The sequence below is a fragment of the Lemur catta genome, chromosome 3 (genome assembly GCF_020740605.2).
Source record: "Lemur catta isolate mLemCat1 chromosome 3, mLemCat1.pri, whole genome shotgun sequence".
In the NCBI taxonomy this organism is placed as follows: domain Eukaryota; kingdom Metazoa; phylum Chordata; class Mammalia; order Primates; family Lemuridae; genus Lemur; species Lemur catta.
Window position 1 is genome coordinate 96,840,275 of NC_059130.1, and position 244,329 is coordinate 97,084,603.

Genomic DNA, 244,329 nt, shown 5'->3' on the forward strand with positions numbered 1-244,329 from the left:
CAATTGCTTTATTTATTCTACATATACTCAGGGCTGGGCCAGTTGGTTCAGGGAGGCTGAGTAAAAGGAGACAGCTCACATTTAGTAAAGCCTTGTTTTTTCATACACACATACACTTCACCTTTAGCCAAAGAGCAACTGTGTATGCAGAGTGGGAAGTGGGAGTGTCAGTCCAGTGTTTTGGTTTCAGCTCCACCCCCAACTCATGAAGTGACCTTGGGCAAGTCACTGCACTTCACTAGACCTCCCATGACTCCAACTGTAACACAGGGATCATGATCCCTCTTCCTGTCTCCCCTGCAGGGTCATTCTGAAGATCATCAGAGGACGGATGCTGCAAGTGCTAGGAAAAATGTTCAAAGAGTGCTCCGGATGTAAGGGGATCATGCTGGGTATTAGATAGGGGCTCTCTAGGGCTGCACCAAAGGGTTTGTTTACACTAGGATGGGCCCTGCTGGCAGAAAAATTTAAAGAGAAAGTGTTCAGCAGGGAAGCTGCCTACCCATCACAACTGATCGAAACATCTCCAAAACAAGAATGCAAGTCTATGGGAAAACGGGGACCCACTGATTGGCCTGAAATTCCAATCGAACAAGTCAAAGAGCAGCAAGGTAGGACAGAGCACGTCAGGAACTGAAATAGTGGGGCTCCTGCCTTTTCTGAGATCGGGGCCCTCTACACACTTGCTTTCTCTCTCTTGCATTCTCTGCACTTGGGGCTGGGCACATGGCTATTGGTGAAAACTTGCTTATTTTATGATGTCTCACTAAGACACGTTTTGGTACAGGATAGCTGGAAAGGCCAGAAGACCTCCTTTAGAGAAAAGTCCAGAGATGCTGAAGATGAAGGTAGCTGCATATAGGAGGAGGGGACTGAACTTGGGAGTCAGACGCATATGGGGGCTGACCTACTGACTTCTCATGGTGACAGTACCACTTGCTTTACCTACCCTGATGACACTGGAAGGCTACCACGTATCACAAACCTCAAAACTAAGAAGACTGCTTTTGCAAAACAATGTTTTCTTTCTTTCATAGTGTGAATCCCTCACCTGGTCCCATCTCTTTTTGCTTTGGTGGCCAGGAAGCTCAGGGTCAAATAATTCTAACAACTAGGTAGGGCTTTATGGCCATCACATTTGTGTTCTGGTTTTCTATGATCCTGATTTCCTACTCAATTATATTTGTCCTAATTTTAATTTGTCTTATTTTATTATTTCATGTGTTATGTTTTCATTGCAAGCCATCTCAATTTTTCTTGTGGAATGAGGTAAGGTATACTTAAGTAAATTAATTAAAATGAAGTAGATAACATAGATGGCCAAGTACTTTATAAACTACCAGCATCAAGGAGACACAGTCAACAGGACTCCCCAATCCGAGAGTAAAGGGCAGAGCTGACCAGACCTGAATCTGGGCAAGATATTTAAATAGATCCAAGAGATCTGGGTCATCTCTTGGGAAGAAGAAAGAACAGAGGACAGGAGTGTCACCTGAATCTTTGCTCATTCTTGAAAACCAATCCATGTCCTATCCCCATGATCTAGAGTAGGGGATATTTGGTGAGGGGATCATAACAGTATCAGGCTCGGACTTGAAATCATCAAATATAAGCCTCTTTCCCCCATTCCCACCTCACCCTTTGAGACAGTCTCAAAGACAAGGAGTTGCCCATGGTTTTATGGCAAGTCTATACCTACCTACTTTTCCTGGCACCCAGTTCACTGCTCTTCCCTTGACAGCAGTCCTCATTCTAGTTGTAAGGATGATATGGAAGAGGTGAGAAAGATGGCTCATCACCGGCCTCTGTGGCCAATAAAGAAGTGGGATGCTCTTTCTATTCTCCACGCTTAACAGGAAGCAGGCCCTGGCTGGAGAACCCCTCTGGTCTGCTGGCTGACAAGGGGCCTGGGCTGCTCTCCACGGCCAGTGCCATGCCTTTAGTAATGGGCATGGCCACAGCAGGCAACTCAGAGTGCCAGCCTGTGCCAGGCAGGACTGGAGGGGTTTATCTCGTTTCTTGTCTGCAGCACAGAGCCAGCTTTCTCCATGAGCTATGTCCCCTTGACCCTCAGCTAAGCAGGGCACAGCTCAATCTGACACATGTGTGGTAGTCCAGGAAGCCACGTGGGTGGGCATCTCTGAGCAGCAAACATATTCTGATGAAGTTCACTTTTAAAACTGGCTGAGGACCTCACCTTGAATCAGATATACGACGTAAGTTACCTTAGCTTTTGACATCCCCTTCTCACAAGGGGATTGTATGGTATCCTTCCCAGATACCATACGATATGAGGACAAATGAACCTTTCCACGCCTTTCCCAAGCAAAGTGGCCCCAGGAATGCCCCCAGACAGAGAAACCCAGACTCTAATTATCTAAAATGAGATTTATTGCATTTCATGCAGTTTAAAGTCCATGCAGCAAAGGAGACTAGCACAATTTTTAATGAATTTAAAAAATAAAGGCTGGGGGGAGGGGCAGAAAATGCACAAAGTTCTAGTCTCCTCGGGTCCCTGGGAGAGCAGGGTGTAGGAACGAAACCACCCACTCTCCATGGGGAATGAGTTCGCCTCTGGATGCAAGGAATGTTTCCATGGCCTCTGGGTGCAAATACACAGAGGTCTGGGGTGAGTGCAGGGGCTGGAGAGAGGACCACTAGTGAAAAAGAAGGTACACACATTCACCTAATTCACTCTAAGGGCAGAACAAGGTGGCAAATCTTGGGGAAAGCAGCTGTTCCAAGAGTTAGGAAATACCGTATGGTACACCCCAGGGAGATTTTCTCCTAAAAAGAAGTGGCAGTGAGAACCAAAAAAGAAAAACAAAAGGAGAAATATTCCTTCAACCACACTCTTTAAGAAAATGCCATAAATATGTTATTTAATATTTTCATTTCATAGCATTGGACACACAGCTCAACATACTGAAATATTGATTCCTTGGAGAAAAAAATGGAAAAAGGGAAACAAAAAATATTGCATCTTTCTGCTGGAGAATCTTGGCCCCCAGGCATGGGGCGTAGTGCACCAGTGTCCTAGCCTGCAGGAGGCGCTGAGGTCGGCCGGGTCCTCTGGGGAGGGAGGCTGTGCCCATCGCCTGGGGCTGTATGGCAAAAATTGTGTTGGGTGTCCTTGGCCTTGCCAGCTCAGGCCCTCAGTCGCCGGTCACCTGGGGGGCCTGCCCGTCGGAGGGCTGGTTGGCTGACTGGATGAACATGGGCTGGGCGAGGTCCTGGCCCGCAGGCATGGTGACTTGCTGGATCTGGTAGAGCTGCTGCGAGGGGTGGAGAGGAGAGAGTGAGGTCATCCCCGGGAGAGGGGCATGCAGCTCCCTATGGGCCTCCAGCTGGTTGGGGGTCCCAGATACCTCAACCACCACCCAGTGCAAGGCGTCAGGAGGAGGGGATGTGGAGCTCTGCTGGGGATGGGAGCAGCAGACACAGGAGGCACCAGCCCGATGTGAGGGGGGGTGTGTGGTGGGCAGGGAAGAGGTGCAGGGAGTTGAATTTCCTGCGGATTTCACTTCTCTGGGCTCTGCCTCTCCCGTTAGCTCAGAGACTCGAGCTTGCTGCACGCTGTTCCTCTGTGACAAACACAAGCAATTCGAACCACTGTACCAGCAGCTTGGAAGTCAGCATTTCCCCAACTCTTGGTAACCCTCACTGGCAGGAGCAGTAGGATTACCCTCTCTCCTCCTTTCCTTAGAGTATCTGACTCAGGTTGAAGCTATACTGAACCTGCATTTTCTCCATGGGACCTGCTAATGAGGGGGCCTGGTATTAAACACTTACTACAGCCAAGACCCATGAAGGGTGGAGAACAGCCACTTAAGAAGGTTAGGGCCAACTGGCCACTTGGTTTCTCAGGTGCCCCCCAAAGAAACCAAAAGCCAAGACCCAGCTAGGTGCAGTGGCTCATGCTGTAATTCTAGCACTCTGGGAGGCTGAAGTGGGAGGATCACTCAAGCTCAGGAGTTTGAGACCAGCCTGAGAATAGTGAGACCCCGTCTCTACTAAAAATATAAAAAATTAGTTGGGTGTGGTGGCATGCACCTGTACTCCCAGCTACTTGGAAGGCCAAGGCAGGAAGATCACTTGAGCCCAGGAGTTTGAGGTTGCAGTAAGCTATAATGACGCCACTGCACTTGAGCCAGGGCGACAGAGCGAGACTCTGTCTAGGGAAAAAACAAAAGCCAAGACCCCCATAGAAACCCTGGCATGTAGGCCTAGCATGTGGTGCTAGCAGAAGCCAGAGGTGAGTCCTGATGCTAGCTCTTCTCTCTTTTGGGCAGCAGACAGCACAAGTGTGGGTGTGTCATCCTATCATGTGCTCAGTAGTCTCTGGGACTGTACCGTGAGGGGAAAGCAGGAGGGAAAAGGGAAGATGCCTTCCTTGCATGGGTCTAATATTACTGAATGTCAGGAACCGAGAGAGCTTGGGAGGTCACACGTTCTCTGCATTTCAACTAGCCCATGCTATTAAAAAAGCATCAAGGCTTATGGGAAAAAAACAGTACTAGAGAGGGAAGTAAGAGACTCGCGTCGCATTCCAGTCCTGGCTCTGCAATGAACAGCTGCGTGAACATGGACAAAGCACTTCCCATCTCTGGGGCTCAGTTTATCCATCTGTAAACTGGCAATTTGGGTTATATGTCTAAGACTATTTTTAGTCCCACAGGTCTATAAATCTAAAGGACATGTGCCTTGATTTAAAGACTGTTCTTGTTTGAACAATTCCTGTCCACTCGTTGTTAGTGGAGGATAGCACAGTTGCCCTAACCATCCAAACCCAGATACCACCTGCTACCCTGCCCCCCAACTCCTCACCCTCTGCCCCTGCCCGGGGTGGGTACCCTACCTGTCCATCTGTGAACTGGCTGAACTGCTGCTGTCCTTGCTGGACCTCTGTCTGCGTAATCTGTAGGAATCAAGATGGCAGAGTAGGCATGTCAGCTCCAAGGGTCTGGCCCCACCGGCCCACCAGCCCACCACCGAGGAGAGGATTGTGAAGATCAGGTGAGACAACGCATATAAAGTACCCAGAAGGTGCTGGATGAGTAGTAGGAAAGGAAGGGTCATTCCCAATCTCCCAGCACTGACAGCTACCCAAAGAGTTGGCACCACAAAGGCACACTGAGAACCCTGGAGCATGTAATACAACTCTCACACCCATCTCTCTCAGGTCCACCTACTCCCCCAACCACCCACTCACCTCAAGATCTGAGGCTCAAACAGAACACCTAGCTTCTATGTGCTATGGTTTCGGGTAGACATCCTAAGAGTCTTTCAGCTAGTGAAGGCAGATTGCAAAATGTTGGGCGAAGTGGTTAAGTGATCCCTTTCATTCTTGGAAGGTGGGCTCCAAACCAAACCCTTATCACCCAGATTATCTGAATGGAATATGAAACACCCTGGCGAGCAAGTGGCCTTGGCCCTGGCAGTCCTCGTGGCAAACCTATGAAGTACTTTTTCCGAAACAGGCAACGTGCAGCCCTCTGGGCCAAGGGAGGCGAGGAGGAAGGGGGAGGGACGGGGAAGGAGCAAGGAAAATATTTATCACATGTACTTAGAATGTTATGTGGGGATTTTAAATGGATTTTAGAATAAATTTACTGACATGCAGAACTGCATCATATAATGACAACTGCTGGGAGCAGCTTGGTATAAACTAGAAAGAGGCCTGGAACGTGCATGTGTGTGTATCTATGGAACACTGAACTGGCAATGTCCTGTGTACATCATTTCCTTGAATCATCACAGCCAGCCTGCAAGGTAAGGGCTGTCCTCTCGAGTGTCCTCATGGTGGCCAAAAGCCACCCTGCAGGCCTACCCATGGGGCTATCAGGAGTAGGAAGGGGGACAGGTGTGAGAGGCCTTCATGACAGTTTCTTACTATTGTTCCTTATTTCGGATCTTTTTCCTTCCAACAGTCTATAAGCTGCTTGAGGGCAGGAGCTAGGTTTTGTCTTTACATCCCCTATGCAAAGTAAGTATTCAAAAAATGTCTGTAGAATAAATAAATGAGCCTAACATACATAGAAAATACTCCTCATAGATAAGAAGGTTAACTGTGTCCTGTGACCAGCAGGATGGCTGTTCACATCAGCTGAAAAGAAAGTTTCATTTACCTTTAAATTCCATTTACATGTTATTTATTCAGCATTCATTCAACAAACATTTATTGAGCACCTACTAAGTACCTCACCTACTAAGTGCCAGGTTGTCACAATTATAACCTGTTTTTACGGAGATTTTAAGTGCCCTCAGGCACCTGCTTCTTCCTTTTCCCCCTCCTCTCTCTACTTTCTGCCTTTGGTTCTGTTCCCAAAACTGACCTCTGAGAAACCAAGAACCCTTCCTTCTCGTTTCCTCCCACTCCCATGCCATAAAAAGTTTTCTGGCTCCCAGGGAAGAATCTTTCAAGATTAAAAAAAGACGAGGATCAGGGGGACCCAAGGGTATGACCAGTCTTAAGATGTGAATCAGTGTCAGCGAGCCCTAAGGAAATTACAGAAAAGTCCAAGTCCTTATGGCAGACCAGGGAGTGGGTATGGAAAGGGCCTTTTAACGATCCCAGAGACTATATGGAACTCAGAAGCCTTGCTTTTGGCTCATTCCTCTCATTTTCCCAAATGAGATCTTTGGAGATCTGCTCTACAAACTCAGCTCTGTCACCACTGTCAATAGATACATCACCAGAAATGCAACTGGGCCAGACGGGTCCAGCTCTTAAACGATCGCTGCTTTTTTTGGGTTTGAGGCAAAAGAATCCATTAACAATGCCTCCCCTTGACCAGCTCCCCCCGTCCTCTGCCAGTGACGCCCATGTCCCCCAACACCCCCGGGGCCCAGAGAGGCATCCCCCTCAGCCTTTGTGACTCACAGCCTTCATCCTGTAGGGCACAGAGGAGAGGAGATGGGCAAACTTTCTGGTTAAGGATGCATGAGGAAGTCAGGGTAAAATCTAAGCAAGCTTTCCAAAGACCACAGGAGGTGCCAGAACGCGACAGTTATCCCGGTTTAAAGATGGAAACTCAGCCTGAAGATTAAGCAGTCTGCAAATGCTTGCTGCAGTCTGACGAGCATGCATACGTACTAGGCTTCTCTCAGGCACCCTTGAGACTTCCCTTGACTTGTATTTCTTTGTCCCTCGAGAACTAGACGGTAAGAGACACACTTTGAATCCAATCTTCCAACTACCCCCATTTGTCCCTTGGGTTACAGAACAGATATAAAGGGTATGGGGGTGGGTGCCTTTAGCTGAAGCATGAGGTGGCAAGAGAGTCGTGTGGTGCACATTCCTTTTGAGCCAGAAGCCAGCTGCGCTGGTCTCCAACTCAAGCCTCATGTCTCTGGGGCACATACCTGTTGGGCATTGGTGGCAAGTGTCTGGATCTGTCCCTGCACGACTTGGGTGCCTGATACAGGCTGGGCTAAGCGGATATACTGCAGCTGACCAGCATTGAGCTGCACCTAGGGCAGGGGCAGAGACAAAGAGGCCATAAGAGACTGAGCACAATCTCAACCAGGCACACTTTCCATGACCAGAGATGGTGATTGCCCTCTACCCCTTAAACTCTCCAAAGAAGCCTACACTGAAAAAAGTCCCTTTTAAAGAGGTCAAAACAAGCAAAAATACAAAATCCCCACCCCACAAGACACACAACACAGAAGAGGATATGTTCCCTGAGTGGACTTTGTGAAAAACTCCCAGAAGATCCTGTCACTTACATGAGAACAGCATGGCTACATGCTCATCATTCGCTGGCTCTTGGCTGTTTGATTACAGTTTATTTTAGGAACGTACCTCAAAGCCTGTATGACATTATCGGAATGCCTAAACCTTAAGTGTGGGCCTCTTCCCCCTCCATCTCCATACTTCTCAATACTGTGAGGAGTTCCAGCGTCCACTGGGAGCCCAAGGCAGATGTCCATCATTCCATGCCAGAGCCCCCGTGCTGCCCAGCCCCATGCTGCACATCTTGGAGCTGGCCTGCTTTATTATCTCTGTCCCCAAGGGCCAGGACCAATGGAGGTCTGTTGGACTTTTAGGATCCTTGGTGTTCAGCACTAGCTTTTGGCCAAACACCTCCCAAGGGGAAGCAGAATCAATAAACCTTTCACAGAAAACCCCATCATGGGAAACCAAAGCTACAAAAGTGCCCTTGGAGTCCCTCATGCTTCCGATTAAATCTCAGATAATACAATAATACCACATGCTGCATTTAATTGTGTGCTAAAAGCCTTAACTCAGGCTCTCAATGCTCCAGTGTACCATGAAAGTATTAGTGCTTTGAGCTAGGGATGAAGAGAGGACCAAAGCAGTTACAACGTGAGAGGAACTGTGGCTTGGCAGGCATATTAGGTTAGCAGAGGACTGCAGACATTCACACCCTCGATTTAGGGGAATCAAATCAAAGAATTTCAGGGAACATGGGCAGATCTGGTCTGTCTCCATCTGGGGGCCCCAGAAACCACCCTCCCTGGCTACCCAGCCTGCCTATGTTGCAAGGGGGAGCTTCTTGAGGCCTACAGGCTAGTCTTGCCTCTTTGCCCTGAAGCAAATTTCCCTCTAGCCTTCAAGAGCTGACTTCATCACAGGAATCTTACTTCTGTGAGGAAAATGCTGATGGGATGAAGCTGTACTCCTGCATGCGGTGTTAAATCAAATTGCTTCTCTGAAAATTCCAACCTCAAAGGATTTAAACTACAAATAAAAAACTAACTCTGAAGTTCTTGGTAGAATATTCCAGAATGGTCCACGTGAGGCAAGATGGAGAAACACAAAATCTAAACCCATTAAGAATCTGGTTCAAAGGAGATAGGGCAAGAATATTGTGACCTGTAGTCATTTCTTTCCTGAGAATATGCCCAGAGGAGCTGCTGGGAAGTTGTGGTGCCAAGCCTGAATTCCCCACCAAATCCTATCAGGCAGCTGCTAGGCAATCATGTCAAGTAGCTTGTGGGGATAAGGGCAGTGGGGTGGATGCTTGGGAAACCTCATCAGCTGAGAGTGATGATGGCTAGTCCCGTGAGTCACCAGAACTCCAGGCAAGGATCACAGGATCAAAGATTAAAGCCTTGACCCAGGAGTGGGAGAAGGTGTACTGACAGCCACAGGGATTTAACATTTTCTAGCTGGGAAGAGCTCCTTGCAGAAACCCAAATGTGAGTGAAAAGCTGTGAGCCAAATGGTTCCAAGCTGTTCTTCAACAGAAGCAAGAAGCTTTCCTTTTAGGCTTCGGTTAAGACATCTGGGGAGGCTCCGCCCCTCAGCCTAGGGAATTCTCACAGCTTTTTACATTAAATACAGAGCAAATAAGCCTACCCCTTGGGTTTTCTAAAGGAAAGCAAAGTTTCCTTCCTGAAGGTCATCACTATTACAAGCACTCTACTGAGATGCCTGAAGAGTCTAGAAATGCAGACTCCTGTAGAAGGTGTCTGAGACCGGTGAATGAGGTTCGCTGGTCTCAGTAAGGTTGATGATGAGGTTGTTGTGAATTCTGCAACAAATCTTCTGGGCTAAAGCTCTGTGCCCCAGAGGGTTAAAGTTTCTGCAAAGTGGGAACTGTTCTCTGGCTTAAATGAACTTGCTTTTGTGCCTTCACATGCAAAAATGAGAACGATTCAAGGTCTTAGGGTTGGTGGCTGAAACAATGAGGCAAGACGGAGCTCTGCCACCTGGAATTGATGGGTATCATGTGTACGTATGTGAGAGAGAGAGACACAGACCACTGTTCTAAGCTTTCTTTTAGCCTATTACTCTATTAATAAGAACAGTTCCTAAATTGAGCTGAGGATACTTTTCAAGCTTTTTTCAAAGACGAAGTGATTAGCCAAGTCCAAATGAGTCCATACCTGCCTCCAACAAGAAGGGTAAGGGGGAGGAAATAGAAGGATTGCTCCACTTCACTCACTTTCCAGTTTTTGGTGGCAAAATGACCAATATACAGACAAGTGTTAAGACAAGGATATATTTTACAAAAGAACAAGTACAAGTACAAAAGCCAACAAATCTAAGAAATGAAATCTCTCAAGGCACACAGGAAGCAGCAGTCCACAGTGAAGGAATGGATAAGTTAAATGAAAGCCAAAAATACACTTTGCTGCAGGCTCCACTGGGAACTGACTCATGAATATGCAACAAGTGTATTTATGGCCTTCCCTATACACCTCCCTCTTACTCTCTGCTAATCAAAAGACAGGACTGCTCACAGGGCCTTTGAGCCTTGGCATGGGATGGTGGTTACAATGATTTCTCTGCATAGCTGGAAAGAGGAGAAATAGAGAGGAGCTACCTCACAGTGGTGAACCTGAACCTGGTTAGAGGAAAGCAGGGAGTAAACGTAGTGAAGCAAGTTGTGGTAGTGGAGGTAATAAGAATATGGGTTAAAAACCACACACACACACACAAACACACACACACAAAATACTGTGTGTACGTATATATAAAATCTTTAAGTATTTCCTTTTATAAAGCTGTGAAGAGAGCCATGCAGACCTCCAGGGCAGGGCTTACCGGGATCTGCTGGATCTCTCCTGTGTTAGTGATGATCTGCTGCATCACCTGCATGGTCTGTCCAGTGCCACTCTGGGCTTGCTGGGCTTGACCCTGTGGCTGGGCCTGGACAATCTGCACCTGCTGACCTTCTCCAACCTGCATTGTCACGGGTGTGGTCTAGAAGGAAGAGTCACGAGAAAGGCACATGAGCTCTGGCTCGGAGCCCATAGGACTGGCAAAGGGTTAATAACGAGCAGTTAACCAGGAGCAAACCCCCTTCATTAATGCTTAAACTCATCTCTCCCTTAATTCCAATACTCAACCTACAGAGTCCTCTGGGTTTAGAGCATTACAAAAATTACTCTCTGAAATGAATGATGGGAAAGCCAAACAGATTTCTAGGCTCATAGTACAGAGTATCTGCCTGGGCCCCAAACATAAATCTCTACACCTCAAACGCTGCCACTTTTCACGGCCCATTCAGTGATGGTAAGGCATCTACAGTACAGAAAAAATCAAAAGCAACCATGACAGTTCACTTGAGAAATGGCCAAAGTCAAGTCTGGAGCAGATGAATTTGGAGGGCAAAACCAAATGGAAAGTGGAGTCAGTAGGAATTTAGTAATTAAGTTCAGGGTCCTGCACTCCTTACACACGTAAGACATTAAAAGCAAAATAAAGCACACGGGCACATCTCTGAAGCTGGCCCTTGTGCAAGGCTTTCACGCCCATCCAGGCAGCAGAGCGGCTCCTGCCCACACTGGCCAGATGGCTGCTCTGGACCACAGCATGGCTTCCCACAGGAGAGTAAACTCCATTAAAACCCAGACTCTTAACTAAGCCTACCTCAGATCAACAGAATTTAATAAAGCAAGAACCTTAACTTTCTAGAAATGGCAGTCTCAGATTTAAGACATTTCTGTCTAATGTATATGGCTTGACAGATCCTGTGTCTCTCACACACACTTAGTGGATTGTAGACTTATGAAATATACTCTTTTGACAGATGGTAAAGACATGAACTTGTCAAAAGGGTTAATCAGTCCCTCAAATCTCTAAACTTCAGCCCTAGATATGACTTTTACAGATTACCTAGAGCAGTGAACCCAGCATATCTGGCTGATCTGATGGTGGTAGTGATGGAAGGCGGGTGGAGCCAAGTTTAAAAACTACACTTGTACTACCGACCCCTGACCCTGATTCGGACATGATCTCTCCCCACTCTAAATTAAGAATCACCCCAATAAGATGACTCTGGGAGTCTCAATGAATCATGGACTTCAACTGATGCTGCTACTCTGATGTTCTTATTTCAGACTGCATAGGTCTACTGAACATTACAACTATGCATCTACAGTTACAAGGGAAGGGAATACATTCTGAGAACTATAGATGAGATTCAAGGGATTGCTAGGTAAGGAGAAATTACTATTAGGCCATTAAATATGAAATGTCTGATTTCAAATCAAAAGTGTAGCTTATTATCTCTCAAACAAGAAGCAGTACAATCTAAGTATGTGTTAACTATTGACACAGTTTTGCTATGTTAATAGCAGCTTGTTTATGCCAACAGCGAAGAAGCCTAGAGAGCGAGTGGCAATGAAATCGTGAAAGGCATTTCAACTGCTTCTTGAGAACTGAATACTTTTCCTTGCAAGAAGTGGTCCAAAGCCTGTAAGAACTGGTAGGTAGTTGGTGCAAGGTCTGGTGAATACAGTGGATGACAGAGAATTTCCAAGTCCAGCCTCTGTAGTTTGAGCAGCATTGTTTGTGCAACATGTGGTCGAGTGTTGTCTTCCAAGAGGATTGGCTGGTCTCTACCAACCAATCTCAGCTGCTTAATTGCAAGCGTCCTCATCATTTCATCCAACTGGTTGTAGCAGACATTGCTATAACTGATTGACCAGGTTGCATGAAGATGTAGTGGAATAGCAGTGCTGGACCACCAAATACAAACCGTTAGCTTTTCTGATGAATATTCAATTTTGGACTGTGTTTTGGCACTTCATCTTTATTCAACCATTGTGCCGAATGTTTTCGACTGTCATCAAGAATCCATTTTTCATCACATGTCACAATATAGAAAGGGTTTGTTCACCTTTATGTGGTGACAGCAAAGAAAGGCAAGCTTCCAGACGATTTCTCTTCTGACACTAGTTTAATTCATGGGGAACCCATCTATCCAGCTTCTTTACCTTGACGATTTGTTTCAAATGGTCCAATATTGCTGGAATAGTAACGTCAAACCTTGATGCTAATTCACATGTAAGTTGAGATGGATTCGCTTCCACTAACAGCTTTCAGCTCATCATTATCCACCCTGATCTCAGGTCACCCACGTGGCTCATTTTCAAGATTAAAATCACCAGAATGGAACTTCTCAAATCATCCACAGATTGTGCATTTATTAGCCACATCCTTCCCAAACACTGTGTTGATATTTCGAGCTGTCTGCATTGCATTGGTTCCACGACGAAATTCATATTTGAAAATAACACGAATTTTTGACTTATCTGTGGTTTCACAGAAATTGCTCTAAAAATGTTTTTGAAAGATAATCACAAGCTACAACCTATGTTTGAAAGACTGAGGATGTATCTTCACAATAAAAACAATAAGCATCAAAGTGAAATGTCAGGGATATCAACTGTCAAACTTAGTACTTAAGGAAATCGGACATTTCATACTTAATAACCTCGTATCATACTTAATAACCTATAAACTGGACGAGGATAGTGAGAAAGATGAGAAGAGTGTTCCGAGTAAAAGCTACATGCAGTAGGCTAGGACAACAGGAAACATCTCTTCCATTCTTATGCCGCAATTTTCAACTCAGACTGTCCCCAAACCTCCAGAAATAAGTTTCTAATTTATGACAAAAAACACAGGATTCACTTTACCAAAATATGCCTTCCTTACAACTTTGGTTTAATATATATTCTATCCTGCAAAGGGTATTTGGACTCAACTTGAAATAGCTATCACTGCATGTCCAGGGAGGTGTGACAGCACGAGGCCACCCTGCAGCAGCAGGACAGCGTAACAACACCAAAGAGATGCTGGGTGGGTCCAACTTCACTGTCCTCACAAGCCTTATCAGCTCCAAGCTGAGCAAGTCTGGGTTGGCAGAGAAGAGGACAGATAAAATTCTCGCTGACTAAAAAAAAAATGCATGCTGCCAACTCATCACTGTACTATATCAACCCAATTTTCCCAAGAGGATTTCCAAGGTATTTCTAAATCACTTTAGGAAAATGAGGGCTTGTGTTAGCATGGCAGCTGTCAAATCACGTATGGTGTGCCCTGCTGTCAGGGCACAACAGCCATGAGCTTCTTAGGATGATTAGCCAATCAGAGCCAGGCTTGGCAGACTCCCTTTAAGTTCACTCTGTAAAGGGATAAAGCCTTTGGCAGGTAAAGCTCTCACCACTGTAGAGGCACAGGCATTACCCAAAGGTGCCTCAGGCATCATGGTGCAGCGAACACCTTGAGGCAGGGACTGAGCTACAATCATCTTTGAACCCTCCCTGCCTAGTAGAGTCTGGCATAGAGCAAGCACTCAGTGTTGTTGTATGGATAAATAAATGAGCAGGGGATAAATCCTAAGATCATAATATCTAAATCCACCTCTACCCCAATTTTGTTTTTCTAGGCAAACTCAGCTCCATACTAGAAGACACAGGCTATCCAGGAGGTGTTCCTTGCCTATCTGTTCCCCTATGCCCGCTCTACTTTCCTACCACTCCCTAGAACTGTTTCCCACTGCTAAGTCTTTGCTTGTGCCATGCCCTCTACTGGCAATACCATCCTTTCACGCTTTATTTGATTATCTTCCATTGTTCCAAGACTCATTCCTCTCAGGAACATTCTCTGACCACCTCCTCTTCTACCACCTCCCTCACATCTTTGTTAGGTTCTCCTTTTGATGTGCTCCCCTAACTCCCTGTACATCCCTAACTCCCTGTACATAATCCTAAGAATGCCTTACACTTCCCACTTGGTGGTATAACCTTTAAGTATTTGTACCCCCAACTAGATTCTGAATTCCTTGAAAATAAGGACTGTTTTATTCATGCTTGTATCCCCAATACATAGCACAGGACTTCACAGGACTTTACCCGTAGAGGATGCTCAATGTTTGATGAAAAAACAAATTAACAGTTGACAGAGAATTTAGATTCAGAGCTCACAGTACATAGTTCTCTGCAGCCTCATGACCCCCCAAAAACATCAATGTTATCACTCTCACAAAACTAACACTGGGGAAAGAAAGAATCCTCTCTACTATGGTACAAAGAGAAGGTTACTTGACACAGATATGATGGGACAGAGAAATGACATAGAGGAGAGAGGTATGCAAGCTGGCAATGACACCCAATTTCCCCTTAATTGAACAAATTACAATTTTGGCCTAGATATAGACAGCAGGTAAGAGTCCACTTAAAACACCTCCTACAGAGATCCCACTACTCTTCATGGGGGCATTATAGAGATTTTGTTTTCCTTCTATAATTTCTGAGCTCAAAGGGACCGTAGAGAACATCTTGTTCACTACACTGTCCTTACTTGACCTATTAGAAAAACAGGGTCCAGAGAAATTAAGGTGACACTTCACCTCAACAGCTGAATCTGGGGAAAAGGTCAGCTTTCCAGACTTCAATTTCCATACTCTGCAATGACTTGGCTGCCTCTCTGACCTAGTCAAGCTTTCCCCACCCCAAACCTAGGAGGTGCTCTCTTGCTGGGTGGGCATCCTTGGCAGCCCACAGACCTGGCCCTGCTGAGGCTGCGCGATGATGATCTGCCCAGGCTGGATGGTGGTCGTGGAGCTGGTGGTCTGCTGGCCTTGCTGCTGCCCCTGGACCTGGACGGCAGTGGGCTGCTGAGCCAGCGTGAAGTAGTACTGGACGGGCTCGGCAGGGGTTACAGACTGGCGCACCTCCTCCTGTGGGGTGGAAGGAGAGACAGGTAAGAGAAAAAGAACCGACTCAGCAGCCACCACAGTGAATTTCCACTCTTCCCCCAAGCAAGCCATGTGCAGTTGCCTGCTGAATGCTGAGCTCTCCACATCTGAAGCCAAAGGAGAGTGGAATTCGAAGAGACCAGTTGTGCTAAATCAAACTAAAAATAACAGATTCTTCTATAGGCTTCACAAAACATACAGCCAATTTTCTCAAGTACTGAGTAATCACCCTTTGCGTGATGAGTTGCAAACGGGCAAATAATTATCGTAACTAAAAACCACGCACCAGCAGTGCCTGTCAGTAAATGCTGTCAAGGTCTGTGATCCGAGAACAGTGCTAATTGCAAGCATTGGGAAGATGCTACCCAAACATCATGCCTCTCAGGCCAGCTCCCAATCTCTCAAACAGGCAGCACTCTTCTTCTTTTATACCCACCACCTCAGGAGGGGGCAGAACAGGTTAAAGGGAAACAGGACTTTTCCTGGGCTGGAATTTCACAATCAAATGTCAGGATTGAGGGCACTGGTAGGCAAGTACCCAGCTTTTCACAGCACATCAAAAGCTCTGTGGTCACTGATGAAATGTCTATCCAGTGTCACATCTGGTTCTGGTTGTACTTAGCCACAGAAGCGCAACCCAGGGGGCCTGATGGACAGCTCTCCACTGGGGTACTGCCTTCGCTGACTAGGGAGGTCGCGTTCTGTCCGATCTGCCGAGTGAAGAGACTGCTCCTTCTTCAGCTGATGTTTTCCATGGCAGAAGGAGTAAACAACCCTCTCCCAGCCACCTTGAGCTCACAGCTGAGAGTGTAGGATGTTTACACACACTACAGCATGGTTACAGCCCACAGGGTCTGGGGTTGGTCGGCCCCTGACCACTGACACAGAGATCGACGTCTGATCCGGAGTGACCTGTGACACATGGTGGCCCTGCCTGGGACAACAAAAACAACAAAAACATACAACCACTTTGGGCTAGCTAAGTAAAAATATTAGATACATTTGCTCACTTCTTTGTTTTGGGCAGTTAGCAGGTTCCAGAAAAGAAGAAAAGACACTTATTCAAGGTACAGAGAGACCCTGTGGCCTGCTTCAAAGCTCCCCAAAGTGACATTTACAAAGTTGGTATTGAGTCCAGGCCCTCACTAGGTTAGGTGCCCCGAACTGTGCTTCCATAGTACTGTCCTCATTACACTTTTTTGTATTGGCATGTCAAATTAACTGCCTGGCCTGCTAAAATATAAACCCCATCTCTCTCTTGCCCCCAACCATCCCCACTGCTCCCATGTTGGCACTCAGAAAGTGCCTCTTGACTGATGTATATATTGAGATAGACAGGCAGACAGAGGCTGGGAAGTACTTATCTGAATCCAAGTTGGTGGTATGACAAAGTCTCTTGAAGCCAACAGTTGTTATCAATATGAAAGAGTCCTAAATTCTCTTTTGCTACACTTCTAGGATTCTGTGGCCATAATGTGGGGAGAAGCTGGTGTCTGGGTATTCTTTTGTTTGCCTGGTGACTGGGGGCCAAGATACTAAAACTAGTACTGTCAATACCTAGTCTCTGAGAAATGTGGGTCTCTGCATGACAAGGTTTCCTGATGGCCATTCACCCAGCCTAGAGAGATACTTCTAACATTCTAGGTTTCTAAGCAAGTCCTTAAACATAAATCAACCTTCTAGGTTAATATATTCTGTGCTTCATACCCAAACAGTTTTAACCTTCAACATGATTATGCTGAGGCAAAAGAAAAAGGAAATCCCCTTTTATTTTCATCTAGGTCTCAATTTCCAGAACAATTTAAAAGTGACAATATCAACTCCATTTCAACTCCAACTTCTTAGTATTTATATGCATAAAGGTCAGCCTAGAAACTAGGTCTTGGCTGTGGCAGGGATAAAATACTGATACCCTTTTCAGCCAAGAAGCAGAGGCCACCTGCACTTTTCAAAGCTGTTGAAACAGATTCAGTGTATTTATTTCCCACTGAGTTCTCCCTTCTTATTTTATAAAAAACACAAATCACTAAAGTCCAGACCTAACTTGGAAAAGCTCTCGGGTAATGAGAGGGTATAGAGGACCGACAGCCCCAGAACCACCTGTAGGAAATCAGGGAGCAGGGAGTCACTGGCATTTCCTAGCCCTGACCAGTGACTGTTCTGTCTCCAGTTATCCCTGACTAAAACTGATCTAGCACTGAATGTGGTCTTTTTGCCAGACAAAAACCAAATCCTTTAAATATCCCTCCCAGAAGTCAAAATACCCCTTGCCAAAAGCTGTGAGAGCAGGTAAAGAGCTCCTTCCACACTGCTTACTATATCCTCTGAGATTGTGTGTTACCTAGGCAGTGTCTAGGACACTGCAAATATCAAGTAGTGGCACCTACATTAGCGGTTTTAGGACAAGATATGGCTGCTGTCAAACCACTGGAATAGAAGGAGGCATATCTAAGGCTCTTCTGCAATACGAAGACTCATTATTCTGCCAATGGAAGTCAAGCCAGTAACGGAATGATGCTTGGTTTAGAAATGGGTAAAAAGATAATGACATTTCAATGGGCAGGAACTTTCAACTCATAGCTTTAGTGGGGCAGAAGTCAGGCCTCAATTACCTTCTATTTTCAAATAATCTTTACTTACTTCCCTGAAGAATAAGAGAAATTCCCAAGCATCTCTGAGAAGTCAAGGGCCTTAGACCCACAACTCAATATTTCTGGCTAGTTCCTTTTCCCATCAGTGGGAGATCACCCCAAGTGCTAGAACACTCCCTTAAGGACCAGATCAATCCAGAATGGGGCACTTGCTTGACTTTAGCAGTGGCCTCCCCAACCAGACGGCTTGATTTTGCAATCTTTTCAGAAGCTGAGACTGACAAACAGTGCCAGAGAATGAGCAGCATCACATCCCAGAGCCATCACCACAGTGTTGTGCAGCCAGCCACAAGGAAAAAAAGTGCATTTGCTTCAGTAGCAAGAGTGAACTGCTGCCTCCTTCAGAAAGGGTGAGTTTTGGAGAGTAGGCGCTTTCAAAGGACTTTAGGAGGTGCCAGCCAATTTGTAGCTTGGGAAAACTTCATGTCTACAGAGGATTGAAAATGCTATCTTAGAATTTCAGGCTGGCTTGCAGCAATCTCAACCTTTCAAAGGCCAAGCAGCAGCTGTCCCAAATAGGATGCCAATCAATGGCTTGAACACCTACAAGGAACTAAATCCAGGCAGCAAGAAGCTGTTTCAGCTAGACACACTTTAAAGGAGATGGATCACAGCATTTCGAGTCCAGCTAGGATGGAACAAGGAGCTGTCTGACACGCTGAGAGAGCCAGAGGCACCAAGGAATTTGGAGGAAGTGATAGGATGTGACCCTTCTCTCCAGCCAGTCCATTCAGCCCACAAAGAACAAGGAGGTAGCACAATGAGAGTGAGCAAAGCCTGATTTCATTAGAGAACTCACCATCTTGTTTTTAAAGGAGAATTCTGATAGACACAAGGAGAAAAAAAATTCCACCAAGGAAAGCAGGTATATGATACTGTTTCTTCTGAAGGAAGAGAAGCGGTCTGAGTTCTTGTGGTTGTGACTTCTCAGAGAGGAGGGAAGTACCCGAAGAGGAGAAACTGAGCCTATGGGCACGAACCTGTAATGTTTCAAAGCCAATGCGCAGCTGGGGACGACCGTGGCAGCCTGCCGCTGTAAACATCCGACTGAAAGCTCCTCTGAACACCTTACAGCTTCCAGTCAAGGATGTTTACAGTAGCAAAGACTGCCCAGAAAGAACGGAGACGCAGTGAGGCACACCCTGCTCTAGTAAACAGGTGACAAAGGGCTTGCTAATCCAAAGGCCCCCATACAGGGTCAGAATTATAAATGTTGATTAGAAAGCCCAGTTCTCCTACACTTTCTCTGACTCTTATTAATATGGACCAGCATGGAAAGAATGGGAATCACTGAATGACTCTGTTTCTAAGGATAATATACTAAGAAATAATTCATTAAAAACACTTAAAAATTTATTAACAAAGTAAAGCAAGCAGAACAAGGCACAGCTTTGCTCCTGTCAGATTCTGTCACTATTTCCCAAGTGTCTCTACTACACCTAGTGAATCGTGCAATCTGTGTGCTTAAAACAATGAGCTATTATACAGGATTGGGGTTTATTTACAATCACAACCGAGGGCTATATGCACTCAAGGTGCTGAAAAAACAATTGGTTTGGAGAGGGGAAGGCAGAAGAGAGGAGAAGGGCGACATTCATTCTTTCTTGTGATTGCTTAAGTAGTGGTTCTCAAATCTGGTTGCACATTAAAAGCATCTGGGGAGTTTTTATTGAAAAGTACTGATTCCTGGGCCCCATTATCACAGATTCTGATTCAGCTGAAGTGGGTAGAGCCTGGGCACTGATATTTTTTTAAACCTCAACAGGTTATTCTAGTGTGCAGCCAGGGCACTATGTACAGAAACACAACACAGAATAAGACAAAACTAAGTTTATTCACTCCAAATACCACTCTACACCCAGAGAAGCTGTTTCTTAAAAATCTAACATCTATAACTTGCTGGGAATATTCTCCCATCCTAGATGAAGAATTCTGATAGACTTCCTGAGAGACCTTGGAATGAACTTCACTTTACCATTTGTAACTTAAGTTTTTAATTTTCATTTTGTCTATTTTCACTGAAATATCATATCAGAAGCACTGAGTTAAAAGTATCCAAAATGAGTAACAGAAGGCGATGTTAAGGATGAATCTGGTCTAGAGAAGAGGAGCAAAAGGAAACAGCATATGACTTGTGCTGAGAGAGGAGAAGGAGCATATCTGACACCACGTGCAAAGAGCTCTTCAGCCAGCAGCAACAGCAGTGCCCTCCCGGCTCACCTGACGCTTTGGAGGTTTCAGTTCATCTCTTGGAACAATATCGATGAGAAAGTCAAACTGATCAAATTTTGTAATTGCCATGGCGATATCATTCCTCTGTAACAAAGAAAAGCAGAGTGAAAAATTAGCCTGGGGAGAAACTAGTTCACCTGGCTTTACAACCTCCAAGTAAGATAAGATGACAACTTTTAAGCCAAACTAATACTCATGGCCAAGTCTATAGCTGAAATAAGTACAACCAAACTCTCATAAACTTCAAATGATCAGACTTAGTGGACAAATACCAACGAAGAAGAGATACAGTAACTCATGCTTTAAAACAGGATGTTTGAGCCTCCAACCACTATTATTCTCACTTGATCCTGTCCCACCCAAGGCCCTACCCACTAATGTCAAATTATCATCCTTCAGCTAAATTAATACAAATCTAGCAATCTCAACACAGACAGGTTTCTGGTCATTATGTGGTTAACAAAGCTAGGCATCATTCAATCTTACCACCTTTTTTAGGCCATAAATAATAGTTTGTCTCTGGTTCACAAGTAGTTATAATGTATTTTGAATTTCTTAGATGAAATCTCAATTCAATAATTTTTTGCAACATTTTCTAGTCACTGGATCTATTATATATGTTAAATAGTTCCCACAAAGCTATGATTTTTATTTTGGATTTTTACTGCAATTCAAAATGGCAATGATAAATCCATGGCTTAAATGTGGTTTCATGTGATATGAATATTAGAATTCTGAAGTTCCTAGAACAGGGGCTGGGGTGGGCAGAGAACACATGAGTTACATGACTAATGATACCGAAACCAAGGCTCTAATGGGGTTTTCTCTCCAAGTGTGCCACTCCTTTTCTTTCGGTGAGAAAATTAAAAGATTTTTAATAAAAACCAACACCTTATGTATAGTTAAGATTTTTGTACTTTACTGAAAATTTCAAAGAAAAAGAAAAACAGGAGAAAGGATTGAATTCTAGCGAATGATCTGCATGTTGAAGAATTTAGGGCAAAGTAAACTTTGAAATGCACTTAAAAATAAATGACTTAGCCAGTTGTGGTGGCACTACTCTGGAAGCTGAGCTGGGGAGATAGCTTGAGCCCAGGAGTTCGAGGCTGCAGTGAACTATGATCATGCCATTGCATTCTAGCCTGGGTGACAGAATGAAACACTCTATCTAAAAAAAAAAAAAATTTTTTTTAAAGAGAGAAAAAATAGAAAAAAATAGATGACTTGAAGGATGGATAGAGGGATAAATATGACAATAAAACAAAATGAAAATTAAACAAATAAAGCATAGTAAAATGTTAATGGTAAAATCTAGGGGGTAAGTATACAGGTATTCACTGTAAACTTTATTTATGCTTGAAATTTTTCATAATAAAATGCTGGGGGAAAAGTCAACACACTAACAGAAATCCTTGGCAACCTTTATATACCACACCTTAAGAGAAGGTGACTCATCAAGCAAAACAAGAGAGGATGGAAATTTTCTGTTTTCTCCTTCCCTTGTATCTGCAATGGCCCCAAGCCACCGAAATGCAAAACTCTAGTCTACCCTTCTTGCCAACCACCAGCTTGACAATAAACCCTCCCAAGTGAAGCAGGGCACATCTTAAGACTGCCAGGACTCACTTAAGAGAGCCATATTTTTTTTATAATGTCACCTACTCAAATCTATCTAAATGGCTTATCTATGGGTAGAATGTGGGGGAAAATATTATAATCACTTCCAAACAATGAAATGTTCTAGAGCATTTTGGAAACATACATACACTTAAATTGGTCTTTCTAAAATCTTAAATTTGCCTTTAATGCTAATAATACTTTACTGAGTTATTATTCATCTTCAGTAAATACAGAAATCTTTTTTTTTTTTTGGAGACAGAGTCTTGCTCTTTTGCCCTGGCTAGAGTACCGTGGCGTCAGCCTAGCTCACAACAACCTCAAACTCCTGGACTTAAGCAATCCTACTGCCTCAGCCTCTCGAGTAGCTGGGACTACAGGCATGTGCCACCATGCCTGGCTAATTGTTTCTATATATTTTTAGTTGTCCAGATAACTTATTTCTAGTTTTCAGTACAGACGGGGTCTCGCTCTTGCTCAGGCTGGTCTCGAACTCCTAACCTTGAGCGATCCTCCCGTCTCAGCCTCCTAGAGTGCTAGGATTACAGGCATGAGCCACCGCGCCCAGCCTAATACAGAAATCTTAGTAACAGTTTGATGGATTTTCACAAACTCGGGTAGATAACACCTAGATAAGAAAATAGAAAGTTCCCTATAACCTATTCCAGTTAATACTCTCCCCTGCCCCAAACCCCGCTAAATTTGAGGCAAGCACAACTCTGATTTTTATCACTATAGATGGTGACAGTATAAGGTATCATACACTGTGTAATTTTTTCCTCTGGTTTCTTTTATTTAACATACTATCTTTGATATTCATCCATGTTGTATGAAGCAATAGTTTCTTTTTATTGCTGAATAGTAATCCATTTTATGAATATATCAGAATTTGTTTATATTTAGGTTATTAAGTATGAAATTTCTGATTTCCTTGAGTACTAAGTTAAACAGTTGGTATCGCTGACATTTCACTTTGACTTTTTTTTTTTTTTTTGAGACAGAGTCTCACTCTCTTGTCTGGGCTAGAGTGCCATGGCATCAGCCTAGCTCACAGCAACCTCAGACTCCTGAACTCAAGCAATCCTCCTGCCTCGGCCTCCCAGAGTGCTAGGATTACAGGCGTGAGCCACCGCGCCCAGCTGATACTTGTTTTATTTTTATGGTGAAGGTACATCCTCAATCTTTCAAATGCATGTTGTGGCTTGTGATTATCTTTCTAATTTTTTTAAAGCAATATTTGTGAAACCATGGATAAGTCAAAAATTCATGTTATTTTTTAATGTGAGTTCTGTCATGGAACCAATGTAACGCAGACAGCTTGAAATATCCACAAAGTGTGTGGGAAGGATGTGGCTAATGAACATACAGTATGTGATGGTTTGAGAAGTTCCGTTCTGGCGATTTTAATCTTGAAAATGAGCCACGTGGGTGACCTGAGACCAAGGTGGATAATGACGAGCTGAAAGCTGTAGTGGAAACAAATCCATCTCAACCTACGAGTGAATTAGCAGCAAGGTTTAACATTACTATTCCAACAATATTGGACGATCTGAAACAAATCGGCAAGGTAAAGCAGCTGGATAGAGGGTACTGTATGAATTAAACAAACATCAGAAGAGAAATTGTCTCGAAGCTTGTCTTTCTTTGCTGTCATGACATAAAGGTGAACCATTTCTACACTGTATTATGACATGTGATGAAAAATGGATTCTTTTTGACAATTTCAAGCGTTTGGCACAATGGATGGATAAAGATGAAGTGCTGAAACACAGTCTAAAATCGAATATTCATCAAAAAAAGCTAATGGTGTCTGTTTGGTGGTCCAGCACTGCCATTATCCACTACAGCCTCATGAAACCTGGTCAATCGATTACAGCAGATGTCTACTACAATCAGTTGGATGAAATGATGAGGATGCTTGCAATTAAGCAGCTGAGATTGGTCAACAGAGACAGGCCAATCCTCTTGGAAGACAACGCTCAACCACATGTTGCGCAAACAATGCTGCTCAAACTACAGAGGCTGGACTTGGAAATTCTCTGTCATCCACCATATTCACCAGACCTTGCACCAACTGACTACCACTTCTTCAAGGCTTTGGACCACTTCTTGCAAGGAAAAATATTCAATTCTCAACAAGCAGTTGAAAACGCCTTTTGCGATTTCACTGCCACTTGCTCTCTAGGCTTCTTCACTGTTGGCATAAACAAGCTACTATTAACATAGCAAAACTGTGTCAATAGTTAACACATACTTAGATTGTACTGCTTCTTGTTTGAGATATAATAAGCTACACTTTTGATTTGAAATCAGACATTTCATATTTAATGTCCCAATATATTCCTGTATTGACGGCTACTTGTTTTCAATTTTTAGCTAGTATAAATAAGGTTATTATGAATATTTTTATATAAGAATGTCCACATTTCTTTTGGGCGCATACCTAGGAGTCATAAAGTAGGAATCAACTTTATCAGAAAGTCCCAAATAATTTTTCAAAGTAATTGTACCACTATACATTCTAACCAGCAATAAATGAGTTTCAGACAATCCACTTCCTCATCAACACCTGGTATTGTTAGTCTTTTTATTTTAGCCATTTTAGTGGGTGTAAACCAATATCTCATTATGGTTTTAATCTGTACTTCTTAGATGACTAATGATGCTGCATACCTTCTCATAGGCTTATTGGTCATTTGTGTTATCTTCTTTCTTGAAAGGCTGTTCGAGTGTTTTGCCCATTTTATTTTTTAATCTGAATTGATCTTGAAGGTTACTTTAATTAGATCTCTCTAGATCCACAGACTTACTGCACGGCAGCATAAATTAAATTTTGTGACTTCAAAATGCATCATCATTCCATAGAGTTCAATATTTTTCCTTTTTTTTTCTTGCTTTAAAATTTTCATATAGTAAAGTCCATGAATCTTTATGATGCAATAACTAGCTACACTGGAATGCAGGCTCTTCAAGGATAGGGATTTTTGTCTGCTTTGTGTGTTGTCAACCCAGAGAGCCTAGAACAGTGCCTGGCACATTGAGAGTGTTCAATAAACATTTGTAAAATAAATGAATAAGCATGTTCATTTTTTAATTCTGTAGATAAAGGGAAACAAGTGGAGTAAACATAATTTATCTTCTTAGCTTTGTTGTTAAAATACTATCCCTGTTTTGTATCTGTCACACCCTTCCTCTTACACCTGGGAGACCTTTTCTCCAAGAGTAGGGCCTGGCTGTTTGAGCAAGAGTTTCTAGAGCCAATGACCAAGGGTTCTACATATAATATGAATGTTGATTTGCTGGATTAAAAAAACAAAAAAACAAAAAGGAAGAAGAAAAGGATTCCCAAGAAGGCAGACAAGGAACAAAAAGGCTAATGAAATTAGTGAGATTGCTGATTCTTACTGGGATTGTCCTTTCCTAGAATCTCTCAAGGCTCCAATCAGAAGTTGTTAACATCTAGAAACAGGTAAACACTCTATTACTTGAGACTCTGTTTATAGTAAAGGTTAATCAAGTGAAGAGAGTTTAGTCACTGAGCTGTGAAAACCATGAGAGAATTGGAAATTAAGATTCTTGGCGGGGAAATACTATCACCATGACTATAAGGTATGTCTGCCTCCCAACAGTGGAGATGCCAATTACATGTCAGCTTGATAGAGGCATAAGGAACAACAATCTTTGGTCCAAAGCCACACAAGAGAAGCAGCTAAAGGCACTGTTTGCCCCAGTTTTCCCAACATAAATCTGCAATATTACCTGTAGAGTCCGGCGCTTGTTATCCTCTGTGTGAATCCAGGCTCGAAGAGTCAACTCTGTGATAAAAATCTGGGCTGCCTTGGCAAAGAGCACAGGGGCTTCTGCACTGATCATCTGCAACAGATGTAGGCCCTCCCTGTCAATCACCAGCATGTCATTCAAACCAGTCAATTTGTTTCTTGCCTCATGCCTGCCACAAGACTATGGGGCAAGGGTCAGAAAATGAGATGGTGGTGGTCTCAAGAGATTCCAAGGCAAAAGAAATCCATAAGTAAGGAATAAATCAGGTAACAGAGAGAAAGAATACTTACTTATCTGGCACCTACCACATGCAAGGCACTTTCTTATACTCATCATAGCCTTTCAAAGAAACTGGGGTTTACAAGAGGTGAAGTGACTTGCCCATGGCTATACAGTCAGTAGGTGGCAGGGTTTCGGTTCTAATCCAAGGAGGGACAATATGAGGAAAGATAATGGGCTTGGGAGCCAATGGATTTAGGTAAAACCTCAGGCTTCCCTTCCTTTTGGGATTTATTTTTCACATACTGAAAAAGAAAACAATCTTTCAGTTTTATTGTGGGAATCATATGAGATAATCCATGTAACCAGCACAGGGTCTGACACATAGTAAGTGCTCAAGCAATGTAAGCTGCCTCGATGTATCTAACTTCGAAGTTCAAGCTCTTGGTCAAACAAGGCTCTAAACCTTTGGTGAGGTGGTCTGTGCAGGCTAGAGCTACAGGAAGAGCTCTGGAATTAAAGAAGCAGTAGATGAGAATTGGCATCTTGGTTCTATCAGCTTGGGTGCATCATTAACCTCTTTGTGTTTATTTCTGTATCTGTAAAATGGAACTAACAATTCTTATCCTATCAAGTCTCACTGTGATGAGGAAAGGAGCTAATAAAAGAGAAAACTGCTACAAACCGATAGCTTTCTGTGCAAATACAACAGACTATTAATTTTGCATGGTGAAGAGACAGAGTTGCTCTTTCCCTGAGATTTATAAAGGGAAAGGAGGAATACAGAAATGGCCAAACCCAAGTAAACCCTCTTATAAGTATAATTCATATAAAAGAAACTCATAGATCAAAAGGTTAGAAAAGGTACAATATCATCAAAAATTTCTTAGAGCTCAGATCAACAAACTATTGATTGTAATAAGATGCTAAGATGATGGCATTGTCCTGTTGATTTGATGACACATGATTACATTACACTGTTAAAAGAATTGGGTGATATCACCTGATTTTAAAAAACAAACACTATCTTTTTAACATATGGAAAAAACCAGGATACCCCCTCATTTTCAGAGATAAAAATTAAAATAACTAAAATTGTTCGATTTTAGTTCACTGAACAAGTTTAGATAGGAAATAAAAAAGCAACAGACAGTAACAATATTTTTGTTTTTGTTTAATTAAACTGTGAACCCTAGAGAAATGAGCAAAAACCTACCCATGATTTTAGCTTCAATATGAATAAGAAAAATGAATGTGAATTCACCTTTACATCTTCATCCAGTTTCATAATCTTCTTAATACGAGCCAGTGGGAGTTCCTGTACTCGGAAATCTTTCTGAAATGGCAACAAGAGGTGGGTAAACAGTGGGGACAATCAACAGGGTGGCAGAGCACGACAGGCAGCAGGAAACACTCTGCATGGTTTAGTCCCTTCCTTCAGGAAATATGGCAGGAGAGGAGGTAGGCGAAATGAAGAAAATACAAGCTCCAGAGCAAAATTCTTTACTTAACCCATGCAGAGCTTCAAACAATTAAAGGGTTTTAGGAAAAACTTATGATGGCCCCTAACAGTGCCCTCATGAAAGGCAGCCCCAAACAACATTAGGTTCTTTGCCTCCTCACAATATAGAGGTATATTACAAGTAGCTTCTTTTTTTCCAAGACAGTTTACCAGTCTGCAATATGTAAATTAAAATGAGATTTCTGCCTCAGGGCATAGTTTTCTTCCATTCAGAAACTACAAGGGCAAGTGCCAGCAATACCTGACCACAGTGACCCACAGTTTTTTACAGCTGAAACTGGCCATTTATGACCTATGCACTAACCTGACAACAGAAATGGGGGAAGGGCTGTTTTCTCATCACAGCAGCAATGGTTTTGTCTCCAAAATTTGCTTCAGGGTGGAGGTAGAGAGGTATGGGAAAAGGGTGAGGGTGAATTTATTAGAGCTGCCTTTTAGGAATAATTCTGCTACTTTTTCCTTAACAAACAGGACTACAGTGGGGAGAACCACATAACTTCACTGTGGATGGGATTTAGGAAAGAGCTTTTTGACCAGCACTCTTCAATTATTTGCCATTTAGGCCCTTTTTTGTCTTATTTTGAAACTACTGATTTTTAAAAACCCATGCCCAATGATGGATGCAATTCTAGAAATAAAAATCAATTTTGAGTTTCAGAGCTGCAATGAAGAGAAAGGTGCAAAGGCAGAGATTAGCTAAAATCAGCAAAATCTCTACTGGGACCAGGTGTCAAATGATTGATTCTATAAGTGGTCTGAAATGTGACTCACCAAACCCAATATGCTCACCTGGGAATTTGCATCATCACATTTTGGAAGCAGTAGCTATTATTTGAGACTTGATGTAATTAACAAGCATAAGTGAACTATTTTCCCCAGACCAACAGAAAACTGCAAATACATGTCAAAGAAGGCATTTTGGAAAAACATCACCAGTCTTCTCAGAATCCATTTTATGATTACAGAAAGAAGCAACTATAAGGATAAAATATACACCCACACATCTAATGTCTCACAACAAACCCAACAAGCTGCTTGGCTACCACTCAGCTCTACAAACTGCAAATACCAATTTTTCATCTTTTCCTTTTCCAAATTAGGTATCAGTATTTTCCAAGAAGCTTCTACTTAACTAACCCTGGAGTGACAGAGACTTAGAAGTCCAACTTATTAAAATTTCACCAAAAGCAGACAGCAGGGTATATTGATTCTGTTCTTATTTTTTCCTCCTCCTCTTTGATTTACTCCTTCAAGAAACTCAAGTTAACAGTGAATGTATGATACCTACTACTATCAAAGATACAAATCTATTCCTACCTTTGAAAAACTTGTAGTTTGTCAAAGATAGTCACATAAAAACATTATAATCCTCTATCCGATATGGGATGGGGAGGAGTATAAAACCCCACAGGGACACAAAGAAGGGAATAACCAGCTAGCAATGAGGGGCTGCAGGGAGAGAGAGGAGTTGTGAAATGTTCCATAGAGGGGATGACATCTGAATTGTGTGTAACAGATGCTGAGAATTTGCCTGTTGAAAAAGTATGACAATGTTATTCAGACAGTGGGAACAGCAAGCACAGAAGCACAGACGCACAAAAAACCCAGCCCATTTAAGTTTTAGATGTATGACCTGAGTGCAGAGGTGAGCAGCAGGAAAAAGGATATTAGACTAGGGTCGATCCTGAAGAAATTTTTTAAAAGGTTTAATCACAGAAATCAATCACTGGTCTTCCTTCTTGTGTGGCATATCACAGAAGATGATGACGATGCTACACAGAAATGCCAAAGAGAAGACTAGGGATGATAGTTCTCCTGGAAGGCCTCCCATGATGACATATACAGCACAAGATTATGATGAAAAAATTATGACCACTCTCTTGCATGTATGCTCTCATTTGGCTTGGTTGTTTAATAGTGTAATTTCCACAAGATTGTTCCATGATTATTTAACCAAAGCCAAAGCTCGCGCTCTGGCGGGGCGCGGTGGCTCACGCCTGTAATCCTAGCACTCTGGGAGGCCGAGGAGGGTGGATTGCTCGAGGTCAGGAGTTCGAGACCAGCAAGACGAGACCCCGTCTCTACTAAAAATAGAAAGAAATTATCTGGCCAACTAAAATATATATAGAAAAAATTAGCCGGGCATAGTGGCGCGTGCCTGTAGTCCCAGCTACTTGGGAGGCTGAGGCAGTAGGATTGCTTAAGCCGAGGAGTCTGAGGTTGCTGTGAGCTAGGCTGACGCCACGGCACTCATTCTAGCCTGGGCAACAAAGTGAGACTCTGTCTCAAAAAACAAAACAAAACAAAACAAAACAAAGACCTCCTTCTCCAACTTGAACAAGTAAAATGTTTATTACTTTAGAAGTTCTATGAGACTTTTTTTAAAAGAGATGGGGTCTCACTGTTGCCCAGGCTGGAGCACAGTGGTGTGATCACAGCTCAGTGTAGCCTTGAACTCTTAGGCTCAAGAGATCCTCCTGAGTAGGGAGGGCTACAAGTATGTGCCACCACACCCAGCTAATTTTTAAATTTTTTGTGGAGACAGGGTCTTGCTATGGTGGCCTAGGCTGGTCCCAAACTATTGGCCTCAAGCAATCCTCCCATCTTAGCCTTTCAAAGTACTGGGATTACAAGTGTGAGCCACTGTGTTCAGCCTCTAGGAGACTATTATTCTTTAATTAAAAGCAACAAGAAAGAATCAAGAATAAGGAGATTATATCATTTCCACCTTGCAGAGGTATAAAATGAGGCAGAAATTTATAACAAAGCTCTGCTTTAAGCCCCCCACCCCAAACCTTTTCTTTTGTGAGAAACTACCTTTCCATGTTCCTCAAACCTTGAGATCTCAAGAGGCAGCATGTGAAAAGTGGATCTTGAGATGTGTATGTGTGGTTCATCACCAACAATCCCCAGTTTTCTATGATCCTATCCTACTTTCCAGTCACAAGAAAGGGTTTATAATAAGCTTGATGGAGAGGGGAGTCCCTCCACTATCAGTAGATTGAGGCCCACCAAATGGGCTTTCAATTCATGCTCCCCACATCACTGGCAACCATGCAACTGATCCAAGTAGTACTGAACTTCTTCTCCAGATGCTGATCCAAGTACAACAACAATTGACACATACAGTTTTATCTACTTTTGGGAGTGATATCGGTACGCAGAAGAGCAGATTCTCTCTCAGAGCATTCTCACGTTCCTGACCACAACCAAAGAACTATATTAAAAATGCTGCCATCTGAAACTGCTGAGTTTCAAGATGAATTCAAGTCAGAACTCATTCAATGAGAGTTTGGAGCCAAAGAAAAGTCAATGGGGTCTCAGGCTGCACGAAGGAACATCCAGAGTTTCAAATTATGATGAGAAATCTTTTCCAGGCCTACCTAGTCAAGCACTCCAGCAAAGTCAAGATTCTAAATCTCTTGAAAGCAATAATTCTCAATCTTGGCTGCATGTCAGAATCATCTGGAAAGCTTTTGAAAAACAAGATGCCTGAGCTCTCCCCTAGACCAACCAAATCAGGAACTCTAAGTGGTAAAGTCTTGGCATCATTTTTTTGAAAACTCCCCTGGTGACTACGACACAAGTGAGGGTTAAGGACCACTGCTTTAAAGCCTTGCTACTCAAAGTGTGGTCCTTAGACCAGCTATGGCATCACCTGGGAACTCAAAAGAAATGCAGAGGCCGGGAGCTGCAATCCCAGCACTCTGGGAGGCCAATGCGGGTGAAATCACTCGAGGTCAGGAGTTCGAGACCAGCCTGAGCAAATAGAAAGAAATTATCTGGCCAACTAAAAATATACATAGAAAAAATTAGCCGGGCATGGTGGCACATGCCTGTAGTCCCAGCTACTCGGGAGGCTGAGGCAGGAGGATTGCTTAAGCCCAGGAGTTTGAGGTTACTGTGAGCTAGGCTGACTCCACGGCACTCACTCTAGCCCAGGCAACAGAGCAAGACTCTGTCTCAAAAAAAAAAAGAAAAGAAATGCAGAATCTCAGGCTCCCTCCAAACCTACTAAATCAGAATCAATATTTTAACAAGATCTTCCCTCATGTGGTCCATATAGACAAAAGTGTGAGAAGCACTTCTCTACAGGAAGAGCTCATACAGCACAGGACCTATTTTGTAACAGTCCACCAACCTTTACCACCAAGTTCTTGTTTAAATGGTTATCTGATTTGACTGTAATGTTAGAAATTCATCATCCAATCTGGAGGCACTGAGGAATGAAAAGATGAAACTGTTAGTTAAAAGAACCTAGGCATTAAATTACAGCTGACTGAAGGCTGAATGGGATGCAGAGAATAAGTTAGTGAAGGGTTAGACTTTTCTTTTCAAGATTCAGCATCATTGTCCCCCTCACAAGCTCCCAAGAAGGCAAAGTTAGCTTTGTCTTCCCCACTTTTAAAGAGGCCCAGTAGGGTAAAACTCAACACCAAGAAATCTGCTACTTAACGTTCTCAGAGCTTTGCTCAGCAGGAATATAGTATTTTACATAATCACTCTGGTACACAATCATTTTGGTATGGTTTTTAACCAACTTCAACCCTAGCTGAATACCACCTGGATTTATAGACAGTTACAGAGCTTTTAAGAGTTATGAGAGCACGCTGAGATTAAAGAGAAATTGTTTTTGCAGGACTCAGACCAAAATGACTGAGGCCAGTATTTCTAACACATAATGAAGTATCACCCAGCAAACTTCCATTACTTGTTTTTGGAACAATCTGTGTTCCAGTCTTACAGAGACCACAACATTTTATGAATATACTCATAAGTTTTATTTATGTTTGGGTAGTTTAAACATGATGGATTTTTAAAAATATGTTTGAAATTTTTAGGTGTCAACCTAGGAGACTCTGACATATCTCATGAAGTTTGGTTTTAAGTAATGTTGAGCTCTGGAAAGGCACAGACTAAATACTAAAACATGTGGCCATACACAGGCATCATGTATTGTAGTCCTGAGCAGGGGGGAAAACAAGAATTATACAAAGGGAAATTACCCTGACTTAACTGGGCTTCATTTTCACTCAAACTTGGAACTGATACTGCTTTCCACTAAATCTGAAGTAGAAGAGTCTCATTCATTCAGATATTTATTGTGCATCTACTATACGCCAGACATTGTTCTAAGCATCTGATGTAAAAGACACAGCACAGCAGAGGTCTAGGAGTCTTTTTCAAGGGTCACTGGAGAAAAATTTTAGTCATCAATAGAAGAATGAGTAAAGACAACTTCCTCTTTACTCATCTTTCTCTTCACCCACAAAACCTGAACCAAAACTGAACCCCTCAAAGTAATTGTCTTTTGACTTCTGATAAACCAGATGTCTAGGTACTAAAATTTGGTCAACACCAGAATCTGCTTTGTTGGCAATCAAACTTGAAAAGTAAACCAAGTAGGCTGCAAATCAAAGCCCAGGGTCTGGAAGAGATATTTACACACTCATGTACATAGCAGCACTATTCACAATAGCCAAGCGGTAGAAGCAACCCAAATGGCCATCAACAGATGAAGAGATAAACAAAATGTGGTATGAATGATGAACCTTAAAGACATCACACTAAGTGAAATAAGCCAAAGTCACAAAAAGACCAAAACAGATATTCCTCTACTTACAATGGGGTTATGTCCCAATAAACCCATCATAAGTTGAAAATATTCTAAGCTAAAAATGCACTAATACATCTAACCTACCAAACATCATAGCCTAGCCTACCTTAAAACATGCTCAGAACACTTACATTAGCTTACAGTTGGGCAAAATCATCTAACACAAAACCTATTTTATAATAAAGTGCTGGCTATCTTATTGAATTTTTATTGAATTTATTGAACTTTATTGAATTCTGTACTGAAAGTGAAAAAAACAAAATGGCTACATGGGTACCTAAACAGTTTCTCCTGAATGTGTATTGCTTTTGGATGACTGTAAAGTGGGAAAATTCTTATGTCAAACCATTATAAGTAGGAGACCATCTGTGCTATACGATTCTAAATTATGTGAGGTATCTAAAGTAGTCAAATTCAAAGAAACAGAAAGTAGAATGGCGGTTACCAGGGGCTGGAGTTGTTTAATAAGTACAGCGTTTCAGTTCTGCAATATGAAAAAATTCTAGAGATTGTTTCGTGAATATACTTAATACTTACTGAAGTGCACATTTAAAAATGGTTAAGGTGGTAAATTTTATGTGCTTCTTTTTTTTTTATCACAACTAAAAAAAATAAAATAAAATTCAAAGCCCCAAAAAATACAGAAAAGTTAAGTGTTGAACTTAAACCTCCAGAGTTTATCTGGCCACTTGCCTGATTCTCAATTTGTGCCTCTGGGCTTAAGCTGGTATGCGAACTTGGTGCCTTGGCCTAGTCCCACCACACCCCAGGAGGGCATCAGTTTTACACCAAGCTGACTGCAGAACTAAAACCCGATAAGCTTAACTATGAGATTTATCCCCCTAAAATATGAACAAAACACTACATTTTTGACTTTATAATTTCATTTTTTCCTCCCTTTTCTTTTATATCTGAGTCAGTATAAGTAACTACCACCTTTAGACTAGGGGAAGGAAACAATGACTTTCCAGTGGAAATTCACTCTGAACACTCTAAGAAAGGCCAAGCCAAGTTCAACTGCTGAAAACCTCCCGTATAAATAAACACAACTCCCAGGTACATATGAATTCCCTGAAGTCAGTGGGCATGTATCACAATAAGTTATAATATTTTATTTCATTCATTACTTGCTTATAGCCTGTCTCACCAGAATGTATGTTCCATGAGTACAATGATCTTGTCTGTCTGGTTCACTACTAGATCCACAGTATCTAGCATAGCCACAGTAGGTGCAAAGCATGTATTTGTTGAGTGAACAAATAAATTGACCTTGTATATCAGAGGTTAAACACCATTAACCCTAAAGAATTGCAATATTAGTTCTATATCAGGAAGGAATCTCGTGTCTGTTCTGCCAGGATGCTAATACCTCCAGGGCAGGAATGACACATCCAACACAGGGAGCTCTTCAGTATTTGCTAAAATGACACCAAATAGAACATTCATCATTCAGAATATAATACTGTATTCTGAAAAGATTCCAATTCTAACTCGTCTCACCTTCTGCTACCACTCTCATACCACATACTTTACTCCTACCCTCAACCTCTACTAACCACGCAGTAACATCTAGCCACTCTGAATTTCTTGATGTTCCTCTAAATATAAAGCCCTCCATTGTGGGCCTCCATGCCTTTATGCATGCCCTATTCTCTGCCCAAGATATACTATCCCATCCTTTGCATCTTTCCATCTAGTGAATGCTTACTCATTATTTCACGACTCAACAAAAATGTTCCCTTTCCTTAAAGCCTTCTCCAACTCACCAAAGAGAAATATCCTCTGTGCTTCCATAGCACTTTGACTTTTACTGCCTCAAGATTCATCACTGTGCCTGACACACCAAGTATTTAATAAATATCTGCTTTCTAAATGACTCTGGTTGTAATTACCAGACTGTAAGCTCCTCAAGGGCCAGGATTCTACTGGATTCTTCTATGTCAGTGGTTCTCAACAGGGGATGACTTTAGCCCAAAACGACATTTGCCAATGTCTGGAGGTGTTTCTACTGGCATCTAGTGAGCAGAGGCCAGGGATGCTGCTAAATATCTCATAATGCACAAGACAGCCCCTTACAAGAAAGAATTATCTGGCTCCAAATGTCAACAATGCTGCTGTTGAGAAACCTTGATCTAAATGTATCTTTTAACACCCAGAAAGAATACCTGGCTCCCAATAAATATGCTGTCGAACACACTGCCCAGTGGTTTTCACCAAGTTCTAGAAATTTGACAGGGCCACTAAATAAGACCTAAGAAATGAGCTATAGCTACTGAAGGAAAGTGAGATCTCTGCTTTTCTACATTTCCTAAAAGATATGTCTCACATTAAACTACCCCAAAGTCAAAGCATCTGCTACACACCCACATGCCTAAGGAAAGCCACTAAGATATAAAAGACAGCCTTGCAGTTACCTCACCTAAGGTAAATTATATTTTCATTTTCCTAATCAGGGTAAGAATGAACTATGCCTTTGTAAATGTGCTTGAAATTAAAGATGTTCTTAGTCTAAGTTTTGGTTAATCATCCCATAGCTCTTTACATTCTTTAAAAAAGTTTCTCAATCTTCCTTACCACTGTTAAATTCCGGATTTCTTCCATGACACGAGGCCAGAAGGACTGTAGGTTTTGCTGGGCATCACTGCTGCTAGTACTGCCAAATCCTCCTTCTGTGGACATTTCGATAACTGAAAATAAGCACATAAACAAAACACATTAGAAATAATAACATCAGACTTTCTGTCCAAGTAAGTCATTTGTATCTTTCTCTGTGGATGTTTTCACTAATTCATTCAATTTTTCAGTCTAATAAGGTATACAATTGTGCTGAAGAGATTTTTAGCACAGATTTAAATCTTAACACAAACATTTGGAGGAAAGTTTTCCTTCTACTAGCTTATATCACAGAGACTATCAAAGAACTCTAACTAGAAAATTCACAGTTGCTAGAAATCCAAACTGAAATCCTAATGTGAATCAGGGTTTTTAACTTCCTACGCAGGTGGGGGTGAAGTATTTTGTGCCCTAGTTCAGTCCATAATTTTCTTTGGTTTTTCTTTTGAGACAGAGTCTCACTTTGTTGCCTGGGCTAGAGTGCTGTGGCATCAGCCTAGCTCACAGCAACCTCAAACTCCTGGGCTCAAGCAATCTTTCTGCCTCAGCCTCCTGAGTAGCTGGGACTACAGGCATGCACCACCATGCCTGGCTAATTTTTTCTACATATTTTTAGTTGTCCAGATAATTTCTTTCTATTTTTAGTAGAGATGGGGTCTCACTCTTGCTCAGGCTGGTCTCAAACTCCTGAGCTCAAACGATCCACCCACCTCGGCCTCCCAGAGTGCTAGGATTACAGGCTTTAGCCACCATGCCCGACCTAGTCCATAACTTTCAATGCCATTCCCTGCAAAGCTTTTTTAAGTTCTCTATGGCTTTTCATACTCTATGGCATAGCCTTCAGCAAATATTTTAAGGGTCTCCAGTGATTAACACTGTACAGAAATGTAAACCTGAAGTCTTTGAAAAAAGAGCCAAGCTGGCATGATGCATGCACCTGTAATCTGAGGGAGAGGATCACTGGAGCCCAGGTGTTTGAAGCCAGCCTGGGGGCAACATAGCAAGACCTTGTCTCTTTAAAAAAAAAAAAAAAAAAGAAAGAGACAAGTTTTAGATACTGAGGTCCCATATCTCTGGGGCTGCTGATGATTATTATTCTTTCTAATCTCAAGTAAATCTGCCTCCAAGGACATAAAAGTGCTAAAGACTAGGCCAATAACTGAGTAGGTAACATGAAGTCTCTGAACCGAAACTACTTGCCAGTTCTTTCCTAATCTGAACCTTCCTATTAGGCATAAAGCCAAGCACAGCATACCAGCTACAGGAAGTTTTAAAGATAGTTGAAAAACAATGGAGAATTAAAATTAGGATAGAGAAGAGGGTCAGAATTTGCACTTAGTCAACTGCTTTGTGATAGAGGAAGATGAGTAAGGATCCCCACATCAGGTATAACTATAGATAATACAAGTTGAGTATCCCTTATCTGAAATGCTTTCAAACAGAAGTGTTTTAGATTTCGGATTTTCTGGATTTGGGGGTAAGTTTGTATTATACTTACCAGCTGAACATCCTAAATCTGAAAATCCAAAATTCAAAATGCTCCAATGAACACTTCCTTTGAACGTCATGTTGGCACTCAAAAAGTTTCAGATGTCAAAGCATTCCAGATTTTAGATTTTCAGATTAAGGGTATTCAACCTGTATTGTAATGTCTTAAAAGATTTACGGGATGGAAGTAAAAAGAAAAAAAAAAAAAAACTCCAGATGGCTTAAATGCTTATCTGGCAAATACTTAAATGCAAGAAACAGTTTAATTAAATGCAAAGAACGAGAAACTTAGTGATCTCCTAAGAATTTCTATTCTGGGGAATTATTTGAAAAGGTTTAACATGCCAGTGACAGGATGCTGGCGAAGAGCTAGTGAGTCATTAAGAACTAATTCTGAGGGGCTGAAAGAAAAGCACCAAAGCCAGGTATCACATGACCAAGTGTGTTACTTTCCAGGCTCCGTGTGGATGCATGCTGAGCTGATCACTCTCCATCAGCAAAGTGGAATGAGGGCTGGTAACTTTAGGTTTCGCCTGTGTGGATGTTCAATTTACTCTTAAATGTTTACCTGGGATTGTCCCAGGGGTCTAATTTTTTCTTTTCTTTTCCTTCTAAAGGAAATGATGAAAGGAAAGAAGTGGAAGGAAAACAAGAGTACAATCTTCAAAGCAGATTTCACTCTGGTGTAATGACATCAGTGGGTGATGATGTAATGGGAAAAGGTCTGGAGCCAATTTCTGGTGCCGGAGGCCTATAAACAGCTCTCTATACATCAACAGAAACTCTTAAGTACCTGGGATGCAATATGATCTTGGTGTTTCTGAAGGCAGTTAAAGGAAGTGTTGAATCATAGTTGGAATTGACTAGATAAAATCTTGAATCCTAAATAACCAAGTAAGATCCCCTCAACTCCTATGACATTTTCATTTATTACCACATGCACATGACCTATACACTACTCTCTCAGATGTACTGAGAACACAGAAATCAAGGTAATCCAGAGAAGTTTACTTATTTATTATTATTAACAGTTTCCTACCTCATGACAATGAAGACTGTGAGACTCAATCTAACTTTTTAAAAATGGGGCAAATAAAAAAATCTTTCTGGAAATAAAAATAATTATCAAAAAACTTTGATCAGTCTCCAAACAACTGTGTAGTCAACAGATCATGAATGAATCTTTGGCTGACTCAGAGCCACACACTGTTATAAGTGGGAGTCGGGTACAAAACAGAAGTTATCAAATTTTTCTGGAACTGAAAATGTATTAAAGGGTAAGTTTTAAAATTGGGACGCTCATCTCCATTAGAAAATTCCAAATGGATAATGGCAAATAATGCAAGTCAATAATAATGTCCTTTATATTTACTGCATCATAGAAGTTTAGGACTGAAAGAAAGACATCAAGAGACACTCAGGCCCATCCCTCTATACAATGCTCACAACTCCTCTTCACCCTCTGCTTCCCGCCCCACCACTCCGTTCTACCTTAAGTGGACATTCAGCTTAAATTTGAGCACCTCCCTCTCCAGTTCTAGGAAACTGGCTTACTGGTAACACATTCTTTCCCATCTTTGGATAGTTCTGACTGTTCTTCTTTACATTAAGTTTAATTTACAAGCGAAGTTCCATTTGAGCTTTCAATTTAGAGTTATAGCCTTTATGATTTTTCCATCCAGAGACCTCTTTTTATAAATTCCTGGCTTCAAAAGACAAAGGTCCCCTATCAGGGATACAAGGTCCTCTCACAAGGGAAAAGAAAAAAAGGTTTAGAGCATGTTTTCTAGCATCTTTGCAGAGATTATTAGTAATATCTTATGGAAGAACATAAATTGTTACTGTAAATTCCTCGAAAAGGTGAGTACTTTTATTCAAAAGCCTTTCCCTAAAGCAGATCCATCCTTTGCATGGAATTTTAATAATTAGACTAAATGTCAAGCAATACGTCTTATTAAAAACAAATTAGTGGTCTGATATTTTCTCATGGAGGCATGATTTAACTAAAATTATAAAACCTAACCATTCATCTTCCAATTCAGAACCGTGAGCCAAATAAATCTCTTTTACTAAAAACAAAACCCAAAAACTAATCATAAACAAAAACAAATTTTCCTGGCCAAACACTCCAACAAATTAAAAAATATAAAGCAACCTTAATCATCACCTCTTATTTTACTTTATTTACTTAGATACAGGGTCTCACTCTGCAGCCCAGACTGGAGTGCAGTGACATTACAGCTCACTCCAACCTCAATCTCCTTAGGCTCAAGCAATCCTCCCACCTCAGCCTCCTGGGACTACCTGAGACTACAGGCACACACCACCACGCTTGGTAGTTTTTTTAAATTTTTTATAGAGATGGGGTATTACTATGTTGTCCGGGCTGGTCTTAAACTCCTGGCCTCAAACGACCTTCCCACCTTGTCCTCCCAAAGTGCTGGGATTACAGGTGTGAGCCACTGCACCATGCCCACCTCTTATTTTAATAATGCATTAATTGCAAATGAATTGATATTGCTACAGAAGTAGCCCATTTACAACATCTACAGCCCATGGAAAATGTGCTGGGTTCATCTTCTAAGGTATGAGACAAGGCATGTATTTAAAAGTAAGAAGAGATTTATTTCAGGATCCTTTTCATTCCATGTTAAATCTCTAACACTGTATAAAGTTACACATTTATATAAAGTTGACAAGGACAAAACTGTCTTAAGACCAAGCCACGTTAGCTTAGATCACTCTTATGAGAAACGCAACATAGAACTTCCCAAATATAATTCATTATTAATACTAGATTTATTATTCATCTTCATTAATTACTTTATAAATAGTTGAATAAGGCTATCTAACTGTTTAATAAAGACTTCAGGATGAGTTGATGTACTGAATAGTTGTTGTTACTGGAAGTAATCTCAGTTTCCAGTATCTATTAACTTACATGGTTTTAATTTATCTGTTTTTTAAAAGACTGCTTTCCAAAGCTAGAAAGGGAAGAATCAAAGTCCATCATGAAAAGATTTTTTCTACAATGTTGAACTCAATTGGTATCTATCTACAAAGTCTTCTCTAAATGTCACTACCTGGAAGTGGTCCTTCCTTCTTGTGAACCTTAAGAGCCTTTGATCTACACTTCTCTTTCTGCCCTCACCATTACCTTGTACAATCATTATTAATGTGTATATCTTATTTCCCCTCCTGGTGTACAAGCTCCTTGAGAGTAGTATCTGCATATAATTCATCCCTGGATGCCTCACAGCACCTAGCACAGTCTAACAACTAATTACTCCTAAGTGAGGGGGCAAGAGAGTAGTTGGGTATGGCCTTTCTGAGAAAAAGGGCATCTTAGAAAGCGTGGCCCTGGAATGGGCTTATTGGGATTACCTGAACAACCAAAGGAAATGGTTATACAAACTATTCTAGGAAGCTCAGAATAAATGAAGCTCTCTCCGGGCACTTAAAGCAAAAGGGACTGCAATCAGAAATCTACCAGAAGCTGACTTCCTGAAGCGGATTTAAGATAAAAGGGAATGACAGAAAGGACACATACACACATCCAAGAAGGTCTTGGAAACTGCAAGACAGATTAGAAAGCTGGAAACATGGGTGCATACCATTCCCAAGTATAAATCTTTTGAAAGTCAGAACCTCTTCAGAAAGGTGACCAGGACAGATTAGCAAAGTTTGAAAAATTAATGACAATAGCTACACAGGAGGAGGATAAATACCTCTGGCCATCTATTAGCAAAAAGATAAGAAAATCATGAAGTAAAATGATTCAATCAGACCACTCAGAGAGTGGGGAATCTAGTTTAGCTGTTACTTTAATATCCAGTGACTCTTAATTATTCTTGAAGAAAGGAAGAAAAAGACCTCAGGAGTTTTCAAAACATCCCTAAAGCAAAGTGCTCCTCCTTTTAAGATTCTCTTGGAAATCTCTCAAGCTCTTGCTCTTCACCAGGTACCACGCTTGCCAAATCTTCCCTTAGTGATATGCCTGGGTGTGGAACAGGATGCATGAAAATTACCAGCCTCATAAATACAAAGAAATTTAAGGTTTTATTGTACTATTACCTCGTTTCTAAAACACTGTACCTTTAGGCTTTAGTTCTCTATTCTTTGGCATGTACTTCATTCTTTACACTAAAGTCTTTTATAATATATCTAAACAAATAATATAGCTCTTTGAAGTAAATAAAACCAAACAGATGTTGGAAGATAATACCTAAAAATCTAACATCACGACAACTGTTCAAGGAAAACAGACCACAAGAAGCTTCCCTAAAATGAAGCCTAATTCTTGACTAATGCTGCTTCCCACTGAAGTACAGTAAGTCCTCCATTAGTGTCCTCAATAGGTTCTTGGAAACTGCAACATAAGCAAAACAACATATAATGAAACCAATTTTACCACAGGCTAATTGACATAAGTAAAAATTAAATAAAAACCAAAACACTTCTAATATTGAACACTGAAACAAAGGTGAGCTATACATACAGTTAAGGAAGATTAATAAAAACAAGTAACATAATTATTTATCCAATTATTCCAGTTCAGGGTCGCAGGTGGCTGGAGGTTATCCCAACAGCTCAGAGTACAAGGTGGGAAACTTCCCTGGACAGAACACCATTCCATCACAGAGAGCACTGGGATGATTCAGACGTGCCAATTAACTGACCTTGTACATCTTTGCGATGTGGGAGAAAACTGGAGTACCAAGGAAAACCCACACAGACTTGGGGAGACGGGGAAAACTTCACACAGACCCAGATTCCTGGCCCCAGTCAGGAATCGATTTTTTTTTTTTCTCATCAACATTATAATGAAATGATGTTATCTGAGGACCTGCTGTGCTAGCGTTGACCCAACCTGGGCAGTCAAGTTTTTCCTAAAAATAATGTCCTCACTGTCAAATGAGAGTATTATGTAAACAAATATACCTTAGCCCAGCATTGACTGAAAAACACACTTTAATGTTACTATCATCATTCTCCCTTAACATTCCCAAATACAACTTGCAGGCTTTAGGTCTTTTGGGCTGAGTATCCCCAACCATTCCTGTGTGTCTCCAACTTAATAAATGTCAACAAGTTTCTCCCTATGTTCAATGCACATACCTTCTTCGCCCCCCTTGTGACATTATTTTGATCATGTCTTCCTCTACTCATGAGGTGACATGCTTTTTACACGTATACCTCGTTTTATTGCATTTCACTGTATTGCACTTCACAGATACTGTACTTTTTACAAATTGAAGGGTTGTGGCAACTCAAGCAAGTCTATTGGCACTATTTTTCCAACAGCATGTGCTCACTTTGTGTCTCTGTGTCCCATTTTGGTAGTTCTCCCAATATTTCTAACTTTTTCATTATGTCTATTATGGTGACCTGTGATCAGTGATCTCTGACACACTACTGTAATTGTTTTGGGGTGCCATGATCTGCACCCATATAAGACAGAACACTTAATCCATAAATGGTGTGGGTGTTTTGACTGCTCTACGACTGGCCGTTCCCCCCTCTCTCCCTCTCTGCCTCTCTCCCCATCTTTCTCCCTCCTTGGCCCTCCCTATTCCCTCAGACACAATATTGAAATTAGGCCAATTAATAACCCTACAACGGGCTGGGCGCAGTGGCTCATGCCTGTAATCCTAGCACTCTGGGAGGCCGAAGCAGGTGGATTGTTTGAGCTCAGGAGTTCTAGACCAGCCTGAGCAAGAGTGAGACCCCATCTCTACTAAAAATAGAAAGAAATTATCTGGCCAACTAAAAATATATATAGAAAAAATTAGCCGCGCATGGTGGCACATGCCTGTACTCTCAGCTACTTGGGAGCCTGACGCAGAAGGATCACTTAAGCCCAGGAGTTTGAGGTTGCTGTGAGCTAGGCTGACTCCACGGCACTCACTCTAGCCTGGGGAACAGAGTGAGACTCTGTCTCAAGAAGAAAAAAAAAAAAACAACGGCCTATGAGTGTTCAAGTGAAAGAAGAGTCACACTTGTCTCACTTTAAATCAAAGGCTAGAAATGATTAAGTTTACTGAGGAGGGCATGTCAAAAGCCAAGACAGGCTGAGAGCTAGGCCTCTTCCAGTAAACACACAAATGATAAGAAAGCAAAACAGCCTTATTGCTGATAGGAAGAAAGTTTTAGTGGTCTGGATACAAGATCAAACCAGCCACAACATTGCCTTAAGCCAAAACTTAATCCAGAGCAAAGGCCCTAATTCTCTTCAATTCTATGACGGCTGAGAGAGGTGAGGAAGCTGCAGAAGAAAAGCTTGAAGACAGCAGAGGATGGTTCATAAGGTTTAAGGAAAGAAGTCATCTCCATAACGTAAAAGTACAAGGTGAAGCAGCAAGTGCTGATATAGAAACTGCAGCAAGCTATCCAGATCTAGCTAAGATAATTGAAGAAGGTGGCTACACTAAACAATAGATTTTAAATGTAAATGAAACAGCCTTCTATTGGAAGAAGAGGCCACCTAAGATTTTCATAGCTAGAGAGTAGAAGTCAATGTTTGGCTTCAAAGCTTCAAAGGACAGGCTGACTCTATTGTTAGGGGCTAAGTTGGTGACTTTAAGTTGAAGCTGGTGCTCATTTACCATTCTGAAAATCCTAGGACCCTACTCTGCCTGTGCTCTATAAATGAGACAAGAAAGCTTAGATGACAGCATGTTTACAGCATGCTTTACTGAATATTTTAAGCCCACCACTGAGACCTACTGCTCAGGAAAAAAGATTCCTTTCAAAATATTACTGCTCATTGACAATACACCTAGTCACCCAAAAGCTCTAATGGAGATATACAAGAAAATGAATGTTGTTTTCATGCCTACTAATACAACACCCATTCTGCAGCCTATGGATCAAACACTAATTTCAACTTTCAAGTCTTATTATTTAATAAATACATTTCATAGGGCTACAGCTACTAGACAGTAATTCCTCTGATGATCTGGGCAAAGTAAATTGAAAAGCTTCTGGAAAGGATTCACTGTTTTAGATGTCATTAAGAATATCTGTGATTCATGGAAGGAGGTCAAAATGATAACATTAACCGGAGTGCTGAAGAAGTTGACTGCAACCCTTATGGATGACTTTGAGGGGTTCAAAACTTCAGTAGAAGAAGTAACTGCAGATGTAGTGGAAACAGCAAGAGAACTGGAATTAGAAGTGGAGCCTGCAATCTCATAATGAAACTTTACTGGATGAGAAGTTCCTTCTTATGGATGAGCAAAGAAAGTGGTTTCCTGAGATGGAATCTACTCCTGGTGAAGATGTGACCACTGCTGAAATGATAAGAAAACATTTAAAATATTATGTAAACTTAGTTGATAAGGCAGTAGCAGGGTTTGAGAGGATCAAATCCAATTCTGAAAGAAGTTCTCCTATAGGTAAAACACCATACAACAGCAAAGCAAGCTACTGAAGAGAAATCTTTCATAAAAGGAACCATCAATCAATGCAGCAAACTGCATCATTTTTAAAAATTTCCACGGCTGGGTGGATGCAGTGGCTCGTGCCTATAATCCCAGTGCTTTGGGAAGCAAAGGCAGAAGGACTGCTTGAGGCCAGGGGTTTGAGACCAGCCTTGGCAATGTAGTAAGAACCCACCTCAACAAAAAAAATTTTTTTTAATTACCTATGTGTGGCGGCAAGAACCTGTAGTCCCAGCTAACTCAGGAGGCTAAGGCAGGAGCATTGCTTAAGTCTAGGAGTTTGAGGGTCCAATAAGCTATGATCACACCACTACACCCACGCCCCCAGCCTAGCCTGCCAACAGAGTGAGACCCCATCCCCCCAAAAAAAGAAAAGAAATTGCCACAGCCAACCTATAACATTCAGCAACGACCACCCTCATCAGTCAGCAACCATCATCCTCCACCAGCAAAAAAATTATGACCTCCTGAAGGCTCAGATGATCGTTAATAATTTTTAGCAATAAAGCATTTTAAAATTAAGGTACACACATTGTCCTTTTAGATATAATGCTATTGCACACTTAATAGACTACACTATAGTGTAAATGTAACTTTTATATGTACTGGAAAACCAAAAAAATTGTGTGACTCACTTTATTGGGATATTTGCTTTATTGTGGTGGTTTGGAACCAAACTGTCAATAGCCTGACGTATGCCTGTATTTTGCCCTATAGGCAGCACCATCACAAGCATTTTATGTTCCAACACTGCTCAGGTATTTACTGAAGTTAGTTCTAGTTTTCTTCATTTGAATGAGATAAAATTGGTGGGATGTTCTATTTTAAATGGTGAGCGAGAGATATAGAGAAATAAAGAATATCAATATGAATACACGGATGAGGAAGAAAGGGGTAGGATTTAAGCTATACCTGCTATTTGACATATTCTTCCAAACTACAAAGAAAAGGAAAAACTAAATGAGAATTGAAACTTTCAAAACATGACAATTCCACCAACAGACAATTTGGTTCTCATGCTTATACAGATGGACCTTAGGATATATGTCATTATCAATCACAATGGCTAAAAAGCATTTCAAGCCTCAAGTAGGGTTACATTCTCCATTTGAAAATCAGTGGGAGATCGACAATTTCAGAAGGAGAAAAGTAGCATTGCTGTGGAAGTTAAAAGGCCTATGTTTGTGCCCTGGCCTGCTTGCTGCCTACTAGCGGGCGGCCTCGGGCCAGTCCACTAAGCCACTCCAGGAGCAATGTATACTGAACACATATACCAAAAGGGTCTCCAGCGGCCTGGGAGGGAAGTCCTACACTTCACTACTTGATGATGCAATAAATGAATGAATATAAGGGAGGGCAGGGTGACTAGAGAGAATAGAGGGTTCAGTAGTCTTTATTTAAGCTCATTTAACGTTTCTACTTAAGCAAGAAAGCACTGAGTTTAGCTCCAGAAACCTTATTACTTAAGTTCTAAACCCCTACATAGCTGGATACCAGATGGTCACACTTACTGGTAGGCTATTACATAGTCCCCACTATTATAGTACAAGAATGAATAGTGTAGCCTTAGTTTCCCCAACCCTGATTAATAACAAGTTCAATGTCTGAGGTTGCGTGTGTTTCTAGTTCTAAGAGGCTAAGTACAAAGCTGCTTTTCAAAGCACCTACTAGAAAACCATGCTTCCCAAAAGACTAAGGCTTGGAATTGGCTGCACACTGCTCTCCTTAAAGATCTGCTCAAAAGGACACATTTTCAAACTCACAGGAGAGCCATTTTTCCTTCAAAAGCAAAAACATGTTTCTGTTTGCTATCTACTACAATAGAATCTTTGAAACGGGCTAGATCATAATAAAGTTGTAGTATAACTAGAAAAAATGAAGACACAGCAACTAGTATAAATAATGACAGTGAGGAAAAGGCATGAAAAGAACATTCTCTAAAACTTGTTTCCATGGAACAGAAAATGGTATGCAACATCTTCACACACTTTCTTTCTCATTCTTCCATTAATGCTCAAACTTAAACCATCCCTGCATATATGACAGCAATAAAATACTATCAGTACTTTTGCATGATGGAGAAAAAGAACCAAAATAGTAAAATACTGTCTATAGCAAGGGTCTGAAAACTATAGCTCACAGGCCAAATCCGTGCCACAGCCTGTTTCTGCAAAGTTTCACTGGAAGACAGCAAACCTCATTAGTTTATGCTGTCTATGGCTGCTTTCATGCTACAACAGTAAAGTCAACAGAAACCCTAAAACTTACATAGTCTAAATTATTACCTGGCCCTTTAAAGAGAAAGGGTCAAAGGCCCAGCATGGTGGCTCACACCTGTAATCTCAGCACTTTGGGAGGCTGAGGTGGAAAGATCAATCGAGGCCAGCAGTTCAAGACCAGCCTGGGCAACACAGCAAGACCCTTTCTCTACAAAAAAATATAAAAAATTAGCCAGGTGTGGTGGAAGGCCGAGGCAGGCCCAGGAGTTTGAGTTTACAGTGAGCCACTACACTCCAGCCTGGGCAAGAGAGTGAGACTTTGTCTTTAAAAGACAAATGGTCAGATAATATTTAGGCCTTGTTGTAAAGCATTGTTAGGTATTTTATTTATCCCTATTTACTGATGGGGAAACTGAGCACCAGAGGTTGAGAAGCTTGTCCTAGATCACACAGCTGTTATGTGGCTCCCCTGCCTCCCTCACCTGTTTAGCCTCCATTAGAAGTAAACTGGGCCAGCCCCCTCTGCCCCACAAAAATATCTATTAATCTCTTTGACCCTCCAGTGTAATGACAGTAAAAAAATTCTTGCAGGAAGAATGGTGAGTAACTGGTTTTTCAAGCCCTATGTCTGAAAGGGAATCTAACATGAGCTAGAGATAGAAAGAGTAGCTGTAGCCTAAGTTGTATCCTAAAACAAAAAGCCATTTTGCTTACTGGGTCCCTTTGGAGATTCACAAATAACCTCCTCCCTGGTATCTGCCAGTGTTCTGTGTTTGTGTGTCCAGGAGAGGTGAGAAGTGTGATTGTGAAGAATGTTTCAAAGATGCCAACTTTGAGCTGTAGAGTTAACAAACTACATACCACACACATTATCCTCAATTGATCTTCACTTAGCTCAGTGATAAACTGATCAGTATTATTACAATTCTACAGAAAAGGCTGAGGATGGGTATCTTAAGTCACTTGCTCAAGATCAAAATATAATAAATGGTGGAGTCAGAAATGCAAAAGATCTAAAATTCTGTTCTTGATTTATTACAACTTATTCATTCCCACTTTTTGCACTGTTTTAAGGTGTAGGTATATTGAAACTGCTCAGGAGATGAGCAGTCTCAGCTTGATCACGGACTCAAATCCTTAGCCCGAGCATATATGCATCTTTCTTTTATTTCTCTGTTGTCTCTCTTTTAGTGCTATGGCTCTTTTCTATTTTACCCTTCCCCTTTACTAACTCTGTAGGCGGGTCAGCATTACCTATGAATACTCAGCTGAGAACAGTGGGGGGCGGTAAAGTACAAGGGTAAATACATTAAGAAAATGTATTGGACCTGGGGTTTCTTGCTCCCTGGCAAACTAACTTACTATATGTCTATGATCTAGGGCAAATCCCTTAAATTTCTTTCTTTCTTTTTTTTTTTTTTGAGACAGAGTCTCACTTTGTTGCCCAGGCTAGAGTGAGTGCCGTGGCGTCAGCCTAGCTCACAGCAACCTCAAACTCCTGGGCTTAAGCGATCCTACTGCCTCAGCCTCCCCAGTAGCTGGGACTACGGGCATGCGCCACCATGCCCGGCTAATTTTTTTCTATAAATATTTTTAGTTGTCCAGATAATTTATTTCTATTTTTAGTAGAGACGGGGTCTCGCTCAGGCTGGTCTCGAACTCCTGACCTCGAGCGATCCACCCGCCTCGGCCTCCCAGAGGGCTAGGATTACAGGCGTGAGCCACCACGCCCGGCCTAAATCCCTTAAATTTCTTAGGAACTTCTCTGTTCACCGATAGCAGCATCCTGCAAGACAGTCCCAACACAAAAGTGGGAAAATAAATGTTAAAAGGCCTCAAAAAATACCAACCTTCATACAAATGCCAGATGGCATCATATCATCATTACTGTTTGGAGCTGGACAAGACACCTACTACTGGCCTGGGTAGGCCCAGATGCAGTATCAAGCCTAGACCAATCCCCTTTATGTATTATAGTAAGTGACCCAACCAGCTTCTTTCACTCTATAATTTAGATTACTTTGTCTTTAACATGTTTCCTTTAAAAGCCCAGTTTTAGATGCATAGAAATACATATTAGAGAAAGATCTCTTATCTCTTTTATAAACAAGAAATATTGATAATTTTTAAAGCTCTTTAAACTATTAATATTAAATTTAGAACGAATGTACTAGGTTCTAAATAAGCAAAGAACTCAAACTGGAAATGACTAGGAATGCTCCAAATTCAAATCCCTGAGAATGTAAGTGATCAACAGCTATGCAAATTTTCCCTGCAGACTCATCCAAAAACATTTAAATTCTTAGACCGTGTCTCCGTGGACACCTCAGACTTCTATAAGCTAGGACTATGTGGCTGTTTTGTCTTGTGGAAGGAATCTTATTTATAATTTATTACAGGGCAGAGGAAACCTGGAGTCTAGGCAGCTCCCCACCCAACCTGGCCCCACTGGCTAAGCAAAAGTTTCTGTTTTGAGCTCTGAAGAGAGTTCTGCCTGTTTCCATCTCTATCCAAGACGCTGGAGTGAAGGGAACATGTTCCGGAAAGCAGGAATTTTGAGACTGTCTCATAGATTGAGACCAATGTTTAAGGTTTTTTTGGAATAGTATTGGTAAAAAGCTTGCCTTTACAGCTGCAGTCCCCAACCCTCCAGGCCGAGGCTGGGTACCAGTCCATGCGTGGCCTGTTAGGAAATGAGCCCCATCATGGCCTGAGCTTCACACCACCCTCCCCCCACCCACGACACCCTACCCCAGTCCGTGGAAAAATTGTCTTCCATGAAACCGGTCCCTGGTGCCAAAAAGGTTGAAGACTGCTGCTTTACAGTACAAGTATAAAGAAATTAAACTAAATACTGTATACACATTCACTAATCAGTGATGACTAAATTTTTTTTCTCCCAAAGAAACCACTCCTGGCACACAATCAAATCTATTTCCACAATTAGTGTATTTATTCACTTTCTTTAGACTTGTTTGTGTGGCATATTATTTTTTGGCATATTACTTTTTAAGCCTAAAATTTTCATGGTCCTATCTTATCCCCAGTTCTTACATAACTGTCTTTGTTTCTGGCACATCCTCAACGCAAACATTACTTATATATAGTGGGGATTCAATACACATCTCCTGAATGAACAAACACAAGCATCTCAAGAACTATTTTAAGACCTCAAGTATCCTAGGCCTCACTCTGGGTTCTTTTCTTTGAAACTGGCAAATGGGGAAATTCCTTCTTAAGTACCTGTGCTCAATAGTGCAATAACCTTTGTGCAGTAATTCCATGAAAAGTCAAAAGAGTGGGGATGGAGAGAAACCTGTTCTACTTTAGAAGCTGTAGCACAAATAGAGACAATTATCTAATCATAGGTGCCACTGAAAAATGGAAGATTGTGCTGGTGAGTTAATGTGTCTAAAAACTGGGGCGGGGGAGAGAATGTTCAATTAAAAACCTAGAGGACATGATAAGAATGTCAATATGAGCTTGGCTGTATTGATTTTGCTCACTTACAGACATACCGTGAACTCTGCCCTCTGCTTAGTGTCTTTTATCATTGATTTAAATGTTTAAAGAGAAGGAAGAGGCCGGGCGCGGTGGCTCACGCCTGTAATCCTAGCTCTGGGAGGCCGAGGCGGGTGGATCGCTCGAGGTCAGGAGTTCGAGACCAGCCTGAGCAAGAGTGAGACCCCGTCTCTACTAAAAATAGAAAGAAATTATCTGGCCAACTAAAAAATATATATACAAAAAAATTAGCCGGGCATGGTGGCTCATGCCTGTAGTCCCAGCTACTAGGGAGGCTGAGGCAGTAGGATCGCTTAAGCCCAGGAGTCTGAGGTTGCTGTGAGCTAGGCTGATGCCACGGCACTCACTCTAGCCCGGGCAACAAAGTGACACTCTGTCTCAAAAAAAAAAAAAAAAAAAGAGAAGGAAGAAAGGAAGGAAGGAAGAAAAGGAGGGAAGGAGGGAGGGGAAAGGGAAGAGAAAAGGAAAGAGGAAAGGAAAGGGGAAAGGGAAGAAAAGAAAGAGAGAAAGAAGCAAGCATGAAAAAGAAACAAATCCTCCAATGTAACCAAACCCTAAATCTTCTACCTCCATATATACAGCTGTCAGGAACTGAGAATGTAAAGACCATTTCAAAGAGTGCAAAGCAACTTAGACGGTTATGCTAATCCCACACATTTCTACATACTTTATATTTTTTAAAGTAGCTTCATATTATCGCATTTGTTTAATATTCCCATCTGACAGATAAAGAAACTTTATCCAGGTTGATTGAGGAATTTGGCCAAGGTCACAGTGCAAGTATATGCCAGAGCTTGAATTAAAACCCATGTGCCCCGATTCTCAGTTCTGTGCTCTTTGACCAAATGTTCTTCTCCTACTTGAGAATTGATAACTCAACAAAGGACCAAAACCTTAAGACCCTATCTATAGTTTTTCTCAGGCTGGAACATAAATCCACAAAGCTTTTTTATTAATACTTTTAGTTTTCCTGATCATTCTCCTGGAAAAAGAACTCTAAAATGCCAAGATGCCAGTTTCTTACACATTTCAAAGTGGAAAGCTCAAGGTTTCAAAGGTGTTAAACTGCAGTTGCCTCCAAGGAGTGAGAACTGACCATCTGGTCACCAATCAATAGTGGAGACAGAAATGTTTGATAGATCAAGTTCACTCTCTGGGGGCCTGGTGATGGGAAGTCACTCTATCTTTTCACTATATTTCAGAAGAACAGCCTTAGCTCAGCCCCTTGTTGGAGATGTTTCCACAGCTGTACACTTACAGGAGGAATCATATGGTTAAATTCTACGGAGTGCTTCAAAATTGTAGCCATTGCTACATTGAGAACATGGTGATGATGTTATTTTAACTATCAAGCCACCATTCCAAGAAATCAGAATTCTTTTGTTCTATCTCACTACGGATAAAGCAAGGATTATTATATAAATCACAGCTAGAAAATCTAAAGCAACTGATTATTTAAGAATACCGTGACTCATCTAAAAACACCAATCTCTGTGGTTCAAGACAAGAACCCAAATTTGGGAGCTGCCCAATACATACTACCAGAGTGTGCATTTGCATAGCTAAGGAACACCACAGAATACCTACTAAAAGTCTATATTTGGAAAAAGTCCTTCAATTACTCATCTGACCTTAGTGAATTTACGATTCACAAAAGACAATTTCCCAAAACACTGGTATTGTTAAACAGGACCTATCTATTTGTACTAAGCTTTGTTCTCAAAAGAAAAGTGGCTGTGATCACCTCTTTTGACAAAAATTTAAAGATAATTCAATTTGCTCCTTTCATAAACAGCTTCTTAAGTAGTCATGCAATGTAAGAGTCTATGAGAACTCTGGGAAAGTCCCATTTTTTAAAAGATGTGTGCCTTTTAGGGGAAGAGCAACTACAGGAAAAGGGAAGATGGGAGGAGGAATTAATCCAATAAGATGGACAGAGCTATAGATTGTTTTTCATACACAGTAACAAGGCGCAGTTACAAGGATCAAATGGCTTGTGTCACTAGGCTCTGCCTCCTGTTTTCTCACCCTCAAAATGGGGATAATAATCTTCTGTCCTACCTACATTAGATAAATACCAAATAAGAGAATGAGCATGAAATCACTTCATTAACTGTAAAGTACTATGCTTCACATAAACATTGCATACTATTACATTGCTTAACCACCTTCAAGGGTAGCTCCAGGGGCATTTGGCCAGTTAATTACCAGGAGAAAAATAATCATGGCATTCAGGATACAAATAACTAGGTAAGATGGCTGGAAATTTACCACTATTTCTCTAGTGAAAAGTTTCCTATTGCCTTTATTTTAGAGTGAAGATAATTACAACATACTTAGCCTAGAAACTAAATATAGGTGCCTTATATTAAAAACTCTGTTAAATCCTACAGATGAGGCTGGTACCATTCCTGGTAGTTAATTGTATGTGCTGCTCATTGGTGCTATCATGATCATGTGACTATAAATTACTTGCTAAGCAAATGCTGCCAAATTCCCACATATGTATCTTTGGTTGGCTTTGTGCAGGATGCTGCCATTTGAGACTTTACAAAGCTAACATGAGTAAGATTAAGCCCAGTGAAACTCAAAAAACAAAATCTAGTCTTTGTATCAAATGGAGATGTGTTTTGTGTGTGTGTGTGTGTACATACGAATTAATCTCAAGGAAATACCTGTGTATTTTCAGAGCAAGTGAAGGCTACTAGATTCTAGGGCAGTATTTCTAATCTTTTACATATCAAGGCACACATAGAAAATGTTAATATTAGCTTTCTGAATATTTAACCTATGATCTGATACTGATGCCTTCACTTAGTTTAACTTGTCACAAGATCATGTATCACGCATGGTACTTAAAGTATGCTGAGGAAGATGTAGGCTAACAATGACACCTTTACCCTATATGTATGCCTGGTTAAAGGGAGTTATAGACATTCTCTAGTTTAACTAAACTAACACTCAAAAAATGAACAAGTAACTTTATAGAGCAAAGAAAACTAATTCATACATGTGAGCTGCACACTCAAGTAAGAGTATGCAATCAAAAAGGCTCAGAGAACACTGCTACAGGACACCACCATGCTTATTTCTGAATTTCTCAACTTTAGAGTCAGACCTTTTTGTGTTCCCATCTTTGACATGTAGCTTTATTCTTCTATCCATTCTCTCCCTTGATTCTCTTCCATTCAATCCCCCAGTTCAGCTATAATCTCCAGGAGCTTAAATTCCAAATATATAGTACCAATTTTGATATTTCTCCAAAGCACCAATTCTGCATGTACAAGCTGCCTACTAGACATCTCCAACTGGAAAGCTACCTGGAACTGAAATTCCACAAGCCCCAAATCAAATCTATCTTCTTTCCCCAAACCTGCTCCTCCTAACTTTCTGTTTCTACCCTCCAGTCAACCCAGGCTTGAAATCTCAGTCTCTTTCTCCTCTGCTCCTCAATTCTAATCAACTGCTAAATTCTGTAATAAGTGTCCAACAGTATCTATCTTCTGACTTTTCTTCACACTGCTACTATCTCCGTTCAGGCCCTCATCATCTCCATGTAATAATAAAAATGATGACGATATTGATTATAGCTAATACTCATTAGTGATTACTGTGTGCCAGGTGCAGTTCTAAGCCCTTTATATTACTACCTATTTTAACCCTCTTAACAATCCTGTAAGAGTTGTGAACCTAGTATGTAAACTGACTGCATTGTTCACAGTTTGTAGTGTCTCAAATTTATTCTACATAAGGATGCATAATAAATCTTATAAAAGCCCAGCTCTGATAATGCCACTCTACTACCCCAAATCTCCAATGGTCACCAATGTCAAACAGAGACTGTTCAAATTTCTTAGCCTGGCAATCAAGGACTTCCAACATCTGACCCAATTTACTTGTCCATATTTCTTTACCAGTCTTTCCTGTCCTTAACTCATCTCCTTATGCTCTAAGCAGGCAGACCATTTACTGCTCTCTTCAGCCCAAGCTGTACTTTTTGAATCATGACCTTGCTCCTGCTGCTTCCCATGCCTGAAATGCCCTTGTCCCTAACCTGAATCCAACACCCTGATAAACTGCCTCCTTTCAATCCTAAGCCAAGGTCTCTCCTCCTCTGAATTGTGTGCATTTTGCATGTACTTTCCATATCAGTTTCCAATAATTGATATACATCATCAGTCTCCCCTACCAGATTGTTAGATCCTGGAGTAAAATTTTATTTGTGTACATTTTTTAAGTCTCTACATAAAAGACATGGATGGATGCATAGTGAACTACTGAAAGGAAGTGTAAAAATCATCCAACTGTAGGATTTCCTTGAAGATAAGAACTATACAGCTTAGGTAGATAAAGGAAAAATTGATTCTGTCTGGATATTTCCAATCAAGCAGGTCTTCCCTTTAGTTTTCTATGTAATTTGAAACTATGTAAACAGAACAAAATGATAGTACTTCCAAGAAAAAAGGACAACCAAGTGAATTAGCACTGCTGTTTGCTGTGGTTATTTTAGTCTTCTTTCTTCCTTTGAACCAAGGAACACAAGGTCACAAACTATGTTATGCCACTTCAAAGTTAAACATTTACTAGGTGTTTTTTTCTTCAGTTCTTCCTTTATACTGGAATTTATTTTCATTTCTTATCCTTCAACTGTCCTTTTCCACTGCAGGTGCTGGACTGTAATTTAATTTAGAATACTCTCAGTAGAGAAAAACTTTTGGTCAATTATCAAACAATGGGGCCTGGCTTTGGGATCCTGAAAGGAGAGGCAGGAAGATAAGGGTGATAATGCAAATAGAATCTGACAAAGTTCTAAAGAGCTAGGCACAATACTGAGGTAGCAAAAAGAACAGATTAAAAAGAAAATTAAACTTTTGGGAAATGCAGATATGAGGTATATACTATCCAGCTGTGTCTATTACAATTATCAGTTACAGTACACTTCGGGACTTAAATATTATATAACTTACATCATTCAAGCCCTCATTCTTTCAATAAACTGTAGCTTTTGTTAAATATATGAAGGTGGTGAGAAAAATTAAAATTTTCAAGTATATCAAGGTCTATCGGCCGGGCGCGGTGGCTCACGCCTGTAATCCTAGCCCTCTGGGAGGCCGAGGCGGGTGGATCGCTGGAGGTCAGGAGTTCGAGACCAGCCTGAGCGAGACGGTCTCTACTAAAAAAAAAAAAAAAAAGAAAGAAATTATCTGGACAACTAAAAATATATATAGAAAAATGCATGGTGGCACATGCCTGTAGTTCCCAGCTACTCGGGAGGCTGAGGCAGTAGGATCGCTTAAGCCCAGAGTTTGAGGTTGCTTGTGAGCTAGGCTGACGCCACTGGGCAACAAAGTGAGACTCTGTCTCAAAAAAAAAAAAAAAAAAAAAAAAAAGGTCTACCAAAGAATACACAAAATAACAAAACCTCCAAAATACACACAAGCTCATATAGAAATGCCACTTTGCTGGTGGGAAAGAGTAAAGTTGATATAGTTAAAATATTATTTGGGGCATATATAGAAAAATGATTCCTATTTTAGTCTTGTCAAATGCTTAAAATGACCCTGGAGTCTTTATTAAATGCAGGTTGCCTTAAGGACTCACTTGAAGAACCAAGCCCAAAGCTGTTCTTGTTCTTGAATGTATGAACAAAAAATAAAACCACTAACTGGCATACAGATGTTGTGTTTATATATTAGTTTACTTCCTTATAACGCATAAAAGTAACCTAGCTCTCTGGGACACCTCAGACAGGTGGGCACCATTAGCTTCCTAGCTAATCTCAGCTTTCTGAATAAGCAACTGGCTGAGGCAAGAGATCTCAGATCCCAAAGGGGACACTAAGTCTGCTGCCACAGCAGACTTTCAAACCAACAGACTCCATATAAAGACTTCTGAACCTCTTCTATGACCCATTTTCTCTCTGTTCCTTCTGTGTTCAAATTGCAACCTATACAGATGCACCAAAAGGAAGAGAAATATGAAAAATAAAAAGTAAAAACAACCTAGAGGAATAAAAGAAACATGTAACAAATTGAGTGGGAGTCATATCTCTGAACTTGCAGTGGCCAGTCACTAAAAAGCTGTAAGACTTGGATTAGAACACCTCACCTCATTGGGCCTCCATTTCCCCCATTTTACGAGAAGGGAACTAGACTAGATCCCTAAATGATTCCCATCTGCTTAATCTGGTAGTATTTGAACTCTGTTTGGACATATTTTGGGGGATAGGGATGGGCAAGAATCATTTCATTCATAATCAGCTTTAAGAACACTTTTTGGGTTATTGAGCCCTCATAAAAATATATCACTTCTTTAAAAGGAGACCTCATCTTGTTTTAGGAACAAAAGCCCACAGTGACCATGATTGCTGTTTTCAAATATACCCATTCCTGGAAATGGAATTTTATTTGATAAGGCCAATGCCAATTTTGCCAAACCTCATTCTGTCTGAATGATTCTTTCAGTGCACACAAAGAAGGTAGATACCAATGATGACTGACCATGCCTGAGAGGAAGTGACTTAATAGAACAGGAAATCAAACAGATCACAAAATATCAACCCCACCTCAGGGGGAAAAAAAGGAAGTTCTAAAAATAGACAACACCATGCATGTAAAATGGGTGAAAGAAATCCCCATGAGTTTCCACCACTTATGTTAGAAAGGTATCTTACAGTAAGTATCAACTGTGTAAAATTTATGCCAGAGTTTAGATTTTTGATGACAGACCAATTTTTTTTTTTAAAGTACTCATCCCAACATTTACTTACTTGCTACTCCTCTGCAAGCTGTAACTACCTCTCAAGCTTAGGAACCGACAGAAAGGATGACCACAAAGCAAACCAAAAAACTGACTCCAGTTTACTTTATAAACATTTGGTGCACAAACTAAAAAAACATAACCTCTGCTTGGCAAACATCTGCAACCATTATAACTTACCTGTATTATAATGCAAATCTCAGAATACAATCAGACCAGGCTCACAGTTTTTATTCTGAGAGGTTCCTAAATCTAATAAGTTTTTTTAAAAAATCAGCATTCCCATTTTATCTTATTCTGTGAGGCCCTCCATTTTTGACAAAGAGTTCAAAATTCCTTCATAGGAATCTTGATGGGTAAAGGTTTGATGGTCTCAATGTATGCATTAAATAGATAGTCATGTCAGCATAAGTAGGAATATGCAGGTGAAGGCATGTGGAACAAGTTTAAAAAGAGATGTGTCAGGTTTAAGCAAACTCCTTTGTAAATATATTAAAATACTGGCATTTTTTTCTTTGATGCCACACCTATCTTCATAAACATTTCATCCCCCAATAGTCTGGATTAACAACAACTAATATTTATGTAACACTTCACAATTTGCAAAGCACTTTGACATACAAGATCTCATTCAAGACTCACCACTAAATAAGAAGGTGCTATTTTTAGGTCCCATTTTTACATGTGAGGAAGCTAACACTAAATGGCTGACTTGCCCAAGCCTACAAAGCTGGTGATAGTGCCAAGTGGGATTTGAACACAGGTCTCCTGACTTTAAATGGCCTGTACCATGCTGTCTCAAAGACTGTAATCAGAGCAAATAAATGTCCCAATCTCAGACACCAGCAAAGCCTCCCCACCCATATACACAGCCACCTATAGCCCAAGTGATAGCCCTAGAAGATCTTTGCTCTTCCTGGAAGTAAAGTTTTCTTCATTACTCTGGAAAACATTTATCTGGCTAAAGTGTTATATGAGATCATATGAACACTATTCGAAATACACTAGACAACATCTTAGTCACCTGAAGTGTTGCATAGCCATGCCCATGTACATCCAGGTAGCGGGTCAGACTCTCAGAGTCCATGACCCTAAAAAGGTTATGAAGAACCTAAGCTAGAGGCAGTGGTTGGGCATCTTTCCAAGAAGCTAAACTCATAAAGTTATTAAGTTTACAGAGTTTTATCTAGGCCTCATACTGTGCCCCTTCACTTTTGCCTCCTCTGCTCCAGGCGTTCTCCCAGGGCCAATAGGGTCATTCAGTATCTACAAATGTTTCTTTAATCATATATAAAACCTGGAATCATCTGTAACATATAAATCAATGACTTGTAAAAAATAAACTTAAAATAATTATTTCTTAAAATGTAATCCTTAACACACACTCCTTTCTGTTAGGACTTAAATTCCCAGAATGAACATTTTCTTATATAAGTATTCTAATCTCCCAAAAGAAGTTTTCACAAATACAATTTGAACTCCTAAACTACTATCCTTCAATAAGAACCCACTAGATTACAAAGAAGACAAGGTAGCACGCAAGGAATTCTGAATCTGTTGGGCAGTTCACTCAACTATCATACCAAAAAGATTTAGAATATTTTTGCTAGGGGGAGGGAACTGAGCAGAGTGGGAGAGAGAATGAATGCAGCCCTATTGTCTTATTGCTTGAAAACTCCTAATTTGAATCTATAACATACTCCTACTAACCACTCAACTTCAATATCAGAGGTATAGTCTCTTTTCATCTTAAATAGAGCTTTTCAGTCTAAATCTGTATAAACAAACTTTGTCCTTCAATCTTTCAACTCCTCGGCAGTTTTTCAAGGTCACTTTTGCGAGCAACGACAGAGGCCTGCATCCAGGAACTTTGACTGCTATCCACTGTAACTCAAAAAGCCCCAAATCTAAATCCCTATCAGTCCTTTCAGGTAAATCCTTTACTAGAGGGGAAGCTAGGGAAGGCAAATCAACACCCTTGAAACTTCCCGAACAAGGCCTGCTCCTTTTCCCTATCCAGAGACTGAGTGCTGCTGGTTCACTGCTCCACACTGAGTCTGCTGCAGAAATGTTCCAATGACCTTCATTTCGTACTTGCAAATAAAAAGAAAACAAAGAAATGCTTTTTAAAATCAGGTGTATTATAGATCTTAGTACATGGGATTGAAGATTTTACTATTCACAAGAACTGGATGATTACTGATTAGCAACCTACATTAGCTTCATATCCCTAAAGAGGGGGAAAAAATACATCAAGGGCAAAAGATAGGATGCCTGTACTCTTAACTTTCCTATTCACAAACTGCAGGTAATTAGGATTTTAAATATTTCATACAGAAAATGAAAAGCATTTTGCTCACATCATTCTAAAGAACCAAATCAACACCTGACAAAATGTGTGAAATTGGTGTATAAAGATTTGCTCTTGTCACTGTCAATGTAAATGCAGAAGTATGTTTCTAACCACCATTCTAAGCTAAAATGTACATTTTAAAACAAAGATTATTCCTAAATTAATTAGTACTTCTTAGAATCTAGAGGCAGACAGGTAAATCAAGGAAGTTATGGGAGAATTTCACACTGGCATGTGGGCCTTCACCATTAGAACCTGCATCAGTGCAAATCATATTTTCACACAAATTTCTAACAGCAATGGTGTTGCTTCCATCTCTGAAAACACAGATGTCAACAAAGTGCATGGAAATAGAAAAACTCTTACAATAACTCAGCTTATTCTGTAGGAAAGCTTCAGTGCACTTGAACAAAGGAAAATTATTTGGAAAACAGTTAAGTTTATCCAACGCAAAGAGAAAGTGCTTTGCTTCTGTGTGCCCTGAAAAATGATTATCCTTTCTTCATGTACCTGATCTGGTCGATACTGAACTAGGAAAAGAAATTCTAGTTGAAGGACATGCAAAATCTAAACAGAGCAAGGTATTCTAGGTGCACCAAAAGGTATGCATGGAATGTAAAGTGGCCATTTTCTGAAACAGTGCAACTTGTCTACACTCTCTGAAGCTAAACAGTTTCTATCATTTCAACACAAAACAAAGAATTAAACTTACCGGGAACTGCATTAATTTTAAATGTAGTTATTTATATCTCCTCGGACAGGGAGAATTAAAGTCACTCCTATCCCTCCCCCCCAAAAGGACGGAGGAAACAAAAGGCAGCAGGAGATGCAGAAACCTGAGTCTGGAATGTCCACTCCAGTGAAAACCCGAACAGCTGTCCCCCCACCCCCCAACAAACTATTCGCCATTTTTCTTTGTCTTTCAGCTGACCCCTGCCTCAGTGAAAAACTCCGAGGCTCCAATGAAGCCCTGCAACCTCCTTCCACTTTAACAGTCAAAGGCATTCAATCTAGCATGCTATTTGACACCAAACCTTGCCTCCACAGTGGTCCCATTGGCTGAGCTGCTTTATCAGCTAAGAACACAAAGCCACGATTGGCTGTTCACGTCATCAGTTACCTCTTTTGTACACTTCCTGTTTTAAAGTTACCTTGAGAAGCAGAACAGGGGTCAGATTCAGCCTTCAAACTACAGGGAACTTAAGGCTTGGAAATGCCCAGCAAATGCACATAGCAGATGCACTAGGACATCATGTGCTTCCAAAACAGGATACTGCAAATTTAGAATTGTTCATAAAACCAAGTGAAAGGGTTGTTACAATTCCCACCCACAGGATCCCTTATTGGCTGTCTGAGTTCCATTTAAAAAATTTAAGGTAATTTAACTGCTTCTGATTGGCCATCAAAGATGTCTGTAAGATACTGCTACAGTATCCTATGGCAGTAAACCAGAAAAGCAATGTGCACAAGGTCGGAAAGTTGTGACTATCTTCAGTTTTCTCTCGAGGCATTAACAGAAGAAAAAGAAAACTGGGTAGGGCTAACCCAAAGAAAATGCAGCTTCTTTAACACTAACAAAGAGTGATGCCGAAGGCCAAACAATAGTTTGCAGAATTTCTAAAAGGCATCTGTCATTATGTTACTGGTAATTTTGAATGCACAGATTAGTACCATGGCAAAACACTTCATTTTAAAACACTAATCCAATTAGGAAAATTTTTCAGGTAATGCATGAAGTTAGTGGCAGGGACAGTGGCATTTCTAAAAAGCCTACGAGAAACCCAAGAGGGAAATATAATGATAAAGGAGGAGAGATGGCAAAGGGAGAACAGTGAATACAATCATCCCGCAGTATTCACAGGAAATTGGTTCCAGGATCTCTAGTGGACACCAAAATCCTTGGATGCTCAAGTCCCTGATATAAAATGGTGCAGTATTTACATATAACCTACGTACATCCTACTTTTTTTTTTAAATAGGGTCTCACTATGTTGCCCAGGCTAGAGTGCAATGGCTATTCACAGGTGGCATCAACACACTACAGCCTCTAACTCCTAGGCTCAATGGATCCTCTCAGCCTCCTGAGTTGTTGGGACTACAGGTGCTTGCTGGTTTCCTGTAACAACTAATATAATGTAAATGCTAAGTAACTGTTACACTGTATTGTTCAGGGAATAATGACAAGAAAAAAGTCTACATATGTTTAGTAGAGATGTGATTTTTAAAAAAAAATATTTTCAATTCATAGTTGGTTGAATCTATGGGTAGAGAACCCACAGGTAGAGGGCCAACTGTGCACGGTTAAAAGCACTTTAAGGCCGGGCGCAGTGGCTCACGCTTGTAATCCTAGCACTCTGGGAGGCGGGTGGATTGTTTGAGCTCAGGAGTTCGAGACCAGCCTGAGCAAGAGCAAGACCCTGTCTCTACTGGGAAAAAAAAAAGCACTTTAGATTTGACAGATTAATTTGGACTGTCACAAAATGTTGCTGATTAGCTTTTAATGTTTGATATCATAGAGAATAAACTTTTTCTACCACAATTTCAAGAATAAGCAGCAGGGGTCATCTTAGGAGAGATTTAAGTATTCTTACTTGACTTATTGTGGTTACTGAAGACATTCCAGGGATGCTGAAGTTCACCAGTGGTGGTCAAAGATTTTCTTATGGATTTTGGACCTAATTGCTTAGATTTTTTCTAATATGGTAGAAATCAATTAACATGCCTTTTTTTTTTTTTTTTAAACAGAACGTTCAACAAGCATCTCACCATTACCTGAGGCCTTTAACAATCTCCTTAGATCTGTTTCGTCCAATCAAAGCTAAGTATCCTAGGTCCAAACAACACAGTTGTTTTGCCAGGTAGATGAGATCTTTTCTAGAAATTCCTCAATGGACCTTACATGAGAACTCATCCTTGGCATATGCAGAGATTCAGCATGGCCCTGAAATAGATGATCTGTCCTATCACCTTGCCATATTACATTTTCTTTCTTTCTTTTTTTTTTTTTTTTTTTTGAAATGGAGTCTCACTGTCACCTGGGCTAGAGTGCCATGGCATCAGCCTAGCTCACAGCAACCTCAAACTCCTAGGCTCTAGTGATTCTCCTGCCTCAGCCTCCCAACTAGCTGGGATTACAGGCACACACCACAATGCCCGGCTAATTTTTCTATTTTTAGTAGAGACCAGGTCTCACTCTTGCTCAGGCTGCTCTCAAATTTCTGACCTCAAGCAATCCTCCCGCCTGCCTCAGCTTCCCAGAGTGCCAGGATTACAGGCATGAGCCACCATGCCCAGCCCGAGCCACCACGCCCAGCCGACCTTGCCATATTAATTTCTCTACATACATTCTACTCATTGCGCACAATGAAATAATTCCTGAACACCAACTACTGCCAGGTTCTGTGCTAGGTATATTTTAGACTTTACTCCTCTAATTCTCACTGTAACTCCCTTTTACAAGTGAGAAAAAGTGAGATTCAAAGAAGTTAAATAATTGGTCCTTCATCATATGTCCAGATTCAAACTCACATGCCACGTAGACTGGTACTCCCTTTACTGCACCGCACTGCTTACCAACACATGGAGCACCTAAGGGCACATCGAAGGAAATTCTCAAGGGCCACATATGTACAGATAACATAAACGATTATCCAACTTCACTAATTTAAAAATTAGAAATCTGACTAATGTTACATTTTATCTACCAGTTAGAGACCTAGCTAAGGACATGACAAAACAGCAGCCTACAAGTTGATACAAATTTTTTTTTTTTAGACAGGGTCTTGTTCTGTCACACCAGCTACAGTGCAGTGGCTATTACCATAGCACACTGCAACGTCAGACTCCCAGGCCAAGCAATTCTCCTGCCTCAGCCTCCTGAGTAGCTGGGACCACAGGTGCGTGCCACCATGCCTCGCTAATTTTTCTATTTTTTGTAGAGATGGGGTCTTGCTCTTGCTAGGGCTGGCCTGGAACTCCTGGCCTCAAGCAGTCTTCCCGCCTCAGCCTCCCAAAGTGCTAGGATTACAGGCGTGAGTGAGCCACCATGCCCGGCCAAATTGATACAAATTTTATTACTAAATTATTAGGAACATTTAACCAGCAACACATCACATTTATAATTTATAAGGACTTGAAACAACTAAATTAATGACAGTAGATATTAACATTAAGAGATTGTGAGGCAATTTCACTATGGCATCCATGTAAGAGTTGGATATGCTAACAAGATGCCTTACAAGATGGTTCCTGAAGCTACACAGTTACAGGTATAATATTATAATTCTTTTCTCAAAAATTTAGATCAGGGCTGGGCACAGTGGCTCACGCCTATGATCCCAGTACTTTGGGAGGCTGACGCAGGAGGATCACTTGAGGCCAGGAGTTTGAAACCTGCCTGGGCAACATAACAAGACTCCATCACTATAAAAAATAAGAAAAATTAGCTGGGTGTGGTGCCACATGCCTGTAGTCCTAGCTGCTTGGGAGGCTGAGGCAGAAAGATCGCTTGAGCCCGGGAGTTCGAGGTTGCAGTGAGCTGTGATCACACCACTCTGCACCCCAGCCTGAGCGACAGAGCAAGACAGATTTGGATATCACAGATTCTGAATAGCTATTCCCAGCCTGGGAAGAGAAGGGAGAAGGCCAGCGGGCCAGTTGTGTGCCTTACCCACACTATTGCCTCTCTTAACCCCACAACACTGAGGGCCAGTCAGCTGCCAGGAGGCAAAGAAGTTCAAGTAAGGGGTAGGGCTGGGGGGCAGAAGAATAGGGAGAACATGTTCGCAAGCTCACTGACTAGTACTTAGTGTCAGTACGGCAAAACTAAGCACTTGGGAGTCAGGTAGCACTAGTATCAAATTCTGACTCTACGTATTAATTGTATGACACCGGACTAACCCTGAGCCTGTTTCATCACCTATAATGTAAAACTGTCACTATCTGTATGAGAGTGCCATTGTAAGGATAAAATGAGTTAATACATGTATATTGTACTGTGCCTGAATAAGCATTGAAAAGCAGAAAGTACTAAATGTCACCCAATCCAATTTCCTTATTTTACAGAGCGTTAAGGTTCAGAGAGGGACAACACCTGTTTAAGGCCCTAAAGCTATTTTGAGGGAATGTCTCTCTTCTATCTCTAGCATACCCTGAGGCCCTGCAGAAAGCAACTCCTTAGCCATAAAGAGCAGAACCAGAGGACTACCAGGTACTTCTAAAAATCTTCTCCAGTTTTTATGCTGGAAATCCATGCCTTTCACCACCAGTTCCAGCCAAGGACTGGTTATTATTCCAAAAGTCTCCCCTTTGACTCTTTTTTTTTTTTAAGACAGAGTCTCACTGTGTTGCCCAGGCTAGAGTGCCGTGGCGTGAGCCTAGCTCACAGCAACCTCAAACTCCTGGGTTCAAGCAATCCTTCTGCCTCAGCCTTCCAAGTAGCTGGGACTACAGGCATGCACCACCATGCCCGGCTCATTTTTTCTATATATTATTAGTTGTCCAGATAATTTATTTCTATTTTTTTAGTAGAGACAGGGGTCTCACTCTTGCTCAGGCTGGTCTCGAACTTCTGAACTCAAACGATCCACCAGCCTCAGCCTCCCAGAGTGCTAGGATTATAGGCATGAGCAACCACGCTTGGCCTTCTACTTCTTTATGTACCAGATTAAACCAATCACGTCCCTTGATACTTTGTGAAGGTTTTCAGTATAGTTTTTATTAGTTCTTGGCAGTTTGTAAGGAAAACACTTGGGAGTTGTGTCCCTCTCTGAACCTTAACGCTCTGTAACAATGGGAGTTGTCCCATTGCTCATCAACAGTCACCTTAGTAGAATTCAAGCCACAGTGGGAAGAGAACTCAAATTATCCTTGAATTTCCATTTGGCAGCTGAAACCATTCACTTACTATAGCTTTCTCTCTCTAGCCTGTCATTACTGTGGACTGGAATCTCTGAGATTCCAACTCACAATCTTCCCTGGTCCTGGATCTCAGCAGTCCTCTACACCAGACAATCGCATCTTCTCACCCTTTAACATTCAGATCACTATGAGACAAAACCAGTAACTCTGGTTACCTGGTTCAAGCTTCAGCGCTCTCAAATGCAGGGTGAGAGCTTATGCTTTTCGTCAGAAGATTGATTTTTGAGTTATACCTACCTACTTACTAGCTGTATGATCTTGGCCAAGTTACTTAACCATTTATGAGCTCATTTCTTCATGTATAAAATGGAAAAAATACCATCCACTCACAGGAGTGCTGAGGCTTAAATGAAATAAGTGAAAGCACTCAGCATAATAACCTGGAATGTGGTAGGTGCTCAATTAATATCTAAATACACACTCGACTATAGCACTTACACATAACTACTTTTTCAACATGTCGCTCTATCAGAGAAGGGCTTCTTGAAGGCAGCAACAGTGTCTTATTTATATCCACATATATTTCCAGTGCTCAGTACAAAAACAGAAATCAAACTCAACCTTACCCACAGTGTCAGTGAAATAAAAGGGAATAGCAGGGATTGAGAACTGGTGAGTGTATGTCCCATCTAAAGGGGCAACCACTACTCAGCTCCAACCGAAAAGGGCTATGTAGGAATGCCAGTCCACTGCAGTGAGAACTTCAGATTCTCTAAAAGAAGCAAAAGCCAGATTGTTTTAATGTCAAGTCAAAATTCCATTTTAGATGTTGGTTCAAATTAAAGGAAAAAAAAAACCCAAAAAACTCTAATAATCAAATTGAAGAAAATCAAGGGCTGCCAGAATACAACTTCTGCCCCATATCCTTCACCTGATTTGGTCCTAAACAACTATGAGCTATTTCCCAAATCAAACTCATCTTCAAGATTAAAAAACCAAAAGAAAGTGTTGACATATTTCAAAAGAATCTGACAGAAGTTATGAAGATAATCCCCCAAAAAAGCCCAGAAACACTTTGGGCGATGCTGTCATTAAAGGAACATAGCACTGTTGCTCAGTAAATGGTTAATAAATGAAAAAAACAAACTATTAATAAATGAGACCTTGAGTAGATTATAAATTCTGTATTATTTGTTTTTTAAAAATAAATTATGTTCTCCAAAGCATAAATTAAGACCAAGGGATGGAAAACTATTCTGGAGGGACCTATTTCAGCTCTCAGAGCTGTCCAAAAATGCTACAACCTGTCTCAGAAGCTATGGATAGGGTTGTTAAGCACAGGCTATTTGAATACTTGACAGGGATATGTAAAGGCAAGATGAGAAACAGCAGCCATGTGCAGTGGCAGGAAAACAAGCTCAATCTTTGCAACTAGACAGACTTAGAGTCTAATCCCTCCTCACCACATTTTAGCTGAGTGATCTATGTTAGTTACTTAACCCCACTGAGGCCAGTTTCCTATCCTATAAAGTATCTTGCAAGGTTGTAAGGATTAGGGTAATTTCATTTGTTCAATCAATACTTATAAGCATAGCCATTGTGCTAAATTAGTTCTGGGGATCCTAAACAAGACAGAGTCCTTGTCCTCAAGGAGATTAAAGTCTATTGTAAGAAAGAGAAAAGTTAAAATAGGCAATCATAATGCTGTATGTTAAGAGTTAACATGTGCAAATGCAATCATGCTATTGGAGGACATAAGCAGAGTACCTAACCCAGGTCCTACCTAAGTTTCAGCTGGTCAGAGGAGGATTCTTGGGAGATTTAAAATCCTAAGAATAGAAGTCTGTCTACTAAGACAAAGCAAACTGCACGTGTAAAGGAGCTGACAGAAAGCACTACATTCCCAGAAGGGCTGTAGTTTGGTATAGAAGCAGCCCAGAGGCAAGAGGCTAGAAGTAAAGTTTAAAAGCTAAACAGCTGAACAAAGCTAAGATACTAGAATTGTTTTCTTGTTTTCAATTAATTTTTAATTTTAATTTTAATGTTTTTTAAAGAGTCTCATTCTCTTGCCCAGGCTTCAGTGTAATGGTGTGATCATAGTTCACTCCAGCCTTAAACTCCTGGATGCAAGCAATCCTCCTGCCTCAGCTTCCCGAGTAGCTAGGACTATTATGTATGTGTCACCATGGCAGGCTAATTTTTAAAAATTTTTTGTAGAGACAGGGTCTCACTAGGTTGCTCAGGCTGATCTTGAACTCCTGGCCTCAAGCAATCCTCCCACCTCAGCCTCCCAAATCCCACCTCGGCTGGGATTACAGGATAGGACCTTATTCTAAAACAATGGTAAGGAACTAAAGAGTTTTTAAGCATGCGACTGACAAAATCAGAATTATCCCTTTAGAAGATCATTCTGGGTACACAGAGAATAAGCTAGAGAAGGGGGAAGGGCAGGAGGATGGCAGCACTCTAGCCAATGACAGGGGAAACAGCATATTGCAGTAATCTGGTTACTGGAAAATGTAGTAGAGAAGATGTAGAAAACTAGATAAATGGGAAATATTAAGAGAAAAATCAGTAAGACTCGGTGGTTAATAATGCATGTAGAATGACAACACTGTGCCTGATAAGCAGCAAGTGCTCAAAAAAATGATACCTGCAACTATTATTATTGTTATTGGCAATTGGATTAGATGACCTTTGAAGTCACATTCATCCCTAAGAGTCTGTTACTTTGAAGATCTATGTTGTTCCCAAAAAAGTCCTTTTCCACTATTGGCCAAGCTATCCTATACAAAATGATTCATTTTCATATTCATAAACTATACCAGAACTGATCAAATGGGTTCCACCACACACCAGTCATAACATTAAAATGTTTATTAGGTGTTCTCACAAACAGAGTTCCATGACCAAATAAATTCAAGTAACACTGCATAACGTATCTTCCATCTTGAAGGGTCATAAGGCACATTAGCACAAAGGCTCTGAATAATAATTCTGCAGTAAAGAAAATGTACTTCACTTTGGCCATTATTTTGTCAAAGATCCTTTCCTCACCCCCAAAAGATACTTATTAGCATCATATAGAACTAATGTTGAACGAAACAGCTTGAGAAATGCTGCTCTAAGCCAACTTACAAATTTTTGTGGAATGAAAAGACTCAAGGCAACTCTACTCTGACAACCTTCTAAAATGGTTAGTTTTACACATATTATGGCATTTCCCTTTTTAATTTAGTACTACTGAAAATGACATTAAATACCACCATAAATAGCAATCCTTTGCCTCACAAATTATTGCCAACCAAACATGCTTTGCTTCTTAAAAGGCCCCAACTTTGCCATTTGATAATGAGCAAATTCTATCCTACTTACCTTCAGGGTAAAGTAATAATTTTTAAAACAGTTAAAAATGACAAGCATGTTCAACTGTGCAGATAGTATGTACTTTATTAGCCTTTTCTCTTTTCTCTTTTAAAATAAACAGATAATGCCAGTGTTCAACGGATATGTTTTTTTAACACTGGGCAAAGAATCTCACTTCATATAGATTCCCGGACAATTTACAGCTCCTGAGGACAAGGATAACAGTAATTAGGGATTTAAGCCAATGACATGATACAAAATATATCATTATATATATTATAATATCATTTACACAATATCATTTCCTATGAGTCATCCTATTCCTCTTATTGAAACACTGTTCAAAATCATTATTTATAATTCATACTCATGAATGTATTTCAGAACAGAACAGTTCTTGAACCTTATTAATACAGATATACCATTGACTTTAAATGAAGGGTATTCATTTAAATAGGACACTTCATATACCGTGGACATGGATATTTGAACCTTTAGTTTAAACCTATTCTATTAGAAACATTCAAATGCAAAGGTTACACTCTAGTCCAGCTTTCTTAACTCCATCTAAAGTTTACCCATTAGAAAGCTCTCAGTGTATAAAAGAAAGTACACTGGATTTAGAATTAATCAGTCTGCAGACAGCAAAATACCAAAATGGAAAATACAACCCCCATATTGAAAATAAGTGCAGGTGTTGTCTCATTGCTATCAGGTATATCACTGCAAAAATATGGAGAAGTGTGGAAAGAGTGTAGACAATCTTGCAACCTGGCAAAAATTTCTGCAGGCAGAGAGATTTTTCCCTGAACCATTCTACAACGTTGTCTTTCTGCTTACTTCAAAGAAAATGTTACCCAGGTGACTACAAATCACACGAAGCAAACCAACATTACTACTTCAACTGATAATTCCTACAATTAGAAAAATTAAAAATTACTAACAATGCAAATCTCTCCTTCTGGTCAGAATGATAACACTGTTGTGATTTTATTTATTTATATATATTTTTTGAGACAGAGTCTCGCTCTTTTGCCTGGGCTACAGTCCTGTGGTGTTAGCCTAGCTCTCAGCAGCCTCAAACTCCTGGGCTCAAGTGATCCTCCTGCCTCAGCCTCCTGAGTAGCTGGGACTACAGGCACTTGCCATCAAACCCAGATAATTTTTTCTATTTTTAGTAGAGATGGAGTCTCACTCTTGCTCAGGGTGGTCTCCAACTCCTGAGTTCAAGCGATCCTCCCACCTTGGCCTCCCAGAGTACTAGGATTACAGGCATAAGCCACCACACTCAGCCACCGTTGTTGTGATTTTAATAATCATTGCTATTTGGCAAATATGAAAAAGTATTCATCTCATGAGAATCATTACCACTGAACACTTGGGGATTAACAGAGAAGATCAGGAGACAACTTTCTCTGAAACAAATGATCCTACTACTTTGTGCATTCAAAAGTAAGACTAACCCCACACTAGCCTACTGAAAATCAGCTCCTAAACCACAACAGTACAACTAAATTTAGGTTATTTCTTTCACATCAAGTGGTTGTTCTCTCGTATGGAAATCTTACTGTACATAACAGAGAAATTACAAAAGGCCTCCTTCCTTATCAAGGAAGCACTACCTGGCTGTCAGGACAGATGTGCTGTTCTAAAAAGAAAATGTGTTCTCTTACTTATTAAAGTTCTCCCAGTAACAGGCATCTACCATATGCTATTGTATTCATTTCTAATAATTACCCTATAAGGTAGGTATTCTTACTGCTACTTTACAGGGTAAGAAACTAAGGCTCAGAAAAGTTAAGAATCTGCCCCAGTGCACAGAGAGGGTAAATGCATTGCAGAGACTGAATTCTTTTCTAAGTCTCACTCCAATCAGCAACTATGCTACCCCCTCCCAAGGGCACATTTTGGCCAAAGTTTTTTAAAATCCACTTCCTCTTCTAATTAATCTACTTAAATTATGTTTGGTGCTTTGAGTCTCTGCAGGAAAATACTAAAATGACCTTGTAGCCTTCCTAACTTGTCACGGTGCATGCATGAAAAACTGAATAAACAAAATGAAAAGAGAGACTGTAAGACATCAGATAACTCACAACCAGTTTCCTCTGAGAACAAGAAATAGAATGGAAAAGAACAACTTGCTGGCTAAGGAATGTTCTTCCTAAGTTGTATGCCTGTGGCTAAAATGAACCTCAAGAACGTCATCTGTGACCCTAATAACGTCCTCTGCCATTCTCCCTCCTATGAATGAAGTAAACTTGTCACTTAAAGTCATCTCTCCCATCAAGTCAATGCTTCCACACGAGAGGCAGTGCTATCTATCAGCATGGCACTTGTCTGGAAATCCAATGATCTGGGCAAGACTTGGCTCTGCCCTTGCACAGCTAAGTGACCTTGTCAAGGTCATCTCACTCTAGGACCTCAGTACAAAAGACATGCCTAAAAGAACTAAAGGCCACTTCTTGAGCTAAGACAAAAGGATTTGTTTCTTTTCCCATAATATTTTGTGGTGTCAGTATAACACAGTGTTTAAGTAAGAAAATTAAGAGTTACACAAATTACATTAAGAATTTAGAGTTACCCACCCATGTCTGCATCTGGGCTCTGCCACTTACTGGCTGTGAGACCTTAAATTATTATACTTAACTCCTCAGTTTTCTCATATGTAAAAATGAGGGTGGTAACAGTACCTACTTCACAGTGTGTGAGGATAATATATAATATTTATACCCTTACTGGTACCATGTAAGCACTCAATAAAAGTACTAACTATGATATTATTCCTGAGTTTGATACGTAGACTTCTAGGGGCTCAGTACCGTTGAACTAAAAGATAAAATGTGTTATTACAGAAATTGGCTCAAAAAAAAGAAAAGATGAAATGTGAATTTCAAAACTGCTTCAAAAACACATCTAGCATGGCCTCTCATTTCCCTTTGCCTCCATTGTTTCGTAAATAAAATGGAGTTAAAAATACCTTGTATCTTCTCTAGTACAACGAATTAGTTTTAACCAAATGAATAATGTATAAGCATAAATGAGATAACAGAATATCTAAGAATTGACACATTGACTGCCATAGTAGAAAAAAAATTTTTTCCCCTTAGGGCCACAGTGTTTTATTACGAAAACAGAATAAAAACTTCGCAAACAAAACGATCCTTTCTAATTCAATGAAAAATTTGTTATTTTTTATTGTTTTCTGTGTGTTAGTTATATGCAATTTGAAAAATAGTTCACACGGCTCCCAACGTGAAGAGACATGAGTTACATATGTTTCATAAGGCCTGGGGCTCAAAACTAACCTGAGTTAAACACAACTCACAGGGCAGTTAATGTGTTAAATTAGATGACATGGACATCATCTGTGAAGTAAAGCATCAGTATGATTTCTGCTTAGAAGACAAAGCTGAGTTTCACAAATTTTAAACATAAATTCAGGCCTACTCAGACCTCCTGAGAGTTCACCATTTCCAGGGTAGTCAGTTCCAGAGAATAACAAGGTGGCCACAGATGTAAGGGGCTAATGTGGAATGAAGGTGGTCAATGGTGTTGAAGAACAGGTTGTTCAAGAAATGATTGCTGGCTGGGCACAGAGGCTCACGCCTGTAAACCTAACACTTTGGGAGGCTAAAGTGGGAGGATCGCTTGAGGCCAGGAGTTCAAGACCAGCCTGGGAAACACAGCAAAACCCTGACTCTGCAAAAAATAAAAAGAATTAGCCAGGTGTGGTGCGGCACACCTGTAGTCCTAGCTACTTTGGAGGCTGAGGCAAGAAGATCACTTGAGCCCAGGAATTCGAGGCTGCAGTGTGCTATGATCATGCCACTGGGCTCCAGGGCGACAGAGCAAGACCCCATTTCTAAAGAAAAGACAAGACAAGAAAAGAGAAGAGAAGAGAAGAGAAAGAACGAACGAGAGAGAGAAAGAGACAGAGAGAAAGAGAGAGAGAAAGAAAGAAGAAGAAAGAAAGAAAAGCTTGCTGAATAAAAAAGATTTATGTATATGCTTGATTTTGTAACCTTGCCTAGACTCAGTAAAAAGGAAACTAAGTTACAGATGCCATCACATTCTGCATATTTGGTTAACTTCATGACTTGAACCAAACAAGGCTGAGATGACCAATGTACAAAATGCACAGCAAGCCCTATTTCCACTTGTAGCTTTAACACTATCTTTCACACTGCAATATTATTGCAAATAAAGCAACAGGGCCTGCACCTAATGACATCAAGACATAAAGCTATCATGACTTCCAATTCACTGGTTCCCCCTCAGAACCTGAGTTAAAGGTTTCCATACAAAATTAGGAATGGCAAATATTTTGTCATACCGTTTTAATTCTACACATCATTTAGGATAAGCATATCCTAGAAATCAGTATCCTACAATTTGAAGTAGGCACTAGGCCTTCTTTGGATAGGTCCTGGTACTTGGAGACATAAGGAACTGGAGATGCTTGAAAAACCGTCTCAGTAAGCTCTTTACACTATGCACTTGCTAGTTCCTCGCTGCTTGACATAAATTATTAATACTCCCATATACAGAAAGACTATGTCAGCAATATTTTGAAGCCTGTTTTCAAAAATGCAGATTCTTAAAGTTTCTGTACATATTTTTTTTTCTCATTATCTACCTAGGTTCAGAAAAAATCCAGCTATTTACGTTGTGACTCTTCCCTTTCACTACAGAAACCAAGGAATATGAGCCAGGTGCAGTGGCACACACCTGTAATCGTAGCACTCTGGGAGGCCAAGGTGGGAGGATCCCTTGAGGTCAGGAGTTTAAGACTAGCCTGAGCAAGAGCGAGACCCTGTCTCTAAAAAAAAAAAAAAAAGTAAAAAAATAAAATAAAAAAGAAACCAAGGGATAAGATTTAATGATCTAGCTGAAGAACCCATATTCTATATGGTTACAATTCTGTGGTCTGAATCCCAGAAAAGTACAGCCAATTGTTATTAAGTACACTTTCCCATTAAATATACTCTTAACACCCAGAAATCAAACAAACCAGAATCAACGAACCAGAAAGTGTTGACAAATCCTGTTACGGGAAGATGCAATAAGCTATGCAGTAGTTTATTTCCATTTGGAGCTACTTATTTTTTATTTATTTATTTATTTATTTGATGGAAGTCAAATCTTTATTAGAGGCAACAAAGAACAGATTTGACAGTGTGGAAAAACATAAAGTGGAGGATGTATTAGTCAGAACTTTTTAGCTTTAGTGACAGACATCTACCTCAAGTTCAAGTAAAAAAAGAGAATTCACTGGTTTACATAATTGGAAAATTCAAGCTATCTTCAGGCATAACTGGACCCAGAGGCTTCACAGTGTTACCAGGACTCTCCCTCTCTCCTTGGAGCTGCTTGTTTTTTAAAAAAATTAAAAGTGCATATGAGAACGGGTATATTTTTAGGGACATATACAGGGATATAAATGAGCCAAGATTCAGAAAATCTGGGTAGCTACCTTCCTCTTAGAGGGGAACCTAACAATATTCATTCAACAAATAACTGCTAAGTACCTAACATTTGCTAGAAACGCAGCTTTGGAAATTCAGCCATGACTTGTATTCCTCCTAGAACCGAGAATTTCATATATAACATGTCAAAACTGACTGCACGGTCCTGAAACTCAATCTATAACTGCTCTCCTAATAGATTTCCCACGCCAGAAAATGTTCCCAAGACTGCTTCCTATGTAGCACTTTCTCACATTAGATCTGACACTACTTAATGCTGTGCCTCCTAGGCTTGGCATTCAGTTAATTAAGACCGGGCACACCTATCCAGTAGGATCCCTCTCTGTTTACCTGCTCCTCACATCACATGCCAGGTCAGGTAACTTTGGACTCCAGGGCTTCACCAAAGCCTCACTGTTTAAATGTTCGCACTCTTCAGCAAAATCTCTGATCTGATTCTATCGTTCAAACCTGTCCCTAGCCCTGATGCCTTTCTTCCTATACCATGCACTCAGACCATGGACTTCAGGGTCATTCTCAAAATGGGTCACACTCCAAGTCCAGCACCCCTGGATCTCGAAGACCCTTTCAGCCTGTAACTCGGGTTTTGGTGTTTCCATGCCTGGGACCCCAGGGGCTTGCACACCCTCATTTGGGCTGTGCATGTACCCGAGAGGTCACCTCTGAAACTAGGAGTGTCCCCCATTCCATGCCATATCCCAGGCTACCCTCAAAGCACCAGCCAGGCCATCACCCTCTCCTCCTCCCTTAAGGCTCGCCCCCAGCCTCCACCCTATGCCTGCGCGGAAAGGGGTCACTGCCCCAGCTGCCCAAGCCCAACACACGCTTAACCCCGCAGCCTCCGACTCCTTCATCACCCCCAAGGCCTGAGCCGGCGCGACCAATAAGGTGCCAGGTCCGCGGCCTCCCCGCCACCGACCAATCACGAGCGAGCCCCCCCGCCGTCGCCTTCCGCCAATGGGAGAAAGCCCGCGGGCCGGCCCGACTAGGCGCACGGACCCCACGAGAGCGGCAGCGGCGGCGACAGCGGCGGGCCCGGCGAGGACATAACATGGCGGCGGGCAGGCCGGACCGAACTACAGCAGCGGCCGCGCGAGGGAAGTGAGGTCTCCGCCGAAGGCGGGAAGCGCTGCCCCTCCCCCCGCCGCCGCTCCCCTCTCACCCTCCTGCCCACAGAAGCTCCCGCACACTCACACGCCTCTGCTCAGAAGTCCAGGGAAGAACAGGAGCCGCCCCCGGGCTCCTGCGGAGTCTGGCAATGCAGAGGCCCGGGCACAGCAGAAGGGAGGGGGAAGCGTGCGTCACGGAGAACGGAGCGCGCGCAAAGCGGGGGCACAAACAAGATGGCGGCCACGCCGTTTGCACCGTCTCCCCGCTTCCCCTCCCCCTCTCCTGGCGCCTCGATTCTCAGTATCGTGTAATGCGTAGAAGCGGAGTTGCTTGAAGTCTCGCGAGAATTTGTTAGTGGCGACAACCGCGTTAGAGAGAATGAGACCTGAGAGTTTGGGGCCCGCCTCTTTTCAGGGGTTCCGGAGGCGTTGCCTGGTGACCTCCGTAGGGTATTACATTCTATCCTTGTGGGTCTTTGCTGTGGTGTGTACAGTTGAATTTTCGCGAATAAGTGGTTTTTGTAGGTTTTTTTTTTTAATGAGCTGGGGGACGGACGACATAGGCGTGCTTATTAAGCACGCTGTTAAAGAAGATAGCTGCTAGCACCATAAATTCACAAAAGAGGGCATTTAACACCAAACTGTAAAATGATATACTCCAGAATAAAGAACAGTATTTCCCAGTAATGGTTAGCTTGTAACCTTATGTCGACGTAGAAGTTGTCTTTTTCTCATTTTGAATGAAGAGTTTAAAACTTTATCAAAGATAGTTGGAAATCACAGCCACAGTGGGCATCTGCTTTTTCATACTTACCTCTTTCGTCTCCACAACCACTTAGTCTAAAGGCATTAGTATTATTTACATTTTACAGATGATAAAACTGGAGCTCGAAAGGGTTAAGTAACTTGATCCAGGCCCCACAGCTAGTAAATGTCAAAACCCAATTTGAATAACTTCAAAACCTGTAGATATATTCATCAAATAAGTATTGAATGGAATTACCAACAATGAGACACTTAGTGCATTAGGTAGCAAGAACAGAGAGAAATGGTACTGCCTCTGCTGATGGTATCCTTGAATTTTACAAATCACAATAAAATCAACACAGTATTAAAATTTGTTTCCTTTGGGTTTATGACCCTGGTAATAAAGTAATTGAGAATAATGGAACAATAAACACTTGACTTGAACTCAAGAAAATTGTTTTCAAATCCAATTTCAATAAATCTCACTTCAGGCACTCAGTAAGTATTTGATGAATGAATGAACAAAATCTAACTAACTATAAGACACCTGACTCCACCAAGTCTCAGTTTCTTCATCTGTAAAATGATCTAATTCCCAGTTCCTGGGAATGTTGGGGAGATGGCGTGAAATAATGTGAGAATGCTTTGTAAATTCCAAAAGTGTTATAAATAAGTTGGAGATGATGATGACATTTTCAGACATGAGAAATGGCATGAAAGATTAAGAACAGGGAAACTCAGGCTAGGCACAGTGGCCCACGCCTGTCCTCCAAGCCGAGGTGGGAGGATTGCTTAGAGTCCAGGAGTTCAAGATCAGCCTGGGCAACACAGCAAGACCCCATCTCTACAACAAAATTTTTTTTTAATTAGCCAGGCTTGGTGGTGCATGTGTGCCTGTAGTCCCAGCTGCTTGGGAGGCTGAGGCAGGATAGCTTCAGCCCAGGAATTCAAGGCTGCAGTGAGCTATGCTTGCACCACTGTACTCCAGCCTGGGCAACAGTGAGACTCTGTCTCTAAAAAAATAAAAATAAGAGAGAATCAAAATGAGAAATAGTATGTTGCAACTGTAGAAAGATAAACTTAGATGAGAAGAAAAGCTAGGGAAGTTTTTCTACAAATACCTATAGAGCAAAAATACTGCGTATACTGTACTTGCCAAAGATCTGTAAAAATGTGTAGGAAGCAGTACAAATTAGTGAACATTGTTATAATTATTGACCGCACATAGGGGCTACAGTCAGTTTCCATTCAAGAGCCTAGAAATCAGGTTGCCCTCAGAATTAAGCTAGTAAAAATCTACATATTAGTAGAAATTAGCCAAAAGTGATATTAAATGTTTTTAACAAATAGTGCTCAAGCATTGATCAAGCAGATTAGAAATCCACATAGGCTCCTACAAGTATCCCCCTGTGCTAGGTGTTAACCCTTCAGTTGCTGGTTGTGAATAGTGGGTCCCAGAAGACCTCAAGGGAGGGAGTTGTCAGGAGGCTTAGAATAACAGCTATTTACTAGATAGTACTGAAGTATTTCAATATTTTAATAGTCAATATTATAACTAATAACAATCATACTGGTACATACAAGCTGAATATTAGCCCTTGCTGTAGACTTCTCTGTATTATTATCAATATTTTCTGCCCCTCCATATCTGGCCTGTCCCTAGAACATTAGGGTGAGAGACTTCTCACCCTAATGTCCTCAAGTTTGGCTTTGTTTTGATCAATGAAATGTGAGTAGAAATGGCATAAGCCACCACTTCTGAGCAGAAATTTATGAGCCATCTCATGATTGTGCCGTATTATTTTTCCTCTGCCACGAGAGAAGTAGATCTCAAATAGAGCTGCTTCTTCAGCCTTGGTCCCGGAAGGAAGATCTGCAGAGCCACAGCTGACCCACGTGAAATATAATGTCATGTGCACAAGAAACAAGCCCTTGTTACTGTAAGCCACTGAGATTGTTTTGGTTGGTTGTCACTGCAGTATAACCTAGCTAGCCTAAACTAATACAACCATGAAGTTAGCTATCCATGGAAGTAAGCTAAGAGCTTGTCTACAAACATGAACAAAAAACAAACCAAATTCTGATCCAGGTCATATGGGAAGAATCTCAAGAAGGCAGATACGATTGTAATTTAATACACAGAAGCCTAATCAATCTTGTCAACAAATCATTCTGTGTCCTATCTGGAGAGAGATTCTGTGAACCAAAGACCTTGATCAGCCATGACATCCCAAAACAAAACAGTTACAGAGGCTAGCATTACCATTGCCCCTCTAAGCCCTGTCTCAGTCAAGCCAACCTGAGCATTAGGATTTCTTTGTCCATGTAATCCCTGTTGTGGATGAGAGTGTCTCACACTGCCTCAGCTAAGGAAGGCTTCTTTTTTTTTTTTTGAGACAGAGTCTCGCTCTGTTGCCCGGGCTAGAGTGAGTGCCGTGGTGTCAGCCTAGCTCACAGCAACCTCAAACTCTGGGCTTAAGCAATCCTCTTGCCTCAGCCTCTCGAGTAGCTGGGACTACAGGCATGCGCCACCATGCCCGGCTAATTTTTTCTATATATAGTTTTAGTTGTCCATATAATTTCTTTCTATTTTTAGTAGAGATGGGGTCTCGCTCTTGCTCAGGCTGGTCTCGAACTCCTGACCTCGAGCGATCCACCCGCCTTGGCCTCCCAGAGTGCTAGGATTACAGGCGTGAGCCACCGCACCCGGCCAAGAAAGGCTTCTTAAAATCAACATGCTTTCCTGGTGTGATACCCAGCAAATGTCTTGCCTACCCAGCAAATGTCTTGCTAGTTGGGACAGAATTCAGTGATCTGCCATCTAGAGGATTCCAGTTCTTTTGATAATTGTATTTCTTATTGTAAATTAATCAATTGGATTCCACTTTATATAACTATCAGTTTCTGTGAGCTTAGTAAATACAAGAGCCCCTCTGGGAAATGGTTCTACTCTCTGCTTACTATTAAAATCAGGCTTCTCAGCCAGGCAGAGTGGCTCATGCCTGTAATCCCAGCATTTTGGAAGGCCAAAGTGGGACTACCGTTTGAGGCCAGGAGTTTGAGACCAGCCTGGGCAATGTAGCGAGACCACATCTCTAGAAAAAAAATTAGCCAGGCATGGTGGCACGTGCCTATAGTCCCAGTGACTTGGAAGGCTGAGGCAGGACAATTGCTTGAGTCTGGGAGTTCGAGGTTACAGTGAACTATGATTGGGCCATTGCACTCCAGTCTGGGTGATAGAGTGAGACTGTGTCTCTCAAATAAAAAAGAAAATTTTTTTAATTAGGCTCTTGAGTTTGCAGAGTTGAAGATCAGTTCTGGGATGATGGTAAATTCCTTAAGGTTATAGCAGTGTAGAAGGACCTGTCTAGACAGCCAGCTGGACTTCCTTAAGCCACACCCCATTATCTCATTGACCCAAAAGAAAAGCAGTTAGTGCTAAAGAGAGAGAAAGTTCATGAGCTTTTGGAGTTCAAAAAAGGGATAGAAGCACCACATGTACTGACCATCAAATTGGTTTCACTGATCATCACCTAAGAACACATTTAGCAATAACGTTGATTGGGTGTCGGGCAGATGTGGGTGGGGAGGGGATGGGTACATACATACATAATGAGTGCGATGCTCACTGTCTAGGGGATGGACACGTTTGAAGCTCTGACTCAGGGTGGGGGTGGGGGGTGGCAAGGGCAATATACGTAACCTAAACTTTTGTACCCCTGCAATATGCTGAAATAAGAATAAAAGAAAAAGGGATAGATTACTTCTACTTAGTACAAAATAGTGGGGATAGTTCAGGAAAGATTTGCAAGAATGTGACATTTAAAGGCTGGTCTTGAAAAGTGAGTAGAATTGGAGAAGAGCATACCATGTGTAGGCAGCCACTAGGGCAAACAGAAGCAAGGGATCAGTTGACGAAATAGTATAGAGTATGAGGGAAAGGAAGAAGAATCATACGGAAAGATATATTATGATCAGATTAAGGCTCTGGGATTTTATTTTCTGCTATGGGAAGTTAATGGTGGACATGTTTTGTTTTTAAGCAATTTTAACCATTTTTAACAGTACAGTTCATTGGCACTAAGTGTATTCACATTGTTGTGCAACCATTACCAGAATTTACCATCATCCCATTCTGAAACTCTGTATACATTAAACACTAACTCCCCATTTCTACCCACCCACCCCCACCTCTGGTAACTACCATTCTATTTTCTGTCTCTGTGAATTTTCCTATTCTAGGTGACATGTACAAGTGGAGTCATACAATATGTGTTCTTTTTGCGTGGCTTATTTCACTTAGCATAATGTCCTCAGGGTTCATCCATGTTGTAGCATACACTAAAATTTCATTTATTTTTATGGCTGAATAGCATTCTTTTTTTTTTTTTTTTTTTTTTTTGAGTCAGAGTCTCACTTTGTTGCCCGGGCTAGAGTGCCATGGCGTCAGCCTAGCTCACAGCAACCTCAAACTCCTGGGCTCAAGCAATCCTACTGCCTCAGCCTCCTGAGTAGCTGGGACCACAGGCATGCGCCGGCATGTGCCGGCATGCGCCACCACGCCTGGCTAATTTTTTATATATATATATATATTTTTAGTTCTCCAGACAATTTCTTTCTATTTTTTTTAGTAGAGACAGGGTCTCGCTCTTGCTCAGGCTGGTCTCGAATGCCTGAGCTCAAACTATCTGCCTGCCTTGGCCTCCCAGAGTGCTAGGATTACAGGTGTGAGCCACTGCGACCGACCCTGAATAGCATTCTATGGTTTGTATATATACATTTTGTTTATCCATTCATACATTGATGGACATTTGAGTTGTTTTCACCTTTTGGCTACATGAGTAATGCTGCCGTGGACATTGCTATACAAATGTCTGTTGGAGTTCCTGCTTTCAACTCTTTGGGGCATATATATAACCAGAGGTGAAATTGCTGGATCATATGGTAATTCTATGTTTATTTTTTTTTTCTTCGAGAAACCACCATACTGTTGTCCATAGCTGCTGTACCATCTTACATTCCCAATGGTAGAAGTTTTTACAAAGAGGAGTGACATGGTCAATACTATGTTTAAAGGCAATTTGGAAGAGAGAGTAAGATGAAATAGAGTTGCAGAATGACCAGCTGGAAACTTCTGCAATAGTTTAGGCAAGGGCCTGAACATATTAGCAGCAATGAGAATAAAAGGAAGAGGATACAAATGCAAAGGGGATGTTGCCAAGGTAAGATTGAAAGGATTTGACCATTGATTGGCTATGAGGAGGAGGTGGGGAACAAGAAGAACAAGGGTGTTTCATACCTGAGAAGATGGTAGTCTCCGGATGAACAGTCAGAGTGTGGAGAAGTCATGATTACAGGTTTTGATATGTGAAATTTGAATTACCAGAGAGACATTGTAAGTTATGGGGTAGACATTTGTTCTCTTACCTGATCAATACCCCTTGCCTTTTCAACTGGTAATTGGCACCCTACCATTTTTTTTTTATTGTAGAATGTATCCTTCTTCATCTCTATGTAGACTGGGCTTTGAGGGTGTGTGGCCATGAGAATGCACTTCTCAGATCTCTGATTAGGGGAATTTTCATTCACCAACAGTCCAGCTCCTGAGCTCTGAAATCCATCCTGAGCTATGAAATCTATTGCCCTTCACTCTGAGGTCTTACTTCCCATAGGCTACTCCTAGCCAATGACTGAGTGCAACAGGTGTTTTAAGACAAGCCTGTTCCTAGAATAAGTGATATTCTTCTAATGGATGACTTTGACTCAAGGACTCCTCAATAGCCTTGCCAAACTTTCCTTAGAACCTCACTGCAGTCTAAGACACTTCCACCTGGAACTCCTTTCCCTCTCTCCTTTACTTAGAGTCAGATTTGCATCATTGTGTGATGGCTCTCTCAGTCTTCCCCTGAAAACTCCCATTTTCTTTCACAGGTGTTTTTCATAAGCAATTTCTAGCATTTTATCCTGTCTTGGTGTCTGATTTCCTGAGGATCTGAACTGACATGAGGGGAGGGAGGACAGGATGCTTCCTACCATAGTATATCTCCTATAATCCATCAGCCACAGGGTTAGGCACATGACCCAACCTGACCAATCATCATGATCCCCACATCTTGGCCCAGTGCCTCCTCAGAGTCTCTCAGGGTCATTTGGCTCCCAGACTATTAGCCATTTGGTTTACCTCAACCAGAGACATTGCTGACCAAGTCTGAGTGAGGCCTCACAGTTCTGCTGCCTGAGGCCAGCTAGTTGCATAAGTGGGGTCTATGGCTTCTTCTTCAAATTTCAGATCCTGGTGACATACCACTTCACAGATCGTGGGATCTGGCTTCCTCAGCAGCTGATGAAGGGGCCAGTGAAGCAGCCTAGTATAGGAATTTAGCTACCCCTGGGCAAACTCATCAATGGGAAACAAGAAGGAGCAGGATAGAACAATTCACTCTCCCTTCCTTCCTCTGATGGATTGTTTCAAGACGTGATTTCTCCATACAACCTGTCTAGAGACATTATGCTTGGCCGGTAGGTGTACCTGTCAAGAGACTAGCTATGTCTCTTCACAGCTCATTGTAAAGTAGCCAGCACACATTTCCTTGCATTGCTTTCCATCTTTTCCTGCTTTCCTTTATTCCTCATTCTTACTGCCTCAGGGCTGTGCCTCCCACATAAAGGTTTAGCACATAATCCCTTTCTTCAGGCTTTGCCTTCTAGGAAACCTTGCTAAGACAGGTCACAGTTTCTGAAGAGATGGGCACATGACCTAAACTAGGTTATGCAAAGCCTTCTTAAAGGTTTGAAATGTAGATGTAGGAGAGATAGGATTTTTCTTCTAGAGATCCTGAGCCATGAGGAGCTGAGCGTGGCCATTATTCCCGCTTCATGAAGAGTGCCTGTCTGAGCATGAAGAAATCACAGAGGAAGGCAGAGCTCAAAGAAAGTGAGGGAGACAGAGCCCTAACACCCTTTGAATGCTTAGATCCAACTATCTCCAATATGCATAACTCTTTTATCATTTTTCTCTCTCTTTGAAAACCAGTTTTTCTAATCCGTATCATAGAAAACATGGTTACTTATGGATCCCAGGTTGCCTCCATTCAAAAGATCATCTAGGTGACTAGATTTTTAGGCTGAATTCCAAATTCTGGGGAGGAAGAGCTCATGATTGGGCTAGCTTTGGCCAAATGTCAACCACTGACCCTAACAACATTGTTGTGGAGGGGGTGACAGGGTTATGTATAAACATAGTTGTATCCACTGTAACCCTGTGAATAAAGGTGTGCTGGAGGGCAGAGGATAAAGCAACACTTCCCTGAAAAGTGAAAGTAGAGGATTGGGCAGACCAAACAATGGCTGTCTACTCCCTGAGAATAAATAAAGGGAAATAGTGTAAAGAGAACAGGTCAGAGGACAGAACCTATGCTAGCCAATAGAGCTTTCTGCAGTTATGGAAATGCTTTATATCTGTGCTATTCAATGTAGTAGCCACTAGCCACATGTGGCTATTGAGCACATAAAAGATGGTGGGTGCAACCAAGAAATTGAATTTTAAATTTCATTTTATTTAAATTTAAATTTAAATTGCTACATGTGGTATCTTAGTCCATTTTCTGCTGCTATAACACAATACCAAAGACTGGGTAATTTATAAAGAAATTTATTTGTCTCATGGTTCTGGAGACTGGAAAGTCCAAGAGCATAGCGCAGGCATCTGCCCGGCATCTGATGAGGGCCTTCTTGCCACGTCATAACATGGTGGAATGTATCAAGTGGCAAGGAAGTAGACATGTGTGAGACAGAGAGGGAGGGGACCAAACTTGTCCTTTTATCAGGAGCCCACTCCCTCAATAACCCATTACCATGCATTAATCTATTCATGAGGGCTCTGCCCTCATGACCTAATCACCTCTTAAGGATTCTACCTGTCAACACTGTTGCAATGGCAATTAAATTTCAATGTGAATTTTGAAGGGACATTGAAACCATAGCATGTAGCTCTATTAGACAGCACAGATCTAGACTGTTGGTCCACCTTGGGAGGCAGGATGGAGTATTGGCTATAGCATGTGCTTTGGAGTCAGCCTGATCTGGGTTTGAGTCCCTGCTCCATTTGCTTAACCTCTCTGAGCTAGAGAGGTGAAAGATGTAAAGAAAATTCAGTGGTATGTGATACCACAAAGAGAGAAAGGGACAAAAGATTTGCACAGGGTCAAAGAATCCATTGGATTGGCAATTAGGAAACTATTAGTGAATTAAGATACAGCAGTGTCAAAAGTGTGATGGGGTAAAACCCAGAGTAGCTATCCACCTACGTTTTGGACATCTGTTAAGTTCCTTTCCTCTGGAGGGGAATCCCAGCAGGCAGAGATTGGGAATGCAAAAATTTTCTCTTCTCTTAACCTGGTAGCCACATGGGGAATGAGAACTCAAAGGTGTGTCCTGAAGGTAGGGTTCCAAGGTCAAGCCAGAACAACAGAATGAGAATCATTGTCAGTCGTAGTGTCTGGAGCCAAAGGTGGGGTTGCCCAAACCGAGAAACCCACAAAGAAAGAACACCTCATGTACCTATACTCATTACACAGTACTTACAGAGTGGTAGATTGTAAGTCCTTCAAGGTTCGAGCTACGTGCATCTTGGTATCTCCAGTACCTAGTAAGTGCCTGGGACCATAGTAGGTACTTAATCAGTATCTGTTGAATGAATGAATGCAAGTAAGCCAGTCTACTCTCTGGTACGTAGTAGACACTCTGTAATATAATATGAATTAAGTTATTAGAGGAAGAAAATTCTGCAGTGAGAAGCTTCCAGTGACTCCTTCTTGGCTTGAAAACCCTGTTGTATCCTTTAGCATATTGCCTGGCACAGAGGAATTGTTCAACAAGTGACCACTATGGTAATTATTATTAGATGGGGAATAAAGTTTTGTAAAAGGTTGGGGGAAGGCCTTGGCAATAGGTAAGAGCTAACATATGTTGATCTCATTTAATCTTTAAACCACTCAATGAGATAGGTTTTATTAGACTGATTTTACAGATGAGAAAACTTAAAGAAGAGATTTAATTTATTCAAAGTCACCCAGCTCAGAAATGGCAGGACTGGTGTTGAACCTAAGCTAGCCCAGCGTCCAGGCTCCATCAACAAAGATTTGGGAGCCAGAAAGCAGAAGGAGGCTCAAAAGTGGAACTTAAGCAAGGCAGTTCTGGGGTCAAAATTCTGATTTCTTCCATTCATACCAATCTTGATGCCTTCTTCTCCCTTCTGTGCCCATTCCTTGCCTTCTTGCCAACCTCCTCATCCCTTCTACTGAGTTCACTTCTAGACCTCCCTTCTGCTTCCTGTCCCATCCAACCACATCTACTCTGGTTTGATTCAAGGAAGCAGGAGTTGAAAGGGGGTCACATGTGCCTCCACCTTGCCTCCATACCTGCCTCTGCTGGAAACTCTGGCAGCAGCTGGCAGTTATGGGCTTGGAGACCTTCAGCAATTTCAGCAGTGGTAGTGGACTGCTTTACATGCTCCAGTAGTGGCGGTGGTATGGAAGGGCAGCAGTGGGTAGCTGCAGGCTTTGGTTCTGCTAGCAGCATCATTGCAAAAACAGCGCTCCAGTAGTGTCAGCAACAAGTGCACTTCTGGGTGTAGTAACACCCTCCCGTTTGATCCTCCAGGCTTTGGGGTGGTAGAAGTTGCAGCTACCAATCTCTATTCTACCCCACCTTCCCCTCTTTGCTCCTTCATGCCTTCTATTACATTCCTAACCAGTCCTTTGAAATAAATTCCCTCTGTTTGAAATTCCAAGCACATCTGTTTTCTTGTCTTCACCCCAGCTGACAGTGTTGCCCTGGCCATGGGATAGACTGACCGCAGTTACTAACTTCCCAGCTATGCTGTTTGCAGTTGTTGGGCTGGGCAATGCCATAAGAGCAGCACACTAAGCTCTCTGCTGGGGGCATTGGGAAAGGAGCGAGGGCTGACCCTGGAGCAAGCACAGGTGAAGCTGCCTACTCCTGTCTGCCTCCACAGCTGCCTCTAACTATTAGACCTGAGTTGTGGAGAGCTTGCTGCTTGCCTCCCAGGATAACTTGACTCCGTGTTGTGGCTGGGAGGGATGGGCTCTGGAATGACCAGGTGGGAGTGCAGCAATGGGTACAGCTGGCAAGGGGGCACAAAACAGAGTGCCCAGGAAAAGATGTCCTTGCTGAGAGTAGAGTTTAGGGAGGGACGGGGGGCAGAGACCATTACCTTTTCATCTTTTTTAGAGGTGCTGATGGAGGGATAGACTGATGGCTTTCAACCTTTTCTGTCTTACCTTCCACCAAGTGCTCTGTAATCAAAACACAAAAACCAAGACTTCTAACAGCATTTATCCTTGCCAATACCTAAGGAGCTGTTAGAAAACCCTTACATCCAACTTAGCTTACTTCTATAGCCTCCTGGTGCTACCCAAGCCACTGTGGGGTAGCTAAGTCTCTGTAAGAAGTGGAGGGTTAAGATTATGAATAATCCCTGCAGGCCCCAAAAGAGCACAAGTACCAAGAACACTACTTTTCTTTGAGGTCTCTTGTCATAGCCAGTAACATTTTGCAAGGTGGGATTAGGCAAGTCCTGAGAAGAGGACTGTAAACTTAAGTATGATCCTTGATTGGAAACCTTCTAGATCCTACTCAGCCATTAACCTGCTCTGTGATCTTGGGCAAGTCACTTAATCAAGCTCAATCTCAGTATTTCCATCTGTTTTAAGAAGAGCAGAGGAATAATTTTTAAAGATCTTTTCAAATAAATTGTGTTAAGGGCCTGGATGGGATGGGAGAAGTGATAGGTATCCTCTGCCTCTCCTTCTTGCCCTCCTCCCTAGGTTTCTGTGAATATCAAATAAGATAATAAGCATTAAAATGCTCTGAAAAGTACAAAGCACCGTACAAAAGCAAGGAAGTATTATTATCAACATAGTTGTTAGCTTGGGAGGATCAAGGCAGGGCCAGGTTCAGAACCAAACAACTGGAAGGCAGGAATCTTAATACCAAAGAAGGAAATTTTCTTTGTTCAAATTCTTCTTAGAGTGGCACTTTCTTTGGAGCAGATCTGGCAATGAAATCCTCTGAGCTGCTGAAGTGGGTCCAGGAAAGTATTAAGGGGGCAGATAGGACATTCAGCAGCCAAAATATACTGGAGAAACACCAGCCCTGGTTCCTCAGTTCCTTCGTGATCCAACAAAAGATACAATCAAAGAGGGAGGCAGATTGTATCAGCAGGTCTCAGGTTCAAAGCCAGGTGTGTGTTGGATCCTCTATCAGGCTCTTTAACCAGCCACCAATCTATTTTGGGAGCCAGGATGTCACTTTGTAACTAATACTAAACTCTGCTGCCAACAACCTAAAAACCATTCCGTCTATACAATGTTCAAAAAGAACATTGATCTGGAGAGGACCTTAGAGATAATCTCGTCAAACTGAGGCCCAGAGAGGAGCAGGAACTTGCCAAAATGACACAGTAAGGTCAAGCTGATTGGGCTACAAGGAACAGAAGCCTTCTTAATCTAGCTGAAATACAAAGGAGTTTCTTGTAAGAACTGGAATTGAAAGGCCAACAAGAAAGATACAGGCCTAGGACTCACTGGTCCCACTCTCTTTATCTCCTCACTCCTCCCCATCTCTGGATAAGATTGCTCCTTTCTCCTCTGCCAACACTCAGGCTTCTGCTTCCTCTTGGTCTCTGCTCTCTGTTATCTGGCCTTGCACATGGCTTTACTGACCTCTCTACTTCAACTCCCTCTGCCACCTGACAATTTCTTTCTGTTCCTTGGTTCAAGAGAAGCTCTAACTGGCCCATCTCAGGTTGTTGTACTAGGCTGTCTTAGTCTGTTTTCTGCTGCTATAACAGAATACCTGAAACTGGGTAATTTACAAAAAACAGAGATTTATTTCTTAAGTTCTGGAAGCTGGGAAGTCTAAGGTCAAGGGGCCTGCATCTGGCAAGGGACTTCTTGCTGCATCATCCCATGGCAGAAGGCAGAAGGGCAAGTGAGTGAGAAAGCAAAAGAGATGGAGAGAGGAAAGAAGTAGGTTGAACTTATCCTTTTATCGGGAACCTACATTCGCCATAATTTAACCCACTCCTGCAGAGCCTTCATGACCTTATCACCTCTGAAAGGTCTCGCCTCTCAACACTGCATCACTGGGGATTCAGTTTCCAACACATGAACTGTGTGGTGCACATCCAAACCATAGCATAGGCCATTTGTCAGAGGTCACCAGGTAATATATGGAATGGTGACCCTTGACTCCGGTATTGGCCCCATGTGTTCAAGTCTAGAGGCTAGAGGGGCCATGTGGTCTAAGGCATGACCCCAACAGTTTGTGGTTTGGACAGATTTTCCTTAAAGTGGATGTGAATGAGGCAGAAACTGCACCATCACTGATTGGAGCCCAAGGTTCCAGATTTCCGGCCCAGAACTTTTCCCCATGAAATTGTCATTTCTTTCCTTTATTTATTCAGCAGACATGTCTTAATGCCTGCTAAATGTCACTCATAAATATCTTCTTCCCCTTCTTCCTCCTCCCTACCCCGAGGAACTTATGATATAGTAAAAATAATGGCACAGAAACTAATTACAACACATGAGCCCTTTAGAAGAAGTATACACAAAGTAATAACAATAGCTACCACTTACTGAGCACCATGTACCAATCACTGCTGATGACTTTGCATACACTTCGTCATTTAATCTTTACAATTCCCCTATGAAGTCAGCACCATATTTCACACATGTGGAAGGAAACGGGCTCAGAGAGTGGTTCACAGATAATCAACAGCACAGCAGGGCTCTGCTGCCGAAGCCTGCTCTGTTAACCAGTGTGCCCTGCAGTCTTTACCATGCTGTTAGAGCACAGAGGACCATCTTGGCCTAGGAGGAGGGCAGGGATGATTGAGGAAAGCAGTAGACTTCCAGGAGGTGGTGACATCTGAGCTCAGCAAGTGAGCAAGCTTTTCTCAGGCAAATGGAGGGAAGGTCATTGTAAACAGAGGAAGCCACATGTGTGAATAGCAAGATGCAAAGAGAAGAGCGCCTGGCAGCTGGGAAAGGCTGGAGTGGGGGTGTGAGCAGGAGCAGGGCAGGGAGCACGCTGACGACCTGAAAGTGACTACCTCCTACATTTGTACCCTAGGCGCCTCACTTGCTGGACCCAATTCCCACCCCTGGCAGGCAGTGTGAAGATGATGCCAGGGAAGCACTGACAAGAAGGATCTAGGAGGAGAAAGAAAATTCAGCGGAACCTAAAAAAGGCAACCACTACTGCCTGGGCCTCTGTTCCTTGAATGGACTATCAGGGTACATGGGTACAGTCCAAAGTAAAAAATGCAAGAGGAGGATGCTCTTTAAAATATCAGCACTGAAACAACACGAACACCCTCCCTGCTCTGGACTCCCCACACAGCTTGCTTCTGCCTGGCCTTCAGGTCTTGTCTTAGATGTTACTTCCCCTAGGAAGCATTCCTTGCTTGGTCTACCAAGCCTGCCTTAAGGCACCTGGGATACTATTTTGACCTTTGCCTTTTCTGTGAATTCCTTGAGGGCAGGGGCTGAGTCTTGTTTACCCTTCATCCCCAGGACAGCAAGCGGCTCATAGTAGCTGCTCAGTAAAAGATAGATGGAAGAATAACAAATAGTCCCCAAGGAGCTTCTGCCAAGTCTTTCAGGTCATGCCAATTTTTCTCTGTGTCTCTGGGGTCCTACTGACCTCAACACTTGGAATCCTACACATGTTTGAACCAGAAGAAACCTTAAAAATCATCTAACTGGCCGGGTGTGGTGGCTCATGCCTGTAATCCTAGCGCTTTGGGAGGCTGAGGCAGGAGGATCGCTTGAAGTTAGGAGTTTGACAACAGCCTGGGCAAGAGCAAGCCCCTGTCTCTACAAAAAAATAGAAAAATTAGCTGGGTGTGGTGGTGCACAACTGTAGTCCCAGCCACTCTGGAGGCTGAGGCAGGAGGATCTCTGAGCCTGGGAGTTTGAGGTTACAGTGAGCTATGATGACACCACTGCATTCTAGCCTGGGTGACAGAGCAAGACCCCGTCTTAAAAAAAAAAAAATCGTCTATCTCCTTCCTCCTGCCATTTCACGGATGGGGTGAGGGTGGTCCATTTATCACTTATTTGTGAACAATCTCAGTTTTTTTCTCCAGCCACAATTTCTCCTTTGAACTCCAAAACTAATCAGCTGCCTATGCAGCCCCTCATCTGGGATGTCCCACAGTGCCTGCATCTAAATACATACAGAACTGGACTCAGCATCTCTCTCACGCCTGGTCATCCTCCAGGCTTTCCTCTCTTGGTGAAAAACATCACCACCCACCCTGCTGCTGGAACCAAAAAGTTGAGAGTCCTCCTTACCACCTCCTACGGCTTCCCACCACCAATAAAACATCAAGCCCAGTAGTGTCTACCACCCAAACCACAAAATTCAATTCCTTCTGCCTCCCTAGACCAAATGCCCCACGGCTCTAATGGACCTCTGCAAAGGTCTCCTCATTAGTTCCCCCCAATCTGCTCTTTCCTTATACCAATCCATTTGCCTCACTGCAGTTGGAGTGACATTTTGAAAAATGCTACTTTCTCATTTAACTCCTTTGCTGAAAGACTTCCAATAGCTCTGTACTTTTAAAAATAATAATAATAATTATTATTATAGCTAACACTTATGGAAAACTTATTATGTCCTAGGCCCTGTTATAAGGACATTACACATTTTAACTCATTTAATCTTCACAACCCTAAATATTCCCATTATACAGAGAAGGAGACTGAGACTCAGAGAAGCAACTTCAGGGACTTTGCATAAGTTCTTACCCCATCCTTGGCTCATTGGCCCAGCTGACTGCTTTTCAAACTTCCGATGTGATGCCTTGGGGAGCATTTGAGGATCTCCCTTGTTAGGTCAGGCCCCCCCATGGCACGAATCCCAGTTTTCATTTTATAATTATTTAGGGGTATCATTTGGTTGATGTCTGTCACCCCAATAGGTTTTAAATGCTATGTCTGTTTTGCTCATAATTGAATTCTCAGTGCTCAACCTATAACAAATACTTGATATTCACTGAATGAATCAATGAAAAGTGTTTTCAATAGGAGAGGGGATGTGGTCAGATTTGTTTCAAAAGGAGTTCTTTCATGTGGAGGTTGGAGGTGGTGAGACCAAGTCACCTGCAGGAGCTGAATTCAGGAGTGAGAGGACTGGACTAGGGGAGTGGCAGTAGGGACGGAGAGAAGCAGGTGAACCTGGGAAGCATCGAGGAGGGAGGCCCTGATGATGAATTGGACAGAAGTTAGGACATAGGAGTCAAGAGTGACTCTCAGATTTCCAGGCATACCTTGAACTGGGGTAGGAAGCAACTAGAAGGAAACAGCCAGGTTGGGTTGGCAGAGCAGGGTACCCCTAGACCAAGTCAAATGAAACATGGAAAAGTTCTCAAACTCCTTAGCTTGGTCCTGGTGTATTTTATTCAGCTGCATGCCCAACCTACCCCCAAACTCGGGGCGTGTAGACCTCTGCTCCTCCCCCAAGCCCCACCTGTCCTCCTTTCTGCCTTCCTAAGTACAGTCCTGACCCCACCTCTCCCTCACTCCACAAGACTCAGCTCCAGGGACATCATCTCTGGGATGCCTCCCTGCTCCTCGGCCCCATCCTCTGCCATGTCTGAGATTCACTGTATGAGGAGTGTTTCTCTGCCTGTCAGCCCTGATGACTGTTTTCGTCAATTCTGAATCCCTAAGCACCTGGTACAAGGCCTGGATCAAGGTAAACCTCAAATAAGTTTGTATTATTGAATTTTTTCAAGGGCTTGGCTTTATCACATTAACAGTTGAGGCCAGAAAGGGATATTCAATCCTGGTGCCATCACTTAGAGTTTGGACAAGTAAGTCACTTTTCTTAAGCCTCTGTTTCCCTGCCTGTCAAATGCAGATGATAATACAGTGGATCTACCTCGAAGAATTGTTTTGAGGGTCAAATGATATACTCTATTTTAAGTGTTTACCACAGTGCCTGGAATATGATTAGTTCCCTCAAAAATTAGCTGTTATTTATTTTAAGAAAAAAAAATTCTCTCTTTAACGTCAGGAAGGGGCTTGAGCTGGAACAGAGGATTGCAGTTCTCAGGATGCCCACGTGGGGGATGTGGTGAGCAGCCTCCGTGCGGACTTTGGCTCGGCTGTGCTAAGGCACCTGCTGAGGACCCAGATGGCCCGGCTGGGGTTTCCGGGGCTTCCCGGCCCTGAACAGGTGGGCGCTGGCCAGGACTTCTCGGGAGAAGCCTCTGCCATGTGCTTGGTCTCAACTCTCACAGCCTCGGCAGTCCCTCCTGCTAGTCCTGGTCTCGGCTTGGGGGAGGGGCTGGCGGGCCAGAGCAGGCAGGGTGGACAGCAACTAGGATTTATCCCATCAAATTTGTCATTTGTCTTTCAAACTCGATTATGGTCATTTCTTCTGTATAGAAATTTCATAATCAAATTTATCGATGTTTTATTTTATGCCCTCTAGGTTTCATCATACTTAGAAAGTCTAACATCTTCAAGGTTATTGAAACATTGACTCATGTTTTCTTCTGATGCATTATGGTGTTGTTATTTAAATATGTGTTCCACCTGGAATTTATTTCACTGTAGGATAAGGACACAGCTTTCTTCTCCTTTTTTTTTTTTTTCTGTCTCTCAAGCTGGAGTGCAGTGGTGCAACCATAGCTCACTGCAGCCCCCAGCTCCTGGGCTCAAGCAATCTTCCCACCTCAACCTCTTGAGTAGCTGGGACTACAGGTGTGCACCACCAACCCTAGCCAAATTTTCTATTTTTCATAGAGATGGGGTCTCACTATGTTGCTCAGGCTTATCTCAAACTCCTGGCCTCTAGTGATCCTCCTGCCTTGGCTTCCCAAAATACTAGGATTATAGGCATTAGCCATTGCACCGGGCCAGGTCAGAGCTTTCCTCTGTTTCCCCAAATGACTTGCAAGTTATTCCACTCCCTTTTTTTTTTTTTTTTTTTTTTGAGACAGAGTCTTGCTCTGTTGCCCATGCTCGAGTGCTGTGGTGTCAGCCTACTCACAGCAACCTCAAACTCCTGGGCTCAAGCAATCCTACTGCCTCAGCCTCCTGAGTACCTGGGACTATAGGCATGCGCCACCATGCCTGGCTAATTTTTTCTATATATTTTTAGTATCCGTCTAATTTCTTTCTATTTTTAGTAGAGATGGGGTCTCGCTCTTGCTCAGGCTGGTCTTGAACTCCTGACCTTGGGTGATCCTCCCACCTAGGCCTCCCAGAGTGCTAGAATTACAGACATGAGCCACCACACCCAGCCTCCACCCATTTGTTGAAAGGCCTATCTTTCCTGTCACTCATCTGAAATGCTATCTTTTCATACACTGAATTCCCTTGTGTGGCTGGAACCATTTCTATACTCCATTTTGTTCCAACCAGCTATCTAGTCCTGGTTCAATACCATACTGATTTAAATGTATTGACTTTATAATATGTTTTAATATCAGGTAAGTGAATCCCTTTTCATTATTTTTTGTTTATAGTTTTATTCCTGCATGTTTATTCTTTTATATGCACTTAAGAATTAATAGCCCCCCCATCTCCCACCCAATCCTTCTGGAAGTCAATATTGAACTTTGGAGACCCTGAAATTATATGCAAAATGTACACTTGTACATTTCTCTGGAGAGAAAGTCCGAAATTTTCATCAGATGTGCAAAGGGACCATGGTTCCAAAGGGAGCCCCCGCCTTACATGTGTTTGTGAAAGGGGCACAGGAGGAGCACAGAGGGAGCCTGATTCCTCTCCCCTCTCCCACATCCTCATAGGCTCCGCTCTCCCTACCTCCACCGTTGTTCCAGGCGCTTCCCTGGCTTCCATCTTGCCTCCCCCAAGCTAATCCCCTTTGCTGCCCCAGAATGACCATTCTACCACACAGGCCCTAGTTCTTGGTCTAGGCCTGATATAGATTAGATGATAGCAAAACTTTGATAAGTAAATGAAGTCACGAGTCCCAGATCCCCCTCCAACCGCTGTGGGACCCAGCCTAAAGCTGCTTCCACATTTTTGGTCCTCAGTTTACCCTTCTCATAGGCCAGATGAGAAGGATGAAATAGGATGAAAGGTATGTGGAAGATAGAGCTAGCTGTCCCCAGGAGGGTCCTTTAATCCCAATAACTTTCTTTTTCCCCCTCACCTGCCCACTCCTCATTCACATTTAATTTATGACCTCAGCAGGGGGACTACTCATTTTACCTGCCTCTAGCAAATAATAATACTGTCTGTCCTCTCTGTAAATGAATGGAATTAAAACTCTAGAGCCCAAGAGTGGAATTGACCAGTCCTAAGGAAGGTTAAACATACAAGTTGGGGACAGGCATGACCCTAGGGGAGACTTTATACAGTAACCCCCTAAAGTCCCAAGCTGCTGAGGAACCCAGGACTCAGGAAGTCCACTTGGAAGTTCATTTAGGCAGATGCCAGGCCCTAGAGCAAGGTTTCTCGACCTCAGCACTGTTGACATTTTGGGCCTGACAGTTTTTGGTGTGGGGGCTGTCCTGTGCATTGCAGGGTATTTAGCAGCATCCCTAGTCTCTTCTCATGAGATGCCAGTAGCAACCCCTAGCTGTGAGCACCAAAAATGTCCTCAGACATCATCAAATGTTCCCTGGGGGACAAAAATCGCCCCAAGTTGAAAACCACTGCCCTACGAGAAGTAGAGGGGACAGGGAAAGGAGGTTAACTTGGGTCTCAGGGTAGGGCATTCTCTACTGCCTTATCCTCTGTCTGACAGGGATATTATAAAGTCTTTTTCTTCATAGCAGGCACTTAGGCGTCTTTTCTCTCTGAGCCTCGGTTTTTTCATCTGTAAAGTGGACTTGATGTTTGTAAGTCATTTTCCCTTCTCTCACCATCTGACGTTCCTGGATCCAGTCCGAGGTAGGGCAGGGGGCGCCGCAGTGGAAGTGAGATCCCGGGAGGTGCCCCAAAGGGAAGGACGGATGAGAAAGAACAGATAGGGGTGGTGGTAGAGAGGGGTGGCCAGGCAGGAGGCAGGAGCGTCCTAGGGACATCGAAAGATTTGAGGCTTCCACAGACCACCTTTCTTCGAGGCTCACCGCACTCGAGGGCGCGTTAACATAGGTCTCCCCCAACCAGGCAAACCCAGACTCTGTCCGTTTCATTGGGCCCCGCCCACTACCAGGGGTCGGTCCCATTGGCCCCGCCCAGTCCTTGTGGCTCCGCCCCCTCAGCAGAGGCCCCGCCTCCATCAGGCCCCGCCTCCCTCTTCGCCTCCCGCCAGCCGGAGCTCCGGCTTTGCACCCGGCGGCGACTGAGAACGGTGTCTGCTGCGGAGCCGGCAGCGCAGGCGGGCGGAGCGGAGCTGCCCGGCCCCGTGGCGGGCGATGCCCCCGTGAGCTTGTCTCGCCGCCCCTCCCCGCCCCGCGTGCCTACCCCACTCGGAGTCCGCGCCCGCCTGGGGCCGGGCCGCGCCTACCGCCGGGTCCGCGGGGCGGGGTCCCGGGGCAGCACCTGCCCCGCCTTGCGGAGACGCCTCGGCCTGCGGAGTCTCCCCTTCCTGTCTGGACCCCGGCCCCACCTCCGGGTAAGTCAGTAGGCCTTGCTCGCCTGGGAGTGGACGTGGGGAGGGGGCTGCGGAGGTCTGGGGGACCAGGGGAGGCGGTTTGGCCGTGAAGCGCAACGTAGAGATGTGAGTGTGCAGGATCTGGGGCGGTGGGGGCCCGGGGATGAGCACAGTGTGTGTGAGGGCTCTGGGGCGAGGGCTAAGGTATGAGAGGGGGACCTGGGGTGTAGGGGGAAAACTGGAAAATGGGGTAGGAGCCTCAGAGTCTTGAGTTCTTTGCTGATGCTCAGAGCACCTGGGGCCCTGGTCTTCAACAGCATTGCCTCGCATGGCATTTTTGCAAAGTGCTTAGAATCCCTCCTGGAAAGGGAGCTGGAAGGCAGCCTGCCTTCTCCCTCCTGCCTGTGCCCGGGTTGAGAAGCGGCCACTTTTTCCTCCCAATGTGACACCATTGTGGCGCCCAGAGGACCCCCCCCACCCCATGAAAGAAAAGAGGTGGCGCTCACTCCAGCCTTGGGGGAGAAGGGGGAGCTTCTGGGAAGCTAGGAAAAGCAGTGGTCAATAGCATGGTGGGGAGCCCAGGGTTCAGGGAGGCTTGGCAAGCCCTTTGGTGGGTAACTTGGGCACCCTCTCATTCATGGGGAGGATATATTCCCTAGCTGGCCTCCTGGCTGCCTGGACCTCATACTCCCATCACCTCTGGACAACCCAGTCGTGAGGAGTGACTTTCTTCACAGTGCCCTAGTCCTGAAAGCTCAGGAAGAACCCACTGCTCCTGTGGTCCTGGATTGGGAAGGCAATGCCAAACCCAAGGCCAGAGAACAAGGGGCACTGGCTGATGCTGCCACCTGGGGGCTGTTTGAATGTGGTCCTTCTGGGGGGCTTGGGAACCTGGGTGATTGTCAGTGTCTAACTCTAGACCTAAAGGTGTCTGAGTGCAGGGAAGAAGGCTGCTGCCCCTTTAGTCCTGTCCTCTACCCATGATGACTTCTTAAGTCTAGGTTCCTTGGGTTTGGGGCCTGAAGTGGTGGGAGGAGGGTCTTTCTGGGTTGGACCTGGTCACTAAGAGGTTAATGAGCCATCCACATAGTTGCTGCCAGCCACCAATTAGACTGTAATCAGGCAGCTGCCAACAGTCCCTGGGGGCATGTGGGCAGCCTAATGGGGCATCTCTGGCTGGGGAGGGAGGGTGTTGGGCAGGGGCCTGCTGGAGAGGGAGCAAGTGCAACCTATGCTTAAACCAAGCACCATGCCCTTTTAGAGTTTGTTTAGGGCCCACAGACCCCTTCTCTGCCTTCTCTGTCTGACTGCCTGGCTTAGGGACTTCCAGCCCTGGGGTTCTACACTTACCTGGCCCTTTGCAGGGTATGAAGCCCAGAGTTAGCTAAACTCGGCTTCAAACCCAGGCTCTGCCACGTCCTGGCTGTGGGATATTGAGGAAATCACTTCCCTTCTCTGAACCTCTTTCAGTAGAACGAACCTCCTATGTCTCTGGAAGGAGTAAATGAAATGGTGGATTTGAGCTGCTTAGCACAGTATTTGGCACTCAGGAGAGCTCAGAAGGTAACTGCTGAACTCACAAACCACCCCTGTGCCAAGTACTTGCTAGGGCAGGCGTGCAGGACCCAGCAGGGACCGTGGTCCCTTTCCCTCGGGGCATGTGGTCTGTGTCACTGCTTAACTATTCTCTGTCCTTCCCTCCTTGCTCAGCTACACTTCTGGTCTCTGGACTTTAATTGGATTTTACTCTGTGGAGCCCAGGCCTGAAGCTGCTACTCTCTGGGCTCCCCCTCTTCCTGCCCACGTGCTGAGCTTTGCCGGGTCTGTCAGGGGTCTGAGTGATGTCTGCAGCTGCAATAGCAGCTGGCTCTTTAAGGAGGGAAGAAAACAATTATCTGGCCTGGGCATTGCATCAGCTGGAGCCTGGAGGGTCCCTGGGGAGGTGGGGGGGCAGTGGGCAGGCTAGTGGTTGATTTCATTAGTGCCATGTGAGAACTCTCACCTGAGTCTGCCCCACTCCCCAGCCGCAGCCTCTGCCTCTCCCACCCTGGGAGCATCACCTTGGAGGACTTTCTCTGTGTGCACCCCCATCCCATGTCATGGGCCTTTTGCAGTGTGAGAGACACTTGGCACTGTGGCATTGTCCCTCCCGCTAGCATTCTGCTGACTTGGGGTGCAGGATGCGTCTCCTCTACTGGCATTTTGTTCTCAGTGGGGGTGTCTCCCCCATAGTGTTTTACTGACCTGGGGGGTGTTTCTTTCACGCTGGCATTTTGTTGACCCAGGTGAGGGTGACTTCTGCACTGGCCTCTCACTGACAGAGGGCTGTCTCCTACGCTGGTATATTGCTGACAAGACAGGAGAGCTTTGCTGGCTGGGGTGTGTGAACCCGGGGGTGGGTGAGACACTAGTCTCTGGCTGGGAATGGTGAGTCACAGGGGTTGTGTGGTCTTGGGCAGAGAAGAGACCAGCTACTTTGGGCATCAGACAGACCAGGGTTCAAATCCTGTGTCCTCCACTTCCAACCTATTACCACTTCAGGTGGGTGGCCTCAACTCTGGAGCCTCGGTCTTCTCTGGAAAATAGGAATAATTTATACCTGTGCTACCCCCCACATCAGGAAGGCGGTGAGGGGATTGCGTGTAGTAACTGGATGTACAGCACCCAGTCCAGGGCTGGCAGGGGGAGGGTGCATACTCTATGGTGGTTCTCTTCCCTTTGCAAGTTTGGGCTCTTCACACCTTGAGCTCAAGAAGGCTGGACAAGAAAAGGAGGGTCCGGGCGTCACGGAGAGAAGGGGAGAAAGAATGCATGACTCTCCTGCCTCTGTTGCAGGATGATGCTTTCAGTCCACCGGGTACCTCTGATGTGCCAAGCTCTGTGAGCCAGCGGCCCTTGCCCTAGTTGGGACGTGACCCAGAGCAGGTAATTACACATGTGACAAATGCTGAAAGGAGGGATTCCTGGAGGCTCTGGAGTCTATCACTGGAGGTGTTTTCCTCTCCTCTGGGGTCTGGGAAGGGCTCCTGGAGAAGGTGACATCTTAGCTGAGGTGTGAAGGGTGCCAGGAAGTTGAGGAGGCAAAGAAGGGGTGAAGGAGGGGAACAGTGTGTCTAAGGCCATGGTGATGGTGGGGGGAGGGCAGAGCATGGGCAGAGCCCCGGACAGCCAGGCCAGACCTGGAGGTTTAGCAGGGTACTAAGGACTTGGGAATTTCTCCTGAGGCCCATGGCAGCCCCTAGAGCATTTTAAGCTGAGGAAGCAGGGTCAAATTTCCAGAGTGCGGGCTGGAGTCTGTGGCAGAGCCTTCTTGAGAGTGACCCTTTGCCCTCTCCTGCACCCTTTCCTTGTGCTGCAGCCTTGGCCCCAGGGAGCCAGTTGTTTACGCAGCTTGCCCCGGGAGGAGAGGGCCAGTCCCAGTCCCTCCAGCTCCCTCTCTCTGGGCCCAGCCGCATCACAGCCTTGTTGACGAAGCTCAGCCCCTGGGGCCAGGTTGCCAGAGGGCAAGAGGCAGGGCTTTGGCACCAGGCTGGCCTGTATTCATATCCCAGCTCTGCAGTTCATGTGTCTTCAACTGGGGTTGATGCTATCTCTCTATGGGAAGGAGGAAGTGAAATTCTAGATGGAAATCATAAAGCCCCATCTCAATGTCAGCTGGCATTTTTGCTGTGTTGCATTGCAGCTGACACCTACTCTGGGCCAGGCCCACGGTTGGCTGGGGTGGGCTGGTTTTAAGAGTCGGTGGTCACACAGGGCCCTGCGGCTAGGACTCCACACTTGGTTTAATGTTCTGCTGTCACCGTCTTAAAATTCTTAGTAATTTTGAACAAGGGCCCTGCATATCACATAGCCCCACAAATCAGGCAGGGGTAGGAAGAGGCAGGGAGAGACACAGACCTGCAAATAGTTCCCAAGTGGAGGATGCTTAGGTGGAGGGCATGACTAACTGTCCCAAGGTAGGTGGGATGTTAATAATAGTAACATTTATTTAGTGCTTACTGTGTGCTAGTTCTCTGCTAATCACTTTATAGGCTCATCTTCAAACAGCCCTAGGAGGTAGGTACTATTATTATCTCCATTGTATAGATGAAGAAACTGAGGTTAAGTTATTTCCAAAGTCACACAGCTATCAAGTGGCAGAGCGGGGAATTCAAAGCTGGGTTGTCCAACAGCAGAGCACAGGCCTGTACCAGAGATGTCACCATCTAGGAGGAGCAGCCACCTGAACTGGGTCTGAAGGATAAGCTGGAGTTTGCCGAGGGAAAGGAAGGGGCAGTGGGAAGGGTGTGGAGCTTGACCAGGAGAAGGAGAGCCAAAGCCATGTGCCTCCAGAGCCAAGAGAAGGTAACCTTTGGATTTCATGGTCTGATTTTCCAAGCTCAGAGCCCCTGGTCACTCTGCCCCCAGGTCCCTGTTGCTATGGCTCCTCAGAGCTGCCCGACACCGCTTCTCCCTGCATATCCTCCCTTCTCCCCCTCCCCCCAGGTAATCTCCTTTACTCTCTTGACTTTATCTCTGCTGAGCTCAAGACCTTCAGAGCTGACGCTTTCTGGACCACTTTTAGATGTGTCACAGACAATCAGCCTCAGGTCCAAACCCAGGTCCCCTGCTCCCCACCCGCACCTGCTCTGCCTCCAGGGCCCCCAGCTTATCTCTGGTGCCATCATCCACCCACTTGCTCAAGCTGGAAAGCTGGAAGTTCTCCTGGACACCTCCCTCTTCCTCACCCCCACATCCCACAGCCAATCCTCAGCAAGTCCCGTTAGCTCTCCTGAATCCCTGACTCCAGTCCCTGGGCTCTTTTGCTGCCCCACTGCCCTGCTCCAGGCCACCGGCGGCTCTGACCTGGGCTGCTGTGACAGCCTCCTAGCTGGTCTCCTGACATTTCTGTTTTATTTTTCACACTGTAGCCAGAGTGATCTTCTTTAGATAAATGTTTGATTGTGTCATTTCCCTGCTTAAGACCCTTCCAAGACTTCTTGGAATAAAAGCCAGACTCGCTGACGAAGCGTCCAGGGCCCCGTGTGATCTGGTTCTTGCCTACCTTTTCCTATCGTCTTCTACCATTCTCCCTCTCCCTCAGCTGCAGGACTTCACATGTGTTGTCCCCAATCCTGGAATGCACGCCCCCTCTTGGGGCCCTGCTACCTCCTACTTATCCTCCACATAGATACCAGCTTGAACGTCATTTCCGCAGGGAAGCCTAAAACCCAGAAAACAAACTCCTCCCCCCTCCTCAGGACCTCATATTTCTTCATGACACTCAGCACACTTGAATTGCATTTCCGTCATCGCTCTTTCTCGCTAGACCATGAACTCTGTCGGGTCAGGAATCCTATTCTGCCTAGGCCTGGCACATAGTAGGTGCACAGGGAGTTGTTCCGTGAGTGAAAGGAACAGATGAATCATTGCTGCAGCACCCTAACCAGCCTCTCTGCCTCCAGGCCTGCATACAGCCCCGGAACAATCTTTCTAAAATGTAGAACTGACCCTGTCCTCTCCTGCTACTTAAAATACTTCAATAGCTCCCCATTGCTGACAGGAAAAGGCCTCCGCTTCTTATCATGATATTCAAAGCCCTTTATGACCTGCGTCCAACTGCCTGTCCAACCTCATCTCCTCTGCCTCCCCATCGCTCTTTGAACTCCCGGCAGTCCCTCCAACATGCCAGGCTGTTTTGTGTCCCTGGGCATCTGCACTTGCTGTTCCCTTGCCTGTACTGCCTCTCCACCCCTCCTTTGTCTCCATGGAGAACGTCCTTAATTCTTCAAAGTCGGCTCAGCTGCTACCTTCGCTGTGAAGCCTGTAACCCTCCCGCCCCTCCCTGGACAGAGTGAGCCCACCCTCCCTTGGCCACATCTGTACGGAGTCTACGTCGTTTACGTGCTGTCTCCCACTAAACTGGGCTCCTCCAACGCAGGCTCAGTGATTATTTTTTTCAGGATTGTTCATCTTTGTACCTCCGGCTCCCGGCTTCTCTCTTATCTTAATTAGGTCTTTGCTTATATACAGAAACCCACTCAAACCGGCTTCAGTAATAAAGAAGGGTTTATTACGAGGACACAAGGGATTTCTGGGAACTGAGGGGAAGGAAAAGCATTAGCGCCGGGAAGGCTAACTTGAAGCAGCCGTTTTCTGTGCTCCACTGGCCATCTTTGCCTTTCTGTCTCCGCAGGCTGGGTTTCTCTGCTTTTTCAGGCACCAAGCTACCTATACTTCCTATATCGTGTCCCTCAGTGTCAGCCACATTCAGAGATAGAACTCAGGGCATAGCAGATCCAATCCCAAACTCCCAGGAGAGAATCTGATTGGCTCTGAGTGGGTTAGGTGCTTGCCCTGGTCCAATCAGCCACAGCCTACTGGGAAGGATCACAAAGTCAGACATGTGAACATGGCTATCAGTGCCCACCTCAGAGAAAGGGGGTCTTTTTTAGCTGGGCAAGTACTTCAGATGACAGCCGCTGGAATTCTTAGAGTGCCAAGGTCGGTGCAGCCAGTTGGGCCTGAGCCCCAACCTTCCATCTGGACAGCACCTAGACAATAGGGACCTGGAATTGTGACTTAAAGGGGAGTGTTTTCCTAGGGCAGCAGTCCCCACAGCAGGCTCTGAAGAACCTGTCAAATGTCATTGGGAGGCCTGAGAAGAGAGAGAGGGAGATGAGGCCCTGACTTTTCTCACCTTTCTTTGGAGAAGGGAGAGAGAAGAAGAAGACATGAGCGCAACAGTTTTTCCTACCAAAATCATATTCATCCTGTAAGATGTAACTCATTCCCTTTCCTCAGTGAAGAACCATACCATGCCTACCCACCCTGCCAAGTCAGTTATTCTTTATATTGATTCTGTCCTTTGTACTTCCCTGGTAATACGCATATTTTTTAGCATTTACTGTGTGCCATACACTCACTATGCTCATATGTTATCCTCACACCCTATAAGATGGGTACTGTCCCTATTTTAGAGATAGGGAATCCAAGGTTCAGAGAGGTGGCATTTATAAGCTAGGGACACACAGCAGCGTCACTCCAGAGTTAAAGCTTTTAACCTCTCTTAATCTCAACTACGTATTTGCCTGTTTGCCCTTTGGGATTTTGGGGGCCTTACAGGCAGATAATAGTTTATCATCTTCCCTCTTTTCCTTCTGCCCAGCACAGGGCCAGCCTAGAGCAAGGGCTCCCAACTGTGGGACAGATGGCTGCAGGTACAGTAGAAAAGGCATCTGGGTGGGAGTCAAGTCTGCTACTTGTGGATCTACCCTGTGTAGCTGTGTGACTATAGACAAGTCTCTTAAGCTTTCTGAAGCTCACTTTTCTCATTCAAAAATGGACATGATAATTCCTGCTGTTAGGTTCATGTTTGATGGTGGCTGTGGTGACAATTTGTAAATAGGAAAGGACTGAGCAATTTCTAAAGGATTGTTATTACCAGATTGGATTGTGGCAATAAGGTGTTAGCTGGAAACTGTGCCCAAGCTTCTGCAAGAGGTGGACAAGCCTAGAGCTTCGCAGCACATGGATTGGGACCCAAGATGATTTTCAGTGACTCATAGACCTGCATTGCATAGCACTAGTGCATGTAGTGAGAAAGTGGGTTCCCTTTCAACTCTATGAAATCCAAGATTGTCCCAGGGAGAAAGTATCAGTGAGGTTGCTAGTGTGTCTTTAACAGTTTTCCAACACTTGGCTGCCCCCTTTTTCTAATGGGAAGATCTCAGACTTGGCACGGAATATTGGTTGGTAACTCCATGTAGCTAAAATTTAATAATATAGCTTTGTTTTTACTGTATCTATTGTCATTTTCTATTTATTAAAAGTGATACTGGCTTTCCGTTTACAGTGGCAACACAAAGTTTTTACTTAAAATAGTTGCATTTAACTTAAAAGTGTCAATTTAAAGAAAATGATGAGTAGCAATACAGGAGTATATAGATTTGGCAGAAATTGTTGAGGCGGCACACGGTATTATTTGGATAATGCAAAATTGGAAAGTCATACTGGGATGTCAGAGATATGCACGGTTGGCCTAGATAGTTTTGAAGGTCCTTCCACCTACCTGACAAATTTGGGCATTTCTCCCGGCTGTGCCAGCCTGCTCCCCTTTGCTCACCTTGGGCCTTGGCTTGGGTTTCTTTTGAAGAATCCTGCCATGATTGTCTTGCAGGCAGAATTTGCACCACTGTCCTCTCAACCTGCTTGAGAAGGGCTGATTTAAGAGGGGGTGTCTAGATAGGGGTAAGATGCCCCCCAATCTCTGAAGCCAGGACCTGAGACCTCCTGGGAGAAGCAGGAACTGCAGCCTCCACAGTTCTCCTGGTTCCCATGTACAACACAGGTCTCACGGCTTCCTAGAGGCCTGGAGTCCCAGGGAGCAGCAAGGCCTTGGGAGCCGCAGGTGAGGGTGAGGCTGTCCCTGGAGCTTCATGTCTCAGAGCTTAGGGCCCAGGGACAGCGAAGCAGGAGGCTTTGGACTCTCAAAGGTTCCGTTTCCCCTGCTCCACACTTTACCCAGCCCTTTTTGCTCACTGCCTGTCCCTGGGGACTCGCAGCAGATCCCCAAGACACGTCTGAGGACACAGTGGATTTATCCACAGGGCCCAAGACCAGGGCCAAAGCAGAGAAGGCAGATGGGAGGGAGGTAAGTCCTGTCTGCTCCCTCCCCGGTCCCAAGTTCACAGTGGAGGCAGCCTGGGCACCAGGAGGGTGGGAGGCCTGGTAGAGTATGGGGCATGTGCTTGTGTATCCATCATGAATGTTTGAGGGTCTCTGTGAAGGGGTGTGTGTGTATAAGAGAGAGAATTTAAGTTTGTGTGTATGTTGTGATGTATGTATGCATCCCTGGTGAATGAAGCTCTGTAGTTCCCAGATATGTCTGAGGATCTACGAGAACATACTGTTTGTGTGTGCACAGTGTGTGATGTGTATGTTTGTCCGTGGTGAATATATCTTCATGTGATATGTCTGAGGTTCTCTGTGAGGGAGTTTTTGTGCAGCATGTGAGTTTGTGTGTGGCAGGGCGTCTCGTGTCTGTGTGTGATGTGCACGTGAGTCCGTGGTGCCGGCATCTCCGTGCTATGTGTGTCTGTGGTGTATATGGTGTATGTTTTTATGTGCGTGTGCGTGTGTGCTGTGTTTGAGTGCCTGTCTAGGTGGCTTGCATACCGGGTGTGGTGTGTGCCTGTTGTTTTGTGTACGTCATCGTCTTTGTACAGCTGTGTCTGGCTCGGTGGCGTGTCCGAGTGGCCGAGTGAAGGCGTGTGGCGTGCATGCAGGTCTTTGTGCCCCGATAGGGTCGCGAGTGGAGGGGGGTGCAGGGAACGCAGTGCGCGTCCGAGGGGCGGTGTCTGTCTGGGCTGGGGCCGAGGCTGTGCTGGGTTCCTGAGGAGGGTCCCCAGGGCGGCGCCTTCCGGCTTGGCGCGGGGCTGGTAACCGGAGCCCCTTCCCCACATGAAATATTGATCCGGCCTCGCCGGCGGCGCGGGCGAGGGGAGGGGAGGGGAGGGGCGGGGAGGGGAGCGGCGGGCAGGGAGCGAGCCGCGGCCGCTGTCCGTGGTGCTGCTTAGGGCGTGGTGCTCGGGAGAGGGTGGGCCTGGGAGGGGGAGAGATTGCCGGGACCACCAACACCCTTAGCTGGGCCCCTGCTCTCAGGACAAGCTTGCCTGTCCCTACCGCCGTCTATCAGTCCCCCACCCCATCTAGGATGTGGAAGCAGAGGAACCAAATGGGTATCTTATTGGGATCTGGTATCCCCCAGAGCTGGGGTGACCATATGGCTGGGTTTGCCGGGTACAGTCCTAATTTTCACCTGTGGTGTGATCGTTAGTAGTGTCCTGCTCACTCTCCAAAGGGCCCCTGTTGGATGATAAATTATATGCTCATTCGCAATAAGGCTTTGACCCAAAGACCTCTTCCCTGACCACCTCTGCTCTGCCCTGGGGGTTCTGTAGCCATGTGGATATGCAAGTGTGCGTGTGTTTGCGTGTGTGGCAATTGCCCTTCCTGTGCTAGGGCTGAGCTGGAATAAGCACTTGGGAGCCCTGGGGCCCTTGGGATCCTGCTGCAGCCCAGACCCTCCCAGGGGATGCAGCCCCCTTCTCTTCCATTCTAAATTCTGCTTTCCATTCAAGCTGGTTCTTTCTCTGGCCTGAGCTTCCTCTGCCTGCTAGGGAGGAGTCAGGGTGCTCTCCTCGCCTCCTTTCTGCATCCTGGGCTGGGCGGGCCTCTCCTTGGTCTCCATACCAGGGTGTTGTAGGGCCTCCAGGTTGGTCATCTATGTACTCATGGCATCTTCTCTGAGTTCCCCTCCTACTTTTAACCACTGAGCCTCCCTCCCTCAGTGGATTTCATTTTCCTCCTACTTCTAACTGTTGGGGATATTACCTCTCAACCATTCCTCACTCTGTGCTCTCCTCTGGGCACTCTCCTTCCTTTCCGCACCCTACTTTTCTCTCTGGAGAGCACACCCAAGTCCTTCCCACTCGTGTTGCTCCCCTGAGCTCTAGTGGATCTGCTTACCTGCCCAACACCTCCATGTGGGAGATGCCATATTATCTCAGATTCATCCTAACCAAAATGGTATTCATCTTTTCCTTAAGCCAGCATTTCCCTCTCAGACCTCAAGCTCTGTTGATGGCACCTCTCAGCCCCCATTCTTCCTTAGATGACCTTGGATTTCATTTTTTCCTCTCCCCTACTTTGTCCCTTCACTAACTCAAGGCAATCCCCTAGCCCCACGCATGACTCCTGGCTACCCCTTTCCTCTTCACACCGCACTGTCTGAAGCAACACAGCCCTTCTTACCTGCATGGATGTAGCAGCCTCCTGGCTGCTCTGCCTACTGTCAGACTTTCGTTTGATTCTGTACTCTGTGTCAGATTGATCTCAGTAAAACATTACATCTAAATCATGTCGGTTTCACTCCTGCAGGATGAATGCCAAGCTTCTCATCCCCACCTTCAGAGCCCTTCATTGGCTGCTCCCAGCCTACCTTTCCAGCCTTCTCCCCACAGTTACACGTACGTCCTGCTCCAGCCGCACTGCTCTAGTCACCAGCCTCTGAACAGACATACTCTCCCCGGGCCTTCCCAGCAGTTTCCACCTCTTTCCTTCAGGGCCACCTCTGTCACTCCAAACCCCACCTGTCTTTTGAGGTGCTCTGTAATGCATTTCCTTGTGATGCCTTCTCTGGTCTCCCCCATCCTGAAGGGTTCACTCCTTCTGCTGAACAGCCAGAGTATTAATTTTACCTTTATCTCTCAGTACCTTGGGTGGTCCATGGACCACCAGCCTGGGCATCACCTGGGACCTTGTTAGACATGCAGAATGTCAGGTTCCACCTGTGACCTGTGGAGTCAGAGTGTGCATTTCAACAAGATCCCCAGGTGGTTTGTGTGCACACTTAAGTTTGGGAAGCACTGGACAGTGTGGTCACTGAAGGCAGGACCTTGCTTCTGTTTTGGGGGGGGCTTTGGCCAGGAATGGTGGTGTTCTCAAGTGCCAACTTTAGCAGCCCGTGTCAGGTGACAGACAGATGCCATATCTGGCCAGCTCCCACAAGCTATGGTGAATGGTGGAGATGGCTGAGAAGGCCGTGTACCCTAGCTGGACCCTTCCAACCCAGACTCTATACCCCACAAGGCCCCAGAGCTTAAGCTCTGTAAATCTGACTCTGGAAAGTGTTCTAGTGGCATGAGGAGCAATGAATTAATCAATTAAAAAAAGCAGTTATCAAGCATATAGCAGAACTTTTTCCCTCTTCAGAAAACGAACATTGGTGGAAAGGCCTATTACTTTAATGTATATTTTGAAAATAAAAATATGTAGTTCTGGTTTTTTTCTTTGTAATAACATTAATACAGTTTCTAAAGTAGTAATTTTAGGAAACACAATATCTCACATGAAGAAAATAAAAATGGCTCACAAGTCTAGTATCCAGCATAAATACTGCTGTTTAATGTATTAGATTGCCATCCATTCATTCTGTAAATATTTACAGAGCCCTACTATATGGCCGACCTGCGCCAGGCACTAAAGATTCAGGGTGAAAATAACAAGGTTCCTATTTTTAAGCAGCTCACAGCCAGGGGGCGGGATGTGGGAGACAGGCTCTGAGCAAGTTAAGAACAGCAGCGTATTCATTTCATAGGGCTGCTTGAACGAAGTATTATACCACAAACCGAGTGGCTTAAAACAACAGAAATTTATACTCTTGCAGTTCTGGAGGCTACAAGTCTGAGATCAGGTGTTGGCAGGGTTGGCTCCCTCTGAGTGTTGTGAGGGAGAATCTGTTTGATGCCTCTCCCCTAGCTTTCAGTGACAGGTGGCAATCCTTGGCATTCCTCGGCTTGTTGATGCATCACTCCAATCTCTGCTTCCATTGTCACATGGCATTCTCCCTGTGTCTCTGTTTTCACATGGCCAACTTCCTCTAAAGACACCAGTCATATTGGATTAGGGACGCACCTACTGCGACATGACCTCAGCTTCACTAATCACATCTGCAACAATCCTATTTCCAAACAGGGCCACATTCTGAGGTACTGGAGGTTAGGACCTCGACTTGGGGGAGGAGGGGACACAATTCAACCCATAACAGGCGGGGACAGTGTGGAGTGCAGGGGAGTAACTAACCTCATCTGGAAAGACTCTCCTAGGAAATGATCTTCAAACTGGGATTGAGCCAAGAGTAGGGATTGGCCAGGTTCAAAGGCAGAAGGACAGGAAAATATGGGGTCCTCCAGTCGTGGAGATGGGAATGGGCTGGAGGAGAGCATTCGAGGCAGACAGGAGACAAAGTGGCACTTTTGAGGAATGAAAAAAAGCAAGTGTGGCTAGAATACAGAGCAGGGGCAAGAGGCATGGCACACGCTGGGAGATGGGAGAAGATGACTGGGCCAGGTCACATGGGCTCATGGGCCTTGGTGAGGGGCTTCTCCTTTGTCCTGAAGGAAATGGGAAGCTATGGCAGGGTGCCAAGTGTGCGTGAGTTATTCTGCTTTCTTGTGGGCTGTCTTCTCCCAAGATGGAGCTTTCTAAAGGCTGTGTTGGGCCAGGGGCAGTGGCTCACGCCTGTAATCCTACCCCTCTGGGAGGCCGAGGCGGGTGGATCGCTCGAAGTCAGGAGTTTGAGACCAGCCTGAGCGAGACCCCGTCTCTACTAAAAAAAAAAAAAAAATAGAAAGAAATTATCTGACCAACTTAAAATATATATAGAAAAAATTAGCCGGGCATAGTGGCGCATGCCTGTAGTCCCAGCTACTTGGGAGGCTGAGGCAGGAGGATCGCTTAAGCCCAGGAGTTTGAGGTTGCTGTGAGCTAGGCTGACTCCACGGCACTCACTCTAGCCTGGGCAACAAAGTGAGACTCTGTCTCAAAAAAATAAATAAATAAAATAAAAGCTGTGTTGTTCCTCTAAATCCCAGGTCCTAAGGGAGAATACGCAGCCATGTCCTCAGGAGCCCGGTGGCTGAGCGAAGGCACTGGCAGCCCTATCCAGGGAAGGAGGCAGGGCCATGCCCCCGGCAGCCCCTAGTTGGAGGGTGGGGGATGAGCCCTGCCTTCAGGAAGCTTGTTCTGAGCAGGGGACAGGGCTCACCAGGCCCTGGGTCTGCCTCACGCTTGGGTGTCCTGAGTCCTCAGAGTCCGGGGGACACAGGTTGGGGCCTGGCCACCCCACCCCCTGCACTGCCACGAAGACTATGACTTGAAATGTAGCCAGGTGGCTCCCTGAGGCCAGAGGCCCCAGTGCTGAGGGAAGCCAGGGTCTCCTGCAGGGGCCATGCCTTTAGCACCCTGTTCTCCTCAAGGGATGTCGGGAGTCTATGGACACCCTGCACGGGACCCGGCCTTTCTGGTGCTCAGCTCATCCCTTATCACACCCTCAGAGGGCTGCCCCTTTGCTGTGTGTGATGGGAGAGGGCCCACGCTGCCCAAAGCTGCCTGTCACTGCCTCGCCTGGGCTGGGTGGCCCAGGCTGGGTGGAGGAGAAGTGGGTCAGCTTGGTAGCCATGGTGACAGCAGCTGCTCCCTGCCAGCCTCTCATCTCCTCACCACAAACCTCACCGATGAGCTCCTTTGTCTGGTTTGGCAGGGATGGGGGCCAGGAGGGCGAGACTGGGGGCTGGGGTGTGAGTGTGTGTGTGTGAGCTCGCACAAGGGCCTGCTCGGAGCTGGTGTGTGCGCCTCAGCCAAGGGAGCCCACCGCTCCGGGTAACACGCTGCTTCCCTGCCCACGGAAGCCGTGGGGCTCTTCCCGCCCTCTGGGCTGGGGTTAAGGGGAGGGTGTGTGTGAGTGTGTGCAGATGTGTGCACACCTGAGAGTCTGTGAACGCCTGTGGCTGTCCCTGTGGCTGCTTCTGTGTGCCTTTGTGTGGATGAGTGTCTTTGTGGGGGGTGCGCACATATCTGTGTACACGTGATTGTGTCTTCAAGTGCATGTCATCTGTGCGGGTCTGTGTGGTATGGGATCACACTCTTGAAGTTCTGTGCCCTGTGTCTCCCCTTGTGTGTGTGTACAGGTGTGTGCTTCCTTGGTGCAGCCCACCTTTCCCACCACATACCAACCCCTGTCACCCCCCCAGCTCTCACTGACCATCTGGCACTGGTCTCTGATGAGGGCACAGATTGGCACGTGTGATGTGGTGGGCAGTCCTGGTGCTGGCTTGGGACTGGGGAAGGAGTCTCAAATGCCAGAGCCAGCTTCCAGCAAGGGGTCAGGAGCCTGAGATGCTGGCACAGTTCATGGGCCACCTCCCACCTCAGCTGAGAGGTAGGGGTACCCTGATCCTGCACTTACCCTGGAGCGCCCAGGGCTGCAGTGGGAGATGACCTTGTTAGTGTCTGGGCCGTCCCCTGAAGTGGTTGCACCTGGTGTGGACTCCAGACCACTAAGAGCGAACACATGGCCAATCCTTCACCATTTACAAAGGCAGTGCTATTAGTAATAATAATAATTGCCCAACTGAGCATTTAGCAGGTGCCGATCCTTGTTTGGTAACATTTTATCTAATAATCCTAAAGCAGACATTATCCTCCCCACGTTAGGGATGAGGAGTGGTAGGCTCAGTGGGTTTGCTAAGGAGCGGCAGATCTAGGTTCCAGGTCTGCCTGCCTCCAGGCACGTGTTTTTGTTCACTCTGCTGTCCTCCTCCTCACTGTCTCGTCTGATCCCCGGTCCAGCCTGAAGAGTCAGGCGCGGCCAGGTGGGGATTAGAATCGTTTTATAGAAGAGGAACTGGAGGTTCAGAGAGGCTGGATGACTTGCTCAGGGTCATATGGCTGGTGAAAGTGATCCCTCAAGGGATGTCACAGAGTTTCTGGGGAGGGACACAGACCCCATTAGTCAGGGAGAGGATGGAGGAGGAATGGGGTCTAGAGCTCCTGAGGGATTGGTCCTGGATGAGTCTGTCATATGTTAAAGATCTTAAAGTTGTGGGACTTTAGCAGTTTGGCATTAAAGTGCCTAAAGGCAGATTAGGGGACCGAGGACTTTGGACAGTATTGCAAAGGAGGAAATAGAATCAGAAAGTTTAAATTGATTTGCCCAAGGTCACTCTCCAAAGTCTCTCTTTTTATTCCACAAGCTACTGGAAGCTCTTGAGGGCAGATATCTTTCCTAGCCCCTCCTCTAAACTCCCCATTCCCTTCCAGACCCTCTTATCATATCACCTCCTCCTGAAAGCCTGCCCTGATTGTCTTCACCTCATTTCTTGAAAATTGGTGTCTTGGCAGAAGTTGACTGAAGCCTTGTACAGATGCCCTAGGGGTGAGCTGTTGGGAGGAGCACAGCCCACTGTGATGGGGAACACCAAGCTCTGATTCATCAGTTTGGTGAGTTTGTGTTTTCTTCTTCCAGGTGAGAGGTGGGGAGGAAGCACATGAAAGGTGATATGGAACCACCTGGGAGCTAGGGGACTTGATTTGGTGCTTAAGGTTTTTATTTTGTTTCTTTTTTTGTTTTTTTTTTTTAAGACAGAGTCTTGTTCTGTCACCTTGCTGGAGTACAGTGGTGAAATCACAGCTCACTGAAACCTCAAACTCCTGGGCTCAAGCCATCCTCCTGCCTCAGCCTCCAGAGTAGCTAAGACTGCAGGTGCACACCACCATGTCAGGCTAATTTTTTCTATTTTTGGTGGAGACGGGGGTCTCACTCTTGTTCAGGCTGGTCTCAAACTCCTGACCTCAAGCTGTCCTCCCACGTCGGCCTCCCAGAGTGCTAGGATTACAGGCATGAGCCATTGTGCCTGGCTAGAGCTCTGGTTTTGCTCCCAGTTTTCTGTGTGACCCTGGTGTGTCTCTTCCCCATTCTAGGCCTTGATTTCCTACTCTGCAAAATGAAAGGCTCAGCCTGGAATAGAGATGACAAGTCAGTTTTAGCTCATGAGCTGGTTCTCATCAGCTGGTGCTAGAACACTGTGTTGAGAGGGCTTCTGAGGTTCAGTCTGACCTTAATGGGAAAGAGAGATGGATTAGTGATGTCTGCTGTGGGTGGAGAATAGGGAGGGGTGGTAAGAGCCTCAATTATTTGCAATCCCTTCTAGCCTAACAGTCCATCACCCTGTGATAGATTCCTTGGTCTTTCCTGTTGTAAGGGTGGGTGGATAGGTTCATCCTGGGCTTTTGGGCAGCCTCTGACTCTCAAAAAAGGGCTCATTATCTGGTTAGACACATGGTCAAGGAAACCAAGGGGCCCAGGGTGGTCTGGAAGGACCCTGAAACCTGCTGTAGTCAGGATTCAGGAGAGGGTTTGGAGAGCCCATAGGGTACTGAAACATCAGGGTAGAGGCCAAACATCGAGGATTAAAAAGAAAACACAAGGCTTATTCCTGGGGAGCTTGGACGGTATCTTCTGGCATGGAGTTTTGACAGGAGTTGGGGCAGCAGCCCTTCTCCCTGGAGGATAAATCAGAGCAGAGTTTCTCTGCTGCTGTAGTAGTAGCTGGGAGTCAGCAGAGAGCACTTCAGAGTGAAGTCTCTGTGAGCCATTGAGATCATAGGAGGGTTCCTTCCTTGAGGTGCCATGACCTGGGCTGAGAAAGAGACAGTCTGGCTCAGAGGCAGGGGAATTGTTGAAGTGACTTTCACGGAAAGGATGTAGTTCATTTAGCAATTGCTTAGAACCACCACCATTTAATGTGCCATGCTGTGTTCTGTGTCCTGCCGGCCCCTCTCAAGTCTGCCCCCTCTCTACCTCCTCCCTGTCCCATCCCTGTGGTCTGATGGCTCAGGGGTTGCTATGCAGTAGACATCCCTTATTACAGCGGCCCTGTCTGTATCTCTGGCAGGTCCTTCCTGCGCTAGACTGGCTGCCAGAGAAGGAACTGGAGCCCCACTTCCAGGCCCTCCACCGCAAGGTGCACTCACAGACTCAATCATCCAGCCAGAAGGCCTGTCAGAGATTGCCTAATCTGACTCCTTTGTTTTACATGCAGATGGGGAAGCTGAGGCCCAGAGAAGTTCACACAGGGAATCTGTTCACATTCTAATCCCACGTCCTGATTCCTAATCCTCCCAGGCTATGCTACCTAGGACTCCTGGACCAGAGGCTCAGGCCTTAGGACCTTGGGTCCAGTACTTTGGGTCTGGCTCTTCCTGTCCTCTTGGGGAGTGGCCTGTAGGCTGGGCCCTCCCAAGCATTTATCAGTTCTCCAGGCCCCCTGGGTGATCCCTGGGTGGTTAGAGATGAGAAAACCGCTCTGGATGGTGCAGAGTCCTGGATGCCAAACCATCTGCTTGTCAGTTCCATTTATTATTCACAAGGAAACACAAGCCCCTGGGTTGGCAGTGGCAGGAATTTTGTCCCTTACCCCCTTCCCTTCTCACCCCCCCAGGGTGGTGCTCTCAAGCTTCCTGGAGTCTGCGGGTGGGAAGCACTTGCGTCTCCAGCTGTGGTCTGGTTGGGGTTTCTGGGGCCACTTAGATGCTCAGGCCAGCTGTGGGAGCCTGGGCAGGGGGTGTTCTCATAATGGACACTTTCCTTGCAGCTTTCTCAAAGAGCCCAGGACCCAGGGCAGAGCCCAACCGAGCCTGGGGGATGGACCCACATTCTTGGTTGAGCTCTAGGTCGCAGGGGCAGGGGCTGCTAAGCGTGTGTTTCTGTGTGGAAACAGGAGACTTGGGTTCGAGTCCAGGCCTTGCCACTTCTTAGCTGAGTAGGATGGGCAAATCCTTTACTTCTCTGAGACTCAGCTTTCTCATCTGCAATATGGAGATAACTACACGGCTCACAGAAATACGATAAAGACTTACCCTGTGGCAGAGCCACAGTCTCAGATAAGCAGTCTTCTACCTTCTACCAAACAGACAGAAGCAGATACCCCCCCCCCCAAAGACAAACAAACAACAACAGAAAAAACACCACAAACTGGCAGCAGAATTGGAAACTACAGAGAAGCGATCATTGCAGGCCAAAGTCTAGGGGGACTTTCCATTAGCTACAAGGTTGATGGGGGATGGAGAAATATAATCTGGGGCTCCGCACACATCACGGGGCGAGTGAGAATGCTCCAGACAGTCACAAAGAAGGCAAAACAAGGCTTTGACTCATCCCCTCTGCAGCTGTACTTCACCAGGCGGGCAGGAGCCATGCCGACCGGGAGACTGAGTGGCCATTCTCAGTGGTCTGGGGACTGGCTTCCTCATCCGCCAGAGCGGTGCCAATCCTCTCCCACCTCCATTTTCCCTCCCCTTTCTTTCCATGTCCTTTTGAAAAGTCGAACTGCCTCAGGGCACCAGGTCTGAACCCTGGGATGAGCAGCTGCCCCAGGAAAAGCACTGGGGGGCCGGGACACAGCCAGGAAGTTGCGGGGTGCAGACCAGGCTGGGGCGGCTGGCTCTCCTGGCTTCTGCTGGAGCAGAGGAGGCCGCCTGCAGCAGTGGCCTTCGCAGCCCAGTTGTCGAGGCAAAACAGAGCCATCGATGCCTGCTGTCCCCCCTCCCCCAGAGTGATTCTCAGAGCCCTCTGTCCTCCTTTCCCCTCGCACTTACCATAACCCTCATTAAATATTTAGTTGTATAATTAGTTATTTACTGTCCCTCTCCCTCCTGGACTGCAGGCTTTGGGAGGGCAGGACCAAGTCAGCCTGGCTCACTGCTGTATTCTTGGCACTCAGCATTGGCCTGGGAATTTTCGGGGCTTAAATATTTGTCAAATGCAGCTCATGGGGAGTGTACATCTCTGTATTTTCAAAAGGAATTTGGTAATATATTCCAAGAATCCAAAACACATTTATGCCCTTAGTATCAAATAGGCTACGTTTGGGTATAATAGAGAACTCTGATTCAAACTGGCTGAAGCAATGGAAAATATATTATATCACATAACTGGTAGACCAAGAATGGCCTGAGAGCTTTTCTGTCTGTGTGCTGGGCTGCCTTCAGCTACACTGGCTTCCTCTTAGGGTTGGGGTCTTCGTGGGGGTAGAGGAGAGGAAGGAGGGAGAGAGAGGGGGAGAGATAGGAAGGAAGCCCCCACCTCTCTGTAAGCATAGAATCCAAATCTTCCCATCCTTGCACAAGTAAGAGTTGCGAAGGTGAATTCCATTCTCAGATTGCCTTAAACTAATAATGATCTGCCTCTAAAACAAGGCAGGGGTGGTACCTGGACAAAACCAGCCCTCTGTCAGGAAGCAGGAAGGGGGAACAGATGTTGGGGAAGCTTCCAGCAGTATCCACACCCTCTGACCCAGTCACTCCATTTCTAGGAATCAACCCTAAGGAAATAAGCAGATAAAATCAGTGTAGAAAGGTATTTATTGCAGTGATTATTTAAAAGAGAGGAAAGAAAGAGAGGGGAGAAACTTGGGCCTGATCTCAGAGGTAACTGTTTTGAAGTATTTAAGTCCATTGTGCTACCTCCATGCAATGGAATATTACGGTGGCACTGAAGCATTTATACAAAGTGTTAATGACATTGGGAAATGCTTATGATATAATGTTAAATGAAAAATATCAGGATATAAAATTGTATTTGCGGTATCAGTTTAATTATTTTTAAAAACACATAGGAAGGAGAGTGGAAAGAAACAGGTTGAAATGCTGACCGTGGCTGCCTCTCAGAAGCGCAGTAAAGGGTGATTTTGGACTTTTCTGTACTGTCCCTTCGTGCAGGAGGACCCCACCGGAGTCTGCACCCTCCACAGCCGGTCTTGTTCCCCCTGTTCTTATTATTTGCTATGAAAATAACAATCACTAATAATTATTGAATATTTACTCTATGCCTGCCACTGTTCTAGGTACTTTACATGCACTTTCTAATCTAATTCTTGCGACAGTCCTATGATGTAAGTGCTTTTATTTCTTGTTTTGCTGAGATGTTCACTGAAACCCTAAGATGTTCAGTCACAAGGTCACACAGCTAGTGTGTAGAGGCCTTTGGAATTCAAGCCCAGGCCATCTGACTCCACAGCCTTGGTTCTCATGGCCAAACCAGGTCACCTGCCAGGTTATTCGAAGCCATGTGCTCAGAACGACAGTCCCATTTATTGAGCCAGACTCCACGAATGCCCTTGGCATGTATTTGTTCATTTAAACCCTACAACATCAGAGAGGTCGAATGACTTGCCCAAGGTCGCACAGCTAGGAAGTGTTGGAGCTGTGATAGAGTCACCCAGGTCTGACGTGAGATCCCTTTGTCTCCCACCCATCTCCAGAGTTGCCTGAGGTCCTGCTGCCCCGGGGACCATGTTTAACGGCGAGCCAGGTCCAGCCTCATCCGGGGCCTCCAGGAACGTGGTGCGGAGCTCCAGCATCAGCGGTGAAATCTGTGGGTCCCAGCAAGCTGGGGGCGGGACTGGGACCACCACTGCCAAGAAGAGGCGCAGCAGCCTGGGCGCCAAGATGGTGGCCATCGTGGGCCTGACTCAGTGGAGCAAGAGCACACTCCAGCTGCCCCAGCCTGGTGAGGGGGCATGGGACATCGAGGGGCGAGGGTGGGGGTCACTTTGCAATGACAGAGTACCCAGGGACTGTCCTGGTGGGTCTGCACTCCCACACCACAAACACTTAGACTGTGGCATTTCCTGTAGACCAGCTGCTGTGCCAGGTCCAGCGTGTGCACTGACTCATTTAATCCTCATGCAGCTCCATGAGGCAGGGACCAAAGCACAGAGAAGGGAAGTCAGATGCCCCGGACTGCAGAGCTAGCGGTGGAGCCTGGATTCGAACTCTAGCAGCTGGGCTTTCCAGTCCGTGCTCTTAACCTTTATACTCTGCTACCTCCACGCGTGGACTTACTCATTATCAGGAATCATTTATGAAACAGTCGTTTGTTCCTGGCACTGTGCTAAGTGACAGCACAGTTTTACAGACATACACATCCACAAGACTCAGTCTCACCTGTAATCTCTGAGTCTCCTAAATAACAAGTAGCCACACAAATGTAGTTACATAGTCACACGTATATGTCACAAAGTCACAAGTGAGACACACACAAAGATATGAAGATAGGTGGCTTGTACAGCTACCTAAATAGAGTGCTCAGTTGCTCAGGTAAGCCGCCCATATTCCCAGGAAAGCACAGTACAGTCATTTGCTCTGTCCCTGGTCACAGATAAAACCAGTCATGCAGATCACGTAAACACGGTCGTGTGATTACAGGCGCAGGGACCCAGATCACAGAAGCACGTCACACGGGCACAGGCGTATCTCACACACACCTTAACAGCTACAACCTGATCAATATGGTATACTTTCTCAGACACAGAAGTCCCAGTTATGCTCAGAGGGTGGGTGACCACCTTGTGACACAGCCACACATGGACCCCGCATCACGGAGGAGCCAGCCTTCCCCACCAAGACCTCCTCACTTTGTGGCATCAGCCCAGACACCAGCTGGTTTTGTTTTAAAATCTCTTCCTGCTTATTTTGTTCAGAGTAACAACTTCCCCAGAAACCTTCAAATAGGCAGCTGGGTGGGGTGGTGAGGGGGTGGGGCGCCGGGGGACCGGGGAGAATGCTCATCGACACTTCCAGTTGGGGCTGGGGGAGGGGGACTTCTCTAAGCCTTAAAAGAGATTTTTACAAAGGCCTCAACAGGAGCATGGGGGCTGGTCTTTTCCAGCAGTCAGGCTGAGATATGGTTTCTGGCACAGGGCAAGGCTGGATGGGGAAGGGGCTTGAGGTCATCAGTGTCCTAGGGTGGGTGTGGCCTCTGGGAACGTGCAGTGTATGCCTGGTGCTTGGGAGTCAGGGACGCAGGGATTTGGGGATTCTGAAGTTGGGCTGGGACAAGGAGGGCTGGGATAGGGCCATGGGTGGGATTAGGGATAGGGGATTAAGATTAGGAAGTCACAGAGGTGTTGGATCCAGGAGTCTGGCTCCAGGGGACTAAGCCCAGCATTCCAGCTGGTTCAGCTTCAGACCCAAAGCCGTCTTCGTGCCGGGTGATTTGGAGGGGCAGTCTCCCAAGGCCAACGCAGGGGCCTGAGTCATCGGGAGACATTCTGGTGATCTGCTGAGACTTCACAGCCAGCGGGCAGGGCTTGGGGCAGACATGAGGAAGACCTTTCACCTTGAGAAGAGATGAGTGATGACGGGGATTCTGGGTCCTTGTCTCCTCGGTCTGTAAGGGCATGGCTGAAGCCTGGTGCCTGGAGCTGGGGGAACTGCCGAGACGCTCTTCTAACTGAAGGTCTCTGTGAATCATCTAATTGCTGAATGTCGGAGCAGGAAGGGTCCCTTGAGATCATCTAGTCCGGTGTACTCATTTTATCGATGAGGCATCCAAAGCCTGGAGAGAAAGCATGTTCCTGGAGAACGACCTCAAGTTCTCTCCCAAGAGCCACACCCTGCCACTTACTAGCTGGGTGACTGGGGCAAGCTATTTCACCTCTGAGTCTGCTTCTTTGTAGAATGAGGAAAATGATACACACCTTGCAGGGTCGTCCAGGGGCTTAAGTGAGACTGGGTATACAAAGGCACTAGCCTCGTGCCTGGCACGTCGCAGACTCAGTGAAGTGTTGATGCTGTTACTGTCCCCCATGGTCACACAGCAGAGCCCCACGTGAAGTGAGTTCTCTGCCTCCACACTTCAGCCCCTTCCCTGCAGCACACTCCTCTCCATCTATAATTCCTCTTCCCTGTTTTTTTTTCTCTCAGGCCTTGAGGATGCCAGTGTCCCAGCTTGGAGCCCCCTCCTGGCTGGGAGAGTGTGGTGCCAGAGGCATCTATGGGGTGGACTCATCTTGGGCACTGGCCCTGAAAGCTGTTCTGGGAAAGAGCCTAGAAGGGCGCCCCCTCTAGGCTCAGTTCCCTGCAGGGCTGGGCTGTGGGAAGTGGGGAGGAATTCCACTCCTGGGCCCAGCCTTCTGGCCTCTGGTCTGCCCTTCCTAGGGGCCTCCTTTCTCCTTGTTTATCTGTACCCTGAATTGGCTAGAGCCCTGCCCTTCCCTCTTTGTTTCAGAGCCTCTGCCCTATCTCAGGGCCCATGATATCCAGTCTGGACTATTGCACCAGCCTTCTCTCTGGCTCCCCTGCCTCCTGCCTGCCTCCTTCCAGATTGTTCCTCATGTTGCCCTACACTGGACTTACAAAAACTCACCCTGACACTTCAGATGGCTAGTCCTGGCTCCGTAACTTCCTTTGGGACCTTGGGAAAATCACTTTCCCACTGGGCCTCAGTTTTCTCTTCTGTAAAATGGAGCTAAAAATGCTCTCTCTCAGCTTCCTTTTAGATCTAACATTCTGTAAGTTGTGGAACCAGTGAGGAGGGTGATGTACGAGCTTTGGGGTCCAGGACACAGGCTGGGTCCACACAGGGCCGTCTCAGTCCCTGCCCAAATGGAGCTTGTCTTTTCAGTACCGGGGACAGCGTCTCTTTTCTCCTGCGCTCCAGGCTGTCTGTCAGGTCAGGGTGAGGAGAGGGCTCAGGGCCATTCCAGAAGGTGCCATGGGGAGTTCACTGCCCCTCCCTTGTATGCGATGGGACAGATGGGATGGTTCCTGGAGGCTTTCAGTCTCTGGGCCCACAGAATTCTTGCAAGCAACTGGGCCTGGTTCTCTAGAGACACAGGCTACATAAAGTTATTCCCCAGATGAACAGGGTTTGAGCCTGGACAGTGTGAAACCAGCAGAGGGATTTTCTCTGAGATTGCAAGACCTTTCTCCTCCCCCTGAAGACACGTAACTTAATCTCTATTGAATCACGTCTCAGATACATGGGGGATGGGGAGGGGAATGAGAAGTAGCATGTCAGTAGACTGGGAGTCTGTGGGCCTGGGGTCTAGTCCCAGCTCTCTTGGCGTCTAGACTTCAAGCTCCCCATCTGTGAAATTGCAGAGGTGGGGAGTGGGAAGCCTAAGTCTCTCTGGCATTCCAGGATTCTGTGACTCCCACACTCAGCGGCCCACATTAGGTTGGACAAGTCTTATCTAAGAAGGCAGAGTTGCTCCCAAATGGCTCAAAGCTTCTGGAAGCTCTAAAAGAGGATGGTTGGGGTCGTGAGGTGGTGAGGCTCTGGCTTAGGGTGTGTGTTGGGGGAGGGGATCTGAGGGGGGTGACTTGCAGCCCCCACAGCCCATCTGTTCTTCTGTGTTAGACAAGATGTGGCAGTTAGGAACCAGGGACAGAGTCGCCCTACACCCACCATTATTACCCAGGCCTCTGTGTGCGTGGTGGGTCACACACCATTTGTGGGTTTGCACGATCTAGTGTTTGAGTGGACGGGTTCAACTCCATTGTGGTGTGAAGATCACACATGCCTGACCTGAGTGTACGCAACAGAGTATGTCATGTGTCCATGTGACTAAGACCTGCTAGGGCCATTTGTGACTGGGTGACTGTTGTATAAACTTACACATGATCTTATAAATTAGATTACTGTATTCATAGATGTGATTTTTGATGCTTATGTATGTCTGCTTACGCCTGTCTGTGTGAAAGAAATATGTATGAGCAAACGTGGCTCTGTGTGTATATGTGTGTGTGACAGACAGACATCCTGGTGGTCTCATTGGTTCCTGGATGTGGTAGCTATTCCAGTATCCCAGAAGCTGGGACAATTTCAGAGAAGACATTCCTCCTCACCCCCAACCATCCCACCGGCTAGTGATCCTGGCCCTCTCGGCCTTCCCTTCCCCACGGGGGACTTCCCGGAAGATAAGTAGGTGAAGTAGGAGGAATAGAGCCCTCCTTTTCCCAGGCTGGGGTCGTGAACATCCCCTCCCTGACCCACCGTTGGGTGTGGTGGGAGAGAGAACCGCTAGGGTAACCAGCTCCCCACTCCACACGGCTTTCAGGGGCTGTGCTGCATGGCCCGCCCCTGGCCTCTCCCCATCCCTGTAGGCAACTCCACTCTTAATCTGCTTGGCCTCTAACCAGTGACAGCAAATGGCTCCTCTGGTACAGCTCCTATCTGAGCACCACTTCCCTCCCCACCAAGCTCCTCCAGCAGCCAAGCTTCAGTGGGGAAGTCCCTGCAAACCCTCAACCCGTTTCCCCCCAAACCCCCGCCCCCAGGAGGAGAGGGTGTCTGGAGGGACCACACTGCAATGCTGAGGAGGTTGCCATGGAAACCCAGGCAGGATGATGTGCAGCTAGAAGAGAGAAAGTGCCCCGTGTTCCCTGCAAGGCTGGGAGGGGCCGGGATGTGAGGGGAGATGGCCTCCGCTCTCATGGCACAGTGGCTGGGCTTCTTCTGCAGACCTTTCTCTCAAAGCCAAAGTCGGCTGGGGTCAGCCGAGCAGTCCCTCGCTCAGTCTTGCTTCCCTGACGGCCTCTCCAGCTCTGCACCCTTCCCTCTCCGTGTTCACCCCACATTGAGAAGGCCAGTCTCTTTGAGAGTGCCCAGGCTTCACATGGGGGGTTTTATGGGGCCTGCGAAGGTATCAGAGAGGTGAGTCGTGGGGCTTGGGTGTGATAGGGTCCGTGAGGATACTGGGAAGAGGGAATCCCAGAGAAGAAAAACTTGCCAGAAGACAGAGGGAGGAGGAGCACTTAGGCTTGGGGGCAAGAGCTGAACTCAGGTGGGAAGGTGGGTGTCATGGAGCCTGGCCAGGATGAGGGTGAGGCCCCCAGCGCCACCATCCCCACTCTGCCTCCAGCCGTCCTTTGTTCTGTTCTGTGTCACTGCCTTGAGCAGGGCCACGTGTCAGGCTGCAGACCAGCTCTGAGGACAGCTCAGCCACGTCCTCATCTCTGAGCCCTGCTCGTCCTGCCCCACCCAAGAGTGTGACGTTGGTAGGGGTCTTGGAGAAGCCTCGCCTGTGATCTGACCTTGTTCCTTCTTTGTGCTTGTGGCGAGGGGTCACAGAAGGGGCCAGCAAGAAGCTGCGCAGCAACATCCGCCGGAGCACAGAGACAGGCATCGCCGTGGAGATGCGGAATCGGGTCACCCGCCAGGGCAGCCGGGAGTCCACCGACGGGAGCACCAACAGCAACAGCTCTGACGGCACGTGCGTGCAGCCCACGCCACAGCCCCCGCCCTCCCTGCTCCCCTATCACGGCCAGGGCGCAGGGCAGGAATGTCTCCCTGTTTGGTTTCCAGCTGAGATGTCTGGGTTCCTCTGGTCTCTGCTTCCCTCTGTGCCCCTCCCATAGACAGTCAGTGTCTGGGCCCCAGCCGCTCCTATCACCCCCATCAGCATACCCCAGAGACCCAGAGCAGTTCATTCCTTCTGTATGTTTCAGAAGGGACCCTGCCTCCTACCTCCCACCACCTACGTACTGCCCTGCTCCAGAGGAGAGTGTGGAAAGCAAACTGTGATCCTAAATTCCTTTTAAATCTGAAACCATTGTTGTGGCTTAGCTGAGTGGAGTTCTCACAAGTAGCCCTGCTTGGAGCTTAGGGAAGGAGATTGGACTAAATCAGTGTTTTTCAAACCGTGGATGGTGACTCATAGACAGGAAGTAAAATCGGTTTAGTGGGTCAAAACCAGCATTAGGAAAAAGAAATAGAAAACTCAGGTGTATCCCAGGAGGTAAGGATAAATTACCTTGTGAACCCCGTTTCAGTTTTTTATGTACAGATGCCCATAGATTTATATTGGGTCATGATGTTAAATCCTTTTCTTACCCGTGGGTTGCAGTCAAAAATTTGCAAGTCAGTGAGTTAGATATTCCCCCGATCTCTTCTAAATCTACAAAGCTATAGCTGTGTGACTTAAGGTCTTTCGCTTGCGCTTCACCAAGGCCCAGTGATTCCCCGGCTCAGGATTCTGGGGCTCCATCGCTTAGGTTCAGTGACTGTGTTTCTCTCTGCTGTACCTGCTCTCTTGAACGCGAGTGCTCGCTAGCATTCATATATAATTGGGTGTCACCTCAGATCAGCGATCCTCATGCTGGGATCTACTGGCTGTGATCAGATCAGGGGCAATGACCACTGGGATTCACGTCCTACGATTATCTCCATTTAGCAAGTGGAGAAACTGAGGGAGCGGAGAGGGGCAAAGTACCTACCCAAGGTCACAGCCATTCAGTGATGATGGAGTCAGGATTGGACTGAAGGCCGTTGACTCTGTAACCTTTGCTTACAATCCCTACACTCCCTACACCAACTCCTACAATTCTGCGACCTCCAGAGTCTAAGTTTCTTTATCTAACCTTCTCAGATCCCATTGTCCTAAGAATGTGACACCAGGCTATTATTGACTGTGGCCAGTAAAAGTAGGTGGGCCTTAAAGCCCGTTCCTGGGGAGTGAGGAGACGCAGGCTCTCTCGGGCAAGTATACACAGCCTGCCCTTCCCTCCCTGCCTGTCACTGGCCAAGGGGGACGCAAGGCCAACTGTGCAGTGGGGGATCCTTTCTTGGACAGCCTTTTATTCCGCCAGCCAGGAGCTTGGGCTATTCCAGGAGATCTTAGAACTTTGTTCCCTCATAGCCCCTGAGCAGACCTGGGCCAACCCTCCCTCATCTGTCTTTTCTCTGCCGGCCACATGCAGTACAGCTAGGCTTGGGGACATAAAAAAGTAGCACTTCTCCCTTGATGCTAAAACAGCAGCAGCAATAACTACCAATTAGTGGTTTCTGTTTGTCTGGAATTTTTCATGCACCATCTGCCCTAATCTTCACCGTAACCCTATGACTTGGGCATCATCTCTGTTCTGTCGGCGAGGCCAGTCTCTGACATCCGGGAGCCTTTGTTTTCTCATCTGTGAAATGGGATAACCGCTCCTACCACACAGGATTGCATGATATAATGCACATGGAACACTTAGAGCACTGCAGGCACCCAGCCAGCTTTCGGTCACCGTCAGTTTTTATTACTATTTCCTGGCCCCCCCCATCACCTGCCATTCATCCCAACCCTGCGATTGTGGTGTTTGGGTCTCAGGTGCTGTCTGGAGAACCACCTCATGTTTGACTTGGATTTCAAACTTACGGTCCACTCAAACTTCAGTTCTTAGAACTCGTTCCAGGCATTGTACTATCTGGCCCAGGTCACTGGTTCTTGGCATTGATATCCCCTGGTGAGGACACAGGTGTCTAACAATCCCTGCCTTGTAAGAGTCACCTCAGATATCCCCAGGGCTAGAGGATTAAATACCATCATTAGGCTACAGTTGTTAGTCTCTTTTCTCAAGTGACATCAAATTATTTTTCTTTAGTGTGTAGAAATGAACAGTTCTGTTTGAGTGGCACACTCAGTGCTGTGTAGAGGAGAAACTGAGGCACAGAGGGGCATGCCCAGGGCCCCAGGGCAGAGCCCTGGAGCCCACCAGCCACACCCCCACCCCAGGCTGCCCTGACACCCTCATGCGCCCCTCTGCCTCCTCCCGCAGGTTCATCTTCCCCACCACCCGGCTGGGGGCCGAGAGCCAGTTCAGCGATTTCCTGGATGGGCTGGGCCCAGCCCAGATTGTGGGGCGACAGACGCTGGCAACGCCACCCATGGGTGAGTCTTGCTGAGGGCAGGGTGAGTGGGGTAATGGGATCCCTGTGTGGCATGGTGCGAGCAGCAAAAAGGAGTCCTCACTCAGGCGTCTGTGCCAGCAAGCAGGAATTAGTGGCACAATCATCGGTCCCTCCCCATCAGAGAGGAGCCGGTCCCAGCCTTTCTCAGCTGGCCGCCCTGCAGCAGCTTTCACGGCACATCCCCTCTGTCCCCTCCGTCACTTCACCACACACTCACCCCCTCTCCCACCGCCCACCGTGTGCGTGGCAGTGCCAAGGGCCGGGCATAAAGAGCAGAACAAAAATGTCACAGCATTGGCTGTCACAGTTTATTCTATTACCAATTCTCTGTGTGACCTTAAGCAAGTTGCCTCCCTTCTTTGAGCCTCAGTTTCCTCGTCTGTAAAATGGGAATAATACTGCCCACGTTAGTTCTGCAATTATTGAGCTCCTCTTAGATGCTTTGCTTGAAGTATTTCAATTTACTCCTTCGGAACTGTGGCTAATTTGACTGGTTGCTCCTAATAGAACAAGGCTTTTAGTCGTTTTTCTCACCCCTCCCCCCTGCAGCTGGAAAGTACAGTCAGCCCTCCGTATGCATGGGTTCCACAGTCATGGACCCAACCAACCTCGGATTGGAAACATTCAGGGGGAACAGAATTCCACAAAGTTCTAAAAAGCAAAACTTCTAATTTGTTGCATGCCGAGTGCTATGTCAAATCCAGACAAATGAAATAATTTGTAGGCCTTGTGTTAGATATAAGGACAGTCACACTTAACGATGGGGATACGTTCTGAGAATCGAGTCATTAGGTGATTTTGTCGTGCGAACATCATAGAGTGTACTTACACAAACCTAGATGGTATATAGATTTTTATTTATCTATATATTTTCATCTGGAAAGCCAAATGTCCCACCACCACTACTGAATATCAGTCATTTCCCCTGCTTGATCTGCAATACCAATATCAAATGCCATATATCAGGTTTCTAAATATGCTCTATTATAATCTTATGGGACCACCGTCATATATGTGATCCATCATTTACTGAAATGTCGTTATGTGACACGACTGCAACCTAGAGATGATTTAAAGTGTACTGGAGGAGTCAGGTGCAGTGGTTCACACCTGTAGTCACAGCTACTCAGGAGGCTGATGCAGAATTGTTTGAGCCCAGGAGTTCAAGACCAGCCTGAGCAACATAGGGAGACCCAGTCTCAAAAAAAAAAAAAAGGGTATGGGAGGATGCACGTGAGTTATATGCAAATACTATGCCATTATATATAAGGGACTTGAGCATCCATGGCTTTTGGTATCTGTGGGTTTGGTGAGGAGGTGAGTCCTGGAACCAACTCCCCACGGATATTGAGGGATGACTGCACTTAAACCGAATTTTACACTTCTTGGCTCCTCTTGGCTGCTCAATTCTTGAGATCTCGGAAGGACCCTCCCTCACTCCCTCTGTTAGGTATGGGCTGTGTTGGCTTCCAGCAGCCCCTCCCCAGGCTAGCTTCCCCAGAGCTGCCTCCTCGCCTCCCACCCCTTCCCCTTCAGTCTGACCTGAGCAGTGTCTGACCCAGGCACCCCTGCTTAGCCTTCATCTGGACGTGTTCGACCTTTGACCCTCACAGCAAATGAGGAAGCCAGTGCAGACAATGCCCTGCTGTGAGTCATGCGGTGCAACTGGGGTTCCATTCCAGGCAGGACTCTCTCCCCTGCACTGCCCCCAAAAGTGCCCACTGTCTGCTGGAAGAGGGGTCCACGGGGACCTTCACAGGGTGAGGGTTCGCTCTCATTTGGTCCTTGGATTGGATTTGGCTAATTCCCAGCCCTTGCTTCCAGTCTCTTAAGGGCCTGAGGAGCTGCTTTTCCCAGCCCTAGAGGCAGTGAGCAGAGCCAGCCACTTCCACAAAGCTAATGTGCTACGGCGGCCTGGACCGTTTGTGTGTGGTGCCCCCTGGTGTCCAAACGTGGGAAGTACAGGTTTGTAGTTGCTTGTTATCGTGAAATGAGGAGATTAATTCCAGGACCTTCTCTTTCCCCCTCCCCCACAAGGAGGTCAGGAGTAGCTGGATGGAGGGGGATGAATTGCAGAAGTCTCCTGAAAGTAGTAAATCCCCATCTTCCCCAATACAAACAATGCCACGATGGCTCAGAGAATCTAAAATGGGTGGCCGAACCCAAAGTGTGGCCCATTTAATTTTTCTGGACCAGGCTTATGATCCTACGCCCCTTTGAAGGACTTCACTGTATTCTGAGCGGCTACTGCGTAATTCCAAATTCTGCCAACCCACGTTGAACAGAGCTAAGAGTTCCTAGAAAACAGGTAACTGACGTGACCACACACAGATCTTGCCCCAGCAGGGTAATCCGTTTTGTGGGAGCACCTAACTCCCCGCTGGGTGCAGGGAGGCATTCTCAGCTCTCTGCACCCAGGAAGCCCGCCGGCCTTCCCGCCCTCCGCTGGCACCATGTAAGCAGGTCCTCACTGTCAGGTGGCGCCTCATGTCCCGCAGTCTTGTAGCTCGGCATCTCTTCATACTGACGTCCTTTTGATATTTGTTCAACGTATGTGTAGAGGAAGGTGAAGAAGAGCCACTGAGCCTAGTCTTCCTTCTGTCCTCCTGACACAGACAGCTCTGTCCCCAAACTTGCTATTCTGCTCAGTGTAACAGAAGCCTCCCGGTTAGCCAGACTTAGCTGGGAGTTTGGCGGCCACTTGTTACCCAAGCCTGCCCCTTAAGGGTCATGCCCCTACTCCACCCCAAGGGACCTATCAAAGTATCTCTCAGCCGATTTAAAGTGGTCTCCCGAGAGCTGGTCTGGCACATGCAGTTGGCTCCATCTTGTTCCTTTTCCAGGGATGATGCAGCATCCTCTGCAGACTGGCGTCCTGCATGGCGCTGGCTGGCCCACCCTGGCCTGGCTCTGCATGGACTCACCTTCTTCTCCCTCGCAGGGGACGTGCACATTGCCATCATGGATCGCAGCGGACAGCTGGAGGTGGAAGTGATTGAAGCTCGGGGCCTGACTCCCAAACCAGGCTCCAAATCCCTCCCAGGTGAGGGATTTTGGAAATGGGGTCCTGGCAGGGAGGCTGTGGGTCTAGCAAGTTCTCAGTTGGCCTAAATCAGTATTCTTGACAGTGGAGTCACAGCTTGCCTGGAAGGCCAGTGACTAGGGCAGGGGTAGGGGAGGGTGGAGAAGTCCGTGCTCTGGTTGCCTGTCCCATGTGCCGTCCGCTGGTTGGCTCATCCTATGCACCCTGCTCACCTCCAGGACAGGGGACAGGGAGGGCCATAGTAGTCCCTGCTGGACCCCTCCCCATCGTGCTTGTTCTCATCCCTCAGCCACTTATATCAAGGTTTACCTGCTTGAGAATGGAGCCTGCTTAGCCAAGAAGAAGACAAAGGTGGCCAAGAAGACCTGTGATCCCCTGTACCAGCAGGCCCTGCTCTTTGACGAGGGGCCCCCGGGCAAGGTGCTACAGGTGAGTGTCACAGGCAAGTGGGGCACGGCAGGCTCTCAAAGACTGGAAGTCGTAATTTAAAGTTATTTATTTACAATTTCTGCTGTGCCAAGCACTGTGCAGACATGTTGATTTGTATTACCTATTTGTTTTCACGGCCCAGTGAGGTGTTCTTGCCCCCAGCCGATTCATAAGGGAACCAAGGTTCGGGGGGTAACGAAATTGCTCCCCAGGTTGCACAGCTGGTGGGTAGAACGGATCTGTCTGACGGCTGCCTTGTGCTTCCCTTGGTGCTGATGTTTATTGCGCACCCGCTCTGCGCCAGGCTCTGCGTTAGGTGCTTTGCAAACATGACCTTGTTTCAACCTCGAGATGATCCTGCAAAATAGCTGTGATTCTCCCCACTTTCCGAACGAGAAAACAGAGTCTCAGAAAGGTGACGTGACTCGCTTGAGGTTTCAAGCTAGTAACTAGCAGAGCTGAGTTGAACCCAGGCCAGTGACTCTCATCTTGACCACTTGAGAGTGACAAAGCCCTTCTGCACACTTTGTGTCGTTAGCCCTTCACCACAGTCCTGGGAGAGTGGTGGCCCATTTCATAGGTGAAGAACCTGAGGTCATGTGAGGACATAGCACAGTGGTGGCTCTGTCTCTGGGCTCAGTCCTGAGTTGAAACTCCAGCCCAACACCCACTAGCTGCAGGTGGTCTGTTGTGAAGATTAAATGAAAGATTGCATGTAGAGAGGCTGGCATAGGGCCTGGCACCTAGACACCACTCGGCAAGTATTAACGGGCATGGCAGTGGTGGCTGTTGGGTCTTGCATGAGGCCACATGGGTGGCAGAGAAGAGGCTAGAGCTGGGGCCGTCTGGGCCGTCTGACTTCTTGTGTAGGGCTGTTCCTCTGGGCTGAGCTGGTTCTGTGACAGGGGCCCTTGGAGTCTGCCCCTTCCTAGGGAACGCTGTCTTCTGGAATGCTGGAAGCTTGTGGAGTCAGACACACCCAAGTTCATTCCCAGCTCTGCCACAAATTACTGTGTCTCTTTGGGTTAGTTAATGAACCTTTCTGAGCTGCAGTTTCCTCTCGGTGGCTGTAACAATGCACAGCAGCTGACCTACACAGCTTGTTATAACAATTGAAATACTGTGTGCAAAGTCCATAGGCTCACACCTGGCACATCTTAAGTGCTCGGTAAGTTGTTGCCCTGAATCAGTCTGAGTCCAGGCTCTCTCTGCCCCGACTGTGCCCAGGTGAAACTTACAGGTTCTTGGGGCCACTGTGCAGTCCTGGAGTCAGGGAAGGAGCTCAGTCCCTCGCTCTCTTCCTCCCCTCCTGGCAGGTGATCGTCTGGGGAGACTATGGCCGCATGGACCATAAGTGCTTCATGGGCATGGCCCAGATCATGCTGGACGAGCTGGACCTGAGCACTGCGGTCACCGGCTGGTACAGACTCTTCCCCACCTCCTCAGTGGCAGACTCCACGCTCGGCTCCCTCACCAGGCGCCTGTCCCAGTCCTCCCTGGAGAGTGCCACCAGTCCCTCGTGCTCCTAAGGATGTCGGGAAGAGAGGCTGGGATGGTGGTGCGGGAAGGGGTGCCTGCTGACCCCCACCTCCTCCCCTGTACATAGTCTCCATGTCTTTCTGGACCCCTGTCCTACTGCATGCCTCTTGGCTACTGGGCTTGTCCCAGCTGGCAGTGGAGACTGTGGTGTGTGTGTGTGTGTGTGTGTGTGTATGCGCGTTTGTGTGTGTCCACATTCTATCTGTTCACCTGTCTGGGTACAGTCAGACCTGGTGACTACATGGGCTGAAACGTCTCCATGTCTCTTTGTATCTTGTTGAAAAGAAACCCAGAGGAGGGTGGTGGGGACATGACTCACCCTGAGGGGTCTCCGGGGGTGGAGGTGGGAGATGCGACCACTGGTCGGTCCTGCCGTGTCCAGGAACCAGAGCAGAGCCTGCGTGTCCCCACCCGTGTCTGCTCCTGGTGGTCTCTGCTTTGTTTTCTGTCTTGTCTTTTGTTCCGCCCTTGCCTCTCCCAGCACCGCTGCTGTTTTCTGAGGAATGTAGCATCCACTGCGCTGGCCACGCCGAGGCCCTCTGGGAACCCCATCCCCCCCACTGACACCCTCCTCCCCACCTGAGCTGCTCGGGCAGCTCTTCCTTCGTCCGCCGAATGTGTCCTGCAGCATGTAGCATGCCCATCTAGCACGCTGGCCAGGGCCCTGCGGGAGGCAGAGGATGCCGGGGTGCGGGGGCTTGGAGACCTCCTTCTTTGTGGGGCTGGAACCACCTCCTTCCTATAGCGACGGACAAGGTCTTAGTCCCCAGGGCTGCCAGCCAGGTGCCCCCTGAGCATTTGTCCTTCGTCTCCTTTATCTCTGCAAGCCTCCTCCTCTCCAACATGCCAAAGGAGCTCTCCCGGCAGGACCAGGAGGTCAGCCTCAGAGGGGATGTTACCTGCCAAAGCAGACAGTCCCCCCTAGGCCCTGAGGGTGGCCGTGTCCCCACCCCCGGGCTCATCTCTGGCGGGCTGTGGCTCAGTAAGGAGGTGCTGAGAGCAGGGCTTTCTGCTGGAATAAGCCAGGCTACAGCTGACTTGTTCCGAGCCACCGTTGAGAATCCTGCCTGACCTTTGTGATTAGCTGCATGAAGTTGTTCATTTGCGGTTCTATGTTTTGCTCATTTCCAAACCAGGGTCCCTGCCTGGGAGCTCAGACTCACGTGGGCTCCAGCCTTCTGGCTCCATGAGCAGCCTGGCTCCGGACTCTAGTCTGCCACCGTCACCAGCTCTGTATAAGCAATACTTCCCCTTCGGCCTCCCTGCCCTCTTGCGCTCCACCACTGCCCCCGGAAAGTGGCCCGCCCTAGGCGCCTCACCTGCCTCTGCTTTCTCCCGCACCCTGTCTGGTTGGAGCTTCTGGCAGCCACTCACTCCCTGACTTGATTTGACAGCTGGGCCCTGTTGGTGGGGACCAGTGCCTGGGCTGGACCCGCTATGAGGTATGTCTGCCGGGAATCCTGAAGTCTGGCTCAGGGATGCCCAAATCTGTCCCTCTCCCTCCTCGGCTCCAGGGTGGAAGGAGAAAGGTTGCCCAGGAGATGGGCAGAGCAGCCCTTGGGTTCAAAGTGGGGGAAAGCTCTCTTTCTCCCTCTTCCCCAGACGTCATCCCCAAGTGCTAAAATGACTGTGACCCGAGTACCTGAGGCAGGGACGCGCCCCCCAGGTAGCAGGGGAGAGGCCTCAGCCCAGCGCTGGGCCTCCATTTAGAACCAAAGTTGGGGGGTGGTGCGTGGGCCATCTCAGCCCAAAGGGCCTCCTTGCCTGGCAGGGTTGCTTGTTAGGCTGAAGCCAGAGTCCTGTCACCTCCCTGCCCGGAAAATTAGGAGAAGAAGCCAGGACCTCACCCGTCCTGCTCACAGGACAAGATGGGGTAAGGGCGGGAAGGAAGGAAGCAGAGTTAGCTTCTGGGCTTGTCTCCCACCTGAGTCTCCATTCTTGTATCGTCAGAGAAGAGAACCACTGTGTGCACGGAGGAGGGGGGAAGGCAGCTGGGAAGGCAGAAATGCTCTCCCAGCCCCAGTGCTCGGACTGGGTAGTGCAGGCCTTTCTCATGTTCCTACCAGTGGGGCAAAGGGCTCTGTACTCCTTGACCCTAGTGGGGGAGGAAACTCGCTTGCAAGAGGGTATTTTTATCTCCTATTTGTGAGGTATTCACCTCTAGAGCAGTTGCTCTCAGGATGGCATGAAAACACTCCACATCTCTGGAGTGATGGGATTGTTAGTGATCTGCAGGGTAGCGTAGACGTTTGCTGATGTATCACCAAGGGGTGATACCGAGACTGTGCAGTCACCCCCAGGAATGGGGGGCTACCAATACAATACTCTCCTCTCTCTAGGGGTCCAGGAAGGTGGGGAGCTGCCCGCAGCATGGCTAGCCCTGGGCAGCTCTGGGCCACAGTGCCCCTTGCCCCCGGGGCGGTGGTTAGCACAGGGGCAGTTCAGGCCAGAGGAGGGGCCTGATGTGCTGGTAACTTGGGCTGACCCGCCTATGATCCCCAGCTGTCAGAACAGCCAGGAGTTGGGCCACCCCACTGTCCCACCTCTCTAATGGAAGGTAACTCCTCTCCAAATTGACCTTGGGGATTATTATTTTTCACCCTTTGCACCAAATCAATTACTAATCCCCACCTGTATTTCCCCCCATGAGGGTGAGGACGTGTGAGGCTGATGTGCACGTGTTATGGGAGTGGCTGAATTTAAGAGTTTCTCAGCATCCTGGATGCAGAGGCTTGTCCGAGAGGCCACTCTGGAGCTAGGCTGTCCCAGACGAGGAACGTGCACAGGTGTGACTCCTGGCCTTCCCTGGGCTGGGGGACATGTGCCCTTTGAGGAGGGGCTTGTGGGGAAGGAAGGAGCCTGATCCCTCCAGCTCACTGCCAGGTTCGGTGTCCTGGCTCCACGTGCCCCCTCGCCCGAGAGGAAACCCTGCAGTGGTTACAGGATGGGGCTCTTTGTCATTCCATCTCCCCTGGTCAGGAGGGTCGTCACAGATGTGGCAGAGACAGGAGTGGCCCTGCAGTGATGCTGGGCTGTGGGCAGGGACGGTGATGGGTGACTCAGAGCATCTGTCTTCGTAGTCTGTTCAGTCTGCCCCACTTTCTTCAGACTCCTTTTTCCTGCAGTGGGCTTTGGTGTGAGGCAGGCTCCGTAAAGGGAGCCAAGTTTGGGTTTGACAAGGGGAGTTCGATCCTTCAGGGAAGAACCATCTCCAAAACTCCTCCCTCCCCCGTCTCTTCTGCCACCCAATTCTACAAGGAAAGGAGCACTTAGGAGGCTCTTGGGACCAGCAAGTCCCAGGCAATGCCAGCATTTCGTGGGGCTGAGGCAGAACCTAGGAGCTCCAGGGAACGGGCACCCATGGAGCTCATCTCTCGTGGAATCACTGCCGGTTAGAGCACTGAGGTCGAGCCAGTCCTCCTGGGGGCATGACACCCCCAGGGAAGCACGCCCGACCTCTTCTTTACTGCCAGCCTTGAGGAGAGCGGAAGCCTCCATTTTTAAAGACAATAAAGACCTCCAAGGGTACTTCTTTGGAAATGAAATGTAGCACAATCTCAGCCTGCGTTCCCAGGAGCCCTGATGTGCAGCCAGGGTCCTTCCTGCAGGCCCTGCTGCCCAGGAGATGCCGAGCTCCTCTTCCCCTGGGGCTCCCGAGCTCCTAATACCTCATATTCCCCACCTTCCTCAGCCCAGAGCGCAGCAGGGCTTTAGCAAGGCTGCTCTTCTGTGTTCCTGACTGCTTCTAGCACTGTGCAAACTCTGCAAGAAATTGCTGCCTTCGCTCGATGTTGTAGATGAGTTGCTCTCCACCTGGGGGAGAGATGGCCTGTCACTCGGGGCCAGGAGGTTGTCCAGCAGTGTTTCCGCAGTGGCCGCAGGGAGATGGAAAAGAAGATGCCTGCTTCCCTGCTGCCTCCTACCCTCCTCTTCCTCTCCCCAGAGTTTTCTTCTCCAATATCCTGACACATAAAGAGATTCTTTAAAATGCTGCTTCCTCTACTGGACTGTCTTTCACTGAGTGATCAGGGAGGAGATGAAAAGGTGGACACGTCCCCTGCCTTCTCCCTCTCAAGTCTGCTTTTCGCTCAGGTCAGAAGAGGCTGGGGAAAAACAAGCAGGATTGAAGAGCAGGGGAGGCCCCCACAATCAGGCGAGGCCTGGTGGGGGCTGCACTGGCCTGGACTGGCTGGGAAAGGGTTATTTTGAAAGTGTGCCTGAGCATCTCAGAGCAATGTCGGTGATGCCAAAGAGAGCAACTTGGCCTCCTCGGGCACCAACTCTGCTGGCTGAGCTGCACAAAATGTGGCTCAGATGTTGGCGTGCCCAATGGTGGGACCTTGTTCTCTGACAAAGGGCTTAATCTTTCCATGTAGCAAAGCAACTTCCCCTCCCCCGAACCCTGAGCTTGGGCTTTTGTGGGCCCAGCATGGCTGTGCCTGTGAGGGAAGCCACATCAGTGAGAGAAACCTGCATTCTCTCAGGGGCCTGGACTGGCTTGGGGCAGGTGCTCGTTAAAAAATGTGTTTCTGCTTTGGGAAAACCTTCCAGGGCTCTGGAAACTGGGACAGTAAGGACAGGGCCTTGGGCCTCTCCAAGGAGTTCACACTGATGCCAGGAAGGGTCTATGGGACTGGGTTCCAGAGAGCCTGGCTATCAGCAAAGGGGCCTGGGAATTTCAGGGGCAACTGAGCAACTGCCCCATAGCCAGTGACCTGGGAGTGGACAGCTGGCTATAGGAAATCAAAGGCTGCTCTGTATAGTTTTGCCAGAAACTGTGACCTTGTGCAAGACTTCTCACTTTTCTGGGCCTCAGCTTCCTTATCTGCAATATCAGAGCATTTGCCGATTGCTCCATGGTTCCCTCCAGGTTTTAAAAGTCTCTGATCTGGAGCTGATGAGTGTTGCCAGCCTGGTGCACCTCGTGCCCAGTTCCACAGGCTGGTTTCTTCCAGCCCCTGGTGCCCCAGCTGGGCACAGGTCTTCATCTGGTCCGTGCCCAGATGCTGCTTCTGACAAGAACTCTGGGAATCCTTACAGACTCTGCTTTCCCCTCTTCGTGGTTTGTCCTCCCTCTTTTACTCTTGTGTGATGATGAGAAATAATTAAGGGTTATCTACAATGGACAATTTTCAAGGTGCTGATGTGATGTCACAACCTCAGCTGCACCCTGAGTTAGGTCAGTGTCCCCACCAGCAGATGAGGCTGGGTCATTCCTCATTTCTGCTTCTAGGATGGCATCAGTGGGAGAGTTGAAGATCTGAGAATTTTAAAGGAAATGCTCTGTGATGGGAGGAGAGAGAGAACTTATTTCCCTTCAAAGTATTATGCTCCTTAAAACCACTCCTCCCTCCAGAATGCCTTTTACCAGACATCACCCCAGAAGGCAGAGTGGCTGCTTCCTTCGGGAAAGCAGGCCTGATGGCTCTACCAACTCCTTCGGCATATAAACTCACAGCAGGTGGGAACCCCTTTTTTAGAATTTCCAAATGCATCCTGCGAAGAGAGAAGATAGCTGATAGGGACTGACAAGCACACTGTTTAGATAAGAAGCAATTAGCCTTTTATATCTGTGCTCTATACATTTTCTATGTGCAGCATCTTTCCAAACTTATTGTGGTTCCTGGGTGGCAGGTGGACAGCTGGGAGGGACTGCCGGCTGTTTTGTACAACGTTCTTGCCAATTCCCTTGGGAGAAAATTCTTCACATGGCTTCTGCATGTACAGTATTTGGGCAGCAAAACATGATTAAAGTCATTTTGAAAATGGTTTCATGTGTTGCTTTCTGTAGACAGTTCTTAATTCTAGGAGAGAGAAAACAGGGTTCCAGGTGACTAAAAGGAGGAGGAAGAGGATGCCTTGGTTGAGAGGCAGAAGAGAGCAGTATATCTTGGGAAAAGGCATGAAAGCGATGACATGGGCCTCTGACTCCTGTATGGGGAACTCTACTGCCACAGCAATGTCCTTGGGCTGTGGAATCTCCCTGGTCCAGGCAGCTTCTGGCTGTGTCTCCCAGGATCCCTGCCTCCAGGCCATCAAAGCCTCTGTTCCCATGGACTCCACAAGGGTAAACGGAGCTAAGGCCACTGCTTTTGACCCACTGTTCATTTCTTTCTGAGCTCTTGGGTCCAGCAGCTCTGCTCGGGCATATGGCTGCGTCAGTCTCCCTTATTTCAGCCACACTCAATACAAGCAGTAAACAGCAATGATCTCTAGTGCTGTGACCTACATCAATCACTGACTCCTGGAGCACCCCTTACCCTCCTTTCCTCATGGAGGGACAGAAAATATGTCAACATTGAGTCATTTCTAGGCAGAACCATTGTCCTCCTAGGGCTGGGTTTGGGGGTACAGAAGACGGATAAAGGAAGTGTAGCATTGTCTTGGCATGTGCTTGTTGGCACAAGGCTGGCATCCTTCAACCCAAGAGCCCTCTAGGGGGACCTCCTCTGCCTTGGCTCTGGCTCTTGGCCTTGCAGTCCCCGTGGGCACCATTCCTTGAGAGAAGGCTTGAGTCTAGTATATGAACTCTGGTGCTCGCCAGGATTCTGGCGTATACTCTCATGAATTTAAGAATTTCCATGCTTCTATTCAGCAAAATTCTTTCCAAAAACAACAACCAAAAAAACAAGACAAAACAAAAAGGGCAGACAACAAAAATTGAGATACAAAGAAAGAAATTCTAGAGGATGTTCTTCAGAGAGTAAGAACATAGTATGTACTTCACAGGGTTATTGGGAGATTAAGATGAGGTAATATTTTTTGTTTTGTTTTGAGACAGGGTCTTGTTCTGTCACCTGGGCTAGAATGCAGTGGCATCATCATAGCTCACAGCAACCTCAAACTCCTGGGCTCAAGTGATCCTCCTTCCTCAGCCTCCTGAGTAGCTGGGACCACAACGCCCAGCTAATTTTCCTATTTTTTGTAGAGACAGGGTCTTACTCTTGCTCAGGCTGGCCTCAAGCAATCCTCTCGTCTTGGCCTCCCAAAGTGTTAGGATTAAAGGCGTGAGCCACTGCACCCAGCATGATAATATGTTTTACAGTGCTCAGAACAGCACCTGAAACACAGCCAGTCCTATGTGTTCTCTGTCACTAAGGGAAATGATCCTGGACAGAAGGGCTGAGATGCAAGAAGGAAAAGTGAACAAAGAAATAGGTTTAAAAGTAAATAATAACATAAAATAATAAATAATAACAATAAAAACTATAATAATGTTTTAATCTGTAAAAGTAAAGATAAGCATGACTAAAAGGGGAGGAGGCGGAGGAGGATGTCTGCTCCCAAAATATTGACAAACAGCAGCAAGTGAATTAGTCCTTGGAATGTTCTTGAGAAGGATAAAGATACTGAGTAACTTCAATCTTCCTAAGTATCCATTCTAAAACCTCTAGAGTAAATATTAAGAAAAGAGAAACAGAATTTAGTAGATGTGAAAATCCTCAATATAAACTATAAAATACAACAGTGTATTAGAAAGTAATATATCATAATCAAGTAGCGTTTATCCAAGGATTGCAAGGATGGTCCATTGTTATCAAAAAAATTCATCACTGTAATTCACCACATTAATAGACTAAAGGAGAAAAAAAATCTATAATTATCCTAATACCTTTGCTTGTTATGTTATAAGGTTTAATCCTATTCATAAGACTCTTAGCCAACAGAAGGTAACTTTCCTAATTTGATACAAGTCATATACCAAAAACCCTAGGATCAATACAAGGAGGCCCACTCTCATTGCTACCATTTTACATAGTTCTGGAAATCCTGTACAATGCCATAAAGAGAACAAAGGTGTAAGGATTGAAAGAGAAGAGATAAAACTATCATTTATAGATAATTTGACAACCACCTAATTTTTAAAATAGTATTAATTATTAGAACTAATAAGAACATTCAGCAAGGTTGCTGCATACAAGATCACCCTACAAAAATCAATTGCATTTTCTATAACAGCTAAAACCAATAAATAATAAATATTATCCACAATAGCAATAAAAGTTATTAAGTATCTAGGAATTATTTAAGAATATATAAGACCTCCATGGAGAGAACTTTAAACTCTAATAAAAGAGTTGATCTGAATAAATGAAGAGACATTTCCTGTTCTGGGAAGAGACAGTTTAATATAAAGATAGTAACTCCCCCCAAATTGATCTATAAATTCAATGTACTCTTTTTTGGGGGGGGAACAGAGTCTCACTCTGTTGCCCTGGCTAGAGTGCTGTGGCGTCAGCCTAGCTCACAGCAACCTCAAACTCCTGGGCTCAAGCAATCCTCCTGCCTCAGCCTCCTGAGTAGCTGGGACTGCAGGCACGTACCACCATGCCCAGCTAATTTTTTCATATATATTTTTAGTTGTCCATATAATTTCTTCGTATTTTTAGTAGAGACGGGGTCTCGCTCTTGCTCAGGCTGGTCTCAAACTGCTGAGCTTCAAACAATCCACCCACCTCGGCCTCCCAGAGTGCTAGGATTACAGGCATGAGCCACCACACCTGGCCTCAATGTACCCTTAATTGAAATTTCAGTTGGATTTTAAGCATTAAATTTACTCTACAATTATATGCAGTAATACAAGTCCATGAATGGCTAGATCAGCTTGTGTTTAAGAAAAGAAGAGAGTGTCCAAGGATTGGCACATGTGTATCTGGAAAATTAATACATGATAAAGGGAGTAACTTAAAACAACGGGGGAAATGGATTGTTTAAATATATGTTAGGAAAACCGCTTCACTACCTGGACAAAGAAAGCATCCCTATCTAAACCAAGATATAAAGAGAAGCCCTAGATGGCTTAATAGATCTAAAATTGAAAAGTAAAATACAAAGCTAATAAAAGAAAATGTAAGATAAATATTTTTGTGAACTAAAGGCAAGGAAAAACTTCTAATCTTATTAACATGCAAAATAAAGCAATAATGAGACATCACTTTATACCTATAAGAGACTGGCAAAAATGAAGAAGCTGGATGATGCCAAATCATGGCAAGGACATGGAGATACAGGAACTTCAGATTCTGTGTAAAACATAGACTGGTGCAGCCATTTTGGAGAGCAATCTCTGACACTACCTGGTCCAATTATATGCAGACCCTATGACCAGTAAATCTGTAGACAGATATCCATTAAAGTGACACGTACAAGGATATTCACTGAAGCATTATTGGTGGCGGTGGTGTGGTAGGCAGAATAATGGCCCCCTACAGATGCCCACATTCTGATCTCAATGTGACAATGTTAATTTACATGGCAAAAGGGACTTGGCAGATGTGATTATCTTAAGGACTTTGAGATAGATTACCCTAGATTATCTGGGATAATTATCTGGGCCCAGTCTAATCACATGGGTCCTTATAAGTGGGAAATCCTTCCCACCTGTGGTCAGGGGGAGAAGTGACTGCAGAATGGTCAAAGAGGTGCAGTGTTACTGGGCTTTGAAGGTGGACGAAGAGGAGCATGAGCCAGAGAATGTGAGCAGCCTCTAGAAGCTGGAAGAGTAAGGAAGTAGGTTCTCCCTTATTGCCTCTATGAAGAACCCTTAAAAATCAATCATAAACAGACAACTCAATTTAAAAATGGGCAAAGGATCTGAATTGACATTTAACCAAAGAAGATACATGCATGACCAATAAGCACATGAAAAGATGTTCAACATCAGCCATCAGGGAAATGCAAATCAAATCCACAATGACATACTACTTCATACCCACTAAGGGGGCCATAATAAAAAAGGATAATAACAAGTGGGGGGGAGGATGTGGAGAAATTGGAATCTTCTGGAAATGTAAAATGATGCAGCTACTATGGAAACAAGTTAGGCAATTCCTTAAAAGGTTAAACATTGTTAGCATAAGACCCAGAAATTCTACTCCTAAGTATATGCAGAAGATAATTGAAAACATATGTCCACACAAAAACTTGTACAGGAATGTTCCTAGCAGCATTATTCATTATAGCCAAAAAATTGGAAATAACCCAAATGTGCATCAACTGATGAATGGATAAATGTATGTTACATCTCCACACAATGTAAGAATATTTAGCAATAAAAAGGAAAGAAGTACATGCTACAACATGGATGGCCTTAACAATACTATGCTAAGCGAAAGAAGTCAGTCACAAAAAAATTAGATATTGTATGATTTTATTTATATTAAATGTCCATAAAATGCAAATCTATAGAGATAAAATGTAGATTAGTGATTGCCTAGGGCTCAGGTTGAGTTGAAATAATTTGCCATCAATTTTGCACTTCAAAAATTATTAAAGCAAATTATTCAGGTTGAAGGAAAATGATATCAAATAGAAATTCAGATAGATACAAAAGAGTGAAGAGCACCAAAAATACATATGTAAATATAAAATACTTCTTGTTTAACTTCTTAAAAGATAACTGTTTAAAGAAAAAAAATAACCATTTATTAGGGGGTGAGTAACTTATGTAGAACAAAAACTGTATGGTAACAATAGCATAAAGAATGGGAGAGGATAAATAGAAGCATATGATGTAAGTTTTTTACATTATACTTGAAAAGTTATAATATTATTGGAAGGTAGACTATGATTAAAGATGCGTAGAGTATTCTGAGGCAAGGACCAGAAGAAAAAAAAAGAAAAAGAAAAGATGCATAAACACTAAAAATAGGCCGAGCGTGGTGGCTCGCGCCTGTAATCCTAGCCCTCTGGGAGGCCGAGGCGGGTGGATCGCTCGAGGTCAGGAGTTCGAGACCAGCCTGAGCGAGACCCCGTCTCTACTAAAAATAGAAATAAAAATTATCTGGCCAACTAAAAATATATATAGAAAAAATTAGCCGGGCATGGTGGCGCATGCCTGTAGTCCCAGCTACTCGGGAGGCTGAGGCAGTAGGATCGCTTAAGCCCAGGAGTTTGAGGTTGCTGTGAGCTAGGCTGACACCAGGGCACTCACTCTAGCCCAGGCAACAAAGTAAGACTCTGTCTCAAAAAAACAAAAACAAACAAAAAAAAGATGCATAAACACTAAAAATAAAAAGAAATAAAACAATAAAAAAATAAGCAGTTAGCTAATAAGTTTATAGTGGAGATGAATTAGATGCAATACTAAAAATACACTATCCAAAGGAAGGTAGGAAAAATGAAAAAAAGGAACAAAGAATGATAGGATAAATAGAAAACAAGGAGAAAACCATAGAATCATCTCAAAAGATCCATAAAAAAATTGGCCAAATTAAATACTTGCTTATAATTTAAAAAAAAAAACCTCTTAGCAAATTAGGAATAGAAGAGAACTTGCTTAACCTCAAAAATTCCGTTTATGGAAAACTTAGAATTAACGTGACACTGAATGATGAAAACTGGACACTTTCCCCTAAGATCAAGAATAAGAAAAGGATGTCTAGATTCAATACACTGTCTTCTCTTTTTCTTTTCTTTTTCTCTCCTGTCTTTTCCTCTCTTCTTTTCTCTTCTCTTCTCTTTTTTTGAGACGGGGTTTCATCTGTTGCCCAGGCTAGAGTGCAGTGGCATTATCATATCTCAATGCAACCTCAAACTCCTGGGCTCAAGCGATTCTCCTGCCTCAGTCTCCCGAGTAGCTGGGACTATAGGTGCATGCCTGGCTAATGTTTTTGTTTTCTTTTGTGGAGACAGGGTCTCTCGATATTGCCCTAGCTAGTCTTGAATTCCTGGCCTCAAGCAATCCTCCTGCCTTGGCCTCCCAAAGTGCTGCAATTACAGGTGTGAGCCACTGTGCCTGGCCTACACTTTCTTCTCCTTTTTTTAATGGCCAAATCTGACCAAAATTTTCATGTGTAATTTTAGCATGTATCTCATACAGTTCAGGGAGCATCAAACTAGATCTATTATTGCCAGACATTTTGTTACAGTTTAATGCACATTAACTAAAAAGTGCACATTTTTAGTGTTCATGATAAATGCAGTTATGACCTTATTACACTTTTGGCATTCTTTAAGAAAGTACCTGAAGCTTTAATATACAAATATTTAGGTTACACTTAACTTGTGCTCAAGCAATAATAAAACATTTGTTCTTTTTTTATCTCATACATTTTTCTCCTCAGGTATGACCCATACCATGGAGTGACCTTTTGGCCTACACTTTCAATAAAAATCCCTGCAGGCTTATCTTAGAAATTGTCATGCTGATACTAAAATTTATTTGGAAATGCAAAGGACCTTGAATAGCTAAAGCAATTTTGAAAAAGAACCAAGTTGGACAACTTATGTTACCTGATGGCAAGATTTACTATAAAGTAACAGTGGCATTGGCCTAAGAATAGACATATAGATCAATGGAACAGAACAGAGAGTACTGAAATAGACTTACACATGATAGATTGATTTTTTTTTTTTCTTTTGAGACAGAGTCTCTCTCTGTTGTCCTGGGAAGAGAGCAGTGGTGTCGTCATATGTCACTGCAACCTCAAACTCCTGGGCTTAAGTGATCCTCTGCCTCAGCCTCCCAAGTAGCTGAGACTACATGCGCGTGCCACCACGCCTGGCTAATTTTTTCTATTTTTAGTAGAGACAGAGTCTCACGGGTCTCACTCTTGTTCAGGCTGGTCTCAAACTCCTGAGTTCAAGCAATCTTCCTGCCTGAGCCTCCCAGAGTGCTAGGATTACAGCTGTGAGTCACCATACCCCACCCATGGATTGATTTTTGACAAAGGTGTCAAAGTCATTCAATAATATTTTCAACAAATTCTGCTGCAACTGGATATTTAAATAGAAAGATCACACTATGCACAAAAATGAGCCCCCAAATGGATCATAGATGTAAGCATAAAAGCAAAATCAGAAAACTCCTAGGAGAAAATATAGGAAAAAAATCTTCATAACTTTATGACAGACAATAATTTCTTAGAATATAAAAAGCATGAACCATAAAATAAAAATAAAAAGACAAATTGGATTTTACAAAAATAAAAATTTCTTCTCTTTTTAAAGATACCATTTAAGACTCATAACAAGATGACAACTTAATAATAAGACAACATAAGTAAAAATGGGCAAAAGATTTGAACAGACATGTCACAAAGACGATAAATTATCAATAAGCACATGAAAAGATCACCATTAGTCATCTGGGAACTACATACCCACTAGAATGCCTAAAGTTGATGACTGACAACATCAAGTGTCAGTGGAGATGTGGAGCAGCATTTTTAGTGCAACCACTTTGGAAAACAGCTTGGTAATTTCTTACAAAGGTAAACATACACTTATCACATGATCCAGCAATTCCAGTCCTAGGTGTTTATCAGAAAAAATGAAAAAATATGTCCACCTAAAAACGAGAATATTCAAGGAAGTTTCATTCATAGTAGCCCCACATTGGAAACGATACAAAAGTCTGATGTATTTGTTAGGATTCAATCAGAATATAAAAGCCATACAGTAATTTGAATGAAGAAATTTTAATATAAAAATTATTAACTGGATTTCCACACACAATAGAATGAAATTGTACCTTTATCTTACACCACACACAATAATCAATTCAAAATGAATAAAAGACCTAAATGTAAGAACTGAAACCACATAACTCCTAGAAGAAGATATATGGGAAAATCCTCTTGACGTTGGCTTTGGCAGTGATTTCTTGGATAACACACCAAAAGCTTAGGTTACAAAAGCAAAAATAAACAAACAGGACTACATCAAACTAAAATGCTTCTGAACAGCAAATAAAACAACCAACAAAATGAAAAGGCCACCTACAGATTGGGAAAAATATTTACAAACCATGTATCAGATAAGGGGTTAATAGCCAAGATTTGTAAAGAACTCATACAGCTCAATATGAAAAAACATATAAGCCAATTAAAAAATGGGCAAAGGACTTGAATAAACATTTCTCCAAAGATGACATAAAAATGACCGATATGTATGTGACAAGGTGGTCAACATCACTAATCATCAAGGAAATGCAAATCAAAACCACAATGAGATACCACTGCACACATGTTAGGAAAGCTATTATCAAAAAGACAAGAGTTAACAAGTGTTGGCAAGGGTGTGAAGAAAATGGAACCCTTCTACCTGTTGGTGGGAATGTAGACTGGTGCACCCATTATGGAAAACATTATGGAGGTTCCTAAAGAGAGTAAAAATAGATTACCATATGACCCAGCAATTCCTCTTCTTGGTATACACCCAAAGGAAATGCAATCACCAGCTTGTAAAGGTATTTGCATTCCCATGTTCACTGCAGCTTTACTCACAATAGCTAAGATGTGGAAACAATGGATGGATAAAGAAACTGCGATACACGCACAAACACAAGCACACACACAATGGAGTATTATTCAGCCTTAAAAAAGGAGATCTTGTCATTTGCCACAACATGAATGGACCTGGAGGACATTATATTAAGCGAAATAAGCCAAATACAGAAAGAAAAGTATTGCATGATCTCACTTATATGTGGAATATGAAAAAAAAGGTCAAACACACAGAAACAGAGAATAAAACAGCGGTTACCAGGGTTGGGGTTGTTGGAGAGGAAATGGGGAGATGTAAGTCAAAGGATACAAAGTGGCAAAATATATAGGATGAGCAAGTTGAAAGATCTGATATGCAACATGAGGACTATAGTTAATAGTAGTGCATTGTATTTAGGATTTTTGCTGAGTAGATTATAGCTGCTCTTGCCCTGGGGGAGGGGTTGGAGGAGAGGGGATGTGAGATGATGGATGTATTAATTTGTTCCGCTGTAGCAACCATTTTACTATGCACACGTATCTTATTTGACACCATGTTGTACGCCTTAAATATGCAAAATAAAATTTATTTTTTTCAAAAAGATTAACTCAAGCAGGGGAGCAACTATGAAGGTATAATAAGAACTCTTTGGAGTCTTTAGACGACCCTAAGGGTCAGGGAGCATGCTGAGGAAGCTACAAATTGGAAGGGGCCCTCTCCTTAAAGCTGGGATTCGAATATTGTTGGAAAACGTGGAGTGGGATGTGTAGAAGTGTGCTGGGTTGCTAAGCCCAGACGTGGTCTGGAGTCTCCAGGTAAGCTGGCAACACGCACAGGAGAGGCTGGCCGGTGTGTGCACAGAGTCAGAGAGTCAAGAATGAACTTACTTGCAGGCAGAACGGTGCAAGGCATGAGAGTCATGGTGTCCGTGTCTGGAGGGTCCCTAGAAACAGCCCTCTGGGGAGCGGCGGGTGGGCCCAGGCTGGCGGCAGGCGCAGGGAGGGAGTCAGGGCGTCCCAGAGCAGCGCGAGCGCGCACAGCTCACATCGGGAGGGGTGTAGGAGGTGGGCGCAGGGCCGGGGCTGGGGCCGTGAGCTCACAGGCATTGGCGCGCTGGGACGCGCCTCTGGAGCAGAGCGCTAATAGACGTCCCCCGTGCATGTGCCGCTGGCAGCAGCGCGCAGCAGCAAAACGCGAGCACACTGACGCCAGGAAGTTTCTTCCTCCTGCAATGTCCCTCCAGCGCCATCTACTGACAAAGTTCAGCCTTGTTCTCACTGCAAAGGAGAAAGGGTTTTAAAGGGGCTATGCCATCCTGACTGCGGTCGGGAAGGGTAGAGCTGGAGTGCGGAGGCAACACATCGATAACTGTCACATCTAGCAATCTAGCAAAAACGATCTGTGAAATATTAGCATAATGGGATACTACTCAGCATTAAAGAAAACAAATTACTGATAATACAGTTGGCCCTCCTTATCCACGGGCTGTGCATCAGGGGATTCAACCAACCCAGGATCGAAAATATTGGAGAAAAAACAAAAACAAAAAAACAACCCCACAATAAAAAATAACAATACAACAATAAAAAATAATACAAGTAAAAACTATATAATATAACCACCAATTAAATAGCATTTACATTGCATTAGGTATTATAAGTAATCTAGAGATGATTTAAAGTATAAGGGAGGATATGGGTAGTTTATATGCAATTTCTATGCCCTTTTATGTCAAGGACATGAGCCTCTGGGGATTTTGCTATCCGAGAGGGTCTTGGAATCAATCCCCTGCTAATGCCAAGGGAAGACTGTAGTCAACAACACAGATATATTGCAAAAACAGCATACTGAATGAAACAAATCGCCTGTTCAGTTTAGGCTTAGTTTAAAAAGAAAGAAATCAGTCACAAAGGGTAAATACTGTTAAATGAAATTCTAGAACACACAAAACTAATCTATAGGTACAAAATGTCAATTAGTGTTGCCTGAGGATTTGAGGTGGGTGGAGGTATTGACTGCAAAAGATTATAAAAGAATTTGAGGGGATGATGGAAATATATTATATCTGGATTGTGGTGTTGGTTACATAAGTGTATACATTTATCAAAATGCATCAAACTGTACCCTTCTAATGAGTGCATTTTATGTAAATTATCATCGCAGTAATGTCTATTTTAAAAATATAATCTAAAAGTCAGATGTCCATAGTTATGTAAGATGTAGACCACCATCACCTTCCAAACCCTGCCACCATGTAAATTTCAGGGCAGGGGTCATTGGAGAGGGTCACAGCTTTCATGGGAACATTGGAAACTTTCCCTCTTCCTACAGGTGGTAGATTTTCAAAGTGAAAAGTCTTGGTGGTCAGAGTAGAAGATTATTGTGGATTATTGCTGGGATAAAGTCAGTCATGGTCTCTCTGAAGGTGGTCCCCTGCATTCTCCTCTAGCTCAGCCTGTTAATCCAGTGCTCCCAGTGCTGGGTACATACCCCAGAGAACTGTCGCATGGTATCAGAAGTGGGCACGTATACGGATGGTCGGTTCAGAACTGTCTGTCATGGTGGAGAGTTAGAGGCAGCCTCAGTGTGTGCTGTCACTGGGGAAGTGGATGAGGATAACATGGAGGAGGCACTCTAAGGATATAGGACAGAAGGCAGAAACACAGATGACATAGACACATGCGGACAGATCTTAAAAACAGAATCCTAGGCCAGGCACAGTGGCTCACGCCTGTAGTCCTAACACTCTGGGAGGCCGAGGCAGGTGGATCATTTGAGCACAGGAGTTCGAGACCTGCCTGAGCAAGAGCCAGACCCCGTCTCTACTAAAAATAGAAAGAAGTTAGCTGGAAAACTAAAAATATATAGAAAAAATTATCTGGGCATTGTGGCGCATGCTTGTAGTCCCAGCTACTCGGGAGGCTAAGGCAGGAGGATTGCTTGAGCCCAGGAGTTTGAGGTTGCTGTGAGCTAGGCTGACACCATGCCACTCTAGCCCAGGCAACAGAGAGAGACTCTGTCTCCAAAAAAAAAAAAAAAAAAAAGAACCCCAGGTGAATAGGCAGAAAACAAAAGCAAGTCTAGAGAATAATATGCACAAAAATTTAAAATACAGCCCACAAAATAAAGGAAAATATGTCCCTGTGACAGAGAAGTCATATTTGACAAGAATATGTACATATACATATCAAAATATTTTGAGAGTTTTTTAATGAGGGGAGTAGAAGTGGTAAATGAGCATAAAAGTGAAGACATAAGTAAGAGAGAGGCCTTGCACAGGCCAATCATAAAAGGAGGTTGTGAACTGGGGAGAATGGGTTAGCTCAGTCCTCTGCTCCTGGCATTAAAAAGTTTCCTCATCCCAAGATTAAGTGTATTCCAAATGGACTTTGACTAATAAATATGATATAGAAGTAAACTGAGCCTGGGCACAGTGGCTCACACCTGTAATCTTAGCACTCTGGGAGGCCAAGGTGGGAGGATCGAGGTGGGAGGATCGCTTGAGGTCAGGAGTTTGAGACCAGCCTAAGAGTGAGACCCCCACCTCTACCAAAAATAGACAAAGGACCTTGTCTAGCCAGGCGTGGTGGTGTGTGCCTGTAGTCCCAGCTACTTGGGAGGCTGAGGCAGGAGGTTGGCTTGAGCCCAGGAGTTTAAGATTGCAGTGAGCTACGATGATGCCACCTCACTCTAGCCTGGGCAACAAAGAGAGACTCTGTCTCAAAAAAAAAAAAAAAAGAAAGAAAAAAGAAGTAAATCGAAAGATCCAAACCAAGTTGTTTGGATTGTATAAAAGGGCAGGGAGAACAGAACTTCTCATCAGGCTAAAGCTGCCTTGCACTTCCGTGCTGATCTCTCTGCACAGGGTTATGGGAACCGTAAACTGTGCAGGATCGTGTGTGTATCAGCATGTCCATACCTTAAGTATTGAGATTAATAGAGAGAATCAGAATTCACTTGCAATTTTCCCTAGGCTTTACTCCCTATGGAGGCTCTTAGGTAAAAATAATAAGATCTCTATTTAAATTTGAAGTAAGGAATGGGAATTGAGGCGTATGCTAAACTCAGGCAGCAGGATAACCAAGACATGGTGGTGGCTGAGAACCCAGTCTTGGGAAAGAGGCCCTTACCTGAGAGAGGTGTCCTCCAGGTGGTATGTCTGCTGGTCATCATCCAGTGTCCCCACATGACAGAGTGTAGGAGTCATCAGGCCTGCAGAGGGCTGTGTGGGGCCGCGTCCTAGCAGGAGCAGGGGAGGCCTGTCTGGGCCCCAGGCCCATGCAGCTGGGGGAAGAAGTAGGGGAAGGGGGCAGGACTGGGGTCAAGGGAGAGGTGTCAGAGAAGAGGGGAGCAAGTCGAAAGGGGCGGCGAACAGAAGGGAGAGGGAGGGGAGGAAGACAGGTGGTGGGGGGAGCAGGGGGACTGGCAAGGGTGGAGGTGAACCAGGCAGGGAGATGGGGAGGAGAGAAACTGGCCAGAGGAGGGAGATGGTGTGGGTATAAGGTTGGAAGAGGGCCAGGTTGGTCTGAGTCTCTAGAGACTGAGGCTGGCACAGGGCAAAGAGACAGAGAAGTCATGGGAACAAGAGGCAGGACAGAGGGAAGGGAGGGAACTGAAGGCCAAGCCTGGGCGCCAGGAGAAGTCGGGTGAAGAGGAGGTTGAGCAGGAACGAGGCCGGGCAGTTTCTTCTGCATGGCTCTCAGTTGAGAAGTGAGGGTCTGTCGGTGGATTCAGTTTTCTGCATTCTTTCTTTGCTTGATTCCATTATGACTCGGATTCCATTAAACAAGAGTCGAGATTCTAGGACATTTTGAGTTGGAAGAGATCTTAGAGATTCCTGAGTGCAGCTTTCCCATCTTACACATTAAGGTACAAAGGGCCAGTGGGCTGTCCAAAGTCACCAAACAATTACTTAGGGGCACAGTTTGGACAGAACCCGATCCAGAGCACATAGAAACAATCCCAGGATGACCAAGTAGTGGGTCAAAAGCACAGGGCTCTCCAGAGGGGAACCCTCTTACCAAAAGGGCCCACCCTAGATAGAGGCAATGGAGGTGGTTGCTCTTCTATCACCCTGTAAGGAATCTTAAAAGGCACCTTCCAGCTCTGTCTGCTCATTGCCAGAACCTGCAATGAACCCTTTGTCTCCTCACCGTGGAACAGCCCACTGCATATGCCCAAGAAAAGGACTGAACGTGAAGGAAACACTAACACTGACCCCCTCGCCAAGCAATGATTGAGCTCAAATCCAGGCCTGGTGTTATGGGACCTGGGGAAGAAGGTTCTGGAGCAGGGGAAGGGGTCACTTAGAGTCCCCCTCTATTCATTGCATTAGATGCTCCCACACCTTTCTCACCATTTGTCTCATAGAAAGTTCATCGGGCAGATGATGCTGCATACATTTTAAGGAAGAAAAATTAGGCCCAGAAAGGGGTAGACACTTGCTCAGGGCCACACAGCCTTGGAGTAACAACACCAGGACCAGAATTGGCACCTCTTTCTGTGCTCTTTCCATCAAATGACTAAACTGAGAAATGGGATATGGATATAAGCACAGCAGCTACAGTCACCCCTTCAACATAGAGTGGTCTTTGAGTCTATAAGCACCTTATCCCCAAAGCTCCACCTTTCTGGTCCCATTGTCTCTTTGCCACTCACCTCCAGCACCTGCCCTTATGCCCTCCAACGGCAGGACATGCAGGCAGAGAGGTGTATTGGCCAGAATGGTCAGGTTATACTGCTGTAGCAAACCCTGAAGCCCTGAAATCTTAGTCCAATAAAAGATTATTTATCATTTATGCCATATTCTGATGAGGGTTGGCCCACTCCCCTGGGCATCTGTCCTCCAAGAAGTGATGTAGGGACATCTTGTACCCATATCCTAAGTGACTTGTGGTTTCCAAGGTCACTGAGAAAGGGAAGGAGAGAAAGCTAGAGGATATCATCTAGGATTTTAGTTTTATATTATTCTTCTAAACTTTCTTCTAAAATGTTTTTTTAATCAACAGGCATTTGAATTTATCAATACATTTTACATGTTTGTTTATTATTGCTTTTGCTATCCAACTGTTTCCACATAAATTAATTTTCTTCTACATCCCCTAGTAATTCATTCAGGGCAAGTCTATGGGTGAAAATGTATATTTTTGTCTCCATACTAGAATGAGAGTTTGGTTGAGTTTAGAGTTTTAGGTTCAACATCATATTTTCTCAGAAGTTTGAAGCTATTGCTTTACTGTATTTTTACAACCAGTGTTACAGATGAAGTCTGAAGTCAACCTGATGCATACTTCATTGATAGGGAATCTGTTTTCTTTGTGAATGCTTTTAGGACTTTTCTCATTAACCTTGGTTTCTGAAATTTCACTACACTATTCCTTTTTTCATTCATCCTGCTAAGTCCTTTGTGAGATCTTTCCATCTGAGGGTTTCATTAATTCTGGGAAATCCCTTTGAGAATCGCTTTGAGAAGTCTGTGTGCAGTCTCTTCTCTCCTTCTGGAACTCCTGTTTGAACGATGTTGGAACTTCTGGACCTGTCTCTTAACTTTCCTTTGAAACTTTTTATATCTTTTTGTTTTAAGGATACATTTTGAAAGAATCCCTTGGATTAATCTTCCAGTTCACTGATCTCATCTTCACCTGAATCCCTGCTGCTGTGTGGCTCTTGAATATTTTATTGCAAAGTTTTTCATTTCCAAGCTCTTTAGCTGACTAATGTCCATGGTGCTATATCCTCTTTCATCTCTGGAGATACTAATTTTTCTGAAGTCCTATTCTGCTTGCTGTTTACTCTGTTTTGTTGGGGCTTCTTCTGTCTTTAATGATTTTAGAATTTCTCAAATGTTTGGGATTCCTGTGCATTCATCTTTGTCACTGACACATCCTGGTAGCCAATCTAGTTCTGGCTTTCAGGGAGCCCTGATAGTTTCTGGTCTATTGAGGAAAGCCCTTCTTTGTTTCCCAGCAATGGTGAGAGAGACTGCCTGGGTTTGAATCCTGGCTCCCGTACTCATGAGGTAAGTGACTTTTGGTAAATTATGCAAATTCTTGTGTCTCAGCTCATCCCAAAACTGGCCACAGTACTTATGTAATAGCATTGTTATAAAAATTAAAAGAGTCAATGCATATAAAGCTCTTAGCACGGTGCCTAGCATATTATAAGCTCTATGTCAATATTATTATTATTTTATTATTCTAAAAAATTGATTGGCAAAACAATATATTAATATAATGTCATACCATTTCAATAGTCCTTAAAAGCAAAATTTAAAGTTTCTGATAACAGTCCTGTCAAAGAATATTTATTATCTTATTCATTTCTATATTGTTGGACATTTAGAATTTTTCCAAATTTTTTTGATTATGAGTAAGCTGAAATAAAAATCATTTTATATGAATTTTGCCTATTTACTCATTTATTTAACAAATATTTAAGCGCCTACTTGGTGCCAGGCCCTGTTCTACACATAGCGGATATAGCAACAAACAAACAGACAAAAACGCTACCATTTTGGTACTGTTTGTTACCATTATGGAACTTACATTCTAGAGGGTAATAATAGTTTACATTTACTGAGCCCTTCCTACATGTCAGGCACTTTACTAACTCATTTTAATCCTTACCCTACAAGGTTGGTACTATTATTATCCCCATTTTGCTGATGAGGATGAAGAGGCATAGAAAGGTAAAATGACCCCCCAAGGCCACGCAACCAGTAAGTGGCAGAGCCAGGGTTTGAGCTCAGGAGGTCTAACTCCAGAGCATGAGCCTTGAGTCCTCACTACGCTACTGTCTCTACTGGCCGCCCAGAGATAACACCTGTGAGGGACAGGCTCTTGTTTCATACAGCCAGATAGTTTTCTAAAGAGGTAATGCCAGTTGAAGATTTTATCAATCCTTCACTAGTGCCACAAATTTTTATTGAGCCCTTCCTGTGTGCTGGAGATTCAGTGGAAAACAAGACAGACATGGCCCAGTGTCACAAGGTGATCACTGTCCCATGGTGACACAAATACACACTGTCATTAGAGGCAGTGTGGATAGGGAAGCACAGGGTGCCATGGACGCACATGGGAGGTGCTCATGTCAGAGGTGGTGGTTCAGGAGAGAGAAAGAGATTTCTTAGGTGACATCTATAAGAAAAGTGGGAATTAGCTGAGCTAAAGGGGTGGGGTTGTTGTGGTGGCAATATCCAGGGACAAGAAATAACACTGAAGGAGACCTGGTGGCAGGAGACAGCTGTGGTGGTTAACTGAGTTTACAGTGGTGCTTTAGGGAATTTCTGACAAGACGTGGGCAGTGGTCTCTTCTAGAAGCTCTTTGTAAGCCACCTTTAAGAGAATGGACTTTATTTTATGACAGCTTTTAAGAAGGAGAAAGACATGTTTATAACCATGTTTTAGAAATATCACTATAACTCCAGTGTGTGGAATATATTGAAGGAGGAAGCAAGGAGTTCCATTAAAAAGCTATCGCACTGAACCAGGTGACAGAGGTTGTAGCATGGCCTCAACCAGGCCAGGGCATGGGGACGGAGGGGATGACTTGACATAAAGTGGGAGGTAGAATGGGCAGGGCTTGCTGACTCACTGGGTGTGGGAGTGAGGTATAGGGAGAAGTCAAACTTAACACCCAAGTTTCTGGCTCAGGAAACAGAGTGGAGGGGGAATACTGAAAGGGCAGGTTTGTTTGTGGGGAGAAGGAATACGAATTGATAGGTTCTGGTTTTGACCTATTAAGAATCAGATGCATGGTAGGACATCCACTGGCATTCGGGTTGTCAGCCAGAAGCTCAGGAGACAGACCTGAACTATGGATGCTGATTTGAGAAGCATGTACAGAAATATAATCTTCAAAAATATGTAGAGTGAGAAGGGACAGTATCTAAGACCAAGAAATAGCATTTATGGCCCAAAATAGATTAAGAGGAGCCCACAAAGGAGACTGGAAATGAGCAGCCTGAAAGGCAGGAGGAAACCCGGAAGCATGTAAAGAAGAGAGTGTTTTAAGATGAAGCAAAATAGCCCAGAAACAAACCCTCACACGTATAGTCAAATAATTTTTGACAAGAGTGCCAAGACCATTCACTGGTGAATGGACAGTCTTTTCAACAAATGGTGCTGGAGAAAACTGGATATCCATATGCAAAAGAATGAAGTTGGACCCTTTTCTAACACCATATATAAAAATTAACTCAAGATGGATCAAACACCTAAATATAAGACCTAAAACTATAAAACTCCAAGAAGAAAACATGGATATTTCTTCTTTTAGAAGAAATTATGACATTGGATTTGGCAATGATTTCTTAGATACGACACCAAAAGCACAGGCAAAAAAAGAAAAATTGGATTTTGTGAAAATTTAAAAATTTTGAGCATCAAAAGACAATATAAACAGAGTAAAAAGTCAACCCATGGGACCAAAGAAAGTATTTGCAAATCGTATATTGATAAGGAACTAATATCCAAAATATACACAACAACAAAAAGCAAAGAACCTACTTAAAAAATGGGCAAAAGACTTGACTAGACATTTCTCCAAAGAAGATATACAAGTGGCCAATAAGCACATGAAAAGATGCTTAACATCATTGATCATTAGGGAAATGCAAATCAAAACTACAATGAGATACCACCTCATATCTATTGGGATGGCTACTACCAAAAAAAAAAAAAAAGCCACAGAGAATAATAAGTATTAGCAAGGATGTAGAGAAATTGGAACTCTGTGCACTCTTGGTGAGAATGTCAAATGGTACAGCTGCTATGCAAAACAGTATGACAGTTCCTCAAAACATTAAAAATAAAATTTTCATGTGATCCAGCAATTCCACTTCTGCATATATACCCCAAAGAATTCAAACCAGGGTGTGGAAGAGATATTTGTACAACCATGTTCATAGCAGCATTATCCACAATAACTCAACTTGGAAGGAATCCGACAGAACAACCAGATATGGCTAGTGAAGGTTCCTAAATACCTGTCACAACAGTGGCCTGAAGCTTCTGAAGCAGGAAGTAGGGAAGCTGCAGCTTGCCAAGAATCCAAGAAAATCTGAGCATCACTTACTTTGAATGAGGAGCCTACAAACACTCACAATATTGACGGACAATCTGTCCCAGTCAGCACGCCCAGGAAGCATCAGTTCCTCTTGCAGTGGGTCAGAGAGCAGATTCTCACAGTGTTGACAGAGAGTGTACAAGATAAGCTCTCACAAAAAGAGATGGTGGTACAGCAAGTGGAATGCAGACCGGCTGCAAGTGAAAACTGCATGAGATGGAAGAGAATGCAAATACAGGAATCTTCCAAACCTGCCAGAACCTTACAGAAACTGGATAAGGTTGTCACAACCAGTTATAAACCGTTTGCTAACCATCAGTATGGTATTGAATATGAGAAGAAAAAGAAGATGGAAAGAAAGTAGACTACAGGCTGATAAAGACTTGCTGTTTGATGCATTTGAGAAACACCAGTATTACGACATCGAGTACTTGGTTGGCATCACCATGCGACCTGTGTTACATCTCAAGGAAATCATGAATGAAATAGGTGTTTGAAATGTGACCGGGTCAGCAATGGGAAACCTCAGAAGAACTGTCAGAGCACCTACAAGAGCATTGGCTTTATTCATCTACCAGGCCCAACCAGAGTGCTAGTTCACACTAGAGGGCTTGAAACCCAACTTCAAGAGTACCAGCCCCCCTACTGCTTTCCTCATTCTCCTCTGTCCTTAGACTCTGGCAGGTCCCAGGCAGTGGTTAACGAATAGGGAAGGAGATGAGCAGAAAGAGAGGAAACAGCAGAGCGATGAAGGCCCTTGTCCACTGCAGGCTTCCAGTCTGAAGCAGTTTCCACTTGGAGAAGACAGGAGGATGCAAGAGTTAAAGTGAAGCCAGTCTGTGTCGTGTGGCCTTTCTCCAGCAACAATCCACTGCTTGAGTACGGGCCCCAAAAGTCAGATTTGGGTTTATCAAGCGTTGGGGGTTTTCTAGGTTAGTATGATGATGATGATGATGAAGGGAGAGGTCTGAAGCTGTTTGCAAAGATCTATAATGATGGACCATGGAATCTATGCTGGGAAAGGTGGAAAGTGGAGACAGGAGGGGAGGGACAGATAGTGGAAAAGTAGTGGGTGTTAGAGTCTGGGAGGTCCCAATGAGGTTGAAGAATTATTGGAGTGTGGGCACCAGAGAACCAGAATTGGAAAGACAGGAGGTAGTGGTCAGTGATGTTAAGTAACTTTTATAAAGTCAGATAATCACCAAGAGGATGGTAGTGCAATTGATCATCTAAAGCTCACGTTCATTGTTTCTGTGCTATTCTGAACCCTTGGAGTGAAGCTGGGCTTTCCATCTTCATAACGTTCTCTCCTAGAAACTATGATGTCAGCTGGAATGAATACTATATTTTCTAGCACCAGTTTCCCTCTTGTTTTCTATAGTTTATCTTGGGAAATAGTTCTTAGATCTTCCCATATTCTTCCTTCTTGTTGTACCCTGCTGAGTCAGGTGTCCATTATCCATGACCAAAATATCCTCTCTACATAATCTTAATGGCTTTGTAAATTTTTTTACCTGAAACATCCAATTTTGTTTATTCCACACCTGCTATAAAACCTTAAGCATTTCTTTATTCACTGCTTTAAGTCATAAACCTCTACCTAATTTGCTAGGCTATCCATATTTTATCTTGCTATTATTGAGTGTCTTCTATGAAATGTGAGGTCCAGCCAGGTGCGGTGGCACGTGCCTGTAGTCCCAGCTACTTGGGAGGCTGAGGCAGGAGGATCACTTGAGCCCAGGAGTTTGAGGCTGCAGTGTCACACCTGTAAATAGCCACTGCACTCTGGCCTGGGCAACACAGCCAGACCACATCTCTAAAAATTAAAAAAAAAAAATCTAAGGTCCAATTACTCATTGAAGATGAATAAAGGGAATCTTGCTCTAAGTGATCTCATTGATATCCTCAAAAATCACAATTCTTGTTAAAATTCCAAAATGCTCTGAGTGACATATATAGTCCTGGCCAACACTGGCTAAATCACACAGAGGACAGGCATTTCCAGTCCACACAGAGAAGCCCATGGAGGAGGAATGAGCAGGCCAGTCTTTATATAACAGATTGCCTGACACACGATGGGCACTCAATGAGTTTCTTTTTTTTTTTTTTCTTTTGAGACAGAGTGTCACTTTGTTGCCCTGGCTACAGTGAGTGCCGCGGCGTCAGCCTAGCTCACAGCAACCTCAAACTCCTGGGCTTAAGCAATCCTACTGCCTCAGCCTCCCGAGTAGCTGGGACTACAGGCATGCGCCACCATGCCCAGCTAATTTTTTCTATATATATTTTAGTTGGCCAGATAATTTGTTTCTATTTTTTAGTAGAGACGGGGTCTTGCTCTTGCTCAGGCTGGTCTCGAATTCCTGAGCTGAAACGATCCACCTGCCTCGGCCTCCCAGAGTGCTAGGATTACAGGTGTGAGCCACCGCGCCCGGCCTCAATGAGTTTCTTAAATGAGTGAACAGCTCTCAATGAAGGAACACTTACTAAATATACTCATCCAATTAGCCTGTTAAGGACAGTTCATGATTGAATTTAAGTCAATTTGAATGGGAAAGTGAAGCTCTGGACATCTTTTGTAAATTGACAGATAAAATTGTATGTATTTATTGTGTAGCTCTGGAAATTTTAAGAGCAAGTGAATAAAGTGACTCCAAGGACTTTATGGCTGAAAGGTTAACAATATTTGGAGTAAACTGTCAGGATTACAAAAATTCATTTTGAGGATTACAGCTTATTTAACTAGAACAATATGACTAAATTGATCAAAGCTTGGTTCTGTATCCCTAATGTATAGAGGTGCTAAAAATTATATTCATAGATAGTAGAAAGGGTGAATGAAAGGCTGGGAGAAAGATCCAGATACCTAGTACCACCAAAGCTACTTCCTATGTATCATTTTCCTCTACTTATACCATAAAAACCATATTCAATGCTTATTTATTATTATGTCCACTGAAAGTCTTTGAAATAAGCCATGGTCCTCCTTGATAGATCAGAATTCTATGTTCCTTCAGCCTGCTCTTGACAATTGCTCAATCTTTTGGTTTCTTTGCCCTTCCCCAGCCTGTTTTCAGAAGCAGACACCTGCTCCTTATTGAACTCTACTGAATGCCTTTGAAAAAGTATCAGAGCGCCACCTTCAGGTTTTCATACAGAAGCTGGAAGTGGGTGCTTGGATTTTATTGGTTCACTCATGCCCATGGTACCATGTGAAAAAAATTAGGGGCTTATTTATCACAGGACCAACAGCTTGTTACTTAATAGAGCAAAATGTTCCAGTACCAGAAACATTTGTCCTCGAGGAATTGCTGACAAGTGCAAAATTATTTTTATATTCTTTAAACAGCACTTGTGGAACATATTCATCACGCCCAAGGCAGGGTGATGAGAGATGTCTTAACAACTCAACTTGTCATTGGCTGGCCAGTCTCACAAGTGGAAAGCCCTCTTCTTGTCCTTTACTTCCCTTAATGACTATCCAGGACACCCTAAGCATCAGCAGTTGGACAGGATGTTTGAGGCCCCATCTTAGTCTCCAGAACCAAAATTCTGAATAACAGTCAGCTTCTTGGAAGCGCAGGTTCCATTTAGTAGAGTATAAAGCAGTTCTCAAGCCTGGACCTCGGATGCTTAGTCAGGCTCCCCAGAGAAATGCTGAATCACAGCCTCCTGGGGTGAAACCCATGATAAGCACAGTTTTAACAAGCTGTAGAGTTGATTCTTTTGCCCAGCCGCATTTGGGAACCACTGATATATCTTCAGATTAGGGTACAAATTATATCCTTATGCCAGTCCATATGATGCTTTGCAGTAAATAGGCTGATGCCAGAGTCAGTGTGGATTATTTCAGTGACAGATTGCATTTATGCTGATGTTTCTAGCATACTCATTGTTGCACTTAGGATAATTTAACCGTTATCCTACTCTAATATAGGAACTTCTCAATCTGCTTCTTATTTTTCATATATAATAAACTTTTCATATATAATTTTTATTTTTTTTCTTTCTTTTTTTTTAGAGATCGGGTCTCACTCTGTCACCCAAGGTAGAGTAAAGTGGCAAGATCATAGCTCACTGTAACCTTGAATTCCTGGGCTCAAGTGATCCTCTCCAGCCTTAGTTAGGACTTCAGGCACATGCCACTGCACCTAGATAAATTTTAAAAAAATTATTATTTGTAGAGATGGGGTCTCACTATGTTGCCCAGGCTGGTCTCAAATTCCTGCCCTCAAGCATTCCTCCTGCCTCAGCCTTCCAAAATGCTGGTATTACAGCATGAGCCACCCCACCCAGCAGCTGAATCCCTTTTCTCTATTCTTACTGCATTTGCTAAAACTTCCAGAGCAATATTCAATAGGAGTTGTCACAGTAGACATTCTTGTCTTAGTTTCTAATCTTAGGAGAAAAGTATTTCACTTTTCACCATTAACTATGATGTTAGATGTTCTTTGTAGATGCCCTTTACCAGACTGAAGTTCTGCAACTTCTATGCCTAGTTTGCTAAATTTTTATTACAAATGGATGTTAAATTTTGTCAAACGTTTTTCTGCATCTATTTTGATATGATGATGTGGTTATTCTTGTTAAGTCTGTCAAATGTGGTGAACTACATTGATTATCAAGTGTTGAACAAGCCCTGTATTTCTGGGGTAAACCCCATTTGGTTGTGATGTTATATTCTTATATATTAGTGATTTTGATTTGCTAATATTTTGTTGAAGAGTTTTTGCAGCTATGTTCATGAAAAATATTGGTCTGTAGTTTTCTTGTGCTGTCTTTCTCTAGTTTTGATTAAAGGATAATGCTGGTCTCATAAAATGAGATACCAAGTGTTGCCCCTATCTTCTGGAAGAGATTGTGAAGAATTGATTTTTCTTCCTTAAATGTTTGGTAGAATTCACCAGTGAAATCATTTGGGCCTCAACTTTTCTTTTTTGGAGTTATGAATTGGATCTCTTTAATAGAAGGACTACTCACTTTATTTCTCCTTGAATGAGGTTTGATAATTTGTATCTTTCAAGGAATAGCTCCATCTTATTTAAATTGTGGCATATACCTGCACAAAGTTTTTCCTAGTATTCCCTGTTATCTTTTTAATGTCAGGAGGGAGAATAGTGATGTCCTCTCTTTCATTCTTTATGTCAATAATAATTTGTGTCTTCTCTTTTTTAAAATCAGTGTTTGGTTTCACTTATTTTCTCTATTTTCCTGATTTCAATTTCATTGATTTCTGTTCTTATCTTTATTATTTCCTTCCTTTTGCTTGATTTAAAGTTTATTTTTCTTTTCTTTTTCTAGTTTATTTAGGTATACTACTCTGTTTTGGAGTCTGCAAAACCATAATACCAAATCCCGATTAAAATGGGATTACATAGGCCGGGCACGGTGGCTCCTGCCTGTAATCCTAGCACTCTGGGAGGCCCAGGCGGGTGGATCCTTTGAGCCCAGGAGTTTGAGACTAGCCTGAGCAAGAGCGAGACCTCGTCTCTACTAAAAAAAATAGAAATTAACTGGACAACTAAAAATATATACAAAAAATTAGTCGGCCATGGTGGTGCATGCCTATAGTCCCAGCTACTCAGGAGGCTGAGGATTGCTTGAGCTCAGGAGTTTGAGGTTGCTGTGAGCTAGGCTGACACCACGCCACTGGAGCATGGGCAACAGAGTGAGACTCTGTCTCAAAAAAAAAAAAAAATGGCATTACATAGACAAAAAAAGAAAACCAGACAAACCTATAGATGCAAAAATTACATATAAAATATTTCACTTAAAAAATCACATAAAGTAGTTAATAGGGAAAACCAATATTATTATATCAACAAATACTAAAAAGCCACTGGCTCTCATTGAGCATTATTTTAAAAACAGGGTCTCCTCTCCTATGTGAAGCTACAAGAAGATGGCTATCTGCAACCAAAACCTTACCATGCTGCCACACCCTGATCTTGGACTTCAAGCATCCAGAACCGTGAGAAATAAACTTCTGTTGTTTATACTTAAAAAAGGATATGTTCAAATCATCCAACAAACAAAACTGTAATCAAAAATAAAAAAGAAAAAAAGGTCAGAAAAGCCTCACCCTTACCCCTGCTTCCCCAGACAACTTTTAAATATAGTTGTTAAATGATTTTATTAATTCTTTATATCTTTCCAGTGTGACATTATGCAAATATAAGCAAATATAGACATAATTCTCATTTCCCCTTACACAAAACATTCTATATATTATATATATTTTATATATGTTTATACATATGCACATATACACATTGTTCTTCACCTTGCATTTTTCATTTAATAATATATTTTGGAGAGATTTCCATTTCAGTAAGGAAATTTTCCTTATTCTTTATCACAGCTGCATACTATTCCACTATGTGGTTTTACCATTTATTAAACTAGTCCTCTATTGATAAACATTTGTATTGTTTTCCATTTTTACTAATGGAGACAATGCCAAATTTTTTCAAAGCACATGTACAAGTGTATCTGTGGGACAGACTCTCAGAAATGAGATGTCTGGCTCAAAAGGCAAATGTATCTATAGTTTTAGTAGATGATGTCAAATTCCTCTCCATAAAGTTTCTCTATTTTTGCACCTCCCACAGCAGTATATGAGAATGCCTGTTTCTCCACAGCCTCACTAACAATGGTGTTTTTTTTTGTGTTTTTTTTTTTTTGAGACAGAGTCTCACTCTGTTGCCTGGGCTAGAGTGCCATCATGGCATCAGCCTAGCTCACAGCAACCTCAAACTCCTGGGCTTAAGCAATCCTTCTGCCTCAGCCTTCTGAGTAGCTGGGACTACAGGCATGTGCCACCATGCCTGGCTAGTTCTTTCTATATATGTTTTTAGTTGGCCAGACAATTTCTTTCTATTTTTAGTAGAGATGGGGTCTCGCTCTTGTTCAGGCTGGTCTCAAACTCCTGAGCTCAAACAATCCACCCGCCTCAGCCTCCCAGAACGCTAGGATTATAGGCGCGAGCCACCATGCTTGGCCAACAATGGGTTTTTAAACTTTTCAGTTTTTTGCTAACCTGATAGGTAGGAAATGGTGTCTCAGTATGGTTCTGATTTGCATTTCTCATATTATGAGAAAGGTTGAACACCTTTCCATATATTTAAGGGACATTTGTATTTATCTCTGAACACTTTAAATTTTCTGTGCTTTTTGTTCTCAGTTTCTAAGAGCTCTTGATAAATAGGGAGATGAGTTCCTTTGTGATATGAATTGCAAACATTTTCACCAGTTTGCAGTCTTTTACCCAGTTTGTATTCTTCCTCAAGGAGCTGGTGCAGGGGAAAGGCTCTCTCTTTCCTAAAGCCTTCCCTCAAGATCTTTCTCTCCCACTCAATATTTATTCACATATTCATCAGTTCATTCATTCAGGGGGATTCAACAGAATATGGGTAAAGGCAATGATTGAAAAAAATAAAACCATTTCATAATCTTATATGCCCCACTGAGTTGACACTCCACAATAAATCAGTTATACTAACTTTTGTTTCATAATATTTTGATATTTTACAATGGACACATACCATTTTGTAATTATAAAAACTATTTTATATTTACCATTGTCAATAGAAATTGGGAAGCATTAGGGACTGCTTGCAAAATCCTGAAAGGCATAAAATAAAAAATAAAAACCACCCATTGACACTATTAATACATTAGTAGATTTCTTTCCAGTTTTTTCCTCTATGTATATATCTTTACAATCTTCTATCTTCTATATATTTACTTGAGTCATTAAAAATAATCTCAAGACATAATTTTTCTTGCTGGAGAATAATGTATCATATAGATATAGTTAGATTTAGAAAAATATTCCTCTGTTATTGTAACATAATCTTTTCCTTTTTTAAAAAAATAGTACAAGCAACATGGTAATATATACCTTTTATACATAATTCATCTGATTATTTCCTTACCATAGATTCTTAGCTGTGACATTTCTGAGGCAAATGGCGCAAGCATTTTAAAGGCTTTTGATATATATTGCCAAACTGTGTTATGGTAAGGATGCTGGCAAAATACTCAGGGCAAATTTAATTCACTAAAATGTATTTATTAGAAAACAAGGGCTGGGCACGGTGGCTCACGCCTGTAATCCTAGCACTCTGGGGGGCCGAAGCGGGAGGATCACTTGAGGTCAGGAGTTCGAGACCAGCCTGAACAAGAGCGAGACCCCGTCTCTACTAAAAATAGAAAGAAATTATTTGCACAACTAAAAGTATATATATACAAAAAAATTAGCCGGGCATGGTGGCACATGCCTATAGTCCCAGCTATTTGGGAGGCTGAGGCAGAAGGATTGCTTGAGTCCCGGAGTTTGAGGTTGCTGTGAGCTAGGCTGATGCCACGGCACTCTAGCCCGGGCAGCAGAGTAAGACTTTGTCTCAAAAAAGAAAAGAAAGAAAAGAAAACAAGGAAGGTTAAAAATAAATAAGCTCTAAAATGGTAGGACACTTTTCTACTTTTGAGGATTTTACAAAACCTTTAAAGATAAAGAGGTAATCTTAAAAGCAACGAGAGAGCCAGAGGTCCTGGACAGCTCAGCTGGTACAGTCCTCCTAAAGAGCCCAGCAGCTTCTCTAATGACGGATACCCTTTCCCCAGAAATGGCTGTATAGGAAGGACCTAGTAGAACATATTCCTCTTAGGTGAAGGATTTAGCGGAAATGTTGACAAACTTTCTCTCTTCCCTACCCAGATTTAGTGATGAAACTGGGTCACTGACCTCCTCCTAACCTCCACTGCCCCAGGCCTTCCCTCTTCAGTGCCAGGCCCCTAGACTCTGTTCTCTGATTAATTTATGCCTACTGAGGGGGGTTAGCCTTATTACTGCCTTCATATATGGCCCTTCCTTCCACTTCCACTGGAGGGATAAAGGTCCCCCCTATAGGGCCACTTGGGAAATGCTGGAGCATGGAGTCACCTTCCAAGGCCCCTCACAGCAGGTCCCCTACTTCTGGTCCCAGCTGGCCCTGATGTCAGTGGAGTCCATCAAAACAAAATAGCCATTGCTATCAGATTCTGGTTGAGTCAACATTATGTAAAGGCGATTAGTGCAGAGCCTGACCCATAATTTCATGTAAGGTATTCACAGGATTTTTCCTTAATGATAATTAGATATATGTTTTAATGTATGAGTTTTGACTAAAATATTTTTACAATTGACACAGTTTGGGAGTTGGGGATTGCTTCGTGTGGAAGATATTAATGTTTTTAGATTTACCACACTGATTTAATACTTTGAATATTTCATCAGGTTAATAGGACCTCTCTCCTGCAGGGACTACTCATGATGAAACCTGTGATCAGACTGAAATCTTTACCACACAACATATTTTTTAAAAAGATTTCAAAATGTAGACTCTGAAGCCCTTACCACGAATATAACATGAACAGGGATTCTCTCACATGTGGATTCTCATTCAACAAATATTTACTGAGAGGCTACTCTGTGTCAGACACTGTCAGGTGCTGGGGACACAGTAGTGAGCAAGGCACACAGAGCTGCACTCTCATGGAGCGCACTCTTGTGGGAGACACAGACTCTTCGGTAAAGGGGGAGCTATATGCTCTAGCAGTTCTTACCATCTCTCCATGCCTGTAAGGTTTCTCTCCCACGTGGAAAAGGACAGACCTGAAGACAGGCTCTCTTCTCAGGCTTTCTACCTTGTGTGGACTCTCCGATGAACACGAAGGTTCTTGTTGTAACTAAAGTTCTTGCCATAGGTATGGCACTTGATGGTTTTTCTGTGTAAATTTGATAAACTCTGAAGATCTGTGCTCTGACTGAACCCTTATCACACACATCACATTGCAGAGTTTCTCTCCAGTTGCACTCTCTGGTGAATGTGAGATTAGAGCTCTGAGGGAAGTCCTTACCACACTCGTCATACTTAATGGTTTCTCTCCGGTGTGAACTTTCTGATGAGCACCAGATTTGTGTTTTAATAGTTTCACATTTAAATACTTTTTCTCATGTGGACTTACTACATTTATAGGGTTTTTCTCCAGAGTAGACTCTCTGATGAATGCGAAGACTGGAACTCTGATGGAAGTCCTTGCCACGCTCCTCACGTTTAAATGGTTTCTCTCCTGGGTGGACTCTCTGATGCACGCGAAGGTTGCTGTTATAACTGAAGCCTTTGCTACATGTATCACATACAAAAGGCTTCTCTCCTGTATGCATTCGCTGATGATAGCAAAGATCTATGCTCCGACTGAAGCTCTTACCACACTCACTGCAGTTGTAGAGTTTCTTTCTTGTGTAGAAAGGGGAGAGCTTTGAGAATAGGAAAATATTTCCAAAGATGAAAAATACGATTGTCAAATTTAGAAACTCAATGGAGGCTGCAAGCCACAGAATATCGATTTGTAGAATATGGAAAACTATTTAGTCGATTAAAAGATCAACTTGAATTCTATCAGGACTCAGAGGAAAGGGATTTAAACAGTGAAATTATGAGAAAAATACTGAGTCATGATGAACAGACGTAAATCTTATATAGAGGTAAAAGATCTAGAAGGAAAGAACAAGCAGAGAAGAAATAATGAAAATGTAATCTGAAAGAGAATTTGATTCTTTAGGTTGAAAGTATTTCCCCAATACCATGTTAGGAGTGCTAAAAGAAAGATAAACTAATGTATACACATATCTGGATGAAGTTTCTGATTTCAAGGATCAAGACGACATCTTATAAGCATACAAAACATTAAAAACAAAACAATTTGTTTCCTTGAAAAGAAAGTAAGATTGGTACAGTTTCTCTGCCACATCAAAAGAGAGAAGACAATGCTACAATGTCTCCGGAGTCCTGACGGAAAAAGACTATGAGTCAAGAACCTTAAACCTAAACTGTTGATTCCCCTATAAGGGCAAAAAGAAGACAAAAAAAGCAAAGTAGCATTCAGCCAAATCTAAAATTAGTCAAAATAAAAATGCATGAAAAGGGAAGACAGGGAATATAAGAAGTGGAAATGAATAATGAATATACTGACGTAAATAAAGCTTTTCCTCCTCTCCCCCCAACAAGATCTCATGAAATGGCAAGGGAAAACTTCCTTGAGCTAAAGCGTTCAGAAGTGAACAGGTTCAATTACTGGCAAACATGATTACTGAAAAAAATCACACATTTAAGATCATCTTGGTAAAATTTCCAAACTCCAAGGAGAAACAGAAAAAAGGAGACACAGAAAATTCTAAATGTTTCCAGAAGGGAAGGAAAATAGGTTTAAAAAAAAGTCAAATAAAATATAATAAATAAATGAATTGGATTAGAATCAACAATATCAGAAGGTTTGAAACAAAGACACAATGGCTATAACATTCTCAGGGAAAATGATTTGAACTCTAGAGCTTTCTACTCAGCAAAACTAGTATTCAAGAATGGAGTGAATAGAAAGACCTTTTCAAACATGCAGAGACTCAGAAAACTCATTTATAAATGAAAAACAAATCTAAGTGAAAGGCAGATGTGGGATATAAGAAATTATGGAAAGCAAGGGCTCTCCTAAAAATTAAGGCTAATTTAGTCTCTGAGAAAACAGAAGTACAATGAACAAAGTTAATAACAATTATAAATGGTTTCAAAGTAACACAGTGTGTGAGGAGATGAAGGGTATGTGTATGTATCAAGGCTAAGTAAAAGCACGCTAATGCCTTTTCTTGTTCTGGAGAGCGGGAAGTCATAGATACTGATGAAAACTCGCTACTGACAGAAAAATATAACTTAAAACTTATTGGCCACGCATAGTGGCTCATGCCTGTAATCCTAGCACCATGGGAGGCTGAGGCAGGAGGATTGCTTAGCTCAGGAGTTTGAGACCAGCCTGAGCAAAACTGAGACACTGTCTCTTTTAAAAATATAATAGAAAAATTAGCCACGTGTTGTGGTTGGTGCACACCTGGAGTAGCAGCTCCTTGGGAGGCTGAGGCAGGAGAATCAGTTAAGCCAAAGAGTGTGAGGTTGCAGTGAGCTATGATCACGTCACTGCACTGTACCCAGGGCAACGGAGAGAGACTCTGTCTCAAAAAAGAAAAGAAAAGAAAAAAAAATGGGCATGATGGGGATGATGTTAACATCTATTTAGCTCACAGGGTTACTGGGAAGATTAAATCAATTAATTCTACTGAAGTACTTTGAACAATGGCTGGAATGTAGATGGAGGTTGTTAAAAGCCTTAAGATGTACATACCCTTTGACATAATAATTCTACTTCTAGAAAGTTGTCTTAAGAAAATAATCAGACAGATGTACAATAATGTAGATTGAAGCACTGTTTAACAACAAACTAAGTGGAAAGAAGGCATGCATCCTACAATAGTGGGTTGTTTATGGAATATTCTTCCCCCAGATATCCAAAATGCTTGCTCCCTCACTTCCTTCAGATTGCTGAACAAATGTCACCTTACCAAAGAGGCCTTCCCTGACCACTCTATAAAACAGCACTCCACCCTCCTTTACCCTCACCTTTCTGGACCCTGCTTCAGAGCATTCATCATACATATTCGTTTCTTTATTGCCTATCTCTCCCCTAAATGTAAATGCCACGTTGCATGCGGCTTTGTTTTGTTCATTGTTGTATCTCCAGTGCTAGAACAGTGCTGACTATAAATATTTAAATGAATTAATAAATATTTGGATAAATCAAGGTTTTTCCTCCCATGCAATGGAATACTATGCACCTATGAAAATGGATAGGAGTTTACGGATGGGTTTCAGGGAATTGGTGAACCTCCTGAAATGTATATAGAATTTTGTGCTTCTATTAATTTTCAGGAACAGAGCCTTCTGAAAGAGATTGGTGAATCAGAAAAGATAAAAAGATGGGCACAATACATTAAGTGAAAAGTGCAGATTATAAAAGTACGCATTAATCCCATTTTGTATAAATATGTATTCATATATGTATGTATATATTATGTATCAGAGACAGTAATGGAAGTATACATATCAAATATTACATGTTTTCTCTGGTTTGTGGCTTTCAGTGATTTAAAAGAAATTTATCTTTACACCACGCCTTTACTTTGGTTTTTTTGTCTTTGTTGCAGTATGTATGTTTTTAAATAGACTTTATTTTTTAGAGAAATTTTAGTTCACAGCAAAATTGAGCAGAAAGTACAGAGAGTTCTCATATACTTCCTCCCCCCCACACACATGCACAACCTCCCCCACTGTCCCCATCTTGCACCGCAGCGGTACAGGTATTAAAATCAATGAAGCAACAATGACCCATTACCACTCAGATTTCACAGTTTACATTAGGGTTCATTCCTCATGTTGTACAGTCTATGTATGGGCTTTGACAAATGTATAATAACACATATCCACCATTTTAGTATCATAAAGAATATTTCGCCACCCTAAAAATCCTCTGTGCTCTGCCTATTCATCCTCCCTCCTCCCTAAACCCTGGCAACCACTGATCTTTTTATTCTTTCTAGTTTTGCCTTTTCCAGAATGTTATAAAGTTGGAATCATACAATATGCATCCTTTTAGACTGGTTTCTTTCACTTAGCAATATGCATTTACAGTCCTTCATGTCTTTTCATGGCTTGATAGCTCATTTCTTTTTAGGATTGTATAACACTCCATTTTTTTTTTTTTTTTTTGAGACAGAATCTCGCTCTGTTGCCCAGGCTAGAGTGAGTGCCGTGGCGTCAGCCTAGCTCACAGCAACCTCAAACTCCTGGGCTTAAGCAATCTTTCTGCCTCAGCCTCCTGAGTAGCTGGGACTACAGGCATGTGCCACCATGCCCAGCTAACTTTTTTCTATATATATTTTTAGTTGTCCAGATCATTTCTTTCTATTTTTAGTAGAGACGGGGTCTTGCTCTTGCTCAGGCAGGTCTCAAACTCCTGAGCTCAAACAATCCACCCACCTTGGCCTCCCAGAATGCTAGGATTACAGGCGTGAGCCACCATGCCCGGCCTGTTCTGCATCTTTATATTAATAATTTTGTCATTTCAAGAATGTTATATAAATGAAATCACATGTATGCATATAATTTTTTGAGACTGCTTTTTTTCACTTAGCATAATTCCCTTCAAATCTATCCAAAGTTGTGTGAATCAATAGTTTGTTCTTTTTTATGCTGCACAGAATTCCAATGCATGGATTTTCTACAGTTTGTTTAACCATTCACCACTTGAAGGACATTGATATGAGAAGGTTTTGATTTGACTCAGTGTTTTAAACAATCACAGTGATTGCCACATGGAAAACAGCCTGAGATGAGGGAAGGAAGGAAGGAAGACCAAGTAGAAGGCTATTCAATAATGAAAGAAAGGGAGAAGGTGAGGGAGCGGGAGGCAGATGGAGAGGGATAGTGGGTTAGATTAGGGTAACAACAGAGGAGGTGATGAGGAATGGTTGGATTCTGGATATATTTTGAAACCGACAGATTTGCTGATGGATTGATTTGGAGGTGAAAAAGGAGTCTGGGATGACTCCAAGTGTTTTGGCCTAGGCAACTTGAAGAGTGGAGTTTCCATTTTATTGTGAGGAAGAGCACATACGGAGTGGAAATGGGGAAATCAAAAGATGGTATTTCCCCACTCTTTAGACAGCAAAGAATAAAAAGATTAGGAGCCAGTGAGAATGTGGAGAATGGGAATATAAATTGATTCGAACTTCTCAGGGGGAAAATTGACAGTAAATACATAAATCTATGATCCATCAATTCCTCTTCTAGAAATTTATCCTATGGAAAGATTAGGAAAAATACTCAAAAGTACAAGGATACTTATTAATATTTCAGGATTACTAATAATAGAGAAAAACTGGTAACAAATATCAATAAAGTACTAGTTAAAAAAATTTCAGTACATTAACACAATGGAATATGATCAAATATATACATTTTTTGAAACAAGGCCTTGCTGTGTTGCCCAGGCTAGACTTGAACTCCTGGGCTCAAGTGATCCTCCTGCATAGCTGGTACCACAGGCCTGTGCACTGTGGCCAGCTTAAGATAAGTCTAAATATTTTGACATGAAAGGATATCCAACATCTACTGTTAAGTCAAAGTTACAGAACTCATTTTTGTATAATAAACAGGTAAATGTATAAATAGATAAAAATATATAATCTTATATTATTTTCTTTCTGCTGATAAATAGAAAATAGTCTGGCATAAATGGAAAATAGTCTGAAAGATATATTTCACTTTATGTGAAATATATTTTGTTTTAATATTTTTCTAATAAAAAATAATTACAGGGAAGGAGGATGGGGAGTAACTGCTTAATGGGTATGGAATTTTCTTTTGAGGTGGTGAAAATGTTTTGGAACTTACTAGCAGTTGCGCAACATTGTAAATGTACTAAATGTCACTGAATTGTAAACTTAAAATTGTTCATTTTATGTTATGTGAATTTCACCTCAAAAACAGAAAAATAGGCCAGGCACGGTAGCTCACGTCTGTAATCCTAACACTCTGGGAGACCAAACTAGGAGGACTGCTTAAGCTCAGGAGTTTGAGACCAGCCTGAGCAAGAGCGAGACCCCGTCTCTACCAAAAATAGAAAAATTAGCCAGGCGTCACGGCACAAACGCGTAGTCCTCGCTATTCAGGAGCAGAGGCAGGGGGATCGCTTGAGCCCAGAAGTTTGAGGATGCAGTGAACTATGATGATGCCACTGCACTCTCCCCGGAGTGATACAGTGAGATTCTTCCCATTACCCCAAAAAGAAACGAAAGAAATACAAATGGGGGAATAGAAACTTAGGTTTTTACTTATTAATAGGTAGCAACATTTTTCTATCTCTGATAGTGATTTGGAAACTCTGATATTTGAATTTCAAGCCCTAGCTTAAACATTTTAAAAGCCCATAGCTTTTAACAACGAAGGAAATCAAAATTCTCCAAAGAGTAGTTGTCCTCACCCACTGAGACCAGGTTGCCATAGATCTCCAGCATCACCTTTCCATACAGAGTCCTTTGTGTAGAGTCTAGTTGCCCCTACTCCTCCTCGGTGAAGTCCAGGGCCACATCCTTGAATGTAACAGGTTCTTAAAACACCAATGAACAGGAATTCCTCTTCAGTGAGCAGCACCGCATGATGTGGTACAAAGGACAAACCTGGCAACACTGAGAAAGGTAGATAATAACAGTAATAACAGCGTCCTCAGAGCTCTGCCTCAAACCATAAGAATAATTACAAGAACAATAAACAATTTAAAAAGACACATATATCTTATGCAGAAGCTCACTAATAATCTGGAAGAGCTCTTAAAAATCAGAAAGAAATCAGAAAGAAAAAAGATAAAATGCTCCAGTTAAAAATGGACAAATGAAAAATGACCTAAATAATTCCTAGAAAAAAACAAACGGCCAATAGACATGGCAAGATATGCTGCCTCACAAATTATCAAAGAAATAAACGTTCAGATAACGACATTCCAAAAGCTTAAAGAAAAAAAGATAACAATGAGACATTATTTCCCCCAATCCACTGGGCAAAGGTTAAGACTTATAATACCCATTATTAGTGAGGGTATAAGGACAGATACCCTCATATATTGTTGGTACTTTTTTGGAGAGCAAGTTGACAGTATCTACTCAGCAATTCTAATTTTAGAAATTCATCCTCATTAAGATAACTAATGGTTTCCTTGCTGATAAATCCAATGGAAGTTTTCAATCCTTCCTACACGTGATTTCTTGGCATCATTTGGCCCTGTTGACTACACAGTCTTCCTCAAAACACTTTTCTCCCAGGGTCTGGATACCATGGTAATCTGTTTCTTCTCCTACCTCTCTGATCACTCTTTCTCAATCTCCTTTACTTACCAATGTTAGGGTTCCCCAGGCTGAATCCTAGGTCCTCTTCTCACACTACTCATTTACCCTATTTGATCTCATCTATTCTGATAGCTTCAAACGCCATCTGAATGCTGACAACTCTCAAAAGTACATTGGCAGCTGAGACCTCAAGCTAGACATAGAGTTCTAGACCTAAGTACCTACTAGATGAATATCTGGTGTGAAGCACAGTGCCTGATTTATAACAGGTAATCAATATCTACCCAATGAAATAAACATCCCACTTGGATGTCTCAAAGGCATCTAAATCCTACATGCTCAATTTTAACTTTATCTCCTGCATCTCTCTCAATGTTTAGGAAATATTCAGAAAATTGAGTTTAGGAAATCATACCTCTAACTACCCAGATGTTTAAGTTGGAAAAACAGGAGTCACCTTTGACTTTTTTGTCTCCCTCATCCCTCATATCAGATGACTAAATCTTTCTAAATATCTCTTTTATGTCTGCTGCCACCACTTTATTCTGAGCCACAATGGTCTCTCACCTGTGCCTCCTAATCATCTTTCCTTCCTGCAATATAAACTCTATTCTGGCTCTTCTTTTTATGCCCGTTTATTAAATATTTGTGTTCCTCGAGTTTCTTTTCTGTTTATCTTCTTTTTCTTCTCTTTTCACATATCAAATGGATGATCTCAACCAAGCCTATGGCCTTAATGCCCATATTGATGTTGACAACTCATAAATTTGTATCTTTACCCTAGATCTCTCTCAGACCATCTACTTGCCTGCTAGACTTCTTTAACTGGATGTCCCACAGTCATTTCAAATCAACTTCCAATTCCCTCCTCCACACACACACAGTATCTCCATCTCCTCTGTTCCTTATCTCTGCAAAGTATTACCATTTACCTCATGCCCAAAACTTGTGTGTTAGCCTTAACTACTCCCCTTTCTCTCACTCTCCACAACTATACACAGATGCGTAGTGTTTTATATGTTTTAGATATTAATATATATTTGGAAGCCAGGTGAGTTCATGCAATGATGCTCACACCCCTCACGCATTATTCATTTTGCCTCCAGAAAAACCCCTTGACCATGTTGATCAGAGAGGCAGATTTGAGTCATTTCATAACCTCCCCTTCCCAGTTGATGCATGCACTAACATAAATCCTCTCCTCCTTAACAATCCTCGCCGTCTCAGAATTGGCTTTCTGTGTGCCGGGCAACATTGAACCCCTCTTGTGGGTTCATTAACACTTGCACAAAGCTTGCTTTCTGCTACATACCTCCTTCTCTCCCCCTCCCTTTATAAGTTGCTCAGTAAGCAGAGAAAGATGAGATGGTCTTTGAGACAACAGTCCGACATCTCCTCTGGCTGCTGTCACTTGAATAAACCACCTTTCCTTCATCAACACTGGCCTCTGGTGTTTGGTTCTCAGTGGCAGGCTGCCAAACGTGCATTCAGCAACATTCCCAGCATGTTAGTAGAACTGCAATTTCCCATCCCTTAGAAGTTGGCAGAGACCATGTGATTTGTTTGACCCTAAAATATAAGAAGCAATGTGTGCCACTTCCAAAAGGAATCTTCTAAGAGCCAATGCACACTTTGTCATGTTTCTTTTCCCTCTGGCCCAGAGATTGTAATGTTCAATGTGGCAGGAAAATGCTAAAATGGCCTCCAATGGCCCCTCCTCTGGTATTTAAGCCCTTGTGTAATCCCCTTCCCTTAAGTGTAGGCTGAACATAGTGACTCACTGCTAATGAATAGAAGAATATGGGAAAAGTGATGGGATGTCACTTTCACAATTGGGTTACAAAACAACTCTGGCTTCTGTCTTGTTAGCCATCTCTCATTTTTTTGATCACTTCCTCTCTTACTCTAAGAGAAGCCAACTGCTTTGTTGTGAGCTGTCTATGTGGTAACATGGAGAGGTCTATTTGGCAAAGAACTGATGTCTCCAGCCAGGTAGGACCTGAGGCCTGCCAACAGCCTTAGTAAGTTTGGAAGTGGACCTTCTGAGGCCTGCCAATCACCACGTTAGTGAGCCTGGAAACATATCCTTTCCCTAGTTGAGCTTTAAGATGACTGTAGTCCCCACTGACACCTTGATTGCAGTCTTATTAAGAGACCCTGCCTCTGGACTGATCTGGACCCTCAGTCCAGATTCCTGACCCACAGAAACTATAAGATAATAAATGTTTTGTTGTTTTAGGCCACTAAGTTTTAAAGTAAATTGTAATGCAGCAGTAGATAACAAATATAGGCAGGATGGTTCTGGAGTGAAGGCAACATGCAGCTCAGTCCCTAGCCTGTCCAGCATGGGCAGGTAGTATGGGCAAGAAATAATCTTTGTTGTTATAAGCCACTAAGTAGATTTTGGGTTTGGTTGATGTCTTAGTCAGTTCAGCCTGCCACAGCAAAGCACCATAGACTGGGTGGCTTATAAACAGAAATGTATTTCTCATAGTTCTGGAGGCTGGAAGCCTGAGATCAGGGTTGGGTTCTGGTAAGGACCCTCTTCTGGGTTGCAGATTGCTGACTTCTTGTTGCATCCTCACACAGTGGAAAGAGAGCTCTCTGGGGTCTCTTTCATAAGGACACTGATCCCATTGGTAAGCGCTCCATCCTCATAACCTAATTACCTCCCAAAGGTCCTACCTCCTGATACCATCAAATTGGGAGTTAGGATTTCAACATATGAATGGAGGGGATACATTTAGTCAATAAGAGTTGACTATTCCTCTAACCTTTGCAGGTGTGAAATAACAGTGATAAACATCTTTATACATAAATTGTTTACCAAATTTCTCATTTCCTTAGGACAGATTCTTAGAAATGGAATTGTTTTGTCAAATGGTTTGAAGTTTTAAGACTTAATGCATGTTGCCAAATTATAGTTCAAAAAAGTTATGCCAATTTACACTTCTACCACTGAGGGGGAATTTAATTCACAAACCCTGACCAGTTTTTATTTGCCTTTCAATAATAGCACATATGTTGATATAAACACCTATTTATCCCTCCCTCCTAAATATCTTTTGAACATAATGCTTTCTTTCCATTCCCCAGTACCACAGTCTTGGTTTAGTCCTTTGCCATTCCTTATGTGGCCTACTGCAATGTCCTACTAACTGGTCTTGCTTTCTGCAATCAATCTGCCACACAGCTTGCCTAAATGATCCTTCAAAATATTAACCTGATCATTAGTCTCCTGCTAAAACTACTTTAATGCCAACCCCTGTATTAGTTAAGGCAGACTAAACTGGTATAACAAATAGACTTTACAATGTATTGGCTCAGACAAAATAGAAGTTTATCTTTCTCTTACTAAGCAGTCCAGGGTAGATATTCCATGTTGGTGGGCAGGCCAGAAAGAGGACATGTTTGTATGATCTTTTTACAAAATAAAAAAAGGAAAATCTCTTAGAAGTGAGAAAAGTCAAGAGATTTCTTACTAAAGATTGTGCATGGCTCTTTCAGTGAAAGAGCACTCATAAACTAGGGAGTTCTGGGAATCCAAGGTGTTTGGATGGAACTGAGCCGTTTTGGTTTTCTTGCCAAAATCTTATATACTCGGAGAGTGAGGTTAGTGACAGAGTCTCTAGGTGGCAGTTTATATTTGTCCAGTACTACAAATATATATATACACACACACAAATATATATATATTTTGTTATATATATGTGTGTGTATATATATATTTTATGACACGTATACCACCCCAGTCAAACTCCCCACCTGGCACTGTCCCCTACAAATATATTTTAATTTATTCTACTATGTTTCTTTTTCCACCTAAGAAAGGGAGCAAGCAAATTTATGGAACCCAGATTACATGCATGCTGATACATAACAATTAAAATTTCCTGGCTCCATCTTATTTCCAGTCAGCTGGAGCAGACTATTGCGTATTTCTTGCCACCGTGACTACACACAGCTGCTCTTTCAAGGGCATCTCACACTGTGCAGGCAACAGTGGAGCCCCCATCACTCTTGCTGTTGTCTGTGTAGTTTGGAGTTTCTCAGAAGAGGGTCACAGGCAGGGGACGGAGATAGGATGGGAATGGTAAGCACTAAGTAGGATGAAATGAGGACTTCATATAAGAAATCACAGAAAACTGCTGAGCTGCAAAAAGGCAAATCCTGTGACTATAAATACCTAGATTTTCCTTGTGGCTGGCAAACTGATTCTGAAGACAATTCCAAGAAAGGAAGGTTCCAGACACTTTTGGAATGACTGCATAAGTGATATTAGGACATAGCCTTCTAAAATAACATAGAAAGACCAAGATTTAAGTCTTTAAGTTCTAGTATGTGTGTTCAAAAAAGCACTGTTATTCATTTATAGTTATTACTCAACACAACTCTTCATAAAATGGCTAATGAAAGAAAAACAACGCAAATAGTAACTAAGCTTAAACTTAAAAGGAAAAGACTTGATTTCTGAATTTAGGTTCAAGCTGAGTTTTGTCACCACTCAAGAAAAGGCATAGAAGTTTTTTGACATTACCAAGGAATACTGTGGCAAGCACTAGAAATGTTAGCTTACATAACGGCTGATTAGTCCTTCAAAGGGAATATGCAGAACTTACAACTTGATTAATAATGCCTACGCTGCTCATATGGAAAACTCCAGGCACCTCCAGGAGCTAAACCTGTATTGGTTTCTTAAAAAAACAAAATTCCCAAAACTTTAGAAAGTATCATGACACCCTACTTTATTAAAATATAGATGATACCCCAGTTAAATACCACTTAAGCTATGCTTACATCTTACATAGCTATACCAATGAAAAAGAACAGGAATATTTGAAGTGCAAATGTTTTATTTACATATTCAAATAGTTCCTTTCCTCAACTGAATCTTATTGTAATACAGGACACAATTGCTTTATTCTTTTCAATTAGTATCTTGTTAAATTTTTGGTTTGTTGTTTACATACAAAGGAAAGCATCTTTGTAAGAATTTTTATAGAAGTCTTCACTTTAATTAAAGAGGAGACTCAGATTCAGTAACACTGCCATGCCCATTAAAAGTGCCAGCAAATGGATGAAAATATTACTGAAATTCACAGAACATATTAAACCACATTTTCTCATTTGATTAATTATCCATGTAATTGTTAGGATTGGAAGAAAAAATGGTGATGCTTCCTGCAGAAACTCATAATAGGTATAATTTAATAAAATGTATAAGCATGTACTTTATACTCACACTTGTATAATTGTATTATAAAAATTTAAAATCAGGAATGATAAACGTTTTTACTGGTTCCTTATTTAATTTATGCTTTCTTTTACAACTTCTATGCTCTATTATTTGTAATTTAGTGTTTTCTGTGATTTTTTTCTGTAAAAAGTTTATTATCACTTCTATAACATGATTGGCATTGAATCTACCCTTCCAAATTCATTCAAATTGTGGATTTCTCCTCACCATGAATTCTCTATTAAGATTTACTTAATTTTTAAGACCTTCTCATGTTCATAAAGTGAATATTATATATGAATTTTCTGATGTACAATAAGATTTGACTTCTGGGAAAATGCTTTCCCACATTTGTTACATTCATAGGGCTTCTCTCCTGTGTGTGTTATCTGATGTCTAAGGAGATGGGACTTCTTGATGAAGGCTTTGCCACATTCAATACATCCATAAGGTTTCTCTCCTGTGTGAATTTTTTGATGTGTAACAAGCACAGATGTGTTGCCAAAGGCTTTGCCACATATGATACATCGGTAGGGTTTCTCTCCTGTATGAAATCTAGAATGTTTATAAAGGGATGAACTATACCTGAAGGTCTTCCCACATTCCTTACATTCAAATGAGTTCTCAAGTGTATGCGATTTCACATGTTGATTAAAGGAGGAGCTCCAAGTGAATGTTTTCCCACACTGACTGCATTCATAAGGTTTCTCTCCAGTGTGAAGTCTCTGGTGGACCACAAGTTGAGCTTTATGCATAAAAGCTTTCCCACAGTCATTGCACACAAAGGGTCTCTCTCCATTATGAATTTTCTGATGAGTAGCAAGGTGTCCCTTCCTGCTATAGGCTTTCCCACAGTCATTGCATTCAAAAGGCCTTTTTCTTGTATGATTTGTTTCATGTCTAATGAAATGAAGCTTCTTTTTGAAGTCCTTCCCATATTCACGGCATTCACAGGAGTTTTCTCCACAATAACTTCTACTATAATTAAGAAAGTCTAAATTAGGTTGCAAACTCTTCCCGTATGATTTATGTGATTTTTTTCTCGTAGGATTAAGACTTGTGCTCATGTTATAACGATGGATTCTCTCCATAGTCAGAATTTTACTGAATGTGAACAAAACTGACGTCAAAAAATTGTCTTTGCTTTCCTGATGCTTCTCTGGTTCATCAACAAGTGGGCAGTCAGCTTCTGAAAAGCAGTACAATAAAATATTCCTAGTTATTTATTCCCACCAACACGTTACGGTATGAGAAACATCTGTGGCTTCAAATCTAGTCTCTTATTCTGAAACAAATCCTGTATTTGCCTTGTTCCTCTTGAGTTTTAAGAATAAAACTGCTAAAAAGGAAATGGGAGCAGATGAATAATGAGAACAGATGGCTTAACATGACCTGTGGAAAGACAGTAAAACAGGCACAAGGTACAGTGAGTAGGGTACAAAGGAAGTCAAAAGGTTGATCCACCGGGGTGCAGGCTTAGCTCATAGACTGAAGACAGCCCATCATGGAGATCTGCTTAATGGATAGGGTAACCAGAGGAACAGGAGACAGGAGAGTTAAGGGAAAATACCAGAGAATAGACTAGGTTTGGAGGTGGCGATAAGAGGCAGAATCCTCCTATGTAATTCCTAGATCACCCCCGTAGATAGTTCCCTATTTCTCTCCTTTGCATCTCTTTTTCCTCTTAATCACCCTGCACAATGTCACTTTCCTTTAGGAACATTCTTATATCTCCAGTCCTCTAACCCCATCCAAACCATAGCTGAGGCATATCTGTAGACAGAGCTCCAGTTCTACTGACAGCTGGGATTCACTCTTACATATACTTATAAGCCCAGGAACACAAATGTCCAGCAAGTCATCCAAGGACAAGACATCCTAGGCCTAGGCATAGATTCTATTTGCTATCATTTTTTACTCTGGCTGGGTTTCTCTATATGACAACTGTCTGTCCAATTTTATGTGACAAGTACTGTTTTTATTAACACATCCTCTTTCAATCTGCCTAACTAGTCTCCAGAAAGCTGCTTTGCTCCTTAAGTCACATTTTTTGCTCCTACCTCAAAATATTATAAATCCCAAATCTGTTGCTCCATTTAAAAAAACAATTGGGGGGAAGGGGTTGTAATTCCCAATTCTTGAGTGTCCATCCATGTGTAGTATTAGTGCAACACCCCTAGCCTCTTGCTCTATGCCTTATCTGTCTCTGTGGAGCTAGACTGAGCAGTGAGTGGGCTATGGCCATTAATACACATTTCTTCCCCCGCCCCCCACATTTCTTTATAGAGTGGTTCTGAATATGGGGATTTAGTTCCTTTCTTCTTTCCTCTCTACTTCAACCAATGAGAAGCAGCATCCTTCTACCAACAATAACCAACTGAAAAATTGAGGGTAATTAGCCTGGTACACAAAACTCTGCCAGGTATGAATTCACTCATGGGGTTAAGCACACATTCCACTGGTCCTCAACAAATACCTTCTTTTCCATGGATTCTAGACTCCTAAATTCCATCTTTTTTTTTTTTTTTAAAAACAAAGTCTTGCTCTGTCATCCAGGCTAGAGTGCCATGGCATCAGCCTAGCTCATAGCAACCTCAAACTCCTAGGCTCAAGCGATCCTCCTGCCTCAGCCTCCTGAGTAGCTGGGACTACAGGCACAAGCCATCATGCCAGGCTACTTTTTTCTAATTTCAGTAGAGACGGGGTCTCACTCTTGCTCAGGCTGGTCTTGAACTCTTGAGCTCAAGCAATCCTCCTGCCTTCGCCTCCTCTCAGAGTGCTAGGATTACAAGCACGAGCCACCACACCTGGCCCTTGATCTTTTGCTCACGTTCCTGCTCCACCTTAACTTGGCCTCCCTCACCTCCTCTCATTCTATCTAGTACTTAGATATTCTTTAGGGAGGAGCCATTGTTTCATGATCTCAAAAAAAGACTTCTCCAATCTTTGCATACTTCAAAACTTTAAGGTCCGTGTTCTTTTAATTTCTAAGACAGTCATTGCAACTATCAGTACCATTCATTTTGACAATTAACTGGAACAAAACTGAAATGTTAATGTGCATCAAACAAATGTTTCATACTCACTTGTCAAATTTTGAAATATATATATATTTTTTGAGACAGAGTGTCACTTTGTTGCCCTGGCTAGAGTGAGTGCCGTGGCGTCTGCCTAGCTCACAGCAACCTCAAACTCCTGGGCTTAAGCAATCCTACTGCCTCAGCCTCCCGAGTAGCTGGGACTACAGGCATGAGCCACCATGCCCGGCTAATTTTTTTCTATATATATTTTAGTTGGCCAGATAATTTCTTTCTATTTTTAGTAGAGACAGGATCTCGCTCTTGCTCAGGCTGGTCTCAAACTCCCGACCTTGAGCGATCCACCCGCCTCGGCCTCCCAGAGTGCTAGGATTACAGGCGTGAGCCACCGTGCCCAGCCTGAAATATTTTAATATGACTATATTTTGCTGTTTCTAATTACCATTTATAAACTTAGAAAGTGGTAATGGGTTTTTGCTTTCTTTGAACCTTCTCAGGAAATGTTTCTTAAAAAAAGCCTTGGATACCTTTCTAGGGAGCATGTAAAAAATAAATAAATAAAAAATTTAAAAAGCCATGTTGGCCAGGAGCAGAGGCTCACGCCTGTAATCCTAGCACTCTGGGAGGCCAAGGCGGGCGGACTGTTTGAGCTCAGGAGTTCGAGACCAGCCTGAGCAAGAACGAGACCCCGTCTCTACTAAAAATAGAAAGAAATTATATGGGCAGCTAAAAATATATATAGAAAAAAATAGCCAGGCATGGTGGCACATGCCTGTAGTCCCAGCTACTCGGGAGGCTGAGGCAGGAGGATTGCTTGAGCCCAGGACTTTGAGGTTGCTGTGAGCTAGGCTGACGCCACGGCACTCTAGCCCAGGCAGCAGAGTGAGACTCTGTCTCAAAAAAAAAAAAAAAAAAAAAAGCCTTGTTAAATGGAAAAATAAGAAACGTCCCCCACAATGTCTGGCTCTACAATAATGAATTAATGAAATGTTCATTGAATGCCATTATGGGCTCAGCATTAATATAAAGGAAAAAATAATATAGATCGTTCCTTTCAGGGCACTATCATGAGAAAACATGACTTAAAAGCCACAAAGGTTAAAAAAAAAAAAGCCTAGACAGTATATGTCAAGTTTTCATGATAGAGTCATAGTAGAGTTGGCTTGGGAGTTCAAAAAGAGTAATTAATTTAGACTGGAGTTACTATGAAAGAGGAAAAACTGAACTCAGTCTTAATAGCATGCTGGGTTTAGTGAGGTGGACACACCAGAATCAAAAGGATTGATGTAGCCAGGCACAGGGGCTCCTGCCTGTAATCCTAGTACTTTGGGAGGCCAAGTGGGGAGGATCCCAGGCACGGTGGCTCACATCTGTAATCCTAGCATTCTGAGAGGCCAACGCAGGAGGATCGCTTGAGCTCAGAAGTTCGAGACCAGCCTGAGCAAGAGTGAGACCCCTGTCTTTACTAAAAATAGAAAAAATTAGCTTGGCATGGTGGCACACGCCTGTAGTCCCAGCTACAAGGGAGGCTGAGGCAGGAGGATTGCTTTAGCCCAGGAGTTTGAGGCTACTCTGAGCTATGATGACACCACTGCACTCTAGCTGGAGTGACAGAGTGAGACTCTGTCTCAAAAAAAAAGATTGGCGAAGAGAGGAAAACTGTGTATAGAGGACATTAGAGAGCCCAATTCCCATGTAATAGGATAAAGATGAATAATTCTGGGTAAGCAAAATGGGACTACATGATAGAGGACATTAAAAGCCATGTAAATATCACAATATAGGTTATAAAGGAATTATATATTTATCAGAAGAGTGACAAGAAAAATAGAATAATTTGGATAAATCTTGGAGAAACATCTGAGATAAATTAGAAAACAGAATGGAATTGGTAAAATAGTGACATAAACAGCCCAGACATGATATCAGTAATTAACATTCATTTGTTTTATGTCAGCAGGAATTGGGGTCTCAGGGAATCTAAAATACACTTGAAGTGGTATTTTAACAATTTGAAACATACTTTTTTATGGTCTCTGTGGAAAGGGAAAATTTTCTTTTGAATAAGTTTTGAATAAACTAATAGCTAAAGTGATAGACCATAAGTCACTGTAGTATTTAAGAGAATCTATTGAGAGAAAAAAACCAAATCACCTATCACAGTGATTCTGAGACTGCAAAGCAGTCTTATTGTTCTTTATTGTAATGTAAAGATAATAGAGACAGTTGAAGAATTTAAAACATCAGTTACTATGGAAAAAATATTAATAGAAAATAAGGCCTGGTGGGGTAAAATTATGGGAATGGAAAGTGGGTGAGGCAAAGATGCTATGGATGGCATAAAACAACTTTAGTCTTCAGAGTGATGAGACTTCTGAGGATTACTGTGGAGAGAATTTAAGAAAATGGAAGAGAAGGCATGAAGCAAGAGGCAAATAAGCAGTAAGACAGGGTGGAAGACAGTTAGCAAGGAAACAACTAAAGTTAGAGGAGAATTTTTAAAAGATAGTAATATTACCAAGTGAAACAGAAAGATGCCCTACAAGGTAGATATCCCAAGTTATCAGTGAGACTAACGACGCAAGGTAGGGTGTATGAGGAAGAAGAGGAATAAGTTTTTTTTAAAAAAGGAAAATCGAGTATGATGTTAACAACAGGTTTTTTTTAAAAAACTACATATACTTAATACTATCTGCCAACTATTTGAAGTGTTTTGCATGTATTAGCTCATATAATCTTTACAGGAAACTTGAGGTAAGGATTAATATTATTCTATGTGCTCACTTCAGCAGCAAATATACTAAAATAGGATTAATATTATTCCTATTTTATAAAGACAATTGTGGTACAAAAGAATTTGCCCAAGTTTAGACAGTGATTGGTGGAGTAATGCTTCCAATCTACACAATCTGATAACATTTTAAGGACTAACTGTATAGAAAAAGCTCTGTAATCATGTTGAGAAGTCAAAAAAAATGAGGGTTTTAGGAATTAAGAGAACAGAAACAAAGTAAGGATGTAGATGAGCTAGGCAGTGTGAGAAGCCAGAGTGGAGAGGAGAGGGACATCCCTCCATGCAACAGCTGAGCAAAGAGAAAAAAGCACCTGTGTGGGGAGAGTGAGTGAGGGCATCATTTGGGGAGCTGATGATGTTATTTCAGGTGTACCCAGTCACTTCCAAAGGTGTGTGGCTTTTAAGAGGTACTTCCTAAAAGTATTTCAAAGGTGCCTGTCCCTCACTGACCAACTGGGATCTCAATTCCAAACACTCCCATCTGATTTTCTGTCACTCACCCGGATGGCTCCAGCATGAGTTCCCTCCCTCTACCATCCATGGCTCTTGTCCTTGCTCCACCCTGAAGATCACTTTTGTTTTGGTAACTGGATATCCTATTGGTGGGAAAAACACAGAAGTAGAGACAAAGTGCTAAGCAAACAACTACCTCACAACTCAGGTCAACCTCCTTGAGTCCCAGGGGCTTTAAAGGCTGATAAATGGGTTTTAGAACAGAAAAGACCTTTCTCCATTTGGCAGGTACAAGCATAAACAGACTATCTGATCCCTAAAGGGGATTAAGAATTTTTGAGCACTAAAATTCAGGGCCAAGCTTCTTATGCTTCAGAAAGCTCAAAGCTTTCACAACTCTGAAAAGAAGGGCACTACCATTAAATCCTGAGTTATACCAAAAAGTTACCATACATTGTCCTTACCCACTGAGATGAGGTTTCTATAGTTCTCCAACATTACATCCCAATACAGGGATCTCTCAGCACAATCAAGCAGCTGCCACTCCTCCGGGGTGAAGTCCACAGCCACATCCTGGAATGTCACTGATTCCTGTAACAGCACATTCATCTTCAAACTAAAGTATACACCATTAAGGGACTTGCAAGAGAATCAAAGCAGCTCCTTATTATCTTATCATATGTTCATTGCTGAGTTTGTAGAAAGTTATATACAATAACCATTACATACTTGATTCAGAAATATATTTTGTGATAGAAACAAAAATCATATTTGAAATATCAAACTAGTGCCAGAACAATTCATTTGGGGAAAGAAAGGTCTTTTCAACAAATGGTGCTGAGACAACTGGATATCTACACACACAAAAATGAAATTGGACTCCTTACTCCCCTCACATCATATACAAAAATGAACTAAAATGGGTCAGAGACCTAAAGGTAAGAAATAAGGCTATCAAACTCTTAAAAGAAAACAGGAGAAAATCTGTGACCTTGGATTAGGCAGTAGTTTCCCAAGTACGACAGAAAAAGTGGAAGTGACAAAAAAAAAATTGGAATTTATCACAATTAAAAACTTTTGTGCTTCATAGGACACCATCAAGAAAGTGAAAAGAAAATCCACAAAATGGGAGAAAATATTTGCAAATCATGTATGTGAGAAGAGGCTTGTACCTAGAATTAGGTAATATTAATATAAAGAATTCCTAAAATTGCACAATAAAAAGACAATGCAATTTAAAAATGGACAAAGGATTTAAACAGACATTTCTCCAAAGATATATGTGTTTGTGTGTGCCTGTGTGTGTAAATAGGCACGTGAAAAGATGCTTAACACCATTAGTCAGTCATTAGTGAAATGCAAATCAAAACCATAATGAGGTACCACTTCACACCCACAAGGACAGTTAATATCAAAGGTAGACAATAACAAGTGTTTGGCAAAGATGTGGAGAAGCTGAATCTCTTGTACACCGCTGGTGGGATTGCAAAACAGTGCAGCAAATATGGAAAACAGTTTGGCACTTCCTCAGAATGTTAAACATAAAGTAACAATATGACCCAGGAATTCTACTCCTTAGGTATACACCCAAGAGAATTCAAAACATGTCCACACAGAAACCAATAAACAAATGTTCATAGCAGAATTATTCACAGTAGCCAAAAAAGTAGAAAAAATCTGTAATGAACTGACAAATGGATAAAAAAAAGGTTGTATAACCATATGACAGAATATTATTTGGCAATAAAAAAGGAACAAAGTACTTATACATCTATAATATGAATACATCTTGAAAATATTATACTGGCTGAAAAAAACAGTCACAAAAGATTACATATTGTATGGTCCCATTTGTATGAAATGTTCAGAACAGAAAAGCCATAGAAACAGAACTAGATTAGGGTTGGAGGAAGGGAAGAATGGGGAGTGATTACTCATGGGTATGGAATTTCTTTTTGGGGAGATGAAAATATTCTGAAACTAAGTAGTGGTGAAGGCTGTACAACTCTGTGACTATCCTAAAAACCATTGACTTGTATACACTTTAATTTCTGTGATATGTGAATTATATTTCAATGAAGCTATTTAGAAATATTACATATATTCTTAGGCTGGGTGCAGTGGCTCACGCCTGTAATCCTAGCACTCTGGGAGGCTGAGGTGGGTGGATTGCTCGAGGTCAGGAGTTCGAGACCAGCCTCAGCAAGAGCAAGACCCCGTCTCTACTAAAAATAGAAAGAAATTATCTGGCCAACTAAAAAATATATATAGAAAAAATTAGCCGGGCATGGTGGCGCATGCCTGTAGTCCCAGCTACTCGGGAGGCTGAGGCAGTAGGATCGCTTAAGCCCAGGAGTTTGAGGTTGCTGTGAGCTAGGCTGACACCACGGCACTCACTCTAGCCCGGGCAACACAGCGAGATTCTGTCTCAAAAAAAAAAAAATTACATATATTCTTCATTTATTCACTCACAAAATATTTAACAAGGACCTACTGACCGTGTATTAGTGATATCAAAAGGGATAAAATTATGATTCTTCTCAGAGATCTTATAATCTATTAGACTCTACGAAGTAAACATAAGTATAATAAAAGGTTACTGAGACTAAAAGGTTTACATGCCAAATGCACATAAGGATTATAAAATAAGAACCCAGGGACTTTTTTACACAATAAAATATATCCTCCCAACTGTAGAGCCAAAATCATGCTTAATGGATAAATATTAAAGGCACTGAATTTAAAGGCATGTTGTTAGCTATCTAGCACAAAAGAGATAGTTAAGACCATATAGAGCAGGGATCAAGAAACTACAGCCCATGGGCTGGCCTCCTATTTCTATAAATAAAATGTTACTGGAACATGGTCATAATCATTCATTTACTTCAGCTTCAAGGACAGAGTTGAGTAGTTGCCACAGAGCCTGTATGCCCTTCAAATCTAAGATATTTACTATCTGGCCCTTTAAGAAAAAGGTGACTAGGTAGGGTTTATCCCAGGAATACATAGGTAAAACAAAAACAAAAAAACCCAGCTATCTACTAGAATACAAGAGGAAATGGTGAAACATTGGAAGCATCTCCATTAAAATTGCGACAAAAGACTTTTGCCTAGAAATTACAGTTGACTCTAGACAACATGGGTTAGAACTACACAGGTCCACTTACACTTAGATTTTTTTCAGTAAATACAGTTGGCCTTCCATTGGCAGGTTCCACATCTGCAATCAAATGCAGATCAAAAATATAGCACGTTCAGGATGCAAAACCCATGTATATGGAGGGCCAACTTTTCATATTCTTGGGTTCTACAAAGCCAACTATAGGACTTGAGTTTGCATAGATTTGGGTATCTGCAGGGGTCCTGAAACCAGTCCCCCTTGGATACCAAGGGATGTTTGTCAAAACTGTAATTATGAGAACTCCTGGCCATTGCAATAAGATAAGAAAAACATGGAGGAAGATATATATTGGGCAGGAAGGGACAAAATGCCATTTGAACAGTATATGACTATCTATCTAGAAAATCTAAGAATCAACTAAAAAACTCTTGGGCCTAAAAAGAGTTCTCTAAGTTGGCTGGATATAAAGTCAACATAGAGAAATCCATGGCTGAGTGTGGTGGCTCATGCCTGTAATCCTAGCACTTTGGGAGGCTAAGGTAGGAGGATTGCTTTAAGCAACAAATTCGAGACCAGCCTGAGCAACTTAACAAGACCCTGTCTCTACAAAAAATTAAAAAATTAGCGAGACGTGATGGCACATGCCTGAAATCCCAGCAACTCTGGAGGATGAGGCAGGAAGATCACTTGAGCCCAGGAGTTTGAGGCTGCAGTGAGCTATAATGAAGCCACTGCATTCCAGCCTGGGCGACAGAGTAAAACACTGTCTCAAACAACAAAAACAAACAAACAAACAAAGACATAGAGAAGCAGTGGGTGTACCCAACACACTGCTTTATGCACCTTGGTAATAGTCCTTAAATTCAATGACCTGAAAATGCACTGGAAGAGAAAATGCTCAAGATAGCTGGAGACTCTGGAAAAGATATAAGGTTTATTTATGGATCCATGTGTCCATTTTAAAGGCTATGTATGTGAATTTACAAATTGAGTTCATTTAGTGCTGGTTAACACTATGTTCTCTGCTTACTCTAGGCAGGGAACACTCTAAGAAAGTCATAGGAAACCTGGTATATTTATCATAGGCTGTTGCTGTGTATGTTATTATTTTTTTTAAGAGACAGGGTCTAGCTCTGTCACCCAGGCTGTAGTAGAGTGGCATGATCATAGCTGACTGTAATCTCAAACTCCTGGGCTCAAGTGATCCTTTTGCCTCAGCCTCCTGCCTCCTCCCCAATTGCTGAGACTACAGGTTTACCCCACCACATCTGGCTAATTTATTTTTTGTAGACACGGGGTCTCACTATGTTGCCACTGGCCTCATGTGCTCCTCCCGCTTCAGGCTCCCAAAGTGCTGGGATTACAGGTATGAGCCACCACACCTGGCTGGGAATGTTATTTCTAACATTATCCATACAGGAAAATAACCTTACTTATCTGGGGAATTATTTTGCTTTATCCATACAGACAATGTCAATACTTAAACTGGTTGGCTATTCATTTCCTATGATTTCCAGGAAGACTGAGTACACCTTTGCAGCTCAAATTTATTCCAACTTTGTACAAACTCTACAAATTGTATATCAATTTAACAACTTTCTAAATTTTCTTTTGGACTTGATATTCTATTCAATCTATAGTTTCCCTGACTATACCATTGCTTTCTATCATATGGATTTTGGGGAGATTTAAATGACTGAATGAATAGATGGATGCCTTACCTGGAAATTGATCATTTTCTGCAGCTCTTGGACAGAGATCTATGAAAGTAGAAATGGAGAGAATAGAAAGACCTGAGAAACCAGGACTGCAATATAGAACCCTGCTCTATTGGACCAGAAGTACCCACATCGCTGCCTCAGAAAATGCCACCTAGTGGGAGAATGACATTTCTAGCAAGTCAGAAAAGTCCATGTTCCACAAGCACAAATCTCTATTTGATTCTGTTGCAAATATACAGAGCTTAGATAAGGATGTTGTTCATTTCTGTCCTACTGATCTAACACCAAGTTGTTAGCTTTTGAATCAGTGATTTTTTTTTCCTCCCGGAAATTTATCCTAAGGAAATATTATAATGAATGAGTTAAAAAAAAAACAACTAAAAGCCTGATCTCTGAGACTCAGTGCTAGAGAAAGTATTCTTTCTTGTGACTGCCTGGTTTCTGCTCTGAAGCTGGCATAAAAGATCTCAAATTAGATTGGGCATTCTTGGAAAGGCTGGATTCAGGGACCCAGGAACACTTTTTTTTTTTTTTTTTGAGACAGAGTCTCACTCTGTTGCCTGGGCTAGAGTGCCGTGGCGTAAGCCTAGCTCACAGCAACCTCAAACTCCTGGGCTCAAGCAATCCTCCTGCCTTAGCCTCCCGAGTAGCTGGGACTATAGGCATGCGCACCATGCCCAGCTAATTATATATATATATATATATATATATATATATACATATATATATATATATAAAGTTATCCAGCTAATTTCTTTCTATTTTTTTAGTAGAGACAGGATCTCACTCTTGCTCAGGCTGGTCTCAAACTCCTGATTTCAAACGATCCACCCGCCTCGGCCTCCCAGAGTGCTAGGATTACAGGTGTGAGCCACCACGCTGGGACCCAAGAACACTTTTAAAAAAAAAAAAATTTTATTTTTTAAAGCTGGAGCCATCAGTTTAGACTCCAAATCTGTTTCTCTCTCTCTGGGAACTCACCATCTCCTATGAGCTTAGTTCGGGCTTTCTGAAATTCTAACCAGCACTGCTGGAGCACTAGAAAGGCTAAAATGGGCAAGAGAGACTCACAACTTCTTCTACACAGTCTTTACCGACAGATCTGCAGATACCCCAGGAGACCTAACTAATGACCACAAATAGAAATTTATTTACCATTAATTGCTCAAATAACAGCAATAAATGTTGTTATTTATGTTTTATGAACCGTTTTGTAAAGGAGTGTGAGGTAAAAAAGAATGAAATGTGGAGAAAACGTATCTGGGTTTGAGCTTCAGCTCTCCCACGTACTAAGATGTGTGAGTCTAAGCAAGTAATTTCACCTCTTTCAGCCTCAGTTCATTTATATGCCAAATGGTGACAGCATTTATTGCAGATGATTGCTGTGAGAACACCCTAAAAATGCATAGCAGTTTCTCTATAAATGCTTTCTTCTGGGATCCCTTGAAGTGGCTTAAAATTTCCTGTCGCAGGCTCCAATCGGGCCAAGGGTGCTCTTAGAATCAGGAAAGGTGGAGTTAGACGCACAGACTCCTACACAGTGACCTTTACCTACAAAGACAGGAATGCAAATTGAGCCTCTCCCAGCCCCACCAGGGCTCTGGGAACCTACCCAGTGCCAGCTGGGAGCCCTACTCTTGCCTGCTCCGAACTACTCAAGAGTTGGAAAAGGCTCCACATCCCCAAACCCAAAGTCACCGCACTTGGAGGCTGTAAAGTTTTATCTTCGGCGGGGTAAACCCACAAGCCAGTCCCCGCCTTTCTCCCCGCCTTTCCCTTACATCCCCCGAGTCAAAGCCATACCTGCCACCCTTTCACTCCCTCACTGTCAGCTCTGGCTCTAAGCCTAGGATCAGGTTACACGTTGTCCAGAGGCTGAAAGCGCAGCCCCTGCCCTGACTTCACGCGGCACAGGTCTGAAAGCACAACACTGGCCACCGCCCTCCTGCGCGTGTGCGGAAGTAACTGCCCACCTAGCGTTCCCGGTCTCCTCCGGGGTGTAGGCCATCCCTCAAAGACCACGTTTCCCACAAGGCTCGTTTTCGGAAGGCGTCAGACGCTTCTTCCTGTTTTGGAGGAGAGTCCTGGGTCGGTATCTCTGGGGCTGTCCTGAGAGCTGCGCTCATTTTTAAGAAGGAAGTGTAATATCATTTTCATTTGAAAGGATTGACATTAGAATTTTTAAGTACTGGAAAGTGAAAATCAGCAGTATGCCAAAGAATAACCTGCTCAGTAGGGTTTCTTCTAGCGATGCACCAGCTTAGGTCAGGGAGATGAAGAGGACTCTACTAAGACTGAGTAGGGATCGGTGAGATAGATGGAAAAGTAGGAGAGTTTAGATCTGCAAAACCAAGGGAAGAAAATGTTTCAAGAAGGAGGGAGTGATGCAGTGTGTCAAATGATAGGTCAAGCAAGATGAGAACTAAGAATTGGCCATTTCATTTACCACTAGTTCACTAGTGGTGTTGAAACATGCCATTTTAGCGGAGTGGGTGACAGTCTGATAAAGTCTGATGAGAGTTTGATAAGAGTGGGGGGAGAGGAAGTGGAAAAGTAAATATAGACAATACTTTTAAGTTTTGCTTTTAAGAAGAGCAGAAAAATAAGGACATCATTGGATAGGGATTTTGGATCCAATATCTTTAAAGATGAAGAAATTATAGTAACTTTGTATACTAATTTAAATGATCCAGTAGAGAGGGGGAAAATTGACAATCCAGGAGAAACAGGCTAGTTATGTGAGGAAAGTCCTAGAGGGAAAAAAGGCTGGAATCCAGTACAAAATCAGAGGGATCAGTTCTAAGCAAGAGTATGGACAATTCGTCCATTGAAATAAAAGAGAAGGCAGAGTACATAAGTGCAGATGCAGATAGGCAGACAGATATGGTGGTAGAAAAATGATGATGCCCTCTTCTTGTTACCGAACCCACAAAGGGGTCAGCCTAGGTCCTGTCATTCAGTGCACAAAGAGCCAATTATTTAGACAAGGAGGATTGCCAAGGAAGAAAGGAATTTTAATGCAAAAGCTGTCTGTCCAAAGAATAGGAAAAATAGTTTCACATCTGTCTCCCTGACTAAGAGGGCAAGGGCTTTTATAGTGGATTGTGGAATGCAGGTCAGGTTGTGTGGGGTTTGAAGTCATAGGGTTTTCTGGTGGTCTGATTCAAGAACCAGCTCTTGGTGATGGATGGTGAGTCCTGTGGAGAGGCTAGTTAAGTCTAGTTGTTAGGCTTTACTGGTAAAGTCTGAAGGAACAAGAAAGAATTTAGGGAGGGGGTCATTTTGCAAGGCCAATTATATTCTGAGTGCTTAATTTTCTCAGTGAAATAGGAAGCTGAAAGTGAAGATAGAAAGTACTGGAGGTCTGAGGAGAGAAAAGATAAGAAATACTGTATTATGTTGACTCTTACACACACTTGTTTTTCATATTTCAACATCTGTGAAATTGCTATCTTACAAATGATGTCATGACAATTTAATCAGGATCATTGTTTCTATTAGAACATAAAATAGTGGTAAATCTTATAATCAATGGCATCTGAGATTCTATAAAGTGTTAATTATTTAGGAATGTGAGAGAGTGAATGGATTAAGGAAATATTATTACTGTTGCCTGGCACCATGAAGAGTTGACTTGATATTAGTAACCACTGACTATACTGGAATTTTCAATGGCAAAGACATATTTTCATATCTCAACTTTTTTACAAAAAGGATACATTAAAGTCATGAGTGGTAGAATAAGGCTCATTACATCTTAATATCTAAAGTAATTTGGACCAGATTATTCATGTATTCTTTGATCAGAAACTATGTACTTTGTGCAACCTAAAAATTAGGCATTTAATTTTTAAAAAATTTTATTATGGCAATTTTAAACCATATACAATAGTAGAAAGAATAGTAATAAACCTCCATGTCCTATCACTCAACATCAATTATTATCAACTCAGGGTTAATTCTGTTTAATCTCTACCCTTAACCCCATTGTATATCATTTTGAAGCACATTCCAGAACATATAACTTCATCAGTTAAAGAGTAGACATTAATAAAAAAACCATAATATCATTTTCACATCTCCCAAATTAACAGTTCCTTAACATCATCAAATATCAAGTGATTGTTCAAATTATCGATTTTCTCATAAGTGCAATTTACAGTTTAAAAAAAATAAGATCCAAATAAGGTTCACACATTGCAATTGATAGATCCATATGCCTTTTAAATCCCCTTTAACCTACAGGTCCCCTCTTCCATTTTTTCCAAATTATTTATTGAAGAAATTAGGTCATTTGTTCTGTAGAGTTTCTCGCAGTCTGTTTCTTGCTGTTTGCATACCCCCAGTATAGTGTAACATGTTCCTCTGTCCTCTATATTTTCTGAAAGTGGTGGTTGCAATGAGCAGCTTTTTTTTTTAGACAAGTCTTACTCTGTTGCTCTGTTGCCTGGGCTAGAGGTCTGTGGTGTCAGCCTAGCTTACAGCAACCTCAAACTCCTGGGCTGAAGCAATCCTCCCACTTTGGTCTCCCAAAGTGCTAGGATTACAGGCATGAGCCACTGAGCCTGGCCTTCACCTTGTATTTTTATTTTATGGAGATCGCCTTAAACCTTAAACCTCATGAACCAACCTCTGCTAGCTTTAATGTCTTTGCCTGCAGCTTCCTCATCTCTCTCAGCCTTCATAGAACTAAGAAGAATTAGGATTGTTCTGGGTTAAGCTTTGGCTTAAGGAAATGTTGTGACTGGTTTGACCTTCTATCCAGACCACTGAAACTTTCTCCATATCAGCAGTAAGGCTGTTTTGCTTTCTTATTTGTGTGTTCACTGAAGTAGCACTTTTAATTTCCTTCAAGAACTTTTCCTTTTCCAGGCATGGTGGCACACACCTGTAGTCCCAGCTACTTAGGAGGCTGAGGTGGGAAGATCATTTGTCACTTGAGCTGAGGAGTTTGAGACCAGCCTAGGCAACATAGCAAGACCCCTGTTTCTAAAAAACAAAGAAGAAAGAAACTTTCCCTTTGCACTAACAACTTTGCTAATTGTTGGTACAAGAGGCCTAGCTCTCAGCCTACCTTAGCTTTTGACATGCTTTCCTCACTAAACTTAATCTTTTCTAGCTTTTGATTTAAAGTGAAAGACATATGACTCTTCTTTCACTTGGACATTTACAGGCCATTGTAGGGTCATTAACTGGCCTAATTTCAGTATTGTGTATTACAGGGAATAGAGAGGCCCAAGGAGAGGGAGAGATGGGGAATGACCAGTTAGTGGAGCAGTCAGGATGCACACAACTGATTAAGTTTGCTGTCACTTAGGGGCACAGTTTGTGGTGCCTGAAATTAATTACAATAGTAACACTAAAGTTCACTGATCACAGATCACCATAATAGATATAATAATAATTTTAAAAGTTTTAAATATTGTGAGAATTACCAAAATGTGACAGAAACATGAAGTGAGCACACAGTGTTGGAAAAATTATGCTGATAGACTTACTGTACACAGGGTTGCCACAAACCTTCAATTTGTAAAAACTGCAATATCTGGGAAACACAATAAAGCAAAACACAGTAAAACAAGGTATGCCTGTGTTTTCTCTTAATATGGGGATTACATTTAACATCTTAACATTGTAACACTCTAATTTGAACCTGTATCAGCTTAACTTCAAAAACATACAAAAACTACTCCTTTAGGGCTCTGTCCCCACACTTTTCCTTTTATTCTTACTGTCTCTATAATTGCAGAACCCACATCTTTCAGTTGTGGATCTCACAAAATTAATTCCTTATATACTGTGTGCCTCAGAACATAAACTAATAATTCTTTTAAATGTATTAGTCTCTTAAATTATGTAGAAAACAAAATGTGGAGTTACAAACCAAAGTTATGATAACACTAGCTTTTAGACTATTAATTTAAATAAAAACATTAGTATCTTAAATCACATAGAAAACAAAGAGTGGAGTTACAAAGCATTGTTAGAATAATACCAGCTTTTATACTTGCCCATATATTAATATTTATCTTTATTGAGATATTTGTTTCTTTATATAAGAGTTCCAGTGTCCTTTCATTTCCATACGCTCCCTTGAGCGTATCTTGCAGGGCAGGTTTAGTGGTAATAACCCCCCTCAGCTTTTGTTTACCTGGGAATGTCTTATTTCTCCCTCACTTTTGAAGTACTGTTTTGCTGAATAGAGAATTCTTTCATTAACAGGTTTTTTCCCCAGCACTTTGAATATATTGGTCCACTGCTTTCTGGTCTCCAAAGTTTCTGATGAGTAATCAGGTACTCTTGAGGATCCCTTGTATGTGATGACCATTTTATTCATACATTATCTTCTTGACTTTCTCCATATCTTTCTTTAGTTCTGTAGCATCCTTAAGAGAGTTGTTGTAAAGTCTCTGTAAAGTAGGTCCACCATCAAGTCTTTTTCAGGGACAGTTTCTGTTGACTTATTTTTTCCTTTAAGTGGACAGTACTTTCCTGTTTCTTTGTATGCTTTGTGATTTTTTGTTGTTGTTGTTGAAAACTAGGCATTTGAATGCAATGTGGTAACTCTGGGAATCAGATTCTTTCTGTTCCCCAGGGTTTCCTGTTTTTAGTTTCTTTGATTGTTTTAGGCTGTGTCTGTCCCAAGAATCAGCCTCACATGTAGGTCCAGTCAGGTGTTTTCTGAGCCTGTATCTCCCCTCAGTATGGATGGTGACCTTCTAATCTCCTCCATATATGCAGTTACTTTTGAATGTCCTACTCTTTGATAGCTGGCTCACAAGTGGAGAAAAAGAGAAAAATAAAGAGGAAAAATGGTGCCAGCTCTATAGATCTCCTGGAAGTCACTTCAGCCAGAAAGAGGAGGATCTCATAATAAACACGGGACATTCAGCATCAACGGCTGCCTCTTTGCACCTCTGTGATCAGAAGTAACGATCACATAAGCAAATGGATCCATGCTATTTGGAGAACAGGGTCTTTTTGCCCACTTTTGCTCCCACAAGCTGGTGCTGATTGCTCCTGCCATAGGACTGACAGGTAGAAGATGGGTAGCTACTACTGTACTAAGAGTTGAAACTGACCAAAATTAACAATTTGTCATTCAGGCTTCCTCCTGGAAGTTGCAAGGCTTCAGCAGACTCCATAGTTTCAAATTAGTGACATCAGACAGGTTCTACCACTGCGATTGCTGTCTAGGTGGGGAGACAGGATTTCTGGTGCTTCCTACTCTGCCATTTCCCCCAAATCCTCTCTCCATTCTCCCTTTTTGCAGTCATAGAATTTCCAGTTTTTGTCTGGGCAAAGGCTTGCCCAGAATAAAAACTACATATCCCAAACTTTCTTGCAGCTAGCTATGTCCATGTGACCAAATTTTGGCCAGTGGGATGTAAGTGGAAGTAGTAGTACAAATTTAAGAAATGTCTTTAAAGGGATATCCTTCTCCTATTCCAATTTTTTTTTTTTTTTTTAAGACAGAGTATTTCTCTGTCACCCAGGCTGGAGTGCAGTGGCACAAACACAGCTTACTGCAGCCTTGCACAGCTTTGGCTTTAGCAATGATGTTCCCATCTCTCCCTCCAAAGTAGCTAGACTACAGGTAGGCACCACCATGCCCAGCTAATTTTATTTTTTTGTGGAGACAGGATCTCACTATGTTGCCCAGGCTGGTCTTGAACTCCTGGCATCAAGTGATCCTCCTGCCTCAGCCTCCCAAAGTGCTGGGATTACAGGGATGAACCACAATGCCTGGCCTCCTATTCCAGCTTTATGCTGAATGTATAATGAATGACTGAATGTTTGCAGCCATTTTGGACTATGAAAAAGACATATGCTGATTCCAGACAAACAAAAGGGAAGGAACCTGGGCTTCTGAAAACATTGGGGGCAACACCAGACCTGAACAAGTTATATTTAGGCTTCTTTTAAATAAGAAATTTTTTTGTTTAACCACCACTGTTTTAGTAATTTCTATTATAAACAATTGAATCTCATCCTAATTAAGGTATTCAACTCATTTCCTAGCCCAGGAAGCAAATTTTTTTTTTTAATTGAGAAATAGCTTTGTCTACGGCCATACCACCCTGAACGCACCCGATCTCGTCTGATCTCGGAAGTTAAGCAGGGTCGGCCCGGATGGGAGACAAGAGAAATAGGTTTGTTGTGATGTCTCTTTTCATATATCTACTCACTGAACAAACATCCAAGAAGGCTGTAATTTGGAGTTCAGACACTTTAGGTAGACTTCACAAGGAAGAGATGACATTGTTAAGGTGGAAGCTGCAAACCAGGGAGATATCTGCTGTAGAGAACAGCATCAGTGATTGTCTTAGCCACGTGAGCTGCTATAACAAAATACCACAAACTAAGTGGCTTATAAACAACAAAAATTTTTCAATTCCGGAAGCTGGGAAGTCCAAAATCAAGGTGACAGCAGATTCAGCATTTTCTGAGGGCCCATTTACTGATTCATAGATGGCACCTTCTAACTGTGCTCAAGTGGTGGAAGGGGCAAAATGAGCTCTTTTATAAGGACACCTAACCCATTCATGGGGGTTCTTCCTCATTATCTAATCACCTCCCAAATGCCCAGTACCATTGCCTTGGGGATTTGGATCTTAACATACTAACTTGGGGGGAGGACACAAACATTCAGACCATAACAATGATCCTGGGGCAATCCCAACTACAGATATCTCAACTTATCTTGTGAGAAACCATAAAATGATAACCATAAAGGATTTGAGATCTTAGGGAATTACTGAATTCTCCACAGTGTCAGTATCTGAAACCAGCAGATGATTTCTTCTTGTTTCTCTTCTTCTCCTTCTCCTCCTCCTCCTACTCTTCCTCCTCCTTTTCTTCTGATGGGATCTTGCTCTGTTGCCTGGGTTGGAGTGTGTAGCACAATCATTGCTCACTACAGCCTTGACCTTCTGGAATCAAGCAATCCTCCCACCTCAGCCTCCAGGGTAGCTAGAACTACAGGCACATGCCACCATACCCACCTACTTTTCTTATTTGTTGTAGAGACAGGGTGTTTCACTGTGTTGCCCAGGCTGGTCTCAGACTCCTGGCCTCAAGTCATCCTCCCAACACAGCATCCTGAAGTGATGGGATTACAGGCATGAACACCATGCCCAGCCTTTTTCCTCTTAAAGCTTCTAGTGTAAATTAAGATGATATTACAGAACCTGAGCAAGTTCTTTTTTTGAAGACTGTTAATTAATATTGTTTATCTCATAGGGCCCTGATTACTATGCTCCCAATTTAATTGAAAACTTACTAGGGCCTATAATAACATACAGTCTAGGAAGCTTAACAACAGCAATAAAAACTTTATGCCACAATGATTAAGAGCATAAGCACTGAAGTCAGACATATCTAGGCTGAAGTCTACCACTTCCAAACTCTGGGACCTTGGGAAAGTCAAAACCCTTCTAAGCCTTGGTTCCCTCACTGAGAATACCAGATACGTAGATTTAATCATATAAAGTGATTAGCACAGTGCCTGGCACATAATAGTCACTCAGTAAATGGGAAGAGTTATCACAAGATTCCCAGTACCCATAGTATGTGCAGCTAAAGGCCTCCAGAGGTAATTTATTGTATTACCTTTAGATGTCCAGGTTTTACCAACTCACATATAACATGGAGTCATATGAACAATATTCACCATGTTCTGCTGGCTCTTAACCTTCCAGTTAATAAAGAAACCATCTCTGCCAACTGTCCTCCCCATACATTTGCTTCTGCAAATTCCCCAGCAGTGTCTCCATAAACAAATCCGTACCATCCCGGTGATGCCCATATCATTCTCTCTTCTAGCCTCTTTGATGATGTTTGTATAATAGCTAAGAAATCCACTGTCTTCTAAGATGGACTGAGACTCCTCTCCACTGCCTTTACATTTTCCTTAAAACATTATTTCTCACTTTATAAAAAGGGTATCACAGGACCATTTCACATAAGGTTGCACTGCTAAGATTCATAGATTGCTGCATGTCATTGCAGCTCATATGTTTGGGCTGTGGTACCACATCATCCACTCTTCTGATGATGGGCACCAGGGTAGTTTCTAGGCTTCTATTGTGAAAGCACTACAATGTATATTCTTGTTCATCTTTCCTGTTGTACACATGTAAGTTTCTCTTAGCATATACTCAGAAGTGGTATTGCTAGATGGTAGTCTGTGAATGATACATGTTACTTTGTGTATTAAAATTTTCAAATCTAGTATTTTCATTTTATGACTTTCTGTTTTTACTTCATCTTCCCTCATCTCTTTGAGAATATTTGTTATGCTTATTTTAAATTCTTGGTCTGCTCATTCTACTAATTCTCCTTCAGAAATATGTTTATATATGTCTTTGAAGGCAAGGAATAACATACACACACCTATGTATAGTGGTCATCCTTGAAGGATTGAGACTATGATAAAAAACATCAGTTCAACTACCCTAGACAGCATTTCATTTCATTTTATTATGTAAAATGTAGAAATCCTTGATTAAGAAAAAATAGGGAAGACATCAGAAACCAAAGAATTTTCTGAGGAAAGCAATGTTTGCTGAAGAGTATTTTTGTTCCAGCCACGATGACCATCAATCTTCTTGGCAATTCATGGCAAAGCTCCACGGTGTATTGCTCCCACTCATTCTTGAGCCTTGGTCCTGGATATGAATGTTGTTAGAGGTTGTAGAAATAAAAAAAGAACCAAAATAAGAACACACTCTATGAAAGCCAGAGACTCGTCCTTTAACTTAGGTATTAATATATTAGGCACAGGAACGATCAACATTCCTGAAAGCATACCTTCTATTCATTTGGGTTTTTTGGCCTGAGGCTTCAGTGTGGAGCTGAGCACTCCACCACCCTTCCTCCACTCACAAATGTCTGCATAGTTGCATGTCCGGCACTTCCAAGCCTCCTCCACATCGACCCCTTGAGGTTCTCGGTGTCCCATCCAATAGGCCATATAATGCTGCACCTTGCCCCTCACCTCTTTCTCTTCAAAGGTTACAGTCTCTGTACCTAGCACAGTGGCAGTCTCTTGGTGGATATACTCAATCTTCAGGATATCAATAACGGGGAGGTCTGACAGTGTTAGAGACAAGAAGACCAGTTCCATGAGGTCACCCAAAGACTTCACAGAGAAGCCTCCCTGCTGGGCATGCCTTAGCACTGAAGGCCCCAGTGGCTTTTCTGGACACAATTTTGTATGGTGGATTAAGCTAGCAGGGGTCACTTTCCCTTGTACCATGGCATCAAAGATATATTTGTATAGGCTAACTTGAAAACAGTCTTTCTTTTTCTGAGCTTCTAGAGGGAGTACAGGGTGCCTGCGTGTCTTGAGTTCAGCCAGTTCCAGTTCCCCTTTTGCTGTATAGTGCAGCTCATCAATCACTCCAACAAGAAGCACACCCTCCACTTCCCCAAACACTGGAAATTCTCTGATGCGCCCTCCTGACTGCAGGGTAGGAATCATTGATAGTATGTTCAGAAACTTAATTGCCCAGGCATCTTCTTTAGTGGTAATGGGAATAGTCACAAGATCATGAAGTTCCAGTTCTCTAGCTAGGTGGATGCTGGCACCAGTGTCCAAAACAGCTGCCTTCTCAGGTACCAAGAAACCAGGAAGCTCCTTCCCATATGCAGTTTGTAGTTCACACCAGTTCTGAGTAGACAGGTCAGTGACATATAAATATTTAAGGTGGAATCTCTCCATAGGCGATGAGACATCCAATCCTCTTTTCCAGTTTTGTAAGCTTACAGGCTTGTCATCCTTCCCAGGGGGCTCAGTAGAAGGGCCAGACTTGCTAAGTGAAGCACTTGACTCTTGGGCATCTTCTAGGTCCAAAAACTCCAAAAACTCTGAGTCACTCAAGTCTGAGAAGCCTGAGGCTTCTGTTGATACTGTCTCCTCTTCCCCAGTCTCTGCCATGGCACAGCTCTGGATTGGGCAAGGAGGGCCATGCATAATATGTTAAAGAAACACACTGTCCAGATAAAGAACTTCTCAAAAGCACTTTCAAATTCCAATGAGATTAAAAAAAAATCATGACAAATTACTTAAATTCTTTAAAGAAGCCAATTTATTTATGACCAATTAGTAATACCACAGAGTTGCAGTACACGTATACTTCACAACAGGGCTCTTTATATCATCTGTATGTATGCCTGGCAGAATTTTTTAAATGGAAAAATAGTTTTATTCCTGGATCTGCCACTAACATATTGTGTGTGATTTTTAACTGAATCACCTTCCTTGGCCTTAATTTCTTCAGATTTGAAAGGAGATTTGGGGTTTGCCTTTTCTGCTTCAAAATTTTACTGACTTAGAACATTATTACATTATTTTAAGTGACTGTACATCTTTGTAAAGGTAGGAGCAATGTTTGACAGTTTACGGCGGGCCACTTCTACAAATTCTTTGATATAAAGTCCTTGATCACAAAAGTAAATCTCAAATACAGACTGTTCCTTGAGAAAAATCAGCCCTATGATGACTTTTTAAAAAAATTTTTTAATTTTTATTTTTTTGAGACAGTGTATTGCTGTTACCCTGGCTAGACTGCAGTGGCATGACCATAGCTCAGTGAGACCTCAAACTCCTGGGCTCAAACGATCCTCCTGCCTCAGCCTCCTGAATAGCTGGGACTATAGGCACGTGCCACTATGTCCAACTAATTTTTTTGTATTTTTTTGTAGAGAGAGAATCTCGCTCTTGTTCAGGATGGTCTCAAACTCCTGGCCTCAAGCAATCTTCCCGCCTTGGGTGCTAGCATTACAGGCATGAGCCACCACCACCGTGCCCTGCCTCTGCTTTTCTTTAAACCAGGAAACAAAGACCACGCATTATGTTTGACTGTTTTATCTCTCAAGTATTTTTAATCTTAAGAAACTAGGCAAATTATCTTGTGAAGGTATTCTGTTTAAGCCTTCCTCCAAGCCTCACATATCTAACTTTGCATAGACAGAAAACAAAACAAGGTATGCCCAGTCAATTAGTATATGACATTGAGTGCCAGAAAAATAAATAATTTGACACAATTTAAGCTGATAGAGGGAACTATGAACTAAGTTTCTCCTTCTTGCTATTCTAATAAGCACTGACTAAGGTGACTGCACCAACTCCCATGTCAAAGCTTAAGAAGTGATGCCCTGAAAAATGTCTTTAATGTTATGGTAGTGCTTAATGAATTTTTAAATAGTCTAAATGTCACTAATAAAAGAAAACATAGATAGCCAGAATAAAAGTTACTTGCAATGAACAAAAGAAATACAATGTTAAGACTTTTGCTTATACAGTATCTTATGAAGTAATAAAACACATAACTTTAAACATTCTCGTAGGAAAAAAAGTAATAAAACACAGAAGCTACACATTTGCACAAGTGTCTTAAACTGTAAATATGCTTTAAATAATAATAATTTCAAAATCAGTAACTTTATTTGAACTACAAAGTCCCTGAAAATTTCAGAAAATCTTTACTCTCTACCAAAGTGTGCACTCTAGGGTTTTTGTGACGGGGAAGAGGAGCACAAAGTCCAAATGAATTAACCTTGAAAATTATTTTATTTCAAATATCTGGACCTGGCTGCCCAATATGGTAGCCACCAACCATATGTGGCTACTTAAATTTAAATTAATTAAAATGAAATAAAATTTAAAATCCATTCTCTTTGTTGCACTGGCCACATTTTAAATGTTCAGTATCTACATGTGGCAAATGGACACAGTATAAGGCATAGATATAGAACATTTCCCTGATCACAGAAAGTTCTACTGAACAGCACTGATTTAGATTATTTCATGTGTATGCATTAACTGCCCAAAGAGAGAGTAAGTTCCTCAAAAATACAGACTTTCTACCTGTTTTACATACAACATTGAGAACAGGGTAATCCTAAACAGGTAAGTGAAATGTCTTGTGGAGATGAATCAAACGGGGGGGCATTCTCTATGGAATTACTCACCTAAAAGAAGAAAACAATACACTAAGGATGGACAGTTTACTCAGATGTGTGGCTGAGACTTTCCTATGCAGAAAAAAAATCCAGGAGAGAGCATAAATATATAAACGTAGTGAATTGTATCCCAAAATGTAGTTTGTATCTCTTTGACACAAGAGGATTTTACATGGTACATGGACCAACATTATTAGATACACCTTAGATTTACTATAAAACTATTGGAACATTCATGAAACATCTAATTTCATCAATATTATTTCTTACAACAAGTTCAATTCTTTTAAAAATGTAAGTAAAAATGAAAAAATTAGAATAATAATATAAGTAGTACACACATACGGCAAAAATTGTTAGGTGGTAAGTGAATGAGATGTTTGGGAAGCACCGGCATAGTGTCAAGAGTCTGGGGGTCCTACAGATCTGGATTTTGAACCTGATCCTGAGTAGTTCAGTAGTATTTAATAGTATGCTACCTGCCTTTTGAGTAATCTTGGACGTTTTAGTTTTCCTGAAGCTACTGACAAGCTTTAAAATGAGGGTACTCCTTCTAACCCTACTCAGGTACCAAACATTGAGTGACAAACATAATATATATATTAGCACTCAGGAAATGTGGAACTCGTTCTCTTTCCCAAGGAAGAGATGAGAGAGTGTATCTATTTTCTCTGACAAATGAGATTAAACTTTAGAAGAGACGAAATTTCTACTCACCTGGGCCTCACTTGATTTTCCTCCTCACAGGGAAGGCCAGAATGCTGAAATGACAAGGCTAGGGGCAGAGAAAGAAGCTCTGAAAGACCAACTGTGCATCAGAGAACCTAGATTAGCAACTTGGGTCTTTACTATGGTAAATTTGGGGCTTTTGGTCCTTTCTCACCTGATCATTCCCTTACGTTGTAGTGTTTTCTCCTCTCTGATCCACCCACACTTCACAGACTATTGCCCACCTCAAATCCTAACACTTGCCTCTCTCCTGGGGCAAACTCTCCATGATTTTGTCATTTTCCCCATACTCTGGATGCAGTTATTTGATCCAATCTCTGTTCCCTGCAAGAAAAAGGGTAAAAAATAGCCAGGTTCCCTTTTCCAGCTCCATCTTCAGCCTAGAAGCTCGGGCAGGAAACCTCAGGTCAGAGGCTGTACCTCTTTGTGGTCCTGCTGCCTGCAGAATTGCCCGGCCCTTCACCCTCAACATCCTGACCTGTTTGGTGCAGGCTGGACTTGTGGACTCCAGGGGCATCTGCATTCAGCGGGGACCTTCCCTCTGGTCCCAAATCACTTTCTCCCTGGAGTGCCACGCATTCCCTACTGAGCACTTCCTACAATGTGCTGGAGGAGCCAGGAATGAGAGCATAGGCTCGCTGGCTTCGGGGAGGGGTCCTAGCAGACCATAGGGTCTTCCAAGGGCGAAGGTCCAGAACGGGAACCTGGCCTGTGAGGGGAGACTAAACGAACCGCTTTCCAGGAGCCGCTGCCACCACCCGGTGAGGGGGACGCGGAGACCGTGAGGACGGTGCGCAGCCCGCCAGCCCATTCGCTGGCCTTCCCCTAACCTCAGATACTCCTCCGAACCCCCGTCTCCACCTGGTTTCGCTGCGGCCTCGGAGCTGTTCCCAGACGCTTCCCGCGAAGAGTTTGAGGAGGCTGGGCAGAGCGCGCAGCTACAGCCGACTGTCACCCCACCCGCTGCAAAGAGTTGTCCAGAGCCCAGTCCCACAAAACCCAGCGGCCGCCCAAAGACCGCCCCTTCCCAGAGGCCTCAGCGGCTTCGCCTGTCCTCGCGAGGCTGTGGCTCCCACGGAAATCCATCTCACTGCGGGGCGGAAGAGCATGCTACAAACGCAAGGGCAACTCCTGGGAACTCGCTACAGGCGGGCTGTCCCACCTTGTGGGCCGCTGTCTGCACGTCGTTTACTTCCGGGCGGAGCTACTCTATCTCCTGACCTATGAAGTCCCTCTCTGGCGGGGTCTCCCGGCAACTGCCCGGCCAATCCTAGAAAGTCTGGCCACGTCGCTTGCCCTGGTGCACCTGGCCTCTGTGTGTTAATTGCTGCATCCTTGCTTTGCCACCCTCGGATTCTCTGTCCCCATCTTGGCCCTTGCACCAGATTTTCCAGCTAAGGGAACAACCACGAACTCACTCTTGAAAGATGCTGGCGCCTTCCTCATCAATGTATTTCTTTTTTTCTGTTTGCTTACTTTTAACTAACATTTATTGGGAAATGTAACACAACTATATTCTCAAGCATAAAACAAAGGTAAGTATAATTATTATTGAACATTAAACAGACGTCATCATTAGAGCAAAACTAGAACAGTGCCACTCCCTTCCCAAAGACACTCCTGAGGCAACTACTAGCTTGACTTTTATGGCACTTCCTTGCTTTTCTTTATAGTTTTTCACACATATATGGAAATTTGATTTATGACAAAAGTTGGCATCACACAGCAATGGAGAAGAGATGGTCTTTTCAATGAAGGTTCTATGACAATAGGGGTATCCTTATGAAAAAAATATAAAAAGGGACCTCTATCTCCATCACAAATATCAATTCTAGGTGGATTAAAGATTCAAATATGAAATGCTAAACTATAAAGCTTTTAGAATATAATACAGGAACTTATCTTTTGGACTTCAGAATAGGTAAATATTTTTAAATAAAAATAGGGTAAAATTAAGAAAACTACAAAGGATATTTTGTGTCAGTTGGGAAAATTTAAAAGTGACTTGTGTTTTAGATAATGTTAACAATCAAGTACAGATATCCTGAGAGTAATAATAATTTTGTGTTTATGTAGGAAAACGTCCTTTTTCTTAGAAATAAGAAATATAGAAGTTGAGGAAAAGCTTTTTAATCAAGTGAGATATGAGAGGGCATTCCTGGATTGAGGCTGGAAAAGATTTCTGCCTCCTTTCCAATATAACCTTCCTTAGCCAGGATGTAACTCCCAGTGCCAGGAAAACTCCTTCCCAAACCCTTCAAAACATGGACAACTCTCTTCAAATGGATTTGGGGGGGGACAATGCCACTAGGTGGCGTGAAGCAGAAGAGACTGAGAAACAATCATGGAATTTGTGAGGAAATCCAAGACAGAAGTACCATATTCCCCAAAGCTTTCAATCAGAGGACGAGTGGTGGGCCTCCAAATTCAGAAAAAAGATGCCTTTTTCCCCAAAAAGATATCCTAGGAAGTCTGGATCTTTAAGGCCCATCTATATACAAAAGTCATTGATTTGGTTCTTTCATCTCCAGGTCTATAACCATGGAAATACTGTTTGATACAAATGGTCCATTTTCCTATCTGTCCATCCTTCTTTCCTTGGTCTTTTAGAATATAGGATTTGTACCTCTAACATTGTACTGGCTACAGTCTACCATATATCAGAGGAGGTCTTTATATGAGTAGTCTCTAAAGTAGCACTGTCCAATACAGAAACCACACGTGGCTCCTGAACACTTGAAATGTGGTTAATCTGAAATGAAATGTACTATAACTGTAAAATACACACTGAGGCTGAGTGTGGCAGCTCATGCCTGTAATCCCAAAACTTTGGGAGGCCAAGTCAGGAGGATTGCTTAAGACTAGGAATTCAAGACCTGCCTAGGAAACATAGCGAGATCCCACCTCTATGAAAAAGTTAAAAATTAGCTGGATGCAGTGGCACATGCCTGTAGTCCCAGCTACTTGGGAAGCTGAGATGGGAGGATTGTTTGAGCCTAGGAGTTCAAGGCTGCAGTGAGTTATGATCACACCACTGCACTCCAGCCTGGGTGACAGAGAACCTGTCTCAAAAAACAAAACAAAACAAACAAACAAAAAAACCCCACTGTATTTTGAAGAATTAGTACAAAAAATGTAAAATAACTAATAATTTTTCTTATTGGTTACATGATATTTAGGATGTGTCTGGTTAAATAAAATTTTAAAATTAATGTTACTGCTTTTTATTAATGTAGTTGCTAGAAAGTTTACATATGTGGTTCACATTTGTGTTGTGGCTCACATTGCAGTTCTATTGTACAGTGCTGCGAGAGCATCAGAACCTTAAGAGCAGAGAATTTATGTTGCTCAAGTTGTGTTCCTCACAGGTGCTGGAACAATTGACATAATCTTTATATACTCAAGAGAACTTCATTGACAATATTCTGTATTTAAGAATCTTCTCTTCCCCATATAAAGATCAGCCTCTCTTCAGCCAAACTCGTGGTCATTGAAAAGGGCATTTTTAGTCACAGAAATCTAGAGGAGGCTGGGAAATTGGGGTAGGTGGGAATGAGGTAAGGATGTAAGCCTGGGGCATGCTTCAGCTACAAGCAGGAAGCTTCAGATATAGGTCATCAAGGGTTTTCTCTTTCCATTTCTTGGGTTTGTTTCCCCTGTGTTTGCTCCATGTCCAGACAGCCTCCCTCCTCTTACACTGCTAGTAGTTTCCAGGACTATGAAAGTCTTACAGATTTGGTGTGTCCAGTGGAAAAAAAGGAAATCCACTTCCCTAATTGTTCAAACATTCCAGAAATTGGCCCTGATTAATCAAACTGGGGTTATACAGTATGCCTGTCTTAGCCAGAATCTTATATAAAACAGAGCCTGAGGCAGCATGCGTTTTGTTTTTTTTTTTTAAATTTGTGGTGCAAATCCATGGTAGCAAGGACAAGAGGGAAGTGGAGCAATCAACAATGTAAAGCAAATTGAAGTGGTGTGTTATTGCACTGGCTATTGCTTCATGGGGAGCCATGGTTCTTCCACACTGATTTCTAAGTAATTTTATAAAATTTAAATCCTATGTTGTCAATTGTCTCTAGTCTAAAATCCTTAGGATAAGGCTTATTGCTTTAGTTAATTTATTAAATTGAGCCAAGAATTTATGGGTTCATCCAGGAAGGCATAAATTTTATGACATGTATCACACATCATTGCCTTATGATGTAGTGCAAACTAAATCTGGGAGGATGAGTAGGAGCTAACAAAGAAATTGGGCAGAAGGAAGAGGAACAGAAACATGAAATATAATGGAGTATTTAGAAGACCCTAAGATCTTTATGGTTGGAGCAAAATATGCTTGGGTGGAAATTTGGGAGCCACTTCCAGAAAAACAGGCAATACTCTATACTGTGTTCTATATTAAGAAATTTGACCTTTATTTTCCAAGTTATGAGAAATCATTGAGGGATTTTAAGCAATAAAGTGGTTTGATTAGACGTGTTATAGAATGATCACTTTAGAAACAGTGGGGAGGATAGAGAAATGAATCCAGATTAGATATTGAAAACCCATTTGGGAATCTTTTGTTGTTGTTGTTGTTGAGACAGAGTCTCACTGTTTCCCAGGCTAGAGTGGCATGGCGTCAGCCTAGCTCACAGCAACCTCAAACTCCTGGGCTCAAGTGATCCTCCTACCTCAGCCTCCCGAGGAGCTGGGACCACAGGCATGCGCCACCATGCCTGGATGATTTTTTTTTCTATATATATTTTTAGTTGTCCATATAATTTCTTTCTATTTTTAGTAGAGACAAGGTCTCGCTCTTGCTCAGGCTGGTCTCAAACTCCTGAGCTCAAACGATCTGCCTGCCTCGGCCTCCCAGAGTACTAGGATTACAGGGGTGAGCCACCGCACTTGGCTCCATTTGGGAATCTTTTAAGCAGTTAGGAAGTGCTAACAACCTGATTAAGGCATTGGCGATGGGAATGGGAAGGAGGTAGACTGAGGAGATCCTAAGTAAAATATACAGAACTTGGTGATTGGGGGAGTTAATAGATGAGAGGAAGAAGTTTAAGTTGGAGAGTTGGATAGATAGTCATACCACTTCCTGGGTTAAGGAATACAGATTTTATTGAAAAGATTATGAGTTGAGTTTTAGACATGTTGACTTTGAGGTGACTGTGTGATATACTAGTGGTATTATCCAGTGGAACATTGAATATAATGCTCTGGTGCTCTGGTACATTTCTGAGATAGAGATGTACATGTAAGAAGTGTTGGGATATCAAATCAATAAGACAAAATGTATAGGTAAAGAAGAGAATATGCCTAATGGCACAGCCTTGGGAAAGAACATTTCTGTGATCAGCAGAGGGAGAAGTGCCTATGAGGTAAACAGAATGAAGAAACAGGCACTGATAACAAGCCAAGCCAATAGGTAGGCTCTAAAGCATAACATGAATACCTCCTAGGGCAGCAGCAGATCTAAGAAGTAAACTTCTTAAGAATGGCAAAGAGTGGCTATTTAAAGTCAATTTAAAATAGGTGTTTAGAAAGCTACGATAACCACCTTGGAGAAAAAGTTCTCAAAAATGTGATACAGGTAAAAGGTTATGACGAATTAAAGGAGGGGATTCTCCATTTCTTCATCTATAAAGTGAGGGATTTAGATTACGTGAGTTCCTAGACCTTTCCAGTTCTAAAGTCCTGATCCTATGAGCTGGCATTGAAAAATGGGTACGATTTGGAACTCCATGAACAGGAAGCCCTTCCTCTGGGAACTGCTCTCCTGCCCTTCCAGCCACCAGTCCATCCATATGGTTCTCACAGAAGCTGAGATTTCTGTCTACAACTGATTTGTTTAGAGGTAGACAACGTGACCTAGCTGGGTCAATAAGAATCCTTCCTCAGGAATTTGAGACTGGAAGTGAGAAAGAGAAGACAGCTTTTCTCTGGGTAATGGAAACTGAATATATGGAAAATCTGGAGCTGATGGTAACCATGATTTGCAATGAGGTGTTTAAGAAAAAAAAAAAAAGGCAGCCAGAATCAAGACATAGAAGCAGAGGTGAGAGAGAGTAAAAACTACATGAGTCTCCCAAAGTGCTTCAACTCCTGGTTCCAGTACATTGTTAGCAGGTATCACAGTCCCTGAATTCCATGAGATAACCCAATATTCCTCTAGTAATATCTTCCTTTGAGACTTAAAGCAGCCTTAGTTGATTTCTGTTATTTGCAACCCAAAGAGTCCTAACTAATAAACTGAATTTGGTCAGAGCCCATGTAAAGAGAAAAGTAAATGGAAGATGAAGCTGTAAGATAGGACTGGATGTAATGGAGGCTCTTAAATGCCAGGCTTTGGATTATATTAATAACTGGAGTAGTGGCTGTGCGGAGAGAGCTGAGGGGGAATCCATTAACACTTTCAGAATCACTAAAACTTTCATAAAATGTTGACTGAAAAATAAAACATACAAAATCACTGTCCTGATCTTGGTGCTCAGCTTTCACATCATAAGCAATGTTAAATAATGCTCATTCATTAATGTCTATTAAGTAGAAAGTCATGTCCCTCCTGCCTCCCTCCCTGTGTTAACTATAACTTGCTAACATAAGCATCCTGTAAAATGCTGTGTGTGGTCAGGAGATCATTAATGGTAGACCCTGCCATCCTACATACCCTGCCTCGATCATCACTTCTCTTCCGTTCCAATCAGAAGTGTTGCAGCCAAGATTATATTTGCTAAGGTGAATGGATCAGTCTCTTTAAAGGGACTCTCTTTCATTGGCCAGTTCCAGCCACAGAAGTCAGGGTCTAGAGCAGTTGGTGGAAAGGTGTCTCCTCTTTCTCCAGCTGAGACTGGTGGTCTTGGCTACTATTCACAAAGATGCAGATTCTTCTGTGGCTCCAGGGATGGCAAATGCTGATGTTTCTGGGGGATGCAGCTCAGTTGGTACTTCTAGGCCATGTTATTGAGACAAACTGATGCTTCTTGGATGACTGACAGGGCTATTGGTCCAGGAGATGCTTCAGCATCAGTTATGGCTCCTAAAGCTCCATATCTTGCTGGCAGAAAACCAAATCGGTCCAACCTCTATAGTCAATTTGCCAATATCCATCCTACAAATGCACATACCCCCTAGCACAGAAATCCCAGTTCTAGGAATTTACCCTACATATACAATTACATGTGTGAGAAATGAAAACATGTAAGAATATTCATTGAATATTGTACAAAAGACTGAAAATAACCCAAATCTATCCATAGTAAAGAGGCCAAATAAAGTAATTTATACCATGGAATACTATGCAGCTATAAAAAACGAGTAGGCACTTTATATAGTGAGGTGGAATGACCTCCACAAAATATTAATAATGTGCAGATGTTTGTATAGGAGGTAGCCATTTCTGCTTAAAAAGAAAAAGGGAAACTGCATATTTGTACTCTCTTGGATGTCAATAGAAAAATCTGAAAGGGTGCACAAAAAATTAGTTATAAAAATGACGTCCCTAGGTCAGAAAATTTGGTGGTGGGAAATGCAGGGAAAGAGGCTTTTCACTATGTACAATTGCTCGTGCCTTCTGAACTTCATACCATGTGAAAGCTTTCCTCATTAAAAGAATAAAATTTTAATTTACAAAATAGGGATGGCAGTATTTTAAACAGTAGTTCCCAATGCCAATCTGTACATCCGTGAATACTCGTGAAGAATAATTTTTAATCCAACATGAAATCAGAAAAAAAAATTATGTTCTGAATTTTTCATAATACTGAATTCATTTAATTAGTTTGAAGGATGAGATTTTATTCTTTCTTTCTTCCTTTTTTTTTTTTTTTGGAGACAGAGTTTTGCTCTATTGCCCTGACTAGAGTGCAGTGGTGTCATCATAGCTCACTGCAACCTCAAACTCCTGGGCTCATGTAATCCTCCTGCCTCAGCCTCCTGAGTCGCTAGGACTACAAGCACACACCACCATGCCTGGCTAATATTTTTTCTATTTATTGTAGAGATGGGGTTGGTCTCCAACTCCTGATCTCAAGTGATCCTCCCACCTTGGCCTCCCAGAGTGCTAGGATTACAGGCGCGAGCCACCACACCCAGCCCAGACTTTATTCTTAAGTACTTTGTATGGAGATGTTAGTAGACAGTAGTTACCAAGGTAATGTTTATTTACATAATGGGCAAACTTAAAAGTTGGCATCATTACATCAATTCCTTAAATTCATTTGCGTCCTGAAATTTTAAAGCATAGAATCACTGATTTAGACTTGGTTTTTGTTCTCATGTCAAATATCTCTTTCTACATATTATTTCGGAAGGCATTCCTCTTGTGTATTTCATGGTGTCTACTAAGTGATGAATTATAGCTGAAGGCTTTTCCACATTCATTACATTCATAAGGTTTTTCTCCAGTGTGATGTCTTTGATGTTTTTTAAAGGATGAATCATGCCTATAGGCTTTTCCACAGCGGTTGCATTCATATGCTTTCACTCCTGTATGAACAGTTTTATGGTTGCTAAGGTGTATCCTCTGTCTAAAGGCTTTTCCACATTCCTTACATTTGTAGGGCCTTTCCCCAGTATGGATTCTCTGGTGATGTGTCAGATACGCTCTATGACTAAAGGTTTTACAACATGCAGTGCATGCATAGGGCTTCTCCCCAGTATGAATTCTTATATGTTCACTAAGATGTCTAATCTGTCGAAAGGTTTTCCCACATTCATTGCAAGTAAAGGGTTTCTCTCCAGAATGAGTCCTCAAATGCTGAATCAAGCTAATATTCTGGCTGAAAGCTTTCTGACACTTATCACATACATAGGGTTTCTCCCCAGTGTGAGTTCTACGATGCTGATTAAGCGATGAGCGATGTCTGAAGGCTTTGCCACATTCCTCACATTCAAAGGGTTTCTCACCAGTATGGATTCTCTGGTGTGTACTAAGGGATGCACTTTGACTAAAGGCCCTTCCACATTCTTTACATCTGAAAGGTTTCTCACCAGTATGAATTCTCATGTGTTCAGTAAGGTGAATGGGTTGTTTGAAGATTTTTTCACATATATTACATTCATAGGTTTTTGTTCTTATGTAACTTGTTGGATGATTAATCAGATCTAATTTGTATTTGTTCCTCTTTCTAGGTGTATCACATTTATGGTGCCTCTGTTCTATAATAACATTTGAACTCACAATTATATTTTCTCCAAATGTGTTAGTTTCTTGGCCTCTCTCCTTGTGGGTCAAGATGGTTTGTCTCACATCTCTCACACAGGTTTCCTGGTACCTTTCTAACACATCATCATATGTGGAGACTTTTCTCAATGTGGAATAAATGATGTCATCCTTCATGACCCTTTCCATCATAATGCCATGATACAACTGTTCCTGTGAAATGGCATTCTTTGCAGTTGACTCACTGGTTTCTGTTTTACTCTTCAAGTCTGAAAAAAATGGAAAAACTGCAAATAACTCATACATTAGCTTTGAAAAATCAATCACTGTAGTGGTATGGAACAGAGATTTAGACAACAATACATATAAGTACATGAGATTTTGACTATATTTAAATATGGTTATACAGCCTGGTGAGGTAATAGGAAATGAAATTAAGAAACAGCGAACAAGTTAAAAGTGTCATTTTATATATATATAGAAAAATTTGAATCCTGCTCTTTCTCATAATACTAAGTAATAAAATTTCAAAGCTATGTCTTAAGAATGTAAGTATTTTAAACTGACAACTACTTTTGGAAAACAATCTCAGAAACGTAGAAAGAAGATGTCTTTCTCTCTCTCTACTCTAGCAAGAGCAGGACAGTCACCAGTTCAAAAAATAGGGCTTGAACTAAGAACAAAGAACATTACACTCTCTTTTATTGAAAATTGTGTTTATGTATGTGTGTATGTACAATTCTGTTTTCTGTAGTTATTAATATAGCCATGGAAGTGTTACTTATACAAGGAGACTTGTAAAAAACCCAGACGGCTATGTTGCTGCTGCTGGTAGGTTCTAGGAAAATATCCTTTAAACTTTAAAATTCTGACTAGTTTCCTTACTTGATAATTTGTTGCACCATTATTTAAAATTCTGACTGGTTTCCTTACTTGATAATTTGTTGCACCATTATTTAAAATTCTGACTGGTTTCCTTACTTGATAATTTGTTGCACCATTACTAATGTTTCAACAGACAGGTATGTATTCTTTTTTTCTTTTTCTTTCTTTCTTTCTTTTTTTTTTTTTTTGAGACAGAGTCTCGCTCTGTTGCCCAGGCTAGAGTGAGTGCCGTGGCGTCAGCCTAGCTCACAGCAACCTTAAATTCCTGGGCTCAAGCAATCCTGCTGCTGCCTCAGCTGCTCGAGTAGCTGGGACTATAGGCACGTGCCACCATTCTTGGCTATGGTAACTTTTATTATTATTTATTATTATTTTCATTGTTATAAATTGAAGAAGAAAAACACAGGAAAATGTACAATTATTGGAATTAATAACAGAAAGAAACAAGATGGCTGCCTATTAAAGATTAATATTCAAAATCAATTTATTACACACCAGCAACAAGCAGAAAACATAATTTTAAAAAATATACCTGTTCATGACTAGGGCTGGAAAAAAGGAGAAAAAAATACTGTCTATAATAGCAACAAAATATAAGATTTTCAGGCTGAATCTAACAAAAGATGTTCAATATGTATAAGATCTTTATGTAGAAAATCCTGAAATGTTATTGAAAAAATTAGGAAATATCAATAAATGGAGCAATATATCATATTCCTGGATAGTTGGACTCAATATATTATTAACTCTCCCCAGAACTGATCTATAAATTCAGTTCTATTACAATCAAAATGCTACCAGAGTATGTGTGTGTGTGTAATTTGATATACTGATTATATAATTCATATGGAAAAGCAAGGAGCTAAGAACAGCCAGGACAATTTTAAAGAACAAGGTGGATGAATTACCAGATAGTAAATCTCATTATGAAATATAAATTGAGACAGCTTGGCATTAGAGTAGGGACGGAAAAATAAATGAATAAAAAAGAACAGATAGAGCTCAGAAACAGACTCAAACATAACACATAAAGAAACTTGGCTGGGCGTGGTGGCTCACACCTGTAATCCTAGCACTCTGGGAGGCTGAGGCGGGTGGATTGCTCGAGGTCAGGAGTTCGAGACCAGCCTGAGCAAGAGCGAGACCCCGTCTCTACTAAAAATAGAAAGAAATTATCTGGCCAACTAAAAATATATATAGAAAAAATTAGCTGGGTATGGTGGCGCATGCCTGTAGTCCCAGCTACTCAGGAGGCTGAGGCAGTAGGATCGCTCGAGCCCAGGAGTTTAAGGTTGCTGTCAGCTAGGCTGATGCCACGGCACTCACTCTAGCCTGGGCAGCAAAGTGAGACTCTGTCTCAAAAAAAAGAAACTTGACAGGTGACAGAGCACATTAACCATTACTGGACTGATTATCCACGTCGAAAAGTTAAACTAGATTTTCACCTCATACTATATATATAAAATAAATTCCAGGTGCATTGAACCCAAATATGAAAAGCAAAACTTTGAAAATATAGGAATATATATGGAAACATATTTACACACACACACACACAATCTCATATATATGATAAGATGGAAGATAGCCAAGTGTGGTGGGGCATGCCTGTAGTCCCAGCTACGCAGGAGGTTGAGGCAGGAGGCTCACTTGAGCCCAGAGTTTGAGGCTGTAGTGTGCCATGATTGCGCTTGTGAATAGCCACTGCACTCCCGCCTGGGCAACACAGCGAACCTCATTTCTTTAAAAAAAAAAAAAAATTAACTATAAAAGAAATGGAGGATAAGAGGGCAGAAAGGGTTTCTTACACAAAAAGCGCAAACAATAAAAAGAAAACTGAGAAATTCAGTAACATTAAATTTAGAAAACTCACAAAAGACTTTTTTTAAAAAAGTAAAAGATGGGCCACTGACTGAACAAAAACATTTGCAAAACATAAAGCTATCAAGGATTAGTATCCAGAATATATACAAACACAAGTTTCTATGAATCAATAAGAAAAATATGTAAATAACAATAGAAAAATTGGCAAGGGATATAAACAGGTAATTTATACTAGTAATCATTATGAAAACGAAAGAAACAAGATAACATATTCACCCACTGAATTTACAAAAATTTTAAAGTTTGACAATGCCAAGTACTGACAAAGATGCTGAGTTCTGGAAACTCTTAAAACCTGCTAATGGGAGTAAAAATTCGTGTACTTGCTTTGAAGAGCAATTTGGTAATACCTAGCAAAATGAAAGTGCATATATTTCATGACTCAACAATTTTGCTTCTACCATGTTATAGAAACACTTGCATATGTACATGAAAAGATATGTACACAAAGGTTTGCTTCAGCATGTTTGTAACCCCCAAATTTGGAAACAATATAAATGCCTATCAACAGGAAAATAAACAAATAATTTGTGGTTTACTAATTCAATGGAAATGAATGAACTAGATCATGGAGAAATATCAACAGTGTTGAGTGAGAAAAGCAAGTGGAGAGAATAAGAATATTAAAGAATAAGCACATGCAAAACAATGCTATATATTGTTTGGGGATATATGTATGTAACAAAAATATGAGAACATATGGGAATGATAATATTTAAACTCAGAAGTGTGATTATTTTGAAAGGTGGAAGGGGAACAGCAGGGCTGCAACTCTGTTTTATTTCTTAATCTATGATGGAAGCTACATAAAAATTTGTTATAAGTTCTCTATGCCTCTCTGAATGTCTAAAATGTTTCAAAATAAAAAGAAAAGTTTAAGGAGACTGCTACCACAGATTTGGTGAGAAAGAATCTGTGGTAATTTCTCTTGGAGGAGTTTTCATGAAGTAGCCATTACAAAAAATCAAGATACATAGTTGAAAAGAGAAAGAGAATTGAAGCTGGGATTGAAAGCTGGTAAAAAGTGAAAATAAAGGGCAAGAAAATTAAAGATTTGCAGAATGTAGTAAGAGTCTTGAAAAGAGATCCGTTTTCTGTGGAGAGACCAGGTGCATCTGACTGCTTAAAGAAAAGGAACTTTAGACTGGCAGACCTAAGGATACTGGAGACAGAGGGAAAATCAAGTTCAACCTTAATGAGGACAAGACTTCTCTTCCCTCCAACTCCAGAGGGACCTTTGCAAGGGCTCAGTGAAGGAAAGGGAAATGGAGGGAGGGGTGAATCAGGTTTAGTGCAGGTCCTGTCCTGTGAACCTTCCCCACAGCCTGGAAAGACTTTGAGCACTCTGATCTATATATTAAAAGGTACCATCTGCCTTGCTCTCACCTGAACTGGGATCCTCTGGGCCTTCTTTCTCCATCATCCATGGCTCCTCTCCTTTCTCCAACTGGGAAATCACACTAGGTTTAGAAAGTTGATATCCTGCTTATGGAGTAAAAAAAAGAGTGTGAATGTTTATGTTGATGTCAAAGAACTAGCCCCAGAATTTAGTTCAAGTCTTCTGGTACTCAGGTTCTCTGAAAGTGGAAAGGGGTGGATCTTTCTATTCTGCCTCTATGTAGTAAAGCTGTTCCCCAAGGAAGGTTGATCAGATATGCCCTGGCTTGGTTTTTCAAAGGAATAAGACATCTCTAACACAGAACGCAAGGCCAAGCTTCAAGAAATCCACAACATCGATAATTTAAAATAATGACTTTCCTGTAATGGGTAGGTTTCTGGATGTGTGGACAGCCCATTCTTACCTATTGACACCAAGTTCTTGTAGTTCTCCAGCATCACCTCTCGGTATAGATTCTGGTAAGCAGGGCCCAGCTGCCCCCACTCTTCCTGAGTGAAGTCAACAGATATGTCTTTGAAGGTCAACAGTTCCTAAAATATCAAGCACATTCCTTTTCAGCCAGAGACAACCTCTGTCAAGGTCCAAGGAAGTCTGACAGTATTCTAAGTTCTAAGAGATTCTAAACTAGTTTTACCAGGAGCCTCCTCTGGATCTGTTTGGAGATTCTCTGGAGATTGCTATAAATAAGTAAATATATGGAAGGACAGATGGTCATGCATGCCTTAGAAAAAAATTAAGCAGGATAAGGAGAACAGGGAGAGCCACAGTGAGGATAGGAATATCTCTTATGTAAGGTGGTTGTGGGAGGCCTCTCTAAAAGGGTGATAATTTGACCACAGACATGAGTTCAGTAAGGGAGACAGCCATGTGGAAATTTGAGGAAACAGCAATCTAGGCAGGTACAAAGTACCTAAGGTTGGAGCATCCTTGGCTTGTTTGAGGAACAGGAAGGTGAACAGCATGCCTGGAGGCAGCTTAGTTAAGGGGAGAGTGGAAGGAGATGAAATCAGAGAGGTAGGTGCGAAGGTCGGGGGAAGAAGGGAGGCAAGGAGAAAGGCTTTTGTTCCCCCCAGTACTTATGGTCACAAACACCTATGCATTCTTGCTGAGCTTGAATTCTGAGGTCCTGCTGGAGTTTAATGCAAAAATGAACAACAAAACTATCTGGAACTGTGGGCTAATCCTTTCCTAGCTCAAATACTAAAAAGATAACAGAGATAAGCCCTCAGCAGTGGTATCTTAGGGTTGGCAGTTGGGCTAATTAGAAGTAAACTCAACCAAATTAAAGCTGCATCACAGCCAGACTTAGCCACCACTCCAGACTTAGCCACCACTCTAGGAGGAATATGAATAATCATCCCCTCACCTTAACCACCAGACTAAGAAAAAGGCTTTGAGTCTCTTAGAAACAGAACAAAACAAAACAAATTACACCCTCCACACACATTTTCTATATAATATCCGAACTACAACAAAAAAGTATTAGATAAGAAGAAAAATATGACCTATAATCAAGAAAATAAAAATCAATACAAGGAGACCCATAGGTGACCAAGTCACTGGAATTAGCTGAGATGAAATTTAAACCAACTGTTAAAACATATGCTATTTACAATAAAATATGAATAGAATGGGTAAAGAGATGGAGATAATTGAGAAACAGAGATGCTAGAAAACAACTACAGTTGACCTTTGAACAACCCAAGGGTTAGGGGTGCCAACCTCCTGAAAATCTGTATCCCTAAAACTTAACTACTAACAGTCTACCATTTACTGGAAGCCTTACCAATAACATAGTCAATTAACACATATTTTCTATATTATATGTATTATATACTGTATTATTACAATAAAGTAGAGAAAATAAAATGTTAATATGAAAATCATAAGGAAGAAAAAATACATTTACAGTACTGTACTCTGTTTATCAATACTGTAAGTTTATGTCCTCTGTTTATAAGATGAATCTCTGTCTGAAATGGCAGGCAACCATAGTTGCAGGCCTCAATATATGCTACATATCAAGCAATTCAACTTTTTCCTGTAATGTCATGACCTTTCTCTGCTTCTTGGGAGACATCTAGCATCACTCGTGGCACTTTGTATGGGTCCCATGGTGTTATTCAAGGTTTATGGCATTACACTAAACACGAAGAAAAATACTCAAGAACTGCAAGAGAGCTCTTTTTACTTTGATATACAATTTACAGATGAACTGCTCACATGGAAATGTTTCACATCCCACAGCTTTTTAAGCAGTCACTCAAAACACTTAAGCTCACTCCTATAGCAGCAGGAGGTAGTATGAAATTATTACAATAGCACAGTACATGCTACAGTTAATTTTATGCAGTCATGATTTAATACAGCATCTTTACATTTGTTTATATTTCTCTGGACTTTGAATGGCACCATGTATGGTCTGTGTGTGCATAAGTTTTGATAAATTTTAACTTTTTATAATAGATTTGTATATATCATATGTAAATGATAATAGACCACTATCTACATATATTTTATGTATTCATGAAATACCTAATTTTTTCAGAATTTCTAGGCCACACAGTTCATCTGTGAGTTTTTTCAAATTGTGTTATGTCTCCAAAAAATTCTCCAATATATTTATTGAAAAATATCCACATGTAAGTGGACCTGCACAGTTCAAACCCATGTTGTTCAAGAATAAACTGTAAATGAAAGTTCTACAAGTGAAAAATACAATATGTGAAAAATTTATTCGATGGGCTTAAGGTAGATTAGACCATGATGATCAGTGAAACTTAAGATAGGTCAATAAATATTATTCAAACTAGAACACCAAGAGAAAAAAATCTGTGGGATAACATAAGTGGCCTAATATACATGAATTAGAATCTCAGAAGATAGAATGGGCAGAAAAAATATGTAAAGAAATAATGGCTGAAAATTTTCCAAATTGATGGAAAAAACAATCAGCCCACAGATCCAACAATCTCTGCAAACCCCCAAAAGGAAAAACTCAAAGAAAACCACATCTGTGCACATCAAAGAAAAGGTGACATAAAACAGACACATCACAGAAATGATAATAACAGCTGACTTCTCATCAGAAACAATACGAGCTCAAAAAGAATGGAACATTTTTAAGTGCTTAAAGAAAAAATACTCAATCTAGAATTCTATATCCAATAAAAGATCCTCAAATAGGAAGACCTGTTTAGATCAACAAAAGTTGTGAGAATTCATTACCAGACTACCCACATTGCAAAAAAATGCTAAACAAAGTACTTTAAGCTGAAGGGAAATGATGCTAGATAGAAACTTGGAACTAAAGGAAAGAATAAAGTGCCTGAATTGGTAAATATGTGGGCAAATATAAAAGATTCATTTTTTTTTTCTTTTCTTAATTTTTTTCAGACAATTTACTGTTGAAAGCAAAAATAAGAACAATGTATTGTGGAGTTTTTAACATTTAAAGTAAAACATATGATGACAACAGCACAAAGAATGGGGAGAAGTAGAAATATAAGGCTCTCGTATGATATGTGAAGCAGTATAATATTAACTCAAAGCAATTGTGATCTTAAAAATGCATGTTGTAATAGCTAGAGCAACTACTAAAAACAAATCAAAGAACTGTAGCTTAGAAGTCATTAGAGGGCATCAAATGGAATACTAAAAAATGATTCATTCCAAATGAAGGCAGGAGAGGAGGAACAAAGAAACAAAGAATACATAGGACAAACAACAAATAAAAACCAAAAATATACTTAGACCCAAACATATTAATGATTACTTTAACTGTCAATGGACGAAACAAGCAAGACTCAGCTATATTTAAGAAGATCACACTTTAAATATGACACAAATAGGTTTAAAGTAAAAAGATGAAAAAAGCTATACCATGGAAACAGTATTGGAGTAGCTATATTAAATCAGACAAAATGGACTTCAGGAAAAAATGTTACCAGGCAAAAAGAGGGACATTTCACAATGATAAGAAGGTAAGTTCATCAAGGAGACAACAATCCTAAGTGTTTATGCATCTGATGACAGAACTTCAAAGTAAATAAAGCAGAACTGACAGAACTAAAGAGATACAGACAAAAGCCACAATAATTAGGGATTTTAACACTCCTCTCTCACTAAATGACATAACCAATAGACAAAAACTCATCAAGGATAAAGAAGATTTGAACAACACTATTAACCAATTTAATCTAATTAACACTTATAGAATACTATACCTAACAAGTACAGAATATATGTTCTTTTTAAAATTAAACTCTTTAAGATACATATAGACTCACATGTAGCTGTAAGAAATGATAGAAAGACTTCGTGCACTCTCTATTGGGGGTAGAGTGGAGTATTGATTGGAAAGGAGCATGAGGGAAATTTCTGAAATGGTGAAAATGTTCTATATCTTGATTTGGTTGTGTAGTGTACACAAATGTCAAAATAGAACCATATACTTTCTTAAGTGTATTCCTGTTGTAAATTATACCTCAATTTTAAAAAATTTAATCCTTTCCCAGTGCTAAGAATCCAATCAGTTTATGATAAATCAGGGGAAGTAAGGAATTCCAAATAAGCAGAATGTAGACGTAACTCTTTAGGGAATTAGGCTATTATTGTCACTTCTTCCATATTACTAAAAATAACCCTGGAACACATTTCAATACTAGAAGGCAGATATTGGCATCTGAACTTCTTAGGTGGTGAAACTGAGATTTTTAAACAGCTAAAAAAATAGCTCCAGATCACCAATCAAGTAATGATAAGAGATAAAATCAAATCCTATACCATCTAATTTCAGAATCCAAGTTCTTTTCACTTAAAACTCTGCAATCCTCCAATAAGATCTCCTCTTTAAAAGTCTCTCTTTTGCATTTATTCTATAATTTTCCTTTTTAACCTGTTTCCAGCAGGCAGTGAGGACTACCCATTTCTGACACCCTGTTTTAACTGCTCCCCTGAGTGGCTCCTGCTTTTCCGCCCAGCCTGCAGTATGTGTCCTCTGTGTGACCTATTTCTTCTCTGTTCACTCCCCTTTGGCTGTGGTTTGCCCTGTGCTCTCAGCACTATACTAAGAGTCACCTCTTGAAATTCAGTGCTATGTGTACATGACTAAGAATGTTAGAAGTCTCTTCTCAGACATTTTGATCTTGAGTATTTTTATTAAGGTTTATCTTACACCTCAAGTGGTATCTGTTGGTTTTTAGGGGCTAGTGTCATATCACTCATTTTGCTTTCTCTACAGAAATGAGCACAAATATTAGATCTAGATGTTGGTGAGAAACAAGAATTACATGGAGGGAGGCCACTAAGAGTAAGGAAATTGCCAGCACTGAAGCTCAATTTTCTACACAAGAGCAAATTGCACTGAGCTCCCAAGTTGAATTTGTTAGTCTCAACACCCCTCCTCGCCTCCAGAAAAAAGGAGGCAGGCTATTCAGCCTTAAAAACCAAGGAGCAATGCCAAGAAAATGAGAAGAAAGTCCAACCTACCTGGGATTCTGCTGCTGGGGGCCCAGAGGTCACTTCATCCTCTAAACTTTCTCCTTGGGTCACATTATCATCCCGAGACAGCAGAACTATGGAAGGAAAACAGCCAGAAGGTTAGGATCTGCCCACATCCCCCAAACAGAAAAACTTCCCGCAGACCCACTGAATGTGGCTCTTTCCCCAAGACATTCACAAAGAGGGACATTTAGAGCAACTCAAGAGCAGCCCAGGGCCTCCTTAATGAGGACGACTTGCATGTTGCTTTGGGCATTAATATTTCCCAGTGGTCAAAAACTATGTATGAGAGAATAAAGTATTTTGGAAAAATAAATAGATAATTCTTTAGATTAAAAAAACCCACAGATTCCCAATGGTCAATGCTATTCCAAAAGCACATCTCTCTCAGGACACTACTTTGTTCAAAAATCCTCAAGCATTCTCCAATGACAAGGAAAAAGATCCAAACACTTCACTATGGACTTCAAGGCACTCTACAATCAGCCTGAAGCATATTTTCTCAACAATGGTTACCTCTAATCCACCATCCTTCATACATGGGACATATACTCCCACCACATTCCTAACCCTGTTAGACTAAATAGTCCCCATTCTCTGAGCCACTCTTCAAGGTACTCATTTTTGTATCTTTTCCCCAAATCTTCTATAAAAAATTTAAGACATTCTTCAAGGCTGAATTCAATGCTATCTGCTTTGTGAAAATTTCTGAAATACATACAATCAGAAGAAAGTTTCCTGTCCCTTGTATTCCAACAGAACTTTTCTTAGGCTGCTTTCTACTATTTCGATCAGGGTATGTGTCTATCTCCATCAGTTAATAATCAGCATTAGAGATAATTATTCATTTTCCATCTGTACAGCTAGAACACAATAAACACTGCCTGAGTTTAAAGTGTTAAAGGTATGAATAAAGACACCACATGAGACACATGAATTCCTCTGTCGCTCTGTCTACTCCTGACCACTAAATAAGGTGTGATTTGGGGCATATCTCCCACGGAACCCACAGAGTTCAAGGTAAAGGGAGTAATCAGGCCTGGCATTCCTGCCTCTCAGCAGATAAAATGAAAAAATGGATACTTGTGAAAATTATTGGTCTGGGGCTAAAATGACTGGAACTTGGAGAACTTAAGGGGGTAGAAACCTTTGACTCCCTCTCTGTGAATCACATTCCCACACTCAGGAGCCACTGGTGGGAACGCCTTGTATTTTCTTCCTGCCACGTGTTGTATTTGAGGACAGGCAATGGGAGCAGCACAGAGCAGGTATCACAAGGAGCCCATGCTGGGAGCCCAGTATTTTCCCTCACCTTTCCCTCCCCTTCCCAAAAACCATAAGAATGAACTCCAAAGACCTTCTTCCCCCAGTTTCCTCCCCAAGAGACCACCTCAATGAAATGTATACCTATGTTTTCACACACAAATGAGACCTCCTTCTTCCCCCTCCATCAGTCCATTCTCACCTTCTCCCTCAAACATTTTGGTCACATCCTCCCACCGGGGTGCCCCATCTTTGGCCTTTTTTGGATGGTGCAACTTCACCCAGGTGCTGGCCTCGCTGGGCAGGGTGATCAGGAGCTGCTGTGGCATGATGATGCCTGCCTGACTGGGCTTCTGGTGAGGAAATTGCCAGAACCTCTGATGAGAAGCTTCAGGGTTGGGTGGTCCTCCTCAGATCACAGTTACTTGCCCTCAGGACTTTGGCTCCTCAGGAAAGGAATTGCATCTGTCCTAGAGATTGGAGCTTGTGTCCCTGCAGCATCAGGATCTTGTAGCTCCTGGAGGCTGGTGTGACTTTAACAACTCTGAAAAATGGACTACCCTCTTAAATTAAGCACTATTTCTTTGGGAGGCAGCCAGCTGAGTAGATTGGAGCATTGCCTCAATATTCTTCTACAGGAGTAAGAGGGAAGAGAAGAGGGATCCAGAAGCATCTGTCATACATCAGAACTCCAGAACCTGCAGAAGTATATTTAAAACTGCAAAAGATCCAAAACAAAGATCATCAATGTAGGAGTAATAATCAATGTTCCTGGATGTGGCTCTATTTCCCAGTTCCATACATACATACACAGATAGTCAAAGATACACAAACACCCCAAAGATGTACAAACATTCACAGACCCTGGCTTGATTCCCTCCATGTAAGCTGCAGGCATCTTCTGCCTGGATACAAACGTGGGGGTTAAAAGGGCAGGCTTTGAAATCAGACAGCCTGGGTTAGAACCCCGACACTAGCACTTAAAAGCCCTAAGGCACTTCAACTCTCTCAGCTTCTGTTTCTTCATCTATAAAATGGGGATAATAATTGTACTTCATATTGTTGTAATGTTGGTTGAAACAATGCTAGGCACACAGCAAACGCTTAATAAACGTTATAAACCTTTTATCATCTTGCTTATTATAGCATTATCTTCTTTTTAAATTAGTTTTTGAAAAAATTAGAGATCTGAATTTAAAGTTCAAGTATCTCTACTGATAGAATAATCACATAGCTGCGTTTTGGCATGAGCAAGCAGCACAGATACATCACCAGCCACGCAGATGCCCAGCACCTGGCAATTTCCTTCTAACCTCACTGGTTGGGTGCATCCTGGTTTCAGAAATGTTAAAATTGGAGAGGGATCTTCAAATGGAGGAAATACAGTATTTCAAGTATAACAAAGACTACAGCAGAATTGGAACAGGCAAATTTGAAACAACTCAAATCCATCATCTCAACCAACCCCTCTGGCATCTGAGCAGGTGCTTCCGCCGTGACTAGGTCCAGTGTATTTGGTGCCCCAAGAACAGTCCTAGCTCCGTGGAAAGGGAGCCGGCCCAACTTTTTTAAGTTTGTAAGGAAGGAATGGGTATGTGACTTATGGGTTTGGGATTTTTGTTTATTTTGTTTGTTTGTTTGTTTGTTTGTTTTTTCCTGTGACTGATGCAGAGAAAGGAGTTGTGTTATCCTAGAGATTGAAACTTGTAGAAAATATCCGTTACCGAAGTGCAGAAACTTTCAAATGCAGAAACTTAAGAACCGTTAATGGCTAAGAAGCTTCATTTCGAAGATGCCCCATGCTCACAGTGGTCCCAGACGCGCCACCCTTGGACTTAGAGACTGCGGACACAGGCAGAGAGGCCTCCTACTCACCAGATCGGCCGTGGACGCAGGTAGGACCGCAGACGGGGGCGTGAGAGCGCTTGCTCTTGGGTTTGCAGCTGCAGAGTGTCTCTTTAGAGAGGGACTGCATGGTAACAGATTTTGTTCTTTTCCAGCCTTTTGTAGACAGACCACATCTTCATTCAATGCAATCATTTTCAAAAAACATCCAGCGTTTTCGGAAAGCCCAGAGGACCCTCGGCCTCCGGACTGGACCAGGGTCTTTTCCAAATTCCCATCAAGGGCCCGTCTAGGGCGGGTGGGCTTTCCCAGCCGCACCCCAGGAGCGGAGCTTTGGGGGCCGGAATGGGAGAGGTGTCCTAAGCTGGTTTCTCGCAGACCCGGGTGAGGATACACTCGCTGGCTGCTGCTTTAATGCCAGGGCCGGCGGCAGCGGCCAAGCCCACCCGGCCTCCGGCCTCTTAGGCCGCAGCCGGGCGTCTCGCGTCGCTCCTGCCCTCCAGACGCGCCCTCAGGGGCCGCCCGCACCGCCGGTCGCCCTCGCCCCAGCACCGGCGGTGCCGGGCCCAGCCCACCCCACGCGGTCGCGCTGCGGGCCGGCTGGCTCTGCGCCCGCGCGGCTCCCACCGGGTTCCACACGCCCGGCCGCCGGCTCCGCCCACTAGGGCGGCCGCTGAGCCCGCCCACTCCGGGGCAGCGGCGCGTGCCCGCGGACGCGGAAGCCGGAAGTCGGGGAGCGCGCCCCGAGCACGCGCGTCCCCCGGACTACCCGGGCCCCGGCGGCGGGGGCGGCCACCCAGCTGGAGCGACTCACGTTTCCCGACAGAGGTCGGGACAGACCCTGTGGCCGGCCGGTGGGGATCCGCTTCTCTGTCATTCATTCATGTTTCATTCAACTATCTTCTGAGAACCTAAGATCTGCATTCTTACAGGCTCAGAGAGAATACAGCAGAAAACCAAACGAAGTTCCTGCTTTCTTGGAACTTAATTAGGATGAAATTAATTGATAATAATAAATAGAAAAATAGCTAATACCCCAGGCGATGGTAAAGATTATGAAGAAAAAGGAAGCAGAGTGGGGAGAGGAGGGAGAGAGGATGACTGGAGTTCCCATGGTAGGCTAGGGTAACGACCCACCTCAGAAAACAACAATAAAATGAAAAAATTAAAAGTCTGGAATATATACTTTTAATGTTCTGAAAGACATGTATTATTTAATAGTTTGCTAGGGCTGCCACAAAAAAATCATAGACTGGGTGGCCTAAACAACAGAAATTTCTTTTCTCACAGTTCCAGAGCCCAGAATCCAGGATACCGTGTGGACAGGTTTGGTTTCTGCCTTTGTAAGGGGGGTGGGAGTGCGGGGGTGTCGCATCGTGAGGTTAGGGTTTCAGCATATGAATTTAGTGGGGGGACACAACTGAGCTCATAACAAGGTATCTAAGAGATGGCAAGATAGTAGGGAATTATTGTACCAGACCAAAAGCTGGAAAGCCAGGATCCAAGCAGGTAGTCCAAATTAGAAGCTGCTTTTGCCCTGAGGGGATTTAGCTAGCTGGCAAATGATGACTCTCCTTTTGAACATCGAAGAAGAAAAAAAAAATAAAACACAGTGAGTGAGGAGAGAAATAGAAGGCCCTCCTTACAATAACTGGGACGCCAAAAGACTACACTCTCAGAGCGAGGATGAATTAGAAATGCAACGGCTTTAGAGGAATTTACAGGCTGGGATCAAATTGCCTGTCTCAAGTCATGATCTTGGTGTAAGGTTGTCTCTGACTATGCTGCCACCAGATGCCTGGCAAAAGCAAATACAAATCCTCTTTGGAGAAAAGCATTATTATTGTAGGCCCCAAATTCTTCCTACATGTAAGTTTTCATAGACAATGTCAAGTACAGAATTAAAAATAACCAGGTAAACAAGGAAACTAAACTCTTAGTGAGAACCAGCAGAAACACAACAGAAATAGGCCTGTGGAGACAACTGCTTTTGTAATGATCAGATGCAAACTATAAGATAATATTTTCTTTGTTCAAAGAAATAAAAGATAACTTGGACAAATTTGGCAAGTACCTGGAAACTATAAAACTGATAGAGGCCAGGCATAGTAGCTCACGCCTATAATCCTAGCATTTTGGGAGGCTGAGGCGGGAGGATCACTTGAGGTCAGGAATTTGAGGTTGCAGTGAGCTATGATGATGCCACTGGACTCTACCTGGGGTGACAGAGTGAGACTCTCTCAAAAAAAAAAAAAAAAATTGGAGAAGAGAAAGCTCCTGGAGCTTTTCCCCACCAAAGCAATAAATGAATACAGTACTATAATACATCTCTAGGGGAACTGCAGGGATAAAGCTTCACAGATGTGACAGTAGTGATTGCTATCATGTGTCCATTTAACTTGTCAGTCTAGCTGGTGCAGAAGATGGGTGGGTTTGGGGGAATGACAATAGATTATCCTTAACTACATCAGGTGGGGGTACCCATTTCAGTTGCTCCAGAATTCATTTCCTATTGAATCAAATAAGGACAGTGCCAGACACCTGCTATGCAGCTATTAACATGACAATTGGGGAAGGGGGTATTCTTTCCTGTTAAAAATGTCTGATTTTTCACTGAGGTAGTCACAAATGTCAGTACCTTTTCTTTGGGAGCCATTCAGTTTCCCCTGAGATTACTCTAACCTGATATATGGAGTAGGTGAGGGACCTAGTGATCTCACTATAGAACTTCAATAAATCACCATTTTCAGCCCCTTGTCTTCCATGATGCCCAGGGTCTCCAAGGCCTCAGCCTTTTCAGGGACCTTCAGTTGCTGGTATACTTTTCTGCAGGCTCTGCTAAATCAGTCACCGCTCTTCTTTCTCACTAACAAAAATTTGTTGGCATCTCAGGTCTGCTGCTATATTCTCCTCCATTACCTTTTATAAGCCCCTACTTTTTCTACATCAGGTTCACAAAACAGAGATAAAATCATGTGGTTAATCAGTCATATTTAAATGCATTTTTAGCAAATTAACTTAAAAATACCTTTCTATTGATAAAGTATGTCAGTTATGATTCTCAGTTCTTAGAGGTCTGAAAACTTGGCCCACTTGCAAAGAAAACAAGAAGTAAACAAGTAAAGAATATTTCCTAAACTATAAAATCTAGGCAGGAAAGTATAGGGATTGCCTTTCTTTATTGTCATCATGGACACATAGTTCAGTTCAAATCAAAACCATTCAACACATATTTATTGAGTCCCTACTGTGTGCCAGGCACTGTTCTAGGTACTTGTGATACATAGGTGAACAAAACAAACATCCCTGCCCTCAAGGAGCTTATGTTACAGTAGGAGGACACAGTAGTAAACAAAAAGCCTAATAAATATGTAAGGTATTTAAGAGTGTTAGAAGGTGATATGTGATATGGAAAAAGAAAAAGTAGAGCAGGTTAAGGAGGTATATGAGTGCTGGAGTTGGGCGGTGAAAGAGACAGCCTGCAGCATTACATAGCATGGTTAGGACAGGCTTCAGTGAGAAGGCAACATTTGAGCAAAGATGAGAAGGAAAGGGTATAGGATATCTGGAACAACTAGTACAATGGCCAAATGCTGGATTTCAGGAGAGGTCTGGGCTGGAGATGCAAATTTCGCAGTTGTTAAATAGAGATGGTATTTTAAACCGTAAGACTATATGAGATCACTGAGGCAGAGATTATAGAAAGAAAAGTGATAGTCACACCTTTCACTGAAAGAAACAATCAGAGAAATTCAAATTCTTGGGAAATCTAAGACCACAGAAACATGGTAGAACAAATGTAAGGAACAGTGTGTATCTGTATTCTTTTTTTGCCCATCAAAGCCATATAGGACTTAAGAGTTAGAGGCCAGTTTTTTTTTTAATGTAAATTTAGTAATAGAAAAAAAATCAGGAGATACCGGTATATACTCTGGACTTATAACTTTACTTTGGCTAGTTCACACTTACAATGCCCAGGCAATTGAACTACTTGTTCTATTTCCATGTAACAGAGTAATAAGTTTGACCTATTTCCAACTATGTTTGTAAGAATGCAGTATCTATCTCATTAAGTGAAATATTAGGAGTCAATTCCCACACTTTCTCTCCCATACCTCCCTGCCTCAATATGGCTCCTGCAGCCACCTTGCCCTGGTCCTCTTTTGTGGGTTCCTTGATGTGTTATTTATTCCAGGGGCTATCTTAAAGACCCTCCCACTCAACAGAAAGCACATTTTCACATCTAATACTGTATGCTTGGCAAAGGGAAAATTTAAAAAAAATTAAAATGGCAGTCACCAATCTCAATGTATCTATCTTCAAAAAGGCATCATTATTTTGAGGAATTATGATTAATTTTTTGAGAGTAGTAATAGCATTATAGTTATGTTTTCAAAAAATGTTCTTTTAGACATATATCCCAAAATATTTATGAACAAAAAATTTATAGACTGATGTCTGCATGAATACTCCAAAAATAACTCATAGGCTCTCCCAAGACAGCATTAAAAATGTGGTTTTTTTTTTAGAAAAAAATATTGAATACTAAAGAAATTGCTAGGGAAGTAAGACTTATGGTATATACATAAACATACTAATTTGGCATTAAATGATAGTCTATTGCCACTTCTAATCATTTTATGTACTCTATGGGGAGTAGGTAGCAAACTATAGCCCTTGGGCCAAATGCAACCCAACACCATTTTTTTGTTGTTAAGAGAGAGGGTCTTCTTGCTCTGTCACCCAGGTTGGAGTGCAGTGGCACAATTACAGCTCACTGTAACCTTGAACTCCTCTCCTGAGCTCAAGAGATCCTGCCACCTGAACAGCTAGGAATGAAGGGATGTGACACCACGCCTGGCTTTTTTTTTTTTTTTTCTTTTTTGTGGAGACAGGCTGTCACTGTTGCCAAAGCTGCTCTAGAACTCTTGGCCTCAAGCAATTCTCCCCTCTCAGCCTCCGAAAGTGCTGGGATTACAGATGTGAGCCATTGCACCTGGCCCCAGCACCTATTTTTTTTATTTCAGCATATTATGGGGGTACAAAAGTTTAGGTTACATATATTGCCCTTGCCCCCCCTCCTCCCCCAAATCAGAGCCTCAAGCATGTCCATCCCCTAGACAATGCGCATCACACTCATTATGTATGTATACACCCATCCCCTTCCCCCCATCTGCCCGACACCCAATTAATATTATTCCTAAATATGCCCTTAGGTGATGATCAGTGAAACCAATTTGATGGTGAGTACATGTGGTGCTTATTTTTCCATTCTTGGGATACTTCACTTACTAGAATGGGTTCCAGCTCTATCCAGGACAATACAAGAGGTGCTATATCACCATTATTTCTTATAGCTGAGTAGTATTCTATGGTATACATATACCACATTTTATTAATCCACTCATGTATTGATGGGCAGTTAGGTTGTTTCCACATCTTTGCAATTGTGAATTGTGCTGCTATAAACATTCGAGTGCAGATGTCTTTTTTATAGAATGTCTTTTGTTCTTTTGGGTAGATGCCCAATAATGGGATTGCTGATCAAATGGTAGGTCTACTTGTATCTGTTTAAGGTATCTCCATATTGCTTTCCACAGAGGTTGCACTAGTTTGCAGTCCCACCAGCAGTGTATGAGTGTTCGTATCTCTCTGCATCCACGCCAACATTTATTGTTTTGGGACTTTTTGATAATAAAGACCATTCTCACTGGAGATAAGGCCAGCACCGATTTTTTAAGGGAGGTTTATTGGAACACTATTACACCCAATCATTTATGTCAGTGGTTCTCAACCAGGGACAATTTTTCCCTCCAGGGACATCTGGAAATGTCTGGAGACATTTTTGGCTGTCAAAATTAGGGAGAGGGGCAGCTACTGGCATCTAGTACTGGTACTTATGGGCCGAGGCCAGGGATGCTGCTACACTTTGTACAATGCACAGGACAGCTGCCCATAACAAAGCATTATGCAGCCCAAAATATTAGCAGTGCCAAAGTTCAGATACCCTAGTTTACATATTGTCTCTGGCTGCTTTTGTACTAAATTGAGAGTACTTGTGACAGACCATACAGCCCACCAACACCTAACATATTTACTCTCTGGCTCTTTATAGGAAAAGTTTGTGAATTCTTGCTCTGTAGGAAACCAGAAAATTTAAATAAGTATCTTGTGTATAGTAGGTTATCTATCAATTCTAGAAAACTCTTAACATTATTTCTTCTAGAAATGAGATAACCAACTTTTTTTTTTTTTAAGACATGTTGTCATACTATGTTGCTTAGGTTGGCCTGAAACTCCTGGGCTCAAGCAATCCTCCCAGCTCAACCTCCTGAGTAGCTAGGACTTTAGGCATGTGCCACAATGCCTGCCTTAACATTTTAATTTATACCCCTTTTAGCCTTAAAAAGGACTATAGGCTTTTATAGGTTTATATAAATGTTGTGCTCTACTTTCTGATTCATTAAAGGGATATTTAAAACAGTGATTCTCAAAAGCCAATCCACAGACCACTGACCTGCTATGAAAATTCCACTGGCCCATAGTGAAATGAGAAAAGTAAAGACAAATTTGGGATATTTTCATAAAACTGATTTAATTCAATATAAAAGGCTGTTCTTCATAATTATTATATCCCTCCTACATTTTAAAGTATTAAAATGCCCTTTCTTTTCTGAAACAATGCTGACAATAGGTGATTGTTTTTAATGTGGCAAAATTAATAGTTTGTAATATTGTGCCAAACCATTTCTAAAAATTATTGATTCCTGAAATCCAAAAGTCAGGGAACCAATGATTTAGAGACTTTGGCTCCAATATAGTCTTTGATGTTGAGTATATTTCACATAACATTGCTGAAGGTATTTCTTAAATGTGTTTTGCAGTGTCTAATGAGTGATGAACTACAGCTGAAGGCTTTTCCACATTCATTACAGTCATAAGGTTTTTCTCCAGTATGAATTCTCTGATGTTTAGCGAAGGATGAATCATGCCTAAAGGCTTTCCCACAATGACTGCATTCATAAGGTTTCACTCCAGTATGGACTCTCTGATGGATAGAAAGATGTATTCTCTGGCTAAAGGCTTTTCCACATTCCTTACATTTATATGGTCTTTCTCCTGTATGAGTTCTCTGGTGTTGGGTTAGGTATGTGCTATGGCTGAAGGTTTTACTGCATACATTACAAATATAGGGTTTCACACCAGTATGAATAATCTCATGCTGCCTAAGGTGTCTAATCTGGAAAAATGCTTTTCCACAGTCTTTGCATGTAAAAGGTTTCTCTCTAACATGAGTTCTCAGATGCTGGATCAGTCCAATGCTCTGGCTAAAGGCTTTCTCACATACCCCACATTCATAGGGCTTCTCCCCAGTATGAATTCTAACATGTTGAGTAAGGGATGAAGGATGTCTGAAGGTTTTCCCACATTCCTTACATTCATAGGGTTTCTCACCAGTATGGATTCTCTGATGTGGAATAAGGGATGAACTTTGGCTAAAGGCTTTTCCACATTCCTTACATCTGAAAGGTTTCTCTCCAGTATGAATTCTCATGTGTTCAGTAAGGTGAATGAGCTGTTTGAAGATTTTTTCACAAATATTACACTCAAAAGTTTTCATCTTTGTATAACTCCTTGAATTATTAATTAAATCTAAGCTGTATCTGCTCCTTTTTCCAGATTTGTCATATTTATGGTCTTGTTTTCTTGAAAGATTTATTTGTCCTGGCATAACTTTTGAATTCACATTAATTTTTTTCTCACATCTGTTAGATTCTTGGCTTCCCTCCTGAGCAAGCATTTTCTTGCAGATGAAGGGGATTTGCCCCTCACCCATTTCTTGGTTTTCCTGCTGGCTTTCTAAATTATCACATTTGGAGATTCTTTCCAACGTGGAATACAAGGTGTTTCCTCTAGTAGACCTTTCCATCACCAGACCATGGTGTAATTCTTCCCATGAGATGTCATTCTTTAAGGCTGACTCTTTGGTTTCTGTTTTACTCTCCAAGTCTAAAAGAAATCCAAAAATAAAAATGACCCATATTCACTGCACTTTAAAAAATAAATCACCATGAGAATGATAGGAAAAAAATAATATAAACTAGGTACAGGAGGTTTGGACGGTCTTCCAATGTGATCCTACCACCTAGAGAGCTGACATGAAAGCAAGTGAAGAAGTGGTCAGAGGAAAGAAGCTCTTAAACGTATGTGAGGTGACTTTAAGAAATGGGAGGAGCTCATCTATGTGAATTGCAAGAGGAAATAAACTAAGGAGAATAAGGGCAAATATCATAAGAATAAGGAAGATAGGATTCTAAGATCATATCATCTTAAGCCCTTATTTCTATGATAAAATTTTCTTTACTTAAGAAAACAAATATTTTTAAAAAGTATATCAAATATGTTGTAAACATCAAAATAAAACATTAAATAATGCAAGAATGCAACGATTAAAAAGGGGCAGCATCTTCCTATCTGGGATGAGATTCCCTCTAGTCTCTGACGATTTTGGAATGTATCCATTCAGACATTTCCCAACAAAATGTATATGTGAATGTATACATTTATGTATATATGTTCTTAAATATACATTTTTACAAAAAAGGGATCATGGTATATATATAGTTCTGCATCTGTTTTATTTATTTTATGGGCCTCTTTCTACATCTGTACATTGAGATTATCTCATTCTAACAACCTCATTGCATTCTACTGCACAGACATATCATAATTTGACTTTTCCCTACTGAAAAATATTTACATTGTCTCCAATTTTTCACTATTACAAATCAAACCGCAATCTATTATACATAATTATACATACATTCTTGTATACTCCTGTCAGTATTTCATTAGATTTACTAGAGAAAGTGTTGGGTTGTCCATGTGTACACTCGGCAAATGCAGGGGCCTTTCCCTGCATACTCAATAGATTTGATTAATCTTCATAATTTTTGCCTACATAAGATGTGGAAAATGGTTTTCCTCAATTTGTGACAAAATATTAACTACTTTGTAAAATCTTTAAGGACAGAGAATATATATTTTATCCATAGTATACCTGGCATAACATTTTTGGATGAAGGAATTTTTCCCTGATGTTCTTTCCATTCCCATACATCCATTTTGGACCCTGCCATCCTAAAGCACTAATGTTTCCTGTTCACAAAGAAAATCTTATTCCCTAGGATTTTGGAATGTATACATTCAGACATTTCCCAACAAGATGTATATGTGAATGTATATGTTTACTAAACCTCACTTTAGTAATGACACATAAAAAGTGTTCAGAAATAGCTGGATAAATTTTGGAGTGGGCTTAAAAAGCAAGCAGAGATGTTCAGATTACTTAATATGGGGAAAAGGAGTCACTTCACTTTTCTGTTAAGGGTAATAACAAGATAAATGTGATATTTTAAATGGTCAAATCAGGCAGTAACATTCAAGATGAGTCAGAAAAAGACAATAAGACATCAACAACGCCACTAGAAATTTTAGTAATTCAGGCAAGAAATGATGGAAACTTCACTTAGCATTGCATCAACACAGATAGAAGAGAAGCAGATTTAATAGGTAATATCAAGGAAGAAACCATGGGAATGAGGAAAAAACAGAGTATAAAGCATGATATTCTTCCTGATATCATTTCTAGAAACTGAAAGAACATTGGAAGTTAGGATGAGAAACTTGCTTAGGTGAGAAGATGGTGTCTGGTTTGGATGTACTGGGTTTGAAGTGACAACAGCACTTCTGTATAGAGATGTCATAAATGCCAGGGATATGCAGGAATAGAGTTCATATAGAGATATATAAGACAAAGATGAAAATCTGGAGAATATAGGTATGGAAAGGATAGTCAAAACCATCACAAAGTATTTGTGGGAGTTTGTATAGAAACAGAATAGCAGCGTAAAAGACAGAGGCTCCTTAGGGATTGTGGCTGAGACTGCTGGCTGTTCACTGAAATCTGTTCTCCCCATTTTTGGACATACAACTAGATTATATTTCCCAGTCTTAAATTAGCTTGAGTGACATCACAAAGGTCTCCCCTGTTAAGTAAATGAGAGTGAAAATGATGTGAACCACTCCAGGCTGGCTCATAAAACCTCCCAAATGAGGTCCTTTGTGCTCTTACTCTTTGCTGGCTAAATGGAGATGATGAGGAGACCCTAGGGGATGGTGGAACCACGAGGCAGGAACCTTGGTCCTGAATCATCAGATGGAGAATAACTGCCAACTGACCTAAACAATTTCTCCAGACTAGTGTATGAGCAAGAAATAAGTTCATATTCTGTTTGAGATAATTTATGGCTCAAAATTTGTTACAAAATTTTGGAGTCTATTTGTTACAGTAGTTTAGCCAATCCTAACAAAGGCAGCTGCGTTAAAAAAAGACACTGAAGAGAACCCCTGAAAAAGCAGTAAGAGACAGAGGAAACAAAAATTATTAAGTTAGCTAATGGAGGAAAGGATATTAAGGTGACAAGGTCTGTATAACTTAATGCTGCCATGTATAATAGCATCATAAGAATACACAAACTGTAGAGTCAGAAAGATTAGAAGTAGGCCAGGCGCGGTGGCTCACGCCTGTAATCCTAGCCCTCTGGGAGGCTGAGGCAGGTGGATTGCTCGAGGTCAGGAGTTCAAGAACAGCCTGAGCGAGACCCCGTCTCTACTAAAAATAGAAATTAAAAAATTATCTGGACAACTAAAAATATATATAGAAAAAATTAGCCGGGCATGGTGGCGCATGCCTGTAGTCCCAGCTACTCGGGAGGCTGAGGCAGTAGGATCGCTTAAGCCCAGGAGTTTGAGGTTGCTGTGAGCTGGGCTGACGCCACGGCACTCACTCTAGCCCAGGCAACAAAGTGAGACTCTGTCTCAAAAAAAAAAAGAAAGATTAGAAGTAAAATACTGACTCTACCAAGTAGTAGGTAATTTCATTGTATATATTTCTTAACCAGCCTCCTTCTCCTCATTTCTAAGATGGAGATAATGTAGGACTCACAGAGAGGTATTTACCAATTTGGTAAATACCTATCATTGTTACCTGTTTACACACATTGAAGAAGACTGCTAAAAGCCATTGGATTTGGGAAGAAGGAATTCTGTGGTGATTTCTCAAAAACCCATAAATTACCTGTCATGAAAAGTTAAATTACACAAGTTAAAAAGAGAATCAGAATTGAAGGTGTGATCACAGAATAAGATTTTTTAAAAAACTGAAAATGAAATAACTGAGAGAAAGTGAAACCAATGATAAAATGACCTGAGAATCCAATGAAGTGGCCTGTGTCTAATGAGAAGAGACTTATGTACATCTAAATGTATGAAACATGGGAAAGAAACTGGGATCAGAGCAAGGTTTAGAATACTAGAGAAAGAGATAAAAATCATGAAAGTCAGATCAAGAGAAATGATGAAGAACGTTAACCCTGATGAGAAAGGTGTGCCTTTTCCTCTGACTCCAGAGAGACTAAAGAGAAGATGCAAGTTCAGGAAAGGGGTGACAGAAATGGTAGAACCAGATTTCCTGTGTGTCCTATCCAGATGGCTTTGGCCTTCTCCACCGCTTGGAGAAGGCTTTCAGGGGAATTCTCTGGACAGATTCACAGAGGCCCCATCTGCCCTGCTCTTACCTGAACCTGGACATCCTGAAATCTCTCTCTCCATCAGCCATGGTTCTTCTCCTTTCTCCAACTGGGAAATCACACCAGGTTTGGAAAGCTGATATCCTGCTTATGGGGAAGAAAAGACTGTATGTACTGAGGTCAGAGTCATCCCAAGAAATTAAAAATGGTCCTTTGGTATTCAGGTCTTCTGAAGAAAGTTAAGTAGAAAGACCAGGACAGAAAAGACCATAGCAATTCTGACCTGGTGTTCAGAAGGAATTAGAAACCTCTAATATAGAACCCAAAGCCCAACCAAAACACTTAATTTAGAAACAAAGATTTTTTTCCAATAGGCAGGTTCTATTTTCAAGGGGAACCTGTCCTTACCCACTGAGACCAGGTTCCCATAGTTCTCCAGCATCACCTCCCGGTACAGATTCCGGTGAGCAGGGCCCAGCTGCCCCCACTCCTCCTGGGTGAAGTCCACAGATACGTCCTTGAAGGTCAACAGTTCCTAAAACATCAAATATGTTCCTTTTCAGCCAGAGTTCAGGAAGTTGTTCTGACCTTGTCTAGATGCTAAGAGATTCCAATTGAGTTTTCCTGGATACCCTTTGCTAATCATTTGGTTGATTCTGTTGGAGGTTATAAAACAATACATAGAGTATATGAGTTACCTTTGTAACTTACAATTTAGATGAAGGGAAAGTGTTTATGAAATATTAAAGGTCACAGAACTATGTTCAGTAATTTACATTAAGGACAATAAAGTTAAGGAGTATTTGGGGAAGGGGAGAATTCTAAGGGGGCTAAGGCCACAGAGAAGACAGGGACCCTTGTTGGACTCAAAGAATTGGTTAAAATGAGAATATTTTAGCATGGGTAAAATATCCTTAGCTGTGTTTTTCTGTTAATAAGAAAGGTATAAGAGAACAGCATGTTTTTGGAGGGAGCATGAATTCTGCCTATAAGGAAGACACCTCAACCAAGGCAGACATGACCAAGGCAGACACGGCCAAGGCAGACACTCTGGGTTGTGAAGTATAAGAGCCGATTATGTATGATCCACACAAATTAAATAATCATTTGCTAGTCATTTTTTAAAAATACTCCTAAATGCAAAGGGAATTCAGAAGCTGGAAAGCTGAAATAATGACAAATGCCCTAAGTATGGAGATTAGTTTAATGCTTTTTATGTATCATAAATAATTCTGAAATGCATTTCAGGCCTATTACGCTGATGTTAGCATCTGCATTTAATCTATGGGAAAACTGAATTTGAGGAAGGTTAAAGACATAGGATTAAACCCTACTATTTAATCATATGATTAAACTATGCGGTTTTGGAAGCTAAGATGACTCCACTTTAAAACACTTTTGTTCTTTAATAATATCTCCTTCTAGTTCTCTGACTACTCTGTAATTCTCTTGAGTTCCCCCAGGCCTCTGGGGTTTGGGAGTTCAGAGCTCTGCCAGTGGCCAGTGCCATCAGTTTTCTGCTTAGCCCATTTATGATACACAGAGCACTGTTAAACTGCTCTTAGAAGTTCTCCTTCCGTTTCTGCTCAGCCTTTTTAGTTTGTGCCCTTCATGACCTGCCAGTATCTTCTCTACTCATGTCTTTTTTCAGCTACAGTTCTGCTTTAGGTATTGACCAAAAATCTTTTCTTAAAGGTCATTAATGAAGTTTATTCATCTCCAAGAATATCAGAGCCTGATTTTGTTGATTTTAAAATGTTGCTTAAAATGACTTTACAACGTTTGTCTTTCTCCCCGGTGGTATCTGTGAGTTCTGAGAGTAAGGACTACATTATATACTTCCTCTCCCTCTCTCCCCAACTCCCTTCTCCTCTCTCTCTCTCTCTCTCTCACACACATACATACACACACACACACACACACACACACACACACACACACACACACACACACACACACACACACACTCCAGCATACTTTTTTAATTTGTTGGATAAATGACTAGAGGTTTGCTAAAAACAAGAGTTTTACTGAGGAGGGTTAATACTGGTGGAGAAATTATCTGTGAAATCAACTGGTGTAGCCTGCTTTCCTAAGGAAGAACAGGCTAAGAAAAACCAATTCAGGAAGTCAAGTCAAAAAAATCAAAGTCCAGGGCACTTAAAATCTGAAAAACAATGTCAAGAAAGTGACCAGAAACTCCAACCCACCTGGGATTCTGCTGTCAAGGGCCCAGGGGTCACTTCATCTTCTAAACTCTCTCCCTGGGTCACATCAGCAACCTGAGATAGCGGAGCTAGGGAAGGAAAAGAGCCATGAGGTTTGCATCTCTTCAAATCCCCCAAATAGAAAAGCTGCCTGCAGACTCACTGAATGTGGCTCTTCCCCCAATACATGCACAAAGAGCGACATTTAGAGTGACTCAAGAGCAGCCCCAACCTCCTTAATGAGGAAGACCTGCAGCATATTGCTTTAGGCATTAATATTTCCCAATGGTCTCAGACCTCTCAGGCCAGTCCTCTGCTCAAAAATCCTCAAAGGCTAAAATGGCAACTCAAAGTACTGTTAAAAAAAAATCCTCAAAGGTTCCCCACTGACAAGAAAGAAAAATCCAAACACTTCACCATGGACTTCAAGATCCTCCACAACCAGTCCAAAGCTGCTTCTCCAAGTATTGCCTCCCTCCAAATGCCATCCTTCGCCCCCTGGACACACCTACCCACACAATCCTATTCACCATTCTCTGAACATACATGGATAGTCCCCACCTCAGTACTTTTCCCCAAATCTTATTTGATGAAAAACAGATATCCTTCAGGCCCAGTTCAAGGGAAGTTTTCCCAGACACCCTTAATGAGAAGTAAGCTGCTTCTCTCCTATGCTCCCCCAAATGCTTGGTTTTTATATCTATTCTGGTATCTGTCTTGGGCTACTTGCCACTTACTTGTATAATTATCTCCCTCAATTGAGTATTAAAATGAGTATATGAGTAGAAATTGTATCTTGTTCATTTTTTTTCCATCTGCTAAAGTGCTAAGCACAACACCCTGTCAGGTTTCTAGAATTCAAGAAATATTGGTTGAATTTGAGATATTAAAAATATGAACTAGGAATTAAAGCACAGGAATTATTGTCCATGCATTTTATTCCAACTTTTTATCATGAATATTCAATACCCATTTATCTAATACCTAGATTCAACAATTGTTAACATACACCCTATTTGCTATATTTATCTCTATTTTTCCTGAACGATTTCAAAGTTGTAGACATATTTCATCCCTAAATACTTCAAATAAGGATCTTCTCCGGCATAACCACAATGCCATTTATTACTCCTACAAAAAAAAATTTTTTTTTTTTTTTTTTTTGAGACAGAGTCTCCTCTATTGCCCGGGCTAGAGTGCCAGGGCGTCAGCCTAGCTCACAGCAACCTCAAACTCCTGGGCTCAAGCGATCCTCCTGCCTCAGCCTCCCAAGTAGCTGGGACTATAGGCATGTGCCACCATGCCTGGCTAATTTTTCCATATATATTTTTAGTTGTCCATATAATTTTTTTCTATTTTTAATAGAGACGGTTCAGGCTGGTCTCGAAACTCCTGAGCTCAAACAATCTGCCACCTCGGCCTCCCAGAGTGCTAGAATTACAGGTGTGAGCCACTGCACCCGGCCTACACCTACAAAAATTAACAATAAATCCACAGTATCACCTAAATATTCAGTCCATATTCAGATTTCTTCAATTGTTCCCAAACTGTCTTTTATTCTGTTTTTTTTTTCCCCCAAACCAGGAGTTAATAAAGGTTCATACATTCAAAGTGGTTGTTATCTTTAGTCTCTATTTTTTTTTTTTGAGACAGAATCTTTCTCTGTTGCCCTGGATAGAGTGCAGTGGATCACTGTAGCTTGCTGGAACCTCAAACGATCCTCCTGCCTCAGTCTCCCGAGTAGCTGGGACTACAGGTGCACCACATGAGGCCCAGCCAATTATTCTGTTTTTAGTAGAGACAGTCTCGGTCTCACTCTCACTTAGGCTGGTCTCAAACTCCTGACCTCAAACAATCCTCTTGCTTCAGCCTCCCAGAGTGTTAGGATTACAGGCATGAGCCACCATGCCCAGCACCTGCTTTTTTTTTTTTTTTTTTTTTTTTATGACACTGGCTTTTTAAAAGACAAGAATAGTCTGACTGTATCCTGATGGTGGGCTTACATTATTTCTCCATCTCCTGTATTTTCTGTAAACCAGTTCACCTTAGGATCAGGTTAAACATTTGTGGTAGGAATACCTTGTGGATGATACCATGTGCTTAGTATTACATTACTGAAAAAGTACAAAATGTCAGGTTATCCCATTATTAGGACATTTTGGTTAAGATAGTGACCACCAGACCTCACCATTGGAAAAGTATATTCTTTCCTTGGCATTTGGTAAGTAATCTGAGAGGGTAATACTTTGACACCATGTGAAAGTGTTCCCCATCAACCTTTCAATTATTTCATTTAAAGTATTCTATCATTCCTTCTACATATATTACTGGCAGGTGTTTTTGGTAAAGAGCTTTCTCAGCAACTGCGGATGATCCAAAAGGCAAGGTAAATGCACCATTCATTCCCATAATAATATATTTTTCAAAGTAAGGAATCAGCATATTAATCGCCTCCAAAGTTTGCAAATGAGTTTCTCACCCTAACCTATCTCTATTTTAAGTGTCATTGTGACCATGTGGAATCTTATTTATTCAAGGTGTTACAATCAATTTGGACACTTAAACTGTCCCAAATGTGTCCAGCTGGAGCCCCTTGAACCTGGCTCCTACATCCTTTTGACACATGTCCATTAGTCTTTAAGCTCTTCCTTGCTTCCAGGCTCACATGGTACTTCCTCTGCTGCCTTCTACTTCCAACCCAACCAAGTACCTGTGTGACCCTGGGCAGGTCTCCCATTTATTTGATTTACATTTCCTCAACTGTTAGAATAAAGAAAATCAGGTATGTCTGTCCTGCCACACATGCTCGTGGGGAAGATGAAAAAAAATAACATTATGTGTGTATGACACCGCAATATCATTTTGGGCTGAACTCACCACTACTACTTAGGAAAACCCCAGACCAAAAACCATATCAAGAACTCCAGAGATCTTTCACCCAATAGTCTCCCCAAGAGATGCTTCCACTCAGGTGTCTACCTTCCTTCTCACACAGGAGGAGACTGCTTTTCCTCCCTCCCACCCATCAGTCTATTCTCACCTTCTCCTTTAAACATTTTGGTCACATCCTCCCACCAGGGCGCCCCCTCTTTGGCCTTCTTTGGATGGTGCAACTTGACCCAGGTGCTGGCCTTGGTGGGCAGGGTGATCAGGAGCTGCTGCAGCATGATGACTTCCGCCTCCTTCCTGGGCAACTCTCTGTCTCAGCCCACAGGCCTGTCCACTTCTGACAAGGAAACTGTTGGAACCTCTGACAGCAGGCTTCACAGGTGTATCGGTTTCCTGTAATCACCGACTTCTGCTCCTCAGGGGCCTGGCTAGCAGGAACACCGGAAGCATACAGCACCAAAATCTGGGGTCTGGACTTGTTTCTGCCAGTGGCTCTCAGGGCACGTCCCCCAACTTGAGCTCCAACTGTCTCCTCAGCCGGCAGCTGGAGGTGCCAGGTATTTATTCTCAGCAGCCACCCCTACAGTACCCTGCAGATTCTGGGCAGAAAACTAAATTAGAGTCAGCAAAGGATCTAGAGGCTCAGTCACAGGGTCGGAACTCTAGAACTTACACAAACCCCTGTGAAATTTTTACAAAAGCTACGTGGAGACGGTGGATAGACACAGCCCACAAGGTCCAAATCACCGTGCAGGTGTCACGAAGTACAGACATGAAGACAACGCAGGAATTATGTTTAAAGTAGTCTGGGATTTGGAATCCCGGCTCCTTCACTTGTCGGTTGTGGCAAATCACCTAACCGCTCGGATCCCGCGTCTTCCTCGCTCAGGGAGAGGCCAAAGCTTGTCCCCGGGCAGGACCGGCTCGGCTCGGCCCAGCCTTCGCAGCCTTTGTCTGAGCCCGGCTGCGGGGCCGCGGGGGGCGCGGCGCGCGACAGGGTTGCCGCGGGCGGCGCGGGTCAAGCTCGCGCTGCCCCGTCGGGCCCCTCCCCAAACCCCGCAGAGCCCCCGCTCACCCTCTCAGCGGCCGGACCACACACTCCCGCCTGCCCACCGCGGCCGGCCGCTCCCGGCCCTGCACCGCAACGCTCCCACGCAGCGCCGCGGCGGGCAGCCCGGCCCAGCGCGCCTGCGCGGCGGCGGCCTCGCGCATCCTTCCCCCGGCGCCCGCCCCGCGGGGTGCGCGCCCGCCGGCCCCCGCCTCGGGGCACGCGGGGCCCTTGCCGCGGGCGCCGGTGCCCTCGTGCCTCAGACGCTGCGGCCGAGAGCCGGGTTTCCTCTGCAGAGGATATGCACGTAAATGTTTCTGGGTAGGCGTTTGAAACCCTTGACAGGAGCGAGACATTTGCGTAACTCTTTAGAGTCTCGCTCTGTTGCCCGGGCTAGAGTGAGTGCCGTGGAGTCAGCCTAGCTCACAGCAACCTCAAACTCCTGGGCTTAAACGATCCTACTGCCTCAGCCTTCCGAGTAGCTGGGACTACAGGCATGCGCCACCATGCCCGGCTCATTTTTTCTATATATAGTTTTGGTTGTCCAGATAATTTTTTTATTTCTATTTTTAGTAGAGACGGGGTCTCGCTCAGGCTGGTCTCGAACTCCTGACCTCCAGCGATCCACCTGCCTCGGCCTCCCAGAGTGCTAGGATTGCAGGCGTGAGCCACCGAGCCCGGCCCATTTGCGTAACTCTTGTGCAGAAACACTAGCGTAAGAGAATCCATGCCACTTTCCCTGAATAATGTGTACGTGGAAAAAGACTGATATTGAATGGATTCACGTGTTTTATTAAAGTCATACCAGAATCAGGTAGCTTTTTGTTCTAGTATCCAATAAAAATTTTCACGATAATTGCTCTCCTTGTATTTCTGAAATGCCAGAAGATACACAAAAACAAGAAAATAATTGGTACCTGTAATCTCACCAAAGAGAGGTAACTATTGCTAATGGTGCACAGCCTGTCCTACACACACACCTTGTTTATGTGTTTCATTCATTTTTATATATTTCCAACAAAGTGATTATACTGCAATGCTGTTTTATTGCTGAGTTTTCTCCCCTCAGAAAATGTAGGAGTACGTTATTCCAAATACATTTCTACATCAATAGCTTACAAAAATAACAATTTAGAAAATGGAATAAAATTATAGTAGTTGCTAACTGTGATAAATGTGTTCCCCGAAAATTTATGTTGAAGCCCTAACCCCCAATGTTATAGTATTTGGAGACAGAGCCTTTATGGAAGTAGTTAAGATTAAATAAGGTCATAAGGGTGGACACCTGATCTGATAGGATTAATGTCCTTATAGGAAGAGACACCAGGGGGCTCACTATGTCTCTCCCTCTCCCTCCAGGCACTGCAGACACTGAGGAAAGGCCCTGTGAGGACTTAGGGAGAAGACCTCTGTCTGCAAGAGTCCTGCTGAGAAACTAAACCTGCCAGATCTCATTCTGGAACTTCTAGTCTCCACAACTGTGAGAAAATAAATCTCTATTGTTCAAGCTCCCCAGTCAATGGTATTTTGTTATAGCAGCACAAGCCGTTTGGGGAACTATATTAGTCTTCTTGGCCACCATAACAAAATACCATAGACTGGGTGGCTTAAACAACAGAAATTAATTTTCTCAGAGTTCTAGAGGCTGGGAAATACAAGATCAAGGTGTGGGCAAGGCAGGTTTCATTCTCTTGGCTTGTGGGTAGCTGCCGTCTCGCTGTATGCTCACATGACCTCTTCTCGTGTGCTTGAGGAAAGTGAGCTCTTTGGTGTCTCTTCTTTTAAGGACCCTAATCCTACAGATCAAGGCCTCACCCTTAGACCTCATTTAACTGTATTACTTCTATAAAGGCTCTATTTCCAAATACAGTGATATTGGGGGTTAGGACTTCAACATATGAATTTGGGGTGGGGAGCACAAACTTTTGGCCCATAACAGGAACAAATCAAATTGGGTTACTACCCTATGTGTTATACATCATATAATTTCAGGAAAGTGAAGTTTTGTGTTAAAGTAAAAGCAAAACTATTATTCAAAGAAAGGTGATTCTATACATAGTGTGGGGATAGGAAACTATTCTATACATGGTTTTGTGATTAAGGCTCTTTTATTTGCAAGTAACTAGCTTACCAGAATTGGTTTCTAAGTGAAAACGATTATTAGTATTATTATTATTGGAAGGATTCTGGAGTATCTTCAGGGATCCAAGGAAAAACTGATCAGCCCAGTCTGTGGAAGGCTACATATATACATACATCCACACAATAGTTAAAAGTATAAATACATAACAATTAAAATTGTTTTTAGACTCATGGTCATCCCTGGTTCTAAACTTCTGCTTCTAGTAAATTCATTCTGTTTATAGATCAACTTGCTACCCTACTTAAATAATCTAGAATTTTGCTGGAGTTCTTCTTTCTCTTCAAAGAACAACCTTCACTAATACATGAGGGTAAACGGAAAGTTATTGCTCTTCTCCTGTCCTCCCTGGAACAATCCTCCAGGGTCTTGGGTCCCTTTGCAGCTGCCAGTTTCACCAGGGATGACACTCCAGAACTTAGGGAACTACTTTATGAGAGGTTTAAAGTTCCACTGGACCTATAGTGAGGCTGACTTAGGTCAAAACTCCATCATTACTTGGACCCCATATGGTCCCATTCTGACAAGTGGACAATGACATTAGAGGTACCGAGGAATTAGTAATAGCTAACAGCCAGTGCCCACTTTTTGCCCAAGTGTTTGTGTAGTTTCCCCAGTGTAGAGTTTTGCAGATACAATGGTAACGAGTCCCTTTGGGGAAGGCCAGGAGTAAGATACACATTGTGTACTTGTAAGGCTTTATAAGCTCCCTTGTCAGGAGACTTGGCCTCTCCATTGTTCGATAAGCTCTGAATCGACTAGCTCAGGTCTAGCCATAGAATGCAGGGCTGCATTTCTATCTTGATGACATCTGTCTCCAAACCTGGAGAATTTTGGCTATATAGGTCAAGCAGGGCTTTAGTGATCTGCCATTTATCTAGGACCCTATCTTCAATTAAA

At 42.8% G+C, this 244,329-nt stretch overlaps 6 protein-coding genes across 26 annotated transcripts; 1 reads left to right on the forward strand and 5 right to left on the reverse strand.

The window, feature by feature from the left end:
* Positions 1-2,373: 2,373 nt before the first annotated feature.
* NFYC (nuclear transcription factor Y subunit gamma) lies at positions 2,374-75,609 on the reverse strand. 6 transcript variants are annotated; one of them, XM_045548113.1, is made up of 11 exons: positions 75,404-75,608; positions 35,677-35,789; positions 27,228-27,299; positions 25,724-25,837; positions 20,336-20,431; positions 15,273-15,446; positions 10,520-10,678; positions 7,366-7,473; positions 4,859-4,918; positions 3,369-3,584; positions 2,374-3,275 (listed from the first exon to the last, which is right to left on the reverse strand). In XM_045548113.1, exons 2-11 carry the CDS (start codon positions 35,779-35,781, stop codon positions 3,156-3,158), a joined length of 1,224 nt encoding a protein of 407 aa, XP_045404069.1. In that variant the 5' UTR covers positions 35,782-35,789; positions 75,404-75,608; the 3' UTR covers positions 2,374-3,155. The 6 variants fall into 6 exon arrangements, with proteins under 6 accessions (XP_045404069.1, XP_045404066.1, XP_045404071.1 ...); XM_045548110.1 differs by having other exon boundaries at positions 2,374-3,584; XM_045548115.1 differs by lacking the exon at positions 3,369-3,584 and having other exon boundaries at positions 75,404-75,606.
* Positions 75,610-77,403: 1,794 nt separating this feature from the next.
* On the forward strand, positions 77,404-163,145 carry RIMS3 (regulating synaptic membrane exocytosis 3). Of its 7 annotated transcripts, none has more exons than XM_045548120.1 (10): positions 94,657-95,697; positions 97,147-97,239; positions 98,512-98,601; positions 111,400-111,498; positions 116,319-116,566; positions 121,907-122,057; positions 124,384-124,496; positions 127,458-127,559; positions 127,849-127,988; positions 129,305-135,296. In XM_045548120.1, exons 5-10 carry the CDS (start codon positions 116,350-116,352, stop codon positions 129,515-129,517), a joined length of 936 nt encoding a protein of 311 aa, XP_045404076.1. In that variant the 5' UTR covers positions 94,657-95,697; positions 97,147-97,239; positions 98,512-98,601; positions 111,400-111,498; positions 116,319-116,349; the 3' UTR covers positions 129,518-135,296. The 7 variants fall into 7 exon arrangements, with proteins under 7 accessions (XP_045404079.1, XP_045404076.1, XP_045404077.1 ...); XM_045548126.1 differs by lacking the exons at positions 94,657-95,697; positions 129,305-135,296 and adding exons at positions 159,669-159,768; positions 163,099-163,145 and having other exon boundaries at positions 97,006-97,239; XM_045548123.1 differs by lacking the exons at positions 94,657-95,697; positions 97,147-97,239; positions 98,512-98,601 and adding exons at positions 77,404-78,005; positions 81,042-81,287.
* A 916-nt stretch (positions 163,146-164,061) lies between these two features.
* On the reverse strand, positions 164,062-188,958 carry ZNF684 (zinc finger protein 684). 3 transcript variants are annotated; one of them, XR_006734189.1, is made up of 7 exons: positions 188,732-188,868; positions 186,929-186,967; positions 182,551-182,677; positions 182,134-182,229; positions 176,387-176,990; positions 169,707-169,911; positions 164,062-164,097 (listed from the first exon to the last, which is right to left on the reverse strand). XR_006734189.1 is itself a non-coding variant. In XM_045548118.1 (6 exons), exons 2-6 carry the CDS (start codon positions 186,941-186,943, stop codon positions 169,863-169,865), a joined length of 891 nt encoding a protein of 296 aa, XP_045404074.1. In that variant the 5' UTR covers positions 186,944-186,967; positions 188,732-188,868; the 3' UTR covers positions 169,504-169,862. The 3 variants fall into 3 exon arrangements, 2 of the variants coding, with proteins under 2 accessions (XP_045404074.1, XP_045404073.1); XM_045548118.1 differs by lacking the exon at positions 164,062-164,097 and having other exon boundaries at positions 169,504-169,911; XM_045548117.1 differs by lacking the exons at positions 164,062-164,097; positions 169,707-169,911 and having other exon boundaries at positions 175,401-176,990; positions 188,732-188,958.
* An 8,430-nt stretch (positions 188,959-197,388) lies between these two features.
* EXO5 (exonuclease 5) lies at positions 197,389-202,638 on the reverse strand. 6 transcript variants are annotated; one of them, XM_045548132.1, is made up of 5 exons: positions 202,487-202,638; positions 201,780-201,949; positions 201,614-201,671; positions 200,906-200,968; positions 197,389-198,878 (listed from the first exon to the last, which is right to left on the reverse strand). In XM_045548132.1, the coding sequence occupies exon 5, from the start codon at positions 198,867-198,869 to the stop codon at positions 197,748-197,750; it is 1,122 nt and encodes a 373-aa protein (XP_045404088.1). In that variant the 5' UTR covers positions 198,870-198,878; positions 200,906-200,968; positions 201,614-201,671; positions 201,780-201,949; positions 202,487-202,638; the 3' UTR covers positions 197,389-197,747. The 6 variants fall into 6 exon arrangements, with proteins under 6 accessions (XP_045404088.1, XP_045404084.1, XP_045404087.1 ...); XM_045548128.1 differs by having other exon boundaries at positions 201,614-201,949; XM_045548131.1 differs by having other exon boundaries at positions 201,614-201,949; positions 202,456-202,638.
* A 7,063-nt stretch (positions 202,639-209,701) lies between these two features.
* ZFP69 (ZFP69 zinc finger protein) lies at positions 209,702-224,113 on the reverse strand. Of its 2 annotated transcripts, none has more exons than XM_045548134.1 (6): positions 223,585-224,113; positions 221,912-222,427; positions 220,435-220,520; positions 215,348-215,474; positions 214,932-215,027; positions 209,702-211,045 (listed from the first exon to the last, which is right to left on the reverse strand). In XM_045548134.1, the coding sequence occupies exons 2-6, from the start codon at positions 222,036-222,038 to the stop codon at positions 209,907-209,909; spliced, it is 1,575 nt and encodes a 524-aa protein (XP_045404090.1). In that variant the 5' UTR covers positions 222,039-222,427; positions 223,585-224,113; the 3' UTR covers positions 209,702-209,906. The 2 variants fall into 2 exon arrangements, with proteins under 2 accessions (XP_045404090.1, XP_045404089.1); XM_045548133.1 differs by having other exon boundaries at positions 214,932-215,030.
* A 6,023-nt stretch (positions 224,114-230,136) lies between these two features.
* On the reverse strand, positions 230,137-241,222 carry ZFP69B (ZFP69 zinc finger protein B). 2 transcript variants are annotated; one of them, XM_045548137.1, is made up of 5 exons: positions 240,393-241,222; positions 237,356-237,441; positions 235,554-235,680; positions 235,194-235,289; positions 230,137-231,564 (listed from the first exon to the last, which is right to left on the reverse strand). In XM_045548137.1, exons 1-5 carry the CDS (start codon positions 240,517-240,519, stop codon positions 230,396-230,398), a joined length of 1,605 nt encoding a protein of 534 aa, XP_045404093.1. In that variant the 5' UTR covers positions 240,520-241,222; the 3' UTR covers positions 230,137-230,395. The 2 variants fall into 2 exon arrangements, with proteins under 2 accessions (XP_045404093.1, XP_045404092.1); XM_045548136.1 differs by having other exon boundaries at positions 235,194-235,292.
* Positions 241,223-244,329: the final 3,107 nt, after the last annotated feature.

What these genes read in the sequence shown, in the direction of transcription:
- NFYC (XM_045548110.1), bottom strand. Translation starts at nt 35,781, where the DNA reads ATGTCCACAGAAGGAGGATTTGGCAGTACTAGCAGCAGTGATGCCCAG. An exon ending in AAATCCGGAATTTAACAGTG is followed by an intron (nt 27,300 to 35,676) that starts GTAAGGAAGATT and finishes TTGCCATTTCAG; the next exon opens with AAAGATTTCCGAGTACAGGA. An exon ending in GAGAGATCCAGCAGATCCCG is followed by an intron (nt 7,474 to 10,519) that starts GTAAGCCCTGCC and finishes CCCCTGCCCTAG; the next exon opens with GTGCAGCTCAATGCTGGTCA.
- RIMS3 (XM_045548123.1), top strand. Translation starts at nt 116,350, where the DNA reads ATGTTTAACGGCGAGCCAGGTCCAGCCTCATCCGGGGCCTCCAGGAAC. An exon ending in ACTCCAGCTGCCCCAGCCTG is followed by an intron (nt 116,567 to 121,906) that starts GTGAGGGGGCAT and finishes GCTTGTGGCGAG; the next exon opens with GGGTCACAGAAGGGGCCAGC. An exon ending in GCTGGCAACGCCACCCATGG is followed by an intron (nt 124,497 to 127,457) that starts GTGAGTCTTGCT and finishes TCTCCCTCGCAG; the next exon opens with GGGACGTGCACATTGCCATC.
- ZNF684 (XM_045548117.1), bottom strand. An exon ending in TAGAAACCTCATCTCAGTGG is followed by an intron (nt 182,230 to 182,550) that starts GTAAGGACAATG and finishes TCCCACCAATAG; the next exon opens with GATATCCAGTTACCAAAACA. An exon ending in CTCATGCTGGAGCCATCCGG is followed by an intron (nt 176,991 to 182,133) that starts GTGAGTGACAGA and finishes ACTGCTTTTCAG; the next exon opens with AAGCTGACTGCCCACTTGTT.
- EXO5 (XM_045548127.1), bottom strand. Translation starts at nt 198,905, where the DNA reads ATGCATGGCCCTCCTTGCCCAATCCAGAGCTGTGCCATGGCAGAGACT.
- ZFP69 (XM_045548133.1), bottom strand. Translation starts at nt 222,038, where the DNA reads ATGCCACAGCAGCTCCTGATCACCCTGCCCAGCGAGGCCAGCACCTGG. An exon ending in CAAAATGTTTGAGGGAGAAG is followed by an intron (nt 220,521 to 221,911) that starts GTGAGAATGGAC and finishes TTCCTTCCATAG; the next exon opens with TTCTGCTGTCTCGGGATGAT. An exon ending in CAAGAACTTGGTGTCAATAG is followed by an intron (nt 215,031 to 215,347) that starts GTAAGAATGGGC and finishes TTACTCCATAAG; the next exon opens with CAGGATATCAACTTTCTAAA.
- ZFP69B (XM_045548136.1), bottom strand. Translation starts at nt 240,519, where the DNA reads ATGCTGCAGCAGCTCCTGATCACCCTGCCCACCAAGGCCAGCACCTGG. An exon ending in CAAAATGTTTAAAGGAGAAG is followed by an intron (nt 237,442 to 240,392) that starts GTGAGAATAGAC and finishes TTCCTTCCCTAG; the next exon opens with CTCCGCTATCTCAGGTTGCT. An exon ending in CCTTGACAGCAGAATCCCAG is followed by an intron (nt 235,681 to 237,355) that starts GTGGGTTGGAGT and finishes TTGATGTTTTAG; the next exon opens with GAACTGTTGACCTTCAAGGA.